Here is a 279632-nt window from a genome sequence, read left to right on the forward strand (position 1 = left end):
AGAGAATTTTCTGCATAGACCGTCTTGTGGTCTTCGAATAAAGACAGTTTTATTCTTCCCTCTCAATTGGGAGGTGTTTTTTTTCCCTTGATGCACTGGACAGAACTTCAAGTACAATGTTGAACTCCTCCCTACCGCTGCACTGTAATATTGTTAGTCTCAGGCTTTAGTTTCCTACATGCAAACATCCAGTACAACTTCCATAGGGAAATATCTCCTTCATCCTCTCTACACTGTTAAAACTCAAGCCTGGATACTACACCTACAGAGATGAACACGATCCCCAGATTTGAAACAAGACTAACACACTCAGCAGCACAAGTTTATTCACTGAAGTTTTGACAGCTGAAATTGCTGATTTCAGACTGGAAAGAAAACTGCAGAGAGCTACATGGACTCTGGAAAAAAGACATGGATGGAAAAGTTCCCTCATAGAAGCCAAAAAGTGGATGGACCATCTTCACGGTGCATAAGAGCAATTTGTAGGTGGGAAGTGGGATGATTCACAACTCCACATAGGTTTAAATACATCCACATTACCTCGGAGGGATTTTAGGTAAGACATACAAACATTAGGTAATGATGAAGGGTGGGAGAAAAGAGAATGAACCACTGAATAGGGTGGCCATGAGAAAAGGCTGGGAGGAAACGCCTTCTGCCTGCCATGTAACCCACCAGAACTGAACATGGAAAGATGATGAGGGGTGGAAGGTGAGTTTGGGGAGTTCTTTAGGTGTACTTTCTCCAACAGAAGTATTTAGGCTCTCCAGCATCGCCCCACCACCACCACCATGGAGGTATCAGAATGGTGCATTGTGAGATGTCTAAGCTGCATCTTGGCCTCCCCAGCATCTCCTCTCCCTCTATGGGCATGTCAGGATGGTGCTTTATGATGTCTAAGCCTCCTCCAGGGCTACCATTGGCTGGAGGAAAGCCTTGCTGACCAAACAAAGCTGAAGGATGTGGCCCCTCACTGTCCTGGAAAGGGGTATATATAGGCAGGTCAGCAGGCCTGGGGTAGACAGACCACTGGGAGGCGCTGACATGGCGAAAGTGACCAGGAAACCACAGGCTTCTAGCACAGTTACCGAACAACCGACGCCAAACACCAAAGAGAGGAAGATGAGGAAGGGCTCCTGTCAACCCAGGTCCAGAGGTAGTGTCAAGGTGAGATGACCCCGCCCAAGCTCCTCCTCTTCCCCTTTGACTCCTCCCACCAAGACTCCGCCCCTGTCCTTGCCTGGCACACACCTCCTCCTCAGTCCACATCCCTTCTCGTGAAGCCCCTGTTCCCACCCATCTCCCACCCTCTTCCCTCAAACCAATGCCGTTCTGTGCTCACCCTGTTGTCTTTCCAGGCGGCCAAGAAAACCACGGGGGCCAAAAGATCCCTTCGAGGGAGATCGACTGAAAAAGCCTCTCCAAAACGTCCCACCTCTTCAGTTAAATCTAAGAAAGCGAGAGGAACAACACTATTCGGTCACTATCACGGGCTGAATGAAAAGCTGAATTATGGTGAGGCAGAGGAGGACGGAGAGAGCATGGAGAAGCCCAGCACTTCACGTGCCTACCTGCACCGCCGGCAACTTCAGAGCGAGGCCAGAGACCTCACAGAGGAATCATCTGAGAAGTCTCTGAGGTCTGGCCCCTGAGAAATGGCCAGTCGTGCCGACATCATTTTACAGCAGCAGGGTGCCCTGATGGTGATTTCAATAAAACGAACCTGTTGTGAAAATGTGTGTGTCTCTGCGAGTTCTCTCATGGGGGGAGCGGGGAAGGAAGGGAAGAGGCATGTGTGTGAGCGGGAGGGAGGTGAGTCCTGCAGGGTCGGGGGTCAGACTATCAGGTCCACAGTTAGCCAGACATTGAGTACAAGGACTGGATGAAGACTGAGTACTGAAGACAAATCTCTTTCTTAAGTTTTTATTTCTCTGTGATAAATGCCCAATGGCACAATTTGGGGAAGTAAATTGCACGTTTGGTTTTGTTAGAAATTGCAAAACTGTCTTTCAAAGTGATTGTACCATTTTATGTTCCCACCAACAATGTATGAGGGATGCAGTTTCTCCACACCCTCACCAGCATTTGCTGTTGTCACTATTTATTTTAGCTGTTACGATAGGTGTATGGTAGGATGTCGTTATGGTTTTAATTTGCATTTCCCTAATGGCCAATGATGTTGAACACCTTTTCACATGCTTATTTGCCATCTGCGGGTTCTCTTTGCCTCTTTGCAGTGACTAGAGCTTCTAGTACTAGGTTGAATAAGAGTGGCAAGAGCAGGTATCTTCATCAAGATGTTCCTGATCTTCGGGGAAAAGCATTCAGTCTTTAACCTTTAAGTATGATGCTAACTGTAGCGGTTTTGTAGGTGTTCTTTATCAAGTTACAGTAATTTCCCTCTGTTACTAATTTGCTGAGAGTTTTTGTCATAAATGAGTGTTGGGTTTTGTCAAATGATTTTTCTGCCTCAAATTTCTGTGTTTATATGATTTTTCTTTAGCCTATCGAAATGGTGGGTTATAATGATTTATTTTCAAATGTTAAGCCAGCCTTGCATACCTGGAGTAAATACCACTTGGTCATGGTGTATAATTCCTTTTATGTATTTCTGGATTTGGTTAACTAATATTTTGGGGGTTTTTTCCAAGTAATTTTATTGGGATTATAATGATTTATAACACTGTGTAATTTGGGGTGTACATTATTGTTTATCAATTCCTGGATACACTTCATCGTGCTCACCCCCAGCAGTCTAATTTTTATCCATCACCATACATATGGTCAACCAATATTTTGTTGAGTATTTTTGCATCTAAGTACATGAGCGATATTGGTCTATAGTTTTCTTCTTTTTCTTTTTTTTTTTTTTTTTGGTATTATCTGTGTATGTCTTTGGTGTCAGAGTAAGAAAAGCCCCATAAAATGAGTTGGGAAATATTTACTTCTCTTCAGTTTTCTGGGAAAGTTTGTACAGAATTATATTAGTCTTTCCTTAAAAATTTGAAGAATTCACCTGTGAAGCCATCTGAGCCTAGAGTTTTATTGGTGGGGAGATTTTAACCACTAATTCAATTTCCTTAATAGATACAAGGCTATTTACATTATTTACTACCTTCTTGATAGTTTGTGTTATAAGAAATTACCCATTTCTTATATGTTGTTGAATTTATTGGCATAATCTTGTTCAAAACATTCTCTTTCCAGCCCTGGTGGTCTAGTGGTTAAGACTCAGTGCTCTCAGTGCTCTCACTGCCACAGCTGGGGTTCATTTCCCGGTCAGGGAACCACACCACCTGTCTGTTGGTTGTCATAATGTGGCGGCTGCATGTTGCTGTGATGCTGAAAGCTATGCCACTGGTATTTCAAAAACCACCAGGATCACCCGTGGTGGACAGATTTCAGTGGAGCTTCCAGACTAGGACTGACTAGGAAGAAGGACCTGGCCACCCACTTCTGAAAAAATTAACTATGAAAACCCTATGAATAGCAGTGGAGCATCTATTCTGATAAGGTACTAGAAGGTGAGAGGATGGTGCAAAAAGACCAGGAGGGTTCCGCTCTGTTGTACACAGGGTCGCTAGGAGTCGGAATAGACTTGACTGCGCCATCAGCAACAATATTCCCTCTTTCATGGCTCTAGGGTCTGTGGTTATGTTGCCTATCTCATTGCTGATATTGATAATGTGCGTCTTCTCTCATTTTGTTCTGAGCAGTTTGGTTAGAAGTTTATTGATCACTTTAAAGACGCAGCTTTTAATTAGTTTGACAGTGATGAATATTTCACAATGTATATGTATATCAGAACTTCAAGTTGTACACCATAAATATATACATTTTTTAGTTGTCAACTATACCTACATAAAGTTGGAAAAAAGAAAACTTTTCTTGTTTTCTAATATAAACATTTAAATTTCCTTGTAAGAACTGCTGTAGTTGCATCTCACAAATTTTTGATGTGTTACATTTTTGTTTTAATTCAATTGCAAAAATTTCCTAATTTCTCTTGGGCTTTCATTTTTGATCTATGGGTTATTTAGAAGTGTAATTTTAAATTCCCATATAGTTTTGGATTTTCCAGATTTCTTTTACTGATTTCTAATTTAATTCTACTGTTGTACAAGAACATATTTTTATGCTTTGATCCTTTAAATTTTTTCAGATTTGTTTTATGGCCCAGGATATGGTCTATCTTGATGAATGTTCCATGTGCACCTAAAAAAATATGTATTCTTTAAAGAATGTGTATATTGATGATGTTGGGTGGAGTGTTCTGTAAATGCCAACTGTGTCATGTTGGTTGATAATGCTGTTCGAGTCTTCTGTATCTTTACTGATTTTTATGTACTAGTTCTATCAATTATTGAAAAAGAGGTATTGAAATCTCCAGATATAATTGTGGATTTGTCTGTTTCTCCTGTAAGTTTCTTCTTCATTTATTTTGAAGCTCTGTTGTTAGGTATGTGCACATTTAAAATTAGTATGTCTTCTTGGTAGATTGACCTCTTTATCACTGTTTTTTCATCTCTAATAATATTCCTTGTTCTAATATCTATTTTGTCTGATGGTAGTATAGCCAATCCATGGTAGATCATTTATTATTCTTTTATTTTTGATTGATCTCTTTTTCATATATAAAGTAGAATTTTATAGAGAAAGTGTAATTGGATCATGCTTTTTTTATCCAAGATGACAATCTTTGCTTCTTAATTGGAGGATTTAACCTAATCCAAGGTTATGTAATCTCCCCAGGAGAAAGCTACATCCAATGACTGATCGATGCAGGTATATAAAGACTGGGCTCCTTCTTCTCAATTCAGGGACAACTCTGAAGGGCCACACCAGTTCCAGAGTTCCCCATGGGATCAGATGAAGTCTCTATAGTGACTGAGTCACAGTTCAGCTCCCCCCGCTACTTCTCCCTCCCTGCTTTCTTCACTCCCTCAGAGGTGTTGTACCAGAAAACATTTCCAATAGTCTTCTTGTATGCAAATCTCTTGGGAATCTGACCAAACACAAGCAATTTTTAAATAGAGTTGAACACACACCAACCCTTTGTCCCAGAAATTCTATTTCTGGGTATTTTCTCCAAAATAAATGAGGCCATATGTCTAAAGAAATAGTTGTATAAGAATATTTGTATAAGGATGTTCATAGCAGGGTCATAGCAGCCCAACATGGAAACAACCCAAATGTCTTTTAACAGGTAAATGGTTAAACAAAATTTGATATATTCTTAAATTGAATTCAGCAATAAAAATGAATAAAATACTGATATATGCAACACAATGAGTAACTCTCAAAAACATTATGTTGAGGGGAAGACTTCTGACACAAAAGCGTGCACAGTATATGATTCCAATTAAACTCTGAGAACATGCAAAACTAGTCTACAGTGATAGAAATCAGAATAGTGGTTTCCTTGGATAAGGAAAGATTGAATGGGAAATGGAATGGAGGAACTTCCTGAGGTCATGGAAAAGTTCTAAGTCTTGATTTTGATGGTGGACATACGAGCATATGCACTTGCCAAAACTCATATAACTGTGAACTTAAAATCTATGCAAGCTATTTTTGAAAATTAAACCTGAATAAAAAGTTGAAAATTTAAACGATATTGAAACTAAGCAATATTGTTAATAAATGTATTAGAAGTTGGTAAAACTGAAAGAGGAATGAAAATGATTATCACAACCCTCCCCCTTTAGTGTGGATGATATAATTCACATGGGGGGGCTTCTACATTGCTAATAATATTCTATATCTAGACTTGTGTGATGATTATATGGGTATTAGGTTCACAACCACTGTTAAATTGTATGTACATGCAGTTTTCTGCATGTATATTTCACATTATATATAAATATATATTTAAAACAAATATATTTAACAAAAGATTGGTATCCAGAATGTATAAGGAAATCCTGTAAACTAAAAAGAAAAAGACAACCTACTATAAAAATGGGCAAAATAAACAGGTGTTTCACAGAAAAAGAAGCACAAATGATCCTCAGGCATTTTTAAACAGCATTATTGATGTATAATTCACATAGCATATAACTCATCCATTTAAACTGTACAATTCAATATTTTTAGTCTTGTATTTATTTACTTGTTATCCATCACTCCTCTATAATTCTCTTTCTCTCTCTCTCTCTCTCTCTCTCTCTCTCTCTCACACACACACAAACACACCAGAATGTAAGATCCTTGAGGGCAGGGACTTTGTCTTGTTCACTTGCTGTGTTCTAATATCTAGAACGGTGCCTCAGAATAGTAGGTCTTCAGTATTTGCTAACTGGCTGGGATGAAGGTAGTTGAAGTGGAGAAAAGTAAATTGATTTGATGAATTTCTAAGACCTGGAGATAGATGGGGTTCAGGAACTAAAGGAGAGGGATGTGTCATCGATGACTCCCAGATTTCTGGTTTCGGCCATTCAGTGGTTGGTGATGTCAATGACAGAGATATAGGACACTGGAGGCAGAGCAGGATGGGAGGCCACAAATGACTGGAGGAAAATGGCATGTTGTAGTGAAAAGAGCATGGAGGCAGAAGGCAGTAAAACTAGGTTATTGTCCTGTCTTTCCCACATTACTCCGATCAGGCCACTGCCCATTTCTGGGCCATTTTTCTTTTGTGAGGTGATGGATTTGGGCTACATGGTTTCTTGATTTTGACACACAGATTTTGGTAAATATTTCAGGACGTGTAGAATCTGACCATAGACGCATGTTACATTGAGTCCATACCCCTTAAATGGCCTCCAGCTGGCAAGACAAACCTGTCAGTAATATCAAAGCTTCACCCATGGGTCTCTGAAGCTCCAGAGTGTGGTGCACAGGAGCTCACAAGCAAGTCCCTCACCTCCACTTCACCTGGAACACAAGGCATGCTCTTCCTTTGGCACTCCTGCCCCCACTGTGCCCATTTGTATCCGGGGAAGCCAGGGATGGGCAGCTCCTCACTACTGCCATTGCCTGCAACCCCCTGCACAGCAGTGGTGGTGGAGGCACCAAAAGTGCTTACAAGTTGATATATTTATCAAGTCACATTTATATAAGTTTTAGTTATAATCTACTATAAATTATATTTATAAATTTATATAAATTATACTTACGATATATAAATTCAATAAATACATTACATTTATAATACAATTTTTTATATTTAGATATATAAAACAAGAACAAGGATGACAATGACAATAAAGATGATGATGAAAATGCTTAATTTGAGGAGAATAGAAACAAGGCAAAATAACTGGACAGCATTAACATATGAGATGAGAAAGGGCAGCCAAAATCAAAATGTTCTAGGATCCTTGTGCAGTTTGAAAGGAGTGCAAAGATAGTGATTAATTTTAGATTTGTTTAGTCAGTTGTGCATGTTGAATGCTCAAGAGGTAAGCCATTAAGAAAAATAGAATGTATAACTTCCAAGCCAGTAGAGGGGAAAAGAAGGAGTTAAAATTTAAAAAGCTTGAGTGGATAGCTAGCAAAAAAAAGGAGAAAAAAGAAGCATAGAAATAGAAAGGACAAAATAAGATGGTAGAAATAAATGCAAATAATTACAAGAAATGGACACAGAGGAAGGCAGAGAGTGGTGGGTTCTCCCTGAGCAAAGCCCATGCCACCCCAGCCCTGGTCTGTCATCTTTTAGTGCTGTAAGTCCCAGGTCAAGGTCCCTGGACACTGCTGCATGCTCTGCAGGTGCCTGTGATGGAAAGGCCGGGCTGTGGGACTTGACCCCCAAAGCTGCCTGAAATCCTGCCCCGACTCCCACCAGCAGGATGGAGTAGGAGGACATCCCACTCCCCAGCTCTGGGTTCAGCCTGTTCGGGTGCATGGTCTCCCAGGGTCCTGCCACCTAGCCAGTCCTACTTGTGATAAGGCAGGTAGATTGGGTCATATGGGCCCCTTTGGTGGGGCTTATGGCTTCCAGAGCCTTTTTTAGGAGTTGAGGGGGGCAGAAGGGACACAGTTTGGCCCTGGACTTTCTCCCTGCTTTGAAACCTGGCTCCTTCCCTGTTCTTATTGTTCCTTAACACAGGCCTGCCACATAGCAGATCCTCCATACATTGTAGTTGAGTGAATGAATGCAATCTCAGCTTCCACTGTCTCTTTGTTGCTAAATACAGTGGATAGTTTGCAGTCCTTTCCTCGCTGGCTAACTCTGAGGAATGCGACAATGGTGATGGCCAAAATGACAAAACCTGGCAGATGGTGTCCCTAGAAATGCAAAATATTTATCCCGACTTGAGGCTGCAGTGCTAGAGATAGGAAGCAGCATTTTGGCAGTGGAGCCTGGGAAGACACGTGAGGCAAAGGTCCTGGGAAGAGGGAGCCTCTACCTGAGGGTGAGGACAGCTTAGCAGAGAGAAGTGGCAACATTTGTATCTGCCCCTGCCGCCTCCCCACTTTAGCAGCCTGATTGCCTCTGCAGAGAACCATGAGTGCACGCTGCCAGCCGGCACCTCTGCCCTCCAGCGGTCTGACTAAGGAGAGAATCCCAAGGACTGCTGACTGCTTTCCCGACAGGCCTTCCTGTCTGCCCCTGCTTCCCCAGCCCACGGGGGGCCCCTTACCCTCACTAACTTTACTGGTTTGCAACTGATGCCTGGACCCAGACTCCCGACTTCCAAATCCAGGAGCACAAGCCAACACGGGAAGGGGACAGCAGGCCCCTGCCTCTGACCACTGTGCCTCAGCAGGTGCGAGGAAAGGCCACTAGTGGGGAGGACCGTGCGAGAGCCCAACACCTGCAGCCTGCATCTTTTTGCTGTCTACACAGTCATCAGAAGGATCTCAACTAAAAAATAAATTAGATCACATTTCTCCTCTACTTAAACCTTCCATCAGCTCCTTACTTTCCTCAGAACAAATATCTTCTTTGGAGAAATGTCTATTCAAGACCTTTGCCTTTTTTGATCGAGTTATTTGTTTTGTTGCTGTTCAGTTGTAAAAGTTCTTTATATATTTTGAATATTAACCCCTTACCAGATATATAATTTGCAAATATTTCTCCCATTTCATGGGTTGCCTTTTCACTCTGTTGGTTGTTTCCTTTGATAGACAAAATTTTTTTATTTTGTTGTGGTCCAATTTATCCTTTTGTTGCCTGTGCTTCTGGTGTCATATCCAAGAAATTGTTCCCACATCAAATGTCATGAAGTTTCTTCCCCCATGTTTTCTTCTAAGAGTTTTATAGTTTTAGCACTTACATTTAGGTCTTTGATCCATTTTGAGTTAATTTTTGTATATGGTGTAAGATGAGAGTCCAACTTCATTCTTTTCCATGTAGATACCCAGTTGTTCCAAGACCATTTGCTGAAATTCCTCAGCTCTTAAAGGAAAAAGTGACAAGGAACAGGGTGACTGAAGGTGACCGGGTGACTGTGAACAAGGCCCTTCCTCTTGCCAAGCCGCTCACTTGCTCAAGGAACCTAAGCAAGTTCCTCAGCTCCTCCTCTTTCACTGTTTGTTCATTTATTCATTTGCCATTCACTCATTCATTCATATAGCGTGCGATGTCATTCACTCATTCATTCATATAGCGTGCGATGTCCAAACTCGGAGCCCACAACCTGCATAGAATTTAAGGGTCTGTGGAATCAGATGGGGGAAGAATATTCATTAATTTCACTAACTTCTACCTGAAATTTAGCCTTATGCATAATGAATGCAGGCAACCGACCACAAACAGATTAGCAGTACCTGTGACTTTGTCACGGAGAGAAATCCCTGATATTTTCGTATCATGTTATCACGGCAGCAGCTCTCCCCAAATATCCTTTGCACTTGTTACGACTTCCAAATTACAGTAATTGTCAGACCTGCCACTCTGTCTTGTTATTTAATGCATCAATAAAGATGCACATATATTTTATAATCACGATTGTGACTTTTTAAATATTTGAATAACTGTATTTCAATAAAATTTCTTTCCTTTGTAATACTACCTATTTTGTTTCATGCATTTAAAAACATTATTCTGAGAAGGGCCCCACAGGCTTCCCCAGATGAGCAAGGAGGTTAAGAAGCCCTGCCCTATGTTGGGCACTGGGGACACAGCAGCCCATGACACAGCCTCAGGAAGATCCCAGCCGCTGGGAGTGGGAGGGCACACAGATATGTAGATTCAATATAATAAGATTATTTCTGTACCAGGGGCACCAGGCACTGTGAAAATCCCACAGACTACACAACTCCAAGTTGACTAGCCACTTTTTGGAGGTCTGTGTATGAGGAGAGATCATCCATTCGCCAGCCTTGAGGAATGGTCCTGCCCCTGATGACCTGTTCACCTCTCTTTGTGCAGGTAATGAGATTCAGAGGAACCAGCCCTGCCCTCCTTGGCAGCAGAATATCAGTTCCCTTTCCTCCTCTTCTGCTGACACCAGATATATTCATTCAGCTGTGGGAGCAGAGATGCTTACCGTGCTCTCGGTAGCTATGGAAATCCCAGGGTTTCCCTAGCAACAGCTCTGGTTCGGCCTTGTTGCTAAGGAACACTGGTATTTCCCAGGCTGCCACATGAACCAGACTGCTCTAGCTAGAGGACAGAAGACTGAGAATGGCTCTAGGTCTGAGCCCCAGGGAATGAACGGTCCCCCTTTAACTCCGATCCTTTCAGGGTACCCTGGCCTATAGCCAAGTGACAGGTGGCTGCACACTGCGTGAGATGTCTTGAGAGGGGGGTGAGGAGGGAGTGCTATGGGGTAAGCAAACTAATAGAAAAGTCCAAATGAGCGCAACAGATGCCAGGAATTGGAAGACATTGGGCTTTGGGAAGCTCTTCAATCTTCAAATCCAGCACCTGGCTGTTTGTAAAGCACTTTTCCAGAGATTATCACATGCACACACCTGCTTGGTTTCAAGAGAAGGCCCAAAGTTAGAACTAAGGCCAGCCTCGTGAGTGTGCAACCTAGGCAGTCCCACAGGGCCCCATGCTTAGAAGGGCTCTGCACGCTTGGTATAGTGCTCTGTTGTCACCATCTTGAAATTCAATTTTTGAATAAGCAGCCTTGAATTTTTATTTTGCACTGGGAAATCCAAGATTCTGCTGCCTTCATGCTGAGGAGTAATTCAGCTCTCTCTTTGACTCTCTCCTTTCATCCCCGAGGCAGCCAAGTATCTCCTTAAGCAAAGAGCTATCTACCAAGAAAATCCTGTCACTCCCCTGAAGAGCAAAAGCAATGGCATGTAGTTAAGGTGATTTTTCTTCTTTTTTCTTTTTAAAAAAATTTTTTTAGGTTAACAGTGCTTTATCAAGGTATAAGTACATACAATAAATTGCACAGATCATAAGTGTAAAGCTTGACAAGAAATTTGACAAATGTACCTTCCCATGTAATCATCATCCTGGTCACAATGTTAGTTGTGGTTGCAAATAGAAATCCCCAGCTCTCTGCTGCAAGGTTTCCATGCATCATATGCCAACTCTGGCCAGGCCAGGTATTGGGCCCTGAGCATGGAGAGTTGAAGTGCAAGGTCAGTGGCATAGATGACCTTGCTGACCCAGCAGGACTAGAGCTACGGTGGACAGGACAGGGGCTGGGGGAGCACAAAGAGAAGTATAGCTCTAGCCCAGGCCAGTCACAAAAAATTCCCCTAGAGCATGTGACAGGTAGGCTGTATCTTTTAGGATAAGAATAAGTCTGCTGGAGGGAGAGGAGAAATAAGGGGATATTGTAGACATAAGGATGTGCAAAGGCTTAGGGATATCAAATAGCTTAGGAGAAAGAGTTCAGAGTAAATACAGCATAGGATGGTTCATAGAGTGCCACTTGGGGTCAGGAACAAGATATGATTATAGAGAAATGAAACTGAACTTCTTGTCTGATTTAGAAGCTGTTTCTGAGGCCAGAACAATCAGTGCCAGTCTGATGTTCAGGTCAGGTTTCATTATTTGTGGTCAAAGGCTGTTGCACAATACACGGTGCAAAGAGCAGAGACTGCATGATTCTCCAGAATACACATGAGAATCTCTGCCCCAAAAGTGACATTGCAGAGCGAGTTACATAAATATAATTCTCTAATAGATCACAGCACAAATTGATCAAGGTATCAAAAATCAGCTCAGCACTGATGTTTAAAGCAGTCAGTATCAAACAGATGTTTAAAGTTGTAAAACCAAAACGCGTTTCACTTCATTGTCCCAACATGTCATTTTCTCCCTCCTTAAACATTTGTTTTATTTTGTCTCCAGAATGTATCTTTTTAAGAAGCCTTTTTAAATCCTTTATGAAAAAAAGTGTACAAATAGATGACCACATACATAGATGCATCACAACCAGTCCATCATTTCCCACCATCCCTGACATAAATCAAATTTCTATATACACTTAAGTCTGTTTCAAGACCATTTCTTCTGTTCCAATAGTTTATTTGTTCCTGGCCCTATACCACACTGTTTTTATTTACTGTAGTTCCTTCTCTTTAAACATTCAAACATTCTCAAGTCTCTCCCATTAAAAAAAATTCTACTCCATGCCACTTCCTCGTGACCACTAGCCACTATCCTTCTCTTCTTCCCCTTTTACAGTCAAATTTCTCAAAAATGTCCTACATATATTCCTCTACTTCCTCACCCACGTTTCACCCCTAAGTCATGGCAATCTGATTTCCACAGAGATTGCTCTTGCTAAGGTCTGTCTCTTGACACACTCTCCCCTTGCTTCTGTGACATTTCATTCCCTTGGGTTTCTAGCAGTCACTTTCTTTATTTTCAGTCTCTTTGCTTTGCCTCTCCTTCTCTTCCCGTTTCTTAAACACTGAAGCTCCTGTGACTTCGGTCCTGAGCAGCCTTCTCTTAGCACTTTTCCTCCTTTACTTGCAGCTAGACCACATTTGCCAGAATCCCTTGTGATTCAGTGTAGTCATGTGACTGAGTTCTGACCAATGAGGTATGGGCAAAAGAAATGCATGACACTTGCAGATCTGGCCACTCAAACCTCAAACGTGGTCCTCCAAGATCTCTGTCTTCACTCATCTGCCAGCCAGGTGCACAGAAGCCAGTGGAGACCTGGGCATGCCTAGGGGCCTCTGGAGCTACTGGACAGGAGGAAGCTGGGTCCCCAACGGCGTGGAGCAGAGCCCAACCCCCACTCCAATCCACTCCCACTGACTTTGAACTATAACATGAGTTAAAAATAAAATTTTTTGAGTCAGCTCATTAAGATACAGAAATTGTTTGATACAGCAGTTGGCCCATCCCAACTGATACTCTATCTTGTGCTAATGACAACCAAATATATGAATCCCAGGCTTGTACTTCTCATTGTGCAACAAATAATAGACAATGGTGCCCAAAATGGTAGGAGGGAGAATGTTTTGCTTTAAGTAGATTATTAGCAAGTCACACAAGCTCATTTATTGATTCAACAAATATTTGTTGAGTGCCTACTGGGCACCCAATACTATGCTAGGCTCTAAGGCTGCAATTATGAGCAAAGAGAGATCCAGTCCTTGCTCTCACAAAGTTTAGTGTGAACTGGATGACAGTGGATCCTCACGTCTCTATATTCCAACTGTCAGAAACTTCTTCAGCACCTGCTGCTTCACACGAACAGACCATCCATCTAACTGAGGCTGCTCCCCTGTAGTCCTTAGAAGCCACTTATTTCCCCTTTGTGAAAGGGTACAACTGGATCTAATAGCACGACACCCCTTTCTCTTAAGAATTTTCAGGTGTTTTTATTGTAGTAAAATATACATAACAATATTTATCATTTTAACCATTTGTAAGTGCACAATTCAGTGACACTAAATATACTTACAATGTTGTATAACCATCACCACTATCTATACTCAAAACTTTTTCATCATCCCCAGCAAATGCTCTGTCCCCATGAAATAATAGCTCCCCTCTCCTCCCCCAGGCCCTGGTAACCTCTGTTCTACTTTCTGACTCTATGGATTTTCCTGTTGTAGGCACCTCATATAAGTGGAACCATACACTATTCGTCCTCCTGCGCCTGGCTTTTTTCACTGAGCATAATATTTTCAGGATCCATCCATGTTATAGCATATAGCAAAATTTAATTCATTTTTAGGGCTGGCCCCGCAGCCAAGTGGTTAAGTTCATGTGCTCTGCCTCAGAGACTCAGGGTTTCACCGGTTCAGATCCTGGGCGCTGCCATGGCACCACTCATCAGGCCGTGCTGAGGCAGTATCCCATATAGCAGAACTAGAAGAGCCTATAACGAGGATATACAATTATGTACTTGTGGGCTTTGGGAGAAGAAGAAGAAAAGAACAGATTGGCAACACATGTTAGCTCAGGACCAATCTTTAAAAAACAAAAAAGAAAGAAAGAAAGAAAAGGAGAGAAAGCCCTGACCTAAAATATTTTTAAAAACAAATTTAAAAAAAGTAATTCCTTTTTATAGCTGAATAATATTCCATTGTGTATATAGATCACATTTTGTTTATCCACTCATCTGTTGATGGACACTTGAGTTTCCACCTTTTGGTTACTGCGAATAATGTTGCTGGGAACATGGGTGTACAAATATCTTTTCAAGCCCCTACTTTCAACTCTTTTGGAAATACATCTAAGAGTAGAATTGTTGGGTCATATGGTAATTCAATGTTCACCCTTCTGAGAAACCACCAAACTGTTTTCCAAAGTGGCTGCACCATTTCACATTCCTACCAGCAATTTATCAGGGTTCTAATGTCTCCACATTCTCACCAACACTTGTTATTTTCTGAGGGTTTTTTATTATAGCCATCTTAGCATGTGTGAAATGTTACTTAATAATATTTTTAAACATAAAAATCATACATGAATCTTGTTTTAAGAAATTCAAACCCAGAACAGAATAAAAGGAGAAAGTCTGTTTCACTGCAGCCCCCTCCAAGCACCTTCCTCTCTCCAGAGAAAACCACTGTTAACAGTTTGGTGTGATCCATCCAGACCTTCTTCTCTGCCGTTATAAGCTTACATAGGTAAGAACGTAAGATTATACATAATGGGTATGCATACATTATGTCAGTAATGTCAGTTTCCATCCTACTTTCCACTCATTCCACTGTTCTTTCTGTTAGAGAAGTTCCATTTCTGAAATCTCGCCCTAAAGCTTATGCCACTGGTTATAATGTGGTCTTTGACTCCCAGGAAGAGTGAACTGTGGGGGTAATTTTGTCGCCAGCAGCAGAACTTTGGTGTCTATCTCATGCAGAATGCATTTCCTAGAAGGCTTCAGGCCTGTACTGGGATGACCTTCTATCACTTATACCAGCAACTCTTCATGCTACTTCCTCTCTCTGAAATTACCTTCTTTCGTCTGGAAAAAAAAAAGAACTTAGAAAGATTTTCTCACTTTTGAAGAAAACAACTGTCCAACATTTCCAAATGGGAAATAGGCAGCGTTTGATGGGAGATCGCCCTCTGCTGGCTGTATTAGTTAGGATTCTCCAGTGAAACAGAACCAACAGGAGAATGTGTATATAATTATATGTATGTGTGTGTATGTGTGTGTTTATATATACATAGAGAGAGAGACAGATTTATTGTAAGGAGTTGGCTCACATGAGTATGGAGGCTGACAAGTCCCAAGATCTATAGGGTGAGTCAGCAAGCTGGAGACCCCAGAGAGTGCATGATGAAGTTCCAGTCTGAAGGCTGGCAGGCTCAAGATCCAGAAAGAACCGATGTTTCAATTTGAGTCAGAAGGCAGGAAAAAGCTGATGTTCCAGTTCAAAGGAGGAACTCTTTCTCTCTTACTCAGGGGAAGGGTCAGCCTTTTTGTTCTATTCAGGCCTTCCACTGATCGGATGAGGCCCACTCACATTAGGGAGGGCCATCTGCTTTTCTCAGTTTATAAATTTAAATGTTAATCTCATCTGAAAACAACATCACAGAAACACCCAAAATAATGTTTGACGCCTCATGGCCCAGTCAAGTTGACACATAAAAGCAGCCATGATGCTGGTCACGCGAGCCTCTTTGGGGGCCTCGACCCAGGGCAGGACACTGTGGTGCATTTAAGAACTTAAAAATGGAAATCATGTAAGCCAAACTGGAGAGAAAGAGAATAAGATAAACCATTCAGTTTTCACTTAAGAAGTATTTAAACTAACCGAAGCAAGGAGCACATCGTCTTACCTGGAGAACAGAGTGATAGAGTAGAAAGGGCAAGAACTTTCAAGTCAGAAACTCTGAGCCTGAGTCGCAGCTTCCATGCTCAACCTCCCCGAACCTCAGCTGCTTTATTTGTAAAACGGGGTAAAAATAATCCCCGCTCAACACTGCTAATGCAGGAATCAAGTCCTTTCTCAACCAGCAAGAGTTTGGGAAACCCTGGGTCTTGGAGTTATAGGCCACTGTGCCTAGAACGAGCTGTTAAACCTGACTGGCAAGAGAGAGGAATTGGCTGTGGATGAGGAAATGACCAAGAACTTGGGAGAAAATAATAATTATATTTTGAAGTTCATAATAATAATAGACAAGCTTGGGTGGATGTCAGCCATGAGCTTACAGGAGAAGACCTGAGAAGGCAGACTCTGGGAGGAAAAGGGCAGAAAGCAAAATAGCACACAACACAATTTGTGGTCTTATTGTTAGGGACTCTAGAAGGGAAAGTGGCTGCTGAATGATGGGGATTCTAAAAAGGCAAAATCTGCCTGTATCACTTCAAATTCCAGAGCAAAAGTTGCTCCAGAAATTTCCCAGTCTCAAGTAATCCAAACAGGGTTTTTTAAAAAAGTCAGCCATGTGGCTATGCAGGAAGACCTCCAAATGAGCTCATATTGTGAAAAGATACATGCTTCCACCCTTGCTCCCATAGGCAACTCTCAACCCAGCCGCCAATGCAAGGCAGATTACTTTCCTGCACAGAGGTCAGTGATGACATCCGTCACCCACAGAACATAACCCTTACTTATGGGGTTTGCAAGGCCTTACCTTACCCGACCCCTGCCCCCTTTGGCAGCCTGCCATTTTTCACTTTGTTCACTGTGCTGCAGCCACATGTGTCTCCTCATTGTTCCTCACTCAAGCCCAGCCTGCTGCTGCCTCAGGGCCTTTGCACTTGCTGTTCCCTCTGTCTGGGTACTCTTCCCCTGACCTCTGCATGGCTTCAAATCCTTGTTTGAATGTTATCTCCACAGATAGGCCTTCCCTGACCCTCCTGTCTAAAATAGCACCCCCTCATCCTTTTCTAACTCCTTATCTGCTTAATTTTCTTGAGGTTTTTTACTGTCTGTCTCTTTCACAAGAATGTAAATCCCATGGGGCCGAGGACTGTATTTCATTCACTTCAGGGGCTGGGTCAGAATAGGTGCTCATTATGTATTTGGTGAATGCATGAACAAATAAATGCAAAAGATAGAGGCAAGAACAGATCTAATGATGGGTTCAAAAGGAAGCAAAGGTGTAGATCCCAAAGAATAATTTCAGGGAGGCTAAAGCTGAAAACGGATTGAAGCTTTCAAAAACTGCTGAAGACAGATAAGTAAAAGGCCATTTAGTCAGTGTAAGGAGGGGAAAGAGTAACTTCTTGGAAGAAAATAAATCCTCTTTTGTTGGCATTTTCCTTCAAGAAGATTGATTTTCAAGCTAAAAAAGGCTAGAGGGAAGAGGGGGGAGATGGCAGGAAATCCAGGCGAGAGGTGAGGCTGGATCCTGGAGGCCCCAACAAGCGAATGGTTGCCAGGAGGTCTAGACAGGGACAGAGACAGCGCTGTAGATCCCCAGGCCCCGGAGCAGCAAGGAAGCAGCAGTCTCAGGCCCTCAGGCATGGCCTGGAAATGGTGCTAGACTGCACCATTTCCCGCAGAAAATACCCAGCAGGGCCAGGAAACAGGCAGATCTCAGGGAATGCCTGTGTGGACAGAGGACATCAACACCAGGTGCCACACACAACACTACAACACAATGCTATGGGTTAGCACAATTCTCCCCATGCCCCAAATGGCAATGTACAATTCTTGGACAGTGGGTCTGAATCTTTTTTGGCTCACGGACTCTTTGAACAAATCTGATGAAAACTGCCTGCCTGCTTGTACCCACAAATTGTGCAGGTCATTTCAGAAGATTTAAGAAGCTCCTCAGGGTAAGTACAAGTGTAACTCCTGAAATATAAGTGTCTGCGTTAGGAATCCCTGTTTTAATACCCCTATATCGCACCACTGGGATGAATGATGTAACTCCCAAACCCTATAGTTGAAGACTGCAGCCAAATTCTGGATTTATTCACTCAACAAACATTTCTTGCATGCTGTGTGTAAGGCTCAGTTCTGAGCTCTTTAGCTATATTAGCTCATTTGATCCTCACAACTACCCTTGGGGTGGGCTCTATTAATAACTCCCCTTTGACAGATGAAACCAGTGAGGTACTAAGGCTTTAGGTATCTTGCCAGGGGTCACATAATGGGACTTCACTAGTCCAGCTCAGGAGACATTTCGCTGCTGCTCCATGGTGCCCCTCACGACGTGGGCGTCTGCTCTTTCAGATAGTCAGGTTGATCCTGACAGCATTTCTCTGAAACTGTGCGAGGCAGGTTAGAAACAACAACCTGGCCAACACCGCCATCTGAGGCTCTGTCACTCTACTTACTCATCTTTCCCATGCTTTTCTGACTCAGTCTGTAACCATGAGTGTACCTTTTGGACCTATTTGTATGAGAGATTGCACAAATATTTTCTCACGAATATCTCCTAAGGAGATGGCTTCACATCCACGTACAATCTTTTACTCCAAATTGAGAAAAAAAGCTTTCAGGTGGCAACACTGCACACCCCCAAGCGATCATGGACGTCTCAGAAGAGGCCACATCCAGCGCGCATGGAGTGACGAGCTCTGCAGCGGAGAGTCCAAGTCCAGGTTTCGTTTCCTCGACATCACCATGTGCACTCCTGGTCAGGACACTGCGGGGAACAGAGGAAGTTTTTCAGTAAGAGAGATGTATGAGTTTGCTGGGGCTGCTGTGATGAGGCACCACAGACCGGGTGCCTCAAACAACAGAAACGGACCGTCTGCCAGTTCCGGAGGCCAGAAGTCCGAGATCAAGGCGCGGGCAGGGTTGGCTCCTTTTGAGGGCTGAGGGAAGGATGCGTTCCAGGCCTCTCTCCTTGGCTTGTAGACGGCCGTCTTTTCCCTGTCTTCTCATCGTCTCCCCTCTGTGTGTGTCTGTGTGTCCACATGTCCCCTTTTTAAGGACATCTGTCAGATTAGATTAGGACCCACCCTAACGACCACACTTTAACTTCATCACCTCTGTGAAGACCCTGTCTCCAAATAAGGTCACATTCTGAGGTCCTGGGGGGTAGGACACCCACATGTTAAGGGAACACAATTCAAACCATAACAAGGAATAGGGGTCAGGGGAAAAAAAGAGCCATGGAACACTAGAATTTTTTAATGAGTCAATAAGTCCTTGCTAGAGGATCAACAAAGCTAGTAAATGAGTGAGCCAGACTGTGGGCAGAGCCTTGCCCCAGGCCCGAAGCACAGCTATGAAGACATCAAAGACACAGCTGTGCCCCTCCCAGAGAACTGCTCCGTGTGGCTCAATAAGGCCATGTAGCAGGGAAACAATTTTCTCTGCACACACTCAGAATGCAAACATGTCATGTTCTTCTCTTTTAATTAGACTTAAGCAAGCACCCAAGCTGACAAGCTAGCATTCCATCAGTGTCCGTACCTAGTGGCTTTTCTGAGGGGTCTACAGCCCTGCCAGGATTCTCTCCACTATGGCATCCTCTCCATCACACTCCAAGGCTGTTTGGGACCACAGCCCTCCAGGGGTACTGAGAAGATCCAGCTTGAACCGCTGTCGGATTCCAGGTGATTCGGTGCCTTGGAGCCTCTCCATCCTGGCACCCCACCTAATGGCAAAGGATACATCTGCAAGGCTGCTGTCTCAGAATCCCAGCTGGGAAGTAGTGCACAAGTCCTCTCTACTCTCAAACAAAAGTTTTCCTGGAAGGAGGGAGCTCTGAGGGGGAGTTTCATATGAAGAAAAGAATACAGATTTGGGGAAAAGATAGGAGCAACATTTTAAGAGGGACAATGGCAGAGGCCTAGGTACGTGGATAGAACTTAACTTTATGCCAAGGTTAACACACATAGGCACTTAGGACAGAACAGTCCAAGCTAAGATAAAAACAGGCTAATGCACAGTGACCGTCAGCGGCCAAGAGGAGTGGATTGGCTCTACATGAAGCTGTGGGTGGGAGCATGACCCACTGCATGCTCACCAGGTGTCAGTGCTACGCTATACACCGGACACTTGTTAGCTTCCTTTGACCTCACAGCACCCCTATTTTCCAGATGAGGAAACAGAAGCTCAAGATAGTTCATTCATGTCACTCTAAGGCCACAGCTAATGAGCATAAGAGTTGGGATTTAAACCAGATATGACTAAGTCTGAAGGCTAAGCTCCTTCCCTGAAGGTGGCAGTTAAGGGGGATCAGTGGGGAGAAGCTAGAGAAGAGGTGACTTGGCTTCCAGACACATCAAGTTCTGACGGTGATGTTCTAGAAATGGGCCCAGAGCCCCTGTGAGAGTTTTGGGCACTGCTGATGAAGATTTGGGTCACAAAATGTGTCTGATATGTCACAGCATGGCACGCTGGGATGGCGTCACTGTTTCACAGCTGCAATCAGTGCAGACTGATTACTTTTGCTACAATTGAAGATGCACGATATTCCAGTGACTTCTAGAATATAGGATGGTTTTTTTTTCTTTTTTTGGTGAGGAAGATTGGCCCTGAGCTAACAATCTTCCTCTTTTTTTATTTTCTCCCCAAAGCCCCGGTACATAGTTGTATATCCTAGTTGTAGGTCATTCTAGTTCTTCTATGTGGGATGCCGCCACAGCATGGCTTAATAAGTAGTGTGTAGGTCCAAGCCCAGGATCCCAAAGTGCAAAACCCAGGCTGCTGAAGCATAGTGTGCAAACTTAACCACTCAGCCATGGGGCCAGGCCCTAGAATATAAGATGTTGAGCTGAGCAGGTCAAGAGACATAGAGCGGAGGAGGGAGCCACTTGCTGTAAGACACTGATCACAACAGCCATGGAGGGCTCAAAAAAGGGTAGTTCCTGGACTGTAGGGGAACTTGGCTTCATGGGGGAGCACCATCAAGGAGCAAGCAGTTCTAGTCCAACCGAAGAGTGACTAAGTGTGTAGTGGGATGACTGTTGGCTGTTTTCTATGGAGGTGTGATTGAGTTGTAATCATGGGTAAAGTGTTGTTTTGAGTGTATTACTCCCGTTGAGTCTGCTGCCCAAAATCCTAGTATTTGACAGTATGACAAAAACAAAAGTTTCCAATCTGATAGAGGGTGAAAGGATGTCAAGAGGCCCCCTAGAGCAGCCAGTATGCCTTTCCTCCCTTCCATGCCCTGTCATCCTTCTGAGTCCAGCAGCTCTTCCACGTCTAAAAGGACAGAAACTGAGCTACCTCCTTTCTTTAAACAACTTCCTTAGATAGATTCTACTTATATTAAGTTTGAGTATGACTACCCATGAATCCAGCTGTTTACAGCAGTTCGAACACTTTGGAGCAAAGAAAAGACTAATCCACCAGAGAGTTCTTTCAAGGAAACTTAGTATGTCCCAGAGTTACTAGGACGGCCCTCAAGGCCCAACAGGAACTGATTTCTTCTCCCTCCCCATCCCATCCACCGTCCTCCTCTAAAGCCCCCGTTCCCACCATCCCCCTGGATATCTCTGCCACATATTCATAGGAACTGACCCCAGCTCCCTCTTCTCCCTGACCCCACCATGCCCCTACAGCTCTCTGCTCCAGCCCCATATGAAGGCACTTCTGCTCCCTCTCCACCCACATCCCTGCCATCTCCATATGGCTCTCTCCGGCACATCTTACATCAACTTCAGCTCCCTCTCCTTTCCAATACCTAGCCCAACATGGAATGCCCTCTCTCTCTCTCTCCACCCCTCCATACCCCTGCACTTCTCTACTCCACCCTCACATGAACTAACCTCTGCTCCCATTCCCCTCAACTCCACCTGCATACCTCTGGTCAAGCTTCACATGAAGGAATCTCTGCTCCCTCCTCCTCTCCCTTCCCCTCAACTCCCAGAGTTCTCGGGTTCATACTCACATGAACCAATATCTGCATTCTCTATGTCAAAATCCCACCCCCACTCCCCTATAGCTCTCCGGTCCAGTCCAACATGAACTGACCTTTGTACTCCTTCCCTCCCCATCACCCCTGATCCCACTACAGCTCTCTGCAGGGCTGAACATGAACTAATACCTGCTCCCTCCTCCTCGCCATCACCCCCAAGCTCCCACAGCTTTAGTCCATCTGCACATGAACTAACCCTTGCTCCCTTTCCCCTCCCTCCCTACTCACTCTTTCCTGCCCATAAGCACTGACCTCAGTCCCTCTACTTTTCAGTCCCCTCTCACCCCCTAGTATCTGTCTGGTCCATCCCCAATTGAACTGACTTCTGCTACTTCCCCAACTCCACTCCACCCTATTTCCCCTACATCTCTCTGGTCCACCCACAAAGGCTGACCCCTGTTCCCCTCTCTCTCTGCCAATCCCCCTTCATACCCCTCCAGGTCTGTAGACCATCCTCGTGAGCTGACCTGCCCTGCCTCTCCCTATCTACCTCCACACACTCCAGATCTTACCTAACCACTCCCCATACATCTCCCTGGTCCAGTCCCACAGAAACTAACCTCCTCTACTTCTCTGTCCCTACCCGACCCTGCTGCCATCTCCCCTACATCTCTTGGTCCAGTCCCATGTGAGCTGACCTCTGCTCTTCTCCCTCCCCATCACCCACCACTCACTCTACAACTGTCTGCATAATCTGCACCTGCAATGACCTCTCCTACTATTCCTTCCCCATCCCTCTCAACCTTTCCATCTATCTGGTCCAGTTCCACATGAACTTACCACAGCCCCCTTTCCACCCACATCCCCCTCCCCTTACAGCTCTCTTGTCTGCCTCCACATGAACTGGCCCTGGTTCCCTCTAAGTCCCCATCTTCCTGACCTCCCTGCAACTCTCTGCCCCCATCCCACATCCACTGGTTTGTGCTCTGTCTCTGTCCCCATCCTCTCCACTGAGCAACTGCAAACCTATCTGAGAATGGCTGCCAGGTGCGGATGGTGAGTACGTTATGCTTGTTTTTATCCTCAGGGATAACACGTTACTTACCACTCTCCCTCCCCCCAAGAGATTCCTGATGATTTCATTTATGAGAACATTAAGCAGGAGGAGATAAGAACGTTTGGAGGGTGACAGTTAACAGTAAAATGAGAAGTAGGGCCCAGTCTTTTCACTCCTTTCCAATATTGTATGTACTTTATCAGATCATATGCCCTTTATCAGAAAACAGCAGTGCAACAAAGGTCATATCCTCCCAGGAAGTGCTGTCAACTCTACCTTGGGGACAGTAGTCATAAAAGCTTCATGGACCCATATGTAACAAGAAAGCTTATGTGATAAGCAGACCAAAGGACTGAGAGTGAGAACAAACACTTCTGAAATGCCTCCTTATTGGATACCGTAAAGCCAGGCCCTTTATGTAAGTTTTCATTGCCCCCACCCCCCCAGTGATTCCGGGTTAAGCACAACTCTTCTCCCCATTGCACAGACAAGGAACCCGAGACACCCAGAGAAATAGCTTGTCCCAAATAACCCAGCCAGGAAGTGCTGGAGCCCATGTGAGAAGCCAGGTCTGAGGCTACTCTGGGTTCCCCAACAGTCATGTTTCTCAAGGAGCAGTCCCTCCTGCAGCAGATGCATCTGAGGGGCCCCAAGTCCCCCAGGATGAGGCCCAGGGTCACACAGGGTTGCAAGTTGAAATACAAAACACCCAGGTCAAGTTGAATTTCATACCAACAATGAATAAACAACAAAAAGTCCAAATGGGATATACTTGTACTAAAATAAGTTTGTTGCTGATCTGAAACTCAAATTGACCCACGTGTTCTCTTTTTGTTAGCTAAATCAGGCAACCCTATCCCAGGATTAGGATGCCCCCACATGCAAAACCCATTCCCTCCCTCTCCTCGGGTGGGTGAATGAGCATTCCCTTGTTGTTGTAGTGCGTTTCCATTCCCCCTCGCCCCTTCTTGCTCCCCACCCTCAGCCTGGGGCAGAGATTTTAATGCTATCTGCCAGGGCTTCTCTTATAGGTCATCCCGTGTAGGGCCAGGAGCGGGCTGGACAAGGTCACTCAACCCAACCTGACACTGAGATTCTGAGACACCATCCACCAAATAAACTGACCAGAGGTTGGCTGAATTCAACTTACTGTGCTAATAACCTGGCTTTCCCTGATTTGTCCAAGCACAAATTACCAATAAGACTCTTTTTCGGCCTTATACTTTGCCAAAACTATTTTAGAGCATCACTTAGGCTTTGGCAAAATAGAAAGTCTACTAGTTTTACACATCAATGGGTTCCCAGGGCAAGTAATAATTCATGCCAGTAGCAAAGGATTATTTTGTTTTCTGTCCACAGGCTGGTAAGGAGTCTGGGATCTACCAGGCTGCCTTCCACAGAATGGTTTAGGAGACGAACTCACAGTGAAGGCTAAAGAACTCATCCTTAGAGAACAAAAGCTCAAAATAAGAAAGGCTTTAAGACAAAAAAAATATCACAGACATCCAAATGCAAGTGAGAGAGCTCACTGGGTTTTATAAAAGAGAAAGCTGTGCTCAGGTGACAATTAAAACCAGAACCATTGAAGAGATGCCCCTTGCTTGTGATAACACCGGGTACAACATTTGCTTGTCTAAGAAGTCATTCTGTGGTGGTATAAATGTGGGAACGCGTGACAAGAGTGAAGCGATACAAGGCAGAATGGCAGGTTGGTAAAAGCTTCTCTCCACTCTAACGTGCTCTTGCTCTGCTTTGGGGAATTAAAGTAAGCAGCAGGTCACCTTACAAAGAACTTTAATGTCAAAGAACACTTTTAAGAGTCTAAGATTCAAGGTTATTAACTAAAGTTATACAGGGAGGTCAGCGTGGGGGAAAAAGAGTTTGTGTTCTCAAAGACCAGGTTTCACACAATAGCAGGCACTAAATCTAGATACGTCTGCTTGCAGTAGAAAAGAAGAGACTGATCTTAATAAAGGCTGGTCTTTTTCATGATGCGCAGGAACTCTTGCTCATTGACTTCTCCATCTCCATCTCGATCAGCTTCATCAATCATTTCCTGCGTGACAGTAAGGATTCTGGTTAGATTAATTCATAAATGAAACTAAAATGTGACGAAGCAACAGGCTTTTATAATGCTACATCAATAGACAGTTTGAGCCCACCCAATGCAAATGCACTTTTTATAATAGCTTGCTTCCTGAAAAGTTATCTGAAAAGCAAGTCATATATCGTCACACATATCACCTAGAAGGAATCTTGAAGATCATCTTGACCAGGGGATCCCTAAAACCTAAAACAGTAAAATTGTATACATGTGTATCTTTCTGGGGGCAGGATCCATAGGTTTGTCACACTAACAAAAGAGAAATTAAGTGGTCAGCAGAGGAACAAGAGAACACTAGTTTTCCTTCAAAGCTGTGCTCACATCAGAGAAAATGTAACTCCGAACAGTAAAACAGGACTCCAAGCAGGAATTCTGAGTTCCAGTCTGACGCATTACAAACCTGCAGCTCCTCATCAGTGAGGTTCTCACCCAACTCCTTGGCCACGCGTTTGAGATTTTTGAACGATATCGTCCCAGTTTCATCATCATCAAAGAGCTTGAAAGCTTTCAGGATTTCTTCTTTGGTATCTTTCTCCGACTGAACAAGTAGAACATAAAACACATGAGTAGGGAAACACTGCTATTCCTCTGCCCTGCCCCTACAGCACCACATGGTCCTGGTGATGGCCTTCATGAGGTCACAGGAGATCAAACATCATCCAGCATAGAAAAAGAGGACAAACTAATGAAATTGTTATAAACACAGAGGCTAAAAAGGAAATATAAAGGATTGGACTTAAAACATTCTTTCTGTACAAACCAAAGAGAAATTGGCTTTGTTTTTAAAATATAGGGGCAGAGGATGGAATTAAAATTAGGGGAAATATGCTGCTTAAGCTGGTAGAAGAAGGATCTTCTTGGTGGGGGATGGGCAGGGAGGAAAGAGAGGGCTATTTTACTGTTACGAGATCACAGAAAGTGACTGTGATCTCAAGTGCTCCAACAGGGGAACAGAGCACAATCTCCAAGAGCTCAAACTCCCAATATTCCTGAAAGGTGGGTAAAGATAGAGAGAAGCCCTCAGAGGGGCAATTTGGGAACCAACCTTGAATATGGGACAGCTTTACTACATGGTCACAGAACGTTGAGCTTCCTGAGCTCTTAAATTACTTCACAAAGAAAAATATAGGTATAATTAGATGATTTCAAAGCAACAGAATTATTAGGCTAGGAACTGACCTGTGCCCCAGGAAACACGCCTGAGACACTGAGGGAGTTACTTTTCCACAGAGCAGTAGAGCGTGCATGAGCCACACGGAAGAGGAGCCAAGAGACCAAGGAAAGAGCAGTGGCCCAACAGGAACATACTCAGGGGAGTGAGGTGGACTGCTGGGGTGACATCTTATAGTCTCTCTTGACCCTTCCGACCCTTTCAAAGGGCGACACCTGAGAGACTAGAGAATGGGTGAATTCAGCCTCGGAAAGGCTGAAAGGCCGAATCCCCAGCGCAGCGAAGAGTGAAAGCGTAGCTGCTGAAGTTAACTGGCCCTCAGGCTAGGGCTGCCCAGAAGGAATGGAAGAGAAAAGAATTTCAAACTTTAAGGTATAAGGAGTTCGTCTTGTCAAAATGCAAGACGCTGTAATATATTGTTGGTGTTCACATGCTTTACTGATTGTGGTTATCACACTGACAAATCAGCTGGAGAAAGATAATAGCAAAAAGTGACAGCAGTAGTACCGTTACTACTTTACAGAGGGTAAAATGACTCTTCTTGTGACTTTGTGGCAAAGAAAGCTAAGGAGAATCTAAGCATCCTGATCTCAGTCATAGATACTATCCTTTATCTGTTGAACTCTCCAGTTTGTATTAAATTTTCCTCAATGAAGACATTTACATGATTCAAATGTATCCACCATGAGGGTGGAAAATATGCTGATTATCTTAGCTAACTTACCATTTTCTGAGTCATGACTGTCAAAAAGTCACTAAAGTTCATTTTTCCTGTCCCTTCCTTATCAATTTCGCTGATCATTTTCTTGATCTCTTCTTTCTTTGGTTCAAAGCCTAGTGCCCTCATTGCCACCTACAAGGAAAAGAGGATCATCTTAATATGTACCTCTAAACCTACCAGGAGCAAAAATGACAGCGTTGAGAGCATTAAGCCAGGATCAGACACAGTCATGTTAAAATGATTAGAAAACACTATAACATTTAGTAAATCGATATTTACGTTCAACTTTCTTTAATAACACGAGGTAAGTAAAAACGGGAAAACAGAGCACAGTGCATCCTCTCTTGTTATTTTTCACAGGGAGAAGAGGGCAAAAGGGGTAGAGCAGTGACAGAGAAAGAAGAGAAAGAGGCAGAGGAAAGGCAAGGCAGCGGAGCAGGAATGCATGGTGCTTACCTTAAGTTCCTTAACGTCTATAGTCCCAGTTCCATCAGCGTCGAAGAGATCAAAAGCTTCCCGGATTTCCTGTTGCTGCTCTTCAGTAAGCTCCGGCTTAGGACTCATCCTTTTTCGCTGGGAAGTTGATGCCATGTTCGCCTTCTTAAAGTTAGAGGCCTTTAGACGTTTTACAAACACATAAGCACAATATTATGCAATACAGTTCATGCTTTACATAAAAGTTACAGACAACCATATCTATTTTAAAAATTGTCTACACCAACCAATTCCAAAGCTTTGCTTAACAGGAAAGACAATAGGGTTTCCTGGAAAGAACAATGAATCTTTCCATGCACCTCTATCACTCTCTCTTCTTTACTATGGTCTCTAAGAATTGTTCTTTTGGACATCTCTTGTTGAAAATCATCCCCAAAGAGAGCTAGCCAAGGAGTTGACTGGGGATAACTGTACAGATAATCAGCCCTGCCTGAATTTGGGAATCCTAATTCTAGAAATGTCCTTACAACAACCACTCGTGGTACTCCACTTCCCTCTAAGTACACCGACTTTCTGATTACTTCTAGATTTCGCCAACTATTACTAGGTTAAGATGTACAGTCTGTCAATGTCGAATAATAAAACTCAATCCACTCGGCCCATTTGTCCCTTCTCCAAGAAGCTCAAAGCGTCCCCTGAATGTCCCTATATTTACATTCTAAAATGCACGTTAACAATCAAACATAATAAACCTCCCCCCAGGTCTGTGCGGAAACTTTGGTAGAGTGAGGCGGCCAGGAGGCCAGGGTCTGAGAAGGGTTGGGACCTGCGGGGAATCCGAGTCTTCTTTGCCCAAAGACGGTCACCGAGGGGGCCGGGGAAGGCCAAGGAACCCAAGGGGCGGGTGGAGGCCAGGTGTGGGTGAAGGCGAGGCAGCAGCGAATCAGAGGCCCAGCAGGGCGCCCGGCGTCTCTACCCTACCCTTCCGGGAACGAACTCGGAGGAAGGAGGGGCGCGCCAAAGCTGAGAAGGGCGCAGGAGAGACGGCGGGGCCGGACCGAGGCCCGGAAAGGGCTCAGCCTCTGCTCGCGGGGCGCCCAGGGCGCGACAGGGCGTCTAGCACTCACCATCGCTGACGGACTCCGCCGCCCGTTGTTACGGCAACCGACGTACACACCGACTCCGCGCCGTTCCCACTGACCCGCGCGCGCGGCCCCGCTCCCCATTGGTGCAGGGCTGGAGTGGGTGGGGCTAACCCAACAAAGGCCAGGCCCAGGTCATGGGGCGGTGCGCTCGCGGCCGAGACCTGGCCTCATTGGGCAGTATCACGCAGTGAGCGCCGATTGGCTGAGCCAGCGGCAAGCCTAGCCAATCCCCTTGGTGGAGGAGGCTCGGCTGATCCTCGGCTCACGCGGGGAGGGAGGAAAGGTCGGCCGCTGGCGGCTGGAGCTCCGTGGGTGCGGTCTTCGGGCGCGCGGAGGCCGGCCAGGAGCGTGTCTACGGACGGGTAAGGGTCGCGACATTGCCCTTGGAGCCCGCCTTGAGTCGGCGACAGGCGGGAGGGCCAGGGGTTGGGTGGGACCATCCGGGTCGGGTGCTCTCTGGTCTGGCCTAAGACTGAATTAGGATCAGAGGGGCCAGAGAAGACCGTGACCTTGCGTGGTGTAGCGGAGACTGTACTGACGGAGCACCTGAGACCCAGAGAAGGGAAGGGACATGCCGAGCATTGTCGCAGAGGTTTGGACGGCTGGGACTTAGAAGCTGAATCCAGCTGAGGATCTTTCTTTGAGGGTTTCCCTTCGAGAGCAACCCCCTCCTGCAGACCAGGTTCCAAGAGAGGGTCACTTTAGTTCTCACCTGGCTAAAAGCAGCCCAGGAAGGTGAGCTGGGGGCCTGGGAACGGACTTTGAAAGGAGTGAAGGAGATATGAGCGAGCACGAGGGGAAGAAGTCATCAAGATATACTCTTTTTCACACCCAAACACTCAAGGAGGGTAGGGAGGAGCGTTCCAGGTCGAGACACCTTCATGAGCAAAGTCACAGAGGGGTTTTGGAAGTGTGAGGCGTGCTTGGAGAATTACAAGGGGGCGTGTGCAGGGGTATGGCTGAAACGAAGCTGCAGCAGTGGAGCCGCCCTCCTCAGCGAGCCCAGTGTAAGAGTGCTCCGTGGCCCTTAGCCCTTACCTGGTTCTCCTCTGGGCACTGGGGCAGCATTTAGGGAGGCAGGGGACAGAGCTTAAGTTTCTCAGGCCAAGAAAGGCCTGAGGTTTATTAGCATTCGTTAAAGGAAAGTGTTCACCGACCTTCTGCCCTTTGCACTCTTCCTCTTTGAGCATGAACCAGGTCCAAAACCTTTTCGTCATATTTGACTCTTTCTTTTCCTGTCCCCTCCCCATTAACCAGCCTCCAAGTTTTATCTGTTCTCCCCCTCAAATGCCATTTCTTTTCTCTTTTTCACCTCTGCTGCTCCTCTTCTAATTCAGGCCTTCAGCAGCAGCCTCTCAACTAGTACAAGCCAGAGTTCTCACCTCAAGGCCTAGCCTGACTGCCCGGCCCCTCCTCTGGCCTGCGCTGGCCGCCCCAGGACACTAGCTTCCTTGCTGGGCCTCAAATGCACAGTCTCCTGCCTTAGAACTTCTGCTCCAACTGTTCCTTCTGCCTGCGGGTCCACTTCTTTCCCTCCTCCAGGTCTTCGCTCCGGTACCGTCTTGGCAGTGAGCCACCCTAAGCACCCTGTTTAGCACTGCAGTCCCCGGCACCCCCAAACCCTGCACCTTGCTCTACTTTTTTCCCATAGTAAGTATCACTTTCTAACCTTCTGCATATTTCACTTCTTTATTTTGTTCTTTATTGCCCATCTACTGGAAGGTGAGATCCATAAGGGCAGGCAGCTCTGTTTTGCTCACTGCTGGTGCTCCAGTCTCTGGAGCAGGGTGGGGCACACAGCGGGTGCTCAGTAAATCTCGGCTGGGCAACTGGTGAGTAGGCCCCCCATTTCCTGCTTCGCACCTATCTAGTCCACCCTGCTCTGCCAGGGGAGTCTTCCCAGTGAACAGCTATGCTTAGGTCACCCGCATGCTCTGAAACCTTCAGAGGCTTCCCATGACTACAGAATAAAGTCCACACTCAGCCTGGCATTTGAGTCTCCTGCCCAGTTTTGCCCTGCTAGTCCCTCTAACTTCATGTCCCTTCACACCCTACTTCCCAGTCAGTCTGCAGGGTGGCAGCCTGCCAGAATAGAAGGAACAGCCACAAGTTCTGCCCTGTCCATGTACCAGCCGTGTGACTTTGGGCCCCACAGTGTCACTTGATCTCCCTGGGCCTCAGTTTCTCATCTGTTGAATGAGACTCGTACTGTCTGCCTAACTGGACACTTTTGGATCTTAATGGTATAATATACTCATATGTAAAAGCGCCTGACATTTAGCAGGTTTTCAGGCAATATTAGTTCTTTGTTCTGATTTGCTCTTGTCATTCCCGTTTCGTGGTGTGCCTCGAGCCTTAGATTTGCCTAAAATTCCTTTTCCACACTGCAGCCAGAGTGATCTTTCTTATCTTAACACTAACCTCTGTTTACAACTTCCAGGGCCTCCCTCATCTCCAATTAGGGTAACTCCTTAGCCTGACACACAGCCCCTGCGTGTTCTCAACTTTGCTCCCAACCTTGCTTCACACTCGCTGTGACGCAACTTGTCACAGTTGCCAGAACATGCTGGCTCTGTGCCATCACCACGTCCTTCCCACCCCTGGCCATGGGATGTCTTTCAGGACACCGACACCCACCCCCTGTGTTTGACTCACTCCTCTGTGGTCTTGAGAACTTGGCTTAGGGATCGCCTGCTCGGGCCAGGCAACCTGCTCTGCATTTAACCTCATCAGAGCTTAAAGGCACTTCTGCAGTTCACTGCTAAGTCTGTCTCCCACACCAGATGGTGGGCTCCCTGAAGGTCAGCGCTGTGTCTTATGCAGGTTCTGCTTGGCAGTGGCCAACATTCGGTGACTTGTGAATGAGGGAATGCAGGAATGAGTGAGCTGACCCCCAGGTGCTCTTGTATAAGTTGCAGCTCCCCTTTTACCCATGGGGCTTGCCTGAGCTCCACAGCAGCTCTGAGGTCAGGAGGAAGGATTGCCACCCCACAGATGAGGTCTCTTAGGCCAGCCGCAGTAGCACAGTTGAACCTGTACTCCATTCCAGGCTCTTTGCTGGCCCTCCAGTGGTTCACAGCCTACTGGGCCAAGACAGACGTGGAAGAAAAAGTATAAACCAGCATGCTGAATGTCAGAATGGGAGCATAAATGAGTGCTAAGGAGGCAGCTAACCTTGCCTGGGGCAGGGGGAGGAGGTCTCACAGAGATGACAGTTGAGCTAGGCCTTGAAGGATGAAGAGGAACTCACCATGGAGAGGAGGGGAAGATATTCCAGGCAGAGGGAACAGCATTAGCTACAGCTTGCAGGATGCTGATGGGTTTCTCAGTGGCCACCACAAATTCAAAGCCAAGGCCTTTCTGTGTCCTAAAAGTAAACAGACAAGCAGAGAGGCCCCGCAGGTCTGTGAAAGGACAAGGTTGAGCTGATTGAGTCCTTGGGGAAGTGCATTTTGCCTTGAGTCATCTTTAATTTTTTCTTGTACAGACAGGTGGTATCTGTCCACTGACTAAAGTGGTGAGCTTGCAGTAGCCACATTTTAGCTTCCCGCACTGACTCCGTGGAAGGCAGCAGGCAGGGCCCTGACTACCCCAACACACTCCTCTGAATTGCTCTGCATTTCCCCTTTACAAAGAGGCTGCTCTCCCACGTTTTCGAAGAACGGGACACTCGTCTCTCTCCATCTGGTTTGAAATGGACAGACTATCTGTCCCTTTTGTCTCCCGGACTCAGTGGTTGGGAACTTTCCCCAGCAGGAAGGAGGAGATTGGGCTCACTCACTTCTCTCTTCATCAAATCCTATCAGCAGCCCTCCTCCCCTTGCTCAGAAGTTGAACGAGGCACTTGGATTTCACCAGTAGAAGGTAGGTCTCTTTTCCTAGGTTGTTTTTAGCCTAAGACTTTGTCCCAATGTGTATAGAGGGCATACATACTGATTTCACGTGGATTCAAAGACCTACCATTTTAAAGGAAAAAGACTTGAGGCTTCTGATGTGTGAACCTTAATGATCCCAGCCCCTAGAACATTGCTCTTTGGGGTCTTATTTTCCCATTCAGAGCTACGTGTGTATGTGTGGAAAAATAAACAGAACTGAAAATTGACCATCTGAACCATTTTTAGGTATACAGTTCAGGGACATCAAGTGCATTCACCTTGCTGCACAGCCATCCCCACCATCCAGAACTTGTTCATCTTCCTGAGCTGAAACTCTGTCCCCATGAAACCCTGCCCCCCCCCCGCAGCCACCATCCTCCTTTCTGTCTCTGTGAAGTTGAAGTTGACTGCTCTCGCGACCTCATATGGGTGGAATCATACGGTATCTGTCCTTTTGTGGCTGGCTTCTTCCACTTAGCATAATGTCCCCAAGGTTCTTATTTCATTTAGCATAATGTCCTCAAGGTTCATCCTTGTAGCATGCGTCAGAATTTCTCCTGTTTTAATTTTTATTTTGTTTTAGTTTATCGTGGTGAGAACAGTTATAATGAGATCTACTCTCGTAACAAATGTTGAAGTACAATAGGTTATTGTTGACTCTGGGAGCAGCGTTGTACAGCAGATCTCTAGAGCTTATCTTGCTTAACTGAAACTGTGTGCCCCTTGATTAGCAACTCCCCACTTCCCCCTCCCCAAGCCCCTGGCCACCACCATTGTACATTCTTGTACAGACAGGTGGTATCTGTCCACAGACTAAAGTGATGAGCTTGCAGTAGCCACATTTTAGCTTCCCGCACTGACTCCGTGGAAGGCAGCAGGCAGGGCCCTGACTACCCCAACACACTCCTCTGAATTGCTCTGCATTTCCCCTTTACAAAGAGGCTGCTCTCCCACGTTTTCGAAGAACGGGACACTCGTCTCTCTCCATCTGGTTTGAAATGGACAGACACTCTTTGATTCTATGAATTTGACTATTTTCAATACTTCATATAAAGTGGAATCGTGCAGTATTTGTCTTTGCATGACTGGCTTCTTCCACTTAGCATAATGTCCTCAGGGTTCACCCATGTTGTAGTATATTGCAGAATTCCCCTCTTTTTTGAGGCTGAATAGTATTCCATTGTATCTAGATACTACATTTACTTTTTTTGTTTACTTTTTATTATTTTATTGGGGTCACATTGGTTTATAACATTATGTAAATTTCAGGTGTACATCATTATATTTCAGCTTCTCTATAGACTGCATTGTGTTCACCACCAAAAGTCCAGTTTCCGTTTGTCTCTGTACATATGTGCCCCTTTACCCCTTTCATCCTTCCCCGACCCCCTCCCCCTCTGGTAACCAGCAATCTGTTCTCCATATCTCTGTGTGTGTTTATCCTCCACATATGAGTGAGCACATACAGTATTGGCTTTCTCCATCTGACTTATTTCACTTAGCATAATACCCTCAAGGTCCATCTATGTTGTCACAAGTTGCATGATTTCGTCTTTTTTATGGCTAGGTAGTATTTCATTATATATATATATATACACACCACATCTTCTTTATCCATTTATCTGTCGATAGATACTTGGGTTGCTTCCACTTTTTGGCTACTGTGAATAATGCTGCTGTGAACATGGGTGTACAAATATCTGTTCAAATCTCTGCTTTGAATTTTTGGTGGTATTGTTTGGGGGAATTGTTTGATCCTATGATAATTCTATATTTAAATTTTCGAGAGGCCACCATTCTGTTTCCCACAGCGGCTGCACCATTTTAAATTCCCACCAGCAGTACACAAGGGTTCCAGTTGCTCCACATCCTTGTCAACGCTTGTTATTTTCTGTTTTCTGGGTTTTTTTGATAATAGGCATCCTAATGGGTATGAAGTGATATCTTATTGTGGTTTTGATTTGCATTTCCCTAATGGGTAGTGATCTTTTCCTGTGCTCATTGACCATGTGTAAAGTACATCTTTTTTGGAGAAATGTCTATTGAGTCAGGGCTCTTCTTGATGTTCGTTTTACCCCTGTCATGTAGTACATGGGGGATTTCGGTTGGGGGTGCCAGTGGGATCTGACTCATTCCCTAGAGATGGCTAAAGTATCACTAAAGTTCTTATCTAGATCATAGTATTTACAAACTTTAGTATAACGTGTGTATAACTTGAGATAAAGCAGATTTGATTTTCTTCTTAGAAGAGGCTGCTTAGCTGAGGATTGCCTGAGCATTGAATGGTATGGATCCACGGGGGCAGGATGGGTTTCCCCTTTCACCTCCTGGATCCTTCCCTAGAGACTGGGGGGTAGGGGCCTGGAGCAGGCTTTAAGGCTTCTTCCTTTTCTACTAGTACAGGGTGCCTATGGAAGTGGCAGCTGTACTATTTGGAGTTCAGGAGTGCAAAGAATACTTGTGTTGATTTCCCATATAGCCGCTGTAACAAATGACCACAAACTCGGTGGCTAAAAACAACACAAATTTATCCTCTCACAGTTCTGGAGACCAGAAGTCTGAAGTCAAGGTGTCCTTGGCTTGTGGTTGCATCACTCCAAATGCTGTCTGCCCTCTCGTTTCGTCATGATTCCCTGAGTATCTGGGGAAATTGAGAAGCCAGCAGTGGGTATTCATGAGTGTGGCCCTCAGTGAGGCTCCTGCATCGGAGACAGGTGTGTGTGTGTATGTGTGTGTGTATGTGGCACAGAGCAGAAGGGAGTCTGCCTGGGCATGTGCAGGCAGCATATACTCAGGAGGCCAGTGGGTATGTGGGTGCCCACTTTGTGCCAGGCACCACACTTCATGCCAAGAAACAGTGGTGAGCAAGGCAGACGGAACTCCTATCACACACTGTGTGCTGAGCCTTGGTGCAAGTGCCCAAGTTCTCCTCCCCGAGCTGGTACACGCTGAGCCCAATGAGTCAGAGCTCACCAGCCACCTCTGTTTAGGGTGAACAGATGACAGGGCCGCTGCCAACATAGAGAGGATTATGGGATAGAGAGAGAGGGACGGGATAGGCATAGAACTACAAGTCAACTTTACTTATTCGTTATATGCATTCGGAAAAGGTCCATGAAAAGAAGTTCTGAAATATATTTCCTGATAGCTTCCATTATGATTTCAGAAATAAGCTTCCCCAAAATTACCCCATCAGACATTGAGGATGTCTTTTTCAAGGCCATTTCAGCTACCCACAAAATTGGTTCCTACAAGGACACGTGACTCTGTGTGTGTCTGTGTGTGTGTGTGTAACTCAAGGTGTGGAATTGGATTGGAGTTATCTCAGTGTTAGAAACCCCAGTGCTACCTGCCTGCCACCTCCTCACTGAAGAGTGTTGTCTGAATCTAGGCTTTTGCAAGCAGTTACACTGTTTTCTTTGCCGTGGATTTCACTGTCTCCAGATGTCAGGGGATCCTTGACTTAAGTAAATTGAGCACTACCAAGAAAACAGGTGGAAGACCAAATACATCGTAACCCAAAATTGAATGGCTTCTCTTTGTTTGCAGTTCAGTATCATGGCTGAATGAAGAGAGCATTGCATCCTAAGGGCTGTCACTAAAACTTCTCTTTAAACTACTTTTCTGTTTGGTGTCGTAGGACTTTGTCAGCTGGTGTGCTTCGTGACTGTCTCCTGGTTGTGAACCGCTCAGTCCCCACCACACTCTGACCACTTCCCGAGGGTTTCTGATGACCCCAGACATTCAGAATTCTTCCGCCCGTGGTCAGGGTGGCTTTAATTTTACCGAGGAGAGCTCTGTCTCCTCTTACACTCCCCCCTCCCCGCCAGCATCCTGTGCCCTGTCACAAGAAGATGAGCACTGAGTCCATTTTACTGATGGGGAAATTGAGCTGCAGCAGAGAGACAGACTTGATCAGATTTACACAGTTTGTGATAGGGCTAGGGCTGGAACTCAGGACCCCCTAGGTCTGTGCCTTTTCCCTCTGCGCTGCCACAGTCTAATGATCAACACAAGAGAAACAGAATAATCGAAGCATGTGAGTGCCGTGGGAAAAACTGCAGTGCCAGAGGTGTTCTTTTTGTTGTAACTGATGAATGAGGTTATTTAACTGGCTCTCCATTCCGCCTCTAATGCAAGTATATGGTGAGCTATGGGCCCGGTTATGCCCTTCTCTGAGGGAGTAGCCTGCACCACAAGAACGCTAGCTGAGTGCTTCGTCTAAGCCACAGACAGAGTTCAGCTGGTTGTGAAAATTCAGTGGGGAGGGGGCATCCACACAAAATGCTAACAGCTAAAAGATGTTTTGATTTATACAACATAAGTATCTGTCTCTAAATCTGTCTTTAAAAAGAGAAAAGTAGACCACAAACGGGACCATATTTGGAGCTAAAATGGAACAAGCAGCTGATGAGCCAATGAACAACCCGATCACACAGACACATCTGACAGAAAACATTCCAAAAGTGAGTACTGACACCGAAAAGGTCAGCCAAAACCAGGTAAGGGGAAAGTCGAGCACATGCATACTAGTAAGCCATTGATACTTAGCTGTGGGTTAAAAATTGTATTTGGTACATTTATTAATCAATGTCAAATACTGTTTTTTCTATATCAGATATATATCTTTATTTAAGGTATCAGTTACTTATTGCTGTGTAACAGACAGTGTCAGGATGTAGTGATTTAAAACAATGCTCATTTCTTTGTTCACAGTTCTGCAGTTTGGGCTGGGCCTTGGCTGGTCCCCCCGGGCTCATTCAGGCAGCTGCAGTCATGGGAACTCCCTGAGGTGTATGTGCTGGGTGGCCTGACTCACTCACCTGCTGTAACTGCTGGTTGGCAGCTCAGTGCCTCAGTTTGCCTTCACGTGGCCTCCAGTAGGCTAGACCAAGCTTGAAGGCAGAATGGCAAAAGCCTTCCCCAGGGGCATCAAGGGCAGTAACAAGGCCTCCTAAGGTCTACCATTGCAAGTGTCAGAAGGGACTTTAAGGAATTGTCAGGTCTCCTGGAGATTCTTCACATAGATCTGCAAAGGTTTGGTTCAATTCACTTTTTTTTTTTTGCTGGGAAAGATTCGCCCTGAGCTAACGTCTGTTGCCAATCGTCCTCTTTTTCTCCCCTCCCCAAAGCCCCAGTATGTAGTTGTATATTATAGCTGTAAGTCCTTCTAGTTCTGTGACCTACCGCCACCACATGTCTACTGACAGACAAGTGGTGTGGTTCTGCACCTGGGAACTGAAATCGAACTGCCAAAGCAGAGTGCACCAAATTTTAACCACTAGGCCATCAGGGCTGGCTCTGATTCACTTTTTTTTTTTTTTTTTTTTTTGGTAATGAAGATTCTCCCTGAGCTAACATCCATTGCCAATCCTCCCTTTTTTTTTCTTTTTGCTTGGGGAAGATTAGCCCTGAGCTAACATCTGTGCCAGCCTTCCTCTATTTTTCGTATGTGGGATGCTCCACAGCGTGGCTCATGAGTGGAGTAGGTCCATGCCCAGGATCTGAACCCTTGCCCTCAAAGTGGAGCATGTGGAACTTTAACCACTTGGCCATGAGGCTGCCCCCTGATTCACTTAGTAAATGCTAATTCTCCAGAAATTTAATCATGCCAAGATAAAATGTATTTATATCAAAACCTACAGGAGGTTCCTGTGGGCCACTAGGTCACCGTGGTTTCGGTGGAGAGTAAAGCATCCTCTGTGCCTCTGTGGGTGAGGGTTCATCTGAGATTCTAGTGTTCAGACAAACTAGGAGAGCCCCTTGTCATCTGTAGTTCCTTATTCATATAAATTAGGATTTTACTGATACTTAGCAACCAAAAAAAAGCTAAATTCCAGTGGTTGTATCAATAGTGGTTCTTTCTCATTGATTGACTTTATAGGAAGTAAAAGTTATAAATTTAAACTACTAAAATAAAAAGAGTGCTTGCATCTTAACTTATATATACATTCTGTGTAAGACTTCTCTGAAAAAGGACCCCACTGCTAAAGACAGAAGAAAACGGGAAAGGTTGGAAGAACCTCAGTGGCCTAGACCAATTTCTTATCTCAAGATCATATTACAATTAAAATAGTCTGTCTAGATGGCTTTCTTTCCTATTCTTAAAACTCTCTCCAGGATGTTGATCTTTTATAGCTCCCCTCAGTAACCCATCCTTAAATCTCATTCCCTGTTCCCAGTCTGGAGTTTCATTCTTACTTGTCGGCATGTGTTCCTTCTTGTCCACTGTGCCCACTTCCCCTGCATCATCCTTAATGGCCATGAAAAGTAAGTGGTTATTTCCCATGATCTCCTCTAACTGCATAGCATTATGGGTGTGATTCAAGACATTGTCCCATCACACATCTAACTTCTCTGGAGCAAATGATGATTCCATTCTCATCGTTACAAAACTCTCTGCGGAATAGCCATCGGCCCACTCATTCCAAGAAATATTGGTGCAACATTTCAAAATAAGAAAATAATCCACATCACTCTGTCAGAGAGAATACAGATTGCTCACATTTAAAATCATGAAATGAAATTGCACTGGACATAATAGCAAGGTTATTTGATTTTTCTAAAAATTAGACTCTGCCTTTTGAAACAGCTGTAACTAGAGGTGCCAGATAATATAAACAAGAGAATCTGAAATCCTTTGGGATGCTATCAAAACATGTCTAATTCCGACCCTCTCTGGGCTCAGGCAAACTTTTAGTAAGCCAAGACAAATCAGGTTGCAGAGCAGGGAAGCTTGGAGTTATTCTCAAAAACCGCATGCGGGGCTGGCCCATTGGCATAGTGGTTAAGTTTGCGCACTCCACTTTGGTGGCCTGGGGTTCATGGGTTCAGATCCCAAGCGTGGACCTACATACCGCTCATCAAGCCATGCTGTGGCGGTGTCCCACATACGAAATAGAGGAGGATTGGCACAGATGTTAGCTCAGACAATCTTCCTCACCAAAAAAAAAAAACAAACACAACACATATGCCTGGACCACTGACTTGGGACAAGGGCAGGAGGGGGGATTGCTGAGAAGGGGATCAAATGGGATTTGGGCATTTTAAGTTGTCTGGGTCCTGGGGAAATCTTAGGAGTTTCAGTCAAGGTGTGAATGATTTAGCTTGGTCTGATGATGTGTATGTGGGAACAAGCAAAACAAAGCGTGGACGAGAAGGGATTGAGAAGATCATTTGAGGGGGTAGAATAGTGAAGCCAGTTAGTTCAGTAGCTTACACATGCCTGAACAAATGATGCTACAGCTGCAGTCCCAGACTCCAGTAAAAATGCCTTTCCAGGTGGGACACCAGGTTGGGAAGGGCAGATCTGTAGAAGGGGCCCTGGCACCCCTTGGGTCTCCTGTGTATCTTAATTGTAGAGGTATTTAAGGAATAAGTAGGGGATTGGTTGGTTGGGTTTTTTGTTTTTGTTTTTGTTTTTTTTTTTAAAGATTTTATTTTTTTCCTTTTTCTCCCCAAAGCCCCCAGGTACATAGTTGCATATTCTTAGTTGTGAGTCCTTCTAGTTGTGGCATGTGGGACGCTGCCTCAGCGTGGTCTGATGAGCAGTGCCATGTCCGCGCCCAGGATTCAAACTGACGAAACACTGGGCCGCCTGCAGCGGAGCACGCGAACTTAACCACTCGGCCACGGGGCCAGCCCCAGTTGGTTGGGTTTTTAATCAGGAACAGAATTTCTTTAACATCTTTAGTTTCTGCTCCCCAACTTTGGTTTATTATTCATGAGCTTAGGAAAAATGGGGGTTTGTCATCTTAAGGAAGCCCAGGTGTGGTTTTAGAAAGACCTCAGGGAGGAAGGATATCACAGGTCCTCTTTTAGGGCCTCTTGAAGCCAGCTTATTCAGCATGCAGCAGCCACAAGCTTGCATTGACTCCCTGGAGTCCGACTATTTAAGTGCCTGCGTGTGGTGCTCTGTCCTTCCATTAGCCCCAGTGACCAGAGTTGGAATTTAGCCAAGAAAGTATACATGTTACAGAGGCTGGAATGGAAATACCACAGCACTCCCCTGATTTGTCAACTTGCTCAGAGCTCGAAGTAGGGAAAGCAAAGCCCTGGGTCAGCTGTATAACAGCTCACCGGTCCTCACTGCAACCTCACCAGGAGACCCCATCAGATGGCAACATGGTCTTAGGTGAATATACTAAGGTGACAAGCCCAAAGCCACACAGTCCAGGCCTGTAGTGGTCGGGGAGGAAAAGGCACTGACTTTCTCCTGCGAGTGTGGAGACTGCTTGCTTCTTTCTGATGTTTTAAGTGCACACTGTCAGTTGAGTGAGTGGCGTGTTTTGTTTTGGTTTGGGAGCAAGAAGGTATCACTTTTGGGTCTTTTGTTTGTTTTTAGATGGTCCAGTTTTGATTGTAGGCAGTTTAATTTCTTTTAGAGATGTCTCCTTTTCCTTTCACTAAACACACAGCATGCATTGGGTCATTCGGTCCAGCCAAAGTCTATCTCAGTATCATTTGCTATCTCTCTTCCCTTCCTACGGATCCCAGGAGAGGAGGCAATAGGACACCAGAATTAGGTAAAGCTTCCAAGTTGGCTCAAGAAGAGTTTCAAATAGACAGAGATGGACCTGCCATTACTGTGGCTCATGACGTGTGAGTCCAGGCTTTTTATAGCTTCTACTTCTCACCACCCTCGTCACCCTGCCATCCCTCTCTTTCCACAGGCCAAGAAATGTACCGTGATCGGGGGTTCTGGGTTCCTAGGACAGCACATGGTGGAGCAGTTGCTTGCAAGAGGCTATGCTGTCAATGTATTCGATATGCGGCAAGGGTTCGACAATCCCCGGGTACAGTTCTTTCTGGGCGACCTCTGCAGCCAACAGGTAAAGACCACCCAGCCTTGCCAATTTCCCACAGGCCCCTGAAGGGAAACCACCAGCCTTCCCCTGCCCAGAGGCCAGCCAAATTGTTGTTTCAAAATTTTTTTTTTTACTTTGAAAACTTTTGAAGTTATAGGAAAGAACTTAACATACACCCACATTCTTACTCCTCAGAATAAATAACTGTCATCTCCGTCACTGCTACTCTACTCTGCTGTGCTAGTGTGAAAGCAGCCATGGTCAGTAGGTAAACGAATGGGCATGGCTGTACCAATACAACTTTATTTACAAACAAAGTTGTCCACCAGCTGTAGCGTGCCGACTGCTGCTCCAGAGTCTGTATCCAAAAGTGCAGTTGCTGGGTTTCACTTTTTGTAATTGAGATATAATTCACATTCCATAGGTTTCACGTTTTTTAAAGTGCACAATTCAGCAGTTGTTAGTACAGTCAAAAAGTTGTACACTGTCACTACTATCTAATTCCAGAACATTTTCATCACCCAAAAGGAAACCCCAGGCCCATTAGCAGTTGCTCTCCCTTTCTTCTCCTACCCTCCCAGCCCTTGGCAACCACTCACCTCCTCTCTCTGTGGATGTGCCTCTCCTGGACATTTTCTGTACGTGGAATCATACAATAGTTGTCCTTTTGTGACTGGTTTCTTTCACTTAACATAATGTTTTCAAGCTTTACTCATGTCATAAGGGTCTTAATATTTTGCATTTTATTAGATGTTGCCAAATTGCTTGACAAAGCTGCTATGTCAATTTTCCATTCACTCTGGCAGCAGGACAGGATCCCCATTGCTCCACGTCTTTGCTAACACTTGGTGTAGTCAGACTTTTTGGTGTTGCCATTCTGAAGGGTATGAAATGGTACCTGGGCGAGGCTTAGAGTCATGTGCCCTTGTCGATCCTCCTCTGTGAAATGCCTGCCGGTGACCTTTGCCCATTTGTCTCTGGGCCACCCTCTCCTTACAGATCTGTAACTCCTTTCTATTTGATATGCCAATCCCTTGCGTGTTGTACGTGTTGCAGGTGGCTTCCCTCAGCTTCTCCCTGGGCTCTTATTCTTGGCTTTGGTGTTACTTGCCGTAGATTTTTTTATTTGAATTTTAAAGATATGGCTTCCCTTGCATCCCTCTCAAAATCCAGGCTGTTTTCTCTCCACACCTCTGGGCCTGGAGATGTGGTGGAAGTCTTCCTTGTTCGTCTTTGCCACTTCCCTCTGCCCTAAGCTCCCCACAACTTTGAAGACGATACCAGCAGACTGTACGTACCTCAGTACCCTTCCTTGTGGCAGTCATCCACAGCCACCCACTCCCTTTCCCAGGTGACTTCATCTCATTTCTTAGTGATTTTAGCTCCTGCCTAAGGTCAGCCTGGTCATAATTGTTGGTGAGTTCAGTATTCACACAGATGACCCTACTGATACCCTCACCATGGCTTCCTCTCACCTACCCATCTTGGCCTCCACTTCTATTGTCATTCCCTAGACCTGGACCTTGTCATTACCTGCAAATGTGTCCTCTCCATGTTCTCATGTGCAAGCGCTCTGCTCTGAGCATCACTTCCTATCTTTCCAGTTCATGCCCTCTAAGATCTCCACACCCACATAGCCAGCCGTTCCCCACTACCCTCACCTCAGGCGTGTCCTCACTGCGTTGACTCCATGGCCTGCTTGTTCTCCTGCATAACCCTCAGCCCTCTTGGCCCTTTCTTCTCGTTGTATGTATCAGTCAGGATTCTCCAGAAGAACAACCAGTAGGGGTGTGTGGGGTGTGTGTGTGTGTACAGGGAGAGGAAGAGGGAGAGAAAGAGAGAGAATGAGATTTAATTCAAGGACTTGGCTCACGTGATTATGGGGCTGGCGAGTCTGAAATTTACAGGACGGACTGGAAACTCAGGCAGGAGCTGATGCTGCAGTCCTGAGGCAGAATTTCTTCTTACAGAAACCTCAGTTTTCGCTCTTAAGGTCTTCCAACTGATTGGATGTAGCCACCCAAATTATCCAGGATAATCTCCTTTACTTAAAGTCAAGTGATTGTAAATGTTAACCACAGCTGCAAAATGTCTTCAGAGCAACCCCTAGAGTGGCATCTGCTGGAATAACAGAATTGGAACCCAGCCAAGTAGACACATAAACCTCCCCATCGTGTTGTACTTCCTGGGTATAACCTCAGCCCTGGTTAGATCCAATTCTACCTCCTCCCTGGGCAGCTGAACAGGGCTGGAAGAGAAAATACGCACTCGTTGCCTCTTTCTTCGTGGCACGGCCTTCGAGTGGCCCCGTAGTGCCTCCCAGCCCTGTATCCACAGACCTATCTGGGTCCACGCCCTGCCGATGCCTTATCCCTGCAAATGCTCCAGGCACTAGCTAGAGCCCCTCCCTTCTTCCCTGTTCAACACTTCCAGTAGGGACTCTGACCCCTTCTCTTCCACATCAGCGGTTTATCCTTCTCTACCAGATCACAGCCATCGACACACAGATGTGTTGCAGTATCACCCATCTCAAGAAGCCAAAATGCCCTGATGCGAGATCCCACTCCAGCTGCTGCCCCACTTCTCTCTCCCCCTTATAGCAGAGATCAAAGAGCCATTTGTGCTCACCACCTCGGGTTGCTTCCTTCCATTGTCTCATAGAAACACTCCAGCTAGGTCTTCACCAAACAGCTCCTGTCACAGCCACCAGGGACAAAGGGGACCAGATCCAGTGGCCAAGCCTCAGTTCTCATCTGACTGGACCTTCAGCAGCGTCTTACAGTTTCTTCACTTGCCATCTAGGACACCCCACTGGCTTCATTTCTCCTGCCTCACCGATTGCCCCTTCTCAGTCTCCTAATCTCTATAATTTCTAAACTTGGCAGGATCCAGGGCTTCTTCTTGGATCTCTTTTCTTCTCCAAGCACACTCCTTGTCATGGTGAATCTACCCCGGCTCACAGATTAAATACAATTTAGGAGCTGACAAGCTCCCAGCTTGCAATCTCCAGCCCGTAGCTCTCCTGGCCCTGTATCTATCCAGCTGCCTGCTGGACGTCTCTATTTGGATACCTAATAGACATTTCAAACTTGCCACATCCAAAATTCAGCTCCTGGTTCCCTGCCCCCTAGCCTCTGACAGCAAACCTACTCCTACTAAAGTCTTCTCCATCTCCATAAATGGCCCACCCCATCTTTCTGATTACTTTGGCCTTAGATTCAACCTTGATTCTTTCCTCTCTCGTACCCTCCATCCCATCCATCAGCAAACTTGTTGACTTCACTCTCAGAATAGATCCCCAAACCAGCAACTTCTTACCCCTTCCATTGTTACCACCCTGGTTGAAGCAATCACCCTGTAACACGTAAATCAGATCACAGTGCTCCTCTGTTCAGAAGCCTCCAATGGTGTCTAGTCCTGTTTAGGGGAAACGTAAGGCCATACAGTCACCCACGAGGCACTGCATGGTCTGCCCGCACTACCTCTCTGGCCTCAGCCTGTCCCACACTCCCCGTCATTGCTCTGCTCCAGGCGCGCAGGCCTCCTTACTGCTCCTCAAACTCACCAACCAAGTTTCTGCCTCAAGACCTTTGCACTCACTGCTCTTTCTGGCAGGAATCCTCTGTGTGAGCTACAGAACTTGCTCGCTAAATTCTGTAAATCTCTGACCACCATGCTAAGTAGCAAGGGCCTGTGGACCTCCTTTAGTCTGCTTTTGGTTTCTGTGTAAGACTTGGCTCTAGCTGATGTCCTGTGTGTTTACTTGTTTGTCTGTACGCCCGCTGCCCCTGGAGAATGTAAGCTCCATGAAGGCAAGGACATTGTCTCTCTCGATCACTGCAGTGCCCCCTCAAAGGCGATGAGAGTTCTTTGCAAATTTCAACTATCCTCAAAACTGCACCCCAACTCCCATGCTATTGTTGCTAGTATTTTATTTGCAGATTTTCTTGAACACAAATTTAAAGGGAGACCCACTAGCGTGATGTGTTGTTCTCCAGCAACACTCAGCTGCTCAGGCACCAGCAGGGAGAAGGGGAGAGTGGCGCTTAACCAGGGCCAGAGTTTGCCAGGCCAGTTGGATAAAGGGAGAGAGGGGCAAGGCAAAGATTCTGCTGATGGATCGTGAAGTCGAAGCTAGGGAAGATATGAAGAGGGTGAAGGACAAGCCAGGCATGGACTTTAGAAATGTGTTTTAATGTCAGTCCTTACATTTTGTGTCTCGTATGCCTGAATTCTTCACTCATCAGTACTTCTTGTATCCCATTTCTTTCTTCCAGGTTCCTTTCTCTTCTTGCTGAAGCATTTCCTTTAGCATTCCCCCCAGTGAATATCTAGGGGCAAGAAACTTTCTGAGTCCTTGTCTGCCTGAAAATGTCTTTATTTCACCCTCACTCATAAACGCTAGTTTGGCCGAGGGTGGAGTTTCAGGTTCACAGTTATTCCCCCAACACTCAGTCTGGTCATCGTTCCTTTGTAGGTCATCTGGTTTTCTTCTTGTGGCTTTAGGATTTTCTTTTTTCATTCTTTCTTTTTTTTTTTTTTTTTGAGGAAGATTAGCCCTGAGCTAACATCTGCCACCAATCCTGCTCTTTTTGCTGAGGAAGACTGGCCCTGAGCTAACATCCGTGCCCATCTTCCTCTACTTTATATGTGGGATGCCTTCCACAGCATGGCTTGACAAGTGGTGGGTAGCTAGACGCCTGGGATCTAAACCAGCGAATCCTGGGTCACCAAAGTGGAACATGCGAACTTAACCACTGTGCCCCCAGGCCGGCCCCAGGATTTTCTTTTTTATTTTTTATGGTCTGTAGAGAATATGTTGTACGTCTGAGTTTAAGGGTTTTTTTAAAATCCTACTCAATATTTAATGAGCATTTGAAATCTGAGGACTCATGTCCTTCCTCATTTCTGGAGAATTCTTCAAATATTGACTCTACCCCATTCTCTCTTTTCTGTCTTTCTGGAAGCCTTACTGGACATACGGTAGAGTCTTTCATTATATTCTACATGTCTTTTGGTCTCTCTTTCATGTGTTCTTTCTCTTTCTGTCTTTGTAATATTTTATAGATTTCCTCTGTTCTGTATCCACTCACAGCCAGTTTTGTTTCATCTATATCCCCACCCACCCTCAGACTATTTTGAAGCCAATTCTAGATATCATATCATCTTTTTCTGTAAATATTTCAGTATTTGTCTCTAAAAGATGAGGATCCTTTTAAAAAATGCAGTTCCAGGGACCAGCCCGGTGGCACAGCAGTTAAGTTCGCATGCTCTGCTTTGGCGGCCTGGGGTTCATGGGTTTGGATCCCGGGTGCAGACCTACTCACTGCTCATCAAGCTATGCTGTGGCAGTGTCCCGCATACAAAGTAGAGGAAGATTGGCACAGATGTTAGCTCAGTGACAATCTTCCTCAAGCAAAAAGAGGAAGATTGGCAATAGATGTTAGCTCAGGGCCAGTCTTCCTCACAAAAAAAAAAATGCAATTCCATGACCACACATAAAACATATTGACAATTCCTTAATTTCCAGCCAGTGTTCAGATATCCCTGAATGTCTCATAAATGTTTTTGTATAGTTGTCTTTCCAAATAAGGAACCAAAAAGGTCAAAACATTGCAGTTGATTAAAATGTTTGTCTCTTTTAATTTATAAGTTCCTCTTCACATTTTTAAACTTTAATTTGTTTGTTGACTACTGATGCTTCTTAGAAATCATGTTTATTGTCCTGTACCATTTCCCATGGTTTGCATTTTGCAGATTGGATCCCCACGGTGTTGTTTGACATGGCCCTCTGTCCTCCAGTATTTCCTGCAGACTGGTAGATCAGGGGACTGAGCTGTCCATAAGGCAGACTTAGTACAGAAATGGGGAATGTACATAACTTATTAATAATTTTTATATTGATTACATGTTGAAATGATAACATTTGGGTATATTATATTAAAATACATTAGAATTATCTTCACCTGTTTCTTTTTACCTTTTTAATGTGACTACTACAAAATGTAAAGTCACATCTGTGCCTCGTATTATATTTCTGGAGGATTAAAGGCTGGATCTGACTCTAGTTCAGTTTTTCCCTCTGGGGCATCATGGATTGATACCCCAATAGCAATAAGTACACTTATTGCTCAGATTTTGATTTCTATACCCAATTGCCCATAAAAGGAACCAGGGATCCTTGGGAAGATAGCCTATTCAGGACTCTGGGGCGGGGGTAGTACAAGGTGAGCCTGGGACATTTTCTTAGGACAAAATTAACAACGTGCCCCAAAACTAATGAGAACATGTCAAAAGGACACAGGAACCAACTTGAGGAGCCTCCACTGGCCAAATTTGAGACATTTTGAGCATTTTGAGCCTTGAAAAAGATAATAGTAGTAGATTAGAATGCATTGAATAAAAAAAGAATCTATGCATCTATAGAAATACTAAAAAGAAAAATTAGGGTGGATGAAGGGGAAATTCTACATTACAAAGGAATGCCAACTAATAAAAGTAAAAAGAACACTAGAATTAGAATTTCACCATTTTGCACCCAGTACATTAATAAAGGTTCCAGGCAAGGATCGTCGCTGAATGCTGGAATCAATCGGTGGAAGGTTGCTGGGGAGTAAGATTTTTACACGGTCTCAAATGATCACCCCACGGATTATTTTTTAATTACGGGGGGAAAGACACCTTCTTGATGGCCAGAGTCTGACAGGCATCACCTTAATCAAGTGATCAGTGTCAACCTCACCACCAATGGGACAAAGTGCCATCTTGTGCCTCCTGAGGTGATGCCCAAGAAGGCATGTTCTTGCCAGAGTATGAAGCCTGAATCTAATGAGGAAACAGACTAATCCAAACTGAGGACACACTAAAATAACTGACCTGGAAAGACAAAAAAAGGAAAGATAGGGAGACTGTTCCAGATTCAAAGGGACAGAAGAGATGTGAGGACTAAATACGTAGTGTGTGATCCATGATTAGATCCTGGATCCAAATGTAAAAACAGCTATAGGGGACATTACTGGGGAAATTTGGATATAGACTAATTATTGGATAAGAGTGTCCCCATCTGTTACGTTTCTTGCATTTGATTATTTTGTGGTCACTTAGGAGGGTGTCTTTGTTCTTAGGAGATGCCTGGTGAAGAGTTTAGAGGCCAAGCGGCACGATGTCTGCCACTTCCTCTCGAATGGTTTCAGAAAAAGAAATAGTATGTCTGTGTGTATCTACATGGAGAAAATTGTGGCAAAATACTAATAATAAGTGAATCTAGGCGCATAATTCATGGTTGTCTTTCTTTTGGTAATATTAGCATCTATTGATGACCATTCCTAGATCTTATTGCTTAATTAAGGTTTTGCAAAATAGGACATGCTATCATTCTTTGTTTCTTAGCTCAAATGTTTGTACCTTATGCAGGTTCAATGCTTGACTCTTACTGTTTATTTACCAGTTTGCAGAAGGAATTCTTGTTCTTACTGGTGATCAAATTTTCCCTTCTTTGGCCAGTGAGAGTCTCTTCAAGTTGGCTCTTGAGTCCTTTTAACAGGACCCCAGGAGTCTTGACTAGCTTCCTTCCTTTCTGCTCCGATGGGGTTTTCTGGCTCATCTTGTCGTTTTCCTACCCCGGATCAGCAATAAGTCATTGCTCTCAGGAGCCCTGGCTCCTTTAGCAGTAAATTAAACGTCCCTATTTTCAGTCCCTTTCAGGTTGCTGTTTTCCGTCTCGTTTCACAGACAGAAGTACTCCTGTGTATTGGCCATTTACACCGTCTTTCATGGTGTGGGACTTGTTCATATGATTCATAATTTGTACCTGTGAGCTCCTCTTCCCCAGGAGTTTTATCCCCAGGTGCCTTGAATTGTTCCCCCACCACCGCCCCCCCAAGTGGGGCACAGAGGCACAGGTGTTGCCTCTTTCTGGATCCCACAGGCTTCTCATGTCCCAAACCAGTTTTTTTATTAGGGACCAGTTAACGGGAAGGAGGCGATTAAAGGGACAACATGGTTTCTATCCCATGTACTTCTGTATTGTTTGAATCTTTTACAATGAGAATGTATTTCCGTGTTAATTGTAGACTTATAAAAGGGCAAGACAGCTCCACCTATGGATTGGAGAGGAGGAATGGGAGGAGGCTGTTTCCTTGCCTAGAGCAGGAATGATCTTTTTGTCTTCGTTTGCTTTTCCAGGATCTGTACCCAGCTCTGAAAGGAGTAAGCACAGTTTTCCACTGTGCATCACCCTCACCATCCAGTAACGACAAGGAGCTCTTTTATAGAGTGAATCACATTGGCACCAAGAATGTCATTGAAACTTGTAAAGAGGCTGGGGTTCAGGTAAGGGGAAAGCTGGAGTGAGTGCTGTCAGGAACATGTGATGGCCCTTTCTAAGTGTATGGGGGCCAGGGTTCTTGCTCTCTTCCTGGGCCTAGCCAGGCTTGCTTCCTAAAGTATTACAACGATCCTATAAATTAAGCCCTAGGAGCTGCTGGGCCAGTTTGAGATGTAATATTCCAACTGCATCTGAATAGACCATCTGAGGACCCTAAGGCTTAGTATTACTCTTTCCTCAAAGAGCTACAAAATGTAAAATATTGCTTAAATTTTTAATTGTGGTAAAATATATAGACAACATCAAATTTACCTTTTTAACCATTTTTAAGATTACAGTTCAGGGGCATCAAGTGCATTCACATTGCTGTGCAGCCATCCCCACCATCCATCCCCAGAACCTTCCATCTTCCCAAGCTGAAACTCTGTCCCCATGAACCACTACCTACTGTCACCCGCGTCCTCCTTTCTGTCTCTATGAATCTGACTTCTCTAGGGACCTCATACAGATGGAATCATACAGCAGCTGTCCTTTTGTGTCTGGCTTATTTCACATAGCATGATGTCCCCAAGGTCCATCCAGGTTGTAGCACAGGTCAGAATGTCCTTCCTTTTAAGGCGGAACAACATTCCATTGTGTGGATGGACCACGTTTTGTTCATCCGTTCACCTGTCGATGGGCACTTGGGTTGCTTCCGCCTTTTGGCGACTGTGAATCATGCCCCTGTGAACATGAGGGTGCAAATATCTGTTCCAGTCTCTGCTTTTAATTCTTTTGGGTAAATACCCAGAAGTGGAATTCCTGGATCACATGGTAATTCTGTTTAGCCTTTTAAGGAACCGCCATGCTATTTTCCTGACCTTGCTTATATTTTCAAAGAAAAACAAACTGTATTTACTTTTAGCCAATAGAAACCTGTTATAACTCAGACCCGAGGGGATCCGAATTTCCACAATGTCATAAATTGCTGTGTTGTTATAAATCCTGGTTCTCAGGATCACCTTTATGGGGCACCAGCCACTGGACAAAACAGCTCCCTGTCAGCCAGGCACCCCGCCCTCACAGTGATGCATGCAAAGTGAGCCAGGGGCTTTAGGTCCCAGCAGTCCCTGGTGCCGTCAGCCCGCCCCAGCATCATCAGCCAGCCCAGCAAGAACAGGCCAGGAAAGAGCTTTTCTGGGCTCCGTGCCCTGGAAAAGATCAGTTATCCTGGTAAGGACCCCTTATACTTTGCAAATGGCAAGACACTTTACCCTGCATTTGTCACCTGATTTGCCTCTCGTTAGGTAACCAGGAGCTGCTAATATCATTTAACAGGTGAGAAACCAGGTTTTGAAGGCTAAGTGATGTCTCTTTGCTAGTAAGTGAAAGAGGTGGGATTCGAATCAGACCCTCTGGTGCCAAATGCCAGACTCCCTACTCTCTACTGTGCTTGTATAAATGGAGCTGGTGAATTACACTGCTGCTGTTTTTTAAATGGAATATCTCAGGCATCCAGAAAAGATTCAAGAATAATCTAGTCTCAGTACTCTCATCACAGCATTTACAGAACAGTATCACTGGTAGAGTTGAAGCCCCATGTGCACCCATCCTTGCTGCCGTTGCTGCCCGTCCCCACCCACAAGGACCACTCTTCTGAATGTGGGTTTATTTCTATTTGCCCCATGTGCAGCCAGTATAAGGTCTTGGGATGCATATTATAAAATTGTATAAAAATGATATCATATTGAATGTATCTTCCTGCAACTTGCTTTTGTCCCCAGCATTATGTTTTTGAGATTTATCCATCTTGATATATGTAGCTCCACTACATTCATGGAAGTGGCAGGATAGCTTAGTGGGTGACAGTGCTGGAAATCATTTTGTGTGTTGTATTTAGGGAACATTTCCCAACACTGAGATCAAGATTGTTTAATGTGGTTTTTTTTTTCCTCAAAGGTTTAAAATTTTACTTCCCACATTTAAATCTTTAATCCACCAGGAATTTGTGTTTGCATATAGTCTGGGGTAGAGATTGAATCTTTTGTTGTTCAGCACCATTTACTGTGTGATTCGTTCTTTCCCCACTGTTCAGCACCCCAGCCAGCAGGTCTCAGGTGCTGGTGCCTTGCATGCGTCTATTCCTGGCTCTCTTTCCCTCTCTGCTGGTCTCTGTCTGTGCCCGTGCCACTGTGCTGTGCCACTAAGTAAGCCTCAGGATGACTCTCAGTATGTGGTAGGACAAGTCACTCCCCAGCCATGTTCTTCAGAATTCGAATGCCTGGCTAATCTTAGCCCTTTGCTCATCCATCAACATTTTAGAATCAGCTATCAAGTTCCTTGATAAAGCCTGTTGGCATTGTTATTGTAATTGCATCAAACTTAAAGGTAATTTGGGAGAAAATTGACATCTTTCTGATATTGAGTCTTCCCACCCATAAATATGTAATATTTCTATCTCTCTTTAATGCTTTTCAATAGAGTTTTATACTTTATCTCATAAAGGTTTTACACATCTTTTGTTAAATTTTTTCCTATATACCTCATTTTTGGTTATTGAAATACTATCTTTCCTATTACATTTTCAATTGCTAATGCAGATGAACAGTTAATTTTTGTATATTAATTAATTAATTTTTGTATATTGATTCTGTACTTCGCAACTTTGCTAAACTCTAATATTTTCTGTATGTTCATGGTGTTTTCTATGTAGACGTTTCCAACATCTATGAATGGTGGTAGTTTGGTTTCTTCTTTCCAAATCATTATGCCTTGTTGTTTGTCTTATCCTACCACCGTGGCTAGGACTTCCAGTACAATGTTGCATGCAAGTTTATGATTGGACTTCCGGTCCAATCATAAAGATATGATTGGAGCTACTGATGTTCAGTGTTGGATGAGCTGCCCTTAACCAGAGGGCTGCAAGCTGGGGAGCATCTTCCTTTCAAGTAGCATTTCTCCAGTGGGTGTGTGCATGCATACATGTGCTGACATGCCAGGGTTTGTATCAGAATCACCAGGGGTCTTTTTCAGACAGACTCCCTCGCTCGAAGTTTGTGGGCTCTCCTTCCCACATGGAGAGTCACTCCCATAGTGAGGTAATCATGGAGGATGGAAGTCTGTCCTATCCCTCAGCTGTGTGGAAGAGAAAAAAAATGTGAAATCCACTGTTTTAGAATGCAATACCATAGTGTGTCTCAAATCCATGTAGCTGCAAAACATAGTGGTCTTTCGATTATTCTAGAAAGGCCTGAAAAGTGAAGGCATTGCAATAAATAACTTGTGTGATGCCTTGCATATGAGGGTCATGAACAGGTGCTGTTTGATTTTCTTTCTTAGGTGGCCATCAGAGTGTTTAAATAGTGATGATTCCTGACTCGTTTTTTTTTTTTAATCTTCCTTTCTCCTCTGCCAGAAACTCATTTTAACCAGCAGTGCCAGTGTCATCTTTGAGGGCGTCGACATCAAGAATGGAACCGAAGACCTCCCTTATGCCGTGAACCCCATTGACTACTACACGGAGACGAAGATCTTACAGGAGAGAGTGCGTACCTGATAATTGGTGGAGTGAGTGACAAGCGAGTTCTGTGAACATCTGAAGGGTTTAGAGTCTTAAGAACATATGAAGTTAGTATTCTGAGGCCTAGGTAGCTAACTTGGGAAGTAAAATTTGTGGATGAAATTCAATTTTAAAAATAATAAAAAAATAGCTTAATGTACCTTCCTGAGGTTGTGCAGCTAGTAGGTGGCTAAACCCGGGCAGTTTAGCTCCAGGGCCTGCGCTCAACCTCTGCACCATACAAGCTTACTCAGGTGCTATAGAAATCAGAAATCCAGGCAATTTATGATGGTCCAAAGCGTGCAGGCAGAACTTGGGCTTAACACACGAGTGTGTTTTCATTTGAAAACTCCTTCCTAGTGGCACTCTTGTCCCCCTCCCTTTTTTTTAAATTAAACAATAGAAGGATATTGCTTTGTTTTAAGGAAGAGTACTTTTCCACTTGGCAAACCGGCTTTGCCAGGGAGCACCTGGTTTTAGCAGCAGTCTGGGTTAACGGGCACCAAGCCTTCAGACTGCAGGGCTCCTGCCAGCAGCTAGCTCCAGGTCTACCATACAGAGAGAATATTATCCAGGGGACATCCTCACCTGGAGGCCATGGATGCTCATCGGCCACAGCCAGCTTGCTTTAGCTGGGTAGCTGTGAGTTTCCTGCTGTAGGTGTTTGCAGCATGTCACACCCACTGAGGTTTCCTTTTGCAGCCAGCATACATTAAACCAGAGCTTAGCACCAAATTGACCTGAATCCCCTGCACTGCCTGAGAGCCAGCTACCTCCCAGGTGTTTGCTATTACTCCAGCTCAGAAGGTCCCAGAAGAGCTCGTCTGCAGGGAGACATGAGGGCCTCCCAGTCCAGGGGGTGGAGGCCTGGCCTTTGCAAGCGCCAATCCTCTCTCTGCCATTCTGCTCCTTGGAGTGCAGAGAGCCTCACAGAGCTGCCACCATCTTAGACTTGACCCAGGGAGCACTGAAGCTTCCGCTGGGCCCTGTGCACTCTCATCCAAGGCTCCTGGGACTCGCACCCTCTGGGCTCAGGAGCTCCAAGTGGCAGCCTTGGCTCAGGCCGTCGGTGTCTTGCCTGCATTGACTTTTGAGTGCTCAACTGGAAGTAAGCAAAGCCTGTGAACGCCTCCAGCCGTGACCCTCCTGGGACCTCCTGTCAGCCGCGGTTGGTGCACATTAGCTCACTGTTGCCTTTCAGACCTGACTGATAATGAATGGAATGTGGTGTTGATCTAGGACTCTTTCAACTCTCTTCTCTTTAGTAACAGAGATGAGCCTTGTCAGAGGGCATTTGAAGGCTTATCTAGTCATTTCCTCCATTGCCATGGGGACCAGAGACCTGGCAGGAAGAGGAGGGGCAGCTCTGGGAATCTCTTGCGAGACTGCTTCTCCATTGTTGGGTTGCTCCCATCATTATAAACTCAATCAACAAGTAGCTTAAATTCAGTGGGACCAAAACATTTAAAGAATTGTGCCACCATAGAGTAGAAATCCTAGGTGAGGTGACAGAATAACTATGCTTATCAAGCGTACACTTACTGAAACAGTTGACGTGGGCCATCTCGTTTAATGGGCACACAGCCCCATCAGGGGAGGTACTGTCATGTTCCCTATTTTTGCCAATGACATAACAAATTCTTCAGAAAGTTTTGTTGCTTTTGAGGCAAAACCTGTTTCTCTGTACTTTAAGCCCATAAGTTCTGGTTCGTCCATTAAGCCACACAGAACCCATCTTTCCTCTCTTCCTGACAGTGGATAACGGGAATAGTGGCTGCCCCTTCTTGAGCACTTACTAGCTACTAGGCGCTGCTCTGAGGACTTCCCCTGTATTGGCTCATCTCTTTAGCTCCCCAGTCTCTGCCCTGCTTCTCCCAGACCCTTCACCTTCTCAGTCCCTTCTTCCTAGCCCACTTGGATCCATCAGAATCCCTTCGTAGGAGGTGGTACTCAGAACTGACCTGAACACCCCAGGAATGGTGGAAAAGCACACTCGACACATGGAGCTTTAATGAGGAGCCCCTTTGCTGGCGGCAGCCTCACTGGAAGCTCACAGCTAACTCATTAGCCGGAACCCGCAGATCTTTTCCACAGACTGCTGCCAAGGCTCACGTTCCCCTGGCTGCTCTTGTGCATTTTAGTCTTTGAACCCAGACCCAGGCTTTTCTGTTTGATTGTGCTGGTTTGACCCAGCTGTCTCTCCTGCGTTTGCACATGTTGAGGTTAGTGCTGGGGAATGGCATAGAGAAGTAGCCCAGAATCATACTGGTCACCGATGGTCTTCAGCCCAAGGCAGCAGGCGACGTCCATGTCCCCTGTGAGAGGTGCTGCTCCCCGGGTGCTGCGCCGTCTGCAGTGGACACACTCCTTCTCTCCTACAGGCCGTCCTGGGCGCCAATGATCCAGAGAGGAATTTCTTAACCACAGCCATCCGCCCTCATGGCATTTTCGGCCCAAGGGACCCCCAGCTGGTCCCCATCCTCATCGAAGCAGCCCAGAAGGGCAAGATGAAGTTTGTGATTGGGTAGGTCGGTTGCTCTTCTCCGTGCCTCCCTGAACCTGCTGCAGCAGGCATCAGTCACGTTCAGAGAGCACTTTGTCCGTGCTTTTCTTATGTGGGCTTCTTCACTGCCCTCTATAGTCCACAAACTGGGGGGCTGAAAACAACGGAAATGGATTCTCTTCTAGTGCTGGAGGCCAGAAGTCCAAGATCAAGGTATGGGCAAGGTTGGTTCCTTCTGGAGACTCTGAGGGAACAGCTGTCCCAGGCCAGGGTTGGCTCCTTCTGGAGACTCTGAGGGAACAGCTGTCCCAGGCCTTTCTCCTGGCTCAGGTGGTGGCTGCAGTCCTTGGCGTTCCTTGGCTTGTAGATTCATCACTCCATCTCTGTCTCCATCTTCACATGGCCTTCTCCCTATTTGTCTGTGTCCAAATTTCCCTCTTCTTATAAGGACACCACCCATTGGATTTAGGACTAACCCTACTCCAGTACAACCTCATCTTAACTTGATTACATGTGTAAAGACCCTATTTCCAAATAAGGTCATATTCACAGGTTCCAGGGGCCATGAATTTTGGGAGGACCTTAATCAACCCAGTACACCCTCTTAGGTAGGCTGGGAAAATATTTGTGTCCCTGCTTGGAAATTGAGGAAACAGGCTCAGAGGCGAAAGACTGGCCCAGGTCAAGGGCCAGGCCCTCGACTTTCCTTGCATCTAGGAAGGCAGGTGGAGGTACTAATAACAATCCTCGAGGAAAGTGCAGGTGGAGGTACCTCTGCAGGTGGTGACAGAGTGTAGCCATCTCCCCAGTACGCCTTCTCTTCCTTCCTTCCTTCCTTCTTTCTCCCTGTGTTTCCCCCGCTTATCTTTGTACCTTGCCGCCTGGCCTCCTTGCCTCTTGCTTGGCCTCCTTGCTGCTCTGCCTTATTGCTCTGAGGGATTAGAAAGAGATGATAGGAAAGTGTGAGGCCAGAGCAAGGCATGAACTCAAGGGTATCCTGGAAGGAGCTGAAGAGCTGCTACCCAGATTAGAGCCCAGAGCAGACAGCACCAGTGTTGGCCACGCTGGGGTAGGGCAGGCAGGGCACCAGGCTTTCAGATTCATTGGTTGGCTCTTACCTATCCCACTGCCCCTGAGGGCCCCAGGAACCCTGGCCCCCTGTACATCTTTAACTGTCACAGATGTCCAGGTGCGCCAGGGACTGGCGTTGCCAAGGCAGATAGCAGCCATTCTCCAGGTAGCAGCCTATTGAATGCTGAGACTAGGGAGCAGCCCTGGTTCCATGTATTGGGGTCCCACTGGGCATGCAGCTGAGTGCTCCCAGCATGATGGAACCATTCCCTGTACGCCCGCAGAAACGGCAAGAACTTGGTGGACTTCACCTTCGTGGAGAACGTGGTCCACGGACACATCCTGGCTGCAGAGCACCTCTCCCAAGACACGACCTTGGGTGGGAAGGTAAGGTGCCTGCCTCTCCCAGCTCACCGGTGGCTGGCTTGCCACATCCTACCCCTGCACTTTTGCCCGTCTGGATTTCTTCTCCCTGTGATTGGATTCACTGGCAAATTGTCTCCATGGTCCTGCATCCTGGCAGACCTGCTTTAGTGTCCCAGTGGGCCAATGTTGAGCCTCTCTGGTAGGGAGTGTGGTGTCATCACAGCACCACATCGCTTGGGGCATCCTGACTCCGGAGCCGATGAGCTGGGGTTGAATAGAGATTCAGGACCCGGTTCTCCATGTCACGTGACCTGGCTACCCACTGTGGCCGTGGCTACTCCTGGCAGGGTCCCATGTATGTTGGCCGGGGTGCCTGCTACTCACCTGTTCTCCCAGTCATTCCAGAAGTCTCCATTTTCTCCCTCATCACCTACCCATGCTCACACCTCTCACCACCCAGAGGGATGGATGTATCTGAATCTCCTGGTGTTTGGCACCTGGTGGGCTGAGTGGGCATGTGGGAGGTGGTCAGCTTTGATGCAGAGAAAAGAGAGCACCCTCGGGCTCCCTTGCCCTTTCCTTCTGCTCCTAGGGCCCCCGTTTTCCCTGCTTCTCACTCCTACCTTTGGAATCCCCCAATTTGGGCCTCATTTTTTTCTCTTGGACCCCTGCCATTTTCCCACTCCTGTAACTCTTAGGGTGGTGGGGGGAGGGTGGGTATGTCACAGCACATTTGAGAAATGTAATATGACCTGTTTGTTGCATCTGAGGATAAGAAGATAAGTTTTACCATGATTAACACAATTATTAAGTTAAATTAACAAACATGCCTTCCCAAGTGCAGTCTAACCTTCACTGAGAATCCTGGCCCATAGATGAAACTGTCCTCACCTTCCCTCTCTAGACCTTAAAGCTGCCCATAGCTGCACATCGAAAAAGTGGCTCTAGGGGCCGGCCCGGTGATGTAGTGGTTAAGTCCACATGCTCTGCTTCAGTGGCCCCGGGTTTGCAGTTTCGGATCCCAGGTGCAGACCTATACACTGCTCATCAAGCCATGCTGAGGCAGCGTCCCACATGCAAAATAGAGAAAGATGGGCACAGATGTTAGCTTAGCAACAATCTTCCTCACAAAAAAAAAAAAAAAGGTGGCTCTGCCGCCAGCTGACATTGATGGATTTGAGGACCATGTGAAATGCTGCAATCTACCTAGGCTTACTATCCACCTCACTTTCGAGCAGCCCTGCACAGCAACTGGGGTGGGCAGGCAGGGAGTGGCCACTGGTGTCCCAAAATACTGGTCCTGGGCTGAGCCAGCAGCTTGCGGCTGAGCTCTGCATTCCAAGCACAGCCTGCTCACCCCTCCAGCTGGGGAGCAGTTTCTAACTTCTTGTTCTCTCTCCAGGCATTTCACATCACCAATGATGAACCCATCCCTTTCTGGACGTTCCTGTCCCGCATCCTGACAGGCCTCAATTACGAGGCCCCCAAGTACCACATCCCCTACTGGGTGGCCTACTACCTGGCCGTCCTGCTGTCCCTCTTGGTGACAGTAATCAGTCCTCTCATCCAGCTCCAGCCCACTTTCACACCGATGCGGGTCGCACTGGCCGGCACATTCCACTACTACAGCTGCGAGAGAGCCAAAAAGCTCATGGGCTACCGGCCCCTGGTCACCATGGATGAGGCTGTGGAAAGGACTGTGCAGAGTTTTCACCACCTGCGGAAGGTCGAGTGAGGCACCTGGAGACTGGGCCCTCTCAATGCATTCCCCCGCTGCTAACTCTCTCCCCTGTGGGCCAATAAACTAACCCCCAAATGAGTTTTTTTGAGCTTAGGTCTCCTGCCAGTTAGATGAGAACACACCCAACCCTTCCGTGACCGCAAGTGTGACAAAAACAGTAGACATTTCTTCCTTCAGAGGACTGGATTTGGATTTCTTAAAGCACGAAGTTTCACAGGCTACTGTTTTGCATTCTCTCTCCCTCTCCATCCCCCCCCCATGCACTCCCCTCTCTCCTAGGTTCCTTATCATTCCCGTGTCCTTGTACATAATCAAGGAAGCTATAGGGAAGACACAACCCATTTGCTAATTGAGGATGGGGAACTAGATTTATTTCCATGGGAACCATCACAACTAGCCTTGAAGAAAAGTAGAAGTTATAAACACATGGTGAGACTTCAAATGTACATTTCAAATAGAGTTTAGAGCAAAAACTCAAAAAGCTTAAATAGCTGTAGCCCTCCCTGCGGAGTCCCCAGGGGGAAAGGACTGCACCTCCTTACATGCTTGCAAGTTCTCTGTCAGGTACAGCTGCGTACTTCCCTGCATTGTTTGTTCATAAAACATTGTTTCATGGACACATTTCTCTTTATCAACGGAGTCCCGTTGTCCTTTTTTGTGGTAAGGTGGTGGTCTGCCCCAGTGGCATGCTATTTCAGCTCTTTAGTTCCTCCTAACACGGGATGTCGCACTGGTTCACAGTAAGCCATTGAAAAGGTCAGGGAGAAGAGAGCCTCTATCTGCTTGGAGTTCGGGTAGAAACTCCCCGAGATGGGCTACCTCCCTGTAGCTCCTGCTCATAGACCCTTCAGGCCAATTTCTGAAAGGCATAGCACATATAATGATTCAGCGATCTGCCTCTTCTGGTGATGTTCTTTCTACGGAACCTGATTTCTTCTCACACGAATTGAAATGTAATTGTAAAGACTTCTGTTTTCTCCTCTGCCTTTGTCCAAGGGTGGGGAGGCTGCTGGGGAGACTGGAATAAAGTGAAGATATTGTGCGTGCAGCATCACCCCCACCAGAGGAGACAGCGCTAAGCTGATGGGGCAGAGGGCACAAACAAATAAAACACGGTCTTTGCCCCCGAGGCACTTAGAATAGGGCAGTTAAGATAGTTCAAAAGCCCCTATAATACCAGGCAGGAAATGATACACCACTGGAGACAAGGTGGTATAAGTTCAGAGGAAGGAGACATGGCTTCCAGCCAAGACTGTCAGAAAGGCCTCCCTGGAGCAGGTGATAGCACTGAGTTGGACCTCGAAGGATGGATAGTAGGGGCAGACCCCTAGGTGGCATTTCAGGCTAAAAGGTCAGGTTCACAGTCAGTGGCTTGTCATAGTTTCATTAGCAGTGTATTGTCTTCTCAGACTCAGTGAAGGACAGAGGTGACCAGCCTGGCTTGGGGTGGGGGGGGCATGCAGCAGTGGGAGGTCAGTTGGCCTGAAGAGGTAGGCAGGTCAAGATGCCCCCTGGATGCCAAGCCAAGGGGGCTGAACTTTATCCTGTAGGCATGGGAAACCATTGACCGTTTAAGCAATGGAGGGCAAAAATCAAGAAACATCCTGGCCACCCTACGTAGAACCTGAGAGCAGATACGAAGTAACCAGAGTCCAAGCAATGAGGCAGCCACGGCAATAGAAATTAAGTCTTAAGTGGAAGCGCCTGGACAGGAGTCAGTTCTCGTTTCCTGTGAGGGGTGAGAGAGGGAGGAGGCCGGCGTGGAGGGAAAGTTTTCAGAGCTGCTGGGAGGAGGGTCTCAGGCCTGGAAAAGGGAGGCTGGCAGACGTTGCTGAGGAGCACCAAGGACTAATGCCCTGGGCTTCGGCCTCCCAGCTTTCCTGGGAAAATGCTAGCAGCTGCCTCAACAAAAGATGTCTCTTGTGTAACTCCAGCCTGTCCAATTCCTTCCTAGCTTCTACTTTCTCAGGGAATGTCTTCTCTGCTCACCCATTTTGTTCAGCTGTTCATTTTACACATTTGTTGGGCACGGCCTGGAGCTGACATTTCTAGTAGGGCCATGCAAATCAGTACATGATTAGAAACGGACAAGTTCCAGAAAGGAAAAGTGTGGGATGCTATGGGAGGGAGAGCAGGCTGTGAGTGAACCTGGCCCAGGTGGAAAGGGGGCACAACAGCCACAGAAGGTTTCCCAAGGAAGCAGTGTCAGCTCATGTCAGAAAGGTGAAAGTTAATTAGGTGGCTTGGGGAGCTCTCTAGACAGACCTTGAGCCCCAGGGGGCAAAGGGCCACCCTCCCCACCTGCCCAGCAAGGGCCTTTGCCACTGCTCCTTCCTCTGTCCTGCATTCCTGACCCACACCTATGGCACCCCACTGAGAACTTGTTAGAAACTATTGGCCTGCCCTCCAGACCTACTGAACTGGGACTTGACTAGGCGTGGACCCGGCACTCTGTTCACAAGCCCCACTGATGGTTCTGAATCACTGAAGTGGCCTCCCACCAGATCACTGAGCCCAACTGGAACCTCACCTCGGCCACTGCAAGACTGAACTTGCCCTGTTCACAGGCCCAAATCCCTGGGCCACCCCAACTCGTTCCTCACAGCCTTGCAGCACACCTCCCGAAAATGCCTCCTTGAGAACCACCCCAGGCCTGCACCTCTCCCCTGTGGCACATCGGTCTGTAGAATCTGGCCGAAGAGAAGGCAGTTCTCTCCAGCTTGGGGACAGTTCAGCATGTTCACTGGGGAGAGCTCTCATTTCAGGCCCTCTTTCCTCCCCATTGGTGCTGACCTAGTTCAGCCCCTGGCCCCGTCTGCACCTGCGTCAGGTGTCCTGGGACAGCCAGGCTGATCTGTTTGCCTCCTCCGATCCAGCCTCTACGCACATTCAGGGTATCCTTCCTAAAACAGGCCTGGATCCTGCCTCTCCTCTGCCAAAAACACGTCAGTGGGTCCCAATTTTCTCCTGAACACATTCTGCAGCCAATCCATCATGGCCTGTGCCCAGCCCCTTTCCGGCTGCTTCCACTGGGCTTCACACCTGCCGTGCTCCAGCCAAACTGCTCATTCCCTGTCATCCATCCCCTCGCTCAGGTTGTTCTAGCTGCCTGCAATGTCCTCTCTCCCATGTGTCCCCAGGTCCAGAATGGCCAGCTCCCTTTCCACCAAAAAGCCTACCCTAACCCAACTGGAAATCATCTCTTTTCTCTGAGCTCCCAGCCTGTGGCTCTCAATCTTTGCCTCATTTAGCATAATCCTTCTTGTGCTTTCACGGCCACCAGGCCAGGAGCTCTTCAAAGACAGAACCAACCAGTGTCCTCACAGCACAGAGTGGGTGCTCAAGAAAGCCAGGTAACCAACTGGCTGGCCTGGAATCCTAGAGTAACAGCAGCAAAAAAAGGAAACAGCCCAACAAGTGGGGGACAGAGCTTCCAGGCCGGGCATTTTTGTGTGGGTTTGGGAGGTTTTTGAACCCCATAAACTGGACGCAGCCTTTGGGGCATCTGTGAGTATGTCTTTTGGCAGGAGAGGGCACGTAGCTGTCATCAGCTTTCAAAGATGTCTGTGGTCCAAAATTTGAACCAGCGAGGTGGGGGCCAACAACTGTGGGGAAGCCCACTTTGGAGGGAGGAGACAGGAGAGACAAGCTGAGGGAGCAGATGCCAGAGAGGAGCTCCTAGGCCTCATCAGCATCCCCGTCTGTGGGTGTTCCTGGACCAGGAGGTACCTGTGGCCACCTGTTCCATCTGTGGAGTTCATGACTCCAAAACAGGGAAGGACTGGAACCCATGTTCCAGGCTGGCTTGGCAGACAGGACAGGAAGGGTTGAGGCCTTTGGCCACAGCCCTGCAAGCTCTGATGTGCATTTCTATCCACTGACAAGGAGCTCTAGGCTTCTTCTCTCCTTGCTGTGTGAGACAGCCCTTGCTGGTAGAAAGTTCGCCCTTCGGCTGAACTGAAATACCTCTCAATGCGACTTGCCTTGCCTTGCCTTTCCACCCAACCCCAACAAGCTAGCTTACAAGCTCCTCGCGACTCCTCAGCTGCATTCTCCTCTGTACAGCTTGCCTCGGCATATCTGGTCCTGCTGGGCCCACAGCCTCCGCTTCTCTCTTCTTTTTTTTTATATTTTTTATTTATTTGTTTATTATTTATTTATTTATTATCTATTTTCTGAGGAAGAGTCACCCTGAGCTAACATCTGTTGCCAATCTTCCTCTTTTTTGCTTGAAGAAGATTGTCCCTGAACTAACACCTGTGCCAATCTTCCACTATTTTGTATGTGGGACACCACCACGGCATAGATGCCAATAAGTGGTGTAGGTCTGCACCCAGGAACCAAGCCCACACTGCCAAAGCAGAGCATGCCAAACTTAACCACTAGGCCAGGGAGCCGGTCCTCTGCCTCCTCTTCTTTCAAACTTCACGTCCGACATTGTTTCTTCTTTGCAGCTTCCCCCCATGAAAGTCTCTCTCTTCTGGCTTCCTACAAAGCTTGGCCCACATCGCCATCAAAGCACTTCCTCAACCATATGGTAATCATCGGCTTAGCTGCCCCGTTCTCCTATGAGCTACTGCACTTCTCAAGGGCCAGGAGCTTTTGATTCATTTCTCTGTCCCTGAAGTCCTGTGCAGTGCCTGTTCCTAGGAAGGTGCCCAGTAAGTGTAACCTTATTGGAAGGGCGTTTAGAGGCAAAAGCCACCAACACCTACATTGACCAGCTGTGGGAGCCCCAGAGAGAAGAAGCCGTGGCCAAGGGCACTCCTGCAGTTAGCAGAGCCAGGGCTAGACCACAGACTCCTGATCCCCCAGGCCAGTGCACTCCATGTTCCCCATCTAGATCAGGCAGCCTAACACAGCAAAGGTACCCATGTGGGGAGGAAGGGACCCAGGCTCTGATCCAAGGCTCTCCACCATGAAGGGCTCAAAGAGCACAAATAGACAGTTAGGAATGGAGAGAAAGAAAAGAGGCATGTTGGGAGACACTAGAACCTTCCAACACCAGCATGCCTAGATGGTGTCTCCATTGATCATAGAAGATTCCAAATGATGGTGGACCTAAATTAGAGCCTTCCCTTTGTCTTACTGAGCTCCTCCTGTGTAACTGGCCTTGTGCTAGGGGCGGGGGCACTGTGGTGAACAATCTAGACAAGAGCCCTCATGAAGCTCATGGTCCAGCAAGGGAGGGAGAGGTAGTCATTAATGAAAGAATCACTGTTCATTATAACCGGGCTAGGCATTCAGAGAGATGCTTCAGCATGAAGCAGAGAGCGCCATCCCAGTTGGTGGTACACTTGTGCCCAAAGCAGATTTCACGTCCTGTTTATGAAACTCGTATCCTTCCTTCATCTTCCCCTCCACAGTCTTCTTTGATTGTGGCCTTCTCAAGGCCAGATTTTCTTAGACTTTGGGGACCCCTCCAGCTCCTGACCCAGACAATGCTAGTCACGCTATGGATACTCTGGGTTTGTTGAGTGGTTTTGGTAGGAGGGGATTGGAGAAAAGGCTACAGATGAATGCCAGGCAAGATGGCAGAAGCAGGGTTCTGGGGAAGAGGGCAGAATGTTGGCCTTTGTTTAGCACCTCCTCAGCCAGCATATTCCCAAATAAATGGATGGACAGACACATGGACTGGTGTTCTCTCCTTTGATCCTCACAACAAAGCTGTTTATTATGATCCCCACTTTGTACAGGGAAGCTCAAAGTCCTGAGTGGGGAGGTGTTTCTCAAGACACACAGCTGGTTGGGGCAGAGCTGGGTCTCAACCGCAGGCTGGCAGCCCTCTAGCCCAGTGTTTTTTTCCCCAATAGCCTTCCACTCTCCCAGGGTAATCCTGAGTGGCCTGGGCCCCTTGCGCATGCACTGAATGGGAACACTAGATGTATGAGTTCTCTGTGGCTGCTGTAACAAATTACCACAAACTTAGTGTCTTAAAACAATGCAAATTTATTCTCTTACAGTTGTGGAGGGCAGAAGTCCAACATCGGTTTCACTGAGATAAAGTCAAAGTGTCAGCAGAGCTGGTTGCTCTGAGAGGAAAACCCATTCTCTTGCCTTTTTCAGCTTCAAGTGGCCATCTGTAAGCCTTGGCTTATGGCCCCTTCCTCTACCTTCAGAGTCCATCACTCCAACCTCTGCTTCCCTCATCACATCACCTTCCCCTCAAGACACAGACTTCTTTGGGGGCCATTGTTCAACCTACCACAGTGGACAATGAGGTACATGAGATCTCTAAAGGGACCCCACTGGGCTGGTGGTCAGCGGGGCAGGAGTGTCTTGTCCTCTAAGATTTACCTGGCAAAACCAGCATGAGGTTCTATCTGAACCCAAGTGCAAGGTAGTGAGGTGACTAGCTTAGGTGGTAGCCAGGTAGAGTTGCATCTGAAGCCTGGCTGCTATGGGCAGATGCAGGCAGAAGAGAGTGCTGAGCAGGCTGCTGAGGCATGGAAGGTACTGGGCTCAGGTATAAGTCAGGCCTCCAGCTGGAAGGGGGGCTAAAGTACAGGCAAGTTCTGACAGACTCAACAGCCATGAATCCAGGGTGGGGAAGCCCCTGCTGAGCTGGCTGGGAAAGCCAAGCCCCTGGGTAAAGTGCCCAAGGGCTGCCTACCCAACGCTCCAACCTACCTTGTACAGGACAAGGGCTTCCAGCAAACCATGCTGAATCCCTGCAGCTCTGTCTGCCAAACACTATTCACATCATTCACTGGGCTAGTTTGGCACCAACTGATGATTGCTAAACCTGTACAGAGGTCACTAATAGGAGATGCTGAGAAACGTGGGTGGATCTGCAGGGCGGGTTCAGAAAGACCTGAGAATCCAGTAGCCCAGGTGAGCCGGTGTTTGTCCCAGCACTGCCTCCAAGCCCAGGACTGGGGCCTCTGATCCCAGGACTGGGTCCCAGGTCCCTGTAGGGGAGGGACCAGGATTTGGACATGCTTCTTTGTGCCCTGTCTGGGGCTGGGATTAGCGTTTGAGGAGTGAAGCTCAGAGGCTGAGCTAATACCTCCTAACCAAAGATTATCTAGCCATAGCCAACCAAAGGTGCTCCCAGCATGGGCCCAGGTGGCTCCCAGACCAAGCCTGCAGAGACTTGGCCCTGCAAGAGAGGCAGGGACCAGACCCAAGGAACCAAGGCACCGCAGGCTGTTCAGGGGAGGGCGCCCTGTGCCACTGCAAAATGAAGGGCTCCCAAGATCCCTGTCCTCTTAACATGATTGTCTAATTGCTCCCTTCTCCAAAGCCAGTTCTGGCTCAGACCACTGGGTGCTGAGAGAATGCTTTCAGCGTGGAGGGGCCTGAGATAACCTTTAACATCTACAGCCTCTCTGGGCTAGGAGCTCCACGAGCATTTTGCTCAGGAGCTTTAGAGGGACTCCCACTGGACTGGGAGGCCCATTGCTAATGGAAGTGTGTAGGGGTCTCTCCCTGGAATACCTACTGCCTTCTTTGCCTGGCTGAGTCCTACAAGTCTCTACTGGGCTGGCAGCCAGGCCAAGGGAAGCTCCTGCTCTGCCCTCCCCAGGCTCCCACTGTGCCTGCCCAGGGCTCCCTCCACCGATTACACTAGCCCAAGATTCCTGGCTTTTGTACCTGCCTCCCTCCAGACTAAGGAGTCCTCCAAGGCAGGGAATGCTCTGGACCTCCCTGTGACCCCTATAGTACCAGCACAGGCATTGGCACCCTGGAGCCTGCCTCTTCCCATCGCAGCATGCGTGCTCCACAGAGTTGAATAGAACTGAAGGAACTGAACTCCACAGAGTTGAGTTGAATGGAACTGAAGGAAAGGCAGAAACTGCATTAGGGGCTAGCCAGAGGAGGCCTCCGCTGTGGTAGGCCACTGGCATGAGAACCCAGCAATAATGAGAAAACAGTAATGACCCAGGGCTGAAGGAATCCTCCAGGACGCAAGTTCCCTGGGTCCATGTTGGCCTGGGATTGCCTGGGAACAGTCAGGCCCTGCCCAGCAGCCTTCTGAGGCCAGACTCCAGCACTCCCTCAGCCTGACCTTCCTTCTCCATTGTTTGGAACTGAGTGAGGGCACCTAAGCCAGCCCCCTCATTGCTCACTCAGATAAGGGGGGCAAGACTCAGGGAGGGCTGAAATTTGTCCAAGAAGTCCATTCATGAAAGAAGAGCTACTGCAATCCACAATCTCCTCCCAGAGTCTTCTTTCCAGCTCCTTCTAGAAGCCTTTGGCCCTCTCAGTCACTCCCAGGACCCTGTGCTGAGGAAAGGAGTGAAGGAGAGAAACTCACAGGAATGAATCACTCATTGGCTAACTGGAGATCAGATGGGCACTGTTGTGGGTTGCATTGTGTCCCCCAAAAAGATATGTTGAAGTTGTAACCACTGCACCTGGAAATGTGACCCAGTTTAGAAATGGGGTCCTTGTACATATAATCGAGTTAAAGATGAGTCACTCAGGTGGGCCCTAATGCAATCTGCTGGTGCCCTTATGAGTAGAGGAAGTAGAGACACAGACACCTGAGAGAAGACAGCCGCATGGAGATGGAGGCGGAGATTGGAGTGATGTGGCCATGAGCCAAAAAACACCTGGAGCTGCCAGAAACTTGGAAGAGGCAGGAAGGATCCTCCCATGGAGGCTTCTGAAGGAGCACAGCCCTGCCCGCACCTTCATTTCAGACTTCTGGCCTTTAGAACTGGGAGAGAAGAAAGGTATGTTGTTTGAAGCCACCCAGTGTGTGGCAGCTCTTGCGCTCCTCTTTTAGCTTGCCCCTTCCACCCCGGTTGTGAAGAGACAGCGCTCCACGGCTTCAAAGCACTTTGGACATACTAATTAACTCTCAGTTAATTGGATGAAATAATGTGAAGCTCTAGTGACATCATCTCCATTCTGTGCCCAGATCTAGCCACAAGTGAAGTCTGGTGACTGCTGGGCTATGAGCCTCGTCTTGTGGTAACATGCAGTGCATTGCACAACCGTCCCTCAGAACAGCAGTCAGGAGGCCCCTCCGTTCCCCTTGGCTCCGTGGCCTTCAGAAAATGGCCAGCTGCGGACACTCTGGGCCAAACAAGCATGCACAGCACAGTTTCTGTGGTTAAGCATGCGCATGCGTGTGTGCACACTTTTGTGTGTGTGCATGTGTGTGTGTGCGTGTGTGTATGTGAGAACTACACACCCTTGCACTGCCCCACATCACTGAAAGGGTCTTATTGGCAGTTCTAAACAAAAGCCTGCGAAAACTCAGATGTACTTTCAAATATTCCACAGAATGACCTCTTGGGTTTCTGTGACCCTCAGAGCTGGTGTAACCCCTGCGTTATAGAACCAAGGAGAAGAATCCCTCTGCCCTTTATGTTCAGGACCCCACTGGGCAAGCAGAACTTGAGCTGGGCAAGTAGCTTCTTGCAAGTCCTGGAGAAAAGAGCCTTCCCCAAGTCAGAGGTGGGGAGAGACTCAGACCAAGGCCCACAGGGCCTGGCAGGGCTAGGGCTGTCCCTACTGCACCAGGGTCTTCAGTGGGGGGCACGCTGCAGTGCAGAGTGAGAGGACCGGGGTTGGAGTCCTGCCTTCAACTCTGCCGTTTATCAACCTGGATGACAGCACCAGCCCTGTCCCAAGTCTCTCTGACTCCATGTGGGCTCCCCTTCATCCCCCACCCAGCGACCAGTGGTTCCATGCACCAGGCGGGTCTGGTCTTGCCCCTCCCCACAAACACCAGGCAAAGGCTGCCTGCCGCCCTCACCTGTGTGTCCCAGCGGGTGGGCTGGAACACCATTGGTGGTACAAAGGCCATCATTGTCCAATAACAAAGAAAGGAAGGCAATCCCTCCCCAATTCTCCTCCAAATCTTCACATTATGAAAAAAAGCCCCGAGGATAACCGCTATCCTGACATCTAGCAGCAGAGATTAGCTTTGGCCGTTTTTGTATTTTACATAGCCGCACAGTGGGTGCTCCCACACGTCTGGCTTCTCTCCCACAACCTCACGTTTGAGAGCCTCGTCCACGCGTTTGTAGTTGTAGTTCAGTCTCACCACTGTGGAGGATCACAGTGGGTGGAGCTCCCACGGCTTACTTCCTACTCTGATGGGCATCGGGTCACTTTGGGCTTACAAATACTGCTGCTATGGATATGCCTTGTGTTGAGCATATATATGCAAGTGTGTTGAGTGTATACCTGTGTTAGTCTGCTCAGGCTGCCATGACAAAGTCCCACGGACTGGGTGGTTTAAACAGCACAAATGTATTGTCTCACACTTCTGGAGGCTGGACATCCACGATCAAGGGTAGGCAGGGTTGATTCCTTCTGAGGCTTCTCTCCTTGGCTGGTAGATGACCATCTTCTCCCTGTGCCCTCACATGGTCGTCCCTTTGTGTGTGTCTGTGTCCTCATCTCCTCTTCTTATAAGAAGTCATATTGTAATAGGCCCCACTCTAATGATTTCATTTTTACTTAATTACCTCTATAAAGACCCTAGCTCCAAATACAGTCACATTCTGAATATGAGGGGTGAAGACTTCAGTATAGGAATTTTGGAGGGATACGATTCAGTTCATAAACAATACCTGAAAATGGGATTACTGGGTCAGAGAACACACATATTCAGCTTTAATAGATAAGGTCAGTTTTCCAAAGTGGTTGTACCAATTTACCCTCTCTCCAGCAATGTATGAGTGTTCTAGTTGCCCCACATCCTTGTCAACACTTGATATTCTCTGTCTTTATAATTTTAGATCTTAGGGTTTTAATTTGCATTTTCTTGAGGACTAACAAGACTGAGCACCTTCTCATATGTTGAACCATTTGGCTGTGCTCTTTGGTGAAGTACCTCTTCCAATCTTTTACCTGCTTTCCCGTTGGGTTGTCTATCTTTCTTGTTGATTTCTAGGAGTTGTTTATTTGTCTGTTTGCTCGATGTATTCTGGATGAGTGTTTCGTTGGATTTCTGTATTGTGAAGATTTTCTCCCACATTTGAGGTGGCCTTTACTTTCTTAACAGTGTTGTGTTTTGTTTTGCTTTGCTTTTGGTGAGGAAGATTGGCCCTGAGCTAACATCTGTGCCAATCTTCCTTTATTTTGTATGTGGGATGCCACCACAGCATGGCCTCATAAGCAGAGCATAGGTCCGTGCCTGGGATCCGAACCTGTGAACCCTAGGCTGTCAAAGTGGAGCATGCAAACTTAACCACTACACCACCGGGCTGGCCCCTTAATAGTGTCTTTTGATGAACAGAAGTTCTTCATTTTCATATAGTTCAATTTATCAAATTTTTATTGTATACTTAGCACTTTTTGTGTAATGTTTAAGAAATCCTTGACTGCCCTAAGTTCACAAAGATATTCTCCTATGTTTTTCTTTGAAGAGCTGTGTCGTTTTACCTTTCAAATTTAGACCTGCGGTCAGTCTGGAACTAATTTTTTTACATAATGTGCGGTAGGGATCCATAGACATTTTTTTCCACATGAATACCCAATTAAGTGATGGGTCTTTGTAAGATATCAGCCAGATGATGTTAACTTTGATCACCCAGTCAGAGTGACAGCCGATTTCTCCTCCTCTTACAACTGACAAACAATCTGCAGGAAACGCTTCAAGACCATGAAAATAATTTTCACGAAACTTGCCCCCTGCCCTGGATTTAGCATCCATTGATGATTCTTGCAATTATGACTGCAAAATGATGAGAAAGCTGTTTTTAATGCCGTGTTACAGATAATATTTCTTGGAAAGCCCATCCTTTTCCTGCTGCCCTGTACTGTGGTGCTAGTGTTTCAGTAGATCCTCAAACACACGGTGAATCTTCTATTTTAACAATAGGAGAGCAGGCTGAGGCCTTTAAGCATTCATCAGGCAACAATATTTTGGATGATATGCCATAGTATTGCTTTTTTGTTGTAACGATTCTTTTTATGGTTACCTTCCATTTATGACAAGTGATACTAATTTTCCATTTATAATAGTAATATAGCATTTACCTTTTATGTAACCATATGTCAGTTCCAAAGAGTAAGTTTAAATAACACATTTTAAGTAAAAATTGTACATGTGTTTTTTTTAAGGATTGGCACCTGAGCTAACATCTGTTGCCAATCTTCCTTTTTCTTCTTCTTCTTCTCCCCAAAGCCCCCAAGTACATAGTTGTATATTCTGGTTGTAGGTCCTTCTGGTTGTGCTACGTGGGCCGCCGCCTCAGCAAAAATTGGTGAAGAAAGCACACAAGTGACTACAGGGTAGGTAGTACTGACCTTCAGTAACATGTCTTAGCTCCATCGTGACACATTCAATATCCTGCACAGCTCAACTCTCACCACCTTCCTAGATTCACCTGTAGCAGGTGGCCCCCAAACACCATTCCTCATCAGATACCTACTATAAGAGAGCTACATTTCCAGTCATGCATCACTTAATGACGGGAATATGTTCTGAGAAATGCATCATTAGGCAAGTCTGTCGTTGTGCAAACATCATACAGTGTACATACACAAACCTAGATGGTACAGCCTACTACACTCCTAGGCTACATGGTACTAATCGTGGGGGACCACCGTCGTATTTGTGGTCTGTTGTTGACTGAAACCTCATTAGGTGGCACATGACTGTATTACATTTAAAGTAATGAATGAAAAACTCAAAAAAATCTACAGGGAACAGGATTGAAATCATATAGAGTATGCCTTCTGACAACAATGCAATTAAGCTACAAATTGACAACAAAGAAATAGCTGGAAAATCTTGGTATGTTTGAAAATTAAGCAACATGCTTCTAGATAACTATAGGTCACAAATCATAATTGAAAGTTGAAAATATTTCGAAAATGTTAAGGAAAATGCACATATTAACATTTGAGGGATACAGTTAAGGTTATGCTTAGAGGGAAATTTTAGCCACAAATGTGTGTGGCTGAAAAAAGAGAAAAGGCTAAAATTCATGAGCTAAGCATCCCTCTCAATAAATTAGAAAAAAAAGGAGCAAAATAAACCCAAAGAAAGAAAGAAAGAAGATAAGGACAGAAATTAATGAAAAAGAAAAAATGCAATAGAGAGGATTGACAAAATCAAAGTTTATTCTTTGAAAAGACTAATAAAACTAGCAAAACTGGTGAGATTGAGAAAGAAGGGAGAAGTCACAGGAATGAAGAGGCCATCACTACAAAATGCTATGGACTTTAAACAGATAATAAGAGGAAGTTATGAGCAAAAACAGAAAGTTTGAAATAAAATGCAAATTCATAGGAAAAATGCAATTCAGAAAGTCCAAATAGGCTAATGACCCTTTAAAAATTGAATCAGCAATTAAAAGTTCCCGCTCAACACACACAAATGGTGGTCAATTTTATGTGCCAACTTGACTAGGCTACAGTCCTCAGCTGCTCACTCTCCTAAGTGTTGTAGGAAGGTATTTTCTAGACATGATAAAAGCCCATAGTCAATTGACTTTAAGGGAGATTATCCTGGATGATCTGGGTGAGGCTGGTTCAATTCATTGAAAGGCATTAAGAGCAGAGCTGAGGCTTCCTCAATGAAGAAATGGCCCCTGCGATGGCAGCTCCAGCTCCAGCCAGAGAGTTTCAGCCCTACAGATTTCAGGCAGCCCCCACCATAATGTAAGCCAATTCTTGGCAATAAATCTCTTTATATATCTCCTACTGATTCTGCTGCTCTGGTTGAACCCTGACTGCTACAACTCCCCCTAAACAAAACCCCCAGGCCCAGAGGGTTTCAGTAGTGAATTCTACCAACCATTCAAGGAAAATATTCCAGTCTTACAAAAACAATACTTTCCAGAGCCTAGGAAAAGAAGGAGGGTGCCCTAATCAGAACAGAATAGAAAAGGAAAATGACAGACCAATCTCCCTTATGAGCATAAATGCAAAAAAAAAAAAAACCTCAACAAAATATTAGCCAAGTGAACATAGTCAAAGCATCTTATATCATGACCAAGGGTGTTGGCACAGGGGTGGAATTGCAATCTAAGTCTTGCAGGGCCAACTAATATTAATATAAATAGCGAAATTCAATTTGAGAACAGTAGCACACCAACAAACTTTCAAATGAAATGCATTTTATTTTATTTTATTAAAGATTGGCACCTGAGCTAACATCTGCTGCCAATTTTCTTTTCTTTTTTTTTCTTCTTCCTCTCCCCAAAGCCCTCTAGTACACAGTTGTATATTCTAGTTGTGGGTTCTTCTGGTTGTGCTATTTGGGACGCCACCTCAGCATGGCCTGATGAGCAGTGCTAGGTCTGCGCCCGGGATCCGAACCAGTGAAACCCCGGGGCGCCAAAGCAGAGCGCACGAACTTAACCAGTCAGCCACGGGGCCGGCCCCAAAATGCATTTTAAATCAATGTGCACATCCTTCAATTATCTTCATATCCTTGGTATCTTTGACACCTTCATGCCCCAGGACCCAAGGCTGAGAAACCAGGTTGAGGAAGGTTCGTGGCCCCACTAATGCTTTGGCTCCACCCTTGCATTACTCTCCTGAAACTCCCCGCCCCACCCTGCACGCCTCACTAGAGAGAGCCACAGTCCTCAATCTTTGAGGCACACTTGAGTCTCCAGGGACATTTGTTATAAATGTGAATTGTCAGCCCTCATCTCTAAGCTCACAATTAGGAGCTCTGGGGGTGGAGCCTGGGCTATGTTTCAAAGGTTATCCCATCCCCTCCTATCCTGCAGCTTGAGAAAGGCTCCTCTCAAGATAAGCTTTGACCTCCAACCTGACAAGGGAAATAGAAGCCATCAACCGTAAAGTCCCTCAGCACCCCACTCATGAGGGTGAGTGGCATCCACACCTGTGTGCTGTCCCTTCCAGGGCTCCTGCTGAGCCACCATGCCATGTCCCCCTGCCCCATCACCAAAGACATCCATGGAGCATTTCCTGGGGGGGAGGGGGGGCTGGTGAAGTGTAGTCCTCACTCTCCTTGCAAGCCACTGGATATTCAATGTCAGGCTGCCCAAATGCAAGTCACCCTCTGATCTTTCTGGAAATATCCTGCTAAAAGCCAATCACATGCTTTCTTTCAAATGTGGCACTTTGCTCGTGTGTTTAAACTCTGGCATAAGTAGCAGATTGCGTCAGCTCCTCTTATATTTAAAGGCTGCAGGATTACAATAGTTTAATTTTGATCAAAGGAAGAAAGCCTCCTTACAAAATGGCTGAAAGAAGGAGGGCCAAGACCCCAAAGAGGATATTCCCAGGATACCTACTAACAGAGGCACACAGCCTGGCACATAGTAACCCTTCAGCAAATATTAGCTTCACTATTGGTGTGACTAGCGAGGCTCCCACAAATGCCTCCAGATTCCTGATTCTGCATGTAACTAGCTAATTGAGCAGTTAGGATCCAGTGGAGTAACAGATGTAGAAGTTAGGAGCCCAGGCTAGAGTGAGACAGCCCAGGCTCAAATCCCAGCTTCACCACTCACTAGCTGTATGACCTTGGCCCACTGTCTCCTCATCTGTGAAATGTGGATAACCAGAGTATTTACCTCTTAGGGATGCTGTGACGATGGCACGAGATTTCCAGTAAAGTGCTTGGCACTGCGCCCAACATAAAAAGCATTAAATAAATGTCAGCTACTGGCATACAGCTAATCACTCCCTTCAACCAAGCATCCTTCAGAAGGTTTTGGAAGTTCCTCCTCTCTTGGTTATTGAAACTCAGAGCAGATTAAGAGGTCAATCTCAGACTCGATTTAACCTCCACCCCAGCCCAGCGCAGCCTCCCTGGGACCCTGGCTGCTCTAAGTGGAAGGTGAAAGGGCTGCTCTGAGACCTTCCTGCCTCTGTGCCCTCTTTGGGAAGATTCAGGAATGCTGACTCTTTCACGGGGGAGTTGGGAGCTCTTTTGAAGGTTCTTTGAAGGCCTCTTCATTGTCAGTCCCCTGTCTTGGACAAGCCAGCCCCTGCTTTCCTTTCTCCCCTGGTTGGGAGAGGAGTGGGTCTAGGGAGGGGCTGTGGCAGTGGCTGGTGGCAATGGCAAGGCCTATATTGCCACCTTTTGTACGTCCTGGTGGGAAGTATCTGGCCATGACTGTTAGTGGCCGTCTTTAGACTGTGAGAGCACTTAATGCCTTGTGTTCTTAGCGGAATAAAGTGCCTGGCTCTTAGTGGGGATGAATCCTTTGTGAATGGCCCCTGGCGCCATTTTGAGTGCAAGCAGGTCAAACCCAGTGGACATGCCAATCTTCCTCTGCCATACTCACTCCTCCCTGCTCAGGCTGGCTTGAATAGGTTTCCACGTCTCGCATCTGGATGAGTCTTGACAAACGTGACCGCTGACGCCTAGTCTCTGACTCTTTCTTCACAGGCTCTTTCCTCATGGGGGATCCCTTTCAGTGGAGCTGAGTGGGGCTCCTCCCTGGCCTTCCTTATCATTCTACACACACTCAACCCTTCACATACTACCTAGGTGATGCCCTGCCTTCTGCCCCCACACTCCTGGCCTCCACCCTGAATAGTCCCTCTGAGGCCCAGCCCTGTAATATCTTGGTGTTATCTCATCTTCTCCACTTGGTTGTCACACGGGCCTCTCAGTCTCGCTGTCTCCCAAACCAACTTCATTACCTGCCCCTCAGGATGGCAGTCCTGAAGACAGAATTCCTACCCCATTCTCTTCCTCAAGTATTTCATGTGACTTCTCTAATTCCTGAATAAGAGATTTGTATGAGTAACTGAAGCAAGCAGGCACCTTCTCTCTCTCTTTCTCTCATTCCCAGTCCAAGCTCCCTCTGTTTTAACACACACCAAACAGCTAATCTTCTCTTTGTGGATGGGTCAAACAGTTTAGCTCCTGTGAACCAAGAGAGGAGAGGGCTGGTGGGGGGCCTCTCTTGTCAAAGCTGGGAGTAAGGGCCGGGGAAAGGGGAGATGAAAGTATATCCCAGCCACATAAGAACGTTTCTGCTGGTGCAAAAAACCTACGTCAAAGTGGCCACAAGATGAGCTAATAGGAGACAGATGAATGTGACTCCACATTTCCTTAGCTTTCTGTGGAGTCTTGACTTCACAGGGGCAGACCAGCCCCTGCCCTTTTCCTGATCCTTTCCCCTCCTTCTCAAGCTCCTGGAGCAGGAGCCCCACCCCCCCCCCACCCCACCCCGCCCCACCCCGCTCCAGTTTAGGGTTGGTTTGTGGCATTTGAGATTCTTATCTTCCTTCCATTATTTTGAAGCACATGCTGACCTGTCTTCCCCTGCCCCCGCCCCCCTGCCTTTTTCCCTGGGGAAATAGAATAAAGGAATAAAGACTTATTCATCTGGAAAAAAACTGCTGTGAGTCTAACTTTTACACATAGGGAATAAACTGCAAAGAACCTTGATCTGATGCATTTCACTGACAGATTTCCTCCTGCCTTCCCTCTCTCCCTCTTTTTGCAAACATTGACAGAGCAGCCCACATCCCCTGTGGGCACAGCCAGGGGCCGAGACTGTGGCCTGAAGGAGCTCTCAGGCCCCCCAGGAAAACATGGTTTCGCCTTCCACCTCTGCACCTCCTTCCTTGGAAATCCCATGTAAATGGCTCTTCTCCAGTCTACCCTTCCCAGGACAGTCTCTTTCAGTTTTCCCCTACCAGCCCTCTGCCCTCTCCCTACTGGCTCCTACTCCACCCCAGTGGCTCCTCCTCCCTCTGGCACTAGTTGTTGCCTCAGGACTCAGTGACTTGTTAAGCCTCTTAGGCATCTTTGTCTCCCCTACCAGACCGAGCCACCTGGGACCTGGGACTGGCTCAAGGCAGGCACTTGGGACATATGCAAGGGCCAGCTCTGGATGGAAGCCTGCCTCCAGATGTCCTTTCCCTCTGTCCTGTATCACAGGGAGGGGGGCAGGGCATGGGGCTCAGGGGGTGCTTCTGGGGGAACTTCATACAATCCTATACAATTTTGATATTTTAGAGCAAGCATATATAACTTCTAAAACGTAATTTTTAAAAGCACAATTTAACTTGTTTTTAAAACGCACAAAGTATTTACTGGCCTCCTACTTGTGAATAAATATTATCCCCACACAAACGTTAAGAGTGGCCAGATGCAGTAATCCTGCAAGGACAGCTAAAGGCTGGTTCTGTCTGTTGTCTGGGGTTGCTGGAGCTCTGTGAGGTCCCACCACTGGGTTTCAGCTTTTGTTTTGTGTGGCTGTTTTGTTAAAGAGATAGTGTACATCTGAGAGAGTGTCACCTTCTCCAAGCCCCTCCCTGGGGAGGGGCCTTGAGTTTCGAAACTTGGGCATTTGCAAAATGGCATCTCCGTTTTCTTTCTCTACTGGAGATGATCCCGTTCTATTGGCCCAGCACTTCCTGAGCGCACAGTGTGTGCCAGGCCCCAGGCCTGTTATGAAGAGGCCAGGAAGAAATGGGAGCCGGTTTCTGCCTTCTAGAGCTCACAGGCTGTGGGGGAGACAGAGGAAAACCACATGACGATCAGATCATGTGCTCCGTGAAAGGACTGAGCCATGTGTGTTGACGTGGCAGTCGCCAATAGCTCAGAGGGACTACTGTGAGGAGGAAGCATCCCCTTTTGGTGGCCTTCGAGAAAGTACAACTATAGACAGTTCCCATTGTACATCCAGCCCTTGCTGTGTGAAGTCTTTGTTTTAGATCAAATTAATTTTTTCTCAGTTTGGGGTGACCCCTGACTCTGCCATACAAGTGTGTTGTAAATGAGTTCACGTTCACTATCTCTACAGCTTTCTGATTTTGTCAACTTTATTTCTTCCTAGCTCTGACTTTTACAGACTTAAAAGTGCTTCATTCGAAAGACAGGTTGTTCACTATTGGAGCTTGCCCACCTCTGACAGTCAGTCAGTTCCATGGCTGTGTCAATGGTTCCTCTCTGGGGGCCTGACCTCTCCTTCCAGCAGAGATGGTGGGGGAGCCCACAGCTGCAGGCTTTATAGGGGTGACACGTTGCTCTTGGCTCAAGGCAGCACCTAGAAGCAGGAGGAACTCTCTCCTGGGCAGCCCAACGACTGGCCCTGGCTCCGCAGTTCCAGAGCTCCTGGGACAGAGGAGGTCTGACACAACTTGAGTGGGCTCCTTGTGAAGTCTCTGGGGCCTCAAGCACATCGAGGTGGGCTAGGCAGCCAGCAGCAGCAGCAGGGGCAGGCAGGGTTGGCTTGGGTGTTAAGAATAGCTCTTTTTTCTTTTTCTTTTTATTAGTGTTTTTTTTATTATTATGAAAGTAATACACTGTCGTAAAAATTGCAAGATTACAGAATGGAATAAAGGGAAAACTCAAAGTACCTTCCCACTCAGCCCACACAAACCCACTGCCTGGAAGCAGCTGCTCTCATCAGTTTCATGTGAAACTTTCCAGATACTTTCTAGCATAAACAAACAGAAGTATAAGAAGGTATTTTTTAAATCTCTTTTTTAAAGAAAAAAGAGATATGCACATTTTTTAAAAAATCAAACATTACAGAAAATTAAAAAAAAAAGAAAGAAAGTAAAGGCAACTCAAGACCCATCTCCTAGAGATAACCAGTGTTAACATCCTCCGAGGTGTTTCTCAATGCCTTCGGACAATTTTACAGAAATGAAATCACGCTATACACGCTGTTGTGTATCATGTGTAAACTGCTTTTTCCCTCATGTTCAACATTATATTACAGGTATTTTCCGTGTCCATAACTACAGACCCATAATCATCATCTCGATCAGCCACATGTTATCGTATTGTAAAATTTGAACATACCTATAGATGGATACCTAGATTGTTACCAATTTTTTAATATCATAAACAGCGTTGCAATGGGCATACTTGTCCTTATGTTCCTCCCCACCCACCCCATGCATTTACCACCTGAGGACAAATTGGGGTAATACAGCTCAGAAAGGCAATGAGCTAACAATTTGTATCCACTGCATTGGCAACAGTAACACATCTGACAACATCAAGTGTTAGCAAGGATGTGGAGCACTGGGCACTCTCACACATTGCTGATAGGAAGGAAAGTCCATGTTCTGCTGTCAGGACACACAGGTTATATTCTATGACCCAGCATTTCCACTCCTGGGTGTAATAGACCCCAGAGTTGTGGATCTCCAAGTGTGATTTCCCCCACCAGTAGCATCAACATCACCTGGGATCTTGTTAGAAATGCGAATACATTCTGAGCCAAATTGGGAACTCTAGGGGTGAGGTCCAGCACTCTGGGTTTTAATAAGCCCTCCAAGGAGACTCTGATGCCCACTAAAGTTTGAGAACCACTTAATCTAGAGAATCTCTCACCCATGTGCTCAGGAGATGTGTACAAGAATGTTCAGAACAGCGTTGTTCTTAACAACTAAACAACCAGAAACTCACCAAATGGTGGCGATGGGGAGAAGTGGCCCCCATCTTGTGTATAGTGGTAGATTTCTGAATCTATTGGGAAGGTGGGGCTGAAGGATTTCCTGATGGGTCTGATGTGAGGAGTGAAAGTGAGGAGTCAAGGATCGCATCAAGGCTTTTGGCTCAAGCCACTAGAAGGATGGCATGGCTGTCAACTTTGGCGGGGACAGCTGTGGGAGGAAGGAGTTTGGAAGGGCTGATAAAGAGTTTGGTTTGGGACACCAAGTACACTGCCTGATAGCTATGCAAGTGGAGATATTGAATAAGCCTTGTGATATAGGAATCTGGAACTCAGGGGAAAGGCCTGAGTTGGAGATGTAAGTTTGGGACTCAGCAGCCTTCAGATGGTACTTAAAGACACGAGGTGGATAGAAATCACTGTGGAAATGAGTACCATAGGGAAGAGTCCCCCAAAGTTAGGGGATTGGACAAGGGGGGGAAATGAAAAGGGGCCAAAGGAGACTTAAAAGGAGCCAGTGAGGTAGGAGGGAAACCAGGAGAGTGAAGTGTCCTGGAAGTGAAGAGAAAAGTGTTTCCACATGGAGTGTTTCCTGTGTCAAATGCTCCTGACATGTCCAGGCAAATGAGAACTGAAAACTGACTGCTGGATTTAGCAACATGGAGAACACTGGTGGCTCTGACAAAAGCTATTTCTGTGGAGTGCTGGGAGTGAGATAGAAAGAAAGAACTAGAGACAGGGAGTGTAGATAATTCTCTCCATGATCGTTGCTGAGGAGAAAAGGGGAAATAATTGGAGAGTAGCTGGAGGGGAAGACGTGATCAAGAAAAAGTTTTTTTTTATGGTGGGAGGAATTACAGCATGTTCGCATGCTGATCAGAATGTTCCAGCCAAGGGGAAATAATTGATGACCCAGGAGAAAGGGAGAAATGTTAGCGGGATGTCCCTGAGTAGGTGGCAGGAGATGGGATCAAGGGCACAAGCAGAGAAGTTGGCCTTTCATCCGAAGCCAGGACAGGTCATCCCGAGTACCAGGACAGAAGGCAGAAGGTGAAGATAATGGTGCTGGCTGGTGGGTAGATGCTTATATGCATCACATTTTATATAATATATGTGTATACCTTTTTATATATGTATCAGATAATAAAAAGAATGTGTAAATGTTGGTGTTGCTGGGTCAAAGGGAGTCTTCATCATTTGTTGTGTTACATATTTCTAGATCACCATCCCAGAAAGGTCACAACAACTAATACCCCCACCCCTAGGGCCCCTGGGACACGAGGGTGACCACGTTCCCACACTCCAGGTAACCCAGGCTTTCGCAGAGATCCATTTTAACTTTCGCATATCAGAGGGAGGGGTGGGAATAGTTGACTGCATTGCATTTCATTCATGTTAATGGACCCATTTTCCTATTGCTTGCTTTGAAAGAAGCCCTTTTTTATTTTAGGAAGAGTAAGCCTTTTGCTTTCATATTCGTGCAAATAACTCATCCTCGTTTGTCTTTTGTCTAATGACAGTTATGGTGGGTTTTGCCATACAGAAGTTTTTAATTTCTCTGTCTCTTCTTTTATGGTTTCTGGTTTTCATGACATACTGAGAAAGGCCGTCCCCACCCCAGGATTCCTTCTAGTACTTTTATGGTTTCACTTTTTTCACATTAAATTTCTGAGCCATCTGGAGTTTATTTTGGTGTGGAGTGTGAGGTAAGAAATCCAGCTTGTTTTTCCACATGGCCAGTTGTTCCAACATCATCTATTGAATGATACATTTTTAATCTACGGATTCGAAATGCCACCTTGATCATACACTGCATTTGAAATTAACTTTTATCCCTTCCTTCATTCATTTGGCAAATATGTCTTGTGTGCCCACTCAGGCGCCATACCAGGTGCTTGGGTGAGTGGGTGAGCATGAGACATGTTTCCTGCATCTAGGAGGAAGGGAGGAGAGAGACAGGAGACAGTGATTCTGCAGGGTCATGAGTGCTGGGGCAGAAGGGCAGCTCAGGAAGTGACACTTAACTGGGTCTTGGTGGTTAGGGACGACTTCCTGCCAGAGGTGTGAGCATAGAAGGAGTTAACCAGGGCAAGGGACCTCGGTCAACACTGAGATTTAGAGACAGAGAACAAGGCTTATGCGGGTATTGGGGATCGGCAAGAAGTCCAATATGGCTTCAGTGTGATGAGAGCTTGGAGCCTGAGAGTTAAGAGAAGAGGCTGAAGCCACAGCAGAAACCAGACCTGGAGGGGGAGAGGGGAAGAGAAGTCTCAGATGGCACCATAGTTTCTGGCTTGGACAGCTGGGGAAATGGAGTCTTCTTATCACTCAGACTGAGAGCACAGGGGGAGATGGCTCTGGCTGATTCGTGGGGCCAGAGTGGAAGCCAGGGGAGCAGGGAGGATGTGAGCGAGGACGCTGGCCTGGAGTCGGATGGTGGCAGCAGTGGAAGCGGGCAGAAGTGGTCGGGCTCTGGGTGTATTTTGGAGGTAGAGCTGCAATCAGGACTTGCTGACTTATTGGATGTAGGAGGTGAGAGAAAGAAAGAACATCAAGTTAGCCACCTAAGCCTTTGGCCTGCACATCTGGGCGTGCCACAGATGGAGATGAGGAAGACCTAGAGAATTTTGGAGGGTGTGGAGTAGGGAATAAGAGATTTGTTTGAGCATGTTTAGATTGAATCGACCCTTAGACATTGTAGGGGAGGAGAAAGGTTTCCTTAACCCTCTTGGGATCCCTGGCTAGGTCTGAAAATTACACTGACAAAGACAGATTAACAGGAGAAAAGCATACACATTTATTTAATATAAGTTTTACGTGACACAGGAGACTTCATAAGGAAATGAAGACCCCCAAAAATGATTAAACCTGAGTGTTTTTGTACTAGGTTTGATGAAGAGTGGAAAGTGGTGGAAAGATATGATTGGACAGAGTTTGAACTAAGTGTAGTAAACTGGTGCAAAGTCAGAGAGGCCTGTTTGGTTCTTCTTGGCATCCCCCTATCTTGGAGACAAGGATGCCCCTTTCCTCTGGGTATGAGGAGGACACCTCTCACATGAGGGTCTTATGACCTGCTTCAGAGGAGAAGGATGAGGAGGTCAGAGAGAAATTCCTGCTTCTACCATTTTCTCAAACTCTTTCATCTTAAAATATTCAATATGCCAAGGTGCCATGTTTGGGGTAGCATGTCCTAAACCCCATCAACATCCATGTGGTGATTTCACTGAGCATCTCTCCATGTAACAAGCTCTATTCTTAGTACTTTCTATGTGCTATCCCATGTAACCTTCACAATAACCCCAGGGGGTAGATGCTGGTATTCTCACCTCTGTTGTACAGATGAGATGTGAAAACCCAGAGAGACTGAGTAACTTGCCCAAGGTCACACAGCTATTAATTGACACAGCCAGGATTTGGACCCAGACAGTCTGGTTCCAGAGTCTGTGTCCCTAACCTTCAATACCTCCAGATAAATGGAGTGTCAGGGAAGCCAAGAGAAGCATGTTCTTCCAGAATGAGGGAGTGATCAACTGTGGTTAAGAGGTTAAGTGAGGGCAGGAAGTGAGCACCAGATTTGGCAACCTGGAGATCATTGGTAACCTTAACAAGAACAATTTTAAGGGAGTGGTAGGGATGAAATCCTAATGGGAATGGGTTTATGAGAGAATGGGAGGAGAAGAAGTAGAGACAGTGAGTCTAGACTAGAACTCTTTCATGGAGTTCTGCTCAGTAGAGGTGCAGAGAAATGGCACACTAACCAGAGGTGGGAGTGGGGTCAAGTGAGATTCATCTTTTTTTTTTTTTTTTTACTGTTCATGAGAGTGCTCCAAATGAAATGGACATTCTTATGACACAGATGAGAAAGGCATAATTACAAAGAGGGCAGTTCTCGTGAAGGTGAGAAGGGGTGGGATCCAGGAATTTGTATTGGCGCCATTCTGCACGGTTGTGTAACCTTCATCACCTTGGGGCAGACATGAAGAAAACAGATGTTTAGATTTGTCCAGATCTGACGCCGTGTCAGGTGGAGGTGACAGAGGGACAGTGGAGCAAGGAAGATTAGGATATTGACAAGAGAGCTGTTGAAGTGATGGGCCATTGACTCTAGGCTGGTTGGGGAGGGAAGTGAAGAGAGAAGAGGGCTAAGGGATGGGAAGAGAGTAGAGGAGTCAATGGATGAGAGGGCCCCATGAACTGGAAAGATAGTTCTGGCTTTCCTTCATCAGGAAGCAGTTGAACAAGCCCACTAGAAAGAGAAGAGGTAGGGATCAGAAAGCAGAAGTCCTGCAATAGAGATTCTGGAGGTGACGGCAGGATGTAGGCTGTGCTTATGGAAAGAGGTGGCTGCAGTGGAGTTGACAGTGTCTTCGGAGATGTCAAGGTCAAAGAACTGGGAGGTCTGAAGGTTAGGGGTGGATGGTGCACAGGTGTGGATGCCAGAGTCACACACTCACTGCTCCACCCCATTGCTGTCCTGCCCCATCCTCCTAATAACTTTTTCACATCGAGTGAGGTCTGGGTGGAAAAGAAGAATGAGCCCAGTGCAAAGACTTGCCTGAACTTTGGATGAAGCCTCGAAGGAGGAGAGGTTTTCATCCAAGGGCAGAGTAGTCTATCCAGAAGTAGATGAGGTGTGGGAGAAGGGAGAGCCTCCTCTGGGTGGGGCTGCAGGGAGACCTTGCTTAGTGGAGACGGCCTGGCTTCGGTTAGGGAGGGAGTGGAGGCCTTTCCTCTAAGAAGTGGAACAGCTAGAGCGGCGCTGTCCAATGGAATTTTCTGCCATGATGGAAATGTTCTCTATCTGTGCTGTCATGACAGGAGCCACTGGCCTCATGGGTTATTAAGCACTTGAAATTTGGCTATTGTGACTGAGGAACTGAATTTTCAATCTTATTTCGTTGTAATTCATTTAAATTTTAATAGCCACATGTGGCTAGTGGCAACTGTCATGGCCAGTGGAGCTGTGGAGATACGTGCTGGTTAGGGAGCTGCAGACCTGAAGGTCACAACAGGGGCAGATGGGGGAGGAAATGGAGGGATGGAGCCTAGCGCCATTTGGTTGAGTTCACAGTCCCCAAGTACAGGTTACTGGAGCCAAGTGGAATGGACAGGGGCCAGGGGCACCACCCCCGAATCCAGGCTGGTTTGATCCTTTGTGATGAGAGCCAGCCCCTTCCCTGTGTGCTGAAAAGATCTGAGTTTCCACCAAGGGGGGCTTTGGCCAGCAGCATCTTGGTCCTGCTCAGGTGGAGGAGGAGGCAGCTTCTGAAGTGTTCTCCCCTCCAGTCTTTCAAAGGCTGCTCCCCTTGAGGAAATCAAAGCAGCTAAACACTCAGAGAGGTTTCTGGAAAAGACTAACAGAGAAGCATATATCCTGCAAGAGGTGAGTCATAGTGACCTGGCTCTTCTGCGTGCAGGAGTTTCCGGGATCCCTTGCATTGCCTCTTCTCAGGTGGGCACTGCCCAAGAACAAGGGTGAGGCTTAACCCAAAGGAACAGATCAGCAGCTCTTGGAGCTAGACAGATTCCCGGTTGTGTGGCCTTGGCTACCCCAGCTAGCCATTTAGCCAGACCAGGCCTAGCAGGGCCCTTGCGTGAGAGCTCCCTCACTGGCCAGACAGATGGAGCTGTTTAGAAGTCAGTTTTCGGTACAGCCTGCAACCCCCTGCAGGTCTCCCAGCCTGGGGCCCCAGTCAGGCCTGTGGGGGCCATACAGACCCCAACACCAACTCTGGCCTTCCTGTTTCTTGAGCAGGTGGTGTCTTCCACATCTTTCCTCTTCTGGATCTGTTCACAACCTCCAGTGGACATCAGTCCTACCAGAGGGTCCCAGGAGCCTGGGCTGCTTCTGGGGCAGCACTGAGGCCTCTGGAAGGCAGGGCTTAGGCCTGGCTCAGGGGAGGGGCTCCCAGCAGGGCCAGACAAGCCTCCAGATTCCCTAGGCTGCTGACAGACCCCGACCCTCAGCATGGCCTCTTGCTGGGAGTGGCTGAGCTCAGGGGATGAGGGGGCGCTGGGCAGGGAGCCCACTGTCTCCTCCTCATGACTTCCCTTCCTCCTCATCCCACGAGCCTCCTTGCCGGCCAACTGTACTAAAACTCCGGAAAACCATGGCGGGGAGGTTTTCCAATTAGAACATTCTTTTTCCGATCTGTGGATGATTCTTAAAGCAGCAGAAAAGCCATTCTTCAGGGCATGCGGGGATTATCTGCCAGCAGGCCTTGGCTCAGCTTGTGCGCTCGTGCTCTGGAGGCCTGGCCTGGGGCTGCTTCAGGGCCCGAGACAAAAGACGGGCTGCATTCTGGGGCATCAGGTCACACAGGCCAAGATTGATGGCAGAATGTTTCCTGGACTTATTCAAAGTAGTAGATTCCAAAGGCAGCGAGGAGTCCAGGCTGCAGGGGTGGGAGATGTCACCATGGCTGGGAACAGGCCTGTCTGCACGACCTCCCTGCTCCCAGTGGGGCCGCCGTGCACAGAGCAAGAACTCCCCAAGCATGGATTCTGTCCCAGGGAGCTGAACTGATCTGCCTTCCCCGCCAGACTGGGAGCTGCTCCAAGCCAGGGTTGGGTCCGACTGGTCTCTGGGTGGGGTGGAGGTGGCGTTGCAGCGGGGGACAGGAGGCCCCAAGGGGGCATTTGGTGAGTGAGAGTATGCCTGCGTGCCAGGGAGGGGGACCAGCCCCTTCATCAGGAGTGCAGGTTGAGGGTGGGGCAAGGGCCCCCAAAGGCAAGACCAGGCAGGTGGGGTCTCACCCCATGCACTGAGGGGTTGGACCAGCTCCCAGCAACCTGGAAAGCTGGTTACAGATGCAGAGGTCTGGCCCTGCAAGTTTGGGGCTCCGTAGGGGCCATTGTGGGTGCAGCCACGCCTGGAGACCCCTGTCCCCAGGGGACCCACCCTGCTTGGAGCTGGCAAAGTCATCTAGCAAGTGGAAACTGGTTAAAGAGCTTAAGACGATGAAGCGGCAGGGCGGGCCCTGGAAAGAGGGAGGGAAGGAGGGGATTAGGGTGCAAATAGGAGCCCAGCCCTCCTCACACGTGAACCTGAGCACCCAGCTAGGCAGGGGCTCCATCCAGAGCAACCGGAGCCTTGGGTTTAGTCCCAGCTCTGCCTCAGACTGGCTGTGTGGCCCTGGCTGGATGCCATCCCTCTCTGGGCCTCTGTTTCCCATTTGCATAATGGCAGGGTTTGGGTCAGTTGTTCATCTTCAGTCCCCTCCAGTGTGGGGACACTCTACCTGGATTGGTTTGGGACCCTGACAGCTTTCAGGGAGCACCCACATCCCTCTCCCTTGCCTAGGAACTCTTTGGCTAGACTGATTTGCCTGAATTCTGTTCCCAGCCCTGGAGATCAGAAAGGGGCCTCCCGAGAGCTTAGGAGCCCTGGTGGCCAATTATTTCCGAACAGACACCTGCCCACCTATTCATCTGCTTGCTTCAACCTGGCCTCCCAGAGAATCTGTCTCCACTGCCTGCTCATGAACTATGGCCTCCCTCGGCATGAGGGTTCACCACCCACCCACTCCTGCCTCTAGCAGCCTGACCCCACCCTCAAGGCCACCCTACTTAGAGGCAGCACCTGCCCTCTGTGCGCAGAGCCTTGCCGAGGGCCTGCTTGTTGGTGGGGAGACTGCCCGAGCTGGGGGCCTTCAGGAGCTGGAGGTAGACGCCAAGGCACAAGAGGAGCTGACAGTAGGGAGGGATGGGGCCGAGCTCAGGCCAGGCAGGGATGGAGCCCAGTCTGGGGGCAGCCAGCAGCCACCAGGGTCTTGGCCTTCAAATTCTAGGCCAAAGAGAAGTTACGAAGGAGCCAATGTTGCGACTGAGGGTGGGTGGGAGGTCACCACCAAGGGGACATCTTGTGCAGGAGCCCAGTGGTATGAGAGCACTTGGTGTGTCTGGGTTCAGGTGCCTGAGGGCGAGGAGCCAAAGAGGACTCTGATGAAGTTGGCAGGGGGCCCTGAAGCCTGGCTGAGGTGGCTGAGGGTGGCCCTGGCTGGGGTGGGGGGTTCTGTTGGGGCAGTGAACAGGTGGGTAGGGCAAGGTAGGGCAGGGCAGTTACCATTCGAGTCAAACCCGTTTGTAGGCGAGCTCAGCTGCAGGGCCTGGCAGCCTGGCAAGGAGGGAGGAGTTGAGGGAAGGCTGGTCCCCTTGGCTGGCACAGTTGTGGCAGATCTGGCCTAGGCAGGGGCTGAATCACCTGGGACGTGGGAAGAGCCCCAGACCCCACTCTTGCTTGTGTTCTCTAGCTGGCCCACCCAGACTTAGGGCTCTGGAGCAAGCTTGCCCTTTCCCACTGATGGCCTTGGCAGGGAAAGGCCACCCTCTTCCTCACCCTCACATTTAGTCCATCACTGTGTCCATTACATTCTACCTCTTTAAGCTAGGGACTCTTAAAGGGGAAGGGGGCCCAGAGAGAGGGTATGACACACCCTAGGTCATGTAGTGAGTATGTTTAGGAGCTAGGATGCCAGGGCAAATTCATGGCCACCAGCAGTGTCACCAGAAGGCGTCAGATGCTGGCCATCAGACTGAAAGCAGAAAAATGCTTGTTGGCAAGAGAGAGACACGAACTGAAGTGACTTTATGCACAATCCCCCCACAAACCCCCCCACATACACATATTCACACAGACACAGGGTCACCTCCTCCCTACCTGACGAAGCCCAGGAAGAGAAGGACAAGGGCAGCTTCCAGAGTCTCGATTCCCCCTCAATCCCCTCCGACCCCCTGTGCTGGTCTCCATGGCCTCCCAGAGCTCACCATCCAGAAGAATAAAGGGTGACAATCACTACGCTAGATTGATGTCGTCACAGAGAACTGGGGGAGCACACAGAAGGAAGTGATCCACTCGACTGGGTGGCCCGTGCAGTCAGGAGAGGATTTACGCACACTTGAGCAAAGTTTTGAAGAATGACTAAGAGTTCACCAGCCAGATAAGGGGACAAAGGACATTCTAGGGAGTCTGAGTGCCAGGGGCAAATGTTCCAAGGAGACAGGACTTGTGGTGTATTCAGAAGTCGGAAAGAGGCCAGTGAGGCTGCAGGGTAGTAAACCAAGGGAGAGAGTGGCTGGACCTACAGAGGTGGGTCACTGCAGCTGATCCTTGGGCTCCCTGAAACAGTTTGGCTTTTATCCTGAGAGCAATGGGACAGCATAGAAGAGCTGCAAGCAGGAAAGCACCGTGTAAACTATTAAACTGACTTCTGCTGAGGCTGGATAGGAAGGAAGGCGAGACCAGAGGCAGGGAAATCAGCGAGGATGCTGGTCCTGTGGCCCAGGCCTGGATTAGGGTGGTGGCATTGGGTGTGGACAGAAGTGAATGGATTGGAGGGCCATTTGGGACATAGACGTGGCAGGACCTGAGGAAGGAGGACCCGTTGCCCATCTCTGGAACTGGCTTAACTGTCCCTCACCTGGAGGCTTCCCCTGACTCCCCAGGTAGGGGTAGGGGCTTCTTTTGATGCTCCCTCCATCCTAGCTCTCAGCTCAGTGCCTCACACTTAGCAAGTACTCAGTAAGCATGGATGAATGGCACAAGTACCCAAAAGCACCAATGAATGACACATCAAACTGCACTGGCCCTTGGGGTCTGGATGTGTCTCCCTGACGAGCTTGTGAAATGGACTGGTGTGCTGACAGGATGCTCACTGCTGTGCCTTGGGAACCCCAAGTTCGCCCCAGGATGGCCTTCCAGCGGCCAGGGAGCCGGCTCCCTTATTTTCTTCTCCTTCCTAGCCTCCGGGACTTCCTGCATGATCTCAGCCGCCAGGCCCCCTCCCTCCTCCCCACCCCTGTCTGGGATCTCCATCTGTAAAATGGATCTAGGAACAGTAGTTCTCGACAGAATTAACCCGGAGCATCTGTGGAAGTCATTGGCCCCGAGCGGGGGCCAGATCGCGTCGGGCGCGGGCAGCAGCGCAGCTAGGCAGCCAGGGCCCCTCACGTGGCGGAGGCCTCCCGGCCCGGGGCCGCAAGCCCGGAGGAATTTGCCTGGAAGTTTTCCACCGTGGCAGAGCCTTCTGGAGCTCGCTCTGGGCTCAGCGCGGGGAGCCCCGACCTTGATTTCTCCAGCAGCCCCGCAGGGCGGAGCCGGGAAGGGGCGGGCGGACAGAGGACACTGGCGGGAGAATGTGCGGAATGTGCCAGGCGCATCTACCTACCCCAGGAGAGGGCAGAGGAAGGGGGCCGGCCGAGGGGAGTGGCGAGGGGCGAGGCTCCGGGCGCCCAGAAAACCTGTTTGTTCTCCTGCGGGCGGAGGCCAGTCCGCGCCTCCTCGCCGCCCTGCGCGCTCCCCGCCGCGCCCCGCGCCCCGCGCCCGCCGCCCCGGCCCAGCCCGGCCGGGCGCTGCCTACCCGGGGGAGCCCGAGCTCCGCGCCCGCCCACTGGACCCTCCGCCCGCCCCACGAGCCGGGCACCTGTGCCAGGTAGGGCTGTCGAGTCGCCGTCGGTGCGGCCCGGCAGAGAGGCAGCGGGGACACCGAGGCAATGGGGGAGGGGGAGACCGGCCCGTGCCCAGTTGTGTGACAGGGACAATTCAGGACCTCAGTTTCCCCATCCATAATCCTCACCCGCTCCAAGCATCCTTCCTGGGCTTCCACCGGGGAGGCAGTGCACTTTGGTTTTCTGGTTTTCACTGTGACCTAAGAGACCAACAGAGAGAGGCAGAGAAGGCTGGCCTGGTCCCTCTGTCCTTGCTCTTTCTGGAAGAGGGTTTGATTGTTAATAAATGGCCTGGGGCCAGGGTGCTCTGAGAGTTGATGGCAGGCCTCAAGAATGGGAGAATCTCACATCAGCTAGCTCAACCCATGTCCATGTTATAGATGAGAAAACTGAGGCCCAGAGGCTGGCTCACCTTGGGGCCCAGAGCAGGGGGTTCCTGGGTTGCTTGTAATGAGCATGTGCTGGGCACAGGGCGATCTCGTTGTGGGCCACGGGAAGGTAGCTGCTCAGACAGGAGGCGCCGAATCAAGTGTCGCTGGGTGTTATCGAGTGGATCTGCAGAGAGCGGGCTCTGTGGCTGGATTGTTCTGATGGGGGCAGGGGAGCCAAGAGCCGTGGCCTCTTTGGAAAGGCAGAATGATACTTCACCTGAAAGCTCAGCTCCTCCACCTGCTCTGCTACTTCCAAGCTGGAGACACCTGGGCAGCTCCATCGGTCCAAGGGGGTGACACACCAGGCCACCTCCCACCCAGGGACATCTGAGGTGCGGTAGGAGTTGTGTTCTCACTGAGCCATGTGCACTTAGCCTTGACATTGTGGAAGACTATGCAGCAGCATCTCAGGACCACACTCTGTGAACTCTGAGAGAGAGCCCCTCACATCCCACCCAGCAGTGGTCAAGGCCTCTGGCACCCGGATCCAGTCTTGCCTTGGTCTCATGGCCCTTCAGACTTCTGGTCATGGTACCTGGCTGGGGACGGGGACAGGGTCCCGTGGGCTGATCGGTCTGGACAGTGGGGAGGGGCTCTGGGTTCCCGCTCCCTCCTCAGGAGCTCACATGGAGTTTCGGGGGAAGGCTGGGGGTCCTGCCGTTGCAGGGCCTCCACTGCCTCATCTGAAAAATCAGGGGCAGTTCAGAGGCCCTGCTCACTGCTTAGAAGCAAGTGGCCAGAACACAGATGCACAGGCCAGGGCCCAGCTGTTGGCCTCATCACCCCTAGGCCACCCTGGGATGAGAAGGAGCAGATGCACCTCACCAGCCCTACCTGCTCCTTCCATCGCTTCCCAGCCCCAGCCCTTGTGCCTTCCTGGCCTGGCCTTTGGAAGCCCTGGCCTGGCTGGGGCCTCTGTACTCAGCTGCAAGGAGCTGATGGAAGGCACCCGGCATAGGGCCAGGCTCACAGCAGGTGCTCCAGATCTGTTCGTTTCCACCCTCTGGACACAGGTCAGCGACAGAGGTAGCCCGTGACCATATTGGGTGCTGTGGCTCTGAGTGGAGTAAGCATAAGGGGCTTTGGGAACCTGGAACAGGGGAGCAGCCTTGGCTGGGAGGCTTAGGGAAGGCTTCCTGGAGGAGGAGGGCTTGGAAGCAGGAAGATGATCTCAGCAGCAGCTGCCAGGTCAAGGCCTACACATCCTTTGGGGCTATTTGAGTCTAGCCTCCCCCTTGTTCCTGAAAGACAAAAGCCAGTTCTTCCTAAGCCCCTGTGTGTTCCACCCAGAGCTGGGTACTGGGGACCTGGAGAGAAATCAGATGCAGGCCTTGCCCCGAGGGGTCACAATCTAGTTGAGGAAACAGACAGGCCACTCAGTAAGGAGCTGCCACCTGCGTCGAGATTGTCCACCTCACTTCCTCTTCAACTCAAGTGCAGATTCCAGACAGAGCCCCCCCACCTGAAGGCAGTGACCCCAGGAGCAGCCAACACTTCACCTCAGCCTCCTTCAGCCTGCCTTGTGTTCCTGCATTTCTGCCCAGTGCCCCTGTAGCCTCCTGAGATCTAGCAGGGCAGAGATTTCAGGCCCCCCGCAGTGGGCCCAGGACATGGCCACAGTTGGCATGAGCACCTGATCCCTGAACTATCCTTAGTTGCATGCCAAGAAAAGTCCCAAATCTGGCTCAATGCACTTTGGAAGCTGGAAGCCCACCTTATTCCTTCCCCACTCAGCCTCCACGGGTGACTGAGCCCTTTGGTTTGGATCTTGCTTCAAGCTACAGCCCCCATAAGGCGCCAGCTCATGCGTAACACCCGCTTGCTTTCTGCCTGCTGAGCCCTGTGGCTGCTCCCACTGTCAGGCCCTCCTGGCATGGGATAGGACCATGGCAGGGGAAGAGGAGAGCAACACACATGGCTCCCCAGACTTTGGGCCCCTATGGTTGGGACCCATCGGAGATTCTGCATTCATTCCCACTGTGTCCACAAAGAGCTGGCTGATGCCAGGACAAGGGCAGTGCACCCAGGAGACCCATGCGCCTGAGTGATGCTCAGGAAAGGTTGGCATCATTACTTCTGAGGGTTGGAGAGCTGGCAGGGGACTTGTGAAGCAGAGTGGGGAGATGAATGGTAGTAGGTTGTGTGGTGGGACAGGGAGTTGCCTTTACTGCCTAGTGGCAAGAAAGCTAGCTGCTCGGAGCTTAAACTGGGTTCAAACCCCGGTTCAGCCACTGCCTGGTTGTGCAAACCTGAGCACATCACACCGCCTCTGGAGGCCTCGGTTTGGTCACCTGTGCAGAAGGGTGGCTGAAGCCAGGAGCACCTGCAGCATAGCCACAAGTAGCTGGCGCCTGGCACACAGGTGGTGCTCTGTCAGAGATGTCGGTTGAGCCAGGACCACAGTGTCCCCCTCCAGGGGCCACAGTGGCCAGGGCTGAGGTGGGGCCAGGTTAGGAGGGGTGTGTGCTCCCCACCTGGAGAAAATCAGTTTAAAAATCACTGGTAGTGTGTGCCGATGATTCATTTGGCATCTATCCACAGTTAAATGATCTGCTGCGGAACATTTAATTCTTAGGTCATTTCTGGATGCCTGCTAAAATCCAATTTGCTTTCATTTTTAATTTTCGCTGTTTATATTTTTAACTTTTTATCTTGGATTAATTTTAAACTCACAAAAATGTCATAAGAATGGTACAGAGAACTCCCTTGAAGCCTTCTCTGGATTCCCCGGTGTTAACATGTCTGATCGTTTTCCTCAGGAAGGGGGAAGCTGACATGGGAGCACTGTGTGATAGTAACCTTCCACTAAGGAGTGGCCATGGAGGGGTCAGGAGGTGCACAGGGCTGGAGTCAGTTCATTTTCCCAAAGGGAAACTGAGGCACAGAGAGGAGCTCACTCAAGACTCATTTGAGGATTAGGAATGGAGCCAAGTTACCTTATCTCTCAGATACACATATGGATTTGGCGAGTGTTTTCTGATTACTTGCCTGTGTTGGGCACTGGGGCACGGAGATGACTGAGAACTGAGAAGGGTGGGGGAGGGAAGAGGGAGGGGCAGGTCTGGGTGGAGAAAGGACTGGAAAATTAAAGGACAAGAGGCCCTATGGGTGTCATTCTCAAGCTCTAATGTGGGGAGGCAGGAATCTGTTGTTTAAGCACACATCCCAGGGGACCCAGAGGCCACTTTTGGAAACACTGTCTAGGACTTTCCCATGGGGAGCATGCTCACTTCCCACTGGCGGTGGCGGATGAGGTGGCTGCAGAGCTCTGTGGCTACACCCTGGGTCAAAGAGGAGACCTGGCCTCTGGGGCCAGTGGTGGGCAGGCCCCACGATGCTGCCAGTTGCTGCTGGGGGCACACCTCAGGCCCTCGGTCCGGCACCCTTGGGCTGGTCCCTGGGATCATTGGCTCAGCATGCCACTTTCTGATGACTAGGTCAGTTTCCCAGAGAGCTTGATGTGGCAAAGGGTTGCTATGGAGAGAGCAGGCACAAGGATTGCAATCACGAGAACGGCCATCCCTGGTGAAAATGCTTACATCAGGCGGTGCCTGGTTTAGACTGAAAAAAAAAAAAAAACAACCCAAACCAGGACTTGCCTCACCACTTCTGCCCAGCAAGCTTCTACTCCTTCTTTCATTCTTTCCTGAGGGCCCAAGCCAAGGGCCCCTCCTTGGGAAACACAGGGCTCTAGCAATGCCCTCTCAGAGCTTCCCTAGGCTCCTGTCTATCTGTCTGCCCAGCAGCCAGCCTGGCGTCAACTTTCCGTAAAGGCTTGTTGAATAAATGAAAGTGTGGCCTTGGGCAAATGCTTTCTCCTCCCTGGGTCTCCATATTCTTATTGAAAAATGGGAACAGTGATAAGAGGTAAGGGTAGAGCTCAGGGGACTCTGGGTTCTGGGGCGCGCAGGAAAGTGAGAAAGGAGGGGCCTAGGAGGGGCCTGGGAGGGGAGAGCCCTACTGGGATGGGTGGTGAAGGGTGGGGGGAGGGGCCTGGGCAATTTTTTCCCGTTGAGCTCACTAGTGATCACCTGTAACTAGGACAAAAGGAATTAGCTTTGGCCAACGTTAGTCAGGGGCAAGTGGGGGACTTGTGGGGGGCTCCCTGTCATGGTCCTGCTCTGGCAAAGGCTGAATGAATGGCAGAAGTGAGGGTACATGGGTATTCATTGTGTGGTGGCGGGGAGAGTTGATTGGGGTGGAGGTGGGCTCCACGACCCCTGAGTCCCTTTCAACCCGCTGGGCCATCTGTGTGCAGGTGGGGATAGCATCTCTGTCCCACTGGGATGGGCTTCAGACTGCCTTGGTTCCCAGGCTGCAGAGACAACAGAGGTGTCAGGGGTGGCAGACAGAGACAGCCCAGGCCCCACAGGAGAGCTCCCAGGGTTCCTCTGGGTATCTCCTCCTGGTACAGCAGGGGAGGTGGAGGCCCTGAGAACAACGGGAATGTCTCAGGTAGGATGCTCTGGCAAGGGGTCCTGTCTGGGGCGAGGGCTCATGGGCCCTGTTGTCCCCAGCATGTTGGCGCTGCCCAGCCTCCTGGCCTCCACAGAGACATCTCAGAGGGCCCTGACCAGAATCCCTCGGTGGCCCTTGAGGCCAAGCCACCTTTGAAATGGCCAAGTTACTCCAAGCAGTCACTTGTATTCAGCCCCCTGAGAGCTAGAAAAGGGGCGCAGGAGAGCCTGGAGGAGTCAGCTCCTCAGGACGGCCCCCTTGGGACTGGAGCGCCACACAGCCTCGGGAGGGTGCAGGCCCTCCTCTGACGTCGGCCTCCCAGGGCCCCTCCAGCACTGGTGCCAAGAAATCTAGATTCTGGGGTGTTGGCAGTGGGATGGGGGGAGGTGAAATTCCAGACTTTCGTGCAGAAGTTGTTTACCTGTAAAGCACATTTACAAATGCTCCCCCCGCTATGCCGTCTTTCTCTATATTACATTTTTTCCCTCTGCAACCCCAGTCTCCGCCAGCTCCTTCTCCACGGGGTGCACCTCCTTCCTGCTGCCCCATTGGCCTCCAGGCGGGAGCCCCCGGGGACTGGAGCATCACAGGCAGTTCAAGGTGCTCCACTCAGCGAAAGGAGCCGGCTTGGGGCTCCTGGGAGCCGCGTGCTGAACAGCAGACTGTGGGGCTCAGACGAGACCCAGCTGCTCAGCCATCCCTCTGGCAGGTCTCTAAAGGGCCCCTTCCCCCTAGACCGCTGCTGAGGCCCTCCGAATCCCTGGAAGCCCTGGAGCAGCAGCAGCACCTGCCCCACCTCTCCCTGGAGGGAAGCAAGCTGTCTGCTGACTGTCCTGCCAGCTGCTGAGACCAGGAATCAGGATGCCCTCGTTCCGGAGACCTGGCCACAGGAGGCTGCTTCATAAAATGGGATGTTTGGTCATTCCAGCCCTTTTGGCCCAGAAAATCAGGTCAGCCTGGGTTAAAACTTAAGACAGTTGGCCAAGTGTGTGCCTCGAGAAAGGACTGGATGATGGCAGGTGGAGCTCCCTGACTTTTAGCGTCCCCAGCGTCCTGCTAGGGGCCTGGGCACCGCCACCTTCTTTCCTCTCTGTGTCGGGGCATTCGTTTCTCAGCCCAGCGTGTGGGGTGCATGCCAGCTGGTCTTTGCACTTCCCGCTGCAGCTCCCTGTGCAGGCTCCTACCTTCCCGCAGCCTGGGTTCTCCCTATGATGCGGGCTCTCTCTATGTTGCCCTCCAGGTGGCGTTCCAGAGGGAGGCCAGCACAGGGAGGGAGGCTCTGAAAACAGCACTGCATGTGGTCCTGTGGCCCTCGTTGAGCAGAGGGGCTGCACTGAATCCCACACCTTCCCCCCACGACCAGGTGCAGGGATCAAGGAGTGCTTTGAGAATGGGGCTTCATCTTCAGCCAGAAAGATTAAGTGACATGCCCAGTGACTTGTTCTAACAGAGCTAGGACTTGGACTCTTTGTTTAGTGCTCCTTGCTTTGCACCTAAGCTGGAAGAGACAGCATGGATGTGTGGCTTCATGGCCTTGACCAATCCTCCATGTCTCCGATAGCAACAGTGTGCCCCTCCCGTGAAATGATAGATGATGGGCCCAGCTGGCTCATCTCTGAGGCTTTCTGAACCAGCAATGTCTCCCACCACCTTCTCACCTTTTGTTTCTGCTGCCCCCTTCAGGTTCAGGGGGCTGCCAGGCCGGCTGCAGAGGGAAACTCTCTAGGCAAGGACAGGCTGGGAGAAGGCACCTGCTGCCTCTTGGGTAGCAGGCGGGGCCCTCCAGCAGGCCGGATTTGACTACCTCAGTGTCACCCTTCCCCTGGTAACCCCGATCCTGGGACAGCTCATTACCCTGAAGGAGCTTGAGAGGGGCCTCTCATGGGCATTGATGCACAAGGGAGGACCCTTACCTTGAAGCTCGAAGGCCTTTGCTTGAAACATACCCAAAAGGACCCGAGTGTCTATTCCAGAAGGTGGCTCTAAGGCATGGAGACTTTTCTTTGAGTCCTTTCCCCGATGCTGGGGCCAATGGAGGCTCTTTGTCCAAAGGGAATATTTACAGTGAGAATAGGCGGAAGTCTCACGCCCATGCCCGGAATCCCCCATCGCCAGGACAAGCCTTCCAGTGAGTCGAGCTATCAGACCGGTGAGGAAGGGCACAGTCTGGGAGGGTCATGCAGAGGTGCCCCTGCTGCCTTTTTCCCAACCCCTTGTCGCCCCTAGATTGAGTTGGGCCAGAAGGGAGGCATTGAGGAACTCTGGTCAGGGGAGCTTTGCAGGCTCTGGCAGCTTGGAGCCTCAGGGCTGTAGAGCCCAACTCAGGCTGTTATAGGAGGGCCAGAGGGGGCAGGTATGACAGCTGGGGTCCCCCTTGCAGGCTTGGTTTTCCCATAGTTGAGTCATTGAAACCCTCATCCAATGGTGGGGAGCCAAGGCCCCATGGGAGAAAGGAGTCTCCTTCCTGCCAGGTCAGCTGTCTCCTCTGAGACCCCCTGGCAGCCCCCAGTTGAAGCATCGGAACTGGCTGGATGCACTCATCTTAGGAACAAGTTGCTGGGAGACAAGGACTTTTCATCACTTCACCTGTTCTCTCATGATCCAGATGGGAGCACTTACATTTCTGCTGAAGTGATTGGGGGTGGCCATATTCTGGGGCTCTGCCTCTGTTAGGGTTCCCTGCCCCAGAGCTCCATGAAAATACTCACAGACAGAGCCTTACTAAAACGTGGCCTGAGGTTGGCCCAGCAACCGGCCCTTCCACTGGGCAGCCCAAGGCCTTGTCACTTCCCACATCCATATTTGGTCACTGGGCATGGCTGCATGGGCAGTGCCCTGGCTGTTCCCTCTTGCCCTGTCCCACTGCTTCCTCACACCAACTCCTGACCTACACCTGAGGGGTCCACCCAGAGCTGAGCCGTGGGCTCTGGTTCCAAGAGATAGAAATGCGTGTGATCCTTGCAGGCCAAGAGGTCAGTACACGTGTCACAGCTCACCTCTGGGGAGGAAGCCCTGCCTCCTGCTCTTCCGCCAGTGGCCCACACACTCATGCTTGCTCACAGTGGCCAGCGCCCAGCACATACATTCAGATAAGCCCCAACACCCGTGCCCTCTGGCTGCAGCTCCTTTGTGTGCAACAACGTCCCGTGCTCCTGGAAGGCAAGGCTAAAGGTGCTTTGTTCTATTCCCTCCCAGCTTACCTAGGAGTTCACTGCCTGGCATCCAGCAGCCCCCATTCCCTTGCCACCCAGGGTGGGAGAAGGGCAGTTGCTCCGCCTGCTATCTCCTTTCACACAAGCCCTAGCCACAAAACTCCCAGGCCGGGAGCCCGGGGGTCTGGGGTGGGCCTGGCAGGACCAAGGGCCGGACTGCCTGTGTTCACCGGCCCAGCTGCCTTGCCCCTCCTTGGGGTTCATCCAGTTGTCTGGAAGAAGCTAGCCCATCCCAGCTGGGCCAGGGGAAGTTGGGGAAGGGAATTCCAGTCCTGGGGCAGGCTGGCATGAGGGTGGCAGCACCAGAGTGAGGGCCCCAGGATGGGATGACACTCAGGGGCTGGAGAGGGCCACCAAGGAAGATGCCCTTCCATGCCTGCCCCCATGCCCGTGCCTGCCGCAGTCTCTGCCTGAGGTGAGCTCTGCACCCCTACACCTTCCTCCTCTCCTGTGCTTCCCTCTTCCTTCCAGGCTAGTGGGAAATGCAGACATTTTTAGTGCAGTGTGACTAAGAATGGGACCAGGCTGTATCCCCAGTCCAGGGGGATGTGGGACTTGATGGCACTTCTGGGAGATGCAAGGAGGTAGCTGCAAGGGCAAAGAGACAGAGACCTGCCTGGGAAAGGGAGTATGCACAGCATGGAGAGTCAAGCGGGGTGGCAATTCTAGAAAACTTTCTCCGAGTTAGTCTTCTCATCTTGGAGGCAGAGCACGTCCTTGTGGGGCGATGGGGCAGCCCCTCCTCCTGCTGCTTCTCTCTCCATCTCTGTCTCTTCACGCATCAGCCAAGCATTTGCGTCACTGTCTGCCAACTCCCCCGGCTCCCTCCCTCCCTCTAATCTGCCTGCATCAGGCCCTGCACACATCGGCTCCAACTCCACTCCCCGAAGGCCTCTGGCACACCAGGCTTGCTGCGGCTAGGGAAACCAGGCTCCTCACACTCACTTATTAGCTCCTTGCTTCTCTCTATCCAATCAGGGCCAGAGGCCCCTGCCCTGGGAGGTTGCTGGGCAGCCTTGAGAGGCTGCTGCAGCAGTGGGGAAAGTGCAGAGGCAGCATGCCCATTGGCATTCAGAGGCCATCTGTATCACGGAGGGCTGGACCCCATCTGCCAGGGACGCTCCCGCTGCCCACCCCTGGAGACATCTGTAGGCTAATGGAAGATGGAGAAAGAAAGAGATGAAGGGCCAGGAGGGTGGCCTGCTCAGGAGGACTTGAACTTGGTCATGAACTGCCCTGGGATGGGCTAGTGTAGGCTGAGTGTGGGGCCTTGCTCAGAATGGGCATGGAGAGAGGTGCAGCTTGGTGGGGCCATATCTAGTGAGGCTCCAGGGGTGCGCCATGAGGTACAGCTCGGGTGGAAGGCGGCAGATAAGCCACTCATTCCTTTGGTAGCCCAGGCCAGGTCCCTAAGCAGGGCAATATGGCAATTCCTAAGGAACAAGAAGACTTCTCCCTATCAAGGTAGGAACCGGGCCCACAGTACTGAAAAGCTGCACGGGGGCTGTTTGGGAGGAGAGGACACCCACCATCATCAAGACACCGAAGGCATGCGATGCAAAAGAGCTGGCACCAAATTCCAGGGAGAGGTACATGCTCTGGCTAGGAGGTATCCTGCAGAAGGAGGCCCAGCAGACAGGTGCACAGGCTCAGTGTTTCGGCACCACTTTACAGATGAGGAGACCTGGGCTCAGAGAGTGGGATAATGTCACAAACATGGGAGGCCACTTAGGGACAAGGGCAGAGATGTGAGTGGAAGCCACAGCTTGGGGGACAGTGTTTCCTCTCAGGTCAGGTGGCCCTTCTGGATGACAGGGCTCGTGGGCCAAGGGGGTTTGGAAGGAGGCCACGTGCCCAGAGGAAGAAGAAGACCAGAAGGCCTGGGCAGGCAGGAAGTCTCCTGCCCCCGTTTTGAAGGTGGCTGGAAATGGAACATTCCAGCGATCCTGTGTCCATCTCACCAGGCTCTCCATCTTCTCTGTGGGGTGAGTGAGGAGGTGCAGGGGCCCCAGTGCAGTTTCTCTCTTTCCGTGTCTTCTTCTCCTTCTTTTTTTTTTTTTTTTGAGGAAGATTAGCCCTGAGCTAACATCTGCTGCCAATCCTCCTCTTTTTGCTGAGGAAGGCTGGCCTTGAGCTAACATCCGTGCTCATCTTCCTCTACTTTATATGTGGGATGCCTACCACAAGCATGGCTTGCCAAGCAGTGCCATGTCCTGCACCCGGAATCTGAATCAGCAAACCCCCCAGCCGCCAAACCAGAACCTGAGCACTTAACCGCTGCGTCACCGGGCCGGCCCCTTTCCCTGTCTTCGTGAACTTTGTCTGCATCTTGCATCTCAGGTGCCAGCCCTGGGGCACGAGAGACCTTAGTGTGTTGTTTGGAGACGGGATAGAGAGTCTGGGGCCTCAGGGGTGTGGGCTGCCCTCCTCAGAGGGGATTCTAGGTCGGTGCTTGGAGCCAGTAGTGGCTGGACCTGTAGCAGCCAGGCAGGCACTGTGTATGGCTGGCCGGAGTCCAGGAGGCCCCTCTGTCCAGCAGCTGGGGCCAACTGCCCAGCTTTGGAGGAAGCGTACAGGTGCTGGTGGTTGCTGTGCCTAGGCTGCCTGGACCCTGGCTGTTTGCTCGGAAGAGCATTCCATGGCATCGTGTGTGGGGTCAGCATGGCTGCTGCACAGCTGAGGCTCACATTCCGGCTGCACCCACCACCCTCTGGATGTGTTGGAAGTGTGGCCTGGGGCTGGTAGTCGCCTGACCTCCCAGGCTCAGGAGGGTTTGCTTTGCTCCCGATGAAGCGGAGACGACTGTATACTGCTGCCTGTGCATTGTAGATCTCCTACCCGGCTTGCGCGTCCTGGCCCCTGGACTGGGCGCCAGCCTTGGTGTCCTGCTGGCAACCCACATCCCCGGGCCCCATCGAAGGGCAGGGCCGAGGCTGTGGTCAGCCAGGCTGGGAGTGCTGGGGGGAAATCCTCCTCACCTGGCCAGAGTTCTGCTCTCCCCAAGCAGGGGGAGGGAGTGGGGCCTTCAGCACCCGTGTGTGCAAAGCACATCCTTCTGGCTCTAGTGCGCCCCTTGCGCTTTTGAGCGGAGGCCGGCCTCCTGCTCCCGGGGATGCTTCTGCATGCGTCATGCTGCCAGAAGCAGCTGCTGCTAGACCTCCTGACTGAGATCAAACCCCAAACGCACCGCCTGCTCCCCCTCCCACTCTAAGCTTGTGGGCAAAGAGGATGGAGGCTCCTGAAGGAGGCCACGTGCGCCTGGGTGCGGCCCCACAGAGTGTGGCATGGCGCGGCACAGCAGGCCCCCCTAGAGGCCCAGGGTGTCCCCCCGGCCCCGGGTTGTCCACCCTTCTGGTGTGAGGGAGAAAATTCCTGGGGCTGTCGCATCCATTCACTCTCCTCACTTCTCCATGCCCCCTCGGCTCTGCTCACCTGGCATCAACTTTTGAGGCCCATTATTAGCTATCCATCAGCCCCAGCTCCCATTTCATTTGGTTAAACCATTGTTTGTTCAGTCTTTATCCCACAGGCAATACACGTTCATGATAGGAAAATTAGAAATACACAGAGGAGCAAAAGATTTGAGTATATATATCCTCAGATGTTTCTCTCTGCATGTTTATGTAAATCTATTTTTAAGTAAATGGCACCATCCTACACATCTTGTTTTAAAAGCTGCCTTCACTTGATATATGGAAACCATATAGATGAAGGCTTGTTAAATATTGTATACATCAATATCACTGGTAATGGCTGCATAGTATTTGCTTGGATGGTGATGGATAATATGTTTAAATATGACTGTTGGGAATTTAGATTATTGCCAAATTTTCACCATCACACTCAGCACTGGGGCGATGCCCCTCTTGTACACTTTGTTCTGCTTACGCAGTTGTCTCCCTGGGGGAGATGGCTGTGAGGGGAACTGCTGGATCGTCAGGCTTGCCCGACCTGAGGCTTTTGATACATTCGGAGACTTGTCCTCTAAAAAGATGCCCCAGTTGACGTGCCCACCAGCAGTGTGTGTGAGCTGCCCGGGAAACGCCCTCCCAGTGGTCTGCTCCTGGCCGCACTGAGGGTTTTCCCGGCTGCCCATTGCCTGGGGGGCTGCTCTGCCTTGCTCTCTGAGAAGGGTCAAATGAAGGGAGGGGACGATGGGTCTGAGGGGAGAACTGGGTCCAAGGACGGGTGGCGATGTTTGGTAAGTCAGAAGCATGGCCCCTCCAGCCTCCAGCCCAGCAGCAGAGGTAGCCCATGCAGGCTGTGTGCTGGGAGTGTGAGGGGGGTGCCTGGGCTCTGTCCTCACTGAGGCTAGTGGAGGGGACACGTCTTGTCTGGGAAGTCTTGGGTCAACAGTACCAACGGGCTGAGGTCAGAGGAGTGGAGAGCCCAGTAGGAGCAGGGCAGGCAGACTGGTGGGGCCCTGAGGGAGGACCAGGGCTTAGTTCAGCAAGAGGAGCTGGAGGGCATTCTGGGTGGGGAGACCAGCTAAGCAAGAGCTACCTTCCGGGGATGCTGAGGCATGTGGTCTGCTTGGAGCACAGCATGGACATTGAGGGGGTTGGTGAAAAAAGTGGCTGCATCAGGGCGTTGGGGAGTTTGCCCCCAGTCTTAGAGACGTGGGGGAGCTGGCAGAAGTTGAGTGAGAAGCCAGGGCTGATGTGGGCCAAGTGGGATTAGGGGCCGATGAGTGCTGCTGGAAGGAAGCACCGATGAAAGCAGGTGGTCCAGGGAGGAGGTCAGAAGTGACTGGCCTGAACCGGGGCTGTGAGGGTGTGGGAAGAGGAGGGGTTGGCAAAATGGAGGGAGAAGCCAGATCTCTAGCTACGACATAATTCAAATCTCGTGTGTCCATCAGTCTGGCTGGGACTCATCACTTTAAAGGCTCCTTGTCCCAAACAGCTGCTTTCCAATCTTCAGTCCCGGGGAAGATGCTTCTGCCTGACTCTCAGATTTATTGTCCCATCAAAAAAATGACATTTTATTTCTGAGACAAAGCCTTGGCCCTTGTCTCTGCCTGGTCAGGTAGAGCAGTAAGCCCTGAGTCTTCTTACTGTAAGGAAATGAGGCAGCACGGAGTCCCCTGCCAACTCCACTCTCCCTCACTGTGGGCTCTTGTGTGGGTCTCAGTCCCTTTCGCCTGGGAGCTGCCAGTGGCCCCTCTGCCTCTGTCATTCTGCATGTGTGTAAGTCTGTCCTGATTTTGGAAGTGGCTTATTTGGTTCTGATTTGGCAGAAAACTTCTAGGCAACGTGGTCAACAGGTTTGTCAAGGGAAAACTGATGAGTTCTTGAAGGAACCTAAAGACCAAGTCTTGAGCTGAGGCCTAGAGGAGGTGAGGGACTCACCCAAGGTCTCACAGTCAGTCAGCAGCACAAGAAGAGCAAGGGACCAAGATCTCAGGTGGCGACTCTATGTGACCTGCCCGGTTGGGCCACTCCATGGCTGTTGGGATGGGACAGTTGGGCCTCTATGGTCTGGGGATCACCTGTGGAATGAACTCTGCTATGGCAGCCTTGGTGCAGGGCTGGGCACGGGGGCACCCATTCCTGGTGATGAGGTGCTGTTCCTGGCATGCAGCAGGCTCGGGCCTCCTGGGCTGCTCACTCAGTGCAGTTTATGGGAACGCCAGCTCTTGCTGATGTGGCAAATTTGGTTTGCTCTTGGCCCCCTGCCTGCCTGTTTTAGTGTGCCCCTAACCTCCACAGAAACATGTCCAGGCCTTGCCAGCTGGCAGCAGGGCCTGGTTGCTCAGGGCCTGGCCCTGCAGGGGCCCAGAGGGGGGCAGGCCCCCTAAGAAGGAGGCTGCTCTGCCTCAGGACTGTCCTGGTGGAGCCTGGGCTGCTGCTGCCCGTTGTCACCACTCACATGAGCTTCCAGCCCCTCTCTTGAGGCCCAAGGGGCCAGCTGTGGCGGTTCAGGGCTTCAACTAGACCCATGACGTGGGCCTTCCATCTCCCGGCAGCCTGGAGAGCCGGCTTTGTCACCCCAGACCCTCCTGGGGCAAACAGCCTTCATGGCGCTGTGAAAGCTTCAGAGACCTCACCGACACCATGGCCCACCCCTCACTGGCCACGGGAGGGCAGCACCTGGCTCAAGGGCATCGAGGAGGCCAGGAGGGCAAGCAGTGCGAGAAGGCAGAGAAAGGAAGAGAAAGAAGATCATAGAATCCTCACCTCATAGATCCCCACCCTCGCCTGGTCCCCGAGGGTCATTAGGAGTTGGCAGTGGGACTCCGGGCTTTCTCTTCTGGAGATGGAGCCAACACCTGAACCACACAGGCCTGCACACCCCCAGGCTGTGTTTGCACTGATTGAGGACCACCGGCAGTCCCCTCTCCCAGCAAGGACAAGTTGAGTTTCACTGCTGCTTGGCTCCTATCCAACTGCCCTGTGATCTTTGCGTACCAGATGGTACTGAGCACTTGCAAGAACATGAGTGCATTCTGTCCTCACAGCAGTCCTGATGCGTAGATTTTTTTAAACTCCTATTTTACAAATGAGGACACTGAGGCAGCCCAGAGAGGTTAGCTAACTGGCCCAAGGTCTGTCAGACAGCTACTAAGGAGTAAGAGAGATGGGCCAATCCCAAAGCTTTTGGTCCCCAGCCCCTGCCCTACCCCAGTCCCTCCTTCTGAGTCCACCATGCTGGCCCCCAGGGAGCCCGCCGTCTGCATGGGCCTCACCAGGGCCCAGAGTCTGGCCATCAGAGTCTCTAGGAGGGCTTGTGGTCTGCCCTTATCAGCCATCTCTCGAGCAGACAGCCCCTGGCAGCCAGGCTGTGTTCCCCAGGAGAGCGGCCTTGGGCAGAAAGGTGGCTACGCTGCCCAGTGGGGACCTCTGCTCACCACCCAGGACTCCACCAACTCTTGCTTCCCAATGCCCAAGCAGACAGTCTGGATAGTCTTGGTGTGCCAGGAACCACATGGTAACCTGGAGCCATTATAAATGCATGAAGTGACAAGCCGTGTGCTTGCCTTTGCCCCCAGGAGCCCTGTTGAATCAACTGAGAAAGGACCTGCAGAGCAAACGCCATGAGCATCTCAGCTCTCGGAGGCAGCACCAAAGGTGAGGCCTGGGCTCCCTCTTGTTCCGGGCTTGGCATGTGGCTGCCTTCTTCCAGGCCTGCCCTGCAAGGGCCACAAGCACTGCCTGGGCAGCAGGATGAGAGTGGCATATTGGGGGGGCTGGAAAGGAGGCCCTAGGGTCCTGGGCTATGCTTCCCTTCTGAGGCTGTGTGGTCTTGCCCCCACCAGGGAAGCCTCTCCCACCGGGTGAAGAGGAACGCAATAACGTCCTCAAGCAGATGAAGGTGCGAACCACACTGAAGGGGGACAAGAGCTGGATCACCAAGCAGGATGAATCGGAGGGCTGCACACTGTAAGTCCAGGAGGCCAGGAGGGCTGGTGGGGACGGGGTTGTGATCCACGGGGGCGCCCGTCCATACCTGGAGATGCTGAAGGGCTTCCGCCATTCAGAGCTAGGCCAGGCCATGTGGCCACAGGCCAGCTGGGGAGGCCGGAGCCTGAGAAAGCAATCCAGCTGAGGGCGAGACTCGACCAAAGTCACAGGGTGGGAAAGCCCCAGGTATGGCACATGCTTATGGCATGTAGAGGCAGGCCGGGGACAGGGAAGGGGCGACGGCAATGGTGGGCCAAGTTCCCGGGGTGCATATACTGCACCCCACCTCCCCTGCCTTGGGGCCTAGCAGGCAGCCTCTAGGATGGAGGCCACAGGGTGGCAGATGGCATGGAGCTTGGGAGCCACTCTTTTGGGACCCCTCTTTCCCCAGCGAGCTGCCCTCTGGCCGGAGCCGTGCCACATCTTTGTCATCAGCTGCCAGGTAAGAGGTGATGCCCACATGACTGGTGGGCGGGCCCCATGCTGCAGTCCTCAGAGGTTGGGGAGGGAGCCTGAGCCACGAAGGGACATCAGGGTCTGCAGTGAATTTTCTGAAATCCACAGGAAACACGAGCGTTTCTGCTTTGCTCACTCTTGGGAATGGGAAGCAGGGGTCACTGGATCCAGGTGCCTGGCCTGGCTGTGTGGCCTTGGGGCTGACAGCCTTCCCTGCTGGGCCTCCATGGCGCCAACTGTCAACTGGGATCGAAATTGTCACTGAGACCCCTCTGCAGGGAGTGAGACAATGTCCCTGAGGTGCTTCGGGTGGCTTCGAGAGTCGCACATGACGTCCCCCCGTCGGTAGCCTGCCTGCTGAGTGCGCCTGGTAACCAGCATGCCAGAGGAGATTCACATGTTTGCTCCAACTGTCTCCCTAGTTCAGGATGACATATTTTGACAGCTGGCTGAGGGGAACGGCCCATCCCCCCTCTACTTAGAGGACTTTTGCATAGTACTGTCCAGAGAGACTCTGAAGTGCCAGCACCTCCTGGCCGTGTCTGGAGGAACTCCTCCTGAGGAGTAAGGGGATGGGGGCCACAAAGTGCGGGCTTGATTCTTGCTCCGAACAGCTGGCAGCGGCAGCGGCAGCGAGTGCAGGGCCAGAGCCTGCCTTGGGTGGTAGTAGAAGCATTGGAAGCAGCTGGAAAGGAGGTGGCCAAGTTCACTGCTAGCCCCAGGGGCTGCCTCCAGTAACTTTAGCCTTGCCCATCATCCCACAGTGACTCGGCGCCTGCTACCTGCCAGGTCCTGTGCTGGCCACAAAGGACACAGCCCTCTCCTCAGGAAACTGACATCCTGGCAGGGAACAGGGGCACGAACCAAGTAGAGAGATGAACACGAAAGAGAATTGCAGTTGTGAGAGCCGCAGTTGGCAAGGTTGGCAAGGTTGGCAAGGTTGGCAAGGGCCTGAGAATAGTTCAAAGGTAGCCTGCTCGTTGGGGGGCTTGTTTACTTCGGGGGGTGCAGTTCTCACTCTGGGCTTCGGTTTGAAGCTGCATTTGGAAGGCACATTCTGGGATGCTGTGACTCAGAGCTGGAGTGCCTGGAAGTTTACATAAACTTTGGCTCTCATTCTTTCCCAGAAAGGGTCCAGAGTCAGCCAGGGGCTGTGGCCCAGCCTCCCCAGGCCATAGGTATTTCAGCCACAAATGCTTGTGTGGCTAGAAGTGGGATAAGTGACCTTCCTTTCTCAGGTCCCACCCAAAATGTTCCTGCAACTTGATCACCTCCAGGAGGCTGTCCCCTGTTAAGGACAGGCTCTGTGGGGATGGAGAACACAGGCTCTGTGCTGCCCTTCCTGCCTGCCTGCATGAGGTCCCCAAGCTCCTCTATTGCTAGACAGAAGGGCCATCTGCTGAGTCCTTGTCCCCTGCTCCTGAGCCTGGAACTCACAGCCCTGGCTGCCCTACACTGTTAGCTCTTGGCTGCCCCCACCAAGTCCTCTGAGCCCTCTCAGTGCTCACTTGCTCCCAAACAGGAGGCATCTAGCACGTGGAGCCTAATGTTTTCCAGCCACTGACCAAGCCTTGGCCATGCCCTCCAGTCTCAAACTTCCATTAAGATTTGGGATGTGGGCATCCCAGGGGCTGGAGGAGCTGGCCCCCAGAGGAGTGGGGAGGGAGGGGCAGTTGGCCTTGGTTGGCTCATGCCTTGGCTCTGCCCCTTGGGCCCTCATGAGCCTTCCTGGAGGAGGCTGTACAGGGGCAGAGGGTCAGGCCAGGGGCTGTGGGCTCTGCCTGCCGTGGCCTTAGCCCCAAGCCTCTCACCATGGAGCCTCCAGCCTGAGCTGGATCTGCTCCAGCTCTGAGAGTAGAGGGTGGGAGACTGTCAGTAATTCCAGAAGAGCTCTTGCTCAGGGAAGTACTGGGGCCCGGCAGGCCAGGGAGAAGCCAGACTTTGGAGGGGACACCTCTGCAGCGAATGCCCAGCCATGGAACACACCTTCCTGGGCACCTGCTGCAAGCTAGAGCTGGGCCAGGCTGGCCCCGGAAAAATCAGCCACAGGTACTTTTCCTGGGGAGCATGAGGGAGACAGGCAGAGCTGAACTGGCAGCCCGGCCAGCCACTCTTGCACCCCTTGCTCTGACCATACTGGGACACCCGCCAACCAACCCGCTTTGCTGTTGCTGGGGACAGGAGAAAGTAGGGCACCCTGGGCCCTCCAATGAGGCCTCACTTCACTTCATACCTTCTTTCCCCTTGGCAGGCCTCCAAGCACAAGGGCTCCCACTGGCTATATCATCCGGTAGGTGACAGCAGGACCCTGCCCGCCTCCCTGTACCCACCTGCACCAGCCCCTGGCTTCTTCCAGGGGAGCTCACCAGGCTGCTTCTTCTGGGCTCTCTTTTAGGGGAGTGTTCACCAAGCCCATAGACAGCTCGTCCCAGCCCCGGCAGCACTTCCCCAAGGCCAATGGAGCTCCGAAAAGGTGTGTCTGTGGGGCGCTGGCCAAGCTCACAGCAGAGAGAACACTCTGCCTGTCACTGCGGGGGTGGCGAGTGGCAACTCTGTTCCTATGTAGGGCGGGGCCCTGGAGAGCAGTGTGGGAACCGAAACCCCCCAGGTGGATGCGTGCTCCGTTTGGGCGCTCTGGTCTCCCAGCAGCCAGGCCTCTGGGACACCCTGGGCCACTACTGGTGCCCAGCCCTTAAGCCAGTCCTGACCAGCCCTGGTCACTGGAGGAGAGGTGCAGGGAGGAGGCTGGGAGGGGCTCGCAGCCTCGACTTGCTGACTGATTGCACTGAGCGGTGTGCTTTAGCCCACCTTCTCCCGGCAGGCGGAGGCGGCATGCCGTCAGAGCATCTTGGCGTCAGGCTGCAGCTGGGCTCCATCAAACAGGCAGAGCCCCAGGGGCTGGGTCTGCCTATGGTAGGAGGGCTGCCCTGCTCAGGGTGGCACGGATGTTCTGGGTGTCTGGCAGGCCTGAGAGCAAAGAGGAAAGGCCACTAGCACCCCTTCATCCACCTGCCATGTGCCCGCTGGGCCCTGTGGGCAAATCTGGAAGCGAGGAGGGGACTTGCGGGTGGGCACACGGAAACTCCTTGCCTCTCCAGCGCTGCCGGTCTGGTGAGAGCAGCTCCCGCTGGGCCTCCCTGTCCCTCCTCCTCCGGCTACAAGATGACCACTGAGGATTACAAGAAGCTGTACGTATACAATCACAGACCCAGCTCGGTTCCCTCCTGCAAGGGATGAGCCCAAATACCGGGCCTGCTGAGGGCATCTGGCCGCTTGCCTCTAAGCATGGCCTGGGAGTGCTTGTCCCGCTGGCCTGACATCCCTGCCAGTTGCCACTGTGGCATGGAGCCCACCAGAAGACAACAAGCCCCAGAAAGTTAGACAGCTGTGCACATTGTACTTCTGACAGAAGGCAAAGCAGGGGCTGAAGGAGCTTGTAGAAGGTGCTGATGGGTCTGGAGAAAGGGTCATGGGGGCCTGGGGCTGCTACTGGCTGGTTGTGTTTCTTGGGCCTTCTGGGCCGGGCCAGGCTGGGCTGGGGCCTGATGATCCTAAGCAAGCGGCTGGCCCTGGCAGCCTATCAGTTGATGGGCATTTTGTGCCTAAATCTTAGCTACTTCTTGGATATAAATCTTTGGGGTTCCCTCCAGAGCTCCCCTTTTGACCCCTATCCAAGGCCCCCTCCTGTGTGCCCAGGGAGGGGGCACTCTGGACAGAGGGGTGGGTTGTGTCCACAGTTCCCAGGAGCCCCACATCTTTATATTGCTTGTCCCTTGTTGCCATCATCCAGTGACATGGAGCAGCTAGAGAATCTTTTTGGAGAAGGGATGAGGCTTGAACTTGGTCTTGGGGGACGGTTGGGTTGGAACAGGGAGAGGGAGGAGGGCTAGCTCTTGAGGAGGAAGAAGCGGCATGAGCAAAGGCCCAGAGGCAGCGATGCCAGCGTGTGTTGTTGTAAATCAGGAAGCTAAGCTGCTGAGAGTAGCAGCCTATGACAGGGAACAGGGGCAGAGGTAGGGGGCAGAAGGGCCATAACTGCCAGCATCCTCAACCCCTCCCCTGCCCCCAGGGCGCCCTACAACATCAGGCGCAGCTCAGCATCAGGGGCCGCTGAAGAGGAGGAGATGCCCTTCTCTTCTGACGAGCAGAAACGGAGGTAACGGTGCCCGCTGGGCATCCCACGGGCAGGGCAGGGGCTCAAGTCTCCGCAAACTGGTAAAATAGAAATTGTGCCAGCGGGCGTGACGAAATGCACAACAGGAAGCACATCAGCACTGGCACGTTTGCTGGAGGAGTGGCTGCCGGCAACAGGTGTCATTCCTTGAGTCCCAGAATCACCCGTGCAGTGCTGGGGACCCTCTTGTAAACCTTCTATGGGGCAGAGCCTAGGTAATGAACGTCTGGGGGAGGCCTCATCAGTGTGTGGACGCAGGGTGGGGAGGGAGGTGCTTCAGGACTTTAGATCAGTTTGTTATAAAGGGTCCTGAGCAAATTGGAGGAGCCCACTGTGTGTGCTGTGTGTGCAGAGTCCGGGCAGGGCCTAGTGCCTGGGGGGCAGGGCTAGGCTCCGGAGCTGCCAATGCCCCTCACCCCAAAGTGAGACCTGGGTGCTTGGGCGGCAGCTAGGACCTGAGGAAATAAAGCCCCCTTGTGCTCAGCACGCCCCCAGTCCCAACATCTACTGGCTTAGGAAACAGTGAAGCCCCTGTGCTAAAGGCCCGGCAGATGGGCAATTCTAAGGGCAGGGGTCTCCGGGCCTGGGAGATGCAGGGGAAGAGCCAGGAGCTCTGGAGCCAGGCTGCCGGGCACTGACTGCCTGCTCTGCTACTGGCTGGGTGTGTGATCTCGGGTATGTCACCAAAGGTCCCCATGCCTTGGTTGTCTCAGCTGCAAATTGTGGATGATACTGGCCCGTACCTTCCCGGATAGTAAGGAGTCACTGAGGCAGTGTGAATTGGCAGCAGCCAGTGCAGGGCTGGGCCCGCACTCCGTGCTCCATAAACATGGTCGCCCTTCCCTTGGTCTCCGCGTTTCCTTGGAATAGTCCTCAGAGCAGGCGCTACTCTGGCTTTGCCCACTCTCGTCCCTGGGGTGGCCCCGAGCCATTCTGAGTCCTGCCTTATGCCATCAGATGCTCCCTCCCTGTGCCACCCCAGGTCAGAGGCTGCAAGCAGTGTGGTGAGGAAGACAGCTTCCCGGGAGCACTCGTACGTCCTGTCAGCGGCCAAGAAGAGCCCCAGGTGAGTTGCTCCACGCTCTGGGACAGTTCCCTTCCCCTCAGGGCTCTGATCTTCCTCTGGCTGGTGAGGGGTGCGTTGAGAGGGCCCTTCGAGCCGGACCTTCTGGGATTCTCAGATGTACTTTCTGGAAAACTGAGAGGTCTGACTGCTGCTATCAGGGCAGGCAAGGTGTTGGGAATGAGAGAGAGGCCCAGGACCCTCTGAGGCAGAGCGGTCATGATGTCACCTGTCCACGGGTTCTGCCCAACATGTCACCTTTCTGCCTCCTTTCTAGCAGCCCTGCCCAGGAGACGCAGGCCCCGTTCATTGCGAAGAGGTAAGTGTCAGCACGGGAAGCCTTGGAAGCCTGTTGCTGACCCCGGAGAAGGCCTCCTGCTGGCAGGGGCGGGATGTGGGTGCTGGCTGCTGTCCCTGAGCAGGAGGAGTTGTGAGGGGGTGGTAGCTTTTGTCAAGAGGCCAGGTGAGCACCTAGGTGGCTGTGGTGGCACATGTGGCCCTGGCAGCCAGTTCTATATAGGCAGGAGCCTGGCTGAGAGAACACAGCTTGTGGCCAGAAACTTCCATTTGCCAATGGCTAGCAGGGCTAGGCCCCTGAACCAAGATGGAGCTGTAGTGTTTCCAAGGGCCTCTGAGGTTCAGAAGCAAAAGTAGCGACCAGGGTACGAAGGAGTTGCTTCCTTGCCCTCCCCCACCTGCTGGAGACGGGCTGGACAAAGGCTGGGCAGGAAGGACCACTGGGCTGGAGCCCAGAGGCTTGCCATTGGGAGCCCCTGCCTGGCCAGGCTCTTGGAAGTGACCATGACATTGGAGAGGGGCCCTAAAGAGTGAACAGAGTTCAACAAGGAATGATCAAGACATTAGGACATTCCAGCTGAATGAAGGAGGGGTGTCACCATTAGTTGAGACAGGACGTCTTCTGGGAGAAGAGAATATTTGAGGAAGACAGGGAAGAAACTTCTGGAAAGTTGAATTTTAGGGACATTGTGTTGGGTGGACATGATGTAGCTTAGCGAGCTGAGGACTGAGAAGCAGGGAGGAGCTAGCATGCTTAGTGTTCCAGGCAGAAGGCCCAGCTGGTGCAAAGGCCCAGAGGTGGACTGGAATACAGCCAGCAGAGGGTAGTGGTAGCACAGAAGGAGTGACAGATAATGGTGTGCTCTTACTGGCTGTATTAGGTTCCTGGGGCTGCTATAACAAAGTACCACAAACTGGGTGGCATAAACCCTAGAAATGTATTGTCTCCCAGTTCTGGAGGCCGGAAGTCCAAGACCAAGGTGTCACCAGGGTTGGCTCCTTCTGAGGGCTCTGAGGGAGCAGCTGTCCCGGCCTTTCTCCCAAACTCGGGTGGTGGCCAGCGGTCTTTGGCATTCCTTGGCTTGTAGACACACCACTCCAGTCTCTGCTTTCACCATCACATGACTTTTCTTTTCTCTATGTGTCTGTGTCCAAATTTCCCTCTTCTTATAAAGACACTGGTCATTGGATTTAGGGCCCACCCTAACCCAGTACGACCTCATCTTAACTAACCACATCTGCAAAGACCCTATTTGCAATAAGGTCCCATTCCCAGGTTCCAGGGGGACATGAATTTTGGGAGGACCCTATTCAATCCTGTATGCTGTCCTTATTCCGAGCTGGAGTTTCTGAGCCCCTAGCCTGGGCCACCTCATGGCCCTAGACTCCACTAAAAGAAAGCATACGCTTCAGGAGCAGCAAGCTCCGGGGCAGCTGAGCGGGACGTGAGTGCCCTGGGGACGGTCATCTGTTTCTCTTCTTGCCCAAAGGGTTGAGGTGGTGGATGAGGACGGGCCTTCTGAGAAGAGCCAAGACCCACCTGCTCTGGCAAGATCCACCCCTGGATTGAGCAGGTAACCAGCTACTCATCTCTGCCTGCCACTCAGTCACTGTGAAACCTCTGCCAGGTCACCTCTCTGCAGGACCTCAGGGTCAGTGTCCCCATGTGCCCAGGGACAGGATGGGGCACATAAATCAGTAAGGCCCTGTCTGGCTGGATGTCCTAGGGCTGAAAGGAGAAAAGCAACCTGGCCTCCAAGGAGAGAGCGCATCACTCTTGTCTGTTTAATGTTTATCTGTGTCACTTTAACCCTTGACCACTAAGCCCAGTGGTGGCCACAACATTCTGAGAAAAAGTACCAACTCCAGGGTTGGAGAGGGCCTGTCACCGGGGCACCAGCCCTGCCATTCTTAGGCTTGTTCCCGGCTCTCCTGTAAGTTGGCCAAGTTCAACCTGCCAACGCTGTCCTCCGCCTCCTGCCGGGGAAGGGGACTCCGCAGTCCCCAGCACTGCTCAAAGCTGCCTTCTTTGCCAGTGTGGACAGAGGCAGAGCCAAAGTGTCTTGGGCAATGTGAATTGAGCACATGCTGAGTCTGCCTAGCCCCAGCCTAGCCCCACTGGGAGCTGGGAGCCCAGGTGGGGCCGAGAGCTGGCTCTGGCTTGTGAGCCGGTCAGATGGGAGGGTCCGGCAGTGGAGTGACAGGGCAGGGGCAGGCCGAGTGCTGGTGATCTCACTCCAGGTGGGGCCCTGATTTGCCCTGATTTCTGAGCCCCGAGTGTTGGGGCAGATAATGGTGCTCTCTTATCTGCGGATGAAGAGCAATCGATACCTCCTTGTACTTTGTGCTGAATTGTGCTACGTCCTGCTGAGAGCATCACTGCCCTGTTGTCGCTGTTTAAAGCACCTGCCTGGATTGGGAGCTTTGCCCAAATCCAGGTCTGCTAAGAGTTGTGCCTCTGTGACACTCTTGGAAGACCTGGAGGCCAGAGTGGCAGAGCACCTGACCCTACAGGTCACTTTCAGGGGCTCCAGGGGCTGTTCCAGCTCTTCTAACGCCACTGCAAGCCCCTACTCCCCTCCCCAACTCAAGCCCCACAACCGTTTGTATGCGACCACAGTCCCCAGGGCCACTTCCTCTGTGCCAGGAGGGAGACAGGCCCACCTGCTGCAGCACAGACTGGCGGAGGAGAGCGGGGTTTCAGACCTTCTCTGCCCAGGGGGAGCCAGGAATGTGAGGCCAGCCCCAGCCGTGGCCCATGGCCCGAGCAGCAGGACTGCTGGGCTGGGGAGGAGGCGGCCAGGGCCTCCCTGCCGGAGATGCCCCTGCTCTTCACTTCCTCCCTCTCTTGATCCCCCCTGTTTGTCTGAACTTTTGTCTGTAAGAACTTTGGAACAAATGGAGAGATCTGAGAGCTCTTCACAAAGCAGCATCGAGGGGACTCGGAGGCCGCCATAACAAAGTCCCACAGACTAGGGGGCTTAAATGACAGAAATGTATTTTCTTCCACTTCTGGAGGCTGGAAGTCCGAGAGCAAGGTGTCAGCAGTGTTGGCTTCTTCTGAGGCCTCTCTTCACGGCTTGCAGACGGCCGTCTTCTCCCTGTGTCCTCACGTGGTCATCCCTCTGTGCGTGTCTGTGTCGTCATCTCCTCATCTTATAAGGACCCCAGTCAGATTAGATTAGGGCCCCCTACTCCATTATGCCATCATCTTAACTAATTATGTCTGCAACAACCCTATTTCCAAATAAGGTCACATTCTGACATCCTGGGGGTTAGGGCTTCAACGTGAATTTTGTAGGGGACACGATTCAACCCCAAACAATGCACATCTCTAATTTCTCTTTATTTCTCTTCTTCTTTTTTTTTTTTTTTTTAAAGCAATGAATGGTTTCAGATGCTTTTTAAAAGAGAACATAGGAGGAAATTTGGTTGTGATGTATTATGGATTTGAGAGGCATTTCAACATTTATTCCAGAAAATTTGGGGGTATGTTTAAGCCTCATCACGTGGCTGTCATAACAGGGTGGCTGTCATAGTCTGCTCGGGCTGCCGTGACACAGTACTCCAAACTGGGGGCTCAAACAACAGAAATGTATTGTCTCACAGTTCTGGAGGCCAGAAGTCTGAGACCAAACTTGCCTGTGAGGCGCCAGGAAACAGAACTGGGACCAGATTATGGAATGTTCCAGATACCAGAGATGTCTCTCAACGGAGCAGCCTCCATCGGGAAGGAGGGAGCCCCCCTCAGAGCGCACAACAGGGGCTGTCAGGGAGGCTCAGCTGGACGCTTCTCTCAGATCCCACAGCCCCGACAGAGCAGGAGCCCACCGGGCAGCTTCCAGGGGAGCCGTCTGCACTATCAGGCAGCCCTCGTTAGTCCCCATGCCCAGCTCCTGTCTGCCTGGCTCTCTGAGAGGTCCAGGTCTGGCTGTGCCCTTGAGGGAGCCCAGGCCCATGGGGCGCAGTGACTCAGCCAAACCCTGGGTCCCACAGCACCTCAGCAAAAGCTGATTTCTGGCAGGCTGGGACAGGAGACTATACAGCCTTGGCCCCAGGCATGGCCTTGCCCAGGCTGCCCCCTTCCAAGCCTGCCTCTGCCCCGTCCCCCGTGGCTCAAGTCTGAAGGTGAGCTCCTTATCTCATGCAGCAGGCCAAGCGGGAGGGACACCCCTGTCTTAGCTGCCAAACCTTTTAAGGACTTCAGGGAGGGCTGAACGTTTGAGACAGAAAGAGTACCACACAAGGACGCCCAAAGGCTGTGTCCTTGGGGCTCTTCAGCTGTCTCTTTCCTCCCATTGGAACTTGAATCCTGCTCGGGACTCCAGACCTGCCTGGATAGCCCAAAGGCCCCTCATCTGCAAGTGTCCACATCTGAGCTACTTGTCTCCACCAGCAGCCCCACACCCACACTGCTTGCCGGTAGAACGGGCTCTCCCTCCATGCACCCTGGGGCCTGGTTTCTTGGGTTCATCTCATTTTTCCCCTCTTGCTGTGGGACAACTCCTGCCCACCTTTTGAACTGAGCTCACTGGGATACCCTCTACCAGAGAAGCTGGCCTGCTTGAGGGTTCCCAGGCCTGGCTGCTGCCTCTATCACAGCACTGCTCCAGCTTTCTTGGCTCTCTGCCTCACCTGACCAGGGCAGGGCCTATAGGCTGTGCCCCAGCACGCTGCCTGGCAGAGTAGCTAGAGAGCAGTGAGTAAGAGCACAGCTTCTGGCACAAGGGAAAACCCTGGCATTGCCCTGTACTGGCTGTGTGACCTTGAGCAAGTCACTTTACCTCTCTGTGCCTCAGTGTTCTCACATGTAAAATAGGGAGCAGTGATACCTACCTCCCGAGGCTGTCCCACATACTAAACGGGATAATGCATATAAAGTCCTTTGTGCAGTGCCTGGCTACTATCATCCAGTCTTCCTCACTACAGGCTTGCCGATTTGCAGGGCCCTCTTCACGGGAAGAAACAGACCAATATCGCCACCTGCTGGCGTCTCAGGGAAATGCGGCTGTTGGGGCCAAGAAAGGAGGTATTCCCTCCCTCCCCCGCCTCTCTCCCTCTTTTAGCTGCATGAGTCATACACTCCTTGGCACAGGCCACCGTCACTTGCGTTCCTGCAGGCCGCTGGGGCCACACTGGATGAGTGTTCCTGGACTCCAGAAGCTCTCAGACCAGCTGAGAACTTCAGGTTGGACTAGAACTGATGTGTGGTTGAGCGTCTGGGGACGTGGCAGGGCTGGTGGGGGGCTGCAGAGGAGGAGAGGCTGGAAGGCCCCTGTATGAATTTGCTGGGGCTGCCATGACAAGGCACCAGAAACTGGGTGGATTAAACAACAGGAATGTATCATCTCATAGTTCTGGAGGCCAGAAGACCTAAATCAAGGTGTCGGCAGGGCTGTGTGCTCCCTCCGAGGGCTCAGGGGGGATCTGTTCCACGCCTTCCTCTTAGCTGCCGGTAATGCCAGCAATCCTTGGTGTTTCTTAGTTTGTAGATCCATCACTCTAATCTCTGCCTCTGTCTTCACATAGCTCTCTTCCCTCTGTGTGTCTGGGTCTAAATGTCCTCTTTTTATAAGGATGCCAGTCATTTGGGATTAGGATCCGCCCTACTCCAGTACGACCTCATCTTAACTAATCACATCTGCGATGACCCCATTTCCAAATGAGGCCCCATTCACAGGTACAGTTACGGGAGGTTAGGGCTAGGACTTCAACATATCTTTTGGGGGACACCGTGCAATCCACAACAGCCGCCTCTCCCCAGAAGAGGCTCCATTTGAGCTGGGTCTATAAGAAGGAATCACTCAGGGGGATGACAAGGAGGAGGAAGGCATGGAGGGAGAGGTGCAGGTTTGGGCAGGCTGGGGCAACACTTGTTCCTCTTTCCTCTGACATAGCAAGAAACGCCAGTGAGAAACTGTTTTACTTGCCTGTGACATCCCCAAGTGGGACGTCTCCCTGGTTCCTGGCACCACTTGCTGTAGATGGGGCAGAGTAGGGCCAGCGGCCAGCAGCTTTATGCCATCGTCGTCATTATCGCAGGAGCAGTCAGGTGGGGATCAGACCTGCCTGTGTGCACTGGGCCTCCTCCTGGCCTTCCTGTAGGGAAGGGCCCAGTCCCTGGCAGCCCTTCCGTTTCCTTCTGGTCATCTCTAGTGCATCAAGTCTCAGCCTGGAGGCACAGAGATGAACAGCCCACTGACCTGGTCTTCCACAGGCTCCAGGTATAGGTTGGAGTCAGAAACCAGGGTCAACTCCAAAGTGACCGAGGGCAGCAGGGCCACCTGGGCTCACCCAAAGCAGGGACTACCCACCTGCCTGTCTTCACCCTGGCCCCTCCAATCTCTCTTCCTCCTGGGACCCTGGAGTGGCCTTTCTAAAGTGCCAGTCTGATCCTGTCAAGCCCCTCACCCTCCGCTTCAAGCCCATTCGCTTTGCCACACCAGATCTGGTCTCAGCATTTAAGACGCCTGCCAGCCGCCACCTCCTCCTCCCCATCTCCCTCCAGCTGGCCTGGCCTGGCCTGGGCTACACCTCTATGAAGCTTCTCGGGTGCCCCTGGGGCAGGATTTGTGCATGGCCCTACAGCTTAGTAGAGTCAGCACCCATGCCACTCTGGCCTCATCCTGCCCCCAATGGGCTGGAAGATTCACTAGGGCAGGCCTGGCGCCCACCCCAATCTCCACCCCAGAGCCCAGCTCAGTGCCCAGGGGCAACTGAAGGCAGGAGGGAGCGGCCATAATATGATGTGGGCTGGGTCTTGAAGGGTGGCTTAGGCCTTACTCTACAGACCTGGGGAGGTGTGGTTTGAGATGAAGGGTACCCCCATAAAGCCAGTGAGCTCTAGATTCTCTTCAGCCCTGGCCATCACCACAGCCTGAAACTTCTGGGTGTCAGGCCCTCCAGTGGGGCCAAAAAATACATTGGACTTGGAGGGATGTGTGCGGTCACCCTCGGGCCAGGTTCTGAGCATGGGAACCCTCAAAGGGGCCCTTTGAGTGTTGAGAATGTCTGATCCTCTATGGGCTCCAGCTCATGGGCACCTGGTCACATGCCGTCACCCCTCGAGTCTCCACCATTCCTTTCCCACAGACTCTCAACTTCAAATTTGGTCTGTAGGTTTCTTGGCATCTTGTTCATCTTCAGTGCCCATCAGCCCACGAACTCAGAATTCCCACTGGCCTCATAAATAGCCACTTTGGACAGTCCACTGGGGCCACAGGCAGGGTTCACCTCTGCAAGTGGTTGGCAGCATCACGGTGGCACCTACAGACAGTACATTGGGGCTGGGCAGTCCCGTTTCCACCCAGAAGGCCCCTTGCTGTGCCTGAAGGGGGCTGGGCTTCAGACTGGGAGATTAGTGAAGGGGTCCTACCTTCCCCTTCCTCTGGGGCCTGGAGGTCAGTGACCCAAGCTCGACTGCAGCACCAGGAGGGCTCAAGGCCCAAGAGGAGACAAGAGCAAAAAAAAAAACCCTAAACCAGGCAATGGTGCAGGTGTCCTGCTACATTAGCCAGGGGGCTCGTGTGGGAGAATGCCCTTGAAGCACCCCCACAGACGGGGCAGGGGGAGGCCTTTCTTACCAGCACCTCCCTGGCTCTCTCCTTTGGCTGCAGCACAAGAGGTGGGGAGATTGTCTGCCTTCAGATCATGGCGCCTGGGGCGGGACTCCGCCTGGTGGCCCCACACTTGGAAGGAATGAGGTATGGGGGCCCTGCTGCTGTCTGAGCTCTTTCCACACCTTTTGAGAGACTGGGTCATCAGGGCCGGGATGCAAATGATGAGGCCTGTGGGCTGGTGGCTGAGAGACATGGTTGACCTGGGTTCTCTCTCCTATTTCATTCTTTCATTCCACAACTCTTGGGGAGTGAGCGTTTCATCCATGTGAGGCCAGACCTGGCCCTGAGGACCCAGTGGTGACCACCCCCTGGCTGGAGTAGCTGACTGTCTGCCTGGTGGGGGAGGCAGACGCAGACATGAGTTAGGCCAGGACTGAGATGCTGACCATGCAGTGTGCCAGGAGCCCTCGGGAAGTGATGGTTCAGCCTGGCCGAGCCCTGGGGATGGGACTGGCCAGCTGTGCTGTGTGGGGACACGGGGTCTGCAGAGCCTTCTGAGGCCACTGGGGCAGTTGCCCTGCTTGTGTGAGGGGGCCACCGGAAACTGGGTGGGGTCACTGGGTCAGCCTTGACAGTTCACGATGCCATCACGCCCAATGCTGGGGAGAGCGAAGGACAGGGGGCCACAACCTGCAGGGAGCACAGCGGGCCCAGCCCCTGCCCCAAGGTAGGGGGCAGACAGCCAGATAACAGGCAAGCAGGATTCGGGGGGCTGGGAGCTGGGCCCCAGGGAAGGTGGGGTTGGGGCAGGGGGAGATCTGAGCAGGGCAGGCCAAAGGAAGCATGCCTCCCTGCCTTTTTGCAGCACTCTCTCTCTCCTGCTCATTTAGCTCTTCACCTAACCAGGATTTAGTGAGCCCCTGCTGCATACCTGACCCCTGTGCCAGAGCCTGCGAGGCAGCGGTGAAGCAGCCAGACTGGGACCCTGCCTTGGGAAGCCCAGGGTCTGAGGGGGGAGGCCAGAGTGTATGCCCAAGATAATCCTTGGGGCAGTGGGAGCTCCAAGCAGGGGTCTCTAACCAGCATGGGGTTGGGCGTGGTTAGGAAGGCTTCCTGGAGGAAGTGACATCCAAGATGAGTCCTAATGGATCTCTAGGTTCCTTTACTCTGCGACTTGACTCTTACCTCTCTATATACCTGCCCCAGTCAGGCACTGAGCCCATCCATTCTATTTTAGAGATATTTCTGTCCCTACTGCCCTCCCCCAGGTCCAGGCCTTCACCATCACTTGCCCAGCTGTCTGCAACCGTTTCCTATTGCCTCATCCCCAGACCCTCCTCCACATCTCTACCTGGGTAACATTTCTGAAAGGCAGAAGTAGTCATGCCAGCCCCCTGGGGAAAGCCCTGCAATGCTGCCCCCCCCCCCCCCCCCCCGCCATTCAGGCTTTGCAGCCTGAACTTGCTATCTTGCCTGGCGAGGCCCGTCCGCACTGGGCTCTCCTCCTATCCCCTCCCTCCCTGGGTCCTCCACTCCAGCCTTCTGGGCCTCCATCTGTCCCCCAGTACCATTCGTCTGTACAGGCTGTAGGCTCTGCCTGGGATGCCCTTTCCCGTCTGCATTTTTCAGTCCCGCCTCAGATGTATCCCCTCTGGGGCACCTCTCTCCCCTGCGTTTCTTTCTGAGGCAGCATCTGTGAGGGGCTTTCCTGGCTGAGCTCACACAGTGCTGTGTTCATACCTCCACCGGAGAATCTTTCACACAGTCACAGTTGTCACTCAGGTTGGTCTGTGCCAAGATCTCTGAGTGCCCGCAGGGTAGGGGCTGTGGCTAAGTTGTTCCCTACATTTCTTTTGGGCTCCAGCACATGGCCTGGCCCAGAACAGTAGTGCAGGAGCGTTTGTTGCTGGAATGATTGAGAATCATCCAGTGTGATGTCTGTAGTAAGGCAACATCGGAAGCTGCTTTGTTGGTTTCCTTAAGGTGACCAGTCTCTGAAAAACAGGGGCAAAAGTGACCCAAGAGATGTGGGAGGAAGCCAGGCTGCCTACGAGGAAGGTCCCTGCTGTGTCTCCTGTCTCCAGAACCCATAACGTCCCTTCTGCAGATGAGGAAACTGGGACCCTAAATGGTTAAGTAACTTGCTTAAGGTCACATGGCTAAGAGAAGGCAGATCCAGGACTCCCACCCAGGCTGCCTGACTCCCACTCTGTACCTTTTGCTCCATAGCTCACTGTACTAGTGGGGACCAGCGGCAGGGGGCAGGAGGGGTGCTACAAATACTTAGGACTTTTCAAATGGATACATGATGAGTTTATTTCTAGTGTGGAGGCATTTGAGGGTTTTGTGGTTGAGGTTTGGGAGAGAGATCAGAGCTCAAGAGCTTTACATGTTATATGCAGACAGATGAGACTGAAATAATGGGGCTCAATGTTTATGTTTCCATGGGGTACAATGTTAAGGAAAGTGAGGAGAGAGGGGCACAGACCCTGGTGTGGAGGTCGCAGCTGCCTGGTCATCCCTCCTGAGGGCAACCGGGGGAGGGTGGTCAGTTCTGGCCCTGTTGAGTGTGGGCTGCCTGAGGGCCAATCCAGGAGGCAGTGGAGGTATGGGTCAGGAGCAAAGAGGAGAGGTGGGAACAAGCAGAGGTCATTAGCTTGAGGGTGGCACTTGGTGCCGTGGAAGCAGAGGAGGTGGCCAAGGTGGTGGAGCATGCAGATGGAGAGGAACGCTGGGAACACCAACATTTAAGGAGAAGAAGAGGAGAAAAAGGCAAAGGAGACTGGGGAGGTGTGGCAAGGGAGATAGGAGGTGGTATCACAGAGTCCTGATGGACGGACAGGGGAGGGAAGGCGGGAGTGGCCCACTGGTTTAGTGGTCCTGAATGGCAATAATGATAGGAGTGTCTCCATTGGGTCTGACACCATGGGGCTCCCTGATGACCTAAGAGAACCGAGGGAGGTTGAATTAGGAAGTTAGGATCAGTCTTACACCATGGAGGATTACAGTCCAGAACTCTGAAGCAAGACTGTTTGGGTTCAAATCCCAGCTCTTCCCCTTGTTACCTGTGGAAATTGCAGCAAGTCACTTGGGCTCTCTGTACCTCAGTTTGCCCATCTGGAAACATGAGCACTAACAACAGTGCCCACGTCCGGGGTTGATGTGGAGAGTTAATGCATGCAGAGTCATGAGAATGGGGTCTGACCCTCAATCAACAGTAGTGTTATTAGCTATTAGTAGTATTAGCTAACAGTAATTAATTTAGTAGCTATTAGTAATGAGATGTTTTTTTTTGAGGAAGATTAGCCCTGAGCTAACTACTGCCAGTCCTCCTCTTTTTGCTGAGGAAGCCTGGCCCTGAGCTAACATCTGTGCCCATCTTCCTCTACTTTATATGTGGGATGCCTACCACAGCATGGCATGCCAAGCAGTGCCATGTCCGCACCCGGGATCTGAACCGGTGAACCCCAGGCCGCCGAGAAGCGGAACGTACGAACTTAACTGCTGCACCACCGGGCCGGTCCCAGTAATGAGATTTTGAGAATTGGCCAATCCTGCAGTATCAGATTTTAAGCTCCTTGGAGACAGCTGGCATTTGGGGATGAGGTAACTGCCCCAACCTGAGTGTGGGTGGCTGCTGGGTGATTAACTTATGTTTCTTTCTTCCATAGGTCTTGCCCGGGCTCCAAAGACAAGGAGGTCCCCAGCCCCAGAGAACCCAACAGAGAATTGGCTAGTGAAGAGGCCTTCAAGGTCCCTGATCCGGACTCTGAAAGGTAACTCAGTGCAGGCACATGGTGCCCACGTGGCCCCCGATCCAAGGTCAATGGATGGAGCTGGGACCAGGACTATTCCATTCCCCACTGTGTCCCCAGTGCCTGTGGCAGTGCAGGTCCTCAATGAATATCTGTTGAAAGAATGAATGAAGGAATGCACGAGGCCTGGAGAGGGACAGGCCCCTGCCAAGATTCCTCAGGGAGCTAGTTGCAAAGGAGGATGAAACTCTTGGCCCAACCTCACTGTGGTTTTACTCCATTGAAATCAGCCCTGCTCATGGCCAGGGCAGGCAAGGCTGCCAAGCTGGCAGTTTGGGGAAGTCAGCAGCCAAAGGATGCATGGGCCCCAGCAGAGCATCTAGTAGGGACGTCCAGGATGACCTGTGGACAAAGAGAGACGTGGAGGGAGCACAAGGATGGGAGGCAAGCCATAGTCGGGGAGGATGAGTCCAGAGGGGATGGTTGTGCCCAGCCATCCCATGACCACCCAAGCCAGGGAATGGTGAGCAGTGGCTGAGAGTTGGGCATTTCCTCAATGGGAAACTGGTAGCCAGTAATGTATAAGAGCCCACAGCTTTGTCTGCTTGCCACTACCTTCTCAGTGTGGAGCACTGACCCCTAGTTGGGACTCAGCCCTAGGAATAAGGGAAGGGGCCCCAAGATGGCTGGGGAAGCCTTATCTTGCCCTGGGCTCTATGGTTTATTAGTGGCCCCAAATGCCTTGCCCCTTGTTCTGTTGGCCATTGGCCCGCCATCATGCCAACCTCCTCCCGAGTTGCCACTTTGCTCTCTTTCTTGGCTCCACTATTGCTTTCAGCTCATCAGGTTTGGAAGAAAAGCAAAGATACTTGCTGATATTGGCTTGGCTCCAATCAGAGCAGTGCACGGTGGCAGCCAAGGGCCTGGGCTACTGGTCCTTGAAGCCTGCTTTTAGGATATCTGAGTTAGATTAGGTCAAAACCCAATCAGAGTCACTAAATGCTTCTTTTCCCATAACAGGTCAAGTGCACAGTCAAGTGATGGAAATGTGAGATCTGGAGCCTTGGGCTCCCCACTTGAAGGCTTGGCTGGAGCAGATATCAGCTCTGAGAGAGGAGGGTGAGCTGCCTGGGAGAGGCAGGTGGCCCCGAGTTGTTGATTTTCTAATGTCCCTGGTGACAAGCTGTCCCAGGGTCAAGCTGCCAAAACAGTTTGGGCTGCTGCGGGCCAACCACTGGTCATTATGTGTAGTCCTGTCTACTGCACTCCCACCCCCACCACATCCTTTGTCCCTGGGCATTCCACTTGTGGGAATTACCTATGCTTCAATCTTACTTCTTCTCCTACCCTCTGCCATTGGTTCTCAGCTCCTCCAGAGCAGGCATAAAGGTCCACTCGCAGCTGGAGGCCCAGCCCTCACCTGATTGGGCACCAAGCAGGTAGGATGAACGTGTGGGGAATGAAGGAAGGGACAAACTAACAAATGAATGACCGAATGATGGATGAATCGGTGACTTCTTTCTTCTTGGCTGAGCTCTGAAGATAGCTAGAAGGAGGTCTTCTAGCTTCTTCCCTGCTTTCTCCCTTCCTTCCAGAAGCCCGCAAACCTCCTTTTCCTGCCTCACCCTCCTCCCCTGGCCATCTCTGCTCTGAGGTTCAATGAGAGGAAAAGCAGTGGCCCCAGTGAGACAAGCTAGGAGACAAGTGTGTCCAGCTGGGCTCTGAGTTCCTGGATCTGGGTGGAGTCAGGGGCCACTTTCTCAGGTGATTTGAGAGTGGCAAGGTCCCACCTGTCCTAAAGTGGTTCCAAACCAAGCATGAGTCATCCTTGGGGGCAAAGGCTAGGCATGCACATATTGGCACAGATAGTTCTACTCTAAGCTGTGCTGGAGTCCTCATGCTTCAGAGCAGATGGCCAGAGAGGAATGGTAAAGCCGGTGTCTGTAGAGAGCCATGAGTGCACGCTGCAAGCAGGCACCTCTGCGCTCCAGCGGTCTGGCTGAGGAGGGAATCCCAAGGAAGAGCCTCTGCTGACTGCTTTGCTGACCGGCCCTCCTGGCTGCCTCTGCCCACCCAAGCCCACGGGGGGCCCCTTGCCCTCACTAACTTTACTAGTTTGCAGCTGATGCCTGGACCCAGACTCCTGACTTCCAAATCCAGGAGCACAAGCCAACACGGGAAGGGGACAGCAGGCCCCAGCCTCTGACCACTGTGCCTCAGCAGGTGCAAGGAGAGGCCACTAGTGGGGAGGACCGTGCGAGAGCCCAACACCTGAAGCCTGCATCACTGTGTGCTGGCCACCGCAGTCGTGCAGATTGACTCAGTTCGCTGGTGGCTGTCGTGGAAGACTTCTGGCCCAGTGCTTCATCTTTGAATATTCATCCAGATCATCCTTCTTGCTTATGCACCCTCATAAAATGAAGTCTTTGCTTTCCGCTTTCAGTTTCTTTAAAGTGAAGCCAAACTTCAAATTAACTTGCAGAATAATCTGAAGAATCTTCTAGATTTTTATGATTTTTAACTCAGCCTTTTATGTTGTCTTATTTATATTTATTTTGACAAAGATTTTTAAGAAACTTGCCTATATTGTTTATCCATAGAAAAGGCTGCTTCTCTTGGAAAAAACAACCACTCTCCTTTTCCATTCATTTGCATGAGTTTACATAATAATTGAATTTAGTGATTATGGTTACAAGTACAATTGGCATAAATGGAGAATGTAGCCTCCCCCTGGGAAGGCTGGGTAAGAGAGCACCCACTCAATTGATATCAAGTTGGTGGATACAGATGGACAGCAAAGGGCAACAGGGCCCAGTAATAATAACAGGAACACTTTCCCATGTGCTAGGGCACAGGCATTTATTATTATTATTATTATTATTATCATTATTATTATTATTACTCGAAGTACTCGGCTTCTATTAACTCATTTACTCTTCTCAGGAAGCTTGTGAGGCACAAAAAATTATCACTCCCATTTCACTGATGATCAAACTGAGGCCCAAAGAGGTCAGGTGATATGCCCAAGGTCACACAGCAGGGTGGTAGCAAAGCCATGATTTGAATCTGAGCAATGGGCCTCCAGGGAGTATGCACTTAGCCACTAGACCACACTGACCCAGTGTCAGGCAGCCATGGGATACAGGTGAATATTGTGCCCCAAGCATCTGTTCAAGCAGCTTTTCAGTCCCCATCATCTGTTGGGGAAAGAACCCACCCTTTTGGGAGGGAGTAGACATATAGACACAAAGTCCTGAACCCAGACCGGGCTTGACCTCCTTCCACAGGCTGTGCTCAGCTGCTGGCTTCACCCCTCTCCTGGATGATCAGGGTATGCATGGTGCCAACGCTCAGCCTTGCAAGCCTGGACCAGCAGCCACCAGGTAAGGGTGGGGTGACTGCCAGGTGACCAGTCCCATTACCAGACACAGCATTCAGGGTTCAGCCTTAGCTCCAGTGCCCCAGAATCTGCCTTGCACTTCTCAGCTCCATGCCACCTTCACATCAGGTGATCACTGCAAGAGACGGAAGGCTGGTAGGGGCGGTGGGGGAAGAGGAACAGGTGATAAGTCAGGGGACCCAGACAGCCCAACACCTATCCACAGGGACCCAAGCTGAGGTGGCGGGGGAGGAGGGGCATCAGGAGGCAGAGCTTGGGAAGAGACCCTGCCAAGAAGTCTCAGTGAACCTCTCCTGTAGGGACTGCAGCCCAGCCCAGCCCAGCAAGCAGTAGCCAGGGGGAGGAATCCCAGGGACAGCCAGCTGGCACTAGAGAGCTCAGTCCCAGGGAGCACGTGGAGGCAACTGGGAAGGCACATGGCTCCAGGAGCGCGAAGGCGCAATGGGAAGAGGTTGTGCATTCCCAGGCTGCAGGCTTCTGCCCTATTTCATCTACCAATCCACCAGTAGGAGGACCATTTTGCTGTGAGTGTGTGGAGCCTTTAGTAAGGAATGATCTTTCTGGACTCCCACAGAACCTCAGGCCGTATAAGTCAGGCAAGGATACTGGAACCTCAAACCAGGAGACTTCCTCAGGGACTGTGAGCTGGGCAGGGGCAGTGCCTGGTCTTGAGCTCAGGGTGCTAAGGACACAGCCAGGGCTCACAAGATGTTATCACGCACAGTGGCATCTGTGCCACACTAATGGCAGGACTGAGAGGCCAAACTTTATTGACAGATGTAGGTCTCCCTTTCCTGTGAGAAGGCGGCCGGGAAGGGGAAGACGTGGGACCCCAGTCTCCTTTGGTCTGAGGCCTCAGTGGACCTGTGTGGTTCCTCCCTCAGCTCCAGTACTACTCTGGCCTCTGCTGTCCTGGCTGACAGGAAGAGTGACAGCCCAGCAGACCTGGAGGACGTGAAGGCAGACCTGAAGGGGTAAGGCATCAACCAGAAGCTGCTGAGCTTCGGCAGTGGAGAGAGGCAGTGCAGGTGTGCATTAGCCTTTGGCTGGGAAGGTGAGGCCAGTGAGGCCTGTGAGCTGGCCTGAGGCACATGGCAAGGGCTGAAACCCCAGTTGGAACCCTCTGGCCTCCGCCTCTTGGGCCACGGAGCCTTCCACTACACCTTGTTGCTTCCAGCCAGGAACTCCTCCATAATCAGGAAGTCACCTACTTTTTCAGTCAGCAACCACTTGGACAGCACCTGCCCTGTGCTGCAGGCTGGAATACACAGACAAATCAGACATGGCTGATGGGGGGCAACGTCCCACCCAGACTGGAACATCCCATCATTGCTGGAGTAGGGGAAGTGGGGTCCCAGGATGGCTTTGTGGGGGAGGTGGCTTTTGAGCCGAATCTTGAAAAGTGAATAGGAGTCCTCCAAGCAAAAGGAACAGGATATACAAAGGACTCCAAACAACCTGGTGTTTCCTGCAGGTCCTTGTTGGGGAATGGTGGAATAGGAGGTTGTCAAGGTAGGCAGGGACTGATTGGCCTTTAACACCAGATATTGTTAGTGATCACAACAGCTACTTAACTTTGGGGCACCTACTGTGTGCACAGCCTTATATTCAGTGTCTCATACAGCCCTCCCCACAATCCTGCAAGGTTTTCACCTAATTAGAGTGAAGAACAAAGGCCTGTCCCAGGTCTCTGTGCCTCCTGGGAAGAACAGTGCTCTGAAATAAATAGCCAAGGTGCTGATATAGAGAGTGATGGCAGTGAGGACGGCTACTACTTAGATGGGTGGAGGGGGGCGACTCAGGCAAGCTCCTCTAAGGAGGAAAAGGAACCAACTCTAGGAAGAGCAAGGAGAAAAGAGCTGCAGATAGGAAACCGCAAGTCCAAAAGCCCTGTGGTGGGAACATGCTTAGCATGTTCTAAAGCATAGAATGGCTGGAGCCTAGCTGGTGAGAGGGACCAGAGATGGAGCAGGGCCGTGGTAAGCCATGATAAGGAGGTTGGATCTTATTTCAAGTTTTAAGCCAAAGAGAAACATGGTCTGATTGAGGTGTTTAAAAGGTGAGTGCATTTTTGCATTTTCACACTGCATTGCAGCTACTTTTTCACATTTGTCACCTGCACTTAAACCGGGCTGCTAGGGGGTGGAGTGGGCAATGGGCTTTTTTGTTTCAAATTGCACTGACAATTTTAACAGAGTGAAAACAACTGACACCTATAACGCACTCTGCTAGGTGCTCTACAATCTTCTCAGCAACTCTGTGAAATGGATAAGATGGGGAAACTGGGGCATAAAGGCGAAGTGACTTGTCTAAGGGCTTACAAGTGGCAGATCTGAGTCCAGACACAAGAGGCTCTAAGAAAAACTTCAGGAAAAACTTTAAAAAACTAGTTTATGAAATTTATCCTTTGGAGACTACTCTCAAGACTCAGAGCCACTAACACTCAGCTGGTTAATGTGTAAAGCGTGCTGTGTCCATGATCTCATCTACTATTTCCCAAACCTGGGGAACGATCTGGCTTCTTATTCTTCAGTTTAACAGTGGAGGAAATTGGAGGGCTCCTGTGAGGAGCAGAGCTAGGAATGCAGCCCACATCTGCCTAACTGTAGAGCCCAGGCTTGTAACTACTTACCTCCGATGTTTAAAAGTTTGCAAAATCAATACAAACTTTCTTGATCACAGTGTTTCACTGTGAACTGGCTGCGCTTGAAAATCATCCAGAGAAGTGTTTAAAAAAAAGAAAAAAGATTCTTGAGCGCCACACAGAGATTTATAGTTAATTGTTCTAGGGTGGACCTCCACCATCAATGTCTTTTTTTTAAACTCCCAGTTTATTCTCCTGTCCAGTCTAGGTTAGTAATCATCGTTCGTGGGTAGTGGTTCTGAACTAGGGGCATCTCTCCCATCTCGCCACCCGCTATGGGTCACTTGGCAATGTCTGGAGACACTGTTGATTGTCACAACAGGGAGGAGAGTGTAACTGGCAAATAGTGGGGGGAGACCAGGGATGCTGCCCAATGTCCTACAATGCACAGAGCAGCCCCCACCACAGTTATCCAGTCCAAAATGTCACTAATGGCGAGGTTGACAAACCCTGTACTAGTGCTTTCACGATCTCCGTGGGAAACCGGGAGATTGTGGATTGGGAAGAAAAAAGAGGTGAGGACAGACTCGCCTTGCCTTCCAGGGATCCGGGCAGCCAGCACAAAACACCTGCGCCTGCGCCCGTGCATCTCCGACTCACGCGCACCAGGCCGCGTCTGCGTCTAGCCGCGCGCGAGACCCTCCTGGATGCGCCTGCGCGCTTGCGTCCGGCGTGTGTGCGCCTGCGCGCGCCGCCATTTCCTGCTGCCGCGAGCTTGGATCGCAGTGCCTCTCGGGAAATGCGACCGTCCTAGAACGAAATGGCTGACCGGGGCGAGAGCGGCTTCGGCTTCGCTTCTGCTGCGGCCGTGCCCGCGCCGGCCGCCAGATGGCGCACGAGGATCACAAACGGGCCGGGCTGCGCATCTCTGGCCAGCCTGGGCTCGCGCCGGCCTTCTGGTGCGGAGCCTACTGACCTTGGGGTTGAAGCAGGCCCCGCTGTCCAGACGAAGGCGGGAGAGAGGAAGGGAGCTGGGTGCTCGCAAGGAGCCCAAAGGGGCTCCTGAGGTCCGAGGCTGTTCGGCAGGGCGCCCTGGCGTCGGTCGTCTCCGGGCACTGGACACTGGTCTTCGGAGCTGCCCGGGGGCAGGGGTTGTGGACACGCGTTGAGGACAGCCGGGCCCTCCCACCGCGAGGGACCCTTGGGCGGACCTGCCTGCCCTGGGCTCTGGGGTTCCGTGGAGAGGGGCTTGGTTCCCAAGAGCTGGGTGAGGAAGGGTGAGGGGGCTGGGCCGGGAGATATTGCACAGCAGTGGAACTGTCCCAAACTTGAGGGACTCTGCCGTACGCTACCCTCTTGTTCTTGCTTCATCACATACAGGAAGAGGCGTATAGTACGGTGATTAAGAGCATGGACTTGGGTTCACATCTAAGCTCTGTCACTTACTTGCTGTGTGGCCTTGGGTATCTTACTCATCTCCTCTGTGCTTTTTTCCTTACCTGTAGAATAATGGCATACACGAATGTAGGACATTTCCTAGCACAAAGTACTATATAAACGTCAAACTTTTGTTTTATAAAAACCTCAAGCTAAATAAAGCAGCCCCAGAGGAATACCTCCTTCCACCAGAAGTGTTCAAGGACACTTCGAAAGCTGGCCTCTGCTCCCCTTTCCCAGCTTTATCGGCCTGATTTCATTTAGTGAGATACAGAGTAGCTCATCCCGTCTCCACTAAACTTTTGTTATCAGACTTTACATCTAAAACATATGCTGTTTTCCTCTTTGTTATGTTGCAAGTCTGGGCTTTTCAGGTTTATGTTCTTTCTGTGCGAGGAACAGGTGAACTTTAAGTACGTTTATTCACTGTGGACAACTGTTGTCAACCAGTGGAGGAGTCTAATGGAGGTAGTGCAAGAGTAGAAAGGGGTATTCTCTTCCACGTAGAGAGTGTGATTTGTTGAGAATTGGCAGTAGCTGTATTATACTACTGGATCGTTGCTCTAGTTACAGCCAGAAGTGGTACCTTGCCTATCTCTGAACACTTGACTTCTAGGCCATTCATTAGGGGCTTGGAAGGCCTCTGGGATGTTACATTGCTCAGCAAGACTTCCTGTGACTGTTTTTACTAAGATTTCCTTTTTATAGGTTACACCTCCCATAATAGTAGTGGCTGCTCTGAGGCCTAGGGCGAAGGAGCCTTATTCATCCACTTGTGTCTGTATTGCACTGGATCCCTAAATTGCTCTTTGTAGAGAATCTTGGCTTTATTCACAAACTTGGTGAGGACAACCTCTATTACTGTAATTCTATAGAGGACATGGGCTCGGACAGGATTCTGATTAAGTCCATGGTAAAGCTAGCTCAGGGCTCCCAGAGTTGGAAAACAAGCTCTTTAGGCCTTCTAGGTTGTCTTTGCCTCAAGTATGTATGTCACAGGCAGAGGTAAGGTGGGTGTATCGGGGCATCCTCCTGGCCAAGGGACTGGCATTACCTGAGAAGACCACTTTTGGTATCTGGCTGGGCTGCAGCAGACCATCAGGGTAGAAGTGGCACAAAGAGGCACAGCACCCACTTGCCTGAAGATCTGCCAGGTGCAGCTGGAGGTGGTGATCACCTTGTCTGCTGTAGGATTTTGGTTCCTTCCACCTAAGCCCGAAGAGTCACATTTCTTTCAGGCATACTCTCCGGAAAGTATGGTCATTGCTCCTCTTGTTATTCCAGCTTGAAGACAGGGAGCCTGCCTACTATGGGATTAACTTCCATGAATAAAAAGTCCCAGGGATAGGTGTAGCTGGTGGTGGTGTCTTCCTATCCTGGGATGGCCCCACCAGCAATTGGAGGCAGGCTGCTGATGCCGGGAAGGTTGAGTTCAAGATGAGCCAGGATCAAGGTGATGATGAGCTAGATTTCCATTTTCTGGTATGAAAGTGACTGGGCTCATGTTCTCAATAATCTGACTCAGTCTTTGCCTCTGGCCTAGGGGGCATATGACATCTTTGGTGCCTGAGGCTGCCAGGCCATCACCATCACCATCACCATCACACAGGATAGAGGTTTTGGAGGATGCACCAGCAGTGAGAAGCACCTGAGGATGGGGATGGTGATGGGAGGCCATGGAGGAAGGAAGACCTCCCAAAGAGTTCAATGCATGGGACAGGCAGGAAGCCACTCCCTCCTTGTTGGATTCAGGGGATGGCAAAAGCATTGGAGGCTCAGGCTTCATCTAGCACATGTGGAGATTGCCTTTGTTGGTGAGAAGGGAGCAGCAGTGCTGGAGCCCTCCCTAGGAGAAGACAGACTCTCCCCAAGGTGGGGGCCATGCCAGGCTCCTCTACACCCCACCCTCTGGAAGAGGAGCCTGCTACTGCCATGGGAGGTGATATCAGTGTGCATTGGGTGAGCAAGGACTGGTCCCACAGCACTCACTCCATAAGGGTGCTCATTCTTCCTCAGCGCCTTGGCTGGTTCTGAGGAGAAGAATGTGGCTGCCAAGGTGGGAGAGGCCTGGCAGGAGAGGCCCAGAACCCCGAGAGGTGACGAGGGAGACCCAGCTGCACCCACCCAGCAGCCTGCAGACCCCAGCACCTCAGAGCTGACGAGCAACCCCAGAAGACCTGAGCCATTCATGGAACTGGACAGCCAGCGCAGCAGGTAAGGGCTATGCTGTGCTGGGCTCCTGCCTGCCCAAGCCAGAATTTTGTCAAGGGCCATGACCCAGGTGGGACCCACTTTCACCCCACATCCATGCTAGTGTCTGGCACATTGCACACCTGGGTGTTCAGGCTCCTGCCTCATGAGTGGGGTTAGGATGGTGACTCCCTGGGCATCAAGCAGTGTCAGGGGGCTTCCTGTGGTGCAAGGAGCTAGGATGGGGCCTGCGATGGGAGCACATGTCTGTCCCCAGAGGTAGGAAGCCCTGGCTAATTCCTGACGTGTAGAGTAGGAAGGCGGTCTCCCAGAGTATAGATGCACTGCAGTTGGGGGTCCCAGGAAGGGTGAGGGATATTTGTGTGTATAAAATGGTGCTATCAGAGAATGACAAAGAGAGAGAGAGAGAGAGTAAAAGCCAGAGAGTGTGACAGGGTGAAGCAGAGAGAGAGAAGGTCAGAATAAGAGGAAGAGAGCATGAGTGAGCAGGTATTAGAGACTGTGACAGTGGCAGTGAGGCTGACGGAGGGATTGTAATTGGCGATGTGTTGGTGCATGTCAGTGTGCATGAATGAGAGGCAAGTGTAACTGTGACTGGAGGTGACCATATGGTGTGTGTGTGAGGTTTTCATGTCAAGGCTCTGCTAACAGCATCTGGCCTGCTGGCCCCTACATTCCGTGTCCTGTACAGCACAGACATGTCTACAGATTGTGAAAATGTAGCGGGCTTGTATTGCTCAGAGAATTCAGGGAGAGCAAAGGAAAGCACTTACCACTTCTGCAGATCCAAGCAAATGGTTTCTCGCATAAGACAGAAATGCTAGAAGGGGAGAGCCGAGACCCTCACTGCCCCAGGAGACAGGAGATGGTATCTGTGGCTTCTTTTGCAGGGATAAAATAAAAACGTTCATCTCCCCTCATGATACTGGGGTTCTTAGACCATGGAGGTTCCATAGTTACTTAGGTAGGAGGCTATTTTTAAGACCAGGCTCACCTGTTAGATAACACATTTTCTTATTTCAGAATATCCACCTTGTCCTTGACTCCTCTGCCCATCCTTGACCCCAGGCCCTGTAAGGGCCCAGACCAAAGATACTGAGTGAACAACTTTGGACTTCCTGCCACAGCATGTGGCTTCCTATACCACTCAGCATTCCATCCAGCAAGAGGGGGTGTAAAAAGTGCAACCCATAGGTGAAGGAGGCAATTGGGTTTCTTTTTGACTGGAGGGTAGTGTCAGGAGAGGCTTTCTTTACAGGTGAGATGAGGTTGAAACTGAAATATTTTGCCAGACAGACACACTGTGAAGGAAATACGGAGTCAGGGTAACTGCAGTGAAGGAAGGGTTAATTGGCAGCTTGGTGGGAAATGTTGAGAGGGGATTAGGCAGGCACCTGCTCCTAGGCTGAGGAGTGTGATCACCTTCTGAGGGCCTCAGGGGCCACTGACAGCTTTCATGCAGGAGAGTGTTACGACCCGACATAACTTCTAGGAAGATTCCTCCCAGCTACTGTGTGGAGGATCATCCCAGGGGGTATACAGTAAGACAAGGTAGGAGACCAGTTAGGAGACTGTTTCCTCAGCCAAGGGACACGTGCTGGGGCCACAAGTCTTGCTGCCTTACTAATGGTAAAGGTGAGGGAAAGTGGTAGCCAAGGCTGCTCCTGAGATTTCAGGGTTGGGTCTGGGTGAATGGTGATGACCTCAAACTTGCGACAGGAACTAGTTGAAGGGTAGCACGAGGTTGAGGGGTGCTGGGCAGAGATATTGTTAGTGAAAGCTTGGTCTCTGATCCCGATGCCAATCCAAATAATGACAACAGAGTCTTGAGTGAAAAAGGAAAGGCTTTACTTTGCCAGGCAGAGGGAGCAAAGCAAGGGCAAGTGCCCCAAGAATTGCTTGCTCCCCATTAAGAAACGGGTAGGGGTTTGTATTTGGGGTTTTAGGTAGGGGAGGGGGGGCCATGGCCTTCTTGGTCAGCATTTCCCCATCTGCCTGTGTCTGGGGCTGCTTCCAGAGGAGGAGACAAAGGATTTCTCAGATGAGCGTCCCGTCCTTGGCTGTTTATCTCCATGGTGGAAGGTAGACTCTGGCATCAGGAAGCCGACGAGTTGGGCCTGGGAAGCTTCGGTATCTTGATATTCTCTGGACATTAGTTTCTCTGCAAAAGAACTTCAAGGTCCTGTGATTAGCCACAACTTTAGTGGGAGCCCAGCGTGAGGTCATCTGGACTTTAACAATTTGTAACTTCTGTTTGGTTGTAAAGCTCAGGGAGTTAGAGGTTAAAGAAAGAAACGTTTAGATATGAGTGTAACTAAAGAACCAGGGAACTGAAAATGTGTGCTTTTAGTTTTAACCCATATATGCTCGGTTCACTGTAGGGGAACTAATGTCAGGGCTGATATTAACTAAGAGTTGGTAACAATATGGTAAGGTCATTTGGGTCATGTTGAATATGAAGTGCCTGTAGGGAATATGGGCAATGATGTCCAGAAAGCTATTGAGTAAACAAGCTTGGAGTTGAGTGACAGTTAGACCAGGGCTAGAGAGTGGATGAGGTTGCCTGGAAAATGTCAGTTGAGTGGGGGATGCCATTTCCTTGGTCTCTTGTTTCTGCTACTGGCCTCCCTCCTCCTGTTCTCTTGGGGAAGAGTGGCTTAATTGGTTGCCAAGTTGGGAACAGGAACTGCATGGACCCAGCTTGACCCTTAATTCTTCCTGTTTTTGGAAGCAGATAACTTTTAGATATACAGCCCAGAAGGTTCCCCTAAATTCTCTGCTTCCCTCCAGAAGCTCCCAGGGCCAGTCGTCCAGCCAAGCCCTTGGCTGGGTGAGTAGGTCCCTGTGTTTCGGGGATGCAAGGGGAGCCTTCCTTCAGAGCTCTACGTGTAAAGCTGTCTGCTTCATTGGCTGACGTTTATCTCCATTTTCTGCTCTTCTTTTGTCTGAGAAAGAAAAAAGGGAGGTATTAATTATTCAACCCTAAAACTCTAATGGAGTATATAAAATGAAAAAAAAGTAAAAATAAGAAACAAAGGCAGATGGGTCGGAATTCTGGAAAATAATATTGAAGGGTCTTATAGAGGAAGAGGAGCTCAGGAGAGCGACATGGAGCTTATGGCTGCCTTGAGGGGGCAGGTTGGTGGAGCAGAAAGGCTGTGGTTGGATTAAGGTGGATTGAGGGGGGAGTAGTGGGTGAGGAAGTGCAGTTGGTGGAGGTACGCAACTCTTTCTAAAATGTTGGCCATGAAGTGATGGATGTGAGAGGGCCGAGTGGATGAAGAGCTACAGGATGATGGGGAGGGCCTTCTAGAGTGCATGCTTATGTGCCCAGGGGAGGAAATACCCACCAGGTAAGGAGATTTGCTGTTTGAAAAGAGAGTGAGCAAACCTGAAGGTGAAGGGTCACTGAGGTCATGGTGGGGGCCGCAGGGTGGTAGGTTCTAGAGCCTTGGGCAGGAAGGAGAATGCTCTGTCTCTGAGACAGGAGGGAAGGCCGAGTGTGCTGTTTCTGAGGTGGGCTGCAACACCCTGGAAATGCCCTTTCTCTCTTCCTCCTAAGTAGTCCACCTCTTGGAGTGTGCTGAGGTGTGGCTGTGGACAAGTCCTCTTTCCAGACCCGGCTGGGCTCTCTATTTCCAGTCATTGGGTCTGGTCACTAGCATGGCACCTGTGTATACTAGGTTCATCAGGAATGGCAACTTTTGGAGTCTGTGATCCAGGGGATTAAGGACCACTTACTGCTAATAGTCCCAAGTAGCAAGCAGTCCCTCAGCCCCAGTCCGGGCATGTGCCAGGAGGAAAGCCAGTTGGTGCACCCTGCTAGTGGACAAAGCTTGACTATCCTGGGATTTTAGGAAATGCAGAGGGAGGCAGAGAGAGAATTGCAAGGATGTAGGCAATGATAACAGCAGAATTGTTAGGGAGAGTGGATGGAGGGTAGGAAAAATCCTTGTTAGTATTTTAGAATGTCTGAATTGACCAGGTTAGAATCTTCGAGAACCCAGTCAGAATAGGGAATTCTCATGGGTGGGCTGGTTATTATTTCATGTGGGGACATGCAGGAGAGGACCAGGTAAAACCTTAGGCTATGAGAAATTGAGTTCTTCCATCAATTTGGCAACTTTTAATTTTTGTAGTCCATTAGCTCTACCATTTCAGATGACTGAGGATAAGGACAATATGACTTGGGGTATAGAGGAAGAACTTGTCGGGTTTCTTGGGTGACTTAACTGGTGAAATGGATTCCTCAGTCACTTGACAGAGCCAGAATTCCCTATGTGGGGGTACTTGTTCTAACAAAAGTTTTGCAACAGTAGTGGCAATGGCCCTTTTAAAAGGGAACAGACATATGGTTGTAAGAACTTATTTTAAACCACGAGATTTAGGAGTGGAATGAAATCAAAATGCCAATGAAGAAAAGGTCCTAAATATCTGTATATTAGTAAAATCCCATAGGTAAGTGATGTGAATTTCGAATCGAAAACCACTGGCCTAGAATACACTGGACTTAAATTAAAAAAAGTAAAATTGCTACTAAGTTAGCATTTAAAATATCATTGAAATTATCACTGACAACACTGTGCTGCTGTTGTCTAATATCAGGCAAGGCAGCACCAGGACTCTGAGAAATGGAAGCATATCATGGGCAATGAGGGCACTGACAAATCTCTAGGAATTTTATATAATTTCTGAAATATTTATATATTTAACATTTTACCCATTAAATTTTAATTTAGGAAAGGCTCAGCATTATTTTGGGGGGGATTTGACAATGCTTCCCATGCAATTTATACAATATTAAATAAACTTAATTATTTTTAGTACTTCTCTTATTACAAAGTGAAAGAACACATAAATCCTTTGGGCCCTCTGGGAAATCCCAGTGTCAGTTTTAGGTGTAAAAGATATGTTGTATTTTATTTGGGGAAGGCAAAATGTCAAATGTTATCAGGAAATTTGAACATTTGACTAAATAAGATTATAGGATAGTGAGAAATAATAGTTATCTATTGAGTCAAAGTCACAAAAAAGTAGACCTAGAAGGTAACATGCTTGTAGACACTCTTAGCTCCTTTAAAATTAAAAAGCCTTTTAAAAAAATAATTGAGGACATGATACAGTCAACGTAAAGGATAGGACGTTAGTTTGATAAGACATAAAAACTTTGCATTTTAGACAGATTACTCAGGAGGAAACAAAGAGCATTTGTAACCTTTTATTAAGAGCAGACCAATGATCCAAGAAAATTTGGTTATTTTAACAGAGAGGAAGCCAAATTTTAGTTTTGCATTAGTATAATATTTGATATTAGAGCTTTTTTGAAAATCTTATAGCCTCAATAATTTTTAGCCAGTTTTGACCATGACAAATAAAATTTCTTTTCTGTGAACCTTTTAGAAGTTTTAAAACATCCATTTATATTCCTTCTTACATATATTTTGGAACCACTGGTTATTTAAATTCAGGACAAAATTACTCTTTTTCCTTAACAAAAACATACTTGCATACTTTGCATACAAAGATGTTCCCCTTTGCCATTATCACTTTTAGTAGTTTCATTCATACATACTGATTATAATCTTTAACTATTAGTAACTTCTATTTTACAGAGAAGACTAGGAAGTAGATCATTTCGAACTGTCATATGCCAGCATTTTGTAGCAGACTGGTAAAGCTGATGAGTATCTATCTCACGAAATTTTATAGTTATATACTTTTTTATAGTACAATTTTTCAGTGTGGATAAATGAACACATTTATTAACAGATCCAAATAGAGCTTCTCTGTACTATAAAAAATAAGAAGGAAAAAGTATATAAATTTAAAATTAGGCTTAATAATTAATGTTTTAGTATTTTATCTTACTTAGAAATCATCTGGGTATTTAATGAATATCTATTAGTTAATTTAGCATAAGTCCAAGGTTTTAAATTACGAAAAGGATCTTGGAAACTGTCTTTAAGCTGACGTATTATAAAACATAATTTCTGTTGAAATAAAGTTTATCAAAATAATGACTCAGTTTGGTTAAAAGCAAATTTATATTGTTATAATCTTAAATATCTAGTAGATATAATACTAGCTTATTCGACTAGTACACCTGTTTAGGTTTAGGAAAAATATACACAAGTAGAATAAAAATATATGCTTCTATTATATGTAATGTTGATAACTCACAAGACATAGCTGTTTTTTATTAAACTAACAATATTAAATTAGTGTTGTTTGCCAAAAATTTACCTAAATTTTTTGAGCTTGAATTTTTAAAATATTCAGGTTAGTTTCTATAAGTATACTTATTCTTTTTTACATTAAAGTATTAGAAATTGTTTCTTTATGAGAGTTTTAGGAATATTTAATTTATATGTGTTTATCTCTAAGTCAATGGGAATAGAGGATAAGGGATTTTGTAAGTTAATTTGGTAACACTAGCCAAAGGTAAGAAAATATTACACATATATAACGTACATATATACATAAACATACTGACAGACATCAATATAGATCTTACGGCTTTCGTTGTAAATTTTCAGGCATGAGTCAGGTAAAACACAGAAATACAAAACTCACTGGTTTATATGAGTTGGCTCTTGTCTTTGCCCCACGTTATATTTTTATCAGAATTGTGTTTCTGGCAGATGGGACAAGTTGAGGTTACCTGCTCAACATGAAGGCTAAAGGTTCCTACTGATATTTGTAGAGGAGGCTTTTAAGATTTTTTTTTTTTGCCCTGAAATAATGTGATCTTTTGGAGACTGTAGACTAAATTTTGGGTGAGAGACCAAGGAGCAACCAGACAGCCGTCATGGTGTCTCCAAAGCTTATCTACCTTGATAAAATAGCCAAAGTGTTTCCAATTACGTTTTTTAGCCTCATATGGTTGTTTTCCAGGTTCCTGAAATCCTGGACAGCCCCCAGTGGGAGCAGGAGCCTAAAGGACCACGTATTGGTCTTAGACACATCCAGGAAGGGACGTCCTGCAGGACAGATAATTTGGGATACTGGGAAGCAATAGTAGGTTCCTTGAAGAGTTGACAGGAAGAAGGGAATGAAGAAGTGACGAGTTAGTATAGACAGTTCTTTCAAGAAGTTTGGCTGTTGGAGGGGGAAGAGAAGCGGGGGCGGGGGATGGAGACGGTGGCTGAAGTTGAGAAAGGCCTTCTGGTTTGTTTTAATTTAAGTGATGAGCCCTCGCTTCTGCTGCTACCCCACGTCCATCCCCAGAGTTAACGACGCTTAGTGTAGGGGTAACTACGTGATCAGATTGAGTCGCGGGGAAAGGCTCGAAGTTCCATACTGACTGCTATTTATGAACTGCAAGCAGACCTTCACTCCAGCCTTTTCATCTGTAGAAAAGGGATGAAAATGCTACTGCGTCGTAATAATAACTTTGAATACTTAGCAATAAAAAAAACGAAGTGCGAAAGCAAAGTGGCCACGATACGCATGCACGCGCGTGCGCGTGCGTGCGCCGGGATCCTGCGCGAATCTGCGAGCGTGTGGCCCGTGTGTGTGCGCCTGCGTGCGCCGCCATTTCCTGCAGCCGCGAGCTCAGAGGACGGTGCCCGCCGGGAAATGCGACCGGCAATAAGGAAAATGGCCGCCCTGGGCGAGATCAGCCTCGGCAGGGATTATTCTGCAGCAGTGCCCACGCCAGCTGCTAGATGGCGCGCGAGGATCACAAATGGGGCGGGCCACACATCTCGCCTGCCCAGGAGCCTTTGGGTTTTCGTGATCCTTCTCCTCCGTTGTGGTGTCACCGGCCCGTCTGAGAATCTAGCGAGCCTGACGGTCCTGTTAACCTTCCATCGCCCGCACCCGGTCCGCCAGGGCAGCTTGGGGGAAAGGCCCCTTCCCAGAGAGCTGGGTCCCTGCAGGGCCTGGCTGCGTGCACGGGTCTTCTGAGCCCCGCTGCCTGGGGAGAAGACAGGATGACTTGGGGATTTTTAGGCAGGACGGAGTGACTGGGACGAGGAAGGCGACTGCCTTTGTTAGTGGGAAGGGAGCAGCGGTGCTGGAGCCCTCCCGAGGAGAAGACAGACTCTCCCCAAGGTGGGGGTCATGCCGGGCTCCTCTATGCCCCACCCTCCAGAAGAGGAGCCCGCTATCGCCACGGGAGGTGACATCAGTGTACATTGGGTGAGCAAGGACTGGTCCCACAGCACTCACTCCATAAGGGTGCTCATTCTTCCTCAGCGCCTTGGCTGGTTCTGAGGAGAAGAATGTGGCTGCCAAGGTGGGAGAGGCCTGGCAGGAGAGGCCCGGAACCCCGAGAGGTGACGAGGGAGACCCAGCTGCACCCACCCAGCAGCCTGCAGACCCCAGCACCTCAAAACGGCAGAGCAGCCCCAGACCTGAGCCATTCATGGACCTGGACAGCCAGGGCAGCAGGTAAGGGCTATGCTGTGCTGGGCTCCTGTCTGCCCAAGCCAGAATTTTGTCAGGGGCCACGATCCAGAACAAACCCTAACACACTGGGCATGCCTGTTACCCTCTGCAGTTGTGACTGGCTAGGAGCCAGTGGGAAGCTGACCAGCATGGAGTATCCCAGGGTTAGGTCTCCATGGGCTTCAATTTGGAGCCACAGCATCAAATCTGTTAGACCAAGCCTGGCACAGAGAAGGTGCACAGAGAACCATGTTGTCTGGAAGCCATTTGGAGCGTGAAGACCTGGGTCAGGAGAAGGATAGGATGTTTTTGCCATTCATGGAGTTGGAAAGTCCCTGAGGAACATGTGCCCTGGTGTAGATGGGACTCCCTGCCAGAAATTAAAGATGTGGGATGAATTCTTCCACTGCCACCACCACTAGGATGGTTTTGCATGGCAGTGTTTAGGTTCTCCTTTTGCTCCCCAGAGGTCTTCTCCCAAAGCAACCATGAGTTTGGGAATAACCAAGAGCCACAGGCCACAGCGTTAGAGATGTTACCTAAGTGTCTCCTGTGATCAGTTGTAGGTAGCAGTCATATACACCCTGAACAAGATGGCCAGGGCCCGTCCATCCATCCACCCACCCTCAGGGAGCACGTAGTGTACCAATGAATGAACATGACATCGGTAACAGAATAGTGATGACCATTAGCATTTGCTGCATGCCAAGAATGTGCAAGCACTGTTTTTGTGCTTTATGCATGCCCTCTCACTTAATTCTCACACCAACCCTGTGGAGGAGGTACTATTATTGTGTCCAATCTACAGATGAGAAACTGAGGAAGAGGGAGGTTAAGTAGCTTGCCAATAGTCATCCAGACAGGCAGTGGCCCAATTGGTTAGAACCCAGACAGTCAGAGCCCAGAGCCTGTACTGCTAATCACTGTGCTATATCTGCTGCCTCTCCATTTGTGATAGGCCAAGAAAAGAAGGAAACCGGGTGTCCTTGTGGAGAGGGGCCAGGGCAGGGGTGGTTGTAGCTAGGATGGTCAGGGAAAGCTTTTCTGCTGAGGAGGGTGTGGCTCAGTTGAGACCTGATGCACAAGGAGGAGCCAGCCTGGTAAAGAACCTGGGAAGACACAATTCGGGCAGAGGGAGCAGTATGTATGGAGGCCATGAAGGGAGAGTGAGTCTGGGAGAAGGGACTGAAAGAAGGGTCCTGTGGTTGGAGAGTAGGAGGTGAGGAGGGGATAGGAGACCAGGTGGGTGGGGCCAGGGCTGGATCCTGTAGGCTGGGGGAGGAGGCTACACAAGGGTGGTGAAACGTTATCCAGTGAGGGATAGGGAGCTCTCCCGCTAGAGGTCTCCCATTGCTCACATTGCAGTCCTGGAGGAATCCCCATGGGATTTTTTTTACCTTTTCCTCTCACCTCTGCTGTCCCCTCAACTATTGTGTTGGGTGTGGATCAGAGGATGCCAGGCACTTGCTAGTTGTTCAATCAGAAGAAGATGCTATTTCCTTCCTCTTGTAATCAGTCCTCACTCTCTGGCTCTGTATTTTATCCCCCATCTGTCTTTCCAGGTTCCCATGGGCCTCCCCTCCTAGCCAATCCACCTTCTCCAGTCTTCATCATGCATTCCTGTGTCATAGGGTGACGTAGGAATAGGCACAGGGTGACTGGGTGCATTGAGGTGGGGTACCTCACCCAACCTGAGTAGGTACTCCAGAAGGGCTTCCTGGAGGAGAAGGTGGTGTTTTGTGCAAAGGTACAAGAGAGGTCAGTCAGTATGGCTAGAGCTTCAGGTACACATGGCATAGTTTGAGAAGATGAGCCTGGGGAGCTAGGCAGGTGCTCAATCATGATTGTTCTCCCCCTCCCCACTCTTAGACTAGTTCAGGTCCTGGGCACGGAATTCTCTTGCAGGGGTGTGATACCCGAGAGCCTAGGCCAGGTGGAGACAGCCACATCCAGAGCATGATCTGAGCAGCAGCACATTGGAATGTGCACCCATAGAGCTGGCCCCGACACTGCAGGGGAGTGGGCAGACGTGAGGTAGATGGCACAAATGGGGAGGGATCACTGGTGGTGCCCAACAGAATGCCCTGAACTGCAGTGGGCAGCTACAGCAGCTTTTACTATGGGACTGGTGGCCTGGCAGCAGGCAAAGTGAGAGCAAGTAAGGGCCTGGCCAGAAAAAGGCCCTGTGAACTGCCTAGGAGGTCAGATTCCAGGCCAAGGGTTATGTGTTGCAGCTGAGAGGTGGAGATTCAGAAAAATCATTATACCTGTCAGTTTCCTGCCTCTATTGGTGGAAGATGCCTTCCAGAATGAGATGCACCAAGTCTCTTCCTTGGTGATTCCTAAATTTATTTGTGCCTCTCTCCTTTGGCCTTGTATTCTCCAGAGAGTTCCCTGGAGGGTGGAGGGGGTGTTGATCCTAGGAAGGGGCTGTCCCATCCAATGAGGAAGTTAGCTGGGCTGTGTCTGTTAAGTTCCCTGTAGTCCCATGGCTCTGCTCTAACCAAGTGAGTCATAGTCCAAGGCCTTTGGCTGCAGTGGGAAGTTCTGGGTGGATACTGGAAGGGTTGGGTCTTGCCACTGACTCACAGTGTGACCTGGGTCACTCAGCCTAGGTTTTCTCATCTGTAAAGTGAGTAGTTCCACCCATGGGTCTCAGGAGCCTTGAAGAGTTCAGTCATTTGCAAGGGTTGTTTCAAATTCATCGGCATTCTTTTCAATGCCTTGAGGTGGCGGTCTCGGGATTAGGCCCCCAAAACCCTGTCTAAACTTGGAAGGTGTCAGCTGTCAGTGGTGACCCACTCACCCCTCCCTCCACTTCTTTCAGGGTGAGAAACCCCTCAAGCTGTGCGGTCACTGTCACCATCACTGCTGCTGCTGAGCAGCCTCATGTTTACATCCCAGCCTCCCCAAGTGAACCAGACTCCAGCTCATCGAGGTAAGAAGGGACTATCTGGTAGATGTTTGCTGGGCTCTTTCCTCCCTGCACCTAAAGGCTTTTGTCCCATGTCACTTGCCTGACATTACTATAGTGCCTCCCCCACCTCCCAGCAGCTCATTGGTCAAGGGGCTACACAGTGCAATCCAAGTCACCTCAATATCACCTCCTGTTTGTGGGCCTGGACAGAATCCCATCATATCCCTTTCTCCCTATCCCAATGAGAAGCTGAGGTGGCACTTCCTAGGGCTCTGCCATCCATAGGACCTAGTTGATATCTCTTGGGGAACATGCCTGAGAAGGCCAAAGAAAGCCCACTGAGGCCAGAGCCTGTGTCTGTCTCTCTCGTTACCTGTTGTGAGGAGAGGTGCACACCTGCTCTCTCATCCGCACTCCTGGCCCCACCCGCAATCTTAGAGTGCAGGAAGGGAGCCATTGCAGGGAGGCTGAGTGAGGGGCCGGTGTGTGGTGGGGGGATCAGAGGGTCCTTTGTGACATCAAGCCAGCAGGCTGGAGTACACAGTATGAAAATGGGGTGAAATTTGCGTCTGTGGTCAGCCCAGCATGAGGCAGACCTTGTTTTCAATGTTGCCAGTGGCCTGTCCAGGGTGAGTTGATTTCCAGGCCTCTGGAACTCCAGGGGTGAGAAGGGAGAGGTTAGATTGCTGGTGTAGATTCTCACAGAGTGGCAAAGACTGATACTGTAGGATTGAGGCTTAGAGGCTTTCCTGGTCATGGGTGAAAGGGAAAGAAAACACAGTCAGAGAGGAGAATGGAAAGTCCGCTGAACTAAAGTCTGGGGCGGGGGTGGGGTGTGCCTCCCGCAGTGTTGAGATCTGCATGGAGGAGGACAGCATATTGCCACTGGCTGCAGGGAGCCTCTTTCTAGGACTCTCACATCCACACACGTCAAGCTGAACTAACTGATGGGCTTTGGTTTCAGCCCGAGTCCGCAGAGGGCTCAGCTGTCCAGCAGCTCGCCTTTGCTGCTTTCTTTGCCTGGCAGTGGCTGGAGCCCACCAGCGCCTGTACCCCCAGACTTACCAGGAGCTCCTTCACTTCCTTCAAACCAGGTGGGGGTCCTCCTAGCCATGGACCCCTCCTTTGGGCCAGACCCAGTCCCCTGGAATCTTCCAGTATACCTCTTTCTGTTCTGCTCTGATCCTACAGCAAAGGGATTCTCTTCGTGAAGGAGTACATGAATGCTAGTGAGGTATCTTCGGCGAAGCCAGTGTCCCCACGCAGGTAAGAGCAAGTCCCCAGTCCTGCCAGGCCCTGTGTATCCTCATTCCTGCACCCCCAGTACTTCATCCAGGGCTTGGCCCAGAGTAACTTCTGTGTCATCATCTATCGAATGGATGAATGATTTGATTGCCCGCCGGGGTGAGTTCCACATTTCCAGCTGTTCTGCCTAACTCGGTGCCTTTGCATTCCCCCTTTACTGTTACTTCATCCCGCACCCTACTTCATCCCTTTCTGCCTGTCTTTGTTTCTTAGTAGACTACACGCTTTCTTTTACGAAATCCTGAGAGCATCACTCTTCACAGGGCTTGTGGGGCCCTTAGTTAATTCCATCCTGTTCCAGAACACAGGGCTTCCCTCTTCAGCTCTCACTCTCTTTCCAGCATGCCATGTTGCCTCATTTGAATACATTTGAGATAAGCATAACTTTTCTCTCATCAGCTCTTCATCTGCTTGCTTCCTGATGCCATATGGAAGGGTACTTGCATGGCACCTCAGTTAGAAACTAACCCACACTGAGACAGCAGCCCCCGGGAATGTTTTGTATGCCATAGCATTCCTACTGCTAGGGTGAGGATGCTGTGGAATGATGAGCATGGGTGTAGGGGTCAAGTTCAAGCACCAGCTTGGCCCCCATTGACTGGATCATTTTGGACAAGATGCTCAACCTTTCTGAGCCTCAGTTTTTTCGTCTATAATTCCTTAGGGTGGTTTTTCTCAACAGCTTTATTGAGATATAATTCACATATCATAAAACTCACTCTTTAAAGTGTCCAATCCAGGGGTTTTTAGTAAATTCACGGTGTTGTGCAGCCATCACCACTATCCAATTACAGAACATTTTCATCACCCTGAAAGGAAACCCCTTACCAATGAGCAGCCCCCCATACCACTAGCCACAGCCCCTGGCCACTGACCTATTTTCTGTCCCTATAGCTTTGTTCAGGGAAGTTTTGAAATTAGAAATAATGTATGTAGAACTTCCAGCACCCCCAAGGGAGCTGTCTTTGCCGTTTAGCATTTGCCTCTGTGAGTGTCACTTGACTGAACTCTGTCCATCTCCTGGTTTTTCTTCTCCCAGTCTCACGACTCTATTAAATTTAATTATTACACTCTGACAGTTAGATTTACATTAAAATTGAATTTAATATTCAGTCAAAATATTACCTTTTATGGGGCTGGCCCTGTGGTGTAGTGGTTGAGTTCACGCACTCCACTTCAGCAGCCCACGGTTCGCAGGTTCAGATCCCGGACATGGACCTAGCACTGTGCATCAGGCCACACTGTGGCAGCATCCCACATAAAACAGGGGAAGGTTGGCACGGATGTTAGCTCAGTGACAATCTTCCTCAAGCAAAAAGAGGAAGATTGACGACAGATGCTACCTCAGAGCCACTCTTCCTCACGCACACACAAAAATATAGTACATCTTATGAAAAAACGGTAGACTTTCTTTATTGGATAATGAGACTTGTGTAGTCTAGTGTGTTTTCCCCTTTTGCTTTATCTTCCAGACGACTTAGAGATAAGCTTAATCCTCCGAAGCAATCAGAACCTGGGCTGAAATTCTAGCTCACCCCTTACTCCGAGCATGACCTTAGGCAGGTCACTTAGCCTCTGAGCAGCACTTTTCTTAACTACCTCCTGAGGTCACCACCACATGGCTCCAGTGAGAACGGTAGCTTCACTAAAGTGTATCCCAGGGCTTGTAAGCTGATCACCCTTCTCTGGCAATAGTTTTTTTTTAAAAAAAAGAATTAGTTTTCGTTATAAAAAATCATATTATGAAAAATGAAGATACAAAAAGGAGATAGCCTCATCCCTAACCCCACCGTGTAACCCAAGCCCAGGTATTACATTGGAATGTTTCCTTCCCTTTTTGGTTCCTGTCCCTGGTACCTAATTTCTGCTGTGAGTGGGTTCCTGGTGACGGTCACAGTATAACCTAGACACCTATGTGGGGAGAAAAGCCCTGCTCCTTTCCCACTGGTCAGGGAAACTGGGAGTCTTCCGGGCATACACAGCCTTGAGAATCCCAGCCCCCCGCCCCCCCGTCGTTTTCCTCACCGTGGCAGATCTTTGCCCCCCATGCAAGGGCTCTTCTCCAAGAGAATTATGCCTCCTTGGCAGCAAGTTCAAAGCTTCCCCTGCCATTTAGCATAACAGATGACAGCTGGCCATGCAGAGTCATATCTCAGCTTGTGGCCACAGGGTTAATCAGAAAAGCGTTCCCCACTCATGACTAGTAGTGATCTGGCTCCCGTCTTCTGCCCTCTTCTCCCCCCTCACACTCTCTGAAGCATCAGGAGCGTTGAGGACTCATTCAACATGGAGAAGAAATCCCCATGTGACAGCACCCCTTACTCTGAGAGGTAAGTCTGCTGTCTTACCTGGGAGCTCTGACCCACTTGCAGATCTGTCACATCACTGCGTAGGGTGGTGCTTCCCTTATTGGGATGGCACACTTGTGGCAACTAAAGCCTTTAAACCGAGCTAAGATCAGAAGACAAACACATAGGCCTCTGAGAAGGGAGATGGTGGGGTCCGAAAGCCCAGGGGCTCGTGTCAGCAGGAGAGGCCCCTGGGATTAGAACCAAATTGATGACTTAATGAACCTGCAAATCTGACCAGATGGAGAAAAGCTACAAAAGAGAGTGGTGTGTGGGAAATGAAGAAAAGTGGACTGCTGTCATCAAGAAGCCAGAAAAGAGCCAAGAAGAGCCATTCATTTGGAATAAAGGAACCTGCAGAGAATACCTCATTCAGCAGTTTCAAAAACTGACACTAAATGACAGCAGTCATAAGATAGTCTTAATGATAAAGAAGCCCTATTTTTAAATTCTTGGAATAGGGTAGAAAGGAGTCTTAGAGATGTAGTTCACTCAGGTCACAGTGAAGGAAGCAGGTCTGGAAGGGGTAAATAACATGCCTTAAGTCACACAGGGAGTCAATGGCAGAGCCAGGACTAAACCCCTAGTCAGGGATGTTTCTACTGACTATGGACTAGAACTGGTTTTGGTAAAACATGCAGGAGGAGCAGGGCTGTGATGAGGGCAGGAGTCTTTAGCAACACTGTCGAGAGACAGCCCTGGGCCAACAGCAGGACAGAAGGACCAAACAGACATCCCTGGTAATTCTGGGCCATTGAAGGGATCCAGAGTGGCTCCAGGTTGGTAACACCACCCTTGGCTCCTATTCAGAAGGAGACCCAAATCTCTGGAAGAAAGCACCCCCACTTTAGACCTGAAGAGTCAGGGCAGGCAGTTCTGTCTGAGGAGGAAAACCAGGGGTGACTCAGGAACAAAGGCAGGAATCCTGGAACTGGGGAGATACTCAAGCTAGAAGTTGGTATCTAGAACTTCAGCCTGAGATCCCAGCAGGCTCTACAGGCAGACTGACTTTGTGATAGTTCCTGGAGTACCACAGGGGCAGGGTGTGTCTGAGAATGTAGGGTCCAAAAGGTACAGCTCATTGGTCCCAGGTGTGAAGAGAAAGGCCACCGAGGCAGGGTGCCAGGTAGGGCATACAAGGACTTGTCTCCTGTAGGAGAAGACATGGGTCTTCCTGTTCTGGAGGGGAGCTGGACCCCCTAAGATGATATGCCAGGCAAGGTGGCAGGGAGAGGCAAGCTGCCTGGAATAAGAATCACATCAGGGTCTCCTCACACATGGTAGTGAGGATGGTGAAGATACATGGCCGGTTCCTGGAAATAATGCAAGAGTCTACAGTGTGCTGAGGCCTGGGTAGGCCCAGGGCCATGTGGCCAATTGCATACCACAGGAAAAGATGGCAGGCTGGGAATCCTGGCAGGAAACCTAGGCCTGGCCATGTCGAACCAGAGGACCTGGCTGCGTCACATCAGTAGTCTGCGTGCCAACCTGACTGCTGAGTTCTTGCTTTTCATCTCACAGAACAACTGGAGGGATCTGTACTTACTGCAGCCGGGAGATCCGAGATTGCCCAAAGATTACCCTAGAACATCTTGGCATCTGCTGCCATGACTATTGCTTTAAGGTAAGGAAGAGGGGTGGTGCAGCTGAGAACACTGTCCAGAGATAGGGAGTCTTATGGGTTCGGAGAGTATGGAAAAGGCTCGATCTCTGTATGATTATGCTCCATCTCAGAGGTTTTGCAGAGCTTGGAGTTGAATGAGCTCCCAACTCCAAGGAAGTGAATAAGTGCTGGCAGTTCTGTGTGTTTAGTGCTGTGGGGGAGGCAGAAGTGGTCTTCTAGGGAAAGACTAATTCCCAGCAGTGGGCCAAGAAGTGTGAAGGCCCTAGGGCAGGAGCGTGGAGTATTGTAGCTCGCATGGCTGGAATGGCATGAGTAAGAGGTGAGCAGTAGGAGCTGAGGTCACAAAGATGGCTGGGGGCTGGATCATGTAGGCCTCGGAGGACACAGAAAGACTTTGAATTTTTTTCTAAATACAATTGGAACCTACTACAGGGTTTGGGTGGGGTAGTGACAAGGTCTGATTCATGCTTTTTAAAGGATCCCTCTGGCTGCTAGGTGAAGGAAAGACTAGAGGGGCAAGAATGGAAAAAGAGAGACCAGAGGAGACTGTTGGAGTAGATCAAACTAGAGCAAACAGTCACTTGATTAGGGAGTTGGCAGTGGAGCTGACAAGATGGCCGCTGGATTGGGGTTACTGTTTGAAAGTAGAGCCAGCAGGTTACAGGGTGTGAGAGAGTGAAAGGAGTCAAAGGAAATTCAAGCTTGGGGCCCAGGCCATTAGCTGAAAGTGTGGTGGTGCCGTTTACTGCAATGGGCAGGACTTAAGGGGAGCAGGTATTCACGAGGGAAGGTGGAGCCCGGCGAAACTGAATATGCCTCAGGGAGAGCTATGTGGGAGGTCACCTGGTCATTTGGATGTATAAATTTGCCTTCCAGGGAAAGGCCAGGGCTGGGAGTTCACGGGGCATACATTTTCCCTGAGCCATCCCTGAGCTGTCGAACCTTCCTGGGTGGGTGGTAGGAGGGCTGAGGGCTGAGCCCTGTGGCTTTCTGGCATTTAGAGATGGGGTAGAGGAGAGGGTTTATAGAGGAGGCTGAGAAGTAATGGAGAATATGGTACCCCCAGTGACGCAGTTTCTCCGAAGACTGCAGTGGTCACCCTGTCGTGGTTGCTGAGCGATCAAACAGGATGAAACCTGACAGTTGACCACTGAATTTTGCAGCGTGGTGATCATCGATGACCTCAGTAGGAGCAGTTTTGGTGGCGTAATGGGGACCGAAGCCTGACTGGAGTGAGCTCATGGGAGAATAGGACATGTAGAAATGGAGAGAGGGAGTCTGAAAGACTCTCTTGAGGGGTTGGCTTTGTAGGGGAGCAGTGCAAGCAGCCAGTGGCGCAGAGGTGCTGAGCATGGGTTTGTGCTGACGGGAGTGATGCAACAGAGAGCAAATACTGATGATGCAGGAGAGAGACAGGTTGGTAGGAGAGAGAGATAGGTACCAGTTCACATGTGGGTCACATACAAAGAGGTTCCCAGATTGGGTGGAGGAAGAATAAGGAATTTCTTCAGCCGTTGCTTCTGTGTTCTCAGCCAATAAAAATAGGGTCATCTGTGAGTGAGGGGTAAGGAAGGAGTGTTGGATGTTTAAGGAGAAAGGGGAGGGTGTCTCAGAGGGGAGGGCAGATGGACGAGAGGGAAGTGGGGGCTGTGCAGAGCCCGCTTGATGTGAGGGCTCATGGATTGCTACCGAGACCGGTCAGCGTGGTCCTGTGTTGTTCCCCGCCATGCTCTGGCAGGAGTGAAGCCGGGGGAGTTGCATTTACTGGGGTGGAGATTTTGCCCGGTGACTTGGCAAGATTGAGACTGTGCGCAAGGGAACAATAACAGTGAGGTGGTGGGCTGGTCCACATGTTGAAGGTCCCAGTGGTGACAGGGACCTGTACAAGTGAGCTGGAGGACGTGGGAGTCAAGGAGTGGGACATCTGACTTGCAGATTTAGGATGCAGTGCACTTATTGGTAGTGACAAGGGCAGCAGTTCTCACACTTGAGCACGTGTCAGCGTCCCCTGGAAGGCTTGTTAAGACATAGAGCACTGGGCCCCAGTCCAGTTCCTGACTCAGTAGGGCTGAGTGGGACCTGAGAACTGGCCTCTCTAACAAGTTCCTAGGTGATGCTGAGGCTGCTGGTCCAGGGACCCCACGTAGAGTCTAGCCAGAGCAGTGGCTGAGGCAGAGAAGGGGCCCAGAACATTGAAGGAAAGGAGTGGAAGGCCAGTAGTGGGGAGCTCCTCCACCTGTGTGGATCCAGGATGAACTCACAATAGGACAGGAGTAGTGGTGGAAGGAGAGAGAATGATCTGGATATAAAAATCATTGACAGAGAAGCATGGCCTGGAGAGCAGCAGATGTTTACAATAAGAAGGTGGCAGGAGGAATAATTTGAGGGCAAATGGTCTTCCGTGAACTCCAAGTAGGATTATATTTTTCAACCTAAAGATCATGACATGTGGTTTGGCAAAGAACATTTTGTTTTCCTGATTCCTGGACTTACATGAAAAGTCCTAAAAGATTTTGTCAACTTTTGGTTATATACTTAATTACAGGGAAGCCTGTTAAACACAGAGCAAAATGACGGGAGTGTGAGACCTAAGGAACTCTTGACACTAAATGTTGGGGGGAGGGTGCAGTCAGAGTGGGCCTGAGTCCCCAGGCAGGCTTTGTGAGGGAGGTGGGCCTAGAGTCGGGAGTGAAGGGGCACACAGGTATTTTCCAGGTGGCTGAACATGGGCAAAGGCCACTGCACGTGGCCGTGGGGCAGCACACCGTGATGCATGCAGAGGAGGAGTAGGAAAGCAGGAGGCCAGGGCGCGGGAGGAAGAGGCATGGAGGGGCAGAGATCTTAAACTCGCCTGATCGGGCCTCACATAAGGGCTGAGGAAGTTGGAGTTGTGGCAAAATAGTGAGAGCTTGATATTCTTGGTGGATTCTTGGAAGATGGGCCAGGAGCACAGAAGTGGAGAGGGTGTCATTTCTCTAGGATCGCAGAGCCGCTCAGAACCCAGGGTCACAATCCGGCTCCAACATCAGAGCCCACGTGATCCCAGCCACACTCTGCTGCCTCCCAGGAAATGTCATCTCCTTACTCAATTTCATTTGTAGAAACCAGTTCGTCACTACCCTTAATTGTAGGTTTTTCTTATCTTTATTAAGTTGACATAACATTTTAAAAGATTAGTTTGTATGGTTACATTTAGGAAAAAAGAGAGGACACCCATGGCTACAGCATCATAGCAACTCTTCAGGGGTCCTGTTCTCCACAGTGTGAGGCATGTTGCAAGCCCAGATTGTTGATTTTTTTCTGTGTTCCTAAAAGGGACCCCCTAAATGGGTCTGCACCGTCAGTTGGCTAAGTTGAGGTTCAAGTCCTGGTCCACAGTGACTAAAATGATAGAAACATGATACATGAACCAGAGGACTAATTAATTTACAGTGAGAGAGAAAACTGCCAGGAGAAAGGAACTGAAAAGTAGAAAGAGCCAGCTAGAAGCTTGCCGTTGGAGAGGGGCTTGGTGAGAAGGAGCAGAGGGAGTTGAGGACCTTAGCAGCTGTTCTCCACTGCTCTCAGCACCCTTTGCAAGCTGGAAGCCAGAAGGCTCAGCCTGGGGCAGGCCTAGAGATGGCTGGAGACCCAGAGCCATGGGGACTCGGGCTCCTCTTATTTGAGACTGTCGGCAGGCCACCCTGCCCTGACCCCAGGACCAGGAGGGTCCACTGCACATGGCTGGCTCTTGTCATCCTTTAGGTGTTCACTGGAGAGGCAGGTTTGAGAGTCTTGAGGTCAGAGGGTCCGGACTGCTGAAATAGCCTTTTATTTTCATTTCCTTGGGCCTTTGTATCACCTTCCTTTGGACCTTAAATATCACAACTAATGTCCCCCAGCCCTCCTACATCAGCAGTGACCTTGCCATTTACTGAGCAGTTACTTTATGTCTGGCCAGGGCTGAGTGCTCTAGGTGGGCTGCCTCACTACATGCTCCCACGACCTGCCAGCGTGCCCATTCTATAGCCAAGGAAAGGGAGGTGTGGAGCGCCTCAGTAACTTGCCCAACCCCACCCAGCTAATAAGTAGTGTGGCTCTAGGGCTCAAACGCGGGCCCAATTCTGAAACCTGGGCTCCTAACCACTATGTGATTGTGCTGCCTGCTAGTTTTTGTGATTTTTTTCTTTTTTCAGTTTGAATTTTGTCTCTCTTTTCTGCTATTTTTTTATTGTTTGCTTCGAAGTCTAGGATGTGCCACCAGCTCTGTACCTGCCTGCCTATCTTGGTCAGGCGCCCCTTCCCTACGCCACTTGTTGATGTTGCTTTACCTGTGTGTTGACCTCCAGCTTGCTTTCTCTTTCAGTGTGGGATTTGCGGTAAACCAATGGGTGAGCTCCTGGATCAGATCTTCATTCACCGTGACACCATCCACTGTGAGAAATGCTATGAGAAGCTCTTCTAGGTGGGTGCTGGCACCCCAAGGGCCAAGCAGCCAGGAGACTTATTCGGGGAAAGAAATGTGCCCTGGTCTATCCCTGAGTCTTGACCAGGACACTGCTCTCTCTCTTAGCCTGTATGTTCAGGAGGCCCCAAGTCCTCATGTCCCTGTTGCCTTATGATACTTTGAAGTCTCAGGTGGCACAGATAATGACCTTCCCCGGGGACACTTCTAAGTTGCAGGGGTCATAGTCTCTTCCTGTCAAGAAGTGCTGTCTGTGCAGCACCTCAGCTGAGCCCTCTGGCTGCCCTGAGGTGCCGGCCAGGCCTGTGCTGTTAACCTCATTTGGGGACAAGGAAATAAAGACCTAGAAATGAAAAGGGTCTGGGGAACCCCCCAGCTAGTGGATGGCAGACTCAGGACCTCAGCCTCGCACTTCAGATTCACATCCAGGGATCTCTGCTACAGTCCCCTGGACCACCTCCACCATTGCTCATATAGTGTCAAATCAGGACTTGACAGCCAGAGTGTTCAGTGAAACGAGATACAGCTTGGGGCCAGCAGCAGGTAAAGGCGAGAATAAGCTGGCATGCGTGGGTGGGGATGGTGCTGTCCTGGGGCTGGCCCGACCAGGAAGGGCTGCTTGGGCAGTCTCTGGGCCACATTGCCATCACTGCCTGAGGAGAGGTTTGCCTGTTAAAAGCCCAGTGTCCCAACTGCGTGGGGCCTAGTGCCAACAGGACACTGCCGTTCCAGATCCTGGCAGTCCCTCCTCCTTAGCACCTCCTCAGCTAGAAGCACAGATCAGAATACCTCCCTTGAAGGCAATGGGAGTGGGTGGCCACCAGGCTCTCCACCGGCTACAAGCATGTTCTGCCTTCTCTCCAGAAGATGCATTGACTTGGACTGTTGCTCCTGATGCCTGGAGCAGTCAGCCACGCCAAGAGCCTCTGACTGGTCATCGGGTTGGATGTGTATTTCCAATCTCATGGCTACTTCTATTTTCTTTTCGCTCCCTCAGGCTGAGAAGAAGCTGATGACTCCTGGACAAATTTGGCTGTCCGCAGTTGCCCCGAGTTCCCTCACTTCCTCCCTCCCCATTTGATTTCTTCATGCTTTTGCCTTTCTCAAGTTGAACCTTCTTACATCCAGTAGTGTATCTTAATGATGCTATGATCACTACTTGTGTGTGTAACTTTTTATAGCTTAGAAATCACATCACATCCAATGATCTCATTTCAGGCTCAAGCAGAGAGGATTGAACAAGGATTCCATCTTGGCCTAAGACAGGTCAGCCTCCTTGTATGATAGGCATGGACAAGAGCATGGGGTTCATTATGTCCTGACTCTTGGGACAGAGAGCACATCCCATTCTGGTTCACCACTGTGAGTGTACCTTTGGGACTTGAGAGCAGAAGGAGACCCCCTGAAGCTTCTGAGGGGCCAGGTTGAAGACTGTTGACCATCCCTGGTGGGTAAATTGCAGACACTGAGTGCTAGGGATTGGCATAGGCTAATGTTTGGCTTGCCCGTTTGCCGTATATATTTTTTAAACTTTTCATACACTTTTAAAAGTAGGTAGTTACTTTTGATTGAGTTCTATAGCAGATTTTAGTTTTACCTCTTTCTACTCACCTTTCTCTATAGCTGAGTTTTGTCCCACAGGCATGTGGGGATGTATTAGAAAGTTTACACAATTAGGTTTAAATTCTATAGGATGTGATTCTTGGGGGGCTACTGACCAAAGGGACATCTGTGTCTGAATCTTGATAGGTCATCAATACCTTTGCCCTCAATTCCCAATCCCTAATCTTTATGCAGAAATCCTCTAAAGTAGGTTTTAGGGTATATAGGCTCTAGCAGGATTAAGAAGGGTGAAAAGCAGCCGACATTTCTTGAGGCCTTGCTACATACCAAGCATTATCACAAAGTCATGACATTGATCCCCATACTAATCTTGTGCAGAGGGCATTCTCATCCCCAATTTACAGATGAGGATATTGAGGCTCAGAGAGATGGTCATTGCATTGTGCAGAACCATTGCTGTCTCTCTCCACTAACAGTAACCACAACGGTGAGCATCGATTCAGTGCTAAGTATGTGTCAAACACTGTGTGGAGGTTACCTAATCCTACACCAGGTAAAACTGCCCCCCTCAGGCCTCCTCTGAGGCACAGTCTTACAAAGAGGGGGAGGTGTGAAATCACTTCTCCTGTGGGCATCCTGGGTCCCCCTGTGAAGTACCACAGAGACCAAACTGTCCCCCTTCTCTCTCCTCCCCTTTCCACGAAAACACTTCTGAACTGAGATGGTCTCAGCTGGGAAGAGATTTGACTCACAGACCTTCCCAAGAGGAGCTTGTCAACCCAGGGAAAGCTCTAGTGGGCTAGCCAATCTGAGCACAGGGCCTTCAGTGACCTCGTATATTCCAGTCCAGAGCCTGTCCCAAACTAGCAGCAACTGCTGGGGCCCCAGGTCCTCAGAATCTGGAAACCTGTCACCAGCTGGACAGATGCAGGCCCATCCGTGCAATTAGGTGATTCTCTGCTTGGCTTCACCTGGGCTTCTCTACCTTTGGCACCAGCATCACTGTGTAAGCTCCCCAAGAGGAGGAATAACCTGAGGGTTTTTCTGATGAAAAATGAAGGCCTCTTCTCTTGATTTAATTAGAAAATGTCTCTCCATCTCTCTCCAGTTTCTGAGCCCTGTGCACATTGGCTGGTAGACTGGTTCTTCCTGTCAAATGATCAGAGAGGATCCATTTATTTGCAAAGAGATGCATCAGATTTGCTCTGGACGGGGAAAGTGGTACAATATGACATGTGCTGACACTAAATATGACTGGTCTTCCTCAAGTCTAGCCCTCAGCATGAGCCTTGGCACATGGTAGGCACTGACACGTAGGGGCTGAATGAATGAGTGAAAGGGAAAAAAAGGTCGCTCTTTGGGTGGGAGGTGCCATCCCTGAGTCTTGGTGCTACAGACCCGGCTGATGGAGTTCAGGATGAAAAGGTCCAAGATAGGCTGGCTTCCCTACCTTCAAGATACACTCTGCTTTTAAGGTAGTTTTAGAACCAATATGCAAGATAGTGACAGAAAGCTTGTGAAATCAGTATTGATTTCAATCCAAAACAGCCTCTCTCATGGCTAAAAAGGCACAGAATTCTGCAGACTTAAGGAAGAGGGGTGGTTGCATTACACTTTTGCTTTTTAATTGCCTAGTGTTTTTAATCATACTTGCTTAACCCACATTAATGTACACAATTATAATAAATGTTAAGATATTACACGTGTTAAAGTTTCCTTTTTTAAGTGTAATAATTTGGTATACTTGGCTGTGTGATTTATTTTCTCCTATTACCTGAAGCCATTCTCTCTTCAAAAGCAAATGCTTTAAGAAGTATCAAATCTAAAGAGAAAAGAATAGGAAGGTCGAGAAACTATGCATGCACAGAAGTGTGGAATTCTAGACTTATCAGATCTTAACAAAGAATATTTTATTCTTTTGGGTCCATCCTCTCTTTCATTACTGTTGCAGACAGATGACCACCTAGTCCTTATTGCACACTTGCAGTGACCAGGAGCTCAGTCCCTTACAAGCCCATTCTGTCTGTAGACAGTCCCGTTATCTAATGCCATCTGTAGGATTTCTTTCCCTCTGAATGTCTTCTGAACACTAGGCTCTGCCTGTGAATGGTGCCTGTGATACCACACCCCCCGCCATGCTCTCCACTGCCCAGGGAACTACTTCTGTCTGCACTCTTCATAATGTGATCAGCATAATTTCCTCCTCTGGGTGCCTTCTTCACCTACTCTCTGCTTGGGAGTGTGTGAGTCTCTCTCTGAAGTTTCCTTTGGCTATGAGAGATTGCTACAGGACATTTTTTGTGAGTACTGTTTGCACATTCATATTTTTAACAGCTTTATTGAAATATATTTAATACACAAGGAACTGCACATATTTAGGGCAGACTTTTATTCAGAAGAATTATTATAGGGGGAAGAGACTTGCAATAGGGGGAGGGGTGCTTTTACAATAGCGAGAATGCTGTGACCAGAAGCTCTGCAAGCATCTGAAGAGTTAGGCAAAAAGAGTTTTTCTTTTATAAAGAGGAGTAAGAAAGGCTAGAAAGAATCAAATGTGGGGAAGTAGGGTAAAAAGGTAGCATGATGGCACAGTAGATCGGCAAATATTTCCCCCTGGGGCCAGCCTTTTCCCAGGAGAGGCTGCTGGCCGGCTTCGGCTGTGAGTGGGCCAAAGTTCAGGGGCCTGGAGGAAAGAGAGAAGCAAAACCAAAGTTTGATTAACAAGCATTTTGTTCCAGTTTACCAGTGGGTACAAAATTTAGCTAATTATTTTTGAGGCAAAGAATGGGAATTTGGAGGGTCTGTCTGGCCTTGTCATAGAGAAACAAGAGAGGCACCCTTGAGTCTCATCTAAGTCCTATGGGGAAGCGGGGTTCTTTACAGTAAGCCACTTCACAGGACACAAAGTGCGGCTTTCTTTGCTCTTTCCAGGGTCAGAGGGCTCATGTAAAATTCAGCATTGTCAGTTTCTCCTGTTGTTCAAGACAAACAACATTCATTCACCACTCAACAGACTAGAGGGGTCATTGATCTAAGTTGGGCAAAGCAGGGTCTAAGAAACAGTCTCCTGAGGACTCTTAGAGGCATTGCTCCTGCAAAATCAGCTGAATCATCTGTTGAGAAGTGATGGCAAAGGGTAGTTATTTTAGTGTCAGGCATCTTAAGACGGGGGTGCCTCTCATATAAAGGCCCGCATGACCTTCCTTACTAACCCAGTTAGTGACTTGTTCCAGAGAAATTTGGCCCCTGCGTGGTGTGCTGGGGTGATAGTCCTCTAAGGTATAGATCAAGTCATTGGCCTTTAACTCTCAGTGCTGCTTCAGATTCTGGCAGGGAAGGCCAGCTTCAAGGCAATCTGGAGTCTCCATGAGGATCTGGGCAGTCAGGTTTTAGGTCCTGGTAATGCCAAATCAGGAAGGAGGGAGAAAAATGAGAAGTGTTAGTTTGGAAGGTTGTAGTCAGCTACTGAAGGAAATTCGATACTGAAATTGACATTGAATATCAATTGTTCAATATTGATCAATTCCTTCAAGATATTGAAGGAATTCAAAACTGAAAATTTGGTAAGGGTTGACAATGTGTGCAAGATCACAGGGTTCATTCCAATTTACAGATAGGTAACAAAACCATGAAGTTGACAAAGAGGTGCAAAATAGCTCAAAGAGAATGAACAGGACCAGAATGTCATAACCCACAATAGCATGCTGTAGTTTTCTAATGAAATGCAAAATTTCTCTCTATGGTCACCTCCTCTTTGATCAAAGATAATCTCAGAGTAAGGTTATTTTTTATCACCAAATACCTGGTCTCATTAGATTTCACCTGATTACTTGCACAGGTGCAGCAAGAATGGTAATTAATTGTACAGGCCTTTTAAAGTTTGCTTTGCTAGAAGTTTTTATAAGGAATTTCAGATTGGACTTTTAAAAGCCTCTCAAGGTTAGGAAGTCAAGCCAAAAACTCACCACTGTATTTCACCCACAGTTCCCATATATTTTGGTGAATTCCTCTCTTCTTGAGGTTCATAAAATATCCTAAGTTTTCTTGGCCTGCCGGGAAGTGACCTTCCTTACTCACTTGTAAGGCTGGGCACTCTGTAAATGAGGTATCAGGCTGGGTTTCCCAAGAAGGTTTTGTAAGAATTGACTTCATAAACTCAACCTAGTTAAAATTGTCAGGTCATGCCTGATTCTCTGAGCATCATTCTCAAATACGACATTGTAGCCAAAGCCTTGGCCATATAACCAGTGTTTCCAATTATGTCCTGTTAACGAGGAGGATAGGTTCTTATTGAACCTAGGCAAATAATTGTATTGCCATGAAAATAAGAATGCCCAAAAAGAATTTCTGAATTCTGGAGGGATTTGGCAGGGAGAAAAAGATAAATGTTTCATTTCTGTTTATAAAAGTAGAGTCAGGAGTGCCCTTCAAGTTGCTAGATGAAATGCTGCCCAGTTCATGAAGTGTTTAATGAAGCCAATTAGATCTTCAAAAAAAATTATAGTCTACTAAATTGTTATGCGTTATGGATAGTTTAAGAGAAATGAGAAAGGAGCTCTTTATATCCAGAAAATAGAACATTAAAGCATCAGCAACATTCCAAACAAAACCCATAAGCATCCTTCATGAGTGCATTCAGTCCTATGTAATTGATTCCTGTTCTGCTCAGTCTTGGGCTAGCAGTCTCATGAACCCATCAGCTTCTTCACTAGAGTTCTGGAAATTCTGGCTCAGTCCAGTGGTAGGATCTCAAAGTTGTTGAAGCAAGGCCATCAAAAGTCTGTGCCTAAGAGCGCCTGGTGTAGTCCTCTCCCTAGGGGTCTGAGACAGTCCCTTTTTCTTTAAGAGAAGCCTTCTGGCCTGTAGCTGATTGCAAGTACTTTCAGGGAAGACTCAGTAAACTATCCGTGCCTGACAAATGATTTTAAATGCCCATAGTTAAAGATTTCATGTGAGTTCCTTACAAAAATAATGCAATTGAGTAGGAAATTTGGTCATTTCTGTGGCATGCAACATTTTAAAAGACAACCAGAATTATGACTGAAAATGCTACACTGTTGTTTAATATCAAGCAAAGCAGCACCAGGACACACCATGGACAGCGAGGGTGGTGGCACATCTCTAGGATCTTCAGAGAATTTCTAAAATATTTCAATTAATAACATTCTGCCCGCACACATTTAACCTAGGGAAGGTTAGGCATCTCTTCTGATTTGACAAAGCCTCCCATGCAACTCGATATATCAAATAAACCTACTCATTTCTAGCACCTCTGTTTTCACAAGGTGAAAGATCCTTTGTGATTTTCAAGGTCTCTCTGGGAAAATTCAAAGATTTGAGATCAAGATTCTATCACTTAGGATTTGAGTTTACGAAGGCAAAATATCAAAGTTTTCAGGAGGTTTGAACACTTTGTTAAATATGATCATGGGTCAGTGAGAAACACTACTTGGCTGTGTATTTAACCAAAGTGACAAAATATTTTAAAAGTTAATATAGGCGGTAATACAATTGTAAAGAACCTTAGTTCTTTCAAAAGTAAGACTTGGTTCTCAAGTAATTAAGGACATGATAAAATCAACATAAAGCAAAGAAAATTATTCTGATAAGATGTAGAATCTTTGTTTTCTAGGCAGATTACTCAAAAAGTAGAGAAAAACCTTTTACTACCTCTTATTAAGAGTAGACCAATAATCTAAGAAAATTTTTCCATTTTAACAGAGAAAAACAAATCCTAGTTTTGCATCAGTGTACTATTTGATATTACACCTCGTTTTTAAAAATCTCATAAACAGATTTAACTTTAGCCAACTTTGACCACAAGAAATAAAATTCCTTTTCTGTGACCCTTTTACAACTTTCCATATCTACTCAGGTTTTGTTCTGTGCTTTCAACTTTCTCATTCTGAACAACCAGTCATTTTAGTTCAGGACAAAATTACTCTTTAACAAAAACACATCCTGCATACCTTGTACATTTAATTTAATATAAATCTAAGGTTTTTTTTTTTTTTTTTTTTTTTTTTTTTTTGAGGCAGCTTAGCCCTGAGCTAACATCTGCTGCCAATCCTCCTCTTTTTGGTGAGGAAGACTGGCCCTGAGCTAACATCCGTGCCCATCTTCCTCTACTTTATATGTGGGACGCCTACCACAGCATGGCTTTCCACGTGGTGCCATGTCCGCACCCGGGATCCGAACTGGGGAACCCTGGGCCACTGAAGCGGAACGTGCACACTTAACCGCTGTACGACTGGGCGGCCCCTAAGTCTAAGGTTTTAAGTTACCAAAAGATCTTGGAAACTATCTTTAGGACTGACAAACTATATATGAAACATAACTACTATTGAAATGAAGTTGTTAGAATAAATTCACTTTCATTAATTCCTGAGAATAATAAGAGTATTCTATTTATAGAAGCAGTTAATTATCTTTAAACCAATAATAATAGAGCTCCTTGAAGGGATTTTATAATCTAATTTGGTAATACCATCAGAGATAGGAAATATTACATACACATACATGCACACAAAGCATACATATAAAACAAGTCCTGGGGATGTAATGTACAGCATGGAGACTATAGTTAATAATTCTCTATTGCATATTTGAAAGTTGCTAAGAGGGTAGGTCTTAAAAGTTCTCATCACAAGAAAAGAAATTTCTAACTGTGTGTGATGATGGATGTTAACTAGACTTGCGATGGTGGTCATTTTGCAATATATACAAATATTGAATCATTATGTTGTACACCTAAAACTAATAGAATGTGATATGTTTTCAGGGGTCTTTCTTACCCCTCACTGCTTTCCAGGATCGCAGAGCCAGAAGCCCGCTTTCCGTGTTACGGCCCTTTGTGATACCTTGTGATCCCTGTAACACCAGGGGGCTGAGTATCCCAAATAAAGCAAAAGAAATCTTTTCTGTTGCCAAAGGCCCACAACTTCTGATCCTGAAAAGTAATTACAGGCTTCAGAGCCCTGGTAGTCAAAGCATAGTCAGGGCTCTGCAGCATCAGAGTCACGGAGCTTTCGAGAAACGCCGAATCTCATTCCCAACCCAGTCCTCCTGACTCAGAACCTGCATTTTTATCAAGATCTCCTTGGGGTTTGTGCACACCTCCCAGCGTGCTACTGTGCCTCACCCGTGTCCTTTTCTGGAACAGCGCTTTTGGGTCCTTCGGCCCCCAGGGCAAACATTCCCATCTTCCCTCTGTGGAAGAAACCTCCTTCGGGAAAGGGCGGGAAGCGGTTTGGGTACCAGGTGGGTAATACTTGGTCGTGAAGTCAAGAGAATAATAGGAGAATGGAATCCTTTGATAGTTTTCTGTCTCTTGTGAAATGCAGGAAGCAGCTGCATTTGTGCCGTCCTCCCCTAGAACACAGCTCAGTACCTAACGGGGATCAGGAGTTTCCTTTAGTAAGCACCCACTGGGGCTTTCCTTTTGCACCCGGCCCTGCGCTGACTGCTTGGAATATTCAACTAGGGAGAGCGACTGGTGACCATCATGACACAGCTCCTGTCCGATGGGGAAGAGACGTGCGCAACAGAAGCCGCAATGGCGGCTGGGTCTGGTGTGGCACCTGGCAGGCCTGGCGGTCTCCTTTGAGCTAATCCGAGGCCAGACTTGGTCCAGCTCTGCAATATAAGCTGCCCCCAAGTCGAGTTGAACTTTCTGTTCCCCTAGGCGTAGCAGGGATATGGGCAGGGAGTGGGGACCCTTTCGAGGGGGCGGGGTGGGTGCCACGCTGCGAGGGCGCAGCTGCGAGCGGGCCGTGTGCAACTCCACGGGGGGTTTGTCACCTGACAACCTCTTCCCGCCTTCAGCTCCCGGCCCAGTGTGCACCGCGGCAGCAGCAGCGACGGACGCGTGGCGGCTGTAGTGCTCGGGTGCTCTGGCCTGCAGGCGTCTCCAACAGGTACAGCACGGGGCCCGGGGCACAGAAAGCAAACCAAACTGAAAGGGATCCCCCCCAACAACCTTTGCAATCTACCTTAGCGTCCCAGGGGTCAGTGGCTATAGGTTTCCCCTGGAAGTGGGATCCCACTAGATCAGGCCTGGCACCCCGCCAGCTCCATGCCGTTTCCAGGCGTTGCGACCAGCTTTGCAACTGCAGGGGAACCTATTCCACACCTAACCCTGCCCAGAGCCATTGCATTCAGGACAAGTGGCTCTGGGCCTTCCCCTGGAGGGAAAGCGGTTTCAGTCCTTCCTCTCCTGGCCTGCGCCAGCTTCCACTGACCAGACGTATTCCTGCTCCTGAATGGGGGGTGTTTGAGGCAGGGGGGTTTGAAGGGGCTTAGGATGGGAGGGGGTAACACTGGGGAATGACGATGGGAGACTTGGGGACAGCAGTTGGGCGTGGGTGGGGGCAGGGCTTGAATGGGGGGCAGGGCATAGGACAGAGATGGGCCTTGGGAAGGGATGGGGCATAGCTTGAGTGGGGGCAGGGATTGCGCTTGGGTGGGGGTGGGGCTCGGCATCAGGGTTTGGGCTTAGATGGGGTGGGGCCTGGGTGGGGGCAGGGCTTGAGTGGGGGTGGGACATGGATGACGGTTAGGACGTGGGTGGGGGCAGGGATTGATCATCAGTGGGGGTGGGGCTTGGAGTCAGGGGTTGGGCTTAGGTGGGGGTGGGGCTTGGGAAAGAATGAGACTTGGGGGCAGGGCTTGAAGGGGTGGGGCTTGGGTGGGGGCGGGGCTTTTCAGGGGTGGGGCACAGGTGGCAGTGGTAGGACTTAGGTGGCGACAAGGATTGAGCTTCAGTAGGGGTGGGGCTTGGCATCAGAGGTTGGGCTTAGGTGGAGGTGGAGCTTGGGTGAGGGTGGGGCTTGGGTGCTGGGGGTTGGGGAAAGAGATTTAGTGGGGGCTGGGCTTGAGAGGGGTGGGACACGGGCGGGAGAGGTGGGGCTTGGGTGGGGGCGTGGCTTGGGAGGGGTGGAGCATGGGTGGCATGAGTAGGACTTGGGTGGGGATAAGGACTGAGCTCCAGTGGGGGTGGGGCTTGGCGTCAGGGCTAGGCTTAGGCGGGCATGGTATTTGGGTGGGGGCAGGGCCTCAGAGGGGTGGAACATGGCTGGCAAGGGTAGGACGTGAGTGGGGCCAGGGATTGCTCTCTGGTGGGGGCGGGGCTCCAGCATCAGGGGTTGGGCTTATATGGGGTGGGGCCTGGGTGGGGGCAGGGCTTGAGTGGGGGTGGGACGTGGACGACGGTTAGGACGTGGGTGGGGGCAGGGATTGATCATCAGCGGGGGTGGGGCTTGGAGTCAGGGGTTGGGCTTAGGTGGGGTGGGGCTTGAGTGGGGGGTAGGGCATGGGAAAGAGTGAGACTTCGTGGGGGCGGGGCTTGGCAGGGGCGGGGTATGGCTGGCAGGGGTAGGACTTGGGTAGGGACAAGGATTGATCTTCAGTGGGGGTGGGGCTTGGGTGAGGGTGAGGAACGGGAAGAGGTGGGACTTGGCAGTGGGAGGCGGGGTTTGAGGGCGGGGCTGGAACTGAGGGTGGAGCAATAATCTGACTGTAGGATCCCTTCTGGTCTAGCAGCGGACTGCGGTGAGCAGTTTCTTCTTGCGGTACTTGTGGATACTTCTGCAGACCCAGAGTCGGCACAGCCTGAGCAGGGGCATGTGGGGCAGAACCATAGCAGAATACTTGTGTCTTGCTTTGGACAGATCCAGTGGAGCAGTACCCACCATCCCAGGGCCAGGAACTGCCTGACTGTGGACAGAGCTAGAGGGCAAGCCAAGATTGAGTGTCAGTGGAATCCCAGAGTCTTCAGTGCAATCGGGGCCTTCCTCAGCGTGGTGAGCAGCTGTGAGGTGGGCCTGTGTTGGGAGGAGCCTCTGTAACCCTGGCAAAGAGCAGGAGGAAAGGGGCTGCCTGCCAAGGTATACAGGCTCTGCAGGGTCGGGTCACACCTAGGGTGGGAGTTTTCCATCTCCTGCAGTGTGGCAGTGGAGACCCTTTCTGTGTCCCTTTTCTGCACCTGGTTCCAGCTTCCACACAATTTGAAACTGCAAGCTCTTGTTTTTTCAGCACTTGATCCTTACTGCCCACCCTCCACACCTCCCTCATTCCCCTCTTGTTTCTAGGACATTTCAGTGGTTGGAGGCCAGTGACATCACCTCTTGCTCCTCAAGGGCCTTAACCTTACCACATGACACTCTGCGATATAAACCCATGGTCCATGCTGTTCTCGGTATCCACGGCAACACTGCAGCTTGTCACACATTCTCCACACCCACTAGTTTCATTGTATTGTGCAGAGCTCCAGCCATCTTTCTCATCTATCAGGCATCTTCTGAGAAAGAGGGCAACTCTGGATCTCATTCCTCCAGCCTTTGCCCTAGCAAACAGGGTGCCAGGTGCCCTGGGCCTGCACGGCCCTGAGCTGGGGAGTGTGACATTCTCCTGTCCTCTCCTGCTTGGAGGGCTTTGTCAGTATCCCCAGGTGTCAGGCGCTGCCTCCTGATGCTGGCCTTTTCACCACAGGTACCTGCAGCACACGCAGCAGAGTCCTCAGACTTTGAGGAGGAACCCACGGCAGGAGGAGGTCAGCAGGGAGGGGATGAGGTGGGGGGAGTTTGGCCTGGGGAGACTCCTCCACACTCTACCTTCCACTAATTGACATGGGGAGCCCTGAAAAGCAGGGACTGAATCCCTGTGAGCTGAGATGGGGGCAGAGGAGGGTCTTGTGGTGGGGGTGGGTAGCAGGCATTAATGATACACTCACCCCATTTGCGTTACAGCCTGTGGAAACCTGGAACACGTCTGCCTTCGTACTTGGCACCGGCTCGGAATTCTTTGAGTCCTGGTCAAACTGCGAGCTGATTACTGCCCCTAGTATTAGATCAGTCCATAGATAGTGGGAGCAATGGCCGTGACACTGTTAGAAGATTGGTGCAAGGGGATGGACCTGGACCCCAGGAAGGCCCTGCTGATCGTGGGGATCCCCGTGGAGTGCAGTGAGGCTGAAATTAAAGAGACCGTGAAGGCAGGCTTACAGCCCCTGTGCGCTTACAAGGTGCTGGGCAGAATGTTCAGAAGAGAAGACAATGCTAAGGCAGTCTTCATCGAATTGGCCGACACCGTCAATTATGCTATGATGCCCAGTGAGATACCAGGAAAGGGAGGTGCTTGGCAAGTGGTGGTAAAACCCCGTAATCCTGATGATGAATTTATCACTAGACTGAACTACTTCCTGAAAGATGAGGGCCGGAGAATGGTAGATGTGGCCAAAAGCCTAGGGTATAGCACTCTCACTGAGGGCATGGAGCCAGAGGGCTTGGCCCAAGTCAAACTACCAGTTTTGCAACCTCTGAAAGAAAGCATGTGGTACCGAAAACTGAAAGTGTTTTCGGGAAGTGTTTCCCCAGGCCCAGGCGAAGAGAACTTTGAAGGCTGGCTAGAGCAGGTCACTGACATGATGCAGATATGGCAAGTGCCTGAGGTGGAGAAGATGCGGCGTTTGCTGGAGAGCTTACGTGGCTCCGCCCTGTCAATAATGCGGGTGCTCCGGGCCAACAATGACTCTATGACTATGGAGCAGTGCCTGGACGCCCTGAAGGAGATCTTTGGGAATAAAGAGGACTGGAGAACCTCACAGTTTAAGTTCCTCCAGACCTTTCAGAAGACTGGCGAGAAAATCTCTGTGTTCTTGCTTCGGTTGGAGCCCCTGCTGCAGAGGGCCGTGCAGCAGAGCCCCTTTTCGATGCACAGCACAGACATGATCCGCCTGAAACACATCCTAGCCAGGGCCTCCATGACCACCACCCTCCGGGGCAAGCTTGAGATCCTGGATCAGCGGGGACATCCTCCCACTTTTCTGGAGTTAGTGAAACTCATTCGAGATGAAGAGGAGTGGGAGACTACCATGGCAGTGACGAAGGAGAGGGAGAGGCAAGTAGGAAGGGGCCACATGGCCTTTGGCAGGCAGGTAGTAGCAGAAGCCAGTGTCCCCATGCCTCAGGTCATTGTGCAGGCGGGGTTGTTTAGGGAGAGCAGCACCCAGACCCGCCTGGAAGGGGCAGTCCCAGCACTGAAGCGCAGGCGAACGCCATGCCTCTATGGTAGTGGAGAGGAAGACCACAGCCAGGCAGCATGTCCTAGGGCCAAGAGCCAACCTCTAGCAAAGCAGAGGCCTCAGTTTGCAGCAGAAGAGTCGGGAAACGAGACAGGGGCTGGGGCCATGAGCCACCCCGAGCCCTAGGAAGCATAGGCTCAAGAGATGCAGGCAGCCCTTCCTCTGGCAAGCAGCAGAAAGATTTTAAGAAGGGGAAGAGGCAGTCCACACAAACAGCAGGGGACTTGAGTGGGGCAGAGGGGCAGGGCAGCCAGGCCCAGGCCGAGCTCCCTCAACCTTCACCAACTGGAAGGGTCTCCATCCACCAAGCTGAACTCAGCTCAGGGAGGTGCTGGCAACATAAGCAAAGATCAACCGCCCCTAGCACATGGCGTGGTCCAGCCACTGGCAGAGACCCCGATGTGGCAGAGGCTGAAGAAGGTGCATTTGGGGGTTCTGGCTGGCCAGCCCCAAATACCCACCTTGTGGCCTCTGAGTTAAGAACGCCAACTGGCTCCCAAGCCACGTGGGGCCCAGAGGAGTCTTCCCCGGGGTCGCCCCTGACAGAAGGGGCCAGCACCAGTGAGGAAGAGCTGCACAGAACAGAGGTAAAGCTCTGGAGGGGAGGCCGCAGGGTCCAGCCTGTGTTCAGGATCATGTACGCTGCCCTAGAGAAGCCCCAGGAAGGCAGCACCCTTGAGCCCCTGTGCAAGTGAGGACAGGAGGGGGTGTTGGGTACCTGGGGCGCCTGTACCCACAGATGGCTTTGATGTGAGTGGGTGTGCAGAGAAACCTTTGGTACAAAGCAGGAGGAGGAGGAGGAAAAGGAGGAGGTAGAAGGGAAGGAGGAGGAAGAAGTAGAGAAGGATGATGAGGAGGAGGAGGATGGAGGAGTTGTTGCAGGAGGGGTGTTGTTTTGTTCTGCTTGTGTTTGCGCAGGGCCACTGGAGACCTAGAGAAAGCAGGCAAGGGGACTTGGGACTGGCCTGACAAACCACAACTCAGCAGCTGCCGTTGCCAAAGCCAGCCCCAAACCCTGCCAACTCATGCAGCCAGCCTGGCAGCTCCCATGAGTGGCAGCCCCAGGCTGGGTGAGGGGCTCCTGAAGACGTCTGCCACCTGCACAGCCTGGGAGACGTTAGGGGATCATCTCAAGGGTGCCAGCTGCCTGGGCCTCCCGACAGCAGGACCCCTATTCACTGTGCCCTGGGGCAGGCTTCTCCCTGTTCTGGGGAAGCCCACTTGTATCTCTGTGGACCCCGTAGTTACCCAAGTGTCAACTAATCCACGCCCAAAACACACACACACAAACACACTAGCCATGATTTCTCTGCAGAGCCGTGGGGTGTACGTGATCCCAGGGTGGGGGTCCTGGCCTAGCAGGCAGCACCCTCTCGGCCCTGGCACGTGCTGTGAGCTTCACTGCCAGCCCGGGCTCTGCTCACTCTCGTCCACTGCCGTGAGCTCAACTCTGCCTTCTTGGTGTGGATTTAGGCCAACCGTTGCTTGTTCCTGTGAAAATGTGTGTGTTCTTATCTGAGCAGTGGCCCCCACCCCACCCCGGAGACCCCAAGGCCAGTCCCAGGAGATGCCTGGAAGGATGGACAGACGAGGGCATGGCCGGCGCTCACCCCGGGACCTCGGGAAGGAAGAACTGGAGCAGGGACATGGAGGGGCTGCGGGAGGCTCCAGTGGGACTGTGCTCTCATGTGCCAACCTGTTGTTACTTGTGGCTCAGTTTCCTGGGCTTGGTGTGGTGTCCCCTGTTGTATTTTCCAGCGTCCTGTGACTGTCTTATGTGGCCCATAGGGCAGGGCCCCACCCGAGAATGTCAGCCAGAGGGGGAGGGGGTGCCGTGGAGTGAGAAGACATTGCCAGTGTCCATCGTTCTGCCAAGAGGCTGGCCGAGGGGCTCCCAGGAAGGCAGACTGTGGTGGGAGGGCCTCAGCTTGGGGGGCAGCTGAGGCACCCTGTTAGAGACTGACTGTCCCCGAGACCTGTGGGCTGTAGCGGCCGTTAGAAGTTCCTCTCCGTGTTGTCATTCCCTTCTCTGCAATGGTTTCAGTAAGTGGTTCTCTTCAATAAATTTCATTGATCGTTCCAGCTGCGTGTCGTCCGTCTCTGCTGTGGGCAACTGAGGGAAGGGTCTGCTGGGGGTGGGGGTGGGGGCAACAGTGGCCTGTCACCTGCATTGGGGTATGATCAGGACAGGGGCCAGGAGGGGCTGTGTCGTCCCCTGGGCTGGACGGAGCTGAGTGACAGGAACTTGTGGGCGTGGGCAGTGGCTGGTTGGGTCCCCAGGAAACTCGGGGTGTCCCCAGAAATAAGCGGGCTGAGACGTTGAAGGGAGGGGGAGGAACCACAGGCAGGATCCAGGGCTCCAGGATCCCTGGCACCGCTGTAGGGGCTCAGGGCACCCGGACGGGTCAGAGAGGTCACGTGTGCAATCCCAGAGACCAGCGGGCCACAGAAGGGCCCAGGCCTGAGGTCAGATGCCCCTGCCAGGAGCTGGGCCCAGGACTCTGGGCTGGGGGTGGTTGCCCGCTCAGCCCACTCCTGCCAGCCGACAAGTGGCCAGCCTCTGTCTAGCCACCGAGGGACGTTTGGGGACCTGCCGGTGTTTCATGGCCGAGGGATGGAGGGCGGGCTGGGCGAGGGCTCCACAGCCCTCATGCCCTGGGTCGGGGGAGGAAAGGCAGGGAGAGCCACCCTCCACTCTTGAGTCCTGGGCAGGGCGGCCCCTCGAGGGGCCGGGGCACCGCCTTCCTGTCCCACTCCCCTCCCAGCCAACTCCTAGGGGCACCAGTCCTGTGTCCTGGGAGCAGGCAGGAGGCAGCGGGTGTGAGTGGGAGGCTGCAGGCAGGAGCTGGGGAGTGGCCCCTTCCTGCCCAGAGCAGGTGGACTCTGGGTCCCTGCAGCCCAGTGAGCCCTCGGTGCCACCTGAGGAGGGCACCCACCCAGGATGGAGGATGCTGCTGATCCTTGAGACCCTCTCTCTGCGTGCCGTGGCTGGAGGGGCAGTGCTCAGAGAGGGTGTCGTCAGGTGTCAGGAGCCAGGAGCCATCTGCCTCCACCTGCCTGGGCTCTGCCCTCACCTCAGGGGGCTGGGAGCCCACCACAAATTGAGGGCAGCCGGCCATCAGGCGCCGAGCTGATTCAGAGTCTTCGGGAGACGGAACGAAGGTGCGGAGAGGAGAGGGGACGGATGGTACCGTTGTCCCAGAAATGGTGAGGGGCCCTCGAGGGCCTGCCCAGTCTGTGCCCACTGGCGTCCTCCAGCCATTCTGAAGGGGCAGAGTCTCTGACCACCCCCACAGTACAGAAGAAGAACGCAGTTCCCAAAGCAGGGAGGGCCAGGGCGAGGACCTTGCAGGGAGCTGAGGCCTGGGCTGTGGCCGTCCAACCGGCCTGTGGGAACCGAGCACGTGGGGAGCCCTGAGCTGTGTGGCGAGAGCTGCAGACAGCGGGTCTGCAGGGACGGGGGCGGGGGCCCCTGGAGATGCTGGGTGCGCAGGGCAATGGAGAGGGGGCGGCGAGGGCTGTCGGGACGGAGATCATGAGGGCCATGCCTGCAGCCTCTTGGGCCCAGTGGACTTGGCTCCGTGTTATAGGGACACCTGCACGTGTCCCATCAAGGGGTACTGCAGGATCCGGGGGGCTCCCAGGTGGGCTCTGCTCTCCCTGCCTCCTTCAGGCAAGGCACCATCCCAGGTCGTCTGTCCCCCGTGTCTTGGCAGGGCCATGGCCACTGGCCACTTTCCGCCAGCCCCTCAGGATTTGGGGGCAGGACAAGAGGAGAGGGGATGGGAGGGGCTGATCCCTTGTCTCTCCCTCGTGCAGTGTACCTGTGTGGGCGTGTTCCCCAAGCAGGTGTGAGTGTGCGTGTGAGCGAGTGAGAGTGTGCATTCGTGTCATTGAATGTGTGTGTGAATGAGTGGGAGTGTGCAAGTGTAAGAGCATGTGAGTGTGTCTGAGTGTGAGCGAGTGGGAGTGAGCGTCACTGGACGTGTGTGAGAGGGTGTGCGCGTGCGTGAGGCGGGTGGTGGTGGGTTGGAGTCCTTCCTGGACTGCGTGGGACAGCGGCTTCCCCGCCCCGCCCGTGGAGGGGAGCTGCCGCAGGGCCGGCCCTGGGAATCAGCCCTCCTCCTTCTGGGGCTGGCACAGAAGAGAGGGGCCCCTGGAGGCCACCCCTTCCCAGCCTTTCCTCCTCTGCCCGCACCCAGCGAGAGATTTGGAAAGAGACGAGTGCGTACTTGTCTTCCCACCCTCATCCCCGTTTTTCCTTTGCATGTTGAGCGGGTACCCCCTACCCCAGGCCCCTGAGTCCTTCGCCCAGGGCCGGTAGGGCAGAGTCCCAAGCCCAAGTGACTGTCAGCCACTTCCCCAGGACTGGGGGACGGGCCAAGGTCTCTTGCTGCTGGGGGCCCCCAGAGCTGTGCAGCCCGCGTTCCTCCCCAGCCAGGCTGGCCCCATGCCCGGGAGCCCGCTTTGCCCTCTGAGATTTTCCCTACCTGAAGTCCCTGTCATTTGGGGTTCAGCCCCTCGCAAGGCCACCATCCTCTTCTAGACCCCACACCCCCTCATGGAGCCTGGAGTAGGGCCTGCCTCCCGAGCCAGCAGACTCTGCACGTGGGAGTCCTTCCCGGGAGCGTTTGGCCGCCAGCACCTCCAGCTGCCCTGCTCTCAGCCCCAGCTGTCCGCCTGGGCTCAAACTCATGGCCCCCATTCTCACCGGTAGAAAGCCATAGGTCCCTGTTTTCCTAACACCTCATTGGAAGCCCTGGTCCCCATCACAAAGAGTAAAGATCAGCCCCCTAAGCAGATTGCTTTCCTATCCCAGAGGCGGGCTGGGGCAGCTTCTCACCGGCGGGGTTGACAGCCAGCCCAGATTACCAAGGAGTACTCTGGGAGCTGGGGTCCTGTTCCGGGGCACGTTGTACTGCCGAAGCCTTGGCCCTAATCTCCCTGAGCCCAGATCCAAGTGTTCCAGGTCACACCCACCTGGGCTCTGCACAAAGTGACCCCACGCTGCATGCCGTCCCACGCCGTGCTCTCTTCGGCACTGTTCGAGGCAATGCTTTCCACGGCACCCCCACACTTTGCTTCCCGTCCCACTTGGCAGTCTGAGAGCCGTGATCCCACCTGGCCAAACAAAGGACAGCAGAAATCGGGGACTAATGGCCCTACACCCACCAGCTGTGTACCCCAAAGGTGCTAAGGGGTTTGGAGCCTGGGAGAAGGGTGAGCCTCTCCCTCAGAGCTTCTGTCTCTGAGCACTGATTTTGTGCCAGGCAGTGGGCTGAGCAACGGGGCCTGCACCCGCTCCACGAGTCCTCAGAGGAGCCCTGGGGGGAGGAGCGTCCTGTAATGACCCCTCTTCTCCAGATGAGGACGCCAGGCACAGGAAGGTTCAGGCACTTACCCAAAGTACCACAGCTCTGCAGTGGAGGCACTGGGATTCCAGGCCAGGCCAACTGACCACACGACCCAGGCCCGGAAAGGACGCTCGAGGTGTGTGGCTAGCAGTGACAGTCCCAGAAACACAGCTGAGAGAGACGCGGCAGATTATTAATGGTGACAGCCCCAGGAGACAGCCCAAGGAAAGACCCATGGTGCGTGGGTAATGGTGATGGACGCTCTCTCCGAGGGGCGAACATGTGTTGCTTCCGCATCTCACCAACATCAGTGCCTTTTTAAAGCCTCCAAGAGCGAGCCTGGCTGGACACGTGCCACACGTTCATGGCAACTGCCTGTGCACGGGGACACAACGGCTGTGAGTTCTCAGCTTTTCTCTCCTCTTGTGCAGTCTGGAGTCATCTGCGAGAGCCCTCGCTCCTAGAGGCGGCGGCAGAAGAGCCCCGGGGAGGAGGCCCTGGCCTTTGGCTCCCATCTGATCCCGGCACGGCCGTGTTGCCGGCCCTCTGCCGGGGCAGGTGTTGGGGTGTCTCTCTGGCGTCCTCTGGGCCCCGCTGGATGTCTCGATGTGCGCCATTTCTCTGTGCACACTGCCCGGGTCACTCTCAGCCAACCACGGACACACGGAGCCCCGGTCCAAGCTTGATGACAACCAAGGGTGGCCAGGTCCTGCCAAAAATGGAAAAGAGAGAGCGACAGAGGGGCTGAGGTGAGACTGGAACAGGTCATTGACCTCGCCTGGCCAAGCCCCTGTTCCAGAAAGTGCACCAGACGCCAGAGAGGGAGCCTGCAGACGTGGGCTCTAACCCTGCCACGTCTGACCTTGGGGCACTCCCGGGCCCCCCCCCCCCCAGGCCTGCTGTCTCGTGCTGCGGCTGCCCTCAGGCCACGAGATGCGGGGACCAGCGCCAGGGCTCTGCGGAGGCCCAGGGCAAGACGGGACACGGTGGGGGGAGGGCAGATGGCTGATGTGGGCAGGGGGTGCATATCGGGGAAGACTCGGGCCCCCACCTCCACCCCCACCCCACCCGGGAGTCAGGCCTCCTCATAGAGGCCAAGGAGCAAGACTGATGGGGCCTGGCACAGCCTCGCAGTTGGTGGGGCCCTGGGACACGGGGCGAGGGAGCAAGACGAGGCTGTGCAGAAAGGTGAGGAGCTCCTGCGGGGCTGGTAGGGCTGAGCTTGGCTGAGGGGTCGCCTTTGACCTTCTCATCCCAGAGCCCGCAGGGTCCTTCCCAGGACAGAATGGTCCCTAGGGGAGGCCTGGGGAAGGCCCCAGATGGGCAGCAGGGCCTCGGGATGAGCAGGGCCGGGCCACAGCTCACACGTGTGCTCCAGACCGACCCTGTGACCCCTGCCGCGCTGTGGGCCACAGCCTCGGGCCTCCTGCCTGCCCCCTCAGCCTGCAGCATCACTGCAGTTTGCAACAAGGAGCTCCTGTCCCCTTAGGCTGCACTTGGTGTTCCCAGGACCGTGGTTCCTAGACCCAGAGCCAAGCACATTGCTTGTCGTTGGGAGCCCTGAGCCTTGTCCGGCACAGCCCCCAGGACAGGCGCCCTCTGCCCCCTGCCCTCTCCCCTGCATCCATGGCTCCAGGATGGCTCCTCCCCCTCCTGGGGCTCAGCTGGGGCTTGCCACCTCAGGCCATGTCCCTGTCTCTCCTCTCTCCAGGATTTCCCGAGGGACATTAGACTCTGAGTGCTATCCCCAGGCCCAACTTGGTGCACACCCCGCTGCCCACCACGTGCACGTGGGGAGAAAGGGTCTTCCGTTTCCCTGTTATTCACGTATGGAGGGCTGGGGGCAGCATTCACACCGCCCTCGCTGAGAGGGCAGCATCCCACTGAGTCTGTCTAGTCCCACCCTAACCTGGGCCGATGCTCCCCTCTCATGTCGCCGTCATCCCCACAGAGGCCCCAAGTGCCCCCCTTCTGTTGTGGGCACCTAGGGGTGCAGGGGCCATTGGGCAGTAGGGACAGGTGTCCCCCTAAGGCCACGGAGAAGTGATCTGGGCCTAGGGGCTTCCTCCAGGCAGCCCTTGCCACTTGCAGGAAGGGTCCCCCTTCCCTCCCAACACGGACCTAGCTTTCTCCTCCCTCCCTTCTTCCTCTCCAGCCTCTTTGGCTCGACGCTTCCTCCAGGACCCTCACTCTGCACGCAGGGTCCGGTCCTCTCCCTTCTCTCCAGTCTCTCTGCCTTTGCTGCAGCCCTCAGCTGGGTGACTCGGGGCTAGCAGTGGGACCAGGGGAGGGAAGCGCTCCGGCGGGAAGGCAGAGGACGTGGACTGTATTCCCCAGAACAACCACTAAGCAAATTACTTAAAAATATAGTAAGAGAAATGCCAAGAGATTAACCTGGTACGCTAGAAGGCATCTATTTAACACAAAAGAGGCCGCAATGGAGACATAGTGGAACAAGGATGATGTCAGACGCATAGAAAAGAATGGCAGACAGAATCCTACCTTTCCAGGAATTACATTATCAGTGGATTAAAGATTAAAGCTGCTCAGCATCATTAGTCATCAGGGAAATGTAGATTAAAACCACAGTGAGATAGCCCTTCATACCCACCAGGATGGCTGGAACCAAAAAGATGGACAATAACAAGGTTGGCGAGGAAGTGGAGATATTGGACCCCTCAACGTTGCTGGTGGGAACATAAAATGGCGCAGCCACTTTGGAAAACAGTTGGGCTGTTCTTCAAAAGGTTAAACTTAGTGTTACCACAGGACCCAGCAATTCCACTCCTAGGTACCTACCCAAGAGAAATGAAAACATATGTTCACACAAAAACCTGCACAGAAATGTTTGTAGCAACATTATTCGTAATAGCTGAAAAGTGAAAACAATCCAAATATTCATTGACTGATGAATGGATAAATAAAATGTGGTCTGTTCATACAATGGAACATTATTCAGCCATAAAAAAGAATGAAGCGCTGACGCATGCTGCAGCATGGACGACACTTGAAAATATCAAGCCAAATGAAAGAAGCCAGAAAATGCAACATGTTGTGTGATTCCATTCATACTAAATGTCCAGAATAGGTAAATCTCTAGAGAATGAAAGCAGATTAGTGGTTGGCAAGGCCTGGCAGAGGGAGATGTGGGGGGAGGGTGACTACTGGCTGGGTAGAGGGTGTCCTCTGGGTGATGGAAAGGTTCTGGGGTCGAGGTGATGACCACACAACACTGTGAGTGTGCCGAATGCCACTCAGTTGTCCACTTCAAAGGGTGAGCGGGACGGTACCGGACGTCTGTCTCGATCTGAAAATGAGCGATTGCTTTACACTGGAGGCCACAGCAGCTCCGAAGTCCACGTGCCCCAGCACACACAGAAGCAGACTGGGAGCCACAGCTGACCTCCTGGATTTCCTCACACACATGCGAAAGAACTTCCACGCACACCTCCTAACAGCCCATCCATGCCACATTAGGGAACGTCACCCAAGTCCAGGACTCCAGGGCACAGGGAGAAGCCACGTGGAACACCCTCTATTGTCCGTACCACTAAGGATAGTCAGACTATCCTTATGGCGAGGTCACCCTGGATCGCATTCCCACGTAATCATTGCATGTGACCAGATCAAAAGAGCACCTGGAACAAACTCCTAGAAGACCCCGTCCCTGGGTCGGTTCAGCCCCCTGCTTTTGTCGTTCATGCCACCTCTCTTCACGCCCCGCTGAGGACCAAAGTGCAAATGTTCTGGGCAATTCTGCAGGCACGGTCCCAGTGAGCCAGAGCCACGACAGAAATTGCCGTGAGGAGCTGCGGAGGCGGGGGCTGCCCTGGGCTTGAGACGGCACCAGAGGAAGGGCAGTCCAGCTGGGTCGCTCCACGTCCCTGGCAGACCCCTGCCCTGGTGGCAGTGGGCTGGGACACGCGTGCATCCATTCGTGTTCCTGCACCCCCGGCTCTGACTTACAGGGAGACCGCTCAGGGTAGGGGCTCCAGCTCCAGGGTTGGGTGCTGACTGCCCCCAGAGGGGAGCTGCACTGGGCGGGAAGGCCGCTGGGCACGGATGGCTGGAGACGCAGCCTGGTCATGTGGGAAAGGGCTCCTGAGAGGGCTGGGAGGTATGCGTGCCTCTCTCTCTCCCTCTCCACCCAACCATGCCAGGCAAATCCCCTGGCCTAGTGGGAGCACAGGGTGATGGCCAACAGGTAAAGTGGCCCAAGTGGCCTCTGGGAGGTCCTGGAAAGGGCAAGACTTGGAGCAGGTCGGGGAGAGCTGAGCCCACCCCATAGGGGCAAAGACCCCTGGTACCTGGGGATGGAGGGCGGGCCCCGCAGACCTCGGGGCCCTGGGCTCTGACTGTGGGAAAGTCCCGGCTGGTGCAGTCTCTAGGTGCCCCCCCAAAGAGGGGGAATGCCGGGCAGCGGGCGGTGAAGCTGCCAAGGCCAGAAGGGCCTGGAGGGGCAGACGGAGAGAGGAAGGGAGGGAGCAGCTGAGAGATGAATGAGCACCCTGCAGGTGGCCCCCACGGTGACGCAGGGCCCCAGCAGATCTAGTGAGGAGACTGCCTTCCACCTCTGTCAGATACAACTGCTCAACTAGGGGTCAAACACACACCCTGGGGGGCTGTTTCTTTCATTGGTTACCAAGAGGCCCCAGACCCAGTGCTTTCCTCTCCGGGGGATGGGCGCCGGCGGCAGGGGGAGAGGGGGTGAGTGAGGGGGCTTTCAGTGAGGTTTGTTGCCGGCCTGTTCACTCAAAGCTCAGGGTGGCTGTTCTGTTAGGCATGGTCAGCCCCTGCGCCAGCGGCTGGGCTCACGGAGAGGGAGGGACTAATGCTGGAGGAGACGCAATAGTGGTGGCAGGACGGACGACAGTGGCCCTCCTTGAGCACTTGCTAAGTGCTGGGCACCTCCTTAGGACTTTGTACACATCGCTGCTTGCTTGACCTGTATGTAGAGGCCTCTGTCCTTTGTTGGAGCAGCACAGACAGAGCAGCTGGGACTGAGCGTGCTGGGCATGGAGTGTGTGCGTGGGCCAGAGCGGGATCAACGTTGATAAGGTGGAACTCAGTCTGGGGGAATCCACAGGGGCTTCCTGGAGGACACGTGTTCTGAGCTTGACCTTAAAGGCCCAGCCAGCATTAAAGGGAGGGGACAGGGGGAGAAAGTGTGGCCAGTTTGGTCAGAGAGGAGAGCCAGGAGCACCACAATGCATGTGTGCCTAGAGTGCCAGGAACGCCCAGAGAGGGCAATGATGAAGTTTTTCATACCAGATAGAGAGCTCTTTTGAAATTGCCTATGGATGAGCATAATGTGGAAAAATACGCCAGGGTGATCTGCCTCAGGAAAGAGGGGGCCCGCTCCAGTTTTGCTAAGGGAACCAGGGCAATTACAAGTCAAGAGCGGCTAGAAAGCAATTTGGAAGGATGGAAAGATTTTGAGGATAGAACAGAAATAATTCTCTGGTGAATGAAAAATGCAGTCTCAAAAGATAGCATTCTAATATCTGTAAGCGTACTACATGTGGCGACTGCAGCATAAAGGATGGGGTGGAGGGGGAACGAATCTGTATGGTGGAAAGCTTCTTACATTTATGTGAAGTGGTACAACATTAGCCACAAGTGGACAGTGAAAAGTTAAGGAAATAGATTATAATCTCTCGAGCAACCAGCAAAAGCATTTCAAAGCGATAATAGCCTCAAAAGGCAATAGTAAGTTAAAATGCAATAAAAACTTTTTGACTATCTCAGGCAGGAAAAGGGGAACATAGGAAGAGAGAGAGATGGGCAGACAGTGCTGTGCAGCGAATGTCTGTGTCCTCCCCCAGATTCACCTGTGTAATCGACCCCCTCCACGCCATGGTATTTGGAGGTGGAGCCTTTGGGAGGTGATTGGTTCATGGGGGTGGAGCCGCCATGAACGGGATCAGTGACCTTGTAAGAGAGACCCCGGAGAGCTCCCTCACCCGCTTCTGCCATAGCGAGGACATGGTGAGAGGATGTCTGTGTGTGAAGCAGGAGGCAGGTCCTCGCCGGACACGGCATCTGCCGGTACCTCGCTTCTGGACTTCTCAGCCTCCGGAACTGTGAGAAATGAACGTCTGCTGTTTATAAGCCACCCGGTCTCTGGTATTGTTTCCTCAGTATCTGCAGCAGACTCAGGCAGCCGGTAAAGGGCTGGACGTAAATCCAGCCATAGGAGAAACCACACTGGATGTTAACGGGTTAAACCGTGCGATTAAAAGGCAGAGACTGTCTGGATGAAGCCGAGAGCCAGGCTTTTGCTGCCCACAGGCGCTGCGATTGGACAGCAAAGCCTCAGGCGAGCGGATAGTCAGAGGATTCCGAGTGCTGTCCCACAGAAAGAGCAGCTAAGGAAGTCGGAGCGACCGTGCTGACAGTGGACCAAGCCGAGTTAAAGGCAGAGGCAGGTCCCTGGGATGGGAGGTCAGAACGATGGCAGGGTCAGCAGTGAGGGACGCGCAGCGCTAGTTCCCAGGAGTGTCTGTGGCCAGGGACAGAACTTTGCTGTCCAGGAAACCGAGGGTGACGGGACAGAGGGAGAGGCGGCCATTCCCAGCACCGCCGATGGAGATGTCACCCCTCCCGCCCGGGATGGGGACACCGAGAGGAGAAGTCAGTAGGGACGTAGACCGTCTGCGTGCCGCTACCAAGCACAGCAGGGCACAGACGACCGGGCAGTGGGCCCCACGGGCCCCAGCGGGCTCTGCGGGCGGGCCGACTCTCGGCTTCACGGGCGGCAGGGGCGGAAGCCGCGCTGTGCAGCGGTGGCAGGGGCGGAAGCCGCGCTGTGCTGCCGCGGCTGCGAGCCTTGCGACAGCGCCGTGAAGCCCTCGCCGCGCGGCGTCGCTCACGTGCTCCTCGCAGCCAATCGTCGCCCTGCCCTGAGCCACCTAGAACTTTCTCTCCTGCGCCCGGGGGCTTCTGGGAGGCGCGGGAGGTGGCGTGGCCGAGCGCAGAGTGCGTGAGCCGGGGCCACACAGCCGCCCTGAGGCGAGCCCGCCAGGCCTTCCAGGGGACCGGGAGCCGCCCGCGGGGCCGGCGCAGGTGAGCCACGTCGGCGGGGGGCTCGCGGGGGAGGGGGTCCGAGGGGAGGGTGAGCGAGCGGGAGCCGGTGAGGGTGGGGGGCAGCCAGCTGGGGTTTGGGCTGAGGGCAGGGCTCCCAGGGGCCTCAGGAGGGGGGGAGGCGGGGGCGGGGGCGGGGGCTAGTGACTCTAGGGGGGGCATGGGAAGCGAGCGCTCCCGGGGCTGCGGCTGGACAGGAGGGCGCCCGGCACGGGGGGGCTGCCGGCTGGGGTGGGGGCGCCAGCGGAGTCCGCCTGGGGTGGGAGGCGTGGGCGAGGCCGGCCATGCGTGCGGGAGTGGTGGGCGGCCATGCTCTGGGCAGCGGTGCGCTCTGGCTCGCTGGGGTGCTGGCTGTGGGGGGAGGGGGTGGCGGGGGCAGGCTGGCAGCCCTGCATGTGTGGGTGGGGGGGGCGGGGGCAGGCTGGCAGCCCTGCATCTGTGGGGTGGGAGGCGGGAGGGCAGAGCTCCCACTGCCGGCACTAGGGGGAGCACTCCGGGCTTGGGGAGCCGGATGGGCGGGATAACGTCCAAGCACGTGGGGGCGCCCTGCTTCCCAGGGCTGGAGGGGAGCGCTCCCAGCTGGCGGGGAGGGCGCTTTTCGGGTCTGGGGAGGATGCGCCCGGGCATGGGCAGGGGGATGGGCGGGAAGGTGGGGGGCCACTGGCTGAGGAGGGGTGCGGGAGAGGAGGGCCTGGCAGCATGGGTGCAGGTGCCACAGAGAGGGCGAGGCGCCGGGGAGGCAGTGGTCTGCGGGAGGCTGGTGCCCTGGGCGGTGGAGTGGGGGAGGGTCCGGGGAGGGGCTCTGCCCCCCGCAGCGGGTGTCTGAGAAGCTCCAGGTCGCCTCGGTGGAGGGTGCGCAGAGATTGCCGCGGTGGAGGGCCAGGGCCTTGGCCTCCGCGGAAAGTAGAGGCCCTTCGCAGGGGTCACTGGGGGACGCCATACTTCGGGCCCTAGGAGCGTCTCCCTAAGTTTAAAAGGGTTGCGCTTTGACAGAATAAGTTGCCTGGTCGCCCGGGGATTTTGTTTGACGTTAACAACGATTAACATGTCTCTAAAGATTTGCAAACCTGTAGGTGGAAGAAGAAATCAGAGGAAATCAGAGGAACTCAGGAAGCGTTTCAAACCGAGTGATAGAAAATAGAAAAATACAACTTCCCCAAAGTAGTGGGAGGCAGCGCAGGAAGCGATCGATCCGAGGAAGACGGACAGCTCTAAGTGTGCGCCATAGAACAGGAGGAGGACACGGACTCGGGGCCCTGACGTCCCTTGAAGGAAGCTAGAAAGAGAAGAGCAGAGAGAGCCCAACGTGCCCTACGGAAGAGACCAGAGCGCCCGGAGGGGAGGTCAGTGAGAGAGAGCGGGGGAGAGGGAGGGACAGGGCGGGCCCTCCGCGGGCTCTGCTCAGGCAGCGTGGAACTGGGCCGGAGCCCAGCCTAGAGCGACCCCGAACAAAGAGAGGACAGGAGTCACCCTGCCGGGAAGGAAGGAAAGAGGGCTGTCACTGCAGGCCAGAGCACGTGGAAGAGAAGGAGGCAGGATCCTGGGGAAATTCATGCCCCAAATTGGAAAACGTGAGAGTCCCTGGGGAACAAGGCGACCCCCCCCCCCCAGCCCCGAGGCTAGAGGAGGTAGAAAATGTGGGTAGCCTTCCATCTTGTGAAGCAATGTGGTTTCTTATCGAAGAGGTTTCCTAAGATCCAACGACGAAGCCAGCAGCGAGAGGAGGCGCTCCAGGCCCCAGCGTGAGGGGCCCGGGGCTCTGGCTGGGGCGGTGGGGTGGGCTGTGTGGCACAGACACGCCTCTCTCCCCTTTGCACCCGCAGGCCGAGGCCCACACTGCGAGAGTCCGTGCACGCCCGTCCAGTCCCTTCTGGCCGCCCTCAGGTCCTCAGTGATGGTGATGCCACTGGTGATGCTGCAGGACTGGTGCAGGTGGAGTGGCGCAAACGCACAGCGCTCCCTGCTCATCCTGGGCATCCCGGAGGACTGCGAGGACCGGGAATTCCAGGAGGCCGTGCGGGCTGCCCTGTGGCCCCTGGGCAGGTACCGAGTGCTGGGCAACGTCTTCAGAAAGGAGCTCGGGTTCAGGGTCGCTTTGGTGGAGTTCACTGAGTATTTAAATCGAAGTTTGGTCCCCCGACAGATACCAGGCAAGGGGGGACTCTGGGATGTGTTCTTCCTGCCCCAGGGCCCTGATTCTGAGTCACGGGATAGACCCAATTTCCCTGCACAGCCCCAGAGGCAAGCAGTGGCTGGCAGGGCAGGTGTGGCCAGAGCTGCAGGGGAGGAGGCAGCTGCAGGGGAGGAGGGAGCTGAGGGTGAGGCAGGAGCTGGAGAGGAAGCAGGATCCTCAGATGAAGAGGGAGCTGCCGGGGACACAGGAGTTGCAGGCGTGGTAGCATCTGTGGGCATGGCAGGAGCTGCAGCTGAGCCAGAGGCTCCAGGTGAGGAAGGAGCTGCAGGTGTGTCTGAGGCAGGGGCCCCAGAGGAGGCAGGAACTGCCAGTGAGGCAGTCACTGCAGGCGAGGATGGAGCTGAAGATGTGGCAAGAGCTGTGGGTGAGGAAGAAGCCACAGGTGAGGAAGAAGCTGGGAGTGAGGAGGAAGCTGAGGGCGAGGCAGGAGCTGGAGAGGAAGCAGGATCGTCAGATGAAGAGGGAGCTGCAGGGGACACAGGAGTTGCAGGCATGGTCGCATCTGTGAGCATGGCAGGAGCTGCAGGTGAGGCGGGAGCGGCAGGTGAGGAGGAAGTTGGAGATGTGGCAAGAGCTGCGGGTGAGGAAGAAGCCACAGGTGAGGCAGGAGCCCCAAGTGAGGAAGAAGCCGCAGGTGAGGAGGAAGCTGAGGGTGAGGAGGAAGCTGAGGGCGAGGAGGAAGCTGAGGGCGAGGCAGGAGCTGGAGAGGAAGCAGGATCGTCAGATGAAGAGGGAAACGCAGGGGACACAGGTGTTGCAGGCGTGGCAGGATCTGTGAGCATGGCAGGAGCTGCAGCTGAGGCGGAGGCTCCAGGTGACGAAGGAGCTGCAGGTGTGGCAAGAGCCATCAACGAGGCAGCAGCCCGGAGCCAGCACTGGCGGCAGACGTTGCAGCCTCTGCTCGATGCTATGGCCTACCGGGTACTGAGAAGGTTTTCTGGGGTGGAAGAGCCGGGCTGTGGAGAAGAGTCTTTTGAGAGCTGGCTGCACCATGCCAACGACACGCTGTACCTGTGGTGCCTCATGTCAGAGAGGGAGAGGAGGAGGAGACTGGTGGAGAGCTTGGGCGGCCCCGCGCTGGATCTCATGTGCGGCCTCCTGGAGGAAAATCCCGACACCCCTGCGCAGGACTGCCTGGCCGCGCTGGCCTGTGAAGATGCTGCCCGGACCCATGAAGATTGCCTCCCAGCCAATGAGGTCACCACTGAGGGCACCCCTGTCACTGCAGAAGAAAGCAAGCCTTCCCCACCCAAGGAAGATACCACCCTGGCTGCCCTTTCCAAGCAAGACACAGCCGAGGCTGCCCCGGCACGTGAAGTGGCCGATGGGGCAGTTCCTGTCACAGTCGACCGTGGAGAGGCTGCTCCTGACCCCCATGATGCTGCCCAGGCCGCCTGGGCTCGTGAAGATGCTGCCCAGGCCGCCCTGACCTGTGAAGACACCGCTGACGCTGCCCCGGCCCGTGAAGAGGCCGATGAGGCAGCTCCTGACACCCATGATGCTGCCGTGGCAGCCCCTGCCCCTGAGGAGACCACCGAGTCCTCTTCTGCCACTGGGGAAGGTGAAAATGTTCCTACTCGTGCGGGGCTAGGTCAGGCAGGACACTCGGGGGCCCCCGGGGGCCCCACCCCTGCTCAAACGGTCAGTGCTTCTGGGGCGGGCCCAGGAGGTCCTGGCAGTAACCCGGAAGGCCTCGCCCAGGTGGGAGACCAGGAGGCCGAGCAGACCCCCAAGGAGGGGCTCATCCAGGAGGAGCCAGGAAACCAGGACGGGGCTGAGGAGATGAGCCGCCCCGAGTCCTCCTCGGGCAAGTAGGCTCAAAAGGCCCAGGGGCCCCCTCTCCTCCCAGGCAGCAGAGCCCTGGAGGCAGGGGGAGGCGAGGCCAGGGTAGCCGCCTCACCCCACATGGGGACCAGGCCGAGGGAGGGGCCCGTCCAGCCCAAACCAAGCCCCTGGCCCCTCACGATCCCCAAGGGGCCATGACCCGCACCGTCAGCCGTTCCAAGTGACCAAGATGAACATATGTTACCCCAAATGGGCAGGGGAGAGGTGTAGCCCCGCTCAAGGCAGCACCACACCGAGCCCAAGCCCCATCCCAAGCCCTGCAAACTCAGGCAGCCAGCCTGGTGGCTCCCCCGAGTGGCAGCCCTGGCCTGGGTGAGGGGCACCTGAGGACGCCTGCCACCTGCACGGGCCTGGGAGACGTTAGGAGGTCATCTCAAGGGTGCCAGCTGTCTGGGCCTCCCAACAAGGGGACCCCCGTTCACTGTCACCTGGGGCAGGCTCCTCCCTGTTCTGGGAAGCCCGCTTGTATCTCAGTGGACCCTGTAGTTACCCACCTGTCAAGTAATCCACCCCCAAAACATACAAACCCACGTGCCATCATTTCTGTGCAGAGCCGTTAGGTGTGTGTGAGCCCGGGGTGGGGTCCTGGCCTAGCAGACAGCACCCTCTCGGCCCTGGCACGTGCTGTGAGCTTCAGTGCCAGCCCGGGCTCTGCTCTCTCTCGTCCGGTGCCATGAGCTCAACTCTGCCTTCTCGGTGGAGATTTAGGCCAACCGCTGCTTGTTCCTGTGGAGGTGTGTGCTTATCTGAGCAGTGGCCCCCACCCCACCCCAGAGTCCCCGAGCCCAGTCCCAGGAGATGCCTGGAAGGATGGACAGACGAGGGCGTGGCCGGCGCTCACCCCGGGACCTCGGGAAGGAAGAACTGGAGCAGGGACATGGAGGGGCTGCGGGAGGCTCCAGTGGGACTGTGCTCTCATGTGCCAACCTGTTGTTACTTGTGGCTCAGTTTCCTGGGCTTGGTGTGGTGTCCCCTGTTGTATTTTCCAGCGTCCTGTGACTGTCCTATGTGGCCCATAGGGCAGGGCCCCACCCCAGAATGTCAGCCAGAGGGGGAGGGGGTGCCGTGGAGTGAGAAGACATTGCCAGTGTCCATCGTTCTGCCAAGAGGCTGACCGTGGGGCTCCCAGGAAGGGAGACTGTGGTGGGAGGGCCTCAGCATGGGGGGCAGCTGAGGCACCCCGTTAGAGACTGACTGTCCCCGAGACCTGTGGGCTGTAGCGGCCGTTAGAAGTTCCTCTCCGTGTTGTCATTCCCTTCTCTGCAATGGTTTCAGTAAGTGGTTCTCTTCAATAAATTTCATTGATCGTTCCAGCTGCGTGTCGTCCGTCTCTGCTGTGGGCAACTGAGGGAAGGGTCTGCTGGGGGTGGGGGTGGGGGCAACAGTGGCCTGTCACCTGCATTGGGGTATGATCAGGACAGGGGCCAGGAGGGGCTGTGTCGTCCCCTGGGCTGGACGGAGCTGAGTGACAGGAACTTGTGGGCGTGGGCAGTGGCTGGTTGGGTCCCCAGGAAACTCGGGGTGTCCCCAGAAATAAGCGGGCTAGACGTTGAAGGGAGGGGGAGGAACCACAGGCAGGATCCAGGGCTCCAGGATCCCTGGCACCGCTGTAGGGGCTCAGGGCACCCGGACGGGTCAGAGAGGTCACGTGTGCAATCCCAGAGACCAGCGGGCCACAGAAGGGCCCAGGCCTGAGGTCAGATGCCCCTGCCAGGAGCTGGGCCCAGGACTCTGGGCTGGGGGTGGTTGCCCGCTCAGCCCACTCCTGCCAGCCGACAAGTGGCCAGCCTCTGTCTAGCCACCGAGGGACGTTTGGGGACCTGCCGGTGTTTCATGGCCGAGGGATGGAGGGCGGGCTGGGCGAGGGCTCCACAGCCCTCATGCCCTGGGTCGGGGGAGGAAAGGCAGGGAGAGCCACCCTCCACTCTTGAGTCCTGGGCAGGGCGGCCCCTCGAGGGGCCGGGGCACCGCCTTCCTGTCCCACTCCCCTCCCAGCCAACTCCTAGGGGCACCAGTCCTGTGTCCTGGGAGCAGGCAGGAGGCAGCGGGTGTGAGTGGGAGGCTGCAGGCAGGAGCTGGGGAGTGGCCCCTTCCTGCCCAGAGCAGGTGGACTCTGGGTCCCTGCAGCCCAGTGAGCCCTCGGTGCCACCTGAGGAGGGCACCCACCCAGGATGGAGGATGCTGCTGATCCTTGAGACCCTCTCTCTGCGTGCCGTGGCTGGAGGGGCAGTGCTCAGAGAGGGTGTCGTCAGGTGTCAGGAGCCAGGAGCCATCTGCCTCCACCTGCCTGGGCTCTGCCCTCACCTCAGGGGGCTGGGAGCCCACCACAAATTGAGGGCAGCCGGCCATCAGGCGCCGAGCTGATTCAGAGTCTTCGGGAGACGGAACGAAGGTGCGGAGAGGAGAGGGGACGGATGGTACCGTTGTCCCAGAAATGGTGAGGGGCCCTCGAGGGCCTGCCCAGTCTGTGCCCACTGGCGTCCTCCAGCCATTCTGAAGGGGCAGAGTCTCTGACCACCCCCACAGTACAGAAGAAGAACGCAGTTCCCAAAGCAGGGAGGGCCAGGGCGAGGACCTTGCAGGGAGCTGAGGCCTGGGCTGTGGCCGTCCAACCGGCCTGTGGGAACCGAGCACGTGGGGAGCCCTGAGCTGTGTGGCGAGAGCTGCAGACAGCGGGTCTGCAGGGACGGGGGGCGGGGGCCCCTGGAGATGCTGGGCGCGCAGGGCAATGGAGAGGGGGCGGCGAGGGCTGTCGGGACGGAGATCATGAGGGCCATGCCTGCAGCCTCTTGGGCCCAGTGGACTTGGCTCCGTGTTATAGGGACACCTGCACGTGTCCCATCAAGGGGTACTGCAGGATCCGGGGGGCTCCCAGGTGGGCTCTGCTCTCCCTGCCTCCTTCAGGCAAGGCACCATCCCAGGTCGTCTGTCCCCCGTGTCTTGGCAGGGCCATGGCCACTGGCCACTTTCCGCCAGCCCCTCAGGATTTGGGGGCAGGACAAGAGGAGAGGGGATGGGAGGGGCTGATCCCTTGTCTCTCCCTCGTGCAGTGTACCTGTGTGGGCGTGTTCCCCAAGCAGGTGTGAGTGTGCGTGTGAGCGAGTGAGAGTGTGCATTCGTGTCATTGAATGTGTGTGTGAGTGCAAGTGAATGTGTGTGTGAATGAGTGGGAGTGTGCAAGTGTAAGAGCATGTGAGTGTGTCTGAGTGTGAGCGAGTGGGAGTGAGCGTCACTGGACGTGTGTGAGAGGGTGTGCGCGTGCGTGAGGCGGGTGGTGGTGGGTTGGAGTCCTTCCTGGACTGCGTGGGACAGCGGCTTCCCCGCCCCGCCCGTGGAGGGGAGCTGCCGCAGGGCCGGCCCTGGGAATCAGCCCTCCTCCTTCTGGGGCTGGCACAGAAGAGAGGGGCCCCTGGAGGCCACCCCTTCCCAGCCTTTCCTCCTCTGCCCGCACCCAGCGAGAGATTTGGAAAGAGACGAGTGCGTACTTGTCTTCCCACCCTCATCCCCGTTTTTCCTTTGCATGTTGAGCGGGTACCCCCTACCCCAGGCCCCTGAGTCCTTCGCCCAGGGCCGGTAGGGCAGAGTCCCAAGCCCAAGTGACTGTCAGCCACTTCCCCAGGACTGGGGGACGGGCCAAGGTCTCTTGCTGCTGGGGGCCCCCAGAGCTGTGCAGCCCGCGTTCCTCCCCAGCCAGGCTGGCCCCATGCCCGGGAGCCCGCTTTGCCCTCTGAGATTTTCCCTACCTGAAGTCCCTGTCATTTGGGGTTCAGCCCCTCGCAAGGCCACCATCCTCTTCTAGACCCCACACCCCCTCATGGAGCCTGGAGTAGGGCCTGCCTCCCGAGCCAGCAGACTCTGCACGTGGGAGTCCTTCCCGGGAGCGTTTGGCCGCCAGCACCTCCAGCTGCCCTGCTCTCAGCCCCAGCTGTCCGCCTGGGCTCAAACTCATGGCCCCCATTCTCACGGTAGAAAGCCATAGGTCCCTGTTTTCCTAACACCTCATTGGAAGCCCTGGTCCCCATCACAAAGAGTAAAGATCAGCCCCCTAAGCAGATTGCTTTCCTATCCCAGAGGCGGGCTGGGGCAGCTTCTCACCGGCGGGGTTGACAGCCAGCCCAGATTACCAAGGAGTACTCTGGGAGCTGGGGTCCTGTTCCGGGGCACGTTGTACTGCCGAAGCCTTGGCCCTAATCTCCCTGAGCCCAGATCCAAGTGTTCCAGGTCACACCCACCTGGGCTCTGCACAAAGTGACCCCACGCTGCATGCCGTCCCACGCCGTGCTCTCTTCGGCACTGTTCGAGGCAATGCTTTCCACGGCACCCCCACACTTTGCTTCCCGTCCCACTTGGCAGTCTGAGAGCCGTGATCCCACCTGGCCAAACAAAGGACAGCAGAAATCGGGGACTAATGGCCCTACACCCACCAGCTGTGTACCCCAAAGGTGCTAAGGGGTTTGGAGCCTGGGAGAAGGGTGAGCCTCTCCCTCAGAGCTTCTGTCTCTGAGCACTGATTTTGTGCCAGGCAGTGGGCTGAGCAACGGGGCCTGCACCCGCTCCACGAGTCCTCAGAGGAGCCCTGGGGGGAGGAGCGTCCTGTAATGACCCCTCTTCTCCAGATGAGGACGCCAGGCACAGGAAGGTTCAGGCACTTACCCAAAGTACCACAGCTCTGCAGTGGAGGCACTGGGATTCCAGGCCAGGCCAACTGACCACACGACCCAGGCCTGGAAAGGACGCTCGAGGTGTGTGGCTAGCAGTGACAGTCCCAGAAACACAGCTGAGAGAGACGCGGCAGATTATTAATGGTGACAGCCCCAGGAGACAGCCCAAGGAAAGACCCATGGTGCGTGGGTAATGGTGATGGACGCTCTCTCCGAGGGGCGAACCTGTGTTGCTTCCGCATCTCACCAACATCAGTGCCTTTTTAAAGCCTCCAAGAGCGAGCCTGGCTGGACACGTGCCACACGTTCATGGCAACTGCCTGTGCACGGGGACACAACGGCTGTGAGTTCTCAGCTTTTCTCTCCTCTTGTGCAGTCTGGAGTCATCTGCGAGAGCCCTCGCTCCTAGAGGCGGCGGCAGAAGAGCCCCGGGGAGGAGGCCCTGGCCTTTGGCTCCCATCTGATCCCGGCACGGCCGTGTTGCCGGCCCTCTGCCGGGGCAGGTGTTGGGGTGTCTCTCTGGCGTCCTCTGGGCCCCGCTGGATGTCTCGATGTGCGCCATTTCTCTGTGCACACTGCCCGGGTCACTCTCAGCCAACCACGGACACACGGAGCCCCGGTCCAAGCTTGATGACAACCAAGGGTGGCCAGGTCCTGCCAAAAATGGAAAAGAGAGAGCGACAGAGGGGCTGAGGTGAGACTGGAACAGGTCATTGACCTCGCCTGGCCAAGCCCCTCTTCCAGAAAGTGCACCAGACGCCAGAGAGGGAGCCTGCAGACGTGGGCTCTAACCCTGCCACGTCTGACCTTGGGGCACTCCCGGGCCCCCCCCCCCCCCAGGCCTGCTGTCTCGTGCTGCGGCTGCCCTCAGGCCACGAGATGCGGGGACCAGCGCCAGGGCTCTGCGGAGGCCCAGGGCAAGATGGGACACGGTGGGGGGAGGGCAGATGGCTGATGTGGGCAGGGGGTGCATATCGGGGAAGACTCGGGCCCCCACCTCCACCCCCACCCCACCCGGGAGTCAGGCCTCCTCATAGAGGCCAAGGAGCAAGACTGATGGGGCCTGGCACAGCCTCGCAGTTGGTGGGGCCCTGGGACACGGGGGGAGGGAGCAAGACGAGGCTGTGCAGAAAGGTGAGGAGCTCCTGCGGGGCTGGTAGGGCTGAGCTTGGCTGAGGGGTCGCCTTTGACCTTCTCATCCCAGAGCCCGCAGGGTCCTTCCCAGGACAGAATGGTCCCTAGGGGAGGCCTGGGGAAGGCCCCAGATGGGCAGCAGGGCCTCGGGATGAGCAGGGCCGGGCCACAGCTCACACGTGTGCTCCAGACCGACCCTGTGACCCCTGCCGCGCTGTGGGCCACAGCCTCGGGCCTCCTGCCTGCCCCCTCAGCCTGCAGCATCACTGCAGTTTGCAACAAGGAGCTCCTGTCCCCTTAGGCTGCACTTGGTGTTCCCAGGACCGTGGTTCCTAGACCCAGAGCCAAGCACATTGCTTGTCGTTGGGAGCCCTGAGCCTTGTCCGGCACAGCCCCCAGGACAGGCGCCCTCTGCCCCCTGCCCTCTCCCCTGCATCCATGGCTCCAGGATGGCTCCTCCCCCTCCTGGGGCTCAGCTGGGGCTTGCCACCTCAGGCCATGTCCCTGTCTCTCCTCTCTCCAGGATTTCCCGAGGGACATTAGACTCTGAGTGCTATCCCCAGGCCCAACTTGGTGCACACCCCGCTGCCCACCACGTGCACGTGGGGAGAAAGGGTCTTCCGTTTCCCTGTTATTCACGTATGGAGGGCTGGGGGCAGCATTCACACCGCCCTCGCTGAGAGGGCAGCATCCCACTGAGTCTGTCTAGTCCCACCCTAACCTGGGCCGATGCTCCCCTCTCATGTCGCCGTCATCCCCACAGAGGCCCCAAGTGCCCCCCTTCTGTTGTGGGCACCTAGGGGTGCAGGGGCCATTGGGCAGTAGGGACAGGTGTCCCCCTAAGGCCACGGAGAAGTGATCTGGGCCTAGGGGCTTCCTCCAGGCAGCCCTTGCCACTTGCAGGAAGGGTCCCCCTTCCCTCCCAACACGGACCTAGCTTTCTCCTCCCTCCCTTCTTCCTCTCCAGCCTCTTTGGCTCGACGCTTCCTCCAGGACCCTCACTCTGCACGCAGGGTCCGGTCCTCTCCCTTCTCTCCAGTCTCTCTGCCTTTGCTGCAGCCCTCAGCTGGGTGACTCGGGGCTAGCAGTGGGACCAGGGGAGGGAAGCGCTCCGGCGGGAAGGCAGAGGACGTGGACTGTATTCCCCAGAACAACCACTAAGCAAATTACTTAAAAATATAGTAAGAGAAATGCCAAGAGATTAACCTGGTACGCTAGAAGGCATCTATTTAACACAAAAGAGGCCGCAATGGAGACATAGTGGAACAAGGATGATGTCAGACGCATAGAAAAGAATGGCAGTCAGAATCCTACCTTTCCAGGAATTACATTATCAGTGGATTAAAGATTAAAGCTGCTCAGCATCATTAGTCATCAGGGAAATGTAGATTAAAACCACAGTGAGATAGCCCTTCATACCCACCAGGATGGCTGGAACCAAAAAGATGGACAATAACAAGGTTGGCGAGGAAGTGGAGATATTGGACCCCTCAACGTTGCTGGTGGGAACATAAAATGGCGCAGCCACTTTGGAAAACAGTTGGGCTGTTCTTCAAAAGGTTAAACTTAGTGTTACCACAGGACCCAGCAATTCCACTCCTAGGTACCTACCCAAGAGAAATGAAAACATATGTTCACACAAAAACCTGCACAGAAATGTTTGTAGCAACATTATTCGTAATAGCTGAAAAGTGAAAACAATCCAAATATTCATTGACTGATGAATGGATAAATAAAATGTGGTCTGTTCATACAATGGAACATTATTCAGCCATAAAAAAGAATGAAGCGCTGACGCATGCTGCAGCATGGACGACACTTGAAAATATCAAGCCAAATGAAAGAAGCCAGAAAATGCAACACGTTGTGTGATTCCATTCATACTAAATGTCCAGAATAGGTAAATCTCTAGAGAATGAAAGCAGATTAGTGGTTGGCAAGGCCTGGCAGAGGGAGATGTGGGGGGAGGGTGACTACTGGCTGGGTAGAGGGTGTCCTCTGGGTGATGGAAAGGTTCTGGGGTCGAGGTGATGACCACACAACACTGTGAGTGTGCCGAATGCCACTCAGTTGTCCACTTCAAAGGGTGAGCGGGACGGTACCGGACGTCTGTCTCGATCTGAAAATGAGCGATTGCTTTACACTGGAGGCCACAGCAGCTCCGAAGTCCACGTGCCCCAGCACACACAGAAGCAGACTGGGAGCCACAGCTGACCTCCTGGATTTCCTCACACACATGCGAAAGAACTTCCACGCACACCTCCTAACAGCCCATCCATGCCACATTAGGGAACGTCACCCAAGTCCAGGACTCCAGGGCACAGGGAGAAGCCACGTGGAACACCCTCTATTGTCCGTACCACTAAGGATAGTCAGACTATCCTTATGGCGAGGTCACCCTGGATCGCATTCCCACGTAATCATTGCATGTTACCAGATCAAAAGAGCACCTGGAACAAACTCCTAGAAGACCCCGTCCCTGGGTCGGTTCAGCCCCCTGCTTTTGTCGTTCATGCCACCTCTCTTCATGCCCCGCTGAGGACCAAAGTGCAAATGTTCTGGGCAATTCTGCAGGCACGGTCCCAGTGAGCCAGAGCCACGACAGAAATTGCCGTGAGGAGCTGCGGAGGCGGGGGCTGCCCTGGGCTTGAGACGGCACCAGAGGAAGGGCAGTCCAGCTGGGTCGCTCCACGTCCCTGGCAGACCCCTGCCCTGGCGGCAGTGGGCTGGGACACGCGTGCATCCATTCGTGTTCCTGCACCCCCGGCTCTGACTTACAGGGAGACCGCTCAGGGTAGGGGCTCCAGCTCCAGGGTTGGGTGCTGACTGCCCCCAGAGGGGAGCTGCACTGGGCGGGAAGGCCGCTGGGCACGGATGGCTGGAGACGCAGCCTGGTCATGTGGGAAAGGGCTCCTGAGAGGGCTGGGAGGTATGCGTGCCTCTCTCTCTCCCTCTCCACCCAACCATGCCAGGCAAATCCCCTGGCCTAGTGGGAGCACAGGGTGATGGCCAACAGGTAAAGTGGCCCAAGTGGCCTCTGGGAGGTCCTGGAAAGGGCAAGACTTGGAGCAGGTCGGGGAGAGCTGAGCCCACCCCATAGGGGCAAAGACCCCTGGTACCTGGGGATGGAGGGCGGGCCCCGCAGACCTCGGGGCCCTGGGCTCTGACTGTGGGAAAGTCCCGGCTGGTGCAGTCTCTAGGTGCCCCCCCAAAGAGGGGGAATGCCGGGCAGCGGGCGGTGAAGCTGCCAAGGCCAGAAGGGCCTGGAGGGGCAGACGGAGAGAGGAAGGGAGGGAGCAGCTGAGAGATGAATGAGCACCCTGCAGGTGGCCCCCACGGTGACGCAGGGCCCCAGCAGATCTAGTGAGGAGACTGCCTTCCACCTCTGTCAGATACAACTGCTCAACTAGGGGTCAAACACACACCCTGGGGGGCTGTTTCTTTCATTGGTTACCAAGAGGCCCCAGACCCAGTGCTTTCCTCTCCGGGGGATGGGCGCCGGCGGCAGGGGGAGAGGGGGTGAGTGAGGGGGCTTTCAGTGAGGTTTGTTGCCGGCCTGTTCACTCAAAGCTCAGGGTGGCTGTTCTGTTAGGCATGGTCAGCCCCTGCGCCAGCGGCTGGGCTCACGGAGAGGGAGGGACTAATGCTGGAGGAGACGCAATAGTGGTGGCAGGACGGACGACAGTGGCCCTCCTTGAGCACTTGCTAAGTGCTGGGCACCTCCTTAGGACTTTGTACACATCGCTGCTTGCTTGACCTGTATGTAGAGGCCTCTGTCCTTTGTTGGAGCAGCACAGACAGAGCAGCTGGGACTGAGCGTGCTGGGCATGGAGTGTGTGCGTGGGCCAGAGCGGGATCAACGTTGATAAGGTGGAACTCAGTCTGGGGGAATCCACAGGGGCTTCCTGGAGGACACGTGTTCTGAGCTTGACCTTAAAGGCCCAGCCAGCATTAAAGGGAGGGGACAGGGGGAGAAAGTGTGGCCAGTTTGGTCAGAGAGGAGAGCCAGGAGCACCACAATGCATGTGTGCCTAGAGTGCCAGGAACGCCCAGAGAGGGCAATGATGAAGTTTTTCATACCAGATAGAGAGCTCTTTTGAAATTGCCTATGGATGAGCATAATGTGGAAAAATACGCCAGGGTGATCTGCCTCAGGAAAGAGGGGGCCCGCTCCAGTTTTGCTAAGGGAACCAGGGCAATTACAAGTCAAGAGCGGCTAGAAAGCAATTTGGAAGGATGGAAAGATTTTGAGGATAGAACAGAAATAATTCTCTGGTGAATGAAAAATGCAGTCTCAAAAGATAGCATTCTAATATCTGTAAGCGTACTACATGTGGCGACTGCAGCATAAAGGATGGGGTGGAGGGGGAACGAATCTGTATGGTGGAAAGCTTCTTACATTTATGTGAAGTGGTACAACATTAGCCACAAGTGGACAGTGAAAAGTTAAGGAAATAGATTATAATCTCTCGAGCAACCAGCAAAAGCATTTCAAAGCGATAATAGCCTCAAAAGGCAATAGTAAGTTAAAATGCAATAAAAACTTTTTGACTATCTCAGGCAGGAAAAGGGGAACATAGGAAGAGAGAGAGATGGGCAGACAGTGCTGTGCAGCGAATGTCTGTGTCCTCCCCCAGATTCACCTGTGTAATCGACCCCCTCCACGCCATGGTATTTGGAGGTGGAGCCTTTGGGAGGTGATTGGTTCATGGGGGTGGAGCCGCCATGAACGGGATCAGTGACCTTGTAAGAGAGACCCCGGAGAGCTCCCTCACCCGCTTCTGCCATAGCGAGGACATGGTGAGAGGATGTCTGTGTGTGAAGCAGGAGGCAGGTCCTCGCCGGACACGGCATCTGCCGGTACCTCGCTTCTGGACTTCTCAGCCTCCGGAACTGTGAGAAATGAACGTCTGCTGTTTATAAGCCACCCGGTCTCTGGTATTGTTTCCTCAGTATCTGCAGCAGACTCAGGCAGCCGGTAAAGGGCTGGACGTAAATCCAGCCATAGGAGAAACCACACTGGATGTTAACGGGTTAAACTGTGCGATTAAAAGGCAGAGACTGTCTGGATGAAGCCGAGAGCCAGGCTTTTGCTGCCCACAGGCGCTGCGATTGGACAGCAAAGCCTCAGGCGAGCGGATAGTCAGAGGATTCCGAGTGCTGTCCCACAGAAAGAGCAGCTAAGGAAGTCGGAGCGACCGTGCTGACAGTGGACCAAGCCGAGTTAAAGGCAGAGGCAGGTCCCTGGGATGGGAGGTCAGAACGATGGCAGGGTCAGCAGTGAGGGACGCGCAGCGCTAGTTCCCAGGAGTGTCTGTGGCCAGGGACAGAACTTTGCTGTCCAGGAAACCGAGGGTGACGGGACAGAGGGAGAGGCGGCCATTCCCAGCACCGCCGATGGAGATGTCACCCCTCCCGCCCGGGATGGGGACACCGAGAGGAGAAGTCAGTAGGGACGTAGACCGTCTGCGTGCCGCTACCAAGCACAGCAGGGCACAGACGACCGGGCAGTGGGCCCCACGGGCCCCAGCGGGCTCTGCGGGCGGGCCGACTCTCGGCTTCACGGGCGGCAGGGGCGGAAGCCGCGCTGTGCAGCGGTGGCAGGGGCGGAAGCCGCGCTGTGCTGCCGCGGCTGCGAGCCTTGCGACAGCGCCGTGAAGCCCTCGCCGCGCGGCGTCGCTCACGTGCTCCTCGCAGCCAATCGTCGCCCTGCCCTGAGCCACCTAGAACTTTCTCTCCTGCGCCCGGGGGCTTCTGGGAGGCGCGGGAGGTGGCGTGGCCGAGCGCAGAGTGCGTGAGCCGGGGCCACACAGCCGCCCTGAGGCGAGCCCGCCAGGCCTTCCAGGGGACCGGGAGCCGCCCGCGGGGCCGGCGCAGGTGAGCCACGTCGGCGGGGGGCTCGCGGGGGAGGGGGTCCGAGGGGAGGGTGAGCGAGCGGGAGCCGGTGAGGGTGGGGGGCAGCCAGCTGGGGTTTGGGCTGAGGGCAGGGCTCCCAGGGGCCTCAGGAGGGGGGGAGGCGGGGGCGGGGGCGGGGGCTAGTGACTCTAGGGGGGGCATGGGAAGCGAGCGCTCCCGGGGCTGCGGCTGGACAGGAGGGCGCCCGGCACGGGGGGGCTGCCGGCTGGGGTGGGGGCGCCAGCGGAGTCCGCCTGGGGTGGGAGGCGTGGGCGAGGCCGGCCATGCGTGCGGGAGTGGTGGGCGGCCATGCTCTGGGCAGCGGTGCGCTCTGGCTCGCTGGGGTGCTGGCTGTGGGGGGAGGGGGTGGCGGGGGCAGGCTGGCAGCCCTGCATGTGTGGGTGGGGGGGGCGGGGGCAGGCTGGCAGCCCTGCATCTGTGGGGTGGGAGGCGGGAGGGCAGAGCTCCCACTGCCGGCACTAGGGGGAGCACTCCGGGCTTGGGGAGCCGGATGGGCGGGATAACGTCCAAGCACGTGGGGGCGCCCTGCTTCCCAGGGCTGGAGGGGAGCGCTCCCAGCTGGCGGGGAGGGCGCTTTTCGGGTCTGGGGAGGATGCGCCCGGGCATGGGCAGGGGGATGGGCGGGAAGGTGGGGGGCCACTGGCTGAGGAGGGGTGCGGGAGAGGAGGGCCTGGCAGCATGGGTGCAGGTGCCACAGAGAGGGCGAGGCGCCGGGGAGGCAGTGGTCTGCGGGAGGCTGGTGCCCTGGGCGGTGGAGTGGGGGAGGGTCCGGGGAGGGGCTCTGCCCCCCGCAGCGGGTGTCTGAGAAGCTCCAGGTCGCCTCGGTGGAGGGTGCGCAGAGATTGCCGCGGTGGAGGGCCAGGGCCTTGGCCTCCGCGGAAAGTAGAGGCCCTTCGCAGGGGTCACTGGGGGACGCCATACTTCGGGCCCTAGGAGCGTCTCCCTAAGTTTAAAAGGGTTGCGCTTTGACAGAATAAGTTGCCTGGTCGCCCGGGGATTTTGTTTGACGTTAACAACGGTTAACATGTCTCTAAAGATTTGCAAACCTGTAGGTGGAAGAAGAAATCAGAGGAAATCAGAGGAACTCAGGAAGCGTTTCAAACCGAGTGATAGAAAATAGAAAAATACAACTTCCCCAAAGTAGTGGGAGGCAGCGCAGGAAGCGATCAATCGCAGGAAGACGGACAGCTCTAAGTGTGCGCCATAGAACAGGAGGAGGACACGGACTCGGGGCCCTGACGTCCCTTGAAGGAAGCTAGAAAGAGAAGAGCAGAGAGAGCCCAACGTGCCCTACGGAAGAGACCAGAGCGCCCGGAGGGGAGGTCAGTGAGAGAGAGCGGGGGAGAGGGAGGGACAGGGCGGGCCCTCCGCGGGCTCTGCTCAGGCAGCGTGGAACTGGGCCGGAGCCCAGCCTAGAGCGACCCCGAACAAAGAGAGGACAGGAGTCACCCTGCCGGGAAGGAAGGAAAGAGGGCTGTCACTGCAGGCCAGAGCACGTGGAAGAGAAGGAGGCAGGATCCTGGGGAAATTCATGCCCCAAATTGGAAAACGTGAGAGTCCCTGGGGAACAAGGCGACCCCCCCCCCCAGCCCCGAGGCTAGAGGAGGTAGAAAATGTGGGTAGCCTTCCATCTTGTGAAGCAATGTGGTTTCTTATCGAAGAGGTTTCCTAAGATCCAACGACGAAGCCAGCAGCGAGAGGAGGCGCTCCAGGCCCCAGCGTGAGGGGCCCGGGGCTCTGGCTGGGGCGGTGGGGTGGGCTGTGTGGCACAGACACGCCTCTCTCCCCTTTGCACCCGCAGGCCGAGGCCCACACTGCGAGAGTCCGTGCACGCCCGTCCAGTCCCTTCTGGCCGCCCTCAGGTCCTCAGTGATGGTGATGCCACTGGTGATGCTGCAGGACTGGTGCAGGTGGAGTGGCGCAAACGCACAGCGCTCCCTGCTCATCCTGGGCATCCCGGAGGACTGCGAGGACCGGGAATTCCAGGAGGCCGTGCGGGCTGCCCTGTGGCCCCTGGGCAGGTACCGAGTGCTGGGCAACGTCTTCAGAAAGGAGCTCGGGTTCAGGGTCGCTTTGGTGGAGTTCACTGAGTATTTAAATCGAAGTTTGGTCCCCCGACAGATACCAGGCAAGGGGGGACTCTGGGATGTGTTCTTCCTGCCCCAGGGCCCTGATTCTGAGTCACGGGATAGACCCAATTTCCCTGCACAGCCCCAGAGGCAAGCAGTGGCTGGCAGGGCAGGTGTGGCCAGAGCTGCAGGGGAGGAGGCAGCTGCAGGGGAGGAGGGAGCTGAGGGTGAGGCAGGAGCTGGAGAGGAAGCAGGATCCTCAGATGAAGAGGGAGCTGCCGGGGACACAGGAGTTGCAGGCGTGGTAGCATCTGTGGGCATGGCAGGAGCTGCAGCTGAGCCAGAGGCTCCAGGTGAGGAAGGAGCTGCAGGTGTGTCTGAGGCAGGGGCCCCAGAGGAGGCAGGAACTGCCAGTGAGGCAGTCACTGCAGGCGAGGATGGAGCTGAAGATGTGGCAAGAGCTGTGGGTGAGGAAGAAGCCACAGGTGAGGAAGAAGCTGGGAGTGAGGAGGAAGCTGAGGGCGAGGCAGGAGCTGGAGAGGAAGCAGGATCGTCAGATGAAGAGGGAGCTGCAGGGGACACAGGAGTTGCAGGCATGGTCGCATCTGTGAGCATGGCAGGAGCTGCAGGTGAGGCGGGAGCGGCAGGTGAGGAGGAAGTTGGAGATGTGGCAAGAGCTGCGGGTGAGGAAGAAGCCACAGGTGAGGCAGGAGCCCCAAGTGAGGAAGAAGCCGCAGGTGAGGAGGAAGCTGAGGGTGAGGAGGAAGCTGAGGGCGAGGAGGAAGCTGAGGGCGAGGCAGGAGCTGGAGAGGAAGCAGGATCGTCAGATGAAGAGGGAAACGCAGGGGACACAGGTGTTGCAGGCGTGGCAGGATCTGTGAGCATGGCAGGAGCTGCAGCTGAGGCGGAGGCTCCAGGTGACGAAGGAGCTGCAGGTGTGGCAAGAGCCATCAACGAGGCAGCAGCCCGGAGCCAGCACTGGCGGCAGACGTTGCAGCCTCTGCTCGATGCTATGGCCTACCGGGTACTGAGAAGGTTTTCTGGGGTGGAAGAGCCGGGCTGTGGAGAAGAGTCTTTTGAGAGCTGGCTGCACCATGCCAACGACACGCTGTACCTGTGGTGCCTCATGTCAGAGAGGGAGAGGAGGAGGAGACTGGTGGAGAGCTTGGGCGGCCCCGCGCTGGATCTCATGTGCGGCCTCCTGGAGGAAAATCCCGACACCCCTGCGCAGGACTGCCTGGCCGCGCTGGCCTGTGAAGATGCTGCCCGGACCCATGAAGATTGCCTCCCAGCCAATGAGGTCACCACTGAGGGCACCCCTGTCACTGCAGAAGAAAGCAAGCCTTCCCCACCCAAGGAAGATACCACCCTGGCTGCCCTTTCCAAGCAAGACACAGCCGAGGCTGCCCCGGCACGTGAAGTGGCCGATGGGGCAGTTCCTGTCACAGTCGACCGTGGAGAGGCTGCTCCTGACCCCCATGATGCTGCCCAGGCCGCCTGGGCTCGTGAAGATGCTGCCCAGGCCGCCCTGACCTGTGAAGACACCGCTGACGCTGCCCCGGCCCGTGAAGAGGCCGATGAGGCAGCTCCTGACACCCATGATGCTGCCGTGGCAGCCCCTGCCCCTGAGGAGACCACCGAGTCCTCTTCTGCCACTGGGGAAGGTGAAAATGTTCCTACTCGTGCGGGGCTAGGTCAGGCAGGACACTCGGGGGCCCCCGGGGGCCCCACCCCTGCTCAAACGGTCAGTGCTTCTGGGGCGGGCCCAGGAGGTCCTGGCAGTAACCCGGAAGGCCTCGCCCAGGTGGGAGACCAGGAGGCCGAGCAGACCCCCAAGGAGGGGCTCATCCAGGAGGAGCCAGGAAACCAGGACGGGGCTGAGGAGATGAGCCGCCCCGAGTCCTCCTCGGGCAAGTAGGCTCAAAAGGCCCAGGGGCCCCCTCTCCTCCCAGGCAGCAGAGCCCTGGAGGCAGGGGGAGGCGAGGCCAGGGTAGCCGCCTCACCCCACATGGGGACCAGGCCGAGGGAGGGGCCCGTCCAGCCCAAACCAAGCCCCTGGCCCCTCACGATCCCCAAGGGGCCATGACCCGCACCGTCAGCCGTTCCAAGTGACCAAGATGAACATATGTTACCCCAAATGGGCAGGGGAGAGGTGTAGCCCCGCTCAAGGCAGCACCACACCGAGCCCAAGCCCCATCCCAAGCCCTGCAAACTCAGGCAGCCAGCCTGGTGGCTCCCCCGAGTGGCAGCCCTGGCCTGGGTGAGGGGCACCTGAGGACGCCTGCCACCTGCACGGGCCTGGGAGACGTTAGGAGGTCATCTCAAGGGTGCCAGCTGTCTGGGCCTCCCAACAAGGGGACCCCCGTTCACTGTCACCTGGGGCAGGCTCCTCCCTGTTCTGGGAAGCCCGCTTGTATCTCAGTGGACCCTGTAGTTACCCACCTGTCAAGTAATCCACCCCCAAAACATACAAACCCACGTGCCATCATTTCTGTGCAGAGCCGTTAGGTGTGTGTGAGCCCGGGGTGGGGTCCTGGCCTAGCAGACAGCACCCTCTCGGCCCTGGCACGTGCTGTGAGCTTCAGTGCCAGCCCGGGCTCTGCTCTCTCTCGTCCGGTGCCATGAGCTCAACTCTGCCTTCTCGGTGGAGATTTAGGCCAACCGCTGCTTGTTCCTGTGGAGGTGTGTGCTTATCTGAGCAGTGGCCCCCACCCCACCCCAGAGTCCCCGAGCCCAGTCCCAGGAGATGCCTGGAAGGATGGACAGACGAGGGCGTGGCCGGCGCTCACCCCGGGACCTCGGGAAGGAAGAACTGGAGCAGGGACATGGAGGGGCTGCGGGAGGCTCCAGTGGGACTGTGCTCTCATGTGCCAACCTGTTGTTACTTGTGGCTCAGTTTCCTGGGCTTGGTGTGGTGTCCCCTGTTGTATTTTCCAGCGTCCTGTGACTGTCCTATGTGGCCCATAGGGCAGGGCCCCACCCCAGAATGTCAGCCAGAGGGGGAGGGGGTGCCGTGGAGTGAGAAGACATTGCCAGTGTCCATCGTTCTGCCAAGAGGCTGACCGTGGGGCTCCCAGGAAGGGAGACTGTGGTGGGAGGGCCTCAGCATGGGGGGCAGCTGAGGCACCCCGTTAGAGACTGACTGTCCCCGAGACCTGTGGGCTGTAGCGGCCGTTAGAAGTTCCTCTCCGTGTTGTCATTCCCTTCTCTGCAATGGTTTCAGTAAGTGGTTCTCTTCAATAAATTTCATTGATCGTTCCAGCTGCGTGTCGTCCGTCTCTGCTGTGGGCAACTGAGGGAAGGGTCTGCTGGGGGTGGGGGTGGGGGCAACAGTGGCCTGTCACCTGCATTGGGGTATGATCAGGACAGGGGCCAGGAGGGGCTGTGTCGTCCCCTGGGCTGGACGGAGCTGAGTGACAGGAACTTGTGGGCGTGGGCAGTGGCTGGTTGGGTCCCCAGGAAACTCGGGGTGTCCCCAGAAATAAGCGGGCTAGACGTTGAAGGGAGGGGGAGGAACCACAGGCAGGATCCAGGGCTCCAGGATCCCTGGCACCGCTGTAGGGGCTCAGGGCACCCGGACGGGTCAGAGAGGTCACGTGTGCAATCCCAGAGACCAGCGGGCCACAGAAGGGCCCAGGCCTGAGGTCAGATGCCCCTGCCAGGAGCTGGGCCCAGGACTCTGGGCTGGGGGTGGTTGCCCGCTCAGCCCACTCCTGCCAGCCGACAAGTGGCCAGCCTCTGTCTAGCCACCGAGGGACGTTTGGGGACCTGCCGGTGTTTCATGGCCGAGGGATGGAGGGCGGGCTGGGCGAGGGCTCCACAGCCCTCATGCCCTGGGTCGGGGGAGGAAAGGCAGGGAGAGCCACCCTCCACTCTTGAGTCCTGGGCAGGGCGGCCCCTCGAGGGGCCGGGGCACCGCCTTCCTGTCCCACTCCCCTCCCAGCCAACTCCTAGGGGCACCAGTCCTGTGTCCTGGGAGCAGGCAGGAGGCAGCGGGTGTGAGTGGGAGGCTGCAGGCAGGAGCTGGGGAGTGGCCCCTTCCTGCCCAGAGCAGGTGGACTCTGGGTCCCTGCAGCCCAGTGAGCCCTCGGTGCCACCTGAGGAGGGCACCCACCCAGGATGGAGGATGCTGCTGATCCTTGAGACCCTCTCTCTGCGCGCCGTGGCTGGAGGGGCAGTGCTCAGAGAGGGTGTCGTCAGGTGTCAGGAGCCAGGAGCCATCTGCCTCCACCTGCCTGGGCTCTGCCCTCACCTCAGGGGGCTGGGAGCCCACCACAAATTGAGGGCAGCCGGCCATCAGGCGCCGAGCTGATTCAGAGTCTTCGGGAGACGGAACGAAGGTGCGGAGAGGAGAGGGGACGGATGGTACCGTTGTCCCAGAAATGGTGAGGGGCCCTCGAGGGCCTGCCCAGTCTGTGCCCACTGGCGTCCTCCAGCCATTCTGAAGGGGCAGAGTCTCTGACCACCCCCACAGTACAGAAGAAGAACGCAGTTCCCAAAGCAGGGAGGGCCAGGGCGAGGACCTTGCAGGGAGCTGAGGCCTGGGCTGTGGCCGTCCAACCGGCCTGTGGGAACCGAGCACGTGGGGAGCCCTGAGCTGTGTGGCGAGAGCTGCAGACAGCGGGTCTGCAGGGACGGGGGGCGGGGGCCCCTGGAGATGCTGGGCGCGCAGGGCAATGGAGAGGGGGCGGCGAGGGCTGTCGGGACGGAGATCATGAGGGCCATGCCTGCAGCCTCTTGGGCCCAGTGGACTTGGCTCCGTGTTATAGGGACACCTGCACGTGTCCCATCAAGGGGTACTGCAGGATCCGGGGGGCTCCCAGGTGGGCTCTGCTCTCCCTGCCTCCTTCAGGCAAGGCACCATCCCAGGTCGTCTGTCCCCCGTGTCTTGGCAGGGCCATGGCCACTGGCCACTTTCCGCCAGCCCCTCAGGATTTGGGGGCAGGACAAGAGGAGAGGGGATGGGAGGGGCTGATCCCTTGTCTCTCCCTCGTGCAGTGTACCTGTGTGGGCGTGTTCCCCAAGCAGGTGTGAGTGTGCGTGTGAGCGAGTGAGAGTGTGCATTCGTGTCATTGAATGTGTGTGTGAGTGCAAGTGAATGTGTGTGTGAATGAGTGGGAGTGTGCAAGTGTAAGAGCATGTGAGTGTGTCTGAGTGTGAGCGAGTGGGAGTGAGCGTCACTGGACGTGTGTGAGAGGGTGTGCGCGTGCGTGAGGCGGGTGGTGGTGGGTTGGAGTCCTTCCTGGACTGCGTGGGACAGCGGCTTCCCCGCCCCGCCCGTGGAGGGGAGCTGCCGCAGGGCCGGCCCTGGGAATCAGCCCTCCTCCTTCTGGGGCTGGCACAGAAGAGAGGGGCCCCTGGAGGCCACCCCTTCCCAGCCTTTCCTCCTCTGCCCGCACCCAGCGAGAGATTTGGAAAGAGACGAGTGCGTACTTGTCTTCCCACCCTCATCCCCGTTTTTCCTTTGCATGTTGAGCGGGTACCCCCTACCCCAGGCCCCTGAGTCCTTCGCCCAGGGCCGGTAGGGCAGAGTCCCAAGCCCAAGTGACTGTCAGCCACTTCCCCAGGACTGGGGGACGGGCCAAGGTCTCTTGCTGCTGGGGGCCCCCAGAGCTGTGCAGCCCGCGTTCCTCCCCAGCCAGGCTGGCCCCATGCCCGGGAGCCCGCTTTGCCCTCTGAGATTTTCCCTACCTGAAGTCCCTGTCATTTGGGGTTCAGCCCCTCGCAAGGCCACCATCCTCTTCTAGACCCCACACCCCCTCATGGAGCCTGGAGTAGGGCCTGCCTCCCGAGCCAGCAGACTCTGCACGTGGGAGTCCTTCCCGGGAGCGTTTGGCCGCCAGCACCTCCAGCTGCCCTGCTCTCAGCCCCAGCTGTCCGCCTGGGCTCAAACTCATGGCCCCCATTCTCACGGTAGAAAGCCATAGGTCCCTGTTTTCCTAACACCTCATTGGAAGCCCTGGTCCCCATCACAAAGAGTAAAGATCAGCCCCCTAAGCAGATTGCTTTCCTATCCCAGAGGCGGGCTGGGGCAGCTTCTCACCGGCGGGGTTGACAGCCAGCCCAGATTACCAAGGAGTACTCTGGGAGCTGGGGTCCTGTTCCGGGGCACGTTGTACTGCCGAAGCCTTGGCCCTAATCTCCCTGAGCCCAGATCCAAGTGTTCCAGGTCACACCCACCTGGGCTCTGCACAAAGTGACCCCACGCTGCATGCCGTCCCACGCCGTGCTCTCTTCGGCACTGTTCGAGGCAATGCTTTCCACGGCACCCCCACACTTTGCTTCCCGTCCCACTTGGCAGTCTGAGAGCCGTGATCCCACCTGGCCAAACAAAGGACAGCAGAAATCGGGGACTAATGGCCCTACACCCACCAGCTGTGTACCCCAAAGGTGCTAAGGGGTTTGGAGCCTGGGAGAAGGGTGAGCCTCTCCCTCAGAGCTTCTGTCTCTGAGCACTGATTTTGTGCCAGGCAGTGGGCTGAGCAACGGGGCCTGCACCCGCTCCACGAGTCCTCAGAGGAGCCCTGGGGGGAGGAGCGTCCTGTAATGACCCCTCTTCTCCAGATGAGGACGCCAGGCACAGGAAGGTTCAGGCACTTACCCAAAGTACCACAGCTCTGCAGTGGAGGCACTGGGATTCCAGGCCAGGCCAACTGACCACACGACCCAGGCCTGGAAAGGACGCTCGAGGTGTGTGGCTAGCAGTGACAGTCCCAGAAACACAGCTGAGAGAGACGCGGCAGATTATTAATGGTGACAGCCCCAGGAGACAGCCCAAGGAAAGACCCATGGTGCGTGGGTAATGGTGATGGACGCTCTCTCCGAGGGGCGAACCTGTGTTGCTTCCGCATCTCACCAACATCAGTGCCTTTTTAAAGCCTCCAAGAGCGAGCCTGGCTGGACACGTGCCACACGTTCATGGCAACTGCCTGTGCACGGGGACACAACGGCTGTGAGTTCTCAGCTTTTCTCTCCTCTTGTGCAGTCTGGAGTCATCTGCGAGAGCCCTCGCTCCTAGAGGCGGCGGCAGAAGAGCCCCGGGGAGGAGGCCCTGGCCTTTGGCTCCCATCTGATCCCGGCACGGCCGTGTTGCCGGCCCTCTGCCGGGGCAGGTGTTGGGGTGTCTCTCTGGCGTCCTCTGGGCCCCGCTGGATGTCTCGATGTGCGCCATTTCTCTGTGCACACTGCCCGGGTCACTCTCAGCCAACCACGGACACACGGAGCCCCGGTCCAAGCTTGATGACAACCAAGGGTGGCCAGGTCCTGCCAAAAATGGAAAAGAGAGAGCGACAGAGGGGCTGAGGTGAGACTGGAACAGGTCATTGACCTCGCCTGGCCAAGCCCCTCTTCCAGAAAGTGCACCAGACGCCAGAGAGGGAGCCTGCAGACGTGGGCTCTAACCCTGCCACGTCTGACCTTGGGGCACTCCCGGGCCCCCCCCCCCCAGGCCTGCTGTCTCGTGCTGCGGCTGCCCTCAGGCCACGAGATGCGGGGACCAGCGCCAGGGCTCTGCGGAGGCCCAGGGCAAGATGGGACACGGTGGGGGGAGGGCAGATGGCTGATGTGGGCAGGGGGTGCATATCGGGGAAGACTCGGGCCCCCACCTCCACCCCCACCCCACCCGGGAGTCAGGCCTCCTCATAGAGGCCAAGGAGCAAGACTGATGGGGCCTGGCACAGCCTCGCAGTTGGTGGGGCCCTGGGACACGGGGGGAGGGAGCAAGACGAGGCTGTGCAGAAAGGTGAGGAGCTCCTGCGGGGCTGGTAGGGCTGAGCTTGGCTGAGGGGTCGCCTTTGACCTTCTCATCCCAGAGCCCGCAGGGTCCTTCCCAGGACAGAATGGTCCCTAGGGGAGGCCTGGGGAAGGCCCCAGATGGGCAGCAGGGCCTCGGGATGAGCAGGGCCGGGCCACAGCTCACACGTGTGCTCCAGACCGACCCTGTGACCCCTGCCGCGCTGTGGGCCACAGCCTCGGGCCTCCTGCCTGCCCCCTCAGCCTGCAGCATCACTGCAGTTTGCAACAAGGAGCTCCTGTCCCCTTAGGCTGCACTTGGTGTTCCCAGGACCGTGGTTCCTAGACCCAGAGCCAAGCACATTGCTTGTCGTTGGGAGCCCTGAGCCTTGTCCGGCACAGCCCCCAGGACAGGCGCCCTCTGCCCCCTGCCCTCTCCCCTGCATCCATGGCTCCAGGATGGCTCCTCCCCCTCCTGGGGCTCAGCTGGGGCTTGCCACCTCAGGCCATGTCCCTGTCTCTCCTCTCTCCAGGATTTCCCGAGGGACATTAGACTCTGAGTGCTATCCCCAGGCCCAACTTGGTGCACACCCCGCTGCCCACCACGTGCACGTGGGGAGAAAGGGTCTTCCGTTTCCCTGTTATTCACGTATGGAGGGCTGGGGGCAGCATTCACACCGCCCTCGCTGAGAGGGCAGCATCCCACTGAGTCTGTCTAGTCCCACCCTAACCTGGGCCGATGCTCCCCTCTCATGTCGCCGTCATCCCCACAGAGGCCCCAAGTGCCCCCCTTCTGTTGTGGGCACCTAGGGGTGCAGGGGCCATTGGGCAGTAGGGACAGGTGTCCCCCTAAGGCCACGGAGAAGTGATCTGGGCCTAGGGGCTTCCTCCAGGCAGCCCTTGCCACTTGCAGGAAGGGTCCCCCTTCCCTCCCAACACGGACCTAGCTTTCTCCTCCCTCCCTTCTTCCTCTCCAGCCTCTTTGGCTCGACGCTTCCTCCAGGACCCTCACTCTGCACGCAGGGTCCGGTCCTCTCCCTTCTCTCCAGTCTCTCTGCCTTTGCTGCAGCCCTCAGCTGGGTGACTCGGGGCTAGCAGTGGGACCAGGGGAGGGAAGCGCTCCGGCGGGAAGGCAGAGGACGTGGACTGTATTCCCCAGAACAACCACTAAGCAAATTACTTAAAAATATAGTAAGAGAAATGCCAAGAGATTAACCTGGTACGCTAGAAGGCATCTATTTAACACAAAAGAGGCCGCAATGGAGACATAGTGGAACAAGGATGATGTCAGACGCATAGAAAAGAATGGCAGTCAGAATCCTACCTTTCCAGGAATTACATTATCAGTGGATTAAAGATTAAAGCTGCTCAGCATCATTAGTCATCAGGGAAATGTAGATTAAAACCACAGTGAGATAGCCCTTCATACCCACCAGGATGGCTGGAACCAAAAAGATGGACAATAACAAGGTTGGCGAGGAAGTGGAGATATTGGACCCCTCAACGTTGCTGGTGGGAACATAAAATGGCGCAGCCACTTTGGAAAACAGTTGGGCTGTTCTTCAAAAGGTTAAACTTAGTGTTACCACAGGACCCAGCAATTCCACTCCTAGGTACCTACCCAAGAGAAATGAAAACATATGTTCACACAAAAACCTGCACAGAAATGTTTGTAGCAACATTATTCGTAATAGCTGAAAAGTGAAAACAATCCAAATATTCATTGACTGATGAATGGATAAATAAAATGTGGTCTGTTCATACAATGGAACATTATTCAGCCATAAAAAAGAATGAAGCGCTGACGCATGCTGCAGCATGGACGACACTTGAAAATATCAAGCCAAATGAAAGAAGCCAGAAAATGCAACACGTTGTGTGATTCCATTCATACTAAATGTCCAGAATAGGTAAATCTCTAGAGAATGAAAGCAGATTAGTGGTTGGCAAGGCCTGGCAGAGGGAGATGTGGGGGGAGGGTGACTACTGGCTGGGTAGAGGGTGTCCTCTGGGTGATGGAAAGGTTCTGGGGTCGAGGTGATGACCACACAACACTGTGAGTGTGCCGAATGCCACTCAGTTGTCCACTTCAAAGGGTGAGCGGGACGGTACCGGACGTCTGTCTCGATCTGAAAATGAGCGATTGCTTTACACTGGAGGCCACAGCAGCTCCGAAGTCCACGTGCCCCAGCACACACAGAAGCAGACTGGGAGCCACAGCTGACCTCCTGGATTTCCTCACACACATGCGAAAGAACTTCCACGCACACCTCCTAACAGCCCATCCATGCCACATTAGGGAACGTCACCCAAGTCCAGGACTCCAGGGCACAGGGAGAAGCCACGTGGAACACCCTCTATTGTCCGTACCACTAAGGATAGTCAGACTATCCTTATGGCGAGGTCACCCTGGATCGCATTCCCACGTAATCATTGCATGTTACCAGATCAAAAGAGCACCTGGAACAAACTCCTAGAAGACCCCGTCCCTGGGTCGGTTCAGCCCCCTGCTTTTGTCGTTCATGCCACCTCTCTTCATGCCCCGCTGAGGACCAAAGTGCAAATGTTCTGGGCAATTCTGCAGGCACGGTCCCAGTGAGCCAGAGCCACGACAGAAATTGCCGTGAGGAGCTGCGGAGGCGGGGGCTGCCCTGGGCTTGAGACGGCACCAGAGGAAGGGCAGTCCAGCTGGGTCGCTCCACGTCCCTGGCAGACCCCTGCCCTGGCGGCAGTGGGCTGGGACACGCGTGCATCCATTCGTGTTCCTGCACCCCCGGCTCTGACTTACAGGGAGACCGCTCAGGGTAGGGGCTCCAGCTCCAGGGTTGGGTGCTGACTGCCCCCAGAGGGGAGCTGCACTGGGCGGGAAGGCCGCTGGGCACGGATGGCTGGAGACGCAGCCTGGTCATGTGGGAAAGGGCTCCTGAGAGGGCTGGGAGGTATGCGTGCCTCTCTCTCTCCCTCTCCACCCAACCATGCCAGGCAAATCCCCTGGCCTAGTGGGAGCACAGGGTGATGGCCAACAGGTAAAGTGGCCCAAGTGGCCTCTGGGAGGTCCTGGAAAGGGCAAGACTTGGAGCAGGTCGGGGAGAGCTGAGCCCACCCCATAGGGGCAAAGACCCCTGGTACCTGGGGATGGAGGGCGGGCCCCGCAGACCTCGGGGCCCTGGGCTCTGACTGTGGGAAAGTCCCGGCTGGTGCAGTCTCTAGGTGCCCCCCCAAAGAGGGGGAATGCCGGGCAGCGGGCGGTGAAGCTGCCAAGGCCAGAAGGGCCTGGAGGGGCAGACGGAGAGAGGAAGGGAGGGAGCAGCTGAGAGATGAATGAGCACCCTGCAGGTGGCCCCCACGGTGACGCAGGGCCCCAGCAGATCTAGTGAGGAGACTGCCTTCCACCTCTGTCAGATACAACTGCTCAACTAGGGGTCAAACACACACCCTGGGGGGCTGTTTCTTTCATTGGTTACCAAGAGGCCCCAGACCCAGTGCTTTCCTCTCCGGGGGATGGGCGCCGGCGGCAGGGGGAGAGGGGGTGAGTGAGGGGGCTTTCAGTGAGGTTTGTTGCCGGCCTGTTCACTCAAAGCTCAGGGTGGCTGTTCTGTTAGGCATGGTCAGCCCCTGCGCCAGCGGCTGGGCTCACGGAGAGGGAGGGACTAATGCTGGAGGAGACGCAATAGTGGTGGCAGGACGGACGACAGTGGCCCTCCTTGAGCACTTGCTAAGTGCTGGGCACCTCCTTAGGACTTTGTACACATCGCTGCTTGCTTGACCTGTATGTAGAGGCCTCTGTCCTTTGTTGGAGCAGCACAGACAGAGCAGCTGGGACTGAGCGTGCTGGGCATGGAGTGTGTGCGTGGGCCAGAGCGGGATCAACGTTGATAAGGTGGAACTCAGTCTGGGGGAATCCACAGGGGCTTCCTGGAGGACACGTGTTCTGAGCTTGACCTTAAAGGCCCAGCCAGCATTAAAGGGAGGGGACAGGGGGAGAAAGTGTGGCCAGTTTGGTCAGAGAGGAGAGCCAGGAGCACCACAATGCATGTGTGCCTAGAGTGCCAGGAACGCCCAGAGAGGGCAATGATGAAGTTTTTCATACCAGATAGAGAGCTCTTTTGAAATTGCCTATGGATGAGCATAATGTGGAAAAATACGCCAGGGTGATCTGCCTCAGGAAAGAGGGGGCCCGCTCCAGTTTTGCTAAGGGAACCAGGGCAATTACAAGTCAAGAGCGGCTAGAAAGCAATTTGGAAGGATGGAAAGATTTTGAGGATAGAACAGAAATAATTCTCTGGTGAATGAAAAATGCAGTCTCAAAAGATAGCATTCTAATATCTGTAAGCGTACTACATGTGGCGACTGCAGCATAAAGGATGGGGTGGAGGGGGAACGAATCTGTATGGTGGAAAGCTTCTTACATTTATGTGAAGTGGTACAACATTAGCCACAAGTGGACAGTGAAAAGTTAAGGAAATAGATTATAATCTCTCGAGCAACCAGCAAAAGCATTTCAAAGCGATAATAGCCTCAAAAGGCAATAGTAAGTTAAAATGCAATAAAAACTTTTTGACTATCTCAGGCAGGAAAAGGGGAACATAGGAAGAGAGAGAGATGGGCAGACAGTGCTGTGCAGCGAATGTCTGTGTCCTCCCCCAGATTCACCTGTGTAATCGACCCCCTCCACGCCATGGTATTTGGAGGTGGAGCCTTTGGGAGGTGATTGGTTCATGGGGGTGGAGCCGCCATGAACGGGATCAGTGACCTTGTAAGAGAGACCCCGGAGAGCTCCCTCACCCGCTTCTGCCATAGCGAGGACATGGTGAGAGGATGTCTGTGTGTGAAGCAGGAGGCAGGTCCTCGCCGGACACGGCATCTGCCGGTACCTCGCTTCTGGACTTCTCAGCCTCCGGAACTGTGAGAAATGAACGTCTGCTGTTTATAAGCCACCCGGTCTCTGGTATTGTTTCCTCAGTATCTGCAGCAGACTCAGGCAGCCGGTAAAGGGCTGGACGTAAATCCAGCCATAGGAGAAACCACACTGGATGTTAACGGGTTAAACTGTGCGATTAAAAGGCAGAGACTGTCTGGATGAAGCCGAGAGCCAGGCTTTTGCTGCCCACAGGCGCTGCGATTGGACAGCAAAGCCTCAGGCGAGCGGATAGTCAGAGGATTCCGAGTGCTGTCCCACAGAAAGAGCAGCTAAGGAAGTCGGAGCGACCGTGCTGACAGTGGACCAAGCCGAGTTAAAGGCAGAGGCAGGTCCCTGGGATGGGAGGTCAGAACGATGGCAGGGTCAGCAGTGAGGGACGCGCAGCGCTAGTTCCCAGGAGTGTCTGTGGCCAGGGACAGAACTTTGCTGTCCAGGAAACCGAGGGTGACGGGACAGAGGGAGAGGCGGCCATTCCCAGCACCGCCGATGGAGATGTCACCCCTCCCGCCCGGGATGGGGACACCGAGAGGAGAAGTCAGTAGGGACGTAGACCGTCTGCGTGCCGCTACCAAGCACAGCAGGGCACAGACGACCGGGCAGTGGGCCCCACGGGCCCCAGCGGGCTCTGCGGGCGGGCCGACTCTCGGCTTCACGGGCGGCAGGGGCGGAAGCCGCGCTGTGCAGCGGTGGCAGGGGCGGAAGCCGCGCTGTGCTGCCGCGGCTGCGAGCCTTGCGACAGCGCCGTGAAGCCCTCGCCGCGCGGCGTCGCTCACGTGCTCCTCGCAGCCAATCGTCGCCCTGCCCTGAGCCACCTAGAACTTTCTCTCCTGCGCCCGGGGGCTTCTGGGAGGCGCGGGAGGTGGCGTGGCCGAGCGCAGAGTGCGTGAGCCGGGGCCACACAGCCGCCCTGAGGCGAGCCCGCCAGGCCTTCCAGGGGACCGGGAGCCGCCCGCGGGGCCGGCGCAGGTGAGCCACGTCGGCGGGGGGCTCGCGGGGGAGGGGGTCCGAGGGGAGGGTGAGCGAGCGGGAGCCGGTGAGGGTGGGGGGCAGCCAGCTGGGGTTTGGGCTGAGGGCAGGGCTCCCAGGGGCCTCAGGAGGGGGGGAGGCGGGGGCGGGGGCGGGGGCTAGTGACTCTAGGGGGGGCATGGGAAGCGAGCGCTCCCGGGGCTGCGGCTGGACAGGAGGGCGCCCGGCACGGGGGGGCTGCCGGCTGGGGTGGGGGCGCCAGCGGAGTCCGCCTGGGGTGGGAGGCGTGGGCGAGGCCGGCCATGCGTGCGGGAGTGGTGGGCGGCCATGCTCTGGGCAGCGGTGCGCTCTGGCTCGCTGGGGTGCTGGCTGTGGGGGGAGGGGGTGGCGGGGGCAGGCTGGCAGCCCTGCATGTGTGGGTGGGGGGGGCGGGGGCAGGCTGGCAGCCCTGCATCTGTGGGGTGGGAGGCGGGAGGGCAGAGCTCCCACTGCCGGCACTAGGGGGAGCACTCCGGGCTTGGGGAGCCGGATGGGCGGGATAACGTCCAAGCACGTGGGGGCGCCCTGCTTCCCAGGGCTGGAGGGGAGCGCTCCCAGCTGGCGGGGAGGGCGCTTTTCGGGTCTGGGGAGGATGCGCCCGGGCATGGGCAGGGGGATGGGCGGGAAGGTGGGGGGCCACTGGCTGAGGAGGGGTGCGGGAGAGGAGGGCCTGGCAGCATGGGTGCAGGTGCCACAGAGAGGGCGAGGCGCCGGGGAGGCAGTGGTCTGCGGGAGGCTGGTGCCCTGGGCGGTGGAGTGGGGGAGGGTCCGGGGAGGGGCTCTGCCCCCCGCAGCGGGTGTCTGAGAAGCTCCAGGTCGCCTCGGTGGAGGGTGCGCAGAGATTGCCGCGGTGGAGGGCCAGGGCCTTGGCCTCCGCGGAAAGTAGAGGCCCTTCGCAGGGGTCACTGGGGGACGCCATACTTCGGGCCCTAGGAGCGTCTCCCTAAGTTTAAAAGGGTTGCGCTTTGACAGAATAAGTTGCCTGGTCGCCCGGGGATTTTGTTTGACGTTAACAACGGTTAACATGTCTCTAAAGATTTGCAAACCTGTAGGTGGAAGAAGAAATCAGAGGAAATCAGAGGAACTCAGGAAGCGTTTCAAACCGAGTGATAGAAAATAGAAAAATACAACTTCCCCAAAGTAGTGGGAGGCAGCGCAGGAAGCGATCAATCGCAGGAAGACGGACAGCTCTAAGTGTGCGCCATAGAACAGGAGGAGGACACGGACTCGGGGCCCTGACGTCCCTTGAAGGAAGCTAGAAAGAGAAGAGCAGAGAGAGCCCAACGTGCCCTACGGAAGAGACCAGAGCGCCCGGAGGGGAGGTCAGTGAGAGAGAGCGGGGGAGAGGGAGGGACAGGGCGGGCCCTCCGCGGGCTCTGCTCAGGCAGCGTGGAACTGGGCCGGAGCCCAGCCTAGAGCGACCCCGAACAAAGAGAGGACAGGAGTCACCCTGCCGGGAAGGAAGGAAAGAGGGCTGTCACTGCAGGCCAGAGCACGTGGAAGAGAAGGAGGCAGGATCCTGGGGAAATTCATGCCCCAAATTGGAAAACGTGAGAGTCCCTGGGGAACAAGGCGACCCCCCCCCCCAGCCCCGAGGCTAGAGGAGGTAGAAAATGTGGGTAGCCTTCCATCTTGTGAAGCAATGTGGTTTCTTATCGAAGAGGTTTCCTAAGATCCAACGACGAAGCCAGCAGCGAGAGGAGGCGCTCCAGGCCCCAGCGTGAGGGGCCCGGGGCTCTGGCTGGGGCGGTGGGGTGGGCTGTGTGGCACAGACACGCCTCTCTCCCCTTTGCACCCGCAGGCCGAGGCCCACACTGCGAGAGTCCGTGCACGCCCGTCCAGTCCCTTCTGGCCGCCCTCAGGTCCTCAGTGATGGTGATGCCACTGGTGATGCTGCAGGACTGGTGCAGGTGGAGTGGCGCAAACGCACAGCGCTCCCTGCTCATCCTGGGCATCCCGGAGGACTGCGAGGACCGGGAATTCCAGGAGGCCGTGCGGGCTGCCCTGTGGCCCCTGGGCAGGTACCGAGTGCTGGGCAACGTCTTCAGAAAGGAGCTCGGGTTCAGGGTCGCTTTGGTGGAGTTCACTGAGTATTTAAATCGAAGTTTGGTCCCCCGACAGATACCAGGCAAGGGGGGACTCTGGGATGTGTTCTTCCTGCCCCAGGGCCCTGATTCTGAGTCACGGGATAGACCCAATTTCCCTGCACAGCCCCAGAGGCAAGCAGTGGCTGGCAGGGCAGGTGTGGCCAGAGCTGCAGGGGAGGAGGCAGCTGCAGGGGAGGAGGGAGCTGAGGGTGAGGCAGGAGCTGGAGAGGAAGCAGGATCCTCAGATGAAGAGGGAGCTGCCGGGGACACAGGAGTTGCAGGCGTGGTAGCATCTGTGGGCATGGCAGGAGCTGCAGCTGAGCCAGAGGCTCCAGGTGAGGAAGGAGCTGCAGGTGTGTCTGAGGCAGGGGCCCCAGAGGAGGCAGGAACTGCCAGTGAGGCAGTCACTGCAGGCGAGGATGGAGCTGAAGATGTGGCAAGAGCTGTGGGTGAGGAAGAAGCCACAGGTGAGGAAGAAGCTGGGAGTGAGGAGGAAGCTGAGGGCGAGGCAGGAGCTGGAGAGGAAGCAGGATCGTCAGATGAAGAGGGAGCTGCAGGGGACACAGGAGTTGCAGGCATGGTCGCATCTGTGAGCATGGCAGGAGCTGCAGGTGAGGCGGGAGCGGCAGGTGAGGAGGAAGTTGGAGATGTGGCAAGAGCTGCGGGTGAGGAAGAAGCCACAGGTGAGGCAGGAGCCCCAAGTGAGGAAGAAGCCGCAGGTGAGGAGGAAGCTGAGGGTGAGGAGGAAGCTGAGGGCGAGGAGGAAGCTGAGGGCGAGGCAGGAGCTGGAGAGGAAGCAGGATCGTCAGATGAAGAGGGAAACGCAGGGGACACAGGTGTTGCAGGCGTGGCAGGATCTGTGAGCATGGCAGGAGCTGCAGCTGAGGCGGAGGCTCCAGGTGACGAAGGAGCTGCAGGTGTGGCAAGAGCCATCAACGAGGCAGCAGCCCGGAGCCAGCACTGGCGGCAGACGTTGCAGCCTCTGCTCGATGCTATGGCCTACCGGGTACTGAGAAGGTTTTCTGGGGTGGAAGAGCCGGGCTGTGGAGAAGAGTCTTTTGAGAGCTGGCTGCACCATGCCAACGACACGCTGTACCTGTGGTGCCTCATGTCAGAGAGGGAGAGGAGGAGGAGACTGGTGGAGAGCTTGGGCGGCCCCGCGCTGGATCTCATGTGCGGCCTCCTGGAGGAAAATCCCGACACCCCTGCGCAGGACTGCCTGGCCGCGCTGGCCTGTGAAGATGCTGCCCGGACCCATGAAGATTGCCTCCCAGCCAATGAGGTCACCACTGAGGGCACCCCTGTCACTGCAGAAGAAAGCAAGCCTTCCCCACCCAAGGAAGATACCACCCTGGCTGCCCTTTCCAAGCAAGACACAGCCGAGGCTGCCCCGGCACGTGAAGTGGCCGATGGGGCAGTTCCTGTCACAGTCGACCGTGGAGAGGCTGCTCCTGACCCCCATGATGCTGCCCAGGCCGCCTGGGCTCGTGAAGATGCTGCCCAGGCCGCCCTGACCTGTGAAGACACCGCTGACGCTGCCCCGGCCCGTGAAGAGGCCGATGAGGCAGCTCCTGACACCCATGATGCTGCCGTGGCAGCCCCTGCCCCTGAGGAGACCACCGAGTCCTCTTCTGCCACTGGGGAAGGTGAAAATGTTCCTACTCGTGCGGGGCTAGGTCAGGCAGGACACTCGGGGGCCCCCGGGGGCCCCACCCCTGCTCAAACGGTCAGTGCTTCTGGGGCGGGCCCAGGAGGTCCTGGCAGTAACCCGGAAGGCCTCGCCCAGGTGGGAGACCAGGAGGCCGAGCAGACCCCCAAGGAGGGGCTCATCCAGGAGGAGCCAGGAAACCAGGACGGGGCTGAGGAGATGAGCCGCCCCGAGTCCTCCTCGGGCAAGTAGGCTCAAAAGGCCCAGGGGCCCCCTCTCCTCCCAGGCAGCAGAGCCCTGGAGGCAGGGGGAGGCGAGGCCAGGGTAGCCGCCTCACCCCACATGGGGACCAGGCCGAGGGAGGGGCCCGTCCAGCCCAAACCAAGCCCCTGGCCCCTCACGATCCCCAAGGGGCCATGACCCGCACCGTCAGCCGTTCCAAGTGACCAAGATGAACATATGTTACCCCAAATGGGCAGGGGAGAGGTGTAGCCCCGCTCAAGGCAGCACCACACCGAGCCCAAGCCCCATCCCAAGCCCTGCAAACTCAGGCGGCCAGCCTGGTGGCTCCCCCGAGTGGCAGCCCTGGCCTGGGTGAGGGGCACCTGAGGACGCCTGCCACCTGCACGGGCCTGGGAGACGTTAGGAGGTCATCTCAAGGGTGCCAGCTGTCTGGGCCTCCCAACAAGGGGACCCCCGTTCACTGTCACCTGGGGCAGGCTCCTCCCTGTTCTGGGAAGCCCGCTTGTATCTCAGTGGACCCTGTAGTTACCCACCTGTCAAGTAATCCACCCCCAAAACATACAAACCCACGTGCCATCATTTCTGTGCAGAGCCGTTAGGTGTGTGTGAGCCCGGGGTGGGGTCCTGGCCTAGCAGACAGCACCCTCTCGGCCCTGGCACGTGCTGTGAGCTTCAGTGCCAGCCCGGGCTCTGCTCTCTCTCGTCCGGTGCCATGAGCTCAACTCTGCCTTCTCGGTGGAGATTTAGGCCAACCGCTGCTTGTTCCTGTGGAGGTGTGTGCTTATCTGAGCAGTGGCCCCCACCCCACCCCAGAGTCCCCGAGCCCAGTCCCAGGAGATGCCTGGAAGGATGGACAGACGAGGGCGTGGCCGGCGCTCACCCCGGGACCTCGGGAAGGAAGAACTGGAGCAGGGACATGGAGGGGCTGCGGGAGGCTCCAGTGGGACTGTGCTCTCATGTGCCAACCTGTTGTTACTTGTGGCTCAGTTTCCTGGGCTTGGTGTGGTGTCCCCTGTTGTATTTTCCAGCGTCCTGTGACTGTCCTATGTGGCCCATAGGGCAGGGCCCCACCCCAGAATGTCAGCCAGAGGGGGAGGGGGTGCCGTGGAGTGAGAAGACATTGCCAGTGTCCATCGTTCTGCCAAGAGGCTGACCGTGGGGCTCCCAGGAAGGGAGACTGTGGTGGGAGGGCCTCAGCATGGGGGGCAGCTGAGGCACCCCGTTAGAGACTGACTGTCCCCGAGACCTGTGGGCTGTAGCGGCCGTTAGAAGTTCCTCTCCGTGTTGTCATTCCCTTCTCTGCAATGGTTTCAGTAAGTGGTTCTCTTCAATAAATTTCATTGATCGTTCCAGCTGCATGTCGTCCGTCTCTGCTGTGGGCAACTGAGGGAAGGGTCTGCTGGGGGTGGGGGTGGGGGCAACAGTGGCCTGTCACCTGCATTGGGGTATGATCAGGACAGGGGCCAGGAGGGGCTGTGTCGTCCCCTGGGCTGGACGGAGCTGAGTGACAGGAACTTGTGGGCGTGGGCAGTGGCTGGTTGGGTCCCCAGGAAACTCGGGGTGTCCCCAGAAATAAGCGGGCTAGACGTTGAAGGGAGGGGGAGGAACCACAGGCAGGATCCAGGGCTCCAGGATCCCTGGCACCGCTGTAGGGGCTCAGGGCACCCGGACGGGTCAGAGAGGTCACGTGTGCAATCCCAGAGACCAGCGGGCCACAGAAGGGCCCAGGCCTGAGGTCAGATGCCCCTGCCAGGAGCTGGGCCCAGGACTCTGGGCTGGGGGTGGTTGCCCGCTCAGCCCACTCCTGCCAGCCGACAAGTGGCCAGCCTCTGTCTAGCCACCGAGGGACGTTTGGGGACCTGCCGGTGTTTCATGGCCGAGGGATGGAGGGCGGGCTGGGCGAGGGCTCCACAGCCCTCATGCCCTGGGTCGGGGGAGGAAAGGCAGGGAGAGCCACCCTCCACTCTTGAGTCCTGGGCAGGGCGGCCCCTCGAGGGGCCGGGGCACCGCCTTCCTGTCCCACTCCCCTCCCAGCCAACTCCTAGGGGCACCAGTCCTGTGTCCTGGGAGCAGGCAGGAGGCAGCGGGTGTGAGTGGGAGGCTGCAGGCAGGAGCTGGGGAGTGGCCCCTTCCTGCCCAGAGCAGGTGGACTCTGGGTCCCTGCAGCCCAGTGAGCCCTCAGTGCCACCTGAGGAGGGCACCCACCCAGGATGGAGGATGCTGCTGATCCTTGAGACCCTCTCTCTGCGCGCCGTGGCTGGAGGGGCAGTGCTCAGAGAGGGTGTCCTTAGGTGTCAGGAGCCAGGAGCCATCTGCCTCCACCTGCCTGGGCTCTGCCCTCACCTCAGGGGGCTGGGAGCCCACCACAAATTGAGGGCAGCCGGCCATCAGGCGCCGAGCTGATTCAGAGTCTTCGGGAGACGGAACGAAGGTGCGGAGAGGAGAGGGGACGGATGGTACCGTTGTCCTAGAAATGGTGAGGGGCCCTCGAGGGCCTGCCCAGTCTGTGCCCACTGGCGTCCTCCAGCCATTCTGAAGGGGCAGAGTCTCTGACCACCCCCACAGTACAGAAGAAGAACGCAGTTCCCAAAGCAGGGAGGGCCAGGGCGAGGACCTTGCAGGGAGCTGAGGCCTGGGCTGTGGCCGTCCAACCGGCCTGTGGGAACCGAGCACGTGGGGAGCCCTGAGCTGTGTGGCGAGAGCTGCAGACAGCGGGTCTGCAGGGACGGGGGGCGGGGGCCCCTGGAGATGCTGGGCGCGCAGGGCAATGGAGAGGGGGCGGCGAGGGCTGTCGGGACGGAGATCATGAGGGCCATGCCTGCAGCCTCTTGGGCCCAGTGGACTTGGCTCCGTGTTATAGGGACACCTGCACGTGTCCCATCAAGGGGTACTGCAGGATCCGGGGGGCTCCCAGGTGGGCTCTGCTCTCCCTGCCTCCTTCAGGCAAGGCACCATCCCAGGTCGTCTGTCCCCCGTGTCTTGGCAGGGCCATGGCCACTGGCCACTTTCCGCCAGCCCCTCAGGATTTGGGGGCAGGACAAGAGGAGAGGGGATGGGAGGGGCTGATCCCTTGTCTCTCCCTCGTGCAGTGTACCTGTGTGGGCGTGTTCCCCAAGCAGGTGTGAGTGTGCGTGTGAGCGAGTGAGAGTGTGCATTCGTGTCATTGAATGTGTGTGTGAGTGCAAGTGAATGTGTGTGTGAATGAGTGGGAGTGTGCAAGTGTAAGAGCATGTGAGTGTGTCTGAGTGTGAGCGAGTGGGAGTGAGCGTCACTGGACGTGTGTGAGAGGGTGTGCGCGTGCGTGAGGCGGGTGGTGGTGGGTTGGAGTCCTTCCTGGACTGCGTGGGACAGCGGCTTCCCCGCCCCGCCCGTGGAGGGGAGCTGCCGCAGGGCCGGCCCTGGGAATCAGCCCTCCTCCTTCTGGGGCTGGCACAGAAGAGAGGGGCCCCTGGAGGCCACCCCTTCCCAGCCTTTCCTCCTCTGCCCGCACCCAGCGAGAGATTTGGAAAGAGACGAGTGCGTACTTGTCTTCCCACCCTCATCCCCGTTTTTCCTTTGCATGTTGAGCGGGTACCCCCTACCCCAGGCCCCTGAGTCCTTCGCCCAGGGCCGGTAGGGCAGAGTCCCAAGCCCAAGTGACTGTCAGCCACTTCCCCAGGACTGGGGGACGGGCCAAGGTCTCTTGCTGCTGGGGGCCCCCAGAGCTGTGCAGCCCGCGTTCCTCCCCAGCCAGGCTGGCCCCATGCCCGGGAGCCCGCTTTGCCCTCTGAGATTTTCCCTACCTGAAGTCCCTGTCATTTGGGGTTCAGCCCCTCGCAAGGCCACCATCCTCTTCTAGACCCCACACCCCCTCATGGAGCCTGGAGTAGGGCCTGCCTCCCGAGCCAGCAGACTCTACACGTGGGAGTCCTTCCCGGGAGCGTTTGGCCGCCAGCACCTCCAGCTGCCCTGCTCTCAGCCCCAGTTGCCCAATAACAATGTTGCACTTCACTTGAGCCCTGTTATCCTGGAAAATAGCAATGGTTAAGACATCTCCCATCCCGTTGCATTCCAGAAAATAGCCTACTGCAAAGAACCACTGTTATGGGCTGAATTGTATCCCCATCAAAATTCATATGTTGAATTCTTAACCCTCAGTGTCTCAGAATGTGACTGTATTTAGAGATAGGGTCTTTACAGAGGTGATCAAGTTCATGTGAGGTCATTAATGCTCCCAAACCCAATATGACTGGTGTCCTTATAAAAAGGAGAAATTTGGGCAGAGATAGACATGCCTGGAGGAAAGACAACGTGAAGAGATAGAGAAGATACTATGTCCAAGCCAAGGAGAGAGGCCTGGAACAGATCCCTCATGGCCCTCGGAAGGAACCAAGCCTATTTTGATGTCGGACTTCTGGCCTCCAAAATTGTGAGACAACACATGTCCGTTGTTTAAGCCACCCAGTCTGCGGTACCTTGCTATGGCAGTCCTGGCAAACTAACGCAACCTGCCTTCGCCACCTGACACAGATAAGACTCAGAGATGCCTCTCTTGTTTACCTATGACAAGGCCAGACAAGGACCCCTTCAAATTCCCTTTCTTTGCCTCAATATTACAAAACGAATTCAGTTCAATATCTCCAAAATTGACAAAATTTTACCAAACGCAATTTAGAACTTCACTCGCCTCTTTGGGAAACAGGATCTTCTCAAACTGTCTCACCTCAGATTTCTCCCTTCCCATCATCCCTTGTCCTCCTTCGACCTTCCCTTCAGCTCCCCTGGATCCTTCCACAAACCTGCTTTCCTTATCCTTTTATCCACTTCTGCCAACCTTTCCCTTCCAACTCCAGCCCCTCAACTGCCTACAGTCACTAGACCTTTAGCCCCAACGGGGCCTCTCCAGGGGCTCAGGGACCCTAAAGTAACTACCTGAGGCTGAAAAAGTAATTGGAAATGCTCCGGATGTTTTATTTACTCCGATAGCTTTGGAGACACCCTAACGGCCCCTTGATGTCTCTTCTGTCCCTCACCCAAAATTTAGTCCACGTCTCCATAAGATTACACATCAGGGCTAAAAAAATCTGAAAAAGTCTCCTCTGCAAATACTGGTGGCATGCTTTAGCCCTCATACTGAGCAACTAGCCACAATTTTCCCCATCTGCCAGAAACATAATCCTGGTAAAAATGTAAAGTTGAGGCAAAGAGAAGAGCCATCATTTTTTTTTATATGAAACAGTGTTTTGCATTTCTGTTACCTGACTCATGGCTGAAAATTTTAGAATGAAACCCACAAGATCACTATTTACATCTGTTTGTATATTTATGTATGGATGGATATGTGATATGTTCCTACCTCCAGGTGTTATTACCAAGTTAACTTACAAAAGCCCTAAAGGAGCTCTATTTTAATTGGCTTAGGGATAAATAAGTGCTTACATAAAGGAAATATTCTTAAAACTCCTTGGAATGTAGAAACTAACCAAAGTGTCTTAATAATTCAAGTCCCATAACTAAGGTAACACTCCAGCAAGGAAGAATAGTTTTAATAAAACCAGTTGTCTCTCGGTTGTCAGCATTAAGCATTCATTTTTATTTTACCTGGGTATGTTCCTCCTAAACTTATACAGGTTTACTATTCAAATTAATATTACATCTACTAGATATTTTAGATTACAAAAAAATAAATGTGAATTTATTCAAATCGAGTCATTATTCTGACAACTTTTTTTAATTTTTTTTTTTTTTTTTTTGGTGAGTAAGATTGTCCCTGAGCTAACATCTGTGCCAATCTTCCTCTGTTTTGTATGTGGGACACCACCAGTGTGGCTTTGATGAGAAGTGTGTAGGTCTGAGCCTGGGATCCAAGCCTGCAAACCCTGGGCCGCTAAAGTGCAACAGGCAAGCTTAACCACTACGCTACAAGGCGGACCTCCTGACAACTTTTATTTCAACAATAATTGTGTGTTATAATATGTCTGGTTCACAATTCTCTGCTTCCTAGCTTTCTCTGGAAAGTAAAAGTTACTAGTGGTTAAAAATTATAATTGATATGTGTAAATGAAACTGCTAGAAGCAATAATGCAAAGCGAAATAACTTTGTATGTAAGGTATTCAAAATATGGTTTTGTTAATGAAAAAGAGAGTAATTTTGTCCTAAAGTAAAATGACTGTTCTTCAAAAATAAGAATGAGGAAAATGTAGGACAAAACATGAATGGATACAAGAAGTTATAGAAGATGCATGGAAAAGGAATTTTATTACTCATGGCCAAAATTTGATGAGTTTGTTTATAGATTTTTTAAAAAACAGCTTTAGTATCAAATAGCATACAGATGTAAAACTAGAATTTGTTTTTCTCTTTGTTAAAATGACAAAATTTTCTTGGAGTAATGGTCTTCTCTTAACAGTAGATTTTAAAAGATTTTTCCTTACCTTCTGAATAATCTGCCTTAGAAGACACAGATTCCACGTTTTATCAGAATAATTTCCTGCACTTTATGTTGACTTTATCATGTTCTTATTTACTTGAGAGAACCAAGTCTTCCTACTTCCAAAAGAGCTCGTGTGTTTTACAAGCATGTCATCTCATGTTTACTTTTAAAATCCTTTATCGTCACTTTGGTTAAATAAGCAGCCAAGTAGTGTTTCTCACTGATACGTCATCTTATTTAACCAAGTGTTCAAACCTCCTGACAACTTTTGGCATTTTGCCTTCCTAAAATCAAATTTTAATTGATGTCTTCTTGATCTCGAAGTTTTTGGATCTCCCAGAGGGTTCCCGGAAAATCACACAGGATTTGTTCTTTTATCTTATAAAAAGAGAAGTGCCAAAATAATCAGGTTTACTTAATATTATAAATTGAGTGGAAGTGCTGTCAAATTTTTAAAAATTCTTAGCCTTCCCTAGATGAGATTCATATGGGTAAAATGTTATTAATATAAATATTTCAAAAAGGGCAATCTATGCTTCCACTGTAACATAACCAAGGGTCCTTCCATGGGCTTAAGTATTTGCAATCATATCCACCCTATCACCAGGAGTGGCAAGAGTACATAGTCCTTGGACTGGAACCTGTCATCAAGCTAACTTTATTAGCCCCCAGACTACCTTCTCTTCTCACCTTAACCACTCTATTACCTCTTTCCAGACACTAAATGATTCCAAAGGTCTACAAAAATATGTATAGATAAATCTAGGCACAGAATCCCAGCCCCAGAAGGAGGCTGTGACCTTCCTTTCTGTCAAGGTTCTCAAAAAGGCTTAGAATAAAAAGCTAAGAGATTGGGAGGAAACATAAAGGACTTGACTGCTGCAGCAAATCATGTCATGGGTAACCTTCATGCCTGGAGCTGCTTCTGTGTGGGCCACTCAGGAATTTTGCCAGAACTCTCCCATTTTACAGGCTCTGCTCCAGGAAATAACTGTGACTGCTGACAATCTTACTGAAATCACCAACATCATCACCAGAGAACTCCAGGAACTCCAATGAGTGGTCCTCTAAAACTGTCTAGCATTGGACATGATTCTGGTTTCTTAAGGGAGCACTTGTGCAGTAGTCTGAAGTGAGCACTGTGCATTTGTTCCCCAAAACCCCTCTGATGTCCATGCCATCAGCAAAAATATTCAGACAATCTGAGAAATTTGCCACTCCACCATCAAGATGCTTCAGGACCAATGTCTAGGAATCTTTTTGAATGATTCCCTTTAGAACTCAAGTCTCGGTTTTACTCCCTTATTCAATCTTTAATAAATATTCTTTTTATTATTTTCCTAGGCATATCTCTCATTCAATGCTAAAGACCACCCCCAAGAGCTGTCAGTCCAACAGCACTCTCAACAGATGATACAACTAGTCCTTCAGGGCCAACAAGAACATGAAGGCCAGTCCACCCACGAAAAACTCTGGACCAACATCAACCTCACAGTGACTCTTATCTCATTCCTAATATTGTTTAAGTAGACATTTTGTCTGTCTTAAACAACAAGAGGAACTGATCAAGTGTTCACAAATACCCATTTCTTACTTTCTGCTTTGTCTTGACCAAACCTTAGGCCAATTTCTCTCCTTCTACTGGCCCCTGAACTCGGCTTGTTCCCAAGCCTGAGCAACATGAAGATGCAGAACATTTGCTTCATCAGCTTATTTTGAGAATCAGCTGACCACAGACAGACACTTTTCCTGTCAGGCTCCGGTGGTCATTTCTCCTTGCTTTTCAAGAATCTTTCCTTAAAAGAGTCTGCTCATCTCTCCTTGTTCGTCCTCACCCTATAAAAGAAAAGCTTTTTTCTGCTTGATTTTGAGATGCTTGTAGATTTCTGAGATCAGAGCATTCTGCCTTTCAAATTAAAGTCTCTCCCTAAGTCCAGATTTGTTCTTATTTGACATGACCAAGGTTTTCATTGGAATTCTATATTTGATAATGATATCCATAGAGCCATATGTGACCAGACACTTTTAATAAGGAGCTAAAGTTGACTTTATGAAGCCGATGCTTACTTATAAAACTCTCTTGGAAAAACCAGGTTGATAACTAGCTTACATGGTTCCCAGCCTTACAAGTGGGTAAGAAAGGTCACTTCCTGGCAGGCCCAGCAACCTTAGGATATTTTGGGGACCCCAAGAAGAGACGACTCACCCAAATCTATAGGTACTGCTAGTGAAATCTGGTGGTGAGCTCTTGGCTTGGCTTCCTGGCCTTGAGAGGCTTTTCAACGTTCAATCTGAGAATCCTTAGAAATATTCCAGCAAAGCAAACTTTTAAAACCCTATTTGATACTGCACTGTGAATGTAATTAGTGCCACTGGATCATACACTTGACAATGGTCAAAATGGCAAATTTTATGTTATACGTATTTTACTATAATTTAAAAAAATTAATAATGTAATATACCAAACCCTATTGAATTGTACACTTTAAATGGGTGAACTGTATAGCATGTGAATTTATATCTCAATAAACTGTTTTTAAAAAAAGCCTAGATAGTAAATTACCATTCTTGTTTCACCTATATAAATACTCAGGCCAAGTATAATGAGATCACACTTACTTTGTGACCCAGAAAAACCTTTGATTGAAAGGAGAGTAACTGTAGAGAGAAATTTTATGTGTCAGTAGAAAGCTATAGCACACTATTGTGGTTTGTCAGATTCTATCCCTGTTCATCGTCATTGAACTATTTTGCACCTCTTTGTAAACTTGAAGTAACTGATGGTTTTGTTACCTACCTGTAAATTGGTCTGGATTCTGTCACCTTGTACAAATTGTCAACTCTTACCAAATTTTCCATTCTTCCAGTATCCTTCAGTATCTGGCTATGACCCTTCAAAATAATGTTTCCAATTTTTTTCCTTCTTTTTTCACCTGGCATCACTGAGACCTAAAACCTGACTGCCCAGACACTTATCTGGACTCTAGGTTGCCTTGAAGCTAGGCTTTCCTCCCAGAATCTGGAGCATTGCAAGATAAACCTGAAGACTTGATACAAATCTCAAAGGACTCCTCACCAGAATGGACCCTACATGGATTTCTCTCTGGCCAAGCCACTGTCTGGACCACTAGGGAAATCTGGCAAAATGCTCGGATCATGCATGTCTCTTATGAGAGATAACCAAGACTGTGGACAACGTCACAAAGAAGTATAAAAAAACTTGACAAGCAGTGCTGCATAATCGAAAGATTTTCATCCACTGTCTTCTTAGACTTTAACACAAACTCTACATTAACATTTCTCTCTTCCATTTTAGGCATCCTTTTTTTAAAGTGCCTTATCTGTAGGACCCTAAAACCACTGACCTTTGCCACCACCTCTCAGCAGATGATTCAAATGATTTTGCAAGAGCAACACCAATAAGAGTCATCAGGAGACTATTTCTTGAACAAAAGTAGGGACAGAAAATCTAGAATTTTATGTGAGCACTGTGATTCTGGTAAACAGCAAAGGTTAAGAAATATCCCCCCCACCTTTGTGCTCTGGGAAACGGGTTACTGGAAAGAACCTCCCTTCCCCATAGGACTTAGATAAGTCTCAGAGATGCCCCTCTTGTTTATCAATGGCAAGGCCAGACACAGACTCCAAATTCCCAATTTTTGCCTCATAAATTATTCAGTAAATTGTTTTGCTGCCACTGATCAATCAGAACAAAATGCTTGTTAGACAAAGTTTGGTTAAGTGTCTCTCCTTCCCCCAGGCTCCTGAACTTTGAACCTCCACTCTCAGCCTGAGCCAACATACAGCCTTTCCTTAGAATAGGCTGGCCTCAGGGTAAAATATTCTTTTATCTACTATTCTATCATGCCACCCTTTCATCCAACTTCTCCTTCACTCAGTTCGTTCTAGCCTTGTTTACTTCTTCCTATAAGACAAAAGTCTTTTTTAGATCCTATGTGTGAGGTTCGTGAATGGAGACAATTAACTGCAAACCAGAAATAAGAAAGCCCAAACCAAGCAGTAATCACTCTCAGTATTCAGAGAGCTGAAGAATGGACTCTGGAAAGCTTCTGCAGGAAAGCATCCAGTTTCCATGATCTTGGGTGTCAGCAGAAAAAGAGAAAAATGGCACGAAGATGTTAGCTAAAGTGGTGAAGTAACAACCTACAAAATTTGCCCATCCATAAAATCAGTGAGGAAACTGGCAAAAATGGACAAAATTAACTTTTTCAGAACTATGAAAATTAACCAAATGCTTGTACCAACCCAGAGTATATTTATTCAAAAAGATGGCTGACTCTCAATAGCAAGAGTGAGCTTTGTGGTGTTTTAATTTGCCTTAACCCCATCCCCTATACTCCACCATCAGTAGATGCCTTGAAAAATAACAACTCATATTGCTGGTATCAGAGGGGGAAAGAATGGAGTTAGAGCTCTTTAGAGTCTCGCCCCCAAAGAACTGTCATTATTTGACCAGTCTGGTGGTTCCCCAAAAGACACCTCTCAAAAGGCTTGTCTTTTTTGACCTGACTTGGAGGTCATCAGTGCTAAAAATCTTTCCCTTAGAGTGTCTGTTGAAAACATTTACTTGCAAGTGTTTTAACATAGCTGCCTGAGTTAGTGGATAACAACTAGGGCAAACAATAGACCAACCAAAAAGCTTAAAAGGAAAAGAGGAATGAGATGTTGAGAGGTTTTTCCCTCCTGACACCAACTAATTTAGACATTAAATAAGTGTCCAGGGGTCGGCCCGGTGGCACAGTGGTTAAGTTCGCATGTTCCACTTTGGCGGCCCAGGGTTTGCCGGTTTGGATCCTGGGTGCGGACATGGCACAGCTTGGCAAGCCATGCTATGGCAGGTGTCCCACATATAAAGCAGAGGAAGATGGGTACAGGTGTTAGCTCAGGGCCAGTCTTCCTCAGCGAAAAAAAAAAGAGGAGGATTGGTAGCAGATGTTAGCACAGGGCTAATCTTCCTCAAAAAAAAAATAAATAAATAAGTGTCCTACAATTCAAATAAATTTTGACACTAACTACCCACACTTAACATCAGACTCCACAGGTCTAACAGCTCAGGCCAGCAAGACAGCTCGTATATAAGACACCAGTCACAAGTATTGGGATCTCAGGTTACCCACATTTCTGTTCAATTTGGCTATGAAGTTGGGATTTTGCACTCAGGTTTGATAATTTGTTAGAACGGCTCACAAAACTCAGGTGAACAATTAAGTTACATTTATCAGTTCATTATAAAATAGAAATGAACAGCCAGATGACGAGATACATAGGGCAAGATCCAGAAGGATCCTGAGTGCAGGAGCCTCTATTCAGTGGACTGCCTCACTCCTAGGATGTGGATGTGTTCACCAGCCCAGAATCTCTCTGAACTCCATCATTTAGGGTTTTTAATGGAGGTTTCATTATGTAGGCATGATCAATTATTAACTCAATATCCAGCCCCTCTCCCTTCCCTGGAAGTTGGGAGATGGGGCTAAAAGTTCCAGACTTCTAATCAAGGCTTGGTCTTTCTGGTGACCAGCCCCATCTTGAAACTTATCTAGAGGCCCACCAAGAATCACCTTATTAGAACAAAAGACACTCCTATCACTCAAGAAATTACAAGGGTTTTAGGAATGCTATTCTAGGAACTGGGGTCAAAGACTAAATATATATTTCTTATTACACCACAGATTTCCATAGGAGCTTTGGAAAGCTCTGAAATATTCCTGGGAATCTAGGAGTCCCCAAGCATTGGTAGAGCTGTGCACAGTCTCAAAAAAGACCTCAGAAGGCCTTAAGCTCTCACCTCTGCTGATCTTAAGGCTCTGCACAAGTAGGAAGTGAAGATTAAGGTGGAGTTGTAAACTGCCTGGCTGAGTGTTGAAGGCATGCCCCAACATGCACACAGAGCCCCTCATCAAAGACTGGGAGATTTACTGATTCCAGGCATTGAAAGAAATCTCTGTCCAATACTTAGCTGACCGCTAAGCTAATCAAGAAGATACTTCAGTGGCACACAGGACAAAGAAAACAGACTTTACACAAGTGGTTCAGAAAAGTCACTAAACCACCACTACTCCTACAATGAGCAGCAGTAACAACAAACTATGGTGAGAGAAGAGGATCTGATTTCCATAGTTGCCAAATTATAATATTCTAAAGTTCTGTTTTTCAATAAAAATTATGAGGCTTGCAAAGAAGACAGAAAATATGGTTCATAAACAGGAAGAAAGAGGAAGCAATAGAAATTGTCCCTGAGGAAGCCCAGATATTGGACTTACTAGACAAAGACTTCAAGTCAGCTATTCTTAAATATATTCAAAGCACTAAAAGAAACAATGTCTAGTGAACAAAGTATAAGAACAATATTTCATCAAATAGAGAATATAATAAATAGATAAAAGTTATAAAAAAGAACCATATAGAAATTCTGGAGTTGGAAATTACAATAATTGAAGGGAAAATTTCACTAGAGGGACTCAAAAGCAGATTTGAGTAGGCAGAACAAAGATCAGCAAATGTGAATATAAGTGAAATGAGATTATCCAGTTTGATGAACAAAAAGAAAAAAGAACGAGGAAAAATGAACAGAGCCTTAGAGACTTGTAGGATGCTGTTTGGTCAGTCCAGGCTGCTAGAACAAAATACCATAGACTTAGTGGTTTATACAACAGGTATTTCTCACAGTTATGGAGGCTGGGAAGTCTGAGGTCAGGGTGCCAGCATGATCAGGTTCTGGTGAGGAATCTCTTCCTGGTTTGCAAATGGCCATCTTCTGGCTGTGACCTCACATGGCAAAGAGAGAGAGACAGAGAGAGAGAAAGGGAGAGGGAGAGAGAGAGAGAGAGATCATCTCTCTCATGTCTATTCTTATAAGAGCACCAATTCCATTCATGAGGCTCCACCTTCATGACCTAATTACCTCCCAAAGGCCCCAACTCCCAGTACCATCACATATGAACTTTGAGAGGACACCAATATTCAGTCCATAGTAAATATCATCAAGCATACTAACATATGCATAGTGGGAGTCCACAAAGAAGATGAGAGAAAGAGGAAGAAAGAATATTCAAAGAAATAATGGCTGAAAACTTCCCAAATATGATGAAAAATAATAATTCACACATTGAAGAAACTCAATGAATTCCAAGTAAAATAAACTCAAAGAAATCCACATTGAGATATATAATCAAACTGTCAAAATCCAAAGACAAAGAGAGAATTCTGAATGCAGCAAGAGAGAAATGACTCATCTTATACAAGGATCCTCAGATATTTTCTCATCAGAATCAATGGAGAGAAGAGGGCAGCAAGATGACATATTCAAAGGGCTGAAAGAAAAACATTGCCAACCAAGAGTGTTATATCTGGCAAAGCATTGCTTTGAAAATGAAGGAGAAATTAAGCCATTCTTAGATAAACAAAAACTAAGAGTTCATCACTAGTAAACCTGTCTGACAAGAAATAGTAAAGGCATTCTTTTTATTCCGTCGGGTTGAGATGAAAGGAAATAGAGAGTAACTCAAATCCACGTGAAGAAATAAAGAGTACCAGTAAATGTAACTGTATAGGTAAGTATAAGAGAATATAAATGTATTTTTTAGTTGTAATGCCCTTTTTAAAATGTCATCTGATTTAAAAGACAACTGCATAAAGCAGTAATTATAAATCTATGTTGATGGGCACACACATATAAGATGTAATTTGTGACAATAATAATATAAAGGAGAGGGAAAAGGAGCTTGATAGGAACAAAGTTTTTGTATATTATTGAAATTAAGTTGGTTTTAATCCAAATTAGATTGTTACAAATTAGATGTTAATGGCAATTCCCAGGGCAACCACAAAGAAAATAACTCAAAAATATATGGTAAAATAAGCAACAGGGGAATTAAAATAATACATTAGAAAATATGTACTACCTAAAAGAAGGTAGCAATGGTGGAATTAAAAAACAAAAAAGGGAGAAGGGGGCTGAGCAAAATGGCAGGGTGAGCTGACCCGGGATTCTCTCCCCTCCAAAATACAACAAAAGATTGGAAGAACTGAATTTCAGAGAATAAACATAATGCCAGCTCGTTAGAGACCTACAATACCAAGAAGGCGGAGATCATAACCTTGCTTACACCCTCGGAGGTGCTGGAATGGTAGGAGAGAACATCGCTTCCTCCCCTAGAGTCTGCGATCGCTGCAGCGCGGGTCGGGAAGGAGCGGGGGAGGGGCCGCACGACCCGGGGATCATCCAGGACTCCTGCCGCTGATTCAGTGGAGACCCGCTGATGGGGGGAAAGCTTCCGTCCACGGGGACCCTATAAATCAAGGGCCTTGGGAGACCAGAGAACAGAACTGATCTGAACCCAGACCGGTGCGTGTAACAGCCCCTCCCCCCTAACAAAGCCAGTGGGCGCAGCCATCTTGCCCCAAGGCGGAGAGCTCATAACACGCGGCTCTTGACCCCCATCTAGTGGCGACAGGCTGTAACTGCAACCGAATTCTACCACCATGGGAAAAAACCGCTCCTCTACCATCCAGCAATTTATAAAAGCCCCAGACCAGAAGGAAAACAATAAAAACACAGAATTAAGTCCTGAGGACTTGGAAGTAGGTAAACTAAGTGATAATGAATTCAGAGCAGCTATAATCAAAAAACTCAATGAGGTAGAGAGAAAGATAGAGAAACAAGCCGAGTTCTGGAGTTACTTCACAACAGAGATTGAAATCATAAAGAAGAATCAAACAGAATTACTTGAGATGAAAAACACAATGGACCAGATAAAACAGAATATGGATTCCCTGAATGCCCATGTAGACAACGGAGAAGCAAATTAGCATAATCGAAGATAAACAGGCTGAATGGCGCCAGACAGAGGAAGAAAGAGAACTAAGAATTTAAAAAAATGAGGAAAATTTCCGAGAGATAATGGATTCAATGAGGAGTAAGAACATAAGGATCATAGGAATTCCCGAGAATATGGAAAAGGAAAATGGAGCAGAAAGTGTGCTTAACGAAATTATTGAAGAGAACTTCCCAAATCTAGGGATCAACGGAGAAATGTGTGTAGAGGAGGGTTTTAGATCTCCTAGATTTGTCAATGTAAAAAGACCTACTGCAAGGCACATAGTAGTAAAGTTGGCAAATAGGAATGATAAGGAGAGAATACTCAGGGAAGTAAGAAAAAAAGAGAGAATAACCTATAAAGGAGCCCCTATCAGACTGTCAGCGGATTTCTCTACAGAAACCCTACAAGCTAGGAGAGAATGGAGTGATATATTCAAAGCTTTAAAGGATAAAAATCTTCAGCCAAGAATACTCTATCCAGCAAGAATTTCCTTCAGATATGAGGGAGAAATTAAATCTTTTCCAGACAAACAAAAGTTAAGGGAATTTGTAACTAAAAGCCCTCCATTACAAGAAATCCTCAAGAAGGCTCTCATACCTGAAAAAAGAAAAAAGGGAGAAAGGGGACACAATCCACAGACTAGGGAGACCGATGGATAGAACCAGAACAGGATAGCAAATATTCAATTATAGCATTAGGGTAAAGGTAAGGAAACTACCAAAACAAGGACGATCTTAGCACTCTAACTACAAATTAATAAGACGAGTTGGAATGAAAATGAAAATAATTATTTAGGAGGGGAAGAGCAAAGGGTCTAAATCAGTATTGGTAAAGTAGGTAAGAGACCACCAGAGAATAGACTATATTATACACGAGATTCTAAATACAAACTTCAAGGTAGACACTAAAATAAAGTACAGAACAGAGTCACAAATCATAAATAAGGAAAAATCTAAGAAACCCAGCATAAGAAATTGCAGTATTAAATGGGTAGTCTAAAGCAAACAGGAAAAGAAACACAGGAAAACAAGATAATGAGCAACAGATTAACAGCATTAAGTCCACATGCATCAATAATCACTCTCAATATGAACGGATTGAACTCTCCAATAAAAAGAGACAGAGTGGCAAAATGGATTAAAGAACACGATCCAACAATTTGTTTCCTCCAGGAAACACACCTCAGCCCCGAGGACAAACACAGACTCAGGGTGAAGGGGTGGAGGACAATACTTCAAGCTAATAGCAAGGAAAAAAAGGCAGGTGTTGCAATTCTCATATCAGACCAAGTGGATTTCAAAATAAGACAGATAAAGAGAGACACAGAGGGACAATATATAATGATCAAAGGGACACTTCATCAAGAAGAAATAACGCTTATAAATATCTATGCACCCAACACAGGAGCACCAAGATTCATAAAGCAACTATTAACAGACCTAAAGGAAGATGTTAAAAACAACACAATAATAGTAGGGGACCTCAACACCCCACTCACATCAATGGACAGATCATCCAGACAGAAAATCAACAAGGAAATAGTGGAGCTGAATGAAAAACTAAAACAATTGGACTTAATAGACATTTATAGATCACTCAACCCTGAAAGAGCTGAATACACATTCTTCTCAAATGCACATGGAACATTCTCTAGGATAGACCATATGTTGGGAAACAAGGCAAGCCTCTACAAATTTAAAAAAATTGAAATAATAACAAGCATCTTCTCAGATCATAGTGCTATAAGGCTAGAAATTAATTACAAGAAAAAAGCTGAGAAAGGCACAAAGATGTGGAGACTAAACAACACACTACTGAACAAGCAATGGATCATTGAAGAAATTAAAGAAGAAATAAAAAAAATACCTGGAAACAAATGAAAATGATAACATGCCATACAAACTCATATGGGATACAGCAAAAGCTGTATTAAGAGGAAAATTCATCGCAATACAGGCACATCTTAACAAACAAGAAAAATCCCAAATAAGCAACCTTAAAGCACACCTAACTGAACTAGAGAAAAAAGAACAAATGAAGCCCAAAGTCAGCAGAAGGAGAGAAATAATAAAAATCAGAGCAGAAATAAATACTATTGAAACGAAAAAAGCAGTAGAAAGGATCAATGAGACAAAGAGCTGGTTTTTTGAGAAGATAAATAAAATTGACAAACCACTAGCCAGACTTACAAAGAAAAAAAGGGAGAAAGCTCAAATAAACAAAATCAGAAACGAGAGAGGAGAAATAACAACAGACTCTGCAGAAATACAACAGATTATAAGAGAATACTACAAAAAACTATATGCCAACAGAAGGGATAACCTAGAGGAAATGGATAAATTCTTGGACTCCTACAATCTCCCAAAGCTCACTCAAGAAGAGGCAGACAATTTGAACAGACCAATCACAAGGAAAGAGATTGAAACAGCAATCCCAAAGAATAAAACCCCAGGACCAGATGGCTTTCCTGGGGAATTCTACCAAACTTTCAGAGAGGATTTAATACCTATCCTTTTCAAGCTATTCCAAAAAATTAGGGAAGATGGAACACGTCCTAACACATTCTATGTGGCCCACATCACACTGATACCAAAACCTGACAAGGACACCACGAAAAAAGAGAACTACAGGCCAATATCACTGATGAACATAGATGCAAAAATTCTAAACAAAATTTTGGCAACCAGAATTCAGCAATTCATCAAAAGAATCATACATCATGATCAGGTGGGATTCATACCAGGGACACAGGGATGGTTCAGCATTGGCAAATCAATCAATGTGATACATCACATCAACAAACTGAGGAATAAAAACCACATGATCATCTCAATAGATGCAGAGAAGGCATTTGACAAGATCCAACAGCCATTTATGATAAAAACTCTGAACAAAATGGGCATAGAAGGAAACTACCTCAACATAATAAAGGCCATATACGACAAACCCATAGCCAACATCATACTCAATGGGCAAAAATTGAACCCCATCCCCCTGAAAACAGGAACGAGACAAGGATGCCCTCTATCACCACTCTTATTTAACATAGTACTGGAGGTCCTGGCCAGAGCAATCAGGCAAGAAAAAGGAATAAAAGCAATCCAAATAGGGAGGGAAGAAGTGAAACTCTCGCTGTTTGCAGACAACATGATCTTATATATAGAAAACCCCAAAGAATCCTTTGGAAAACTGTTAGAAGTAATCAACAACTACAGCAAAGTTGCAGGGTATAAAATCAATTTGCATAAATCAGTAGCATTTCTATACTCAAGTAATGAACCAACAGAAAAAGAACTCAAGACTACAATACCATTCACAATCGCAACAAAAAGAATAAAATACCTTGGGGTAAATTTAACTAAGGAAGTGAAGGACCTATATAATGAAAATTACAAGGCCTTTCTGAGAGAATTGGATGATGACATAAGGAGATGGAAAGACATTCCATGTACATGGATTGGAAGAATAAACATAGTTAAAATGTCCGTTCTACCTAAAGCAATCTACAGATTCAACGCCATCCCAATCAGAATCCCAATGACATTCTTTACAGAATTAGAACAAAGAATCCTAAAATTCATATGGGGCAACAAAAGGCCCCAAATTTCTAAAGCAATCCTGAGAAAAAAGAACAAAACAGGAGGCATCACAATCCCTGACTTCAAAACATACTACAAAGCTACAGTAATCAAAACAGCATGGTACTGGTACAAAAACAGGTGCACAGATCCATGGAACAGAATTGAAAGCCCAGAAATAAAACCACACATCTATGGACAGCTTATCTTTGACAAAGGAGCTGAGGGCATACAATGGAGAAAAGAAAGTCTTTTCAACAAATGGTGCTGGGAAAACTGGAAAGCCACATGTAAAAGAATGAAAATTGACCATTCTTTTTCACCATTCACCAAAATAAACTCAAAATGGATTAAAGACCTAAAGGTGAGACCTGAAACCATAAGGCTTCTGGAAGAAAACGTAGGCAGTACACTCTTTGACATCAGTATTAAAAGGATCTTTTCGGACACCATGCCTTCTCAGAGAAGGGAAACAATAGAAAGAATAAACAAATGGGACTTCATCAGATTAAAGAGCTTCTTCAAGGCAAATGAAAACAGGATTGAAACAAAAAAACAACCCACTAACTGGGAAAAAATATTTGCAAGTCATATATCTGACAAAGGCTTAATATCCATAATATATAAAGAACTCTCGCAACTCAACAACAAAACATCAAACAACCCAATCAAAAAATGGGCAGGAGACATGAACAGACATTTCTCCAAAGAAGATATACTGATGGCCAATAGGCACATGAAAAGATGCTCATCATCGCTGATCATCAGGGAAATGCAAATCAAAACTACACTAAGATATCACCTTACACCCGTTAGAATGACAAAAATATCTAAAACTAATAGCAACAAATGTTGGAGAGGTTGTGGAGATAAAGGAACCCTCATACACTGCTGGTGGGAATGCAAACTGGTGCAGCCACTATGGAAAACAGTATGGAGATTCCTCAAAAAATTTAAAATAGAACTACCATACGATCCAGCCATCCCACTACTGGGTATTTATCCAAAGAGCTTGAAGTCAGCAATCCCAAAAGTCCTATGCACCCCAATGTTTATTGCAGCACTGTTTACAATAGCCAAGACGTGGAAGCAACCTAAGTGTCCAGCAACAGATGAATGGATAAAGAAGATGTGGTACATATATACAATGGAATACTACTCAGCTGCAAAACAGAACAAAATCATTCCATTTGCAATAACATGGATGGACCTTGAGAGAATTATGTTAAGTGAAATAAGCCAGCGAGAGAAGGATAATCTGTGTATGACTCCACTCATATGAGGAATTTAAAATTATGGACTAAGAACAGTTTAGTGGATACCAGGGGAAAGGTGGGGTGGGGGGTGGGCACAAAGGGTGAAGTGGTGCATCTACAACATGACTAACAAACATTAATGTACAACTGAAATTTCACAAGATTGTAACCTATCAATAACTCAATAAAAAAAAAAACATTTAGAAAATGAACAGCAAAATGGCAGATATAAATCTTACCTTATCAGCAATTACATTAAACACAAACAGAGTAAAGTCTCCAATTAAAAGGCAGAGATTGGCAGAATGGACTAAAAAAAAACATGATCCAACTATATGAAGTATACAAGAGAACTACTTTAGATTCAAAGACAAAAATAGCTAGAAAGTAAAACGATGGAAAAACATATGCCATGCAAACTAACCAAAACGGGAGCTAGAATGGCTATACTAACATTAGACAAAATAGTCTCTTAGACAAAAATTGTTACTAGAGACGAAAAGGACATTTTATAATGATAAAAGGGTAAATCCATCAAGAAGATATCACAATTATAAACTTATATGCACCTAACAACAGAGCCTCAAAACAAACGAACCAAAAACTGACAGAACTGAAGTGAGAAAGAAACAGTTCCAAAAATACAGATGGAGACTTCAATACTTTGCTTTCAATAATGGATAGAACAAATAGACAGAAGATCAGCAAGGAAATAGAAGACTTGAACAACATTATAAATCAACCAGATCTAATAGACATCTATAAAACACTCCACCCAACAAGAGCAGAATACACATTCTTCTCAAATGCACATAGAACATTCTCTAGGATAGGCCATATGTTTGGCCATAAAACATATCTCAATACATTTAAAAGTATTGTAATCATACAAAGTATGCTCTTCGACCACAATGGAATGAAATTAGAAATCAATAACAGAAGAAAAAGAGGAAAATTCACATATATGTGAAAATTAAACAATACACTCCTACACAACAAACAGGTCAAAGAAGAAGTCATGGAGAAATTGCAAAATTCTGTGAAGTGAATGAAAATGAAAACACAACATATCAAAACTTATGTGATGCAGCAAAGCAGTGATCAGAGGGGAGTTATAGCTCTAAACACATACATTAAAAAAGAAGATTTCAAATAATAACCTAACCTTCCACCCAAGAAACTATAAAAAGAAGATCAAACTAAACCCAAATATAGCAGAAGGATGGAAATAATAACAATCAGAAGGGAAATAAATAAAATAGAGAAGAGAAAAACAATAAAGAAAATAAACAAAACCAAAAGTTGTTTCTTTGAAAAGATCAACAATATTGACAATCTTTAGTGAGACAAATAAAAAATAGAGAAGTCTCAAATTACTAATATCAGGAACAAAAGAGGAGACATTACTACCAACCTTGCAGAAATAAAAAGGAGTATAGGGAATGCTGTGAAAAAACCATATGCCAATAAATTAGATAAACTAGATGAAATTGACAAACTCCTAGAAAGACACAAACTACCAAAACTTATTCAAGAAGAAATAAAAACTATGAACAGAATTATAGCGAGTAAAAAGACTGAGTAATCAAAAAACTTCCCACAAAAATAAAGCCCAGAACCAGATGGCTTCACTGGTGGATTCTAACACTTGAAGAAGAATTAAAATGACAACCTTCTCAAACTCTTCCAAAAAATAGGAGAGAACACTTCCTAACACATCTTATGAGCCCACTATTACCCGGATACCAAAACCTGACAAAGACATCTGAAGAAAAGAAAGAAAAACTACAGACCAATTTCTGTCATGAATGTAGAAGAAAATATCCTCAATAAAATGCCAGCAAACTGAATCAGCAGAGTACAAAAAGGATAATACATGACCAACTGGGATTTATCCCAGGAATTCAAGGTTGTTTCAACATACAAAAACCAATCAATGTAATACACCATATTAATAATAAAAAAGGCGAAAAAAGCCCCCTCATGATCATTTTAATAGATGCAGAAACATCATTTGAAAAAATCCAAGATCACGTCATGACAAAACCTAATAAAACTAGAAGTAGAAGGGAACTTCCTCAACCTGACACAGAGCATTTAGGGAAAACTCACAGCTTCTTTCATACTTAATGGTGAAAAACTGAAAGCTTTTTCCCTAATATTAGGAACAAGACAAGGATGTTTGCTCTCACCACTTCTGGTCAACATTGCTCTGACGGTTCTAGCCGGGGAAATGAGCCATGAGAAGGAAATAAAAGGCACCCAGACTGGAAAAGACGAAGTAAAACTATCTCTACCTGCAGATGAGATAATCTTATATATAGAAAACCCTAAGGAATACACACACAAAAACTATTAGAGCTTGTAAATGAGTTCAGCAAAGTTGTAGGCTACAAGATCAATATATAAAACTCAGTTGTATTTCTGTACACTAGCAAGGAAAATTATGAAGAGGAACTTAAGAAAATGACGTCATTTACAATAGCATCAAAAAGAATAAAGTACTTAAGAATAAATTTAATCAAAGAAGTGCAAGATCTGAAACTTGAAAACTATAATACATTGTTGAAAGAAATTGAAGAAGACCTACATAAATAGAAATACATTCCATGCTCACAGATTAGAAGACTTCATACTGTTAAGATGAAAATATTCCTCAAATTGATCAACAGGTTCAATGCATTCCCTATAAAAATCTCTATGGTCTTTTTTTTTTCAGAAATGGAGAAGCCAATCCTAAAGTTTATATGGTATTGCGAGTGGCCTCTAATAGCTCAAACAATCTTGAAAAATAAAAGAACAAAGTTAAAGGACTCAGCACTTTCTGATTTCTAAACTTAATACAAATCTACAGTAATCAAGGCTGTGTGGTACTGGCATAAGGATAGATAGACTAATGGAATAGAATTTAGAGTCCATAAATAAACCCATCTATGGTCAACTGATTTTTGACAATGGCACCAAGATCTTCCATGAGGAAAGAATAGTCATTTCAACAAATGGTGCTGAGACAAGTGGATATCCACAGATAAAGTAATGAATTTGGACTCCTATTTCACAACTTAATATAAAAATTAACTCAAAATGTAACAAACATCTAAATGTAAGAGCAAAAAGTATAAAACAGAAGAAAACATAGGAATAAATCCTTGTGACCTTAAATTAGGCAATGGTTTCTTAGATATGACACCAAAAGCACAAGCAACCAAAGAAAAAATAGGTAAATTGGACTTAAAATTTAAAACTTTTGTGCATCAAAGGACATAATCAAGAAAGGTGAGGAAAGGGTCGCAATTCCTCTGTCCTCCAGGCAGGGCACTATATGGGCTGATGCCAGCAGCCAATGGGGAACAATGGTAGATATCCTTTGGGTAGCCTGGAGTCTGGAGGAAAAACTCTGCCTTGCTCAGCCCAGGAGGAGCTTCATTTTTGCCAGGGGTCTCAGCGGGGGTAAGATCAGCAGCCAAATGAGCTGCCCTCTCACAACCCTGGAGAGAGAGCAACAGGGCATCTCCTCTTGGGGGCTTGATGCAGTGAAGCCCTAGCTCTCAGGAGTTTATATTTATTATTTGCCACATGTAATTTGTGAACATCCATATCACTATATTTAGTTCCTACCATCTACTTACTTCTATTATCATATCATTATCCCCCCCTATTTCTATCAGTTGCTTCAGTTACTTCTTCCCACATGCCATCTCAAAGTACCCCATGTAAGCTGTGATAGCACCCTAGAAAATTCCTCCAAATGATCCTAGGATAGGACAGAAAATGTTTTTGTGAACATAAATATCTCTAGTGTTGCTGGTCTATCATCATGTGGTATCTCCAGGAGAGACTGATATATATAGTAAACAATTAGGATAATAAATGTGCATACAAAACTCGTTTTTGCCTTAGGAGAAAGTAGTCATTTGTTATTGAACACACAATTGTACCTTGTCCAGTGAACCAACCTTGGGTTCCCAAGTCTGGCTTCACAATGTCCCATTGTTCGAGCATTCTACATAAAAACTTGAGAAGACTGTTTAAAATAAGAAGGTTGGAGTGGGAAAAAGAAGACTTTTACGACTCAAATAGGTGATAAGGTAATATGAATGTCAGAAAAATACCCAGAGGACCAGGTCTACACAATTTTTCCATTGACAACTCTGGTGCATCATTATGTCTACTTGTTACTACCATAGCCAGGGAGCAAAAGCAAGCCCCTATTACCAATTTCAATAGTTCTACAGAAATGGACCTCAGGGAAATTATAAATACATTAAGGTCACCTTCCCTGTTGTGTTAAAAAGTCACAAGCAATGGATATCCCTACCACCTTAAGTAGTTCTAGTGTTAAAAGAGATATTGAAAATGTCTCAAGAGAAAGACGTACCTTCTTCATGGGTCTGGAGTAGGCTTGCTCTGGCTTCAGGTTAGGATGTAGGTCAGGACAGACCATTGATCCAACTGTAACAACTACAAAAAATCAGATGGTCAAACAAAGCCACATATTTTTAAAAGACATTTGAGAGTTCTGGATGTAATGAAGTCTAAAGTAACTAAGTTCCAGAGAGAGATAAGCACATACAAGTGGCCATTGTCCTCCCTGGCAAGAACACGCTTGGGAGTGAGAAGATTGGGCTAGCCATGGGTTTAAAAAATTCCTGGGATAAGGATCTGGTAATGACTGCATGGCCTGGATAGACAGACTGAAATCTGTAGAAGCCCCACATGCATAGCTAGTTCTCCCAATAGGTTTTTTTCCGAGTACATAGTAAGAGAAGTAATATGGCAGGTTAAAGTCTCTGCCAGAGAGAGGAGAAAGAAAGAGAGTGAGAGTACTTCAGTCTTCTGGTGTTTAGACCCCAGAGTCTTGCTTCACTCTACAACTTGAGGGAGCAGCTTGTAATACACGTAGGACAGATCTCACCTTGGAGGCATTTGGAACTAGATACTAACTAAGCTGATACTAACTAAAACTGCACCCAAGCCATGATCCAGCTCAAATCTTGACTGGGTTGAAGTTATATCCCTCAGGGAAATTACAGTGCCTGACCGAGGAAAGGGTGTCTCCTCTTTGGGGCAAAATATTTACTTCAATTCCTATGGCTCTTTTAAACATAATGCCCGGCATACAGTTTTAAAAATCCAAAACATGTGAAGTAACAGGAAAATGTGGCCCATGATCAACAGCAATTGGCACCCTATCACTTCTCTCATATTCTGTTTTCCAAAGCAAGTCACTAGACCAGCCTATATTCCAGAGGTGGAAAATAAACCCTAACTGGTGATGGGAGGAATTCTGAAGTCATTGGAAAGGGTGTTGATACAGTGAATGGTGGAGAATTGGGGACATTTTAAAAATCGATCTACTACAAGAGTTCATGAGCAAGTCCCTTACCTAAATTTTACATAGAACATCAGATGTATTCTTTCCCTACTTCTCCTGCCCCCACTGTTCATGTTTGTGCCTAGGGAAGCTAGGTGAGAGCAGCTCCTCGTCACTGCCACCGTCAGTGGTGCCTGTGCAGCAGTGCTCAAGGATACGCCAAGGATCCTCTCCTGGGAAACCGCTAAAGCTGCTGGCCCAATGGGCATCCAGTATTAGACATGGTAGAGATTGGCTGAGTTCCTCAGAGGCTTCTCTTGACTAAAGCCCGCAAAAGCAGAGAGTTACACTCTGTCACCTCAGTCAATCCTTGTGTTATGCAGGAAAACAGTTCCAATGTTCCCTTTCATGTCCCCTTTTGCCTCAGGGCTCAGACTTGGGACCATTGAGCTGGCTGCAACAATGAGCCTCCAATACCCACACCATTGCTGGCCTCACCACATCTATTCCTGTGTGCTTGTGGCCATTACTGGAGGCTTATTGTGTGCCCAGTGGAAGGTAAAGCTCCATGACTACGCTGCAAGAAGAGTGTTCTTATTACCCATTTACAGATAAGGGACAGAGATGTTCAGTGATTTGTGCAAGGCCACTCAGCTGCTAGGTGAATCCAGCTTTGCCTGATTCCAAAGCCCACACTCTTTCCAGCGCAATGATTTCCTAAGTGGTGAGGGCTGGCTTTGCAGCATGAGGAGCTGTGATGAGGCTCCTGAGCTGGGAATAGCCAGCCTGTGTCTGTTGTTGAGATTCCTGGTATGACGAGGTGACCTGTGAACGCAGTGACACTAGGAACACCAACACCCCACTGTCCACTGAGTCCCATCTTCCAGCCCCATCCCCAACCATGAGTTTTCTCTCTGCTAGCTTCCCCTCCTTACCTTCCCACACCCCCATTAGGCCATTTTATCGCTGGAGGGCCAAAAGGCATGCCTGTTGCTTCTGGAGGCTCCAAGCCTTGCCACATCAAGCCCTTACCAGGCAGGTCCTGTTGCCATTGCAACATTAACTCCTCCTCACATGCTTTCCTGATGCAGCCATTTGCCCTGCACAGAGACGCTGAGACCTTTCTCTCTCATCTACCCAGGACTTCTGGGAGCATGTGGCACTAGCACAGAGGGCCTGGGAGAGTCCTGTGTGGGGAACCCTGGGCTGAGCCGCTGAGGTGTGGTCTTCTGACTCTGGGGCTCTAGGGCCTTGAGGTGGCCTCCAGAGCCGGCTGCGCAACCTGCAGGTGGCGTTTCTGTGCGCGGCAGCACCTGCAGAGTCACAGAAAGTAAGCAGGTGACCAGGGGCAAGTTTGGTCCCCCAACAAATACCAGGCAAGGGAGGACTCTGGGATGTGGTCTTCCTGCCCCAGGGCCCTGATTCTGAGTCACAGGATAGACCCAATTTCTCTGCACAGCCCCAGAGGCAAGCAGTGGCTGGCAGGGCAAGTGAGGCAGGAACTGCAGGTGAGGAGGGAGCTGCAGGTGAGGCTGGAGCGCCAGGTGCTGCCCCAGGTGAGGCAGGAACCCCAGGTGAGGAAGGAGCTGCAGGCAAGGAGGGAGCTGCAGATTTTGCAGAAACTGCAGGTGAGGAAGCAGCAGGTACAGCAGGATGTGAGGGTGAGGCAAAATCCCCAGGTGAGGCAGAAGCTGAAGATGTAGCAGGAGCTCCAGGTGAGGAAGTCTGGAGCTGTGGGTGAGGCAGGAGCCCCAGAGGAGGCAGGAGCTGCAGGTGAGGTAGTAACTGCAGGTGAGGCAGGAGCTAAAGATGTGGCAGGATATGCAGGTGAAGAAAGAGCTGTAGCTGAGGCCGAGGCTCCAGGTGACGAAGGAGCTGCAGGTGTGGCAAGAGCCATCAACGAGGCAGCAGCCCGGAGCCAGCACTGGCGGCAGACGTTGCAGCCTCTGCTCGATGCTATGGCCTACCGGGTACTGAGAAGGTTTTCTGGGGTGGAAGAGCCGGGCTGTGGAGAAGAGTCTTTTGAGAGCTGGCTGCACCATGCCAACGACACGCTGTACCTGTGGCGCCACATGTCAGAGAGGGAGAGGAGGAGGAGACTGGTGGAGAGCTTGGGTGGCCCCGTGCTGGATCTCATGTGTGGCCTCCTGGAGGAAAATCCCGACACCCCTGCACAGGACTGCCTGGCCGCGCTGGTGCAGGTGTTCGGGAACAAGGATGCCCAGATGACCGCACGGCTGAAGTTCCTGACTTGTGCGCAGAGGCCCCAGGAGGCTCTCTTTGCCTATGTGATGCGCCTGGAAGGCCTGCTGCAGGCAGCCTTGGAGAAGGGGGCCATCCGGCCCGCCATCGCAGACCAGCTGCGCGCCAGGCAGGTGCTGATGCAGGCCCGGCCCAACGAGACGCTCGAGAACAAGCTGAGGAGGATGCGTCTGGAGAGGAGGCCGCCTGGCTTCCTGGGGATGCTGCAGCTCATTCGGGAGACGGAGGCGTGGGAGGCCGCTCCCGCTAGAAGTGAGCAGTTCCAGGCAAAGGAAAGTGCCCCCGTGGACAGCAGAGGCTTGGCTGTCGCCCAGGCCACCCCAGACAATGAAGATGCCAACAAGGCCTCCACAGTAAATAAAAATGCTGCCGAGATCAATCCTGCCATAGAAAGTCCTGCCCCAGCCAATGCAGATTCTGCTGAGGCTTCCTCAACCAAAGAAGATGCTGTTTCTCTTGAAGATGCTGCTGAGCTTGCGTCTAGTGAAGGGACCACCAAGGCCTCCTCTGCCACTCAGAAAGATGAAAATGCTCCCACTCCTGCAGGGCTAGGTCAGGCAGGCCCCTTAGAGGCCCCTGGGGGCCCCACCCCTGCCCAGATGGGCAGTGCTTCTGGGGTGGGCCCAGGAGGTCCTGGTGGTGACCCAGAGGGCCTTGCTCAGGCAGGAAACAAGGAGGCTGAGCAGACCCCCGAGGAGGGGCTCAAGGCCATCCAGGAGGAGCTGGGCTGAGGAGATGAGCCACCCCGAGTTCTCCTCAGGCAAGTAGGCTCAGAAGGCCCAGGGGCCCTCTCTCCTCCCAGGCAGCAGAGCCCTGGAGGCAGGGGGAGGCGAGGCCAGGGCAGCCGCCTCACCCCACATGGGGAGCAGGCCCAGGGAGGGGCCTAACCAGCCCAAAGCAAGCCCCCGTCTCCCCACATTCCCCAAGGGGCCCTATGCCCCACCATCAGCCCTTCCAAGTGACCAAGATGACCATGTGTTACCCTAAATGGGCAGGGGAGAGGAGCACCCCCGCCCACGGCAGCACCACACCGAGCCCAAGCCCCAGCCCCATCCCAAGCCCTACTAACTCAGGCAGCCAGCCTGGCGGCTCCCCCGAGCGGCAGCCCCGGCCTGGGTGAGGGGCACCTGAGGACGTCTGCCACCTGCACGGGCCTGGGATATGTCAGGGTCAGGGGTCATCTCATGGGTGCCAGCTGTCTGGGCCTCCCAACAAGAGGACCCCCATTCACTGTCACCTGGGGCAGGCTGCTCCCTGGTCTGGGAAGCCCACTTGTGTCTCTGTAGCTCTGTAGACCCTGTATTGACCCATGTGTCAAGTAATACACCCCCAACACACACACACACTAGCCATCATTTCTGTGCAGAGCCGTGAGGTATGTGTGATCCTGGGGTGGGGGCCCCATGGCCTAGCGGGCAGCCCCCTCTCAGTCCCAGCACATGCTGTGAGCTTCAGTGCCAGCCCAGGCTCTGCTCTCTCTCGTCTGGTGCTGTGAGCTCAACTCTGCCTTCTTGGTGTAGATTTAGGCCAACCGCTGCTTGTTCCTGTGGAGATGTGTGTGTGCTTATCTAAGCAGTGGCTCCCACCCCACCCTGGAGACCCTGGGCCCAGTCCCAGGAGATGCTGGGAATGATGGACAGACGAGGGCATGGCCGGCACTGACCCCAGGACCTCAGGATGGAAGAACTGGAGCAGGGACATGGAGGGGCTGCGGGAGGCTCCACTGGGATGGTGCTCTCATGTGCCAACCTGTTGTTACTCGTGGCTCAGTTTCCTAGGCTTGGTGGGGTGTCCCCTTCTGTGTTTTCCAGCATCCTGTGACTGTCCTGTGTGGGCCACAGGACAGGGCCCCACCGCAGCATGTCAGCCAGAGGGGGCAGAGGGAGGGGGGAGCCCCAGAGTGAGAGGTCATCATCCCGGCAAGAGGCTGGTGCTGGGGCCCTCAAGAAGGGAGACTCTGGCAAAAGGGCCTCAGTGTGGGGGCCACTGGGGCATCTCATTATGGACCCTGGGTATAGGGGGTCCCCAAGATTTGTGGGCTGTAATAGCCATTAGAAGTTTCTCTGTGTTGTCATTTCCTTCTTTTCGATGGTTTTAGTAAGTGGTTTTCTTCAATAAATTTCATTGACTGTTTCAGCTGCGTGTCACCTCTGCTGTGGGCAATTGAAGGAAGGGTCTGCTGGGACTGGAAGTGGGGCTGGGGGCGGCAACAGTGACATGGTACCTCAAGTCAGCATTTGGGTCTGGTGGCCACAGGGTCCTAGAGGGACAATGCCATGTCTTAAGTGCAAAAAGTGGTCACTACCCAGCCCAGGGAACAGTGACTTATAGACCCAGGACAGGAACAGAGCTGGTAGGGTGGACAGTGTCCATCAATAGGACTCTGGTGGCTGCAGGCAGTAGCTCATTGGGTATCCAGGGCATATAGTGAACGCCCCAGAAATAAGGGGGTAAGACAGTGAAAGGAGAAGGAACAGCAGGCACGTTGGAGTCCTGGGTTGACCCGCCAGCATAGCTATCTTTTTACTTGCTCCCCAGTTTATTCTCATGCCAGTTCAGTGTCTGGAACTATTGTGCTACAGCTTTCACGACTTCCGTGGGAAACCGGGAGATTGTGGATTGGGAAGAAAAGAGGTGAGGACAGACTCGCCTTGCCTTCCAGGGATCCGGGCAGCCGGCACAGAACACCTGCGGCTGCGCCCGTGCATCCCCCACTCGCGCGCACCAGGCCGCGTCTGCGCCTAGTCGCGCGCGAGACCGTCCTGGATGCGCCTGCGCGCTTGCGTCCGGCGTGTGTGCGCCTGCGCGCACCGCCATTTCCTGCTGCCGCGAGCTTGGATCGCAGTGCCTCTCGGGAAATGCGACTGTCCTAGAACGAAATGGCTGACCGGGGCGAGAGAGGCCTCGGCTTCGCTTCTGCTGCGGCCGTGCCCGCGCCGGCCGCCAGATGGCGCACGAGGATCACAAACGGGCCGGGCTGCGCATCTCTGGCCAGCCTGGGCTCGCGCCGGCCTTCTGGTGCGAAGCCCACTGACCTTGGGGTTGAAGCAGGCCCCGCTGTCCAGACGAAGGCGGGAGAGAGGAAGGGAGCTGGGTGCTCGCAAGGAGCCCAAAGGGGCTCCTGAGGTCCGAGGCTGTTCGGCAGGGCGCCCTGGCGTCGGTCGTCTCCGGGCACTGGACACTGGTCTTCGGAGCTGCCCGGGGGCAGGGGCTGTGGACACGCGTGGAGGACAGCCGGGCCCTCCCACCGCGAGGGACCCTCGGGCGGACCTGCCTGCCCTGGGCTCTGGGGTTCCGTGGAGAGGGGCTTGGTTCCCAAGAGCTGGGTGAGGAAGGGTGAGGGGGCTGGGCCGGGAGATATTGCACAGCAGTAGAGCCTTACCTTTCCTAGCTCCAGAGATCATGGAGCGTGTCCTTGTTCAGTGATAGAAACTGAGTACAAGAAAAACTAGAGGATTACTGTAGCCGCCCCTGACATAGGAAGGGTTAATAATCACTGGAAAAAGCTTGCCAACAAACTGTGACCCGGAGGTGAGAAGGCCGGTTAGCCAATGACGGGTAAGACCCCCTGGGGGGGCAACCTAAGCCAGGCGGCGGCCGCCCGGGGGCACAGATGGAGAAACGATATCGATATGGGGAGCAAGAGGGACCGTTGCCTAAGAGACCTTGCCTGCTCTGAGATAAAAATATAGGAGCACAGCAATAACATGATAATATCCAAACAGAGGCCAAGGGAGGGCTCCTTGAGAAATCACTAAGAATTCTTGGCATTGGCTAATTACTTCATCCAGAACACCTGTGTATGTTTAACAGATGTAAGCTATGTATATTTTGAAACGCTGGTTATAATAAACTCAGAGTGGCCATCAGCCCTCTCCACATCTATCCTGATGTGTACATTGGATTGCGACACCGACAATTACCCTGGTCACAGAGCTGCAGAGCTAGGCTTCTTAAGTCTGGGACCTGTGCTCCTTTTATTACATTATACTGCTTCCAGTTTGTAGGTAGCTCCTGCTGCCAAGGCCTTGGTGAGTCTGGTGTGCATGTTGCTCTGGCAGTCCAAACGTCCGGGAGGAATGGGCTACGGTTGGACAATCCTCCAAGTGTCTCCTGAACTGTCCTTTTTGTTATCTCACTCGCCACCTCCCAGATGCTTGTGATGGTGCTCCTACACTTCTATTTTATTTAGAAATCTACCATTATTATTCATGCCCAGACAGACCCTCTGTATTATTTAACTCAAGCTCACCTGTTACACTTGGGGTGACATCATGGTTATGACTCTCCTGTTGTTTCCATCTGCATGGTATCTTCCTAGTCCATTGACACAAAGGCGAGTTGTTTCTGTGCTGGCATTGGTACCAAGCAGCTGATAGGGCCAAATGTCATTTCCCTTTCCAGTCAGGTTCTTCCTTTCAGCCTTATTTGATTTTTATTCCTTGTAGCAAAACCCCTCACTGGTGCAGGTCATTTTGAGTTTATCTTTCAAGTCCTAAGACCCTCCACTTCCCACAACACCAGCAATGGAGGGAGGAGCACTGCCCAGCCCTTATTCCCCCTAGAAACTGGCCTTTCATTTTCAGCTAGCCTTCCCTCTTCCCCTTGTGCTCCATATCTGGACAAGCTGGTAAGAAAGCCTGGGTGCTCCATCTTTTGATGCTGGAGGGAAGTTCAAACCATACATGTCCTGCCCACATGTGAGAACTCTCACAGTAAAACCCCAGGCCACTCTCTTTTCCTTGCTCTCACAAACCATTTTGCAACTGCTTGAGAGGCCTATCCTGCTCTCCTCAGAAAACTCAATTATGTAAATAATAAAACTTTCCATGCCCTTTTGGTGTCTGTGTGCTGTCATCAGTCTTGACATCCAAACCAAATTTTAAGTGAGGATCTATCTCTCTCTTGGGCCACGATAACATTGGTGTAAGCCATGTGGAAGTCTATGAAACCACACCCCCCCCCCCATACATACACACAGGAGGCATGGTGGAGATTACGGCCACTCTTAAACATCTGAGGAATGTACGGGCGGTGGTCCTTGTCATATCTCCATTTGTTTTGCCAGTGTGTTCACTGCAGAAATTGGATGACTTCTGGAGAATGACTGTATACTACCCCAGGCTTCACCAAGTAGTAATCCCAGTTGTGGATGCTATGTGCTGGACATGATATTATTGCTCAAGCAGATTAATAAGGCCTTAGGTACATGCTATGTATCCATTGACTTGATGAATCCATTCATTTCTATTCCAACCAGTCAAGAAAAGAGGATAAGAAGCAGTTCACAATCATGTGGACAGACAAAAATCTTTATTCACAATTTGTTCCAGGACCATGTTAACTCTCCTCGCCTATGTCATACTTGTCCTCTCTCATAATATAGTACAAAGAGATATGGATCATCTAGACAGCCCATAGAACATTACTCAGATCCATTATACTGACACCGTAATACTGATTGGACAGGATGAGTAAGAGGCATCTGCAAGACACCTGTGCTCCAGAGCATGGGCGATAAACCTTATGAAGAGCCAGGGACCTGCCATTTCAATGAAGTTCTTAGGAGTCCAGTAGTCAGAGGCATGCCAGGACACCCCCTTCAAAGCAGAAGAGAAATCATTGCGTCTTGAATCCTCTACCACAGAGATGGAAGTAGTGCACCTGGTAGACCTCTTTGGGTTCTGGGCACAGAACACCCCACCCCCAGGATTATTGCTCCAGTCCATATATCCGGTGACATGGAAGGCTGAGAGCTATGAGAGAGGTTGGGTGCAGGAGAGGAATCTGCAGCAGGTCCAGGCTGCAGTGCAAGCAGCCGCTTACACCATCTCTGACGGATCCCATGGTGTCTATCAGTTATGGGCAAGGATACAGCGTAGAGTTCAAGGCCAGCCCCAGTAGGAGAATTGCTACACAGGCCCCTGGGGCTCTGGAGCAGGGCAATGCCATCTGCATCACAGAATTATATGCCTTTCCAGAAACAGCTTCTGGTGTGCTTCTAGGCCCTGGTAGAGACAAAATGCTTGACTATGGGACACCAAGTGACTGTGATACAGGCCTAAAGCAAGGTTGATATGAGGGAAGCCATATTGTAACTTAGAATAACATTTAACCAACTCACCCGGATGTATATGTTTTAACTTACATCTAGCCTAGGTGATAAATAGCTACCCTCTGGGAAATATGCACACTCTGTAGATTTATAATCCTGGCGGATGCATAGTGATAGATGACAACTTTGTTCTATTGAGTTTCTTAGGAACATGATGATATGTTCTCCTCAGAGAAGAACATCTATGCTGGCATCCATCATTGATGACAACTGAAAGACCTGGTGTGGCACCTCCAGTCACCGATGCCAGATATTCAACATACCTGAGCCCCTTCTTCATAACCCGCTAGCCCTATATAACTGCTTGAACTTTGTGCTTGTTTAAGGTGGATTTTGGGACATGAGTCCACCATCTTCCTATTTTTCTGGCTAATTGAATAAATCCCTTTCTCAACCACCAACTCGTCTTGCAATTGATTGGCTTAAGTATTGTGGCGAGCAGAACGAGCCCTTACTCAACTGCAACTGTGTGTCTGGAACTTCCAATTATGAACTGGGAAGTCAGACTCATCAAGTCTAAGTCAGATGTCCCATTAGAAATTCATTGTAGGATGGAAATGGTACATTTGTAATACAGCCTGTGCAGGGACAGAGGTGTAAGTAAGCTCTGTGAACAGTAGCCCAGACCTTCATGTTATCCATCACAGTTACATCATACCCCCTCCCTCAGCTCACACCTATGGCCACATGATCCCATATGGCCAGATGAAGGAGGAAGAAAAGGCCTAATTTTGGCATTTGGATGGATTGGCTTGGTATTTGGGTATAAGTTGGATGGCAGCCGTATTCCAACCACACCCAGGCATGTCCCTGAAAGACATTGGAGAGGGAAGATCTTCCCCATGGGTGGAGCTACAAGGGGTGTACTTCATTATACTCTTTGTGGAAGGAGAAGTTGCCAGGGTGAGGATATATACAGATTCCTGAGCAGTGGCAAATGGCCTAGCCAAGGGTCTAGAAGGAAAAGAACTGGAAGGTTGAAGGCAAGGGGGTCTGGGGTAGAGGACTATATATAGATATATGGGAGTGAGCATGAAAGAGGAAACTTTTATTCACATACTAATGCCCACCAGAAAGCATCAACAATTGAAGAGGAACCTAATAGTCCAGTAGAAAAAAATTACTTGGCAAGTTGATATTAGGCACTCTTCATCATCAGCGAGTCCAGAAGTGACACATTTGGTGTATGACTGGAGTGGCCACACTAGGAGAGATGAAGACTGCTCATGGGCCTAACAGCATGGAATCTTACTTACAAGGCCTATATTGCTACCACTGGCTCTGAATGTCCAATCTGCCAGCAACAGATGCCAACGTTGAGACCCCAATATGGCACCATTCCTCCATGTTGACTACATTTAGGTCTCTTCTATCTTGGAAGGGACATCGGTTCTTTCTTACAAGAATATACACCTATTCTGAGAATGAGTTTGCCTTTCCTGCTGGCAGAGATTCAGCCAGCATCACTATCCAGGGGCTTCTATAGTTCATTTTCTGCAGGCCTGGAATCTTGCACAAGACAGTATACTACCAGAGGCTATACTTCAGAGTGAAGGATGTGCGTGAGTGGATCCTTGAGCATAGGATCCTCTGATGTCACATACTACATCACTCAGAAACTGCTAGCTTGATAGAGTGTCAGAATGTTCTGCTGAAGGTGCAGCTGAAGTACAAGCTTAAAGGCAATACGCTTCAAGGATGGGGTACCATCCTCCAGGATGCGGCATATGCACTGAATCTAAGACCTTTATGTGGCACTTTGTCCCCACTAGGAAGAATACATGGGTCTGGGAGCCAAGGAGTAGAAGCCAGGGTGGCCCTACTTTTCATCTTCCCTAGTGACCTACTCAGGGATGGACATTGTGCTTCCCATCTCCTCAACTCTGGATTCCGCAGGTGTAGAGGTTCTTGTCCCTAAAGAGAGTGAACTCTCACCAGGAGACACAGCCAGAGACCTGTTGTGCTTATAGATATAACTGCTGCCTGGGCATTTTTGGTTCCTTGTATCCAGAGACCAGCAGGCAGGAAGAGTCACAATTTTGACAAGGGTAATTGACACTTATCAAGGAAGAGGTAGAGCTGCTGTTACAATAGGGGCATGGAGGAATATATGGGGAACCCAGATGACCTGCTTGGGTGACTCTTGGTACTCCCTTGTCTGATTGTGACTGTGAATGGCCAAGTGCAGCAATTCTGGCCTGAGAAAGGTATGGATATCAGGGACTCAGACCTCTTAGGGATGAAGAAAAGTCACCAAGACTACAGAGGTGATAGCTGAGGGTGAGAGAAACCTAGAATGGATAGTGAAGGAGGAAGATAATGAGTACTTGTTGCAACTGCAACAAGCATCAGTGAGATTGAACTTTGTCCCGCCAACTTCTCTAAGTTTGCCCTTAGAAAGAGAGGCCCATGGGAACTATGGAGAAACTGCTCCCTGAACATATATGAAGTAGTGGATCTGTGTAGCACAAGGGATGGGCTGTGGCAGCTATGGAAGTTCACCACTTAGATGTCACTTTAAGAGAGGAGTGCAATCAGCTGACAGTGTCCAGATACAATGCCTTTAAGATTCACTGCAGCATTTGAGCAGAAGCCATGCTATTCCCAGGCAGCTCCTAGTCAATTACTTAGCACAGATGGGCTACTAGAGTCATTTATACTCAATATGGGACTCCTCTATGAGCTGTCTTTGCAGTCGAGCTCCAGGTTGGGCCAGCCAAGGCTTTCTCAAAGCTGTACCACAGTCTGAGGCTCTTCCTTCCAGTCCTGTTTCCAGCTCCCTCTCCTTCCACAGGCATCAGAACTTCATTGTGGTCTGAAGGCTCTCCTTGCCCTCTCCTGTGCCCTCTCCTCTTTATCTTTCTCAATAAATCTTTTGCACTTCTAACTCCATCTTGGCTTCCTGGAGGACCTGAACTGACACATTTGGTTTGGAGGTAGAGAGAACCCCTCCTTCTCTTCCCTCATGGGGAACGTAGGAGAAAAGTCAAAACACTTTCCTCCTACAAATTTCCTTTAAAAATCACCTTTGAAATATTTAATCTTCTCTTAAATAGCCTTGATGTGATGGTACTTGCTGAGGTGGTTTTGCCATCTTTTAGGGAGTTCATTTGAGGGATTTGGGGGCTGATCAATGAAAAACATATGACCATGAGAGGCAGTCACATGCAACAAGCTTTATTGGGCATCACTTAGAAAGAGTTGCATGTCCTTCATAGCATGAGACCATCCAGAGGCTTATGGAGGGCTAGGGGGCCACCACCCAGAAAGGGAGGAGGGCAAGGTAACTTCAAAGGGAGAGGGGATCAGAGAGGGGCCTTAAGTGTCTTGGTGATGGCACTCAGCAGCATGGCAGGGAGTCTCCAGATCAGAGAATTTTGAAGGGCAGCAGTGATTTGGGGTCTTATAACCACAGGCTCTATCTTATCAATGGCCAGTAGATGCAGGGTAAGGTGTCCTGGGATATGCAAAGTAGGTAAACCCTAATTGGCTAAAAATCTACTTGCTTGAGCTATTTTTAAAATACAGTCATGCACCCCATAATGATGTCTCGGTCAATGATGGACCACATATATGACAGTGGTCCCACAAGGTTATAATGCAGCTGAAAAATTCCTATTGCCTAGTGACACTGTAGCCATCCTAATGTCATAGCACAACACATTGCTCACATGTTTGTGATGCTAGTGTAAACAAACCTGCTGTGCTGCCAGTCGTATAAAAGTATAGAACGTATGATTATGTACAGTACATAATACTTGATCATGATGATAAACGACTGTTACTGGTTCATGTATTTACTATACTATACTTTTTATAATTATTGTAGAGTGTACTCTTTCCACTTATAAAAACAGTTTACTATATAACAGTATGCCGTGTTACAACAGCAGTAGCCTCATACATCTCATGTTTACTACATCTCTTGATTGCATCATTTTCTCTCGTGCCTGATTTAATCTGGTATTGTTTTGTTCATCATGGCCCCTAAGCATACAAAATCCACTGCTAATGTTGCCAGTAAGAGGCCACCTTGAGTGATTGACCTGGAAACAAAATTAAAAGTGATTAGGAACTATGAAGTTTTGAAATCAGTGATGGTTATTCCTTGCCAGTCAGGCATGTCCCATTCCACCATAGCTACGACCTTGAAGAACAAGAACTAAGCGATAGAAGCTGTTAAAGGATCTGCTTCACTGAAGGCAACAAGGCTAACAAAAATTCTAGAAGGGCTATATCAGACATGGAGAAACTTCTAATGACCTGGATGAAGACCAGACACAGAAGCATATCCCTCTCAGCACCATGATGATCATGGCCAATGCAAAAGGTTTGTTTGTGATGTTAAAAGAGAAAGCTAGACCTGACTATGATGTTGAATTTACTGCTAGCTCTGGGTGGTTTAAACGATTCAAGAATCATTATTCATTACATAATGTGAAAGTGAGTGGTGAATCTGTGAGTGCTGATGTGAAGGAGCTGAAGAATTCTTGGGAACTCTAGATAAGCTGATTGTGGAGGAAAATTACATGCCAGAGCAAGTATCCAATATGGATGAAATCTCCCTATTCTGGAAACAGATGCTTAAAAGGACTTTCATCCATATGAAACCAAGTCAATGCCAGGCTTCAAGGATTTTAAAGACAGGATAACAGTCTTTCTTGGGAGCAATGTGCAGGCTACAAATTGTGTAGCCTTTGTGATGTGGCAAGGTGAGAACCTCAGGGCCTTCAAACATAGCAATAAGCACACACTGTCCGTGTACTACAGGAGCCATAAGAAGTCATGGATGACCCAGCTCCTCTTCCAAGATGCCCTCCTGAATTGCTATGCCAGAGAAATGGAGTACTGTTTGTAGAATAACATACCTTACTCAAGATTTTGCTTATTGTTGATAATGCTCCCAGACATACTCTTTTTATTGGTGATCTTCACCCCTATATCAAAGCATTGTTTCTCCCCCCAAACACCACGTCTTTGATCCAAAAAATAGATCAAGGAGTTATAGCAGCATCTAAGGCCTAGCACCTGAGGGAGGACCTTTGCCCAGGCTATTGCTGCAACTGAGGTAGACACTGTGGAATGTGAAACAAAACGAGGTCACTTGGGTCTAAGGGTTTTAAAATGGAGCCAGGAGGCCATTAAGGAAGTGGGTCTTAAGCACATTCTCGTAGGGCAGAACATGAATTTTAGAATCGAGTCACAACACAAATATTCTGAGAATACTTGCAACTCATCACAGTGATGAACTTTTGTCTCCCTCTAATGACAGCCTTAGCAATCATTTTTAGCCAAGATTAGCTTTCTGCCATCAATCTACTTAAGACTTTTTTTTGTAACGCAAACCTCCCTTCTTTTCTTTTAAAAGTCCCTGACTTTTATTCCCTAGTGGGACACTATTTGGGTTTCCACCTGAATCTGTGTTCCCTGAATTGCAATTCTTTGGTTCATGCATGACTTCAAAGCGTTTGCCAAGGATGAGGAGGTTGCAAAAACCAACAAGGCTGTGGTTGTGATGCCAAACAACTTTAACCTGCACAGATGAGGATGACCCTGAGGAGCTCCTAGAGGTGGTTCCTGAGGAACTGACTAATGAGGAGTTGCTGGAACTGGGACAGGAATACATAGCTGAAGAAGAGGCAAGAGAAAAGGAAACTGCAGGAGAAGACACAGAACTTTCCCAAGAAAATTCACAGTGAAGAGTTTAGCAGAAGCTTTTGCAGATCTCAACAAGCTCCTTAAAAAGTTTGAAAACATGGACCTCAAGACCGAAAGGTTTTCATTAATAGAGAGGAATGTTCCTGGTGCATTATCTGCTTACAAGCAAATCTACGATGGAAAAAAAGACACAAACCAAACAAACCACCATGGCCAGATTTCTGCAAAGAGTGACACTTCATCAAGAAGAGCCTCAGGCAGGTCCTTCAGGAGGTGTTCCGGAGGAAGGCACTGTTATCACAGGAGATGACAGCTGTGTGTGTGTCACTGCTCCTGAAGACGTTCCAGTAGAACAAGATGTGGAGGTGGAAGACAGTGATATTGATGATCCTGACCCTGTGTAGGCCTAGGCTAACAAGTGTGTTTGTGTGTTAGTTTTTAACAAAAAAATTTAAAAAGTAAAAAAATTTTAAAATAGAAAAAAGCTTATAGAATAAGGACATAAAGAAAGAAAATATTTTTGTATAGCTGTACAATATGTCTTTTTTTCTTTAAGATTTTATTTTTCCTTTTTCTCCCCAAAGCCCCCTGGTACATAGTTTGTATTTTCAGTTGTGCGTTCTTCTAGTTGTGGCATGTGGGACGCCACCTCAGCATGGCTTGATGAGCGGTGCCATGTCCACGCCCAGGATCCGAACCGGTGAAACCCCAGGGTGCCGAAGTGGAACGCGCGAACTTAACCACTCGGCCATGCGGCCGGCCCCAATATGTCTGTTTTTAAGCTAAGTGTTATTACAAAAGAGTCAAAAAGTTAAAAAATATTTTTTTTATAAATTTAGTGCAGCCTGAGTGTACAGTGTTATAAAGTCTACAGTAGTTACAGTAACGTCCAAGGCCTCCCCGTTCACTCACCACTCACTCACTGACTCACCCAGAGCAACTTCCAGCTCTGCAAGCTCCATCATGGTAAGTGCCCTATACAGGTGTACCATTTTTTATCTTTTTGACTGTCTTTTTACTGTACCTTTTCTATATTTAGATACAAAAGTATCACTGTGTTACAACTGCCTACAGTATTCAGTACAGTAACATGCTGTACAGGTTTGCAGCCTAGGAGCAATAGGCTATACCATATAGCGTAGGCGTGTAGTAGGCTATACCATCTAGGTTCGTGTAAGTACACTCTATGATAGTTACACAACGATGTAATCACCTAACTACGCATCTCTCAGAATGTATCCTCATCGTTAAGCGATGCATGACTGTAATTAAATGTGTAAAAATTTGAGTTTGGCACCAGTGGGGTTTTGAGCTAATGAGTCTCAGCCTGCAGTGAAGAAATAAAAAACTTAAGTGCCAATACACAGAGGCCATCTTAGGTTAATTTATATAACAAGCATTGTGTTGTTTCCATTGAGGCTGGAGACTGTGCAGGGACTTAGCACCTCCTGTGCTCAGATTTGGGGTAAAATTCTGTGGAAATAGGCAACATTCTTTTAACACCCTGTTACATATTCAATAAATACCGAATAGCTGTGCTCTGCCATGCCTTGCCCCAGGTGGTATGGATACAAAGGTCAGCAGAATCACTCGTGGTTCCTGCTGTCAGGGAGAGCTTTGAGCTGCTGAAGGTATTGCACAAATACAGATGGAATTAGTGTGTTAAGTGCTTAGGAAGGGTAAGTACTACAAGAGCGCTATAAGAGTATGTTAATGGGCGTGGGGGCACCAGGCAAGGTGCCCTCAGTGAAGGGACATGAACGCTGAGACATAAAGGATGAGTAGGAGTTGGCCAGACAGAGTGAGGGAGATCATGCTCCAGCAAAAAGAACAGAATGTGCAGCCTCGACCTCAGCCACCCACTCACTGTTACAGCCCAGGCTTTGTCATCTCCTGGAACTGCCCCACATCAAGAATCAGCGATTCAAGCATCCCACTCTGACCACAGACTCTCCACCGTGACCATTCTCCAATCTCTTCAGGGCCTTCCGACATCGACTCCTTTGTTTCTCCCAACCTATCAGTTGTCTCCTTTTTTACCTAATCTTTTGATTTAAATGACTTTATCTGAGTATAATTGACATGAAAATACTTAAAGTGCTCACTTTGGTAAATGTCAATATATGTATACACTCATGAAACTATCATCACAATCAAGATAATAAACATTTCCATCTCCCCAAAGTTTCCTCATCCCCTTTTGCAATCCCTCCCTCCTTGTATCCCGCAGACTTGCTCAACTCATTACTTCTAGTAGCTTTTTTCATAGATTCTATGAGATTTTCTACATAGAAAATGTTGTCTGTAGATAAAGACAGTTTTACTTGTTCTTTTCCAATAATGAATGCCTTTTATTTCTTGCTATGAAACAGTCAAAAACTTCTCTGTCTTAGAAAGGCTTTCTGCTTAGCTCCTTAGCTTCTTACTGCATACAACTTCAGAATTCAGTATAGGTCTTAAGGGGAAAGCCAACAGTGTGACAGACTCAGTCCTCTGCCTCTTCCCTCTCATTGCAATCTTGGCTCTTTAAGTCTCCACTTTTGTCTCTCTAGCCCTGTGAGACGACTGAAAGCTCTGCTGGTTTTTTGGTCCCCAGCTGGGGCTGTCTACCTGGGTGAGGCCTGGATTCCACCCTCATGCCACTGTCCTACATTATTGTTACTTTTTAAAATTCATCTTTATTGAGATATGATTGACATATAACATTGTGTGAGTTTAAGGTGTACACTGTGTGGATTTGGTCCATTTATCTATTGCAATATGTTACCACCTTAGCATTAGCTAACACTTCCATCATGTCACGTAATTATCATTTCCTTTTTGTGGTGGGAACATGTGTCATGTTTTAATGAGATTTTCTTGTTGTTCTCTGTAGGAGCATTTGTCTGCTGAAAGCTACCCTGTCATACCCATAGGCAGAAGTCAAATCAATAAAATTGTGACCCCCTCCTTAAATGTTTCTCAAATCCTACCACTTATCCTCATCTCTTCTACCATTATCATTGTCCCAATTATGACCAGATCCCCCCTACGTTAGTGTAATAGCCTCCTAAGTTGATCTTGCATCCACTTTGCCTCCCTCTTATGCATTACTCATGTAACAGCCAGGATTATTTTTTTAAAACAGATCAGATTATGTTACTTTCCTGCTGAAAACTCTTCAATTGCTTCCCAATGCTTTCTTAGCATAAAATGGAAAATATTATTAATAACAATAAATGGCATTTGCTGGGTTTTGATCATGCTCAATGTACCAGGCACTATATCATTTGATTTTCACAGTAATGCAAATGATTATTTCCATTGTTTATGCCAATGAGTAAGGAGAAATCTATAAAGTTTAATTTAATTGGTCAAGGACACAGAAGCTGGTCAAGGTGAAGCTGGAATTCCAAGCCCCGCCTTTTCAGCTCCAGAGCACGTCTTTGAAACAAAGAGAGTCCTGAATGGTGAAGTTACTTATTTTCTATATTCTCATCTCTGTTGCTCCCTGTGTCAGTCAGAGTTCTCTAGAGAAACAGAACCTATATATATAGGGAGAGAGAGAAAGAGAGAGAGAGCTGAATCTTGGAGCTGGAATGCATCTGCCATCACAGCGATGCACAAGAGATCCAGAGGACATGGGATGGCTGTGCATGGCAGGATGCTGAATAAATGGAGAGAGAGACTGGTTGGAGGTCAACATGCCCTAGATCACTTTGGAGGCTGCCCATGGCTATGTGTAAGGCTCAGGGGAAGGGGGAAGGCATAGAGAGAAATATTCACTGCTATTTGTGCTTTGTTTAAGCCCCTTTTAATCAAGTTTATCAAGCAACCCAATTAAGAATAATAGTTTTAAAAAGACAAATGGCCAAGGGGCTTGCCCCGTGGCCGAGTGGTTAAGTTCGCAAGCTCCGCTGCAGGCGACCCAGTGTTTCGTTGGTTCGAATCCTGGGTGTGGACATGGCACTGCTCAGCAAACCACGCTGAGGCAGCGTCCCACATGCCACAACTAGAAGGACCCACAATGAAGAATATACAACTATGTACTGGGGGGCTTTGGGGAGAAAAAGGAAAAAATAAAATCTTTAAAAAAAAAAAAAACGATGAATGGCCAAGATTTCTCTGAATGAATATTCCCTTGCTACTTATGGATTTAACAAAGTAACTTTCTTAAAACCTTTAAACATTGGTTACAAAACTAATCAAACACTTCTAAACATTCAATGAAAATTACTTGCCAGGTATATCAGACTCTCTTCAGTGTTTCAAACAACTTAAAAGCAGGCGGGGGGCTGGCCCCGTGGCCGAGTGGTTAAGTCTGTGCGCTCCGCTGCAGGCGGCCCAGTGTTTCGTTGGTTCGAATCCTGGGCACGGACATGGCACTGCTCATCAAACCACGCTGAGGCAGCGTCCCACATGCTACAACTAGAAGAACCCACAACGAAGAATATACAACTATGTACTGGGGGGCTTTGGGGAGAAAAAGGAAAAAATAAAATCTTTAAAAAAAAAAAAAAAAAGCAGGCGGGAACAGGGAGAGGTTTTAACTGTTAGATTCACTGTGGCACCAGGCTAGACTCCAGGACTGTGCCAGCACTAGGACCTCCCACTAGCAGGGGGCAACGGTCCAGACAGCGCGGCCTTTGGACTTGGGGAGGTAGGAGGCCTCTGAGAGGCTTTGAGAATGCCGCCGTGTCCTTTGCACGCCCCCACAAACCTGGAAGACTCGGGAAGTGCCCTTCGCACAGGATGCTGGGGAACAGAAGGAGCTTTTCCCCGATTCATGCAAGGAGTATATGTGGGCTGTACACATATTGTCCAAACATGGGCAGATCACAACCTGTCTGATATTCCAACCAGAGTTAAAGTGGACTTGCTGAGGACTCTCTGGGGAGTTGTTCTGGGCGGTTGTGGATTCAGCTAGGTTATAATGCTCTGGAGAAACCTTTTCCCACTGGACAACACACGGGGAGGAAAACAAGATCCGATAGAGCGGTGCGGCTGGAGAGGTGTGGAGCAGGGTCTGGGATCCCCAGGACTGGGAGCTCTCTGCACTCGCATCTGCAGGGAAGAAATTGTCTTCCTTTTTCCTGTTTTGCTTTTGGGAAATCCTGCTGGTGCTCTTTTCCTCATGGTTTCCACTTCTTTGTCTTCCTGAGAGAGTTACTCAACTTGAACTTTCAGCTCTCTAATTGAGTCATCAACAGTGTCATCAGCCCTTCTGTTGGAATGTTTTCTTATTTTGGGCAACACAATTTTAAAATTTCAAGAATTCTCATTACTTCTTTTTCAAATTAGCCTCTAGTATTGTCCAGGTTAACTAGATATGTCCTTAGTCTGTTGTTAGTGGTAACAAAGACACTGCTCTCCAAAGGCTTCCAGATGTGATCGTTGGTCTTGCCATTAACCTAGAAGAGACTCCCTGATTTGACATTAGATTTCATGCAGGGATAGAGCACTGAAACTGCCACTGGATTGGTAGCTAATGGTGCTGGTGCATTTAAAATTTTAGCTCAGGGCCAGCCCTGTGGCCCAGTGGTTAAGTTCCCATGGTCCACTTTGGTGGCCCAGGGTTTCACCACTTCGAATCCTGGGTGTGGACATGGCACCGCTCATCAAGCCATGCTGAGGTGACATCCCACATGACACAACTGGAAGGACCCACAACTGAAAATACACAACTATGTACCAGGGGGTTTTGAGGAGAAAAAGGAAAAATAAAATCTTAAAAAAAAAATTAGCTCTTTGACTAGTCTTTCCAGGGCCTAGAAGCTGTCTTGGCCAGCTTCCTATTAGCTTCAGGGGCCCAAGTACATGTAGCCGTAGAGGCTCAACATTTAATTTGCAAAATGAACAAACATATGCTCAAAGTGAAGTATTTGCTCAACTGGACCTGGCATTTCCCGACCCAACTCAGGAAATACTGTTTTTGGCAAAAGTCACCCACGCTCTGGGGAATCCCTGAGCCACCATTCAGTCACCCAGGAAAATGCCCCCTGTGGTCCAATCATCCCTCAGCCCCCCTCTCCTCCTCAAGTCTGAGGTTTTAGATGTAATTGGTGTATGTTCCTTATTAAGGGAAGGACACTTAAGACTCTCTTTGTGGAATATTGGTTACAAAAGCTACTTTTATTTTCTTTAAGAGATATTGATTTAAATTTAAGCTGTCACGGAAGTATGGAGTTTAGGTTTTGTGACCCATTTCTTTATGAGAGTGAGGAGATCTTTTTGTATACTGAAAATTGTGTTGTGGCAATCAAGAGCATGCATGCATGCTGGGATGACTAAACTCATTGGGTGTTTCAATCTCCATCCCCTTTGGTTGCTAAGAATGACTGATGATGTTAGAAGTGAAAGACTGAAAGGTTTAGAACAGAAATGCTAAGCCCTTGAATGGAGCACTTGGGTAGAGAACTATACTGATCTGTAAATTCAACACCCTTTGAGACTTGACCCCCCAAAAATGAGAAACTGAAGGCCTTCCCCAAGGGCCAACAGGAAACCTGGCATTTATGGAATTTCCAGGGTTACTAGACCAGAGAACTAGAAATAAAAACTCTGGCACCAGCTACTGACATGTCACCACTCTCACACATATATACGATCATTGCCCAGGGCTGGGGACTCATGACAGTACCAGATAGACATGGACAAAACCTCATGTTTCCATGAACTGATCAAAGTTTCAAGCATAGTGGTTAGCTACGTGAGCTACTGACCAAGAAAAGGACACTCTAACTGGTCCAAATCCAGGCCTAAATGCTATTGATTTCAAGTGGGCAGCATCGACATTTTGCCTCCACAGATCAATCCTCCTTAGCCATCTCAAAGGCAGGCTGGACAACACTCTCTAGCCTACAACATTTCTGTGCATCCTGTGTCTTCTCCAGAAGTGTCAAGTTCAACTTCATACAAAGGGACCTTCCAGTCATCGTGTACTCTAGAGTGGCCATCATGGTGACTTCAACTGGCCAAGTCAAGGAAATGTGACAGCATAGGCCAGCCTGAAATAAGGAAAAGACCCACCTTCCCCCAGGACAAACATCAAGGAGCCCCAAAGTCCAAAGCTTGCCATATAACAAAGGTAACGCTAAAAACTGTATGAAACATAACGGCACATGAGTATTATACAAAATCTCTAATTTGTGTTTTTCATGAGGACTCAAATGTCTGAATGAACCTGTCTTCTTCCATGTTTCTCTTCCATAACACTATTACCTATCTTCCCGAAACCTAGAAACAAGCAGTTCCATTGCTCATTCTTATTTTCCAATTATTTCTCCTTGTGACATCAATATATTTGGTTCAACAGGATCTCCTTTCAAAGCACCAATCCAGGCCCCAGTTCCCAGCACCATAATATTACAGGTTATGTGCTCCTTCCCCTTAAGCAGAAAGTGATCCAAAACATACAAATAACACAAAATTTAAGGAGACTCAATGTTGTCTAGATGTCAGTTCTTCCCAACTTTATCTACAGATTCAATGCAATCCCAGTCAAAATCCCAGCAAGTTATTTTGTGGATATTGACAAACTGATTCTAAAGTTTATATGGAAAAGCAAAAGACCCAGAATAGTCAATTCAATATTGAAGGAAAAGAACAAAGTTGAAGGGCTAATACTACCCGAATTTAAGACTTATTATAAAGCTACAGTAATCAAGAAAGTGTGGTATTGGTGAAAGAATAGACAGATTAATGGAACAGAATAGAAAGTCCAGAAATAGACAAGCACAAATATAGTCAACTGATCTTTCACAAAGGAGCAAAGATAGTCTTTTAGACAAATGTTGCTGGAACAACTGGACATCCACAGCAAAGAAACGAATCTAGACCTTATACCCTTCACAAAAATTAACTCAAAGTGGACTATAGACCTAAATGTAAAATGCAAAACTATAAAACTCCTAGAAGATAACATAGGAGAAAATCTAGATGACCTGGGGTGTGGTGATGACTTTTTAGATACAACACCAAAGGCACAATCCATAAAAGAAATAGTTGAGGAGCTGCACTTCATTAAAATTAAAAACTTCTGTGAAAGGGAATGTCAAGAGAATGTAAAAAAAAAAGCCACAGAGTGGGAGAAAATATTTGTAAAAGACACATCTGATACAGGACTGCTATCCAAAATATACAAGGAATGCTTAAAACTCAACAATAAGAAAACAACACAATTAAAAAATGGGCAAAAGACCTGAAAAGATACCTCACCAAAGAAGATACACAAATGGCAAGTAAGCACATAAAATGATGCTTCACATCATATGTCATCAGAGAAATGCAAATTAAAATAACAGTGGGACACCACTACCTATCTATTAGAATAGCCAAAATCTGGAGCATTGACAACACAAAATGCTGACGAGGATGTGGAGCAGCAGGAGCTCTCATTCATTGCTGGTGGGAACACCAAATAGTGCAACCACTTTGGAAGACAGTTGGGCAGTTTCTTAAAACATTAAACATACTCTTACCATATGATCTAGTAGTGGTGCTCCTTGGTATTTACCCAAAGAAGCTAAAAACTTATATCCACACAAAAACCTGCACACAGATGTTTATAGCAGCTTTGTTCATAAGTGCCAAAACTTGAAAGCAATCAAGATGTCCTTCAGTAGGGGAATGAGCAAATAAACTGTGGTACTCCCAGACAATGGAATATTATCCAGCATTAAAAAGAAATGAGCTATCAAGCCATGAAAAGACGTGGAGGAAAATTAAATGCATATTACTAAATGAAAGAAGTCAATCTGAAAGGCTACATGCTGTATGATTCCAACTGCATGACATTCTGGAAAAAGAAGAACTATGGAGACAGTAAAAAGGCCAATGGTTGCCAGAGTTTAGTGGAGAGGGAGGGATGAATTGGCAGAGCACAGAGGATTTTTAGGGCAGTGAAACTCCTCTGGATAACACTCTAAGGATGGACGCATGTCATTATACATTTGTCCAAACCCATAGAATGTACAACACCAAGTGTGAACCCTAATGTAAACCATGGACTTTGAGGAATTATGATGTGTCAGTGTAGGTTCATCGATTACAGCAAATGTCCCACTCTGGTGGGGGATGTTGATAATGGGGGAGGCTACACAAGTGTGGAGGCAGGGAGTACGTGGGAACTCTCTGTACCTTCCTCTTTATTTTTCTGGGTAAGAGGGCTCTGAAAAAAATAGTCTTCCAAAACACCACACAATGTGAACAACAACATCTAAGTGACAAAACAGTCTCTCGAGGAGACCGAAGAGTGGTGAGCTGGTACGTGTGTTTGGGGCGGGGGGTGGGCAGGGGCAGCCAAGGTGGGAGGGGCTGCAGGCTGCATAGATGCAGATGACAGAATGGGTAGGAGGAAAGGTTTCAAACTTCTGCTCCTGCTTCACTGCACACATCTGAAGCAGGCCCTCAGGACACACAGCCAGTGACCCTGCGGCAAAACCAGGACAGCGGGGAAGATGGGTCAATTGAGGCATTTGATTCCTGAGTCTGCACTAATAAGCACCTGAAACCATCTTAGTGGGTGAAGACTGGCCTTTCAAAAGATTCTCATTTTAATAGAACATGAAGAATAGACAAGAAACAGAATAGCAAATATCAGAGGTAATCACATAGAGAAACAGAGGGTATTCTTTCACGAAATAAGCATACACACATATAGTCTACATATAGCTATAAAGACCTAATAGGAACATACGTCCATATACACGTGCCTAGGTGCATACTCCCGTGGCATGTCCACACACGTGTCTAGAAGCACATATCAGCTACAAACCTGTTCTAGATGTAGATACAGGGCTGCCGCAGTGGGCAGACATGTACAATGTATTTCTTACTAGGAAGGAGGATAAATGAGTGAAAATCCCTGCACTGAGCACACAATAGGAGGTCACCGTAAACCCGGAGGAGCATCCCGAAGCCCCCGCAGCTGCTCAGCCTCGTCAGCACAAACGCAATCCCGAAAAGAAATGGTTCGCCGAGTCGGGCTGGCTGGCGCCGAGATCCCACGGGAAGGGGGCTTCTCCTGTGACCCCACCTCGGCCCCAGGCGCCGCAGCCCCCAGCCAGCCCTTCCCCGGGACAGCAGCCCTCTTGGGCCAGGGTGGATGAGGACCCTCCCAAGGGAGGCCTGAGGGCTGCCCCCGCCCCAGAGCACAGGCCCACAGAAGCCCCTGTGCGCTCTGGGGGACCCCGGACAGGGCTGTCAGCCGAGGGACCCCCCCCAGACGCCCCTGTGCCCCTGCAGTCAGCCCCGGGAGACCCCTGGCCATAGTGACTAGATGTGGCGACCTCTGGCTTCTGCCTCAGAGGTCTGGGGTCGCCTGGGGCGTCGCTGAGGGAGCCCGGATTCGGAGAAGCAGAGGGAAGGAGCCCAGCCCAGCCAGGAGCCCAGGAAGCCCCGGGAGGGAGGACTCCACTCCACGGCGTCCAGATCTGTCCCTGCCGTCAGCCCTGAGGAACCCCAGGGCCGGGGGTTGGACAGGCTGAGCCCCCACCCTCCTCAGAGGAGGAGCCTGCTGGGGAGGGGCTGGGGAGGGCCTGGGGGAGGGAGAGGACTCAGGGGCAGAGGCGGGGCCAGGCCCTCCTGGGGGTTGAGGAAGGAGCAGAGGGTGGCCAAGGACCCCAGGGATTCCCTCTGGCGCCTGTCATCAGCATTGGGCGTCCCCTGGCTTAGTGGCCTGAGGTGACCCCCACAGATTCCCCGGGGGTCTCAGAGCAGTGAGGGCTTTGGGTCCACAGAGGGAGGATCCAGGGACCTGCCAGGGCTCAGGCTGAAGACCCTGAGGGAAGACAGAAGGGATGCCGCAGAAAGACGCCCCGGCCATCAGCACCAGGAGGCCCCGGGGCGCCATTACCAGAGGCGGCCTTTCCCGCCTTCCGCATCCGGGTGTCCGAGAGACTGGGGACTGGGTCAGAGAGCAGTGCCTGAGGGGCCGGAGGGGGGCGCCCAGGGCCTGCTGGAGTCCCGGGGAGACGCCGAGAGAGGGCTGAGGACCCTGGACCCCAGGACAGAGAGGGAGCCTGTGGCCCTGCGCTCGGGCTTGGGAGGCCCCAGAGAGGGCCACCTGAGGAGGCGTGTCCAGCCTTCTGCCTCCGGAGTCTTCGGGAGGTGAGGACTGTGGCTTTAGGTCAGCTGATGGTGGGGTCCCTGGACCCCAAGGGAGGACTGAACCCACCCCCCAGCCCAGACATAGGCGACCCCAGCAGAAATCTGCCCCTGTGGTCAGTCCTGCGAGGCCAGGCAGGATGTCAGGAGGGGCGGCCTGTCCACTTCCTGCTCGGGGTCTCAGTGGCGTGGTGACCTTGGCCTGCAGGATGCTGCCTCAGGTTAGCAGAAGGGAAGGTTCCAGGCCTGGCCAGGAGTAACTAGGAATACCTTGAGGACTCTGAGGGGACTCCTACCCCAGGCAGAGGGGGGCCCACTGAAATCGGCCCTGCCCCTGTCACCCCTGAAGACCCCAGGCAGGGGTGGTGGCAGGTGGTACAGCCCACTCACCTCTGCCTCGGGCTCTGCCAGGTGAGGCCTTGTTCTGTGGGGCGACGGCGGGTCAGCAGAGGGAGTCACATCTGGTCAGCAGAGGAAGGGGTCCCGGATCTGCCCGGACTCCAGACAAGGAGCCTTTGGGAGGAACGGAGGGCATGGAGGTTCCCCCCACCCCAGAAGAGAAGGGACCTCACAGAGGCCAGCTTCCCCTGTTCTCGGCCCAGGGAGGCCCCGGGGCAGGGAGGGCTGGATGTGGCCTGCTCCGACTTCCGTCATATGGTTGTGGAAGGGGGATGTCAGGGAGGTGAGGCCTTGGTCTGAGGGGCACAACAGGTCAGCTGAGGGCAGAGTCCCAGGATCTTCTGGGTGTCAGGGTGAGGAACCCCCCTGAGGACTGAGTGTACCCCCCACCTCAGCAAAGAAAGGACGGCACAGAATCCGGCTGTTCCCTGTTCTCAGCCCTGGAAGGAACAGTCAGCAGTGGTCCGAAATGGCACGCTCACTTCTAGCCTGGACAGGAGGTGGGGGTCCTCAGGAGGAGAGGGCCTGGTCTAAGCGGGAGATGTCAGCTGTCCCAGGCGGGGGCTGGGAGGAAGGGCAGGCCCCGGCAGGAGGAAAGACGAATGACCTACCGGAGGTCTGGAGGAACCACCACCCGAGGACACGGGACTGGTCCCCGCCGCCAGCCTTTTGGGACGTCATCGGTGGGTGCAGGCGGGTGGGCGTGGATGTGCAGCCTCCTCCCGTTTCTCTCAGAGGCTCAGGGAGGAGAGGACCTTGGTCTGCGAGGACGACATCGGGTCATCTGAGGAAGCACATCTGCTCAGCTGACACACATTCCAGGAGTCAAGGACCCCGAGGGAGGAGTGAGTGTACCCCCATGGCCAGGACAAAGAGGGGGCCCACGGAAATCTGGCCTGGCCCTACTGTCAGCCCTGGCACCCCTGGCAGGGCCTGTCTGGCTGAGCCCCTCCTCATTTCCAGGTCGGTGGTGTCGGGAATGGGGCAAGGGCCCTGGTCTGAGGGTCTGGACTCAGGTCAGCAGAGGCAGGATCCCAGGCCCTGGCCGGGGTCACGGTGAGGACTGAGGGGACCCCACACCCCAGGACGCATGCAGCCCAGGCCAGCCCTACCCTGCTGTCTGCTGTGGGGACACCCGGGATCGGTGGGTGGATTCAGTCCCCCTCACTTCCCCTTCCAGTGTCTTCGGGACATGGGACCTTGGCCGAAGGAGGGTGGCCTCAGGTCAACAGAGGGAGTTGACCCAGGCCCTGCAGGGTGTCAGGGTGATGACAGCGGACCATCCAACCCAGGACAGATGGAACCCACAGAGTTTGGTCTCCCTTCTTGTCCCTTGGTGCTTCCTGTTAGCCCCTGGGCAGATGTGGCCAGATGTGGGCCCCCTCACTTCCTTCTGCTCAGTCTCAGGGGTGTGTGGTCTTGTTCTGAGAGGTTTGTCTCAGGGTAGCAGAGGGGTGGGGCTCAGGCCCAGCCAGGGGAAAGGTGAGGACCCTGAGTGAGCTCTGAGGGCACCGCCCACCCCAGAACAGTGGGGACCTCACAGAGTCCGGCCCAGCCCTCCTGTCAGCCCTGGGGGCCCAGGGCTGTGCTTGCAGTTTGCAACCTGAGGTGCCCCGTGTTTCCTCTTACAGGGGCTCCAGGAACCCGGAGGTGAAGGCCTTGGTGTGAGGCTCATGTCCTCAGGTCACAGAGCAGAGGAGGCCCAGGCAGTGCCAGGAGTTAGGGTGAGGTTCACACCCTGAATGTGCATCCAGGGGCTCCCCCACGCCAGAACCGAGGGGACACTGCAGAGCTGGAGCCCACCCCACCCCAGCCCACCACCAGCCCCAGAACCTCTGGCTGTGCTGGGTGCTCCCTGAGGGGCCAGGTCACTTGTTTCTTCAGGTCTTTAGGATCAGGTTTCCCAGAAGGACAGAGCCCTGTGAAGCCGAAAGCACCCCAAAAGAGGAGACTTGTAGGTCAGCTTTGTCAGAGCCACCAAGGATGCCTGTAAAAATTAAGATGCTCCTCACTGTGAGTACCAAAAATGTGACTCAATGTCAGCCACGTGAGTGAGTCCTCTTACGTGTTGAGCCTTCAGATCATTAAATTCCCAGCTCACATCTGCAACCACATGAGAAACCCCAAGAGAAAACTGCTCAACTAGGCCTTCCCCCAATTCCTGACTCACACATCTGTGAGCAGAATAACGTGATTGTTGTGAACCAGTATTTTTTGGTAATTGATTTCACAGCAGTAGTAACTTAACAGGAAGAAGTATTCAGATTACATAAAGAAGTCCCATGAAACATGAAACAGAAGAAACTTCCCAATTAAGAAATGGGGAAAAAACATTATTAAAATTCCAAACAAGAGAAATCAGAAATTGCCCCCTAAAAAAGGTATTAAGCCTTGTTTATAATCAGAGAAACTAAAAATAAAAGCACAATGAAATAATAATTGATATCCCTCTGAATTGGCAACATTTAAGGCCCGTAATATGAAACGTTGGTGATGATGTGGAGATTGGTAGAGGTATAAATTGATACAGTCGCGTGGGAAACAGTTTGGCAGTATCTCTTAAAAGTGAAGAGAGCGTTTGACCCAGCAATGCCACTGCTAAGCACATACCCAGTGAAACTCTCCAAGAATATTTAGAGCAGCATTGTTTGTGATAACTTAACATGAGAAACAACTTACATATCTGTTAATAGGAAAATTGATAAATAAATTTTGGTACACACACACACTCCCATAATGGGATACTACACAGAAGTGGAAATTGAGGAACCAGATTTGCATGTATCAAAATAGTGATTCTTGGGGCCGGCCCCATGACCGAGTGGGTAAGTTCGCGAGCTCCGCTTCAGCGGCCCAGGGTTTTGCCAGTTCGAATCCTGGACGCGGACATGGCACCGCTCATCAGACCATGCTGAGGTGGCGTCCCACATGCCACAACTAGAAGGACCCACAGCTGAAAATACACAACTATGTACCGGGGGGCTTTGGGAGAAAAAAGGAAAAATTAAAAATCTTAAAAAAAACAGTGATTCTCACAAACATAATGATTAGTTAATAAAATGGGTGAATACGGAGAATATGATACCCTTTATATAAAGTTTAAAGCATGAGAACACAATATTGCTAATTGCTTAAGGGTGAATTTATTTGCAGTGGAAGTATAAAGAAAGGCAGGTGTGTAGTGCTTCCCTCTGTGGGACAGAGAGTGGGGGCCAATGGGGAAGGAGTCCGCAAAGGTGTTAACTTTGTTGGCAGTATTTTATGTCTTAGGTACTATGTATAGAAGTATTGGTTGCACTTTTATTTATACCTTTTTGTATGTTAAATATTGCAGAATGTATTTTTTTAAGTATTTAATTACCAGAAGTTCTTGTAAAAAATTCCCAGGCCTGTCTCAGACCCAGCAGATCAGACTCTCCAGAGGTGGAGCTTAGGAATCCGCCCCCAGGGTGACCCTGACACTATTGGTCTAAGCCAGAGGAAGGCCACCGAACTCTTTATGAGTGACATTTATCCATTAGTTCCCTAATTTGGGTGCCTTTGTGCTAGCTACCATGCAAGGCGATCAGGACATAAAGGCAAATAAGACATTTTTACTGGCCTCAAAGCTCTTCTATTTGAGCAGAGGAGAAAATATTCTTCACTGTCCTTTGGGCACAGAGTGAAGGAACCCCTAAACCAGGGTAAAGGTTAACTCCAATTACAAAAGGGTTCAAAAGCTTTCAAACTGAACATATTAAAATCTATCACCTGGTGTCCCCAGATCCTTCTGTCCTGACATCCAGAGCATCCCCAGATCTGCTTCGCTGCGCCTGGCTGGAACCTCTACATGCCTCTTCCCAGAGAAATTCCAGATGCTCCCCTCTGCCTTGGCTGTACTGGGAATCTCCACCTGACGTCTCATAACTTTGCCATTTACTCATTGTGCAACTTTGGGCTGGTTGTATTCCTTCTCTGAACCTCACTTTCTGCCTCTGTAAGTTGAGCAGACGGTTGAGTCCTCAGAGTGGCAAAACTGGGACCAGGATGTGGTCCTCCTGATCACCATGCTGTTTCATTGTCTTTCTAGGATCACAAAGAGCTGATTTGGAAATTGGCAACCAAGTATTTTTATACAACAGATGGATTCTGAGTAACCTCTTAGATGTTTTTAAGGAAAAAGACACACATAGTAGACTTTCAAAGCACTCCTGACAAGGTTCTAGTCCATATGCCATGGAAAGTGAATCACCACTTTTGGAGGAAGATAATTTTAGACAATTTTGCCATTTTCCCACATGATTGAGCAGGAGGAAACCTACAAATCTGAAGTTGAGCCAATCTCCTCTACAGTAAATGTAAGGAGGATTTTTCCTCCTCACAGGAATTGTGAGTGGACAGAAATAAGGGAAGTAAAGTGTATTGTGGATAAAGCAAGCAGGGGAGAAATGGTCCCAAGTCTATTCAAAGGGCTATGAGGATCAATTTAGGATCTGATTGCTGCTCTACCTGCAATACACTGCATGACCTTAACTGTGTTCCTTAACTTCTCTGAGCCTTATGAGTCAAATAAGGATAATGTTAATGCCTACCTCTGTGGTGAGGGGTAAATGAAATAACTCCTATGAAGCCATAGGATGATATTCCAGTTTGACCAGGGAAAAGCCCTTAGCGGTCATTGCTACTTGAGCAGGCAGGCAGGCAAGCAGGATGCACCATCACAACGTGGGGCCGGAACACACGTGGACAGTTCTATGTCACACTCAGTACAAGGTAGCTTCCCAGACCTGTCTTGGTGGGTGAGTCCTGCCTGGGCATCAACCACAAGCCCCTCCTCGTGTGGCTGGGGAGAATTCAGCTCACAGGAGGTGAGGGTCTAGTTGGCAGAGCAGGCAGGAGCACGCATGTCATTGGGCCTGAAGAGCAGTCATTCCCTCCTTCCGATGCTGCCTGGGACCCAGCAACCGATACAGATACAGCACAAACCGCAGCCCACCTGCCACAGGAAAAGGCAAGCCCTAAGCATTGTACTCCAAATGGAGAAAGCAGTTTCTCAAGACACTGGACTTGCAGCCTGTAAAATGGGAAAGGCCTGGGCAAACCTGGACGCTGGATCACTCTCTTTGAGGTTGACCACTGGCAACTGGGGCAGCAAAGTGCCTTGATCCGTCGAGCACCCTCAGTGGCCAAAGCCGGTGGCCAAGGCCTGTCGCCCACCCCGCAAGATGAGGTATGGGTGGCACGTGCCGTGGTGTGTGTGAGCGCGCATGTGCACATGTGGCATATACTCCACGGAATCCCACCTGGATGAGGTGCTTCTCGCGGAGCCTTGGGACAGGACCAGTCCTGTGCGGAGAGAGCGATGGGAAGAGCAGGTGAAGAGGCTCCGGAGGGCACCCCCCCAACACACACACCCCTGCTCCACACCCCTGGTCGGAACGCAGCGCTGGCAGGCGCACCTCGGGCCTGTCCAGCTGCTCTGCGGTGGGCACCCCGGGGTGTAGACGCCTCCTCACTCTGGTGCCCCAAGGGCACGTTCCAGGAGGGGCGGAGAGCAAGGCTGGGTCCCGGATGGGGGCACTGACTCTCGGACCCCGGGGGTCCCCACCAGTGCCAGCGCTCCCTCGGGGGCGGGGGAAGGAGCAGGTTACGTCACCCGCGGTCCCTGGGCGCCCGCGGTGGCGGCGACTGCCTGGCCGCGTGACCCGCGCGCGCCAATGGACCTGCGGTCTCCGGGACGACGCGGAGGGTCCGCGCTCTGCTGCCACTGCGCCCCCGCCCCGAGTCCGCACTGCAGAGAGTAGGGGCGAGCAGGCGCCAGCGCGCTGGCCCACGTGCCACGCTGAGAGAGGGACCAGGAGAAGGAGCGAGAGCGGGCGGGGGCGGGAAAGAGGGGCGCCCGACCCCGCGGCAGCTCCGCGCCGCCCCGCCCCCCTCCTGCTCGGACCTCGACCAGAAAGGATCCCGACCCAGAAGTAGGTACCAGACTCGGGGAGAGTGCGCTTGGCCCCGGGAGACCCCGTCGCCCTCCGCCGGCCCCAGCAGGACTGCGGCAGCCCGCGGGGGTCGGGGTTGGCGTGGGGAGGGGGCCGCGGACCCTGTGAGCCCGCAGAGGGCAGGGCGGGTGTTGAGCCTGGGCCCCAGAGGCGCCGCTGGAGGAGGAGGGGTAGCTGGGGGCGGGGGTGGGGAGTCGGCATTGACCGGCATTAACTCTTGCTGGTTCCTGTTCACAGGCTGTGGAGACCTGGGCCGTCTGCTGTTGCCCTGGGAGTTGGGCCAGATTTATGTGAATCACACACTGATCATTCCCCAGTAAATTGGACTTTGCAGAGATTGGGGACATGCCGTTGACCCTGTTGCAGGACTGGTGTAGGGGGGAACATCTGAACACCCAGAGGTCCATGCTCATCCTGGGTATTCCTGAGGACTGTGGTGAGGATGAGTTTGAGGAGACTCTTCAGGAGGCTCTTAGGCACCTGGGCAGGTATAGGGTCATTGGCAGGATGTTTAGGAGGGAGGAGAATGCCCATGCGTTTCTCTTGGAGCTTGCCCAAGACATTGACTATGCTTTGATCCCCCGGGAAATACCAGGAAAGGGAGGGCCATGGGAAGTGGTTGTAAAACCTCGTAACTCAGATGGCGAATTTCTCAATAGACTGAAGTGCTTCTTAGAGGAGGAGAGGAGGACAGTGTCAGACATGAACAGAGTCCTCAGATCAGACGCCAATTGTCCTGCTCCGAGAGTGGCCATATCACCTGATCTCTGGACCTGGGCCCAGGCCCTGGGGGCAGCAGTGCAGCCTCTGCTAGAACAAATGTTGTACAGAGAACTGAGAGTGTTTTCTGGGAACACCGTGTCCATCCCAGGGGCACTGACCTTTGAAGCCTGGCTTGAGCACACCACTGAGGTGCTAGAGATGTGGCAGGTGCCTGAGGGGGAAAAGAGGCGCAGGCTGATGGAATGCTTGAGGGGCCCTGCTCTGCAGGTGGTCCGTGGGCTGCGGGCTAACAATGCTGCCATAACTGTGGAGGAGTGCCTGGCAGCCCTGAAGCAGGTGTTTGGACCTGTGGAGAGCCGTAAAATCGCCCACATGAAATTTTGTAAGGCCCATCAGGAGGCAGGAGAGAAAGTCTCTAGCTTTGTGTTGCGTTTGGAACCCCTGCTCCAAAGAGCTGTAGAAAAAAATGCGGTATCACGAAGGAATGTGAATCAAGCTCGCCTGAAACAAGTCTTAAGTGGGGCCACCCTTACTGACAAGCTTCGAGACAGGCTTAAGCTGATGAAACAGCGAAGGAAGCCTCCTGGTTTCCTGGCACTGGTGAAGCTCCTGCGTGAGGAGGAGGAGTGGGAGGCCACTTTAGGCCCTGAGAGGGAGAGGCTGGAGGGGTTGGAAGCAGGCATAAGGCCGTCTTCCAGAACCAGTGCATTTGGGGCAGTGTCTTTCCCTGCCCCTGGCAACACTCTTCAGGCCAGGCCTTCCCAAGGGTCCCAGCGCGGGAGGTGTGGAGGCCAACAGTGGAGGGAGGCTGTGCCAAGGGCCAGCTCTCGAGGTTCAGGAAAACAGAAACACCACACATTCTGCTATAGCTGTGGAGAGGATGGTCACATCAGGGTACAATGTAGTAACCCTCCAAACCTGCTCTTGGTAAAGCAGAAGAGACAGGCGGCAATAGAGTCGGGAAACGGGAGCTGGGCTTGGGACAAGAGCCATCCCAAGCCCAAGGCCAAGTAGGCTCAGGAGAACAGGGAAGCTCTTCTTACTACAGGGTGAGGAGACAAAAGACGTATTGGAAGAAGGGGAAGACACAGTCCACACAAACAGCAGGGGACTTGAGTGGGGCAGAGGGGCAGGGCAGCCAGGCCCAGGTTGAGCACCCTCAACCTCTGCCCACTGGAAAAGACCCCAGCTACCAAGCCAAATGCAGCTCAGTGAGGTCCAAGCACAGGGTCTCAAAGAGGCGGCTGCGACAAAAGCAAGGATCCACTGTACCCAGCACATGTGGTGTCCAAGCCTCAGAAGGGAACCTCAACAAGGCAGAGGCTGAAGAAGGTAAAGGTGGGGGTTCTGGCATCGACATTGCCATCTGGCCACCCCCAAATGCCCACCCTGTTGGCTCTGAGCTAAGAACGCCAACTGGCTCCCAAGCCACGTGGGACCTGGAGGAGCCTTCCCTGGGGCCGCCCCTGACAGAAGGGACCAGCGTCAGTAAGGAAGAGCTGCGCAGAACAGAGGTAAAGCTCCGGAGGGGAGGCCGCAGGGTCCAGCCTGTGTTCAGGATCATGTACACTGCCCTAGGGAAGCCCCAGGAAGGCAGCACCCTTGAGCCCCTGAGCAAGTGAGGACAGGAGGGGGTGTTGGGTACCTGGGGGGCCTGTACCCACAGATGGCTTTGATGTGAGTGGGTGTGCAGAGAAACCTTTGGTACAAAGCAGGAAGAGGAGGAGGAAGATGATAAAGAGGAGGGAAAGCTGGAGGAAGAGCAAAAGGAGGAGGTAGAAGGGAAGGAGGAGGAAGAGGTGAAGGAGAAGGAAGAAGTAGAGAAGGAGGATGATGAAGAGGAGGAGGATGGAGGAGTTGTTGCAGGAGGGATGTTGTTTTGTTCTGCTTGTGTTTGCGCAGGGCCACTGGAGACCTGGAGAAAGCAGGCAAGGGGACCTGGGACTGGCCTGATGAACCACAACTCAGCAGCTGCCGTTGCCAAAGCCAGCCCCAAACCCTGCCAACTCATGCAGCCAGCCTGGCAACTACCATGAGTGGCAGCCCCAGGCTGGGTGAGGGGCTCCTTTGAAGACGTCTGCCACCTGCACAGGCCTGGGAGACGTTAGGGGTCATCTCAAGGGTGCCAGTCATCTGGGACTCCCAACAAGGGGATCCTCATTCACCGTCACTTGGGACGGGCTGCTCCCTGTTCTGGGAAGCCCACTTGTGTCTCTGTAGACCCTGTAGCAACTCACATGTCAAGTAATCCCGCCCCAACACACACACACACACACACACACATACACTAGCCATCATTTCTGTGTAGAGCCACAAGGTGTGTGTGAACTGGCTTAGTGGGGCAGCCCCCTCTTCACCTGGGCATGTGCTGTGAGCTTCAGTGCCAGCCCAGGCTCTGCTCACTCTCGTCCAGTGCCGTGAGCTCAACTCTGTCTTCTTGGTGTTGATTTAGACTAATCGCTGCTTGTTTTTGTGAAGATGTGTGTGTTCTTACCTGAGCAGTTGCCACCAGCCCACCCAAGAGACCCTGTGCCCAGTCCCAGGAGATGTCACGAAGGAAGGCCAGACAAGGGTGCGGCCAGCGCTCACCCAGGAACCTCGGGAAGGAAGAACTGGAGCAGGGACATCGAGAGGGGCTGCGGGAGGCTCCACTGGGACTGTGCTCTGATGTGCCAACCTGTTGTTACTTGTGGCTCAGTTTCCTCAGCTTGGCGGGGTGTCCCTTGCTGTGTTTTCCAGCATCCTGTGACTGTCCTGTGTGGGCCATAGGGCAGGGCCCCACCCCACCCCAGCCTGTCAGCCAGAGAGGATGGGGGGATGCCCTGGAGTGAGAGGACAATGCCAGCATCCATCATCCAGGCAAGGGGCTGATCGTGGGACCTCCAGGAAGGGAGATTATGGCAGAGGAGCCTCAGCATGGGGAACAGCTGAGGCATCTCATTAGGGACCCTGGAGGAGGGAGGGACCCAAGACCTGTGGGCTGTAGTGGCCTTCAGAAGTTCCATTCTGTGTTGTCATTCTCTTCTCTTCAATAGTTTAAGTAAATGGCCCCCTTCAATAAATTTCATTGACCATTTCAGCTGCATGTCACCTCTGCTGTGGGCAATTGAGGGAAGGGTCTGCTGGGGGTGGGTGTGGGGCACTAGAAAAGCATTCCTGCTCAGCACACATGGGAGATTTCTCCAGTGAGAGAGTAGAGTTGGCACTTTGGCTGCAGACTAGGACATGGTGAGGGCTTTTCCTCCTTTTTATGGGTGAAGTACAAAGCTTTAGGGTTCCGATGGTCCCCAACTTGGGATGGTCTTGTCCCTTGGTCTTTTGAAAATGAGTGGGAGTGATCTTGGCTTTCTCCTTGAATGGGGGAAGGCAGCACTGGCATCCAGTGCCTGGGATTCAGGACTGCTAAATGTGCAAGATGCATGGAGTGGGGCCATGCAACAAAGAACTCTGACACCCCAGAGGCCTCTAGCATCCTTCATGAGAAAGCCAGTATTAGACGGAGAGTCCTGGAAAAAACCAGAAATGTGTTTTAACTTGAGGTATCCTGAAATGTGAAAACTTCGTCATGGAAAAACAATGACAACACTTACTGAGCAATGGAAAATCTCTAGACACTTGTGGGGTTTCAGGGAGAGTGGGCACAAACATATCCATACCACCTCCACCTGCAGACTTGCTCTATGGAAAACAAAAAGACCAGGCTAGTGAGATGCACAATGAAAGAGGACCCAGACTATCTGGGCAAAGGGAGGGGTGGGGATAATCTCTGAAGGGGTAGTGCTCAGGGATGGGGGGAGCTGGTTTTCATGCTAAGGGCAGGGGGAAGGTGTTGGACCTTTTAGGCGGGCCCAGTGCAGCCTGCTCATTCCTTCTGTCCAGCGAAGTTGCCACTTTATGAGGCTGAGCCTACCTCCCAGGAGAGGGCTGGAAAATACCAGGTCGGCCCTCTCCTGGCTTTCCTCACAGCTAGGGTGTGGGCACATGACCCCGCCCCGCCAATCAGATGCACCTGCTGCCAACTGAATCAGGGTCCAGAACTGGGAAGAAGCAGGAGCCACACAGACTCCAGTGAGATCTGCTTCCCAAGGAGCAGTGGCAGCTCTGGTTGTCATGGCGGCACCTGCATCCCACATTGTTGTTGCAAACCACAGTGTCTGTGCCCAGTCGTGGGAGGGAGCCACAGGGGTGCCTTCACCAGCCCAGCACTGTGGCATGATTCAGACCCTCGTCCTTCTCTGCAAAGCCTCCAAGCCTGGTTCTCCAGCCCTCCCGGAACGCCCATGAGACGCCTGCCGTCCTTCAGCTCATTCCCTCTGTGCTTCCATCAGCCAGTCTGCTTCCGTTTTGTGCAGGTGAGAACCATGCTGGGCTAGGTTTCTGCAGAGGCTCTCTGATCTCCCACTGCATCAAGTGCTCCCTGCCCCAGGCTCCGGGATGCCACGTGCTCTTGGAACGTGGCAGCTCTTTACTCAATCCTTTCTTGGCTCCTCTTACTCTATCCTTCCCTTAACATCGGTGTTTGTTAATAGTTATGAATATGCAGAGGCTTCATATCACTTGTGGGAAGATAGAGCAACAGAAATGATCCGTTCTGAGAAACTGTGAGGAAAAAAGGTTTTTCCAAAAAAAGAAAGAACAGAGCCTCAGTGAGCTGTAGAACAATATGAAAAGGTCCAACCACATGTGTATCTGGGATCCCAGGAGAAAAGAGAGAACGGGGAGGAAAAACTACTTGAAGAAATAATGACGGACATTTCAAAATTTGGGGCTAGACATACTTTACAGAGTCAAGAAGTCCTGTGAACCCCAAGGAGGATAAATACAAAGGAAAACCACATGTCTGTGCAGCGTAGCCGAACGACTGAACAGCGTAGAAAGAGAAAATCTCACAGGCAGTCAGAGTTAGACAAAGCAGTACATCTAGGAGAAATTAACAGGAATATTCCCTGAATTCTCATCGACCCCAGGGAACCCAGGAGGCAGGGGAAGGGCATTTCAAAGCGCCGAACGACAACAACAACGGGAAACAACTTTCAACCCAGAACTCACCGTCTCTGTGCAGGGAAAAGATCGTTCAAGAAGGAAGGCGAAATAAGGACCTTTGGAGAGACGTGAAAGCTAAGAGAATTCATCAACAGATCTACACGAAAAGAAACGCTACGGGAGGCCTTTCATTCTGAAGAAAGACGATAGGAGAGGAAGCCTTGATGCCTGGGTAGAGATAAAGAACATGAGAAATGGTAAATAGGGGGGTAACTATTCAAGAACATCTATTTGCTTTTAATTTCCTTACGATACATGTGACTTTTAAATAAAAATTACACTAGCATATGGTAGGTTTTCTAATATCTGTAAGCGTACTACATGTGGCGACTGCAGCATAAAGGATGGGGTGGAGGGGGAACGAATCTGTATGGTGGAAAGCTTCTTACATTTATGTGAAGTGGTACAACATTAGCCACAAGTGGACAGTGAAAAGTTAAGGAAATAGATTATAATCTCTCGAGCAACCAGCAAAAGCATTTCAAAGCGATAATAGCCTCAAAAGGCAATAGTAAGTTAAAGTGCAATAAAAATTTTTTGACTATCTCAGGCAGGAAAAGGGGAACATAGGAAGAGAGAGAGATGGGCAGACAGTGCTGTGCAGCGAATGTCTGTGTCCTCCCCCAGATTCACCTGTGTAATCGACCCCCTCCACGCCATGGTATTTGGAGGTGGAGCCTTTGGGAGGTGATTGGTTCATGGGGGTGGAGCCCCCATGAACGGGATCAGTGACCTTGTAAGAGAGACCCCGGAGAGCTCCCTCACCCGCTTCTGCCATAGCGAGGACATGGTGAGAGGATGTCTGTGTGTGAAGTAGGAGGCAGGTCCTCGCCGGACACGGCATCTGCCGGTACCTCGCTTCTGGACTTCTCAGCCTCCGGAACTGTGAGAAATGAACGTCTGCTGTTTATAAGCCACCCGGTCTCTGGTATTTTTTCCTCAGTATCTGCAGCAGACTCAGGCAGCCGGTAAAGGGCTGGACGTAAATCCAGCCATAGGAGAAACCACACTGGATGTTAACGGGTTAAACCGTGCGATTAACAGGCAGAGACTGTCTGGATGAAGCCGAGAGCCAGGCTTTTGCTGCCCACAGGCACTGCGATTGGACAGCAAAGCCTCAGGCGAGCGGATAGTCAGAGGATTCCGAGTGCTGTCCCACAGAAAGAGCAGCTAAGGAAGTCGGAGCGACCGTGCTGACAGTGGACCAAGCCGAGTTAAAGGCAGAGGCAGGTCCCTGGGATGGGAGGTCAGAACGATGGCAGGGTCAGCAGTGAGGGACGCGCAGCGCTAGTTCCCAGGAGTGTCTGTGGCCAGGGACAGAACTTTGCTGTCCAGGAAACCGAGGGTGACGGGACAGAGGGAGAGGCGGCCATTCCCAGCACCGCCGATGGAGATGTCACCCCTCCCGCCCGGGATGGGGACACCGAGAGGAGAAGTCAGTAGGGACGTAGACCGTCTGCGTGCCGCTACCAAGCACAGCAGGGCACAGACGACCGGGCAGTGGGCCCCACGGGCCCCAGCGGGCTCTGCGGGCGAGCCGACTCTCGGCTTCACGGGCGGCAGGGGCGGAAGCCGCGCTGTGCAGCGGTGGCAGGGGCGGAAGCCGTGCTGTGCTGCCGCGGCTGCGAGCCTTGCGACAGCGCCGTGAAGCCCTCGCCGCGCGGCGTCGCTCACGTGCTCCTCGCAGCCAATCGTCGCCCTGCCCTGAGCCACCTAGAACTTTCTCTCCTGCGCCCGGGGGCTTCTGGGAGGCGCGGGAGGTGGCGTGGCCGAGCGCAGAGTGCGTGAGCCGGGGCCACACAGCCGCCCTGAGGCGAGCCCGCCAGGCCTTCCAGGGGACCGGGGGCCGCCCGCGGGGCCGGCGCAGGTGAGCCACGTCGGCGGGGGGCTCGCGGGGGAGGGGGTCCGAGGGGAGGGTGAGCGTGCGGGAGCCGGTGAGGGTGGGGGGCAGCCAGCTGGGGTTTGGGCTGAGGGCAGGGCTCCCAGGGGCCTCAGGAGGGGGGGAGGCGGGGGCGGGGGCGGGGGCTAGTGACTCTAGGGGGGGCATGGGAAGCGAGCGCTCCCGGGGCTGCGGCTGGACAGGAGGGCGCCCGGCACGGGGGCGCTGCCGGCTGGGGTGGGGGCGCCAGCGGAGTCCGCCTGGGGCGGGAGGCGTGGGCGAGGCCGGCCATGCGTGCGGGAGTGGTGGGCGGCCATGCTCTGGGCAGCGGTGCGCTCTGGCTCGCTGGGGTGCTGGCTGTGGGGGGGGGGAGTGGCGGGGGCAGGCTGGCAGCCCTGCCTCTGTGGGTGGGTGTGGGGTGGCGGGGGCAGGCTGGCAGCCCTGCATGTGTGGGTGGGGGGGGCGGGGGCAGGCTGGC

At 51.2% G+C, this 279632-nt stretch overlaps 10 protein-coding genes and 2 long non-coding RNA genes across 68 annotated transcripts in view; 10 read left to right on the plus strand and 2 right to left on the minus strand.

Moving 5' to 3' along the window:
• Positions 1–1014: 1014 nt before the first annotated feature.
• LOC103543388 (uncharacterized) lies at positions 1015–1735 on the plus strand. Its single transcript, XR_011535949.1, has 2 exons — positions 1015–1167; positions 1359–1735. It is a non-coding gene; the product is annotated as an uncharacterized lncRNA (long non-coding RNA).
• A 13721-nt stretch (positions 1736–15456) lies between these two features.
• On the minus strand, positions 15457–22070 carry LOC139081014 (uncharacterized). Its single transcript, XR_011535946.1, has 2 exons — positions 19651–22070; positions 15457–18874 (listed from the first exon to the last, which is right to left on the minus strand). It is a non-coding gene; the product is annotated as an uncharacterized lncRNA (long non-coding RNA).
• Positions 22071–24609: 2539 nt separating this feature from the next.
• CETN2 (centrin 2) lies at positions 24610–29027 on the minus strand. Its single transcript, XM_008511968.2, has 5 exons — positions 28658–29027; positions 27552–27710; positions 27099–27227; positions 25604–25741; positions 24610–25155 (listed from the first exon to the last, which is right to left on the minus strand). Exons 1-5 carry the CDS (start codon positions 28754–28756, stop codon positions 25066–25068), a joined length of 615 nt encoding a protein of 204 aa, XP_008510190.1. The 5' UTR covers positions 28757–29027; the 3' UTR covers positions 24610–25065.
• NSDHL (NAD(P) dependent 3-beta-hydroxysteroid dehydrogenase NSDHL) lies at positions 28748–59533 on the plus strand. 22 transcript variants are annotated; one of them, XM_070604462.1, is made up of 9 exons: positions 28748–29037; positions 32482–32539; positions 36905–37052; positions 41223–41381; positions 49542–49688; positions 53078–53206; positions 55603–55745; positions 57080–57182; positions 58564–59533. In XM_070604462.1, the coding sequence occupies exons 3-9, from the start codon at positions 36945–36947 to the stop codon at positions 58894–58896; spliced, it is 1122 nt and encodes a 373-aa protein (XP_070460563.1). In that variant the 5' UTR covers positions 28748–29037; positions 32482–32539; positions 36905–36944; the 3' UTR covers positions 58897–59533. The 22 variants fall into 22 exon arrangements, with proteins under 22 accessions (XP_070460563.1, XP_070460577.1, XP_070460562.1 ...); XM_070604476.1 differs by lacking the exon at positions 32482–32539 and adding an exon at positions 35092–35264 and having other exon boundaries at positions 28755–29037; positions 36905–37016; XM_070604471.1 differs by having other exon boundaries at positions 28778–29037; positions 32163–32539; positions 36905–37016.
• Positions 59534–89410: 29877 nt separating this feature from the next.
• ZNF185 (zinc finger protein 185 with LIM domain) lies at positions 89411–156344 on the plus strand. 27 transcript variants are annotated; one of them, XM_070604488.1, is made up of 25 exons: positions 89429–89599; positions 104705–104783; positions 104972–105095; positions 105508–105558; positions 107824–107862; positions 107968–108045; positions 108671–108760; positions 109642–109728; positions 110729–110812; positions 111087–111128; positions 112597–112680; positions 118723–118809; positions 122337–122441; positions 123441–123539; positions 123788–123859; positions 125708–125803; positions 126705–126794; positions 131858–132055; positions 140252–140446; positions 143271–143381; positions 144552–144626; positions 146924–146995; positions 148535–148637; positions 152983–153081; positions 154079–156344. In XM_070604488.1, the coding sequence occupies exons 2-24, from the start codon at positions 104750–104752 to the stop codon at positions 153079–153081; spliced, it is 2115 nt and encodes a 704-aa protein (XP_070460589.1). In that variant the 5' UTR covers positions 89429–89599; positions 104705–104749; the 3' UTR covers positions 154079–156344. The 27 variants fall into 27 exon arrangements, with proteins under 27 accessions (XP_070460612.1, XP_070460593.1, XP_070460597.1 ...); XM_070604489.1 differs by having other exon boundaries at positions 89432–89599; positions 111090–111128; XM_070604492.1 differs by lacking the exon at positions 118723–118809 and having other exon boundaries at positions 89415–89599.
• Positions 156345–162420: 6076 nt separating this feature from the next.
• On the plus strand, positions 162421–184512 carry PNMA5 (PNMA family member 5). Of its 3 annotated transcripts, XR_011535957.1 has the most exons (5): positions 162421–162560; positions 164313–164444; positions 165133–165193; positions 165390–168085; positions 183797–184512. XR_011535957.1 is itself a non-coding variant. In XM_070604519.1 (4 exons), the coding sequence occupies exon 4, from the start codon at positions 165515–165517 to the stop codon at positions 166847–166849; it is 1335 nt and encodes a 444-aa protein (XP_070460620.1). In that variant the 5' UTR covers positions 162421–162560; positions 164313–164459; positions 165133–165193; positions 165390–165514; the 3' UTR covers positions 166850–168805. The 3 variants fall into 3 exon arrangements, 2 of the variants coding, with proteins under 2 accessions (XP_070460620.1, XP_070460619.1); XM_070604519.1 differs by lacking the exon at positions 183797–184512 and having other exon boundaries at positions 164313–164459; positions 165390–168805; XM_070604518.1 differs by lacking the exon at positions 183797–184512 and having other exon boundaries at positions 165390–168805.
• LOC139081022 (paraneoplastic antigen Ma6E-like) lies at positions 178384–184512 on the plus strand. Of its 2 annotated transcripts, XM_070604486.1 has the most exons (3): positions 178384–179142; positions 180218–180503; positions 180984–184512. In XM_070604486.1, exon 3 carries the CDS (start codon positions 181055–181057, stop codon positions 183167–183169), a length of 2115 nt encoding a protein of 704 aa, XP_070460587.1. In that variant the 5' UTR covers positions 178384–179142; positions 180218–180503; positions 180984–181054; the 3' UTR covers positions 183170–184512. The 2 variants fall into 2 exon arrangements, with proteins under 2 accessions (XP_070460587.1, XP_070460586.1); XM_070604485.1 differs by lacking the exons at positions 178384–179142; positions 180218–180503 and adding an exon at positions 180624–180731.
• An 8030-nt stretch (positions 184513–192542) lies between these two features.
• Positions 192543–200240, plus strand: LOC139080916 (paraneoplastic antigen Ma6E-like). 3 transcript variants are annotated; one of them, XM_070603626.1, is made up of 3 exons: positions 192543–194871; positions 195947–196232; positions 196712–200240. In XM_070603626.1, exon 3 carries the CDS (start codon positions 196783–196785, stop codon positions 198895–198897), a length of 2115 nt encoding a protein of 704 aa, XP_070459727.1. In that variant the 5' UTR covers positions 192543–194871; positions 195947–196232; positions 196712–196782; the 3' UTR covers positions 198898–200240. The 3 variants fall into 3 exon arrangements, with proteins under 3 accessions (XP_070459727.1, XP_070459728.1, XP_070459726.1); XM_070603627.1 differs by having other exon boundaries at positions 195963–196232; XM_070603625.1 differs by lacking the exons at positions 192543–194871; positions 195947–196232 and adding an exon at positions 196301–196460.
• An 8030-nt stretch (positions 200241–208270) lies between these two features.
• Positions 208271–215966, plus strand: LOC103544655 (paraneoplastic antigen Ma6E-like). 3 transcript variants are annotated; one of them, XM_070603674.1, is made up of 3 exons: positions 208271–210597; positions 211673–211958; positions 212438–215966. In XM_070603674.1, exon 3 carries the CDS (start codon positions 212509–212511, stop codon positions 214621–214623), a length of 2115 nt encoding a protein of 704 aa, XP_070459775.1. In that variant the 5' UTR covers positions 208271–210597; positions 211673–211958; positions 212438–212508; the 3' UTR covers positions 214624–215966. The 3 variants fall into 3 exon arrangements, with proteins under 3 accessions (XP_070459775.1, XP_070459776.1, XP_070459774.1); XM_070603675.1 differs by having other exon boundaries at positions 211689–211958; XM_070603673.1 differs by lacking the exons at positions 208271–210597; positions 211673–211958 and adding an exon at positions 212033–212186.
• A 25032-nt stretch (positions 215967–240998) lies between these two features.
• LOC139080886 (paraneoplastic antigen Ma6F-like) lies at positions 240999–243008 on the plus strand. Its single transcript, XM_070603378.1, has 2 exons — positions 240999–241050; positions 241843–243008. Exons 1-2 carry the CDS (start codon positions 240999–241001, stop codon positions 243006–243008), a joined length of 1218 nt encoding a protein of 405 aa, XP_070459479.1.
• A 27848-nt stretch (positions 243009–270856) lies between these two features.
• Positions 270857–275311, plus strand: PNMA3 (PNMA family member 3). 3 transcript variants are annotated; one of them, XR_011535679.1, is made up of 3 exons: positions 270857–271488; positions 271747–273746; positions 274135–275311. XR_011535679.1 is itself a non-coding variant. In XM_070603340.1 (2 exons), exon 2 carries the CDS (start codon positions 271855–271857, stop codon positions 273244–273246), a length of 1392 nt encoding a protein of 463 aa, XP_070459441.1. In that variant the 5' UTR covers positions 271066–271488; positions 271747–271854; the 3' UTR covers positions 273247–275311. The 3 variants fall into 3 exon arrangements, 1 of the variants encoding a protein (XP_070459441.1); XR_011535680.1 differs by having other exon boundaries at positions 271066–271488; positions 271747–273564; XM_070603340.1 differs by having other exon boundaries at positions 271066–271488; positions 271747–275311.
• A 3569-nt stretch (positions 275312–278880) lies between these two features.
• Positions 278881–279632, plus strand: part of LOC139080855 (paraneoplastic antigen Ma6E-like) — a 5624-nt gene continuing 4872 nt past the window's right edge. The window contains exon 1 of the mRNA XM_070603342.1: positions 278881–279142. The gene's annotated coding sequence lies outside the window, so the exon portion shown is untranslated. The remainder of the gene's footprint in view (positions 279143–279632) is intronic.

Source organism: Equus przewalskii, chromosome X (assembly GCF_037783145.1).
Source record: "Equus przewalskii isolate Varuska chromosome X, EquPr2, whole genome shotgun sequence".
NCBI classification, from domain to species: Eukaryota; Metazoa; Chordata; class Mammalia; order Perissodactyla; family Equidae; genus Equus; species Equus przewalskii.

What these genes read in the sequence shown, in the direction of transcription:
- CETN2 (XM_008511968.2), bottom strand. Translation starts at nt 28,756, where the DNA reads ATGGGGAGCGGGGCCGCGCGCGCGGGTCAGTGGGAACGGCGCGGAGTC. An exon ending in TAGACGTTAAGGAACTTAAG is followed by an intron (nt 27,228 to 27,551) that starts GTAAGCACCATG and finishes TTTTCCTTGTAG; the next exon opens with GTGGCAATGAGGGCACTAGG. An exon ending in TCACTGATGAGGAGCTGCAG is followed by an intron (nt 25,156 to 25,603) that starts GTTTGTAATGCG and finishes ACTGTCACGCAG; the next exon opens with GAAATGATTGATGAAGCTGA.
- NSDHL (XM_070604462.1), top strand. Translation starts at nt 36,945, where the DNA reads ATGGAACAAGCAGCTGATGAGCCAATGAACAACCCGATCACACAGACA. An exon ending in GTAAAGAGGCTGGGGTTCAG is followed by an intron (nt 49,689 to 53,077) that starts GTAAGGGGAAAG and finishes CTCCTCTGCCAG; the next exon opens with AAACTCATTTTAACCAGCAG. An exon ending in AAGATGAAGTTTGTGATTGG is followed by an intron (nt 55,746 to 57,079) that starts GTAGGTCGGTTG and finishes GTACGCCCGCAG; the next exon opens with AAACGGCAAGAACTTGGTGG.
- ZNF185 (XM_070604488.1), top strand. Translation starts at nt 104,750, where the DNA reads ATGAGCATCTCAGCTCTCGGAGGCAGCACCAAAG. An exon ending in GTGAAGGCAGACCTGAAGGG is followed by an intron (nt 126,795 to 131,857) that starts GTAAGGCATCAA and finishes ATTCTTCCTCAG; the next exon opens with CGCCTTGGCTGGTTCTGAGG. An exon ending in CTGGACAGCCAGCGCAGCAG is followed by an intron (nt 132,056 to 140,251) that starts GTAAGGGCTATG and finishes ATTCTTCCTCAG; the next exon opens with CGCCTTGGCTGGTTCTGAGG.
- PNMA5 (XM_070604519.1), top strand. Translation starts at nt 165,515, where the DNA reads ATGGCCGTGACACTGTTAGAAGATTGGTGCAAGGGGATGGACCTGGAC.
- LOC139080886 (XM_070603378.1), top strand. Translation starts at nt 240,999, where the DNA reads ATGCCTGTTGCTTCTGGAGGCTCCAAGCCTTGCCACATCAAGCCCTTA. An exon ending in CCACATCAAGCCCTTACCAG is followed by an intron (nt 241,051 to 241,842) that starts GCAGGTCCTGTT and finishes CAGGATATGCAG; the next exon opens with GTGAAGAAAGAGCTGTAGCT.
- PNMA3 (XM_070603340.1), top strand. Translation starts at nt 271,855, where the DNA reads ATGCCGTTGACCCTGTTGCAGGACTGGTGTAGGGGGGAACATCTGAAC.